Consider the following 218966-nt stretch of genomic DNA (forward strand, 5'->3'; position numbering starts at 1 on the left):
TAAACATCCATTCATTGACCCCCCCCCACCCCCCACCACCAACAACAACGTGCTGAATGTCGAGTACTAACACCGCAGCATAAACATGAAGGTGTGTGCAGCTTGCTTTAAGGTGCACTCGACCATGACCTCACAGAGAGCGTGTTAGTTTCTATTTGACATTTTCAATAACCGTGTTTATGTGTTCAGATGAAAAGAGAGGTCAGCCATGTTTTAGAATATTTCTATGTTATTGAAACCTTTGAACTCCACGGCGAGCGGTGAGTACCCGTGTTACTCAGGCCAATACCACACTCTAGAAATGAAACACAAAATCTGAACAAAATCTGTCTTATAAATTATAAATCATATTCCACTTCATGTTGTCCATTTGAACCATTTTAAGGACATTTTAGTTCCAATGGTTATATATGGATTTAGCCACTGGTTCTCAACCTGGGGTCTGGGCCCCCGTAGGAGGAACGCCTGAGATCTCGGGAGGGACTGGAGGCTCTGCTCTGAGGTTGTCAAAAATAGATTATCACACATCAAATAAAGTAATCTAATGACATTGAAATGTTTACACAGTGCTGTCGCTGTTTGAATGGGTGTGTATGTGACCTCCTGTTCTTCTGCAGCCAGCCTCTAGTGGACACTTGATGAACTGCAGGGTATTTTAGCAAAGTTTTTCTACATCAAGGCTTAATGAATCTTCTTCCTCGTTTAGTTGTGTTCAATGAAAAATGCAATCAGAGTTTGAATTGTCTCTCTGACGATTTATATGATTTATATTTTGTCTCATAGCTTCTACGGCACATTTTTACTTTGTTAGCTTTCGATTTATAAGAATGCATCACTCCATTGAAAACAGGACACACAGTTCATGTCAAACAATTGTTTATTACTAATTATGGTACAAATCAATGTGACATAGCCTACTTGAAGCTTTTTTTAAATTTTGGAAATACACAAAGTGCTGCTTAACTGACCGAACAGATATTGCTCTAAAGATTTAAGTACAGTTTTCAGTCTATAAAAAAAAGAAATGAAAACCAACCTCTGTGGGCGCTTCAGCTTTGGTTTCTGAGTTCTTCAACTATAAACAAAATGTCAAACCGGTTTGTTTGTGTAAATAACATTTCACAAAATCATGTAAAAGGGTGATAAAATAAATCATCCTAATTGTTTTTTTTTAAGAGCAACATGACTGTAATCTTCTTTTTCCCCTCTATGTGGGTCTAAAGGTCTGTGGAGAACCGAGGCGGACGTCACCATGAATGAGAAATTAAACGACGGTAATTAAGTGTACGCAGATGACCGGGGAGTCGCCTGGCTCAGGAATAAAAAGCACACATCACACGTTAAATAAAACAATCATGTGTCACAGGATAATAAATGAAACAAGCCTCTCCCTCCCCGCTGAAGGTGAACATGAATACACAGTGCGGAGGAAGCGTCTGCTGCTTGTATGGCGTCTGTATGATTCTCACCAGAACAGTACTGAGGTAAACCTTGGATGAACTTCTGTACATTTCGACTTTTTTTTTTTCTTCATTATCTCAGATTTGAAAGATTGTCAACATCATGAATCTATTTCTCTGTACAATGTGCATAACTATAGAGCTTTGGTCCAGCGTTGAGAAGTTGAGCGAAGGCATCGACTCCTGTCTGTGTCTTCTTTTGTTTTGGTTTTGGTTACAGCTTTATCGTTAAGCCTCATGGACAGATCTGTAGCGTACCTGCAGGAGCCGCCCGCTGTTTTTTCTCACATGTGTTGAGTGGATGCAGACATGGTGGTTCTTGGCCAAAGATTTGCTTGGATTACGTATTTGAAGCTAAACAAAAACACACAAAGAAACCTAAATAACAGTTTAAATCAAAAGTCTCTGTGCGCCAAAGTGAAACGAGTCTATAGATTTTCTGCAAATTCCTGTTTTCCTTTTTCATAAAGGCAAAGATGTAAAGCTTCTTCATGTGTTTTCTTACATGTACTGAGTGTGTGTGTGTGTGTGTGTGTTTTATAGACAGTGAAGAAGAACACAGCAGTGCAGGGGGGGGGGGGCTGAAAGACAGAGATAACCAAAGTGACATGGAAGGACAGATATCGAGCAGACACATGATTCTGAATAAATTGCATCAAATTTCACCTCACTTCAAATTAAGTTCACTCGTTCTGACATGTGACACTTATTCTCAACATTCACCTCTTTTTTCTATTTTCTTTTTTTTTTCATTCTTTTCCTGTGAGGGTTTTTATACGAGAGGCAAATATCTGTAGTGACAGACCGTCGGGGAGGTTCCAGGATGAAATTATCGACATAAATATCACAAAGTAATACGACGTAAAAAATAATAAAAGCAAAACAGTTCAATACACAGTGAGGGAGACACGATCCATAGACATGTAAGAAGACTGAAACTAACTTCATCCCACATATACAATAAACACAAAACATATCAAAGGGGAATCTGTTGAAATAAACCTTTTTAACCCCTTTTACTGCAGAAGTGATCAATTCTTAAGAGAAAAAGTAATTTGAATTTGAATGTTTGATTTTAAAATCTGTAAACGTTCAATAAGCAGAGTGGAGTGCAGAATATAAAGAAATAACATTTTATCTGTGAAGGAACTTTTTCTGAGCTATAAAACAGTTCAAAGAGTGGTCTGGTCAGCGGTAACAAACACGCTTTAACCACATGTTTACATCAATTATCGTGATAAATACGATGTATTCTGGTTATAATTAGGGCTGTCAGTGTTAATTAGTTAGTCACAAATAATGAAGGTCTGAAATTGATGCAGTCATTTTCTTTAAATCATGATTAATCACATATTTTGTCCCTTAAAGGCAGGTTTGGTCATTTCCTCCAGATCCACTTTTTAAGATTTTGGTTGAAATCATATTTAGGTCCTGACAGAAATGAATAACTCTTGTGCTCTGAAAAAGGAACAAAGAAAATCCGTCATCTGTATCAGTTTGTAAGTCTTTAAAAATTTCAACCAATGTCTGCCATGAGGTACCAATCTGATGAACCAATCACATGCCTCCCTGTCTCCCTGCTCGTTCTCGTACCCCTGAGATGAGGTGTGAGGGGCGTGGCTCTTGAGGGAGCACAGAGGGGAGGGGGTGGGTGCAGACGGGGCACTGAGGGAATGCTACTTCCAAAGTAATATCCACCTGATGATATCACACATTGACCTATGACATCACACATTGACCTTTGTTACAGTTCCTTTGAGCTGTTCGACCTCAGTTTGTGATCCCTAACCACTTCCTGTTTCTTTGCTTTATGGTCATGTCCTCACCTTTCATCTACAGGAAGGTCCTTAATTAATTTCAAAATAAAAGCAGGGTTGAATTCAAACTGCAAGTACTCTCAGCTTAAGACAGTACTAAATTTCAAAATAAAAGCCTAATATTTTGGATTTTTAGATGTGAAATAATGGAATTTCAAACATGTGATTAATCATGATTAACTATTTAATCATTTGACAGCTCTAGTTATATTGTTTCGTTCGGGATGCCTGGTATGAGGCATATTCTTTACGTGGTTGGAGTTGAAGAAAGCACGGACATATTAACCTTAAAGAAAATTCATCCACCACATGTTTCTACATCACGGTGTGTAAATGATCAGGAAATCACAGCAGACACTGTCGCAGCTGTTTGACATGATGTTTTTTTTTGTTTTGTTTGTTAAAGTTGACCCACAGAGGGAAACATGTAAGAAAAGGAAGGAGTGAAAAAAATCAAAAGGTAAAATCTTCACCAGTCCTTGAGCTGAAATTGATGAGTTCTTTGGCTATCAGGCTTTGGCAACAGAATGACACAGTAGCTCTGAACAAAGCTGCAGTCAACTTGACAGAAACCCTTCATCATCATCATCATCATCATGTGATCAAGTCCTTATTTACTCTCCGTCCGACGTCGTCTGAAACAACCTCATGAGATTATTAATAAATACCTGTAAAAGTTGTACAAAGTTACACTGTGACTGAAAATATCTGCAGATGAAACACAAATCAAACATCATCATCATCATTATGCAATCGTTTAACAGCAAAGGTTACATTTTTTTTCTTGTTGAAAAAGAGAACTTCATCGGCGTGATTTCAATTTTCGAAGACAGCGTTTTTTCTTTTTTTGTTCTTTGTAAAGATATTTACATACAAACGATGAAGAGAGAAAAGTAAGCGAGACAAAGATAAAATGTTTACTCAACCTCACACATATAGCTTAGATCTGCCAGTACAAATGTAGAAATTTAGAGCACATTTACATTACAAAATTATTCTTAGTACTCAGATGCAACAGACTTTGGTAAATAGTGTTTCGATTTGGTATGATCTCTTTACTAAATCCCGCCTCGGGGGAACCAAAATTTGGGTGATAGTCCGGTCCGTACGGCCAGACTCTAAAACTCTTTGAAACAGCACACCGTGTTTATTTTTATTTTTTTTACATAATTCTCACATATTAATCTCTTTTTTCTGGTTTTTGGTTTCGCCAAGGTCATTTACATAGCTGTGGTAATCACACTGACAACACATAGTTTTTGTTTGTCCATCCAGGTGACTCAGGAACATTTTTCAGTTCTCATGTCACGATGAGTTCATCCACCTTTTGTTCTTTTTAATGGCTGCCACTTTTTGCACTCCATGTTAGTTGTTGTCGTTGTTGTTGTCGTTGTTGTTTTGGAGGAGGAGCTCGTTCATTTGGGGAGCTCCTCTAGAGAATCAGTGAGAGGGTCCATGGGTGCACCGGGGCCAAGGTCGGGCTGTTTCAAACGCTTTATTGTGTTTTTCAAAGCTTGCCTCTTGTTGCAGAACCAGACCCGCACCACCTCCCTGTCGTAGTTCAGTTTCTCTGCTATTTCCGTCATTTCCTGTCCGGAGGGGTGCGTGTTCTTCTCAAAGTGGCTGTTGAGGATCTCGAGCGCCTGCGGGGTGAAAGAGGTCCGCCTCTTGCGTTTTTTGGAAGGCTCGCTGCCGATAAACTCAGTCAGGTTCTGCATGCCGGATCGGTGGCGGGCCTCAGCCTCGGCCATCCAGCGCTCCAGAACGGGCTTAATCTTCTGGGCGCTTTTAGGGGTGATGTCCAACTTCTCAAACCTGGCAGGATATAAAAGGCCAGGGTTCAGTTTTCCTGTCAGACTGCTACCTATTGTGTTCTCTTGGGCTTCCTGTGGTAGGAAAAAGTGGCTTCTCAGGATGGTGTGTCTGGGGAGAATTGAGAAAAAAGAATCTTACTTAGGCGCCCTGCCAGAACAAGGGATAAGCTGCCTGCCTTTCAGTCTCCTCGACCAGAATGCCACAGGGACTGAGACTAACATCCAGGTACACATCCAAGCCAAACTCCTGTGTACTCTGCGTCAGGAAACACCTCAGCTGCAGCAGCTGGAGGCGACCGCTGCCAGTAGTGTGTCAATTTTCTGGAGGATTCTGCGGGTCTCTGTCCCAACTTGGCAATAGTGGCGCAAGGAGATATCGCCAACGGCTAGTATCAGGTTCACTCGAACCAAAAAACACCAAACACCTGACTCAAACTTTTAAATGCTGCTCTTCAAAAAAAAAATCTCACAACAGAAAAACAAAACAGGAAGTGCTATAAAAAAAAAATCCCATTACTTCCCCTAATCCACTAATGCATGCAGGTAAAACTGGCACCATCATTTATTCACAAGAAGAGCTTGAATGATTAATCCAAATGTACATTTAATACATTTTTCAGAATTTCTTTCATCCCCTAACAACGCTTCATTTGATATTAAATAAGAATACATTTACACACTCTTATTCTGAAAGGGCCCGTAGCTCGGAGGGCCTTCCTCTGACACTAAAAACACTGCAGGTTGTCGGGTGCTCCTGCCTGAGATATTAACAGATCTGTGGAGGATTTTATAAGGATGAAGATCTTATATTCTACTGTAACAGAATTCCTCTCACGCCTGTGATGCTTTGAGAGGTCAAGAATCTGAACTCACAGCAAGAACCAAGACGACTCTGATTTTTTTAAAGCCAACAGATACTTTTTTGTCATGTGTTGAAAATGAAGGAAATTTTGGATTTGGTCAAAATGAGAGCAGTATATGTGAGGATATTTGTAAAGATATTTGCTACACAGTGAGGATCAGACTCTTTGTGATTAATAAGTTAAGATGACTTTTGAGTGATTATTTACAAAGAAAGCAAGCTGAGACACCACCCTGACTGTTCCTGTTCTTTCAAGTGTTGGTCCCGATCGGCCCAAAAAAAAAATTTTCCTGAGTGATGCGTGCTGGATTGGATTTGTCCATTTTTGGGCAGTTTATCATCTGTTTAATGTCTGTTTCACCTTTTGACAGATGTGAGGACGACACAGGTTAAAAGACGGTTTCAATTCTGGACATCTGGACATCTCAGGACGTCCTATCAATGTATTTTTTTGGGGGTCTAAAGCAAAAGGGTCAAATCAGGAAACAGGGTGGAGAAGTAGAGAGTTATGAGAGTTAAACATCTTATTCTGTGTTCCTCTTGGATTTCCTGCTGATTCTGTGCAGAATATTTGTTAATTTCTTTGAAACGTTTGTGTACTATAAGTGGTTTGTGTGACTAAGTTGTCTTGTTGTGCAGGACTTCTTCTCTCAGTCTCATTATTTAGCATTTAGTCAGAGATTCTCGTCAGCGTTTCAAGGAGGGATGAGATATCACAAAGGACGCAAAACTGCGACATCACATCCCACTGTCATTGTCTAAAACAGGCCTTATCCTTATAAAATCCCATTAAACAAAAGCTGACAAGATAACCTTAAATTTAAGAATGAATATACAAATCTGTCTCAAAAATGAACAGTCTAAATAAAGAGATATTTAAACGTGTACATGGTTAAATCTGTACAACGTTAAAGTGCAGGGAAGTTCTCTGACTTCAAGTGTTTCTGGGACAAACGAGGGTGACGTGTGTGTGTGAATGCTTTTAGTAGAAGAAGTGGTGAGCCGACAGCTCTGACGGACAGACGGCACAGATCTCAGAGGAGGCTCTGCTCTCGGTGGAACAAACAAAGCACACGAGACGTTTTTTAATGGCCGGGTGAGCGGCAGCAGACAACAACAGCGAGCAGCGGAGATGCCCATGCACGAATGAACTTCCTCTGTTTCTACACCTCGCTGGTGCTCTCCTCCTTGTCGACATGCGGTATTATTTATAACCCCCTCCCTCCTCCTACTAAACAGTGGAAAGAGGACGGGCTTGGTACTGCGGGGAATACATTAGTAAATATGAGGAGTCACCAGAGACGGGACATTTCATGGATCAACAGGAACCGCAGATACTAAAATGAGTTGAGAGCTGCTCAGCTGGGGCATGCACTCCCCCCCACTAGTGCATCAGCGCGAGGGAGAAGTGGCCCTGAATGCACCTGCAGCCTCTCTGGCTCGTCTTAAAAGTACCTTAGGAGGCTGCTCAGACATGCTGTACGTTCAGGCCTGAGTTACAGTTCCCCTCAGGGTTCACCGTCATGATGCAGGCAGAGCTGAGTGAGAGATTTCTGCAGGAAATCTGGACTGGAAGTGACCTCAAATGTTCTCTATAGAGAGACGAATGATCTGTTGTGCCTTGATAACTGAACATTTCTTTCATTATTACATTTTTCACATGTCTTATATGGGTTTATTTTGGGTCTTTTAATGCCTTTATTTAGAGATAGGACAGTGGATAGAGTCAGAAATCGGGAAGAGAGAGAGAGTGGAAAATGACATACAGGAAAAGAGCCACAGGTCGGACTTGAAGCTGGGCCGCCCACTTGGAGGACTACAGCCTCTGTACATGGGGTGCAACCTAACCACTGGGGTCATCACCGCCTGGTTGCTTTGAATTTTGATGTCAACTTTGTGATTAAATGTTCATATTTAGATATGTTAGATAGATATAGATATGAACTTAAGAAAACGGTATCAGCCTCCTGCTGTGTTGCTGTCAGGCCTGTTCATGTTGAGAAAAAAAAAACAGAACCATGAAACACTAAATGTTTCTGTAAAAACAGAAAAAGGGGTTTCTAAAAGGAAGATTTTCTCTTTTTTTACTTCTCATTTTTACTTAATGAAGGTAATCATGAATCAGTAAAAGATCCATCAAAGAACTCATTTAAAGGGAGCGCTGTTAGCCTAGTGGTTATGTACAGAGGCTGTAGTCCTCCAAGCAGCCGCTGAAAGTTTGAATCCAACCTCGGCCCTTTGCTGCATGTCATCCCCTTCTCTCTCATAAAAAATGTTTCCAGTGTCTCTTCAGCTGGCCGGTCCACTAAAGGCAAAAAGGCCCCAAAAATAACCCTAACCCTACTTTTTGAATGGGATATTTATTCATAGTATCTTTGTGAGTTAAAATCTGTTCATGTTGATCTATAAAAACGTTTCAGATTTATATGAATATTTGCATTTAAAGCAGTTTCAACAGTACTTGGAAATGGTGAGTAATGTGCTAATAAAAATAAAATAAGTTGTGAAGGATGTTCATCCAAATCATGAAATAAAAAATAAAATATGCGATAATTTTTAAATTTTTAACTTTAAATTTCACATAATTCCCCCTCCTTCTGAAATCCAGCTACACCGCCTCCCAACGAGGACACACGGGCACAGCATTGGTCTGATGATGCCCTCGTGATGCCTGCTCTTCTTCTTCTTTGGATAAACTAATAAAGTTGCCGGGAAACAAAGTGAGCAATGAAAGGAGACAAGATGGAAGCATCTGTCAGTGTCTGTTCTCCGTCTGGCTTCAGAGCCGGAGCCCCCAGAGCGAGCGTGATGTCCCGCTGCACCTCAAACTTCATGTCTATGTTGATGTTAACTAAACTAAAGCATGTGGAGTTCACCCTCCTCTACTTAAAACATCCCCGTGTCATGTCCCATGTCATGCAAACAAAAAAAGATCGTCTTAACGGCATGAAGAACAGCCCACTAAGTGTTTATTTTTGAAGCTAATGGCTTTTAATGTATGTTATAAATATTTGAATTATTCCCGGTTGTTAATATTTCATGTGTGATTTTAAGACGGTGAACATTAGTCGGAGTCGACGGGGCCCCATAAGAACACACCCCCCGCCCCCCCTCCTCCTGTACTGTTTCACATTTTATCCCCCGTTTGATGTTGATGTGATGAAATTTTTAAAAGCGCGTGGCAGTGCCGTGTTGCATAAACAGCACAGGTCATCAGCACATGCATGGCGGAGGGACATTAAAATTAATACGGGAATGAGAGAGGGAATTTTACTGGAAACGGACGCAAAACAGGCAAACAGCTTTGTTTAAGCTCTGAGGAGTTCGACAAAGAAAAGCTGCCAAAATGTATTTTTGAATTAGAGCAGAAGTCTCATTTGTCATTTTTTAAATTAATCACACACTTTGAATTGTTTTCACTCTGAAGAGTCATCTGTTTGTCTTTTTGTTTGTCTTGAAAAAAAAAGAAGGAAATATTTGGGCCCGACGCAGCCCGCTTACTCCGACTTGAAAAGGCGACGACGCTCACTCGGTGTCCTCGTGATAAAACGTTAGTGAGGCGGAACAACAGGAGGGATGAAACACTGATTGTCTGATTGTCTCATGAATATATAATGCGCCATTTACGACTAAACTGTCCTTGCGGCGGCAGTAAAACATGGCAATCTTATTAACAGATCATCGCCGTCAAGCTCTCTCATGTTCAGGCGGAGAGAGCGGCAACGAGCCTTAGTAATTATTAAATGCTTTAAGTGCTTCGTGTAATACTTGTGTATGTATTTTGCATAAGTAACGCGCGGCTGTCATGTCAGCGGGCGAGCGGGGCCGGGAGAGGAAGACGGGTGAGTACAGACATGAGGGCTTCGTTTGTCAGGGTGGTGATAGTCAATTATGTATTTTAATATCTTAATAATGTCTGTTAAAGAAAAAGGAGAATAAAAAATGGATGGCAGTTATGAGCACCAGACAACTCAGCGAGGCTGCAGCACTTGCTCCGCTTTCATTTGACAGAATTAGGACATCCTGATGTGATATAATGAACCACTTCTTGTTAGAGTTTCTCTTACCTGCAGATGGCAGACTGGCTGTACGCCGGCCCCTCGGCGGCACTGAGCGCCTGGCCCACCTGAGTCTGTGTCAGGCCCAGGGACAGCCGGCGGATCTTGAATGCTTTGGCAAATTCTCGAATCTCCTCCAGGTTGACCCCGTCCACCTCGCTGGGGGCGGTCTGCGGGTCTACAACACAACACACACACATCTCATTTTATTAGCCCTCTGCTCCCCCCCCTGTCCCTCACCTCATTTTTGCAGAGTGAATGAAGCAAACAGCCAGACAGTTGTGATCATGATCGTCTCTAAACAACTTGGAAAAATAGTCCGATCTCGGGGTCAGAACCGATTATCTCCCCGTGCCCCGGCGCTGTAAACCGCGCGTCTCTGGGAGATGTTTGAGAAAATAAATTCACCTGCGGTGTGAAAGCAGACGTGACACCCGTTTGACTTGCATGTGTGAAACTTTAATCTCACAAACAAAAAGCGTGTTGACTAAACTCCAGGAGGAAGAGAAGGTTTCAATCTATTCCTCTCTTTTAAACCATGAATATCATAAAATGCATCGTTCTTAAAAAAGGCCTTAAAGAAGGATGGATTAGATATGATATTTAAAGACATTACTTCACCGATCTGACCCTTTGTGAAAACTCAGTTTGAGACCTTTAAACCTCAAGCAAACAGAGAACTCCTAATACAAAGAAACGCCGTTTGTGAATCTTCACATTCGAGCAGAAAAAAAAGAAACTTCTCTGACGCATTTTGAAGAATTTCCCCGCTAATAAAAAGTGATTTCACATTGTACATCAATGTCAGGTGCCCTGGCATCCTGCTTACCAAAGCAAAGTTTGTGCCTCTGAATTATTCATCTTGGTCATTATCAATGAATTATTAAAGGAATCCTCCAAGCGTATTTAAGCAAAAATCTATGAGGCTGCCATCTCGTTGTGCCTCATAAGTGACGTGTAGCGTATGCGGCGTGCTCCAGACGTGTGAACACTTGGAAGACGAGCGACCAGAGACTAAAAGGGAGTTACGAGAACTCCGTTTTCTGGTCCCATCATCTCCACATTGATGAGCGTCTCGTCATCATTCCCAACAGAGTCTGTTTACTCGCCGCTTTAGAGACTAATGGGCAGCGGCGCTCAGATGCTCTCCTCTAACCTTCTAGATCCACGTTTTTATTTATTTATTTATTTTTTTACTTTAAGTCACAAACAAGGCGTGATTAAAGATTTAAACTTCTTATTTTATTTTGTAATAATGGATTTAGAATGTCAGGTTTCACACACAAAAAAAAGAGTAAAACACGATTTTAAAAGCCAAATTAAAAAACGCAGAAACAATGGAGACATCCAATTTCTGCAGCCACAAAGCTTCTTTTGTTCTCAGTAAGAACAAACTAACAAGCTTCATAATTAGAAGAGGACAATAACAAGTTAAACACTCAATTTCCACGCTGAAAAGGAGGGCGAATTAATGTTTCTCTTCATAAACCGCACACAAGAGTGCTTTTATGGAAAACGATGTCGTGGAGTTTCTGTCTCCATGTAGAGAGAAGAATAATTAACAATAAAGAACCAGCTGAGAACGAGGAGGAGGAGGAGGAGGAGGAGGAGAAGTTTCAAACTGGATGTAGCTCTCTTTCACATCTTATCCAAACAGGTCTGGTAATAATTCTCTCCTCTCCTTAGACAACGATTGTTTTAGACATTAGCCACACCTGGATAGATCTCTGTGTTTAAACCTGGTATCATTAAGACATTTTTTTTAAAGGTTTATTTTTCTACCTTTATTGTAGAGGCAGGAGAGTGGATAGAGTCAGAAATCAACGACCTGCAGGACAGGACCCTGAGGTTGGATTTTGAACCCGGGTTGGCTGCTTGGAGGACTACAGCCTCCGTACTTTTTGCCGTCAGCCTCAAAGCAGACACTGGAGGAGCTGTGGTTGTTTAGCACTTCAAACATATTGGCTTCTTTTTTAAAACAGCGGGGGGGGGGTTTCTGCTTGATGCGGTCACAGTGTGCAGATTGTTTGAGCTAACATGGCTAACATTGTTCAGTGTACTTGGAAAGCTTCAGCATGCATTCACAATCCATGCATTTGTTTTTCCAGATCTAAAGAAGAAGTCCAGATAGAGAAACATGGTATTGTAAAGTGTGAATGAGGTATGAACTCAGTCGAGCACTACGCACTAGGGATGGGAGTCTTTGGGTGTCTCACGATTCGATTCAAAATGATTCTGGATTCTTGATTCAAAGTCTATTTTTGAATGAGTACATACGTCAGGATCTACTCCAGCCATCCGTGAGACCGGCTGAATGTTTTGTTGCTCCATTTGGTGTACTACTGAGTTAAAGAGCTAGCATTAGCACCTAGCAGGGAGTGACTGATTAGCCCAAAAAAAATTATCAATCAATCGATTTTTGGAGGTTATGAATCTATGTCAAATCTCAGAAGATTAGAATCTCGATTTTTACATTAAGCTATTTTTTTTTTCCCACCAGTGAAGGACTGTGTTGCAGGGTTGCTGGTTTGATTCCAGACATCAGTTTTCCTGATAAGCTGACTTTCTCTGAAAAATCATTTAAACGTCATTCTTCTGATTTTTTTTGTCATCGCAGATAGGACAGCTTTTATGGCCGGTAAATGCAATGACTTCTCCTCTCTTTCAGAGTATTGGGATTTGACTCTGTGTACGTGCGCTGTGACTGATATTGCGAGGAAAGGGACACGGCTCATACTCAGCATGAAGCATTAATTCCATTTACCTCAGAGCCGAGCCACAATGATTGTGTGCAGACTAAAAAATGGTTCAAAGGATATTTTCCAAGCTAGCAGTAAACACAAACCAAACACAGTGTCTACAACAAGTTGATCAATGGCGACTTGTTTTTTATTACATTTGGAGGCATCGTAGCTGCCTTTGAAATGAGTTTACATGGAGTTTAAGGGAATCGACTTTGACAAATGAAATTTATCTGAATAAAACAGACTTTTTAAAGGCTATAGCTGCATGCTGACAGGCCGAGGCCCAGTGATTTATAAGGCTCTGCCCAAGGCCCCCCGCTTTAGGAGAGAGAGAAACTTATGTTCATTAAACCTACACACATGCCACTTTGGATCATCTAATAAAGCAACGAACTGACAGTCAGGACAAAAACACAGCAATCAGAGGAGGCGGGGATCAATCACACGCTGTCCACACTGAGCGTTATGCGGCTGTTTGAGTAGCCAGTGATTTTTAAAGGGACAGTTCCCCCAAATTAAAACACATTTAAAACACATAGCGACGGTATCTAGCTATGCGGATATTTGAGTTTTTGATTTGTTTAAGTTCTCAAAGAATTTTGTTTTTATCCCACTAAGACACAACGTCTCTTTTTTAATTTTTTATATGATCTCATTCCCTCGTGCCAGATTATCATAAATAATCTAATGAAATAAAAGTTATTTACGCTGTGAGTCAATCCAACAAACCCTCCTGGTGCCGTGAAAACACACTAAAGCATGAAAGGTGTGTCAGGTCGTCTGCGAGGGATTTCAATCAGCAGTGAATCGTTTCCTTTTGTTCGGATCTGAGAATAAATCTGAAATGTTCTCATCTGTTTGGAGACATCTCTGAGCACCAAGTTCTCCAAAATAATATTTAACACGTCGGTTGTTGTGATGCCTTCATGAAATCTAACAAAAGAATAAAATATCACATTAGACGATCTGCTCCTTCAAAAGGTTTGGGGCTGAAAATCTCAAAGTCTGGAACACTCAATACAGTATATCTGAGAGAATCTGTGTTGCGGTAATAAGGGACGAGCTTTACCCCATTTATTTGAAGGCATGTTGTGTTTTTTGTGAGCTGTGTCGGACACTTACTGCTGACCAGCTGCCCCACGCTGAGCGCCGAGGAGGAGGAGGAGGTGGAGGAGGAGGAGGAGGCCTGGTGGAGAGGACTCTGTCTGTGGGGCATGTGGAGCATGTTGGGCTGAGACGACGCCGGGCCTGACTGACCCTGCTGCCGGACACACGGACAAACACACAAACACAGAGCTGAAACAACATACTGAGCGCATGGAAAACACAAGAACATCTATGATTACCTCCCTGACATCATAGTAATCATCATCATTTACAGTAAAAATTCTTATAGGGATAATAAGGGCAGTAATAATATATCTAATCAAGCAGCTATTAAATTAGCCACTGAGGGGAGGGATACAATGAGATTGCCCTTGTAGCTAATAATGCACAAGTGTTCATTAGTACTGACAGAGCAGAGTCTAGTGTCAATAGCTCAATAGACTAGAGCAGGGATTTACTAATGTAGGAGACAGGAGAGTCAGCTCAGGTTCTCCTCTGTTTGTAGAAGTGTCACAATCTCCGCAGTTAAAAAACCTGCTCGCGACAATTAGAGACTTTTCCTCTCGTCATCAGACCTGCGAGGGAAGCTAATAACGGCAGCCTGAATCTGAAACAAAAAAAAAAGCGTGGACACAGCAGTCCCCGTATCAAACATAATTCATGATCCACGAGCTCAGGCGCTCTGATGGGCGAGAAAACGATGTATTTTCATGTTTTATGCACATTTGAATTGCTGTTACAAGATCAAGATGGTACGTCTACACTTTTAAAAGTGAAAAGCTGTCTTCTGCCACACAGCTGGGCCGGCTTCTCCTCTCCTTTCTTTGCAATTAATTATTTTCTCCGTGGCATGTGTTTGTTTGGGGGGGGGGGGGGGGTGTCAACAAGCGATGCACACACTGTCAGGACTGTTGACAGGCTTGGAGAATTATCTAGCTTCACTGGAAAATATTCTAGACTGCCGACTCTTGACAACCGTAAATTATGCCCGTGGAACAATGTGTACATGCAGGCTTTGAAGTGGAGACAAAAGCATAAACATTATTACAGATGCATTAATTCATTCAAGAGTGTGATCTGGTGTTTTTTTTTTTTTTTCAGGGAGCCACAATTAGGTGTCCATCTGCTGGGAGTTCATCCATCCTGCACTGTACGAGCCTTCAGCGTGAACTTTTACCCTGTAATTCTGCGCTGACATCGTCATTATCGAGTCAATAACATCGTCAGGGTTTGTGTGCATGCGTCTGACTCCTCGCTCGTGCTCTGTGTGGATCTTCAAAACTGAGAGGAGAAAAAGTGATTGAGCTCGAGTTTCTACACTTGCAGGATGAACTCAAATCCAGGAACGACTTGTGTGTTTAAAATCAAAACAAAATACTTGTTGTTGAGGTCAGAGAGGACAAATCAAAAGACTGGAGCGTGTTATTGAGGAAGGAGGGAAGGAGGGAGGGAAACGGAAAGAGGTGGAGAACAGAAGAAGTGTTTTTAGTTTTAAGTGGGGGTGATGAAAAGTGTTGCTTTGTTTTTTTGTTTTTTTTCCCCTTCATGGTTTGGGGCTCTGCGGGGGAGCAGAAACCTCCCTGAGACTCAGTCTGAAAAAGGTTGCTGACAAGTGCCTTGAACAAACACACTGAAACATGAAAACACACATGTGGACACTTCTACTAAATGCTTCAATTATCCGCGTGGAAGAATGCAAACGAGGGTTGTGAGTGCTGAAGCAGGAAAGGTACGAGCTGCTTAGCATAAAGCAGTGCTGGAACATTTGCCTTCATGAATAAACACAGCTCTGGGTTGACTCCACTAGGTGTTGCTCATTCAACAGTTTTAAAATCAGCTCTTGATCGCTGTTGGAACATCTGCATAATAAGCTGCTATACAAGATCTGTGTGTGTGTGTGTGTGTGTGTGTGTGTGTGTTTGTGCGTCTGTGTGTGTTACCTGCTGTCCCGGCTTGATTGGCGACAGCGTGATTCCCTGGGTGTTGATGACAGGCAGGATCTGATTGCCGATCACCGTGGCGATGATCTGGCCTTGAGCGTTGGTCAGAAGCTGAGGTGTAATTGGCTGTACCTGCAGTGCTGGGTTGCCACCCCCTGATTGGCTGGAGGGCCCTGCAGAGTTGGGCATCAGTGGGATTGTTCCAATTATCTACAAAGGGGGTAGAGAGGAGACGAAATCAGCTGGGTGGTTTTAAAAAAAAAGAAGATGGAGCAGCGAGGGTAAACGCTACTGGAGGTACTGTTCTTAATGATCGCTGCTGCTGTGACGTTTTTTTTTGTTTGTTTGTTTTTTTTTGGCTTTTTTGTGTGTGTGTGTGTGTGTGTGTGTGTGTGGGAACATAACACGAGACGGTCATTTTGAGTTACGAGGCTAATCAGAGCACTCAGCTTTGGAGTTGTGTGATTCAAGAGGGAAACATGCACAAGTGTCCACTGATCATCTGTCTCTGAGGTGGTTTTACAGCCTGGAACAAGTGAAGCTAAAGCAGACTGCTGGGAGCGCCCTGCAAAGGTCAGCTCCAAATACCTGTGTGTGTGATGGTGCACACCACTGACTGTATTATCCATCAAGCAGGCCAGGACCAGGGATGAGAGCGTGTGTGTATGCGTGACTGTGTGTGTGTCTAAGTGTGTTTGTGCCTAAGTGTCTTTGTCTCTGGTGAGCAGAAGTGAAGCGGCTGAGAGACAGAGACCCCCGTTTCACCCTCTCACTCTCTCTCTCTGTCTCTCACACACACACAGAGCTGCAGAAGTGGGAAGAAAGAAGCAGAGAAGAAACAATAAGAGGGAGAAAAGAGGAGCATCAGAGAGTGAGACAGGACCCTGTGCTTCTAATTCTCCTCTCAGGGTCCCAGGGGTACTTCACCCCCTCCTCTACCCGCCTGCTTTCCTCTCCTCTGTGGCTGTAATCAGGAAGGGCAGATCAAAGGGGGCGGCAGAGTGTCACTGCAGCGTTTTAGCTCTCAGAGCTGCCAGAGTGTGGCCAGGAGTGGCGCTTTAGGGGGGTCTTAGCGCCTCTTCACCATGATGAAGGTTAATGTCATCTGGGGACTGGTTCTGAGCAGCCGTTGCCTCGACCAACCCCCCCCCCCCCCCCCCGCTGACATCTCTCCACCACCAAGCCTCATTACACCAGAGAGCAGCTCGGCATGGATGAGACGCCCATCATTTGGAATTCTCTTATCTGGGCTACTTTTACAAACATTGCTTTCTTCTTCTTTTATTATATATTCAGCTTCTAAACCGAGGAACAATACTCGTAGCAGCGTCCTTTGCTGGCTCCTCGGTTCCCTATCGCCACTGCTACTGATGTGCTTCAGCGTGTGCCTCCCCCCCCCCCCCCCCCCCCCCTCACCCTCTCTCTTTGACATAATAGGGAGGGATCAGTGAGAGAAAGGTGGGCAGATGATCTGTAATTCATCCTTGCCACGGCTCATTTGCTTACGTTGCTTCGCATTAGGGGAGAGATAATTTATCTCTCTCTCAGCGCCGGCTTTACAAATTCCCTGTAATGCTCTCCTGCCACTTAGCATATTTTATTGCCCTGCCTGACGCTCTTGTCTCCCGAGTCCCACTGATCCCGCTTTGCATGCCACAGTGGCAGGGAACTTGTTCCGCTCAATTATTCATCATCATTGGACTAAGTGGTTGTTCTATAAGCATAATAAAAGAGCGGGCAAGTGACAGCTTAGCTCTCGTCCACCGTCCCACCATGCAATGCTTCTCCATCTGAGCATCTCCGGCAGATGTTTCATGGCAGTGACTCCGAGGCTCTTCGGGCGAGAAGGAGTTCTAAGAGCGGTCTAGTGTATGAGCGGGAACTTACAGATAGAAGGGAAGACTTTGTTTGACATTTTACTCACAGGGGAAAATTAAACTAATGCCGTGGTTAACGGAGCAGAGCCTTATAAATTAAAGCGTCACTGAGCTGGGGTGCTGCTTTTAGCTCAGTAGGTTGAGCGGGCGCTTCATGTACAGAGGCTACAGTCCTCATTGCACTGGTCACAGGTTCAAATCCTGATGCGGTTTGGATTAAAGCCATCCGCACTCTTTCTCCCCACATTCCCCGTCTCTCTACAGCTTTCCCTTTACATGAACGCAAAAACAAACAAGAGTTACTGAGTCCTGTATCATGCTCACATTCTTTAAAAGTGGCAACCCGGACAGGTCTCCAAAATACATTTTCTTTATTATTTTATATGATTGATAATTTGTTGTTATGTTGTGATTTCTGTTGGGACGCCACAGGGACAAATCTCAGGGGGGGTCGTATCCTAAAAAAGAAATGACCTTTAATAAGCCGGATTCTGCAGTTATCTATTATTTAAAGAGAAATTTCCAGATGTGCAACAAAGACCATTTTTATCTTCAGCTCACATTTCAATGAAGCAAAAATATTTTGTTTGTAACCGCTGATGCACTGACAAGTCGACAAGATCTTTTTACTCCTCATCAAATAATTTCAATGCTACAAAACTCAGGTATCAAAAGGATTCAACCCTGCAAATATTAGGAGCATGTTCTGCTGTTTAATTACATTTACGCTCAGAAACTGCCTGTTTAATGCTGCTGCTGTGGTTCAGTTGGCAGAGTCGGTCTTCGACCAGAAGGTTGGAGGTGCGATCCTGCAGCAACATGTCCGATGTGTCCTTGGTCAAGACACTTAAACCTGGATTGCTCCCGCTGCTCCGTCGGCGACACATGCTTGTGAATGGGATTAGTTATTTCTGATGGTCACTTTACATAGCATCCCCTTCCATCAATCTGTGAATGTGTAGGTGTGACATGCGGTGTAAAAGAGCTTTGAGTAGTCAGAAGACTAGAAAATAAATATAAAGGCTCAGGCCCATCGACCATTTACAGAAGTGCAACCTCTAATGTTTTAATCTCTAACAAACTTTTTGCCGTTACTGAAAGCGCAGTGTACCAAGAAACTGTTTCATGTATGCCTGTCATGTTATTTCACTTAACTTAAACATGACAGATAAGTGCTTAAGCTGTTAATATTTTACCCGTGAAGGAAGCTACTTCACACCAAAACCAACCAGCAGGAAATTCACTGGCAATACAACTCGCCCAAGTTGGATGGAGACGTGGAACCATTTCAGTTTTCTCAAGGTGCAATTTCATTGTTCCATTATTTTCTGAAATAAGCAGCTCTAAAGACCTTCTCTCCGTCGCTGCTCAGGCCTTCTACCTCAGACATCTTTCGGGTTCCTTCTCCTTTATTTGGCTTCCTGTGTTTTTCTTCCCGCTCTACTTCGTATGACATGTGAGTATCGTGCCTCTCTCCACCCAGCAGAACTCATTAAGATTATGCTGCTCTTGTTTCCGCAGAAATGTCATCTCATCTCTCCAGCCAGGGCCAATCTGTGTCTTTAGCCATGGTCGCCAGGCAATATCTCTGCCCATTTTCTCTCCTCTGCTGTTCATGCGGTGAATTGAGACCCCGAGAGGGAACATGTTTGGGAAGTTTGGATCAAACTCTAAAGAAAGCTAAAAATTCAGAGCAAATTGAACAGCGGTGCACTGGACAGAAGACATTTCCTGAAGTAGTGCGTCAGATATTTTCTAACATCTTATGGATCATTTTCTCAAACATATATATTTACAGCAGAGTGGGCAGCTATGCTAAGTAGCTCAACGGAAATAAGTTGATCAGTAAACTAACAAAGTGACATTTTCATGTTGAGAAATGAATTTATACAGGTACAATTATGCTTTTCTTTTTTTACACATAAATTGTGTGATGTTTTTGAGTGTTTCTTGCCCAAAAGAGTAATCTAGAAACCCAAACGGCATCAAAAGATTAACAATCAATAGCTGCAGCCTTAAAGTAGATTTACACTCACAAGGTCAGCAGCAGTTTACACGGGGTTACTCGTGGCTGTAAGCGTCCATTAATATACAGCAGCACAGTAAACGTCCTGGTTCAGCTCACTTTACAGACTGACCTCCTTTAAAGGTAAATATGAAGCCTGATTGTTATTCTGCATGTACTTGTTGAACTTGTTGTTATCTACATAAGCGGCAGCATCGTCAAGAATGAAGACAAAGGCTGGCGATGTGGAGAAGAAAACAGGAAGGAGTTCAGGGGAGAGATCGTTCCCATACGCTCAGTTTTTAGCACCAGAGTTCAAGAAACTGGGATTTCCTACAAACACGCTCTACTGCAGGGGTGTCTACATCTACGTCTACATCTCAGCGTGTGAGACAAGTTTCATGAAACAACCCTTAACATCCCCATTTCTTACCATTTTTTTTAACTCCCATTTATTAAGCTGCTAGAAAAGTGTGAGTTTGCCCTGAAAAGAAGATGTAACCTTAAATGCCACAGATTCCAAAGGGAAAATAAATATCAGGGCTGAGATTGACTTAACAATATTCTGGCTTTTATCCACAGCTCTAATCACTGTTGTAGAGGCAGCCAGGACAAAAAAAAAAAAAAAAGAAAAAGCCTCATTGATTCTCCTTGGAGGATAAAGAGGCCGGGCCCAATATAATTAAGGTTTAAAAACATATTGAACCGCAAACTCTGATCAAACCAGGAGCTTTTCAATGTCCCAGAGCTCTCGCTTATGAAAGGCCTTTTTGACAGAGCTGTTGCAGAAATAAGGAGGTCAGAAGACAGAATACTTTTTGTATTCATTTTTTTACTCATAGATTAAAGGGGTGATACAAATTGGGTTCTTAAATTCCCGTTAAACTTTTCAATCTCTAGTAAATACAAACCAGAATGTGTTAAAAAAACTCCTCCACTGTATGATGTTTTATGCTTAAACATGTTCTCAGAGCATGTTTGGTTGCCCTCCTGCCTTGTTTGGTGTATGTATTAGCCTGTATAATCTCCTCAGTGTTTGGGGGAGGAAGGGGGGACGGGACCTTCTGATAGGGTAGTGCATGTTTCAGAGCCCTCTGTCTGAATAATGCTGTGGAATAATGAGGTGGGGAGCAAAGGCTGTAGCCCAGGGCTTTGACCGTCTCTGTGACCTGATTATGTCAGAGGCTGTCAGCCGCCAAGACACTACAAAAGCACAGAGCAGCCCATCAAGTCCATATCCACAGTGATCTGTCCCCAGCGCTCCAGGCACCTTATGAGCCAGGGAAGTCCATACTGTCTCATTAGCGACGTTTAGCATCAAGAGCGCGCGCACGGTCAACATTTAACAGTAAACAATGAGGCCTGGTCACACTGGTGGAACTCAAACCTTCCTCTGGTGGGCTAAACGTTCAGTATAACATTCAAAATGAACCCGTTTCAGTGCTAAGAAATGTCTCCTAGTGCTTCAGTTTTTATCAAATAAACCGTGCAAATGCTAAAGATGAAACGGGGGTTAAGGTAAATAGCACAGCGTGGCATGAAAGGGCACATTGTCCGTACAATTTTCCTTTAATATGTGCCGTGTGCTCCTGCGATAAGATGATTCATTAGATAGGGTCCCACAATGACAAGCATCATCGTTCAAGCCTCTGGCTACTGATGGAACAATTCTGCAGCCACCCTGTAAATATGACAAGGTCAGCATTTTACTGCGACAAGCGCATGCGGATAAGAGTAAGAAGGGCTTTGTTTATTCCCAAAAAGCTTAATATATGGCTGGGTGGCTGCTGGAGTGCAGACAAACAGCTACAGGACGACACACAGACCCACCAGTGGAAATCTATGAGCCAAGATCAGGAATACTATACAAATGTTTTATTGTGTGCTGCACTCTCACACATTAAAAAAAGGTCCTTTACAGACCTGTTACAAAAGAAAGTGTTCCTCTGTGCAGCTTGTAAATCAGCCGCGTGCATAACTGATCACTCAGGAGCGTTCTTACTGTAGCGTGCTGGTGTCTGCTATTCATCGCTCACCTGTCCTTGTGCGTTGGTGACCAGCTGTCCCGTGGCTCCTTGCAGGTTCGACAGGGTGTTTCCAAACACCTGAGACCCTGCGATGGATCCCATAGCTGCTGCAGCCGCTACCGCCGCCTGGCTAGCAAGTGGATTCAGCTGAAAAGAGGAAAGAAATCATCCATCAGGAATGCATTCCTTTTTGGCACTCTTGCAGATGTTTGTAAGTTAAATGCATATAAAAAGGTTAGCTCAGGTAGGCTCGATGTGTGTGTGTGTGTATGTGTGTGTGTGTGTGTGTGTGTGTGTGTGTGTGTGTAGGGGGGGTGGGGGGGGTTCAGCAGCTGGTCTTTGTTGCAAATGCCACAATAGGCTAACTGTGGTGGGGTTTGTTCAGTCCAGCAGAGAGGGCTGTGCAGTCCATCATAAGGCTCCCGGAGGCCTGTGCTCCTGAACCCAGTGGGAGGCTCCAGGGTAGGGAGGAGCAGCGAGATCGGGATGGTGGCGGTGAATAAGTGGCCTTTTTACCACTCTAAGTGCTTCCTCTGGCCCCCAGGGCTCCCCACAGGCCGAGCAGAGTCTCTCCACCCGCGGCAACGGCGCTACACCATCCCCGCTCTCACAATAGAGCCGGGCAGTGCGGCCATGCATCACTGTATCGTTACTCCCTTCAATACGCTTCGACTAAGAATTCCTCCTGCGTCATACTGCACTAGCACACTGTTCCTCCTGAAGGAGAGGGAAGGGCTGAAATGACCATCTTTACCCCTGCTGTAATGGACTCATCTGGTCTGGCCTGTGCTTGTGAAAAGAGGCTCCTTGCGTCGGGGAGAGGCTGTAGAGCCGCGCCACATCGACGAGATTACCCATATAAATCAAGCTAACCACTTATTAGGGGGCTGAAAATGCACTGCTGATTTGGTTGTAGTGCAGCAGAGCAAAGTCTTATTAGGTTGAGTAAGTAGATCAAAGACAGAGAAGAGATAGGAGACCTCCCAATTACTCAACAGAATAGAGAAATAATAGAAACGCTGCTTATAGGAGCAAGGCTGCCTGCGCCCTACTGCTAATATCGGCTGGTTACATATTTAAACAAAAGTGCAGAAATACAAAGAGAGTTTTAAAACAGCACTGACTTTGTTTGCTATGATATAAAGTTCAGGTAAAAAGTGCAGAAAACAAGAAATTCTTTTGCTGAAAGCATCTTTCCACACCCTCTGCGCTCTGCAAGGAATTCAGCTTTGTTCATCTGAGATCATCCGGTTGCCATTCATCTTTTATCTTAGCCCAGCACCATATATTATTACACTTTCTGAAATCAAATGATGAAAAAATGCCACAGAGCGATCAATACTTTTTCATTGACAGTAAAGGTTAAGCACATTAAGAATGACACTGCATTTGTCTTATGAAATCATATTTCATGTTGGTGGCCTCAAATTGGCCGTGATTGATATTGCCTCCCCTCGTCTGAAAGTCATCCACTTTTTCCCGGATAATCGCAAGATTGTCTTTTATGTGTCCAGCGGTCGTCCTTCGGAAATCTTCACGTCGCAAATGTTAGAAGAAGACCGATTGTGACCCGACATGTGAACCTCACAGGATAGCAAAACCTCAGTCAAGCTGCAATTAAACCCAGAAACATCGGATATTAACGTCCCCAAACCACCATGAACTATGGGATGAAATACCATCTGGGTGCTCTTACGATTAAAGAACATCACATATTGGACAGAAGCTCTTTCAAGCTCAGTCATGATAAATAAATGTTAAATGTATGGAACAAATAGTTGATACATTTTCTTAAGCACTGTATATTCTGGACCATTTCCAAGTTCTACAACACATTTATTAGATCCCCTGTCATGAAAACGAGAAAAGATAAATAGTTTAGAAATCTTTAAAATCTTTCTTTTTATTTGGCAAATAACAAACTGAAACATCTAAATCGTCCTTTTTCACACAATAACCCAAAAAAATTCATATTTGGTATGTCTTCCTTTGGCCTTGATAACAGCTTGCATTCTTGCTGGCATTATTTTATGAACTTTTCCACAGTCTCTTTTTATATTGAGTTCCAAATAGTTTCTAGTTATTCCCACAGACTTGTCAGATGACACTTTTGTGCGATCAATCTTTGAATCTACTAAATCCCAAATGTGTTCAATAGGATTCAAATCAGGACTTTGACCTGACCAGTCCACCAGGTCCAGTCCTCCAGATTCCTTCTTCTCTTCTCAGGCTCATTGTCTTGTTGGTATATGAACCCAATTTCAAACTGAATTCCCCTTTTTATACACAAATTTGAGAATTAAAAATATCATTTCGGTTAAAGAGCTTCTACACACAGATGTATTAACCATTACAGAAATCCTTGTTAGGAAAAAGAAACATAATTTGGACCAGGTAGTATGGCAGTTTATGTGTTGTGAAAACAAACCCTCTATTGAAGTGTTGACAAAGGGGTTCTTTAATCCGTAGTATGTGAGTCCTGATACTGAATGTGGACACAGAGAAAAACCAACACGGCCAGTTGAACAGAGTTAAACAGAGGCCACAGATCAACTCACATATAATGTGATCCGCTCAGACGAGCACACCCGGAGTCTCCCTGAAAAAAATCCGCTGTGCTCAGCGTCATTGTTTGAGTGATGGGTTGTTGGAGAAGCTTTTAAATTCAGTTGAAATATTATCATTGTGCTTCCTTTCGATGATAGCCCTTCCAGATGCTATGTTATTCTGGTAAATCTAGGTGAAAAGAGAGCGGGCTGTATTGCTGCATCTCCTGCCACTGGGTAATATGGATAGCAGCTGAAAAGGGAGAGCCAGGAATAAAGAGAGGCGAGGCTGTGTTCAACACCTAAACAGGTGATTTTCCGCCACGGTGACTCCTCTCAACACCTCGGCGGGAGGCACAAAATGACAGACCTGGCCTAGCATTTGTACTGATTGCATGTGTTGCAGGAGATAAACAGTGATCTTCCAGTTTGCAGAGGCTGCATGTTAACCATTGTGTTTCATTCTTTACATTTACCATGAGAAGGGGGATGACCGCTCTGGTGTTGTGATAACTGTGACGCCAGAATAAACTGGAGAGCTTTTTTTTTTTTTTTTTTAAAGAAATGTTTACAGTGTTAAAGTCAAATTCGAGGCAGAAATGTAGAAATCTTGGCCAGACATTTTCTAGCTTGCATGGCAGTGAGACTTAGCGAAGCTGAGGCCTGCATTAAATCATGTGCCATCAACTTGTCTCCTCTATATCTGCTGTCACTCTCTGCAACATCAGAGTTCAATATCGTCTATTTTACAAGGCTATTCAGGGATCGGCACACACTAAACAAACGTCTCTGGGAGGGCAATAAAGCCTGCAAGTTGTTAAAAAAAAAAAAATGCATCTTTTCTCTGTATGCTATGCAGAGGAGGGAATCTAAACTCAGCCAGGCTCTCCGTCGCCCGTTTGACCATGAGGGTCACCTGGTGCAGCAACCCGTGTAATCTCAGGAATAGAGGGAAAATAGCGTCCCCTGCTAACCGTGGAAAGACCCCATGGAAACCCAAAATTGTCTGACACAAACTAACTGGAGTTTATTCTTGGGGTTTTGCTCTTTTCATGTGGCCGTTTTATATTTAATTGCTTTTTTTTTTCGGGGGCCTGCACAGGAGGGGAAAAAAAGAAAAAAAAAAAAAAAAAGGAGCAAAGATAAATGGACAAAGGGGTGCAGACAACGGCCGCAGACAGGCAGATTTTTGTCTGTGCTCGAGCTTCAGTGGTCTGTAAAAACTTATTTTCTGCTCATCTATGATTCAACAACAGAATCAAACATTTATCTGATAAATCAGAGAAAAGTGAAAGAGAATAAAAGAGCACAAGGGAATGATTTAGCAAATTAATGCGAAGTAATTTCATCAAATCGACAATGAAAGCAGATTTATGTCCATTTGTTTTTGCTTTTAAAGGTTGATTTTTCTGGAACGGTTGTGAAATTTTAACGCTTCGTTCCCTACCTTTGAACACGGAAAGTCAATAGTTATATTGTTTCTGAGAATAATGCACTTCATCTCTGGAACAACCTGGAAGTTTCCCTCGTCGATCAGTCTCTTCCTGCTCTTTTCCCACTCTGGAGTGAATGTAATCAGCTGTGACATGAGAAAACACGTTCTCTGTCTGTCAGGACTCTGCAAGTCTTCCGCTGACAGTCCTCTCCTGACTCTCCTCTTCCTCCTCCTCCTCCTCCTCCTCCTCTTCCCCCTCCTGCAAAACGGCCTCTCTCCCACCTCCCTGTCTCCCCTCCCTCACATCCGCAGTGCTTATGAACATCAAAATGCCATTAGGCCCTCCAAAACACCTCTGGTCCCTTGGTTGGCGGGGCCTGGCACTCTGGTCGTGCACTTTGAGCCCTCTGTGTGCTGACTATTGCTCACCACTGGGGCTCTGCTGCGGCCGATGTGAAAAATAAAACCTCGGAAAGAGCCATTCTTGAGGAAAAAATATTGAGAAGTGAAAGACGGATAGAACAACTGGGGCAGATAACACCCGGCAAAAACACAATAACGCTGCATCCGGTGACAGTCGGACATTGTAATTGCTTAAGGCAGTGGGGGGGGCGGGGGTGGTGGTGGCAGCGGGTGTGGACGAGGAGGTGGCATGGTGGGTGCTAATGGAGTGATGTCATATGAAACGGCAGAATGACAGCTAGTTAACGGAGGGGGTTCGGCTGATCAAATAAAATGCATTAACTCCAGGAAATGGATATGGCGGGCGGCCTCAGAAATGGCCATATCTAATGAGGCAAAATGCAAATGAGGGAGGAAAAGAGTCGTGAAAACGTTTAAACTAACTATAAAGGGATGATGGAGTGCCGGACAGTGGCCGTCAATCTCCCCGCTCATTACCTTCATGTGAAATTAACAGCAGCTTTAATCATTACATAAAATCTGCTCCAGCCCATTTGTTGATAATTGTGAGGCTCAGAGGTTCAGAGTGGGTTCTTTGTCATCAATCACGGCCGCAGTGTATTTCCTCTGCTTAGGGGACACTCTGCGAGGAGTAAAAATACAAGTTATACGACATTCCTCTCGCACTATTTCTCTTCCTGAGGAATCATCTATAACATTTAGCCGTTTCCAGATGTATTAAATTTTTTGAAACTACTTGGTGATTAAGTATCTGCAGGAAAGTGCTGACCACTTCAGCCCCGTGATGTGACATATTTGGTGCAGTTATTTCTGTGCCGTACAAGTGTTGGGTTGGAAATCATAGCAGCGTAAAACTGGTGTTGCAGTAAATCTAGCGCTGCTCCGGCTATGACTGCAAAGTGGGAACCTGGCTGCGCTTTTAGGTTGCTGTGAGAATATGAAAAATAAAATCATTAGAGTCAGGAGATCAGACTGTGAAGAAATAATGAACACTATTATTCTGCTGTTTTATCAAGGTCTCTCTCTGGCCTTTGGAGGAAAATTAACTCAAATGTTCAATATGTAATAAAACATATTTCTGAGTCCAGGAGTTCTGTCCCTCCTGCAAACCATTCGTTTTCGTTTAGGTGGAGATGGCGTCTCTCTTCACTCTGCGGTTGTTTGACATATAAATATAGCATTTGAATGACTTTAATATCCTCCTAATCAATGTCCAGTGATCTTTTGATGTCCTCAATTCAATATAGGAAGGGTCATCCATGCCACAGCTTTATAAACACAATAAAGGTAAATGATTACTCTCCGCTGTGGTGTCCAAAAATACGGCCAGTAATGAAGAGAAATGGAGGAGTATGAGGGGGAGGCCTGTCATGTGTCATTGGCCAACTCCAAGCCCTGAGATTAATCACGAGAGAGGGGCTCTGTGGCTAAGATGTGGTCACCCTTGATCGATAAATCTGCCTTCCTAACTCTCCTCCCTCCCCCCCTTACCGTCTCTCTCTCTTGTTTTCTCCAAAATATATAAACAACGCTTGATACAAGCTAAATCAGCATAAGTGGGGAGATGAATTGATGACATTTTCAGGCATATTTTTGTTGATTACCGGAGTTTTGACTTCTGAGGATCATCTCTTTGAAGAGTTCACTCATCTTGCATGAAAGGTTAGTCTATTTACAAGAATTTCTCTATTTCATATTCAGAGTCATAATGCACTAGAAAATAAATAAAACACATTTAAAATGCTTTCTAAGACATTGGGGCAGCAGGGGACAGTTTAAAGGTATCTCAATTCAGCCAACTATAGATGGCAAAATACAGACCAAATGTAGTCTAACCATGACCGACACTGTGGAGAAGAATTTCTGATAATATTCTGCAGGGACCACAAATGGGACCTTTGACTTGGTCTATGAGGAGGGCATAATGCAATAACGTTGCATTAGCAGGGTCTTTTTACAGCGTGGCAGTGCTGCGCTGCTGTATTCCTTGTGTGTGAACCTGGTGCTCTGTTTGCGGTCACTAATGGGCATCAGAAATTACAGGCAGTGGAATCGCGCCCCGCGGGGGGACTGGCCTCCTCAGCGGAGCGGAGCACTTAGACAGTGTCTGGGAGCCTGCTGGAGGAGGAAGGGGGGAACTCAATGTCATAGCCCTGCCTCATAATTAAAGAAACCCTATTCCTTATCCACTGTTAGGTGAGCCCTATAGCTTGGTGCTCAATCTGAGGGCTCCCTTGTGGGCGTCTGATGCGTGTTGCCCCCAATGTGCATGTGGGCTGATCAGGGGAGCGGTGCCTTTCTGCTGGGTGTCTGAGCTGGAAGCCCTCTGCCCACCAGCAGATTAACAGGGCAAGGTTTTAGAAGAATGGCAGACCTCAAAAAGTGAAGCAAATATAAACTTGGTGAGGCCTGAAAAACCAGAAGAGCCAAAGAGGAAGTGCAGGGCAGGCTGTAGGTGTCGTTTTAAAAGTGAAAGCACCTCCACACTTTTCCAAAAGATCCTTCTGAAATATGATAAATTTAACTTTCTCCTATTTATAAATTCAGGGCTCATCGTTGGTCCTTAAGTCTGTAGATTTCCTTCCTGCCTAATCCCTCATTTGAAGTAAATAAAAGTAGTAGAGCTGTCATGGTCAGGTTGTTTTCCTCATCTAGCTCCCATGCTTTATAATTATTCATATGAAATGTGCTTCTGTTGATGGGCAACAGTCTTATTTTCTGCTTCAGTCAACAGTGCACATTTGTATTTCTAAATTGTGGAGCGCTTGTTATGTAAGGCAATTTTCTGCCTTCTTAAGAGCTGGATCTCCTGTGCATTAATAAGAGGCTGGGCTGAGCTGCAGGAGAGCTGAGGGGGCTGTTCATGCTCTAAACCACACAGTCTGCCGCCACATGACATTCATACATATTAAAAAGTTTTATTAGGAAATTGTACATTTGAAACAGGTGTTGTCATGAAGTATTGTCAGATATGAGAAAGCTTGCAGTTTACGTCGACTCAGATTTTGTGCAACTTCATCTGACGATAAACTTTCATGCAATACTTCAAGGCTCGGTGGACAGAAAACACTGAAGGCATGAATCCAGATTTCTTACACTAATGACTTCATACTACTTATGTTTGTGAACTGTTTCTTATTCATGTATTGTTTATTATGACGTATGCTGCTGCTGCTGCTGCTGCTCTATTGGCCAGGTCAACCTTGATCTCAATGGGTTAATTACCTGGTTAAATAAAACAAACAATGTACCTTCCATAGAGGTGACTTATATAGTTTGTTTAGGCTTGTAAAATATTTTTGGTAATTTGCAAGTTTTGCCCCAAAGCAGTCTGGGTTTAAAATATAAGATATTTAAAAAATAAGATCCTAAACTTATAAGATAAAACCTCCAGGGTCTTCATTTTCAGAAGTGTCCCAGTGCTTGATTTTTATTAAATAAGTCAAGTTTTACAACTTCAATTGTTTGACATGTTTAAATAATAAACTCTTGACTTAAATCCTTTCAATCAATCTTTATTTGTAAAGTGTTATCTCGAGACGCTCGACAAAAAGCAGGTCAAAGACCTTACTTATTGTTTTATTACAAAGACCCAGCTCTAATCCATCATGAACACTTAAACAACATTTAAGTTACAGTGGAAACACAAATCTTCCATTTGCGTGCCATGTAAGTGCGCTGAGAGAGTTTAAAGATGTGAAACTGTGAGAGTAGATGTGATCTGGAAAGTGACTGAGGATGTAAATGAGCTGAAGCTAGCTTTGGTAGACTGGGAACACACACTACCAGTCAAAAGTTTGGACACACAACAGTAACAGTGTTATCTATAATACAGAATATCATATTATTATAATAAAGCTACTGTAAGCTGTATCAAGGGCACACCTACTGATAGAAGGGCTTTTCTTTATTTTTTTACTATTTTACACATTTTTGAATAATAGTAGATATCAAAACAATAAAAATAAAACATGTTTTGGAAAGAAATGCATTCATACGTAGGCATCAACTTCACTATTTCTATTTCTATAACATATATTTTATGTTTGTTTGCACAAAGGCCCAGCTGGGGACAGTTGGGAAGTTGGAAATTAGCAATAGCTATATACTCTTTATGCAGCACATCAGTTTCATGCTTTGTATTGAAACTATTTCAAATCGCATTGTCCCTATTAAATAAATACATTTAATTCAATAATAAAGACATTTAAACATTTAAGCATGAAAATGTCATTAAGATAATAAAATGCATTTCACTCAGTTGTGTCCAAACATTTGACTGGTACAGTAAATGTTCAGGTCTTTTTACAAATACAATTATGTGATGCACATCGTAGTTAACTTCAAAACCCCCTCCAAAAAAACCCCTCTGATATTTCTTTACATTAACTCTGTGATCTTTCTGCAAATCTCAGACACCACCTGAGTTATGAGACACGCTTGAGATAATGGACTCTTTCCTCGACTTACGCGTTGCCAGTTTCATCGACGAGCCCCAGTGTGAGCCATCGGCTCTACATTTGAGCATGTCATTTTAATTTTGATTTAATACTCCGCTGAATGGTGCTGGCCCGTTCTGCTAAATTGAATAGACGCGGGGCTGATCTGGAAAATCAATTAATCGATGTGCAAGGCTCATTTACTACACATGTTAATATAATGGGAGAGACGCCCACCGCCCATAAAAAGAGAGATATTTTGAGCAAATTGGACAGTGGTGATTTTAACAGCGGCTGACATAAGTAAAAGTGCACTGCAGCGGAAAACAGTGACATGAGTGTCTGAAGGGGCCTCAGCTGGAGACAAAAGCAGCAGAGATGGGCCCGAGACTTGAGGAGGATGGTGGAGCGAATGGGAGGGGGAGGAGGGGGAGGAGGAGGAGGAAGAGGGAAGAACAGCAAGGAGGTGAGGAGAGATGGAGAGTGCAGACAGCCGGGCCTCTGAAAGGCCGTTGTGGTTGGCAGCAGCTGACCTTGGTGACGATGGGTTTTCACCAGAGGCTTCTAATGAAGGCTGATTGCCGGGGAATAGTGAGGGAGCCAAGGGGTAGAGAGAGGAGCAGAGGGGGGAGAGGGGAGAGTCGGAGAGAGTGAGAAGAGAGATAGAGAAAAGGATAGAGGAGAGGCTCAGGTAATTGCAGCACTTGTGGGTCTGAGGCCCTGCGGTCCTGTGATGTCGGGGTGCAGTGGGGAAGAAGAGAGATGTCTGTGGACGCTTTGGTGGTAAATTGTGGAGCACAGGGATAGGAGGCCGGCCCCTAGGCTGTAATTACCCCTATGAGTGTGTGGATGGAGAGTGGACAGGCCCAGTGTGGGGCTCTGACAGCGATCAAGGAGACGACCGCGGAGGGGGAGTAGAGACACAGACAGACGGTAGGAGTCTGGCTGAGGAGGAAGACAGGACGCTTCTGTCTCCGCCAGGCCCCCTGAAAACCAGCCAGCCAGACACTGGACCAAGGTCAGAGGCTATTAGACTACACACAACATGCTGGTGACAAGACAGCCTTGACAAGAACAGCAGAGAGACAGGGCAGCGTCGCTGTAAATGCAGCTCTGGATGAAGAGCGACATAATGTGGAGGGATTTGGCTTAAAGAAGGCCATAAAAAGTGACTAATTAGATGAGAGAGGCAGCGAGGGAAGAGATGTGGGGGCTCCACTGGGTGGCGCAGCTAGAACAGGAGGGAGAGGGGGGGGGGGGGGGGTCTGGGGCACGACAAACTGGAATAACAACGTTGATAGGCTGGCCTAAGCTTCCCGCTGCCACGGATCAGTATGTGCTGCCTTTCCTCTCCCTGCCCCGGCTGATGTAACTCACTGGAGTGGCAAATTACACCAGACCTACAGCTGTAGCCCGACATTATGATTAATTTGATCAGTAATTTCTCCTGTTTTTCATTTTAATCGCCGCAACCATTCTGCTGTGGCAGGTCTTTCAGATCTAATTAAGATCAATTCCGGTGTAACAGACTTGGCGAGCGCCTTTACCCCGTCAAATCCCTGAGCTCTCCGGGCGTGGAGAAAACCCGCAGCTCTAATCAATCAACTTCCAGCGAAATCCAAGCGGGCTCCCGCAATCAGCCCATTAACACACTTAAGCAAATTTTATAATCTCTTCCTGTCTATTTGTCATCACTGTGGTGGCTATTTCAGGCAGCTTCGGGCCGCGTCACACTGTACTCTGCATGTGGAGGAGCGGAGAGCGTGTGGGCGGGAAGGGGAAAGAAAAGGTAAATGCTCACTCTATTTAAGCACATTAGCTGCAGCTATCAGAGTTCAGACCGTTGACTCAAGGGGACACTGTCTGCCGGGACGTGATTTGTATTTGAATCAGGATATTAATGAGCCACTTAATGAGTTTCTCCTTACAAATTAAAAAAAAACAACAAGCACTAAAAACACAAGGGATGCAATAAATGCTCAGGACGTCCTCACTACGGGTTAATAAAGAATATCACATTCTCCCACGAGAGGAGAATTACAATGGGACATTAATTGGAACATAATGAGTGTTTGTCTCTCCGCAGCTTTGCGTTGTATTTTCAGCAAATAGTTGAATGGCTGGGTGGTTCTGCGTGCCTCAATAATGACAGGAGGAAATAGGGGTGTTATCTGGTGTAATGCTGATTGTATTATGGTAATTATGACTTGGCTTTTCCTGCACAGAGCAGCTCCTGTGGGTGAAGCGTGGAAACACCGCCAATGCCCTCCTGTGTCTTCAATTAAAGCAGACAAAAGGCCGATCAGGGGGCCGCTTCATGTGTGTGTGTGTGTGTGTGTGTGTGTCAAAGTCTCCGCTTAGGGAGTCTCCCTGAATTAAAAACTTATTTATGAATTAACCCGAGTTGCTCAGTGAGTGTTGGACTGAAAATCCAATCACTGACCCAGGCTGTGGAGGGAGGGGGAGCTGTGGGTAAATCCTATTGCAGCCTTGAGTGGGTGCTGAGGCTGCGGCCTGTCCTTGGGCGAGCCCCTCCTGGGTGACACGCTCTCTGAAAACACCAGCACTGACCCAGAGAAACTAAACCTTTTACGGCCATTCTTGCCTCCTCCACGTACACACAACCACGCAGCAGCACACACACACAGACACACGCTCCATAATCCTATTTGATGAGGCAATATCTTAATGACACCTGATGTGGCCCCTTTGGCCCCCCTCAAGGGAGGTCTGTCCTCAGTCATCATAATCAGTCCGGCTGCTTCTTTTAGAAGAAGACAATCTATATAAAGCTACGGCTCTCAGAATCATGGAACCGTTCTGCTGCTGTCTTTGTGTTTCTCAGAGGAACATGTTTACAGATTCTAGGAAACCTTACAAAGAAGCAGTTTGTAGCAGTCCTTGCTAAGTTGTCTCATGAAAGCCTAATGTGTGGATCTGTATGTTGGTCAGTTAGTTCTTGTATTCACAGTCAGACTGGACAGTGGGTTTCGGTGCGATGTAGCTGCTAGCCCTTGGAGCCCATTAAATCCAGAGGTTGTTTTTCCTGCTGAGTCTCACTAGGCCGTGACAGGGCCGGAGAGGGCTGCACGGGGGGAAACAAATAGCCCAACTCATCCTGGCCATAAAGAAGGTTGCACCACAACCCAATAAGGGTCTGACGCTGATGAATGTGACCGGGGACAGGAAGGCGACCCTGGCCGGTCTCCACCAGAAATGAAACCACAGGGATATAAAAAAGGTTATTATCGTCACACAGTGACAGCCAGACGGACAGAAGGGCAGAGATGGATGGACGGACAAAGTGACTAAAAGGAGGTTGAGTATAGGAAGAGCTGAAAAGACTGAAGGACTGAGTGAAGGTGGAAAGTGAGACTAGCTAATCTGAAATGTGCTTAAGAAACATAGAAGAGGCCTGCATTAGAATACCTACACTACATGATCAAGCATTGTGTTAAGCATCTAGGTTGTCCTCTCTCTGTTTGTTACGGTCATTTTATGTTCTAAAAAGAAGTGCACATCCATGATGAGACAGTTGGTGTACATCTCAAATTGTACTTTTAAGGCGTTACGGTGTGACAGCTTCATGTTACCTTACACATTAAAAAACATATTGGAAGTTGTATATGTTAGAGATAATGCTTTTTAAGTTAAGCTGCACACTCTGTTTCAGAGAAATGAAAAGTTTGATCAGACTCACCAGCTGGGGCATGGGCGGTGTGACGGGCGAAGGAAGGCTGCGGGCCGGCGACTGGTTCTGCCGGTGTGGCGGGGACTGCTGTGGATGTCCAGAGGTGGAGGAGCAGGTGGAGCCTGGAGAAGGGACTGAGGTCTGCTGCTGGCTGGGTGGGGTCATGTGATGCTGGGGTGGCAGCTGGTTCTGGGTGTGGGGGTGGGTCTGTTGGTGATGGTGTTGCTGCTGCTGCTGCTGCTGCTGCTGATGTTGCTGTTGCTGCTGGTGGTGATGCTGTTGCATCTGTTGGAGCTGCTGCAGGTGTTGGAGCTGGGAGTTCAGTGATGAGGTAGCTGTTGATGAAAAGACATGGACTTGTTTGATTCCTTGTTGTGCCTGTGACCTAAATTGCATATACAACTAACATGTGTTTCAGCACATCAACCAGTTCTCATTATGTGAAGAATATGCTCACACCTTTGAGGGAAACACATGCACACACGGAGGTGTGGGATGCAAAGGCTGCATAGTGAGAGACATGTAAATAACACGGAGCCACAACAAGGTCCTCCAGGGTTTCAGCCTGCATGATGAAGACTGTGAATTTGATTTAGGCTAGTTGGAGGACAAAGCTATCAAGCCTGACTGATATAATTGCTCTCTCTGGAGCCAAAAGTCTTCATTGTCAATTGGAGAATGTCAGAATCTTCGGTTTAATGGCTGAAAATCTCAGAGGAAAGAGACATCCATCTTCACTGGAAGACTTCAGAAATAAACCCATTAACTAATTGGATCCAATAATGGAGCGCCATTAGATCCTCATTTCAACATTTAAATGCTTATAAATTTTTATGCCGTTGGACAAAAAAAAAAAAAAAAAAAAAAAATCGGTTAGCACTCAGGCTGAAGAAGACTGCACGACCACACGAGCACAGTAATACTCTCATGGACTCAAGATGTCCTTCTCAAATCTGATGTTCATGGTGGTTTTCTGTGGCAGACCACTGAGAAACAACAGAAAACAGAGTTTGCAGGATTTTCAATCAGGTGACACACAGATTTAAATCCAATGTCAGAAGAAATCCATACTCCAACATGCTGCTTATGGTGTAGACTTTAATACTGAGAGTGAAGAATCGGGCTGAAAGAAAACATCACAGCTGACCTTCACAGCTGATCACATAGAGAAGAGACAAACCCTCTTTCCATAAAGAGCAGGCTAAATGCAAAAGGCATCAAATAAACTTAAAATAATCACTTTTAAACAGCTTTAGATTTTATTTGTCCTTCAACGGCTGAACACAACCACAGAAAGTAAAAACCTGAGCGCGTGCAGCTTTCTAAGAACAAAAAGGATGAATACAGCAGATGAGCACGGCAGGATCCAATATGGTTTTCAGTGGATTAAACGAGGATACAAGCTGTGAGGGGACCAAGACCTGATCTGTGTTGGTGATATCTGACTGCACTCGACACACTGGACGGCATACTGAAAGGAATAGGGACTGACAACACTTCAACTAAGGAGTGGTTAAGTATTATTTGAATGACTAAAAAGAGAATGCACAGTTTACTTTTGCCAAAGGAGTGAATAACAAAGAGCGAGTGCAATAATCTATTGATAATGCAGAGGAACAATGGTGGACACAGGCGCAGACACGCTTGTATACATACAGAATCAATGCACTTCAATAATTTACGTATGGTTGCCTCATAAAAGATGAATAAAACATCAGGGCAGACAAGTCTTTGATTGTTGCGGTCACTGCGACTGCAGGACGGGCACAGATGAACATTTGATGAAGATCAGATCATCCTCCTCTTCCCTCATCTCTGCAGAGGAGCAGCAACAGAGAGCCAGGGTTCTTGGCCAGTAAACAGTGCACTTTTACATTTCTTCGACTTCCTGACACATTGACACCTCTCTCACACCCCCACCATGAATTATATATATATATATTCTGTGCAAACGGCGAGAGTCCAATTCTCAGCGCCGAGGCCCCCTGACAGGACCGGCTCTTTTCCTTTTTCGCAACTTCAACAACGACAAAAAAATGTTGAGCCCCGTTTAATGACGGAATAAAGAGGGAACAAAGATGGAGAAAACAAAAGGGGAGCGAAAATGAGATTTCTGTCAGAAAATTATCGAAAGCGGGCGAAGATCAAAGACGATCGCAGAGTTTCCTCCAGCGCCGACCATTACGCCGAGGAACAAGAGGTACAACAAAAAATATGAGGCGAAAAAGAAAACAAATACAGAGGGAATATGGAAGAAGCCCCATGTGGCCTTATTATAAGGGCTACACCGCAGGTACTATATTCTTTAACAGCAGTGCTTTATAAATTCTGTCATCTTGTTAAGACTGTCAGGACCGCTGACCCTCCCTTCCCCTCTAACGGGGCAACTGGCATTTTGAAGCTCAGTCTTTTAACCACAGCTGTCTGATTGCTTTGGTTGAGCACATAATCCAAACGGCTTGTCTCAGCTAATTGTTTGTGCTCCTTCCTCCAGCAGACACAAGGCTGAGGATGAGAGCGGGAGCTTCACTTATGATGGAGAGAGGCCAAAAGGGTGCCGGGATCCTATAGTGCTCATTATATCTCCCACTGTCTCTTTGTTGTGTTTCATATTCACTGCTTCTACGCACACCAAGCAAGCTACACTCCCACTTAGTCATCACGCCCGAGGGGTTGAAAGGCACGGGTCCCACTTTCACCGCTGTCACAACTCGCCTATGTTAATGTTTGTAATGAGTACTGATACGGATCATAAGAGCAGATATGCACCTTAAATGAGCAGATACAAGCGTCATTTTAAGAGTTAACAACAATCCTTTGGGAGTATGAAACGCCAGCACCTAGAAGTGGAAGGCCTCCAACCTCAGCGCTTTGAAGAACTGTCTGCCATCTCTCTCTCTCTGTGAGCTTTAGTGCCACAGAAGAAATCAACTGTTATCTTTGACTGTCCCGGCCCCGGCTTCTGAAGTACTGGAGGACAGAGCGAGACTGATTGTCAGAGGTCGAAAGGCTAGGTCAACGCTGGCTCATTCGTCAGACAAAATGCTATTTTTGTTTCCTGTGCGGTTCAGGAGTGAAGCGGGTTGGGAGAGTGGGGGCAGCAGCCTGCTCTCTCATTACCAGCGCTATCTCAGTAGTCACTGCCAACCCTCCTATTACGGTACTTTTCTCTCTGAGGATGATTCGAGCCTGACTCCTTGTTTTCCTCTTGATGCACAACAGCGAGGTGTACAGCTGTTACCTTATGTATCCTTAAAGTGTGCATGGATGTGCACAGGTGTAGTCTGAGCAGAAGACAAACGCTGTAAGACTTATGATACTATGCTGCTTAATGCAAAGAAGTATTGGAGGAAAATGCGGTAATGTTTGTTTGATTTAAATGCATGTAAAACAAGTTCTTCAACTCGACCGATATATCGATATTACAACAATGATACTGGACTCTGTCTGCATCTGTGTTTGAGTTTTACAATTTGCACCTCTATAAAAATTATTTGCAGAGCAAATCATGTCGGAAAAACTGCTTGAGATGATATCTGTAATTTTTAAAGGTTTAGCCTCTAAAATCAGGACAACTATGGATTGAGCCACGATACTTTTTCTTCACTTCCTTTCATTGTATTATTACCTTCAATACACTCATGTAAAAGTAATTTCCACTGTAAATTTACGCATTACTAGAATGACAAAAACATCTATTGAAGCATTTAGGCATGAGTTGGTGCTCATCATATTGATTCATGTCAGTCAAGGCCGACATGAAGTGTAACAGCAGTGTAGCTTTAATCACATCTGCACAAAGGGAACTCAGACTGACTTTCATTAAACTGTGTCTTTCACACAGCGTTAAATAGGGTCAGACGAAAGGGCGATATTTCATCCCCAGTAGAAGGGATTCAAGTTTTCTGGGTGTTAACAAAGGTAAAAGTAGAGCTCACATTAAATGAGAAGAACTCTTGAGTTCGAAGTCCAAACAAGCTTTTGTGTGAATGATTTCATCATATGTATGTGTGGCTTCCTTAAAGAGATAGTTATTGCTACTGAAGTAGTTCTCAGTTGGAATAAATGCAGCACTCCTACAATAAAAAAAATGCCCTAATCCCACATCAGCGCTCACAGCTTTAATATGTCGTTAGCATCATTTTGGGGTGATGTAAATTAAGAGCCAATCAGAGGCGTCAAGAGGAGCCCGTCAGGAGTTAATGAAACCATCCAATGTCACCCACCTTGTATATTTTTCAGGAACTGCTCTAGTCTAAATACAGCTGTCATTCTCTAACGAGAGAGGTGAGAGGGGACAAACAAGCTCCCCATTACTGCTCTGCCTCACGTTCCACTGTGGGAGTCCATAAACCACCGTCTCAATTGCCTTTTCAGTGAGTCACTCTGATAATTACTCCACTGGAGGTAAGGAGATTTAGACTCTATGAGAAGTGGTAATTACAAAGGTGGTCAAAGGAAGGTCATTTTTACTCGCTGGATTAAATCAGAGCACTCGTATACGGATCGAGTGGATTAAAAAAAATAAGCCTTTTTTTTTGTACCTCGCAGTTTTACGATGATCACTTTTGGACACATTGAAATCACAATATAAATTATGTTTTATGGCAAATGGAGAATTCACCCACTGATGGTAGAGGCTGCTATGTGAAGTGACCATCAGTATTAGCTAATCTATTCATACCCTGCTGCCAATTGGGGTTAAGTGTCTTGCCTCTCTCTCGATAATCAACCGTCTTATCTCTAAATAAAGACTTAAAAAAGCCCCAAAAAATAACCTTTAAGAAAACAAGAACCAAAAGCTGCCTCAGCCTGCTTGGTTCTTATTCTGGGCCCTCCGAGGAGGCCTGCCCCAGATGACCTAAGGGGTCCAGGTCCACTGAGGAGGCCTGCCCCAGACGACCTAAGGGGCCTGGGTGCCTCATACAAGGTGAGTTGATCTGAGAGGTATTTAGGCCCGAGATTGTTAAGTGGTTCATAAACAAGTAACGGGATTATAAAATCTACCCTTTGGGACACAGGGGGAAATTAATCTAATTTATTTTCTATATTGAGCACACAAAAAAACAAAGTGTTGATCATCAAAGAAAGCAGGAGAACAGTTTTCTTAACACAACCTGAACACCAGTTTAGTGTCACATTCCTTTAACCAGTGAATACAGAACACACAATTGGTTATCAAAAGAATGGAAAATGGATTCCTGCCTTTGTAATGTCTGGAATAAACACGGAGAAAATGAAATGTTAAAGGAACTAGAGAGCCTCTGAATAAAAACATTACTCAGAGCCACAGCAGGCAATATCACTGTTTCAGTCGTGCAGCGGGAGGAACTCAGCCACAACAGAAAAAAAAATAAAGGCAGTTAAGATTTGAGCAGAGTCGCGGAGCAACAGGATTTTCAAGAGTAAACCACATCGCTTGTAGGGATCCGGAGATAATGCTTTCACTTTGTGATGCAAGGCAATATCAAGCTGTGTTGTAGAATTCTCACTCTGGGGGGAAGCGTTTCAAAGAATCAAATCCTCTCCATGGAGATGTTACACATACAAGAATATCCCCGTGTGCTCGATAATGCTGCCCTTTTGTGTGTTGCTAACGCTAGTTTATTGATTTCCAAAGTGTGGTCCAGGGACCTCTTGGGGCCCTTAAGAGAGTTCCAGGGGGTCAGAAGCAGGGGAAGATGGAGTTTAATTTCCCTATTTCCAAACGGAGAGAAAACAATAAAGATTATAGCTTCTAACCCTGACCGCTGCTATATCATTATGTGCAAACAAGAGTGCATATTTGATCTCCAGCGAGATACTCTCAATGCTTGAAGGTCTGTTGATCAGTTTAATTAGTGGTTCAGTGTGGACATTTTAAAGAGGACATATTATCCCCCTTTTCAAACAGTCCCCTGTGGTCTAAATGAAACATCTGTGCTGTTCTTTGGTCAAAAGATAACATGAATCAAGCACCAGAGGAGGTTTGTGACCCTGTATAAACCAGCTCTCTCAGAACACTCCGTTTTAGTGTGTGTGTCTCTTTAAATGCAATGAGCCCCCCCTGAGTTTTCCCGGTAGACATCACTCATTCGATAGCGAGAATAAAAATGGCAGACCTGTGCAAAAGTTTTGCTCTAGGTTGGAGGTGGAGTACATGGGTTTAGATACCAGGGGAGGGGATTTACTGTACCAGAATCCCACTGTGACATCACAAGGAGAGCAAATTTGAAATGGAGCATTTTTCTCTGTTTTGTAGACTTATGCAGACCAAAAACAAAGGACTGGAGGGATTTATTTCACATTTTATGGGTTGGTAGATACTCAGGTTACACAAATATATGTTGAAAAACACTGTACAAGTGGATTCTTCATAATATATCCCCTTTAAGAAAAACACAGTGAATGTGATGTTGTCCCTCTGTGTCTGAAGTCTGCTCTAACTTCTGTCTTTATTTAGGTTACAAACAAAAAATGTCTCAGAGTCCAAGTTCCATGGGGAAAAAATAATAATGGCATGAGGCTTAAGCATTCATTTAAAATTTACAGTAGGATTAAAACTGAAATATAAAGGAGAATAGCTTGTTGCTAGTGCTTTGTCATAAGTTTTGATTCTTTGACTTGATGCGATATCCTTTAAAGGGAAATATGTAAAGCTACACACAACCTATGTTAACTACAGTGTTATATTTAACACCTCAAATGTGTCTATAATAAAAATAAGAACAAAACCAAATAGATCTCTTCTGTATTCTTGTTTATGGACATACAGTACACTCTTATTTATATACTACTAGCACTCTGGGTCCCAGTACGGGGTCTCTTGCTTTTGTCCTTCAGAGTCCACAAGGTGCCGGACCCCGCGCCCCTCGATGAAAGGAAAAAGAAAAGGAAAAAAAAGAGGCTGTCTGCCTGGCAGGACAGACTGGGTTATTACAGCGTGTTCATGGTCCCATCATGTGTCGTCAGACCAAAGCGGAGGCCGCGAGTAAAAGCCTCATGCAAAATTTATGTTCATGCGGCTGTTTCTGTGGGTGGAAAAATCAATATTGCGGGGCTGATGCACAGAGATGACTGAGTGCTCTCTGACTGACAGTAAAAGCAGAGAGAGATTGAGGGGATGCATTTACTGCTCCAGAAATGGAGTGGAGTAGAGTCGCTCTAATCGTCTAGTTCACCTTAAATTTGAATTTAATTGCGGATTATTTTGGTAACAACTTGGATATTGAAGGCTTGAAGAAATCACTGGAGAAAAAGGAGAACAAATCAAGAATAAGCAGCGCATTGTGGGTTTCTGAGCAGCCAAAGTATTGTATATTATGGGATTATTAAGCCTTGCCTTCCTTCCCAACTTACGCAGATATGAAATGATTGTAGAATAATCAAAAGACAATGTGGGTATGAGGAGGACATCATAGGGCTTTTGTTCTGCGCTGCTTCACTTACATATGCTTTTGATAGCGCGCCACATACCCACAGTGCATTTGGAGAGGAATGCGAGAAGAGAACGAAAGAAAGTGAGAGAAAGAAATTCAGTGGGATGAAATAACCCCAAACAATGGGATTTGCTTTCCATTCTTCTGCCTCCATCTTCTGTCTTTAATTATTCCCTTTGGTTGTCTGAGGGAGCGTGTAAGCACTTTCACACAGCACAACATGCCCAGCAGCACAACACTGTCTGCCTTAGTGATGTGGAGACTTCTGAGTGACACTGAGCCTCTTGTGATTATTAATGCTGTTTAATACAACACAGAGCAGCCACTGTGATTGAGGGAAAAAACAGATTTCGAAATGCATGCATTGAAAAATGTGCAATGTGAATGGAATTATGTACAACACGAGCACTGCACTTGAGATACATTTCCCCCTTGTGCTACATAAACAACATGTACACCATGAGATGCAGGCTAATGTTTTGTAGATGCAACGCTGGAAATGTGTTTTTGATAATAATACAGAGTGTGCTCTATTTTGTACACAGTGTTAAATGGAACCTCAGCTGATCCTGGTGGGATCCTTTGTGCCGGTTTAGTAGTTTCTTCCTGAATCGCATATGAGATATTTGAGAGCCCAGAACGATGTATGATGAATGAAGTAGCATGCTACTTATACGCTTATCGTGCTCACTGACTAGCAACAGGTTCAGCAAAGGGCAGCAGCAGTAAATGAAATTCCGTAGCGGGACAATATATCATCAAAAGAAATGTATGCACCCGAAACTTACAAGCCTTCTCCACATGCGGACAAGGTGCCTGGGGGGAGGGGGGTGAGGATGGGGATGGTAGGGAGGGAAAAAAAGTGGGTGAATAGAGGGGGGGGGAGGTTGTTTTTTTTTTTTTGCTAGATGGGTGAGGAGGAAGCAGCCGATTTTGTTGAATCAGTTCTATTTTCATACCGGCTGATCTGTGTCTTTTAACCATTTCACTGCAGCTGGAAAATGAGAAGCACCACCCGGGCTAATTTCACAGTGAGAGCTCACTGAACAAAACCCCCCACGGTCTGTGGAAAAAGGTGCTAAGTCTACTTTGTCATTGTGAATTACGGCGGTGTAATTCAGAAAACGGGCTCCTGTGCATGAGGGAGGAAAAAAAGTAGAAAATACACCCAGAAGGAAGGCAAGAAACCCCCCCCCCCCCCCCTCCTCCTCTTTAGCCAGAGATGTACTTAGTGAGGTTTACTTGTGATCTGTAAGTAACAGATATCTCTCTCCAAACACGCTGTTCTGTTCAGATGCCACAGGATCCATCTGTGATGTGTCTGCAGTTAGTCCAGAAATAGCACCCACGGGACCTACACACTCCTCTGGCCTCCTACGGGACCTCTTAAGCTGCACTGATACAGATAAAAGCCCCACAAATCTGGCCCCCAGGTACCACCGGCATTAATTAAGGTAATTAGGCCCTGGTCAGCAATTAGTAACCACAGATAGCTTTTAGCAGTGGCTAAGACGTCCCTGCTGGTGAGAGGGTTTGGTTCCATACCATCTGCTGACAAATGTGACCGCGAACTCTTTGGTTTCACACTCGGGGAACTGGAGAGGCGTGTTTAAAAACGACCTCTGAGTGATCCAGGCTGGCTCCCAGACTCCCACAGCTTCTCGTCCTCCTCCTCCTCTGCTGCTGCTGCTGCAGGATCACTCTGTTTGCTCTTTCTTCGGTTTCCTTTCTCTTTCAAACACGGAAAAAGCGAGTTGTATGAAAATCCATACATGCTGCACACGGGCCGGAGAGGGAACAGGAAACATTCAGTGCACAAACGTATCGATCAAAATTAGAACATCTGGTCGCAGTGTAAGAAGTATTGATCAGAGCGTAATGCTACATTGATTTGCTTGTATTATTAAGTTCATGATGGATCCATATCGATCACGTTTGTTTAAATTATAATGTTATGTTCTATATTAAAAGTGAGGAAGTATCGAAGTCGTGCTTTACATGTAGTGTTTTAAATCATTACTTCCCAAGCTGGCCCCCCCCCTCCCCCTAGGAGGGATGTCAATCCTAGATTTGCATTTAATCATAATCATCACTAACTGGAGAGTGTATAGAAAGATGTTTTGGTAAGAACAGATTTGTGTTGGCTCTTTGGATTTTATTAATAAAAACAATTAAAACTGAAGTGAAGTCGGCATTTCTTAGATTCAAATAAGGGGGGGGGAGGGTTGTGTGTGTGTGTGTGTGTGTGTGTGTCGCTTGATTGTTTATAAAAGACAGAAGACATCAAAATGGATATAACAACACAACACAATATGAGGAACCCTCCATTAACGTCCCATTAAATGTGATATACTGTAAATCTGAATCACAACTGGTCAATAATCTGTCCATTAACACAAAGTCCAATATTGAAACAAACTGTGCAATAATCCTGAAAATGTGTACATATTCTGCCACAGTTTCTGCGCTTTTGTACAGCACTAATTATCATTAAGATGTGCTTGGTAGGTACTTAGCTGTATTCTTATTGTGTCTCTTATTCTTGTTACTATTTCCTGTACTTATATCTTACTTACATTCTTATTGTATTCAGATTTCGAGTGTTTATAACTGTATTTCTACTCCTATATTGTGTGTAAGAGCAACTGTAACGACTCTGAGATCAATAAAGTATTTCTGATTGTGATTAATTCAGAGAGAAAAGCAAGAACAAAAAGAACAACGGGCTGAAAACATGCGAGAAACACTCACATGGAAATGTGGCATTCGTACTTATATCCAAATAAACCAGTTTGTGTTTTTCATCCAGTGGTGAAGGTGTGTGATATGAGGTGCTCTAAGCAGAACAGACTGATAAAAAAAAGAGGCTGAATACACACATTCAAGCTCTGAGAACAGATCACGCAATAACTCACATTACCGGGGACGGGGAAATAAAGGATGCAGCTGTGCTACTTTACACAATTCCACATTTCAAGCAATCGGTGATAACACCATTTTCATTCCGGTTCAGTCCCATAAAATTACCATTAACATTACAGCTCATGCAGAACACAGATAAATGTAAAATGTCACCCAGTTCTGCCAGGCGGGAATTCCAGTTCCACAAGATTACCATCTCTGCCTGCTCTCTCCCACTGCACCTTGTCTAATATTTCATTTACAACATTTCATAAGTTCATTTTCCCCTCGCTGACCATGTAAATCACAAATCAATTTTCATTTAAAATGCTTGACTAAAGATTGTTGCTGAAAGCTTCTGGATCACACCTCAGCAATATGGCAGACCTTTAGCAAGTCTTTGGGAAACAGAGTGGAAGGAGGGTGGGGAGAGAGAGAGAGAGAGAGAGAGAAAAAGTGAGATGTAATTTCTACAAAACAACTTCAGGGCCAAGTGGTCAAGGCTTCTCCTGGAAGTGTGGAAACATCATGAAAACAACACGCGATTATGTATATGTATATGATGTATGTATAATGCACATCAGCTCAGTGATTTCTCAGACTGGTGATCAGGCGATCTCCTCAGTGGGAACAAGAGGCCAATAATGTGCAAATGAGAGGATGAACCTGATTGAGTGTACATAACTGTCGGGACGTTTCATCAATATGAACAATCAATCAATCTTTGTATGTATAGCGCCAATTCACAACAAATGTTATCTCAAGACACTTTGCAAACGAGCAGCTAAAAGACCTCACTCTTTGTTATATTATGAGACAAAACAGCAGGTAATAGGGCCGCCGGTAGCCTAGTGGTTAATGCGGCGCCCTGTGTACGGAGGCTAAATTCTTCCAAGTGGGCGGCCCTGGGTTCAAATCTGACCTGTGGCTTCTTTCCTGCATGTCATACCCCACTCTCTGTCTCTGTCTGAACCTGATTTCCGACTCTATGCACTGTCCTGTGTCTTAAAAAACAGCAGGTGATAACAACAATCTTATTTATTATGAAGAATATCAATTAAGATTTTTGAAAGGAGATGAGACGTTTATGGTTTTGTTTAAAAATGCTCACATAGATGTGTCACTTTTTGTGAACTTAATTTGGTTGATTGGACCCTGCAGTGTAATGTACATGTGTCACATTTAAAGACAAACAGTAATTACAGCAAGCGGAGGATAATCTGTCAAAGCTCAGGAGCTCAAAGAATAGAAAAGAGCTTCATGACAATCATTCTGCATGTTTCTAATCATTCAAGGAAGCTCATTTCAAAGATCTTCCATGTTGACTTTCAGATTCCAGATTTAGAAAACAAAACCTCTAATGCTCCATGTCGACTCCAACATGCATTTAAATAAGAGCAGTACACGCTCTGCATGTACGCTGCAGACACAGTGTGGAATGTAGAGAGACCGTGTTGTGTTCAAATGCAGGACAAACAAAACCAAAACAAACAAAAAAAGCCTCCGTCAGTGTTCACCAGTGAGGGCAGATGTCAGGGTTTGCTGTGGAGGAGCAGACGCAGCCACATCTGATTAACACTATTATCGTCCGCCTCCACACCACCATAAAGACTCCCCCCCCCCCTCCCCCCCTCTTCTTCTGCTTCTTCTTCTCTTTTCTTTCTATTTCAGGCCGCGTCCTGTCCTGTGGCATGGCTGAGCCCGAGTGACACGGCCACCACGCACAGAAACCTAACACGAGTCAAGAGCCAGGAGGTTAAAACAAAGCGATGTATCGTACCACAGAGAGAAGACTTAAAAATATCTCCGGAGACATACGATAAGGGTTCATATGCTGTTTATTCAAATGCACCGAGCATCATTGTTTTTATTTTGTGCCATTATGAGATACGTGTATCTTGAATTCAAAACAAATCTGCAACAAGTGAAACACCGGAGGGGAAATTTACTTACATCTCTGCTTCAAAACAGACATCAGAGTATAAATCATGAGTCCCATGGGAGTGTCTGTGTGTTCATATGTGGATGTACAGTAAACCAGCACATCAGCGCGGGTTTGATTCCCACCCTCTCATCGCTCCTCTGTACATTTTGATTAGTGATTTTTTTTTCTTCTTCTTTTTTTTTTTTTTTTACCCGCCGCCAAACTGTCGCAAAGGCGGCAACCCCGCGCGTTTCCAAGCTGCTTATTGAAGACAAACAATAAACCGCTGGCAGATATCAATGGCAGAGATGAGAACCCGGGTGCCATATCTGCTGGGACTTGCCTGGCGAAAAAAAAGAACCTGCGTCTGCCTGCGCTTCATCTCCGCCAGCACCTCTCACTCTCAATTATTTGGCTGCTGTCACAACAAATCAATCAAATTACCGCTCCAGGACTGTGTGCAGCTGCTCCTATTGCACCGCTAGTTGCATTAGCTTTGAAATGTATGAGGTCTACATTTTATCACTGTTATTTATTTAATGCAGCTCTCTCCCCTGCGAGTCATCGGCAAAGTTAAATCATTAAAGGACGACGTGGAATACATAGTGCTCGAGAACACCTCGAATTAAAGAGCGATGAGGGAGACGGGATGGGCTCGGCCTCTGCTGTGCTAAGATGGCAGATGTTGATGTGGGGAAATGTGGTCTTCTTGCACCAGGTCCTTTTTTTTAATGCACTCATCTGCTGCACCAACAATAGCTTTTTGCTTTTCTTATCCTAAAATGAGTCCACCCGAGAGAAACAAGTCCTCAATGAGCAACTAGTGAGGCTGTAACGAGCCCAAAAAGGATGCCTGAAATTCTCCAGCTCGGCTAATATAATGGGTAAAGGGACACCGAGGCACTCCCACAGCAGACAGAGGTTAAGTCAGTGGCTCGGCCCGGTGATCTAACCTCTTAAAGGAGCAGCAGTCAGCTGAGGCAGAAGAGATGCAGCCTGACATGTCTAACTAGTGTGGAAACATTTGGCTCTTCCCCCAGGAGCCCACCCTTTGGTGCTGTAATGAGCAGAGTGATTTCCCTAATTTGTATGGCGCCAACACTGGCAACCTGCGAACGACACCGCAGAGCGTTTTCATCAAAACGGCAGACGCGCCTTTGATTGGCGTTGACACCGGGTCTCATTACCGCAGGTGAGTGGGATGTCGACCTTTATCAGGGAAGCTTGAGAGCTGTTTTGTGTTTCCTGCGGACGAGTACAGAGAAACAATGCTCGCACCTCCCCATTAGAACTCACTCCTCTGATGTGATGCGCTGCCTGGCTTTCTGCTGAGAGCAAATAAGATGGGATGTGCTTATTAATATGAAAGCGCTCCAGTAAACTAGCTTCTTGCATTACCTTTGAGTGAGTCACAGAGAAGAAGAAGCAGACAGACGAGACTTTGTTCTGCTTCCTCCCATTGGGCATTACATGTACAGTGCTTTGATACAACTAGTTTTACAAGTATGGTAATCATGCTTTGCTTGTTATAAAATCATGTGAAATCTAAACCTATTAAAAATGCAGCAGAAAGTTAGCATCACATCTAACAATCAAAATCTGCAGGTTCTTTGTACACACTGATATTTCAAATCACATATAATGTTTTTATTCATATGAGCCGTCGTATTTACAGACCTCTAGCATGACCCAACCTACTTTTTGCCTCTGTGAAGTCAGCTAGAATTGTGTGCACTCTGTCACAAAAGATAACTTTCTCCCTTGTTTAGTTTCATTGGGAATTTGTTTTTACTGCGTGTACGCAGGCATAAATCATTCTGACAAATAACCAGTTACACTGGTGCTTGTGTTTACTGAGTCTGCCACAAGATGCTGCTCAGTTTTATTTAAGCAACCGCTCCAACGTTACAGCACAACCCCATTACAGTGATAGTTATTCATCACCGTCTGAGAGAGCTACACTCCTAAAGCTCGCATTCATTCTAACGGAGCGAGCTTTGATTAGCATGATCAAAACATGGGATCAAAGATACTGTTCTGTCTGTTTGTTCTCATTCTGTCTTTGCATTTAATTCTCCTCATTAAAATACAACATCAATAGGGACTAAAACACCCTAACTTGATCTAATTTATCTTTTTAGATATTGTATTATTACTCAAACTCTATGACTAAGACTACAAGCCTGCAGAAATACAATTCCTCCACCCTCAGCCACCCATTCCTCAAGACAAACAGCTTTATTAGTTGGTCATTAGCCGCCTCATTACATTTAAATACAGCCATTGGCTGGGCTCCTCCAGGAGTCTCATTACTGTGCCTCACAGTTGTCTTGTGTCTGATCTGACACTAATTAGCTAGCAGCGTGAGTGCTGTAAAACATACTCGCTCCTGAGGTCGTGAAATGAGCTGACTGCTCCCCGGCGACAGCACGGCGCTGTATTATATCTGTGATTAATCAGGCCTGGAGACCCGCAGGGGCTGGGAGGGGGCGCGCGGGGGGACATGGGGGCAGAGGCTAGAGCTGCAGTTGTCTGACAGAGGTGCTGTGCCAGCAGGCCTCATTCAGCGGAGCTGTGATGAACTCAGACAGGGGAGAGTGGAGGAGCGTCGCGTGGCCAGAGGGGCCTGGACACAGTCAAGACATTTAGCTTCACTCGTGACTTGTGTCACTTTCTCTCCACGGAGGTCCCTTCAATGAATCCCCTTCAGATAAGAGGACGTGCGAAGAGGCAGTCTGTCAGTCCACACACTTAAAAAAAGATCTGCCACAGAGGCATTTCTCCACAACAGTTTTTTTTTTTCTGCTCTCTCTCATGGACGGGGAATGAGGACACCAGATTCAGAGTGTGCTGGTTTGTTTAGCAGTGGACAATAAGGCTGAGTGAACGGTGTTTGTTTTGGCGTTCTGACACCCTGACAATGTGTTTGCTGATCAGTTCATCAAAACGCTGAAGCCTCTGGGTTGATCCACACGCACCAGGAGGAAGATCTGTTGAAGTGTGAGTCATTGGGGCCTGCTGGGCCCATTATCGTCCACTACTGATGGATACATTGAAGGGCTGAATGGATAGATGCGGGTTTATTAAAAGCTCTGCCCACAGCGATGGCTGCTGTTATTTATGCATGTTTGTGTCCATTAGGCTTCTACCTCCACATTTCCTCACTCAGGGCATCTGTCCATCCATTTCCCCACACGGAGCCTTCCCTGCACTTTGTGCTGCACTGGCATTATTGTAATCTCCATCCTAAAAAACACACTGCTTTACATGTAGCCTGGCATCTTTTAACATTAGTGCTGCTCTCTCATCCAAGATTTATGAGCGACGGTTTCCCCATCCATCCTTCAATCTAATGGTATAAAAGAGACAATGTTTTAAACATTAAAATGAAAACCATTTACAACTATGATCAAAAGAGAACACTTGGGCATTAAAGTTTAAAAGGCACGGATAAGTACAGCCATGTGGACGGACAGATGAGGTGGAAAGAGATAAAAAAGAAAGTGAAGTACGGTGCACTCTTATGCACAGGAAAGAGGCATAAAGTGCTTTTGCGATGCACTGCAAAACGTTGACCTGTAATTAATATGGTCGTTCCTCTGGGCAAGTTGAGGATAGGGGCTTTTTGGGATACAACCCCCTGAAGGATTCTTACCTGTTCAGAAGCTTTTTTTTTTTTTTATCAAGGAAGAAACAAACAGCTCCATGTTGTGCAATGAAGGTATAACAAACGTCTCATGTTCTATGAATCATCACAAATGACCCAGACAATCCTGCATCAGTGTTACACAAGACACAGAGTTTTACATTTTGCCATCCTTTCAGCACCAGAAGAGGATTCTTTTGCACGTTCTCGTCCTTTAATATCATGTTGAAACTGTTTTTTATTTTAATGACAAACTGTGTTTCTACTCTTCTATCTTTCTTACCTTGCAGGTTCTGGAGGGGGAGCGTCATGATGCCCCCTGCAGCAGCAGCAGCCACCAGGCTCTGGATGTTGGCCGTGGGCAGGGAGAGCACGAGGCCCTGCTGCCCTCCCAGGTGTCCGCCTGCGTTGAAAGGGATGAGGATGGGTTGGCTCATACCGGCGGCCGCCCCGGACATCACGCCGCCTACCGCGTTGGCAAGCTGCTGGGCAACCAGGAGAGACTGCAACACGGAAAAGGAAAAAAAACAACAACACACATTTACAGCACATGTCAACATTAGTTAAATAAATACAGCATTTTTCACCAGAAAGATCATCAGTGACGAGTCACAAGGAGTGGAAGAACAGTCTTTAATGTGTCATCCTGAACCGATTTGTAACTATGTAGAATAATTTTCCTCATAATGTTATGTAAAAATTGAGATTCTTGTCTTCTGATATTTTTAAATAGATTCATAACTTCCAAGAATCATTTTTTTGGGGGGTAATCAGTCACTCTCTGCTAAGTGCTAATGCTAGCTCTTTAATGCAGTAGAATGCCAAATAGAGCAACAAGAAATCCAGCCGGTCTCAAAGATGGCTGGAGTAGATCCTGAAGTATGTACTCATTAAAAAATAGACTTTGAATCATGAATCCAGAATTGGTTAGAACCGAAAATAGATTCTGAATCGAATCGTGACCCCAAGAATCAAAACTGAATCGTGAGACACCCAAAGAGTCCCAGCCCTAGTGGTCGGTAAATTATACTAACTGCATTTATTATTTCTGCAGAACACTTGTTATGCAGAAGTAAAATACAGTGCAAATATATTACATTTAACTGAATATAATACAGTATGTTTATTCTGGGCTGCTTAATTGAGATGGGTAAAGTATTAAAGCAGCCGTCACCAGAGCGACTGTACCATTAATCAATGTGTTTTGATAACTTGATGAATTCTGTGCTTCACTGTGTCACACGCTGGCAGTCAAAATCACACTGCCGTCGGTACTGACAGACATCAAATCCAATCTTTGCCAAAGAGCTGAGCATTTTTTTATTTCCCAGAGATGCAGAGTGATTTGTGTTTCATCCCATTGAACAAATCCCCGGCACCAGAGAAATGTGCCTGAAACACACAGTGCTTTTCAAAATAAGAAAAAAAAAAAAAAAAAAAAAAAAAAAAGGAAAAAGTAACAGCACTTCACCCTTTTGATGAGGGATATAACACATCACTCTCGTCTCTTCACGTATCCATTCATTCACATTAGTTAAAGTGGAAGCAGTGAAGTCGTAGAGGAAAAGATATGTTATCAGAAGTATCGCTCGGAGATATTTTGCTCAGCAGAAGATCCCTTCAAATGTGTTTTCAGAGGAAGTGGGTTTGGAAATACACCGACACATTTTTCATCGAGAGCTTTGAGCCACAAGTGGGGAAAGGTTTGTGCTGTGGCTGAAATCTCTCCAAATACACAGTATATGACATCTTACATTTCATTCATCCTGATGAAACTGTTTTCAAATGATGTCAGAGTCCGAACACGTCAAAGTGGATTTACGCAGGAGGAGCTCCCAGACAGAAAACTCTGGAGATCCAACGAAATCACTGCTTAAAACACAGAACTGAATGGTTTGGGATAAAATGATAAAAGTACAGTGTCAGCTTGTGTTGTGTCCACTGTGAAGCAGCCTTTACATGTTGCTAGGTAAGCCTGGCTGCACTGTGTTGACTCACACTCACAAGCCTTTAACTCCAATTGTCAGCTATCTGCTTCTGTTTTGCATTTTGTGTGTGTGTGTGTGTGCAGCTTGCAGAGGATGCAGAGCGGGCCGACTGGTGCGAAGACCCCACTGTGCTCCCGAGCCCGGTGCTCCTGGGTGACAGGCGTGTCACTGTGATAACCCTGCATGGTGCAGAACGCCTGCACCCGCTCCGACATACATGCGATCACAGTTTAAGAGGGACCAGGTCACGAGGGTTTAAAGCCACACAGCACAGGAGATCTCAGGCTGAAATCACTGCACCGAGAGACAAAATGAGTACCTGTTTGTGCTCCTAAGCTGCGAAAAGAAAAAAGAACAAGCAGAGAGAGGTGATTGTTTCTGGCAGGAGTAATCACAAACAGGCGTTAGGATTGCCTCTTCGCTTTGATACACGGCAGCCGCACGTAACAAACGGCAATATCTGACGCTTCTGAGAGCATTCAAAATGACATTCACCATTAACTTTAAAAAAAATAATAATGAATAAATAATCCTGGAGCTCAAAGAATCCTCAAAGGACAAAAACAAAGGCGACCCGTTTGTAAGCTGTAAGTGACATACGTTTAATCTTGCATTTTAAACTCAATGTAATCTTGAGTCGGAGCAGCACATAATCAAAGACGCTCTTTGAACATTTCATCTCGGAGTCAAACAAAATGAGATTGCCAGGCTTGACAGCAAAGACAGCCTCACATAGAAGGGAATAACATTAAAAGACAATTCTGCAATTATCAGATGTAGCCCTGATTTATTTATCATAACAGGCAGCTTTGGAGAAAGAGGCAGCTGCTAGGCACACAGGCAGCTGCCGAGGAGAAAAAGCTGTGCAGATCTTTTTTTTCTAAGTATGCGAGAGAGATCTGAGACTTACGGCTGTTTGTTGTGCCACTTTAAGACTGATTATGATGTTTATCTGAGGTGAGAGCTCTGTATCTGCATGCAAGCATCAAAATCAGAGATTAGAATACATTTAGCGTCGACGTCATTAGCTCTTCTGTGCAGCCACACAACAAGCTTCAGCTATGGGAAGCCTCAGCATCAATTGTATAGGTTTAGCAGGTCTCGTTCTGCCACTTTTTCTCTCCATAGATGCTGCTGGAGAGCTGCTGTTCGGTGCTTGGCAGGCCTGACAGCTGCATGGTGAGGAGCGGTCTCCTAGGGGCAACGCGGGCGCACAGACCAGGTGTATGCTTGACTCTGGATGGGGAAGCAGCCCCACTCAGGACTGGATGCGGTACCCAGCCTCTCTGCCCATCAGGGGAGAATAGGCCTTTCTGTCTGCTTGGCAGCTCTGGCACTGAGAAATTGCCCATAATCACCCAGATAGCAGACTTTTGTCATCCTAACTGCGAGGAGGGAAAGAGAAGGAAGGTGGATTCATGTTGGGTAAACTACCATCGGATAATGGTTGTTCGAACAATATCCGGCTCGGGAGCGAGAATCTATCAAAACATATTGATCCTGGAACAAGAGAATTGGGTATGGCATGCGGAGCGCCTTTGTTTCTGAAAAGTGTTAGCTTCACAGAGACTGTACTGACAGCATTAATATATTAGATGGTGACTGTTGAGAGCCGCCTGCTGAGGCTCACACTCTAACTGCTGCCTGCTCAAGATGCTCTCTCTTCCCTCGTTTTTTTTTTCTTTCTTATCTATTACGGAAACGGTGGCTATGACCAGCGAGGGTATCTGTAATAAAATAAAAAAAAAGAGTGCTTTTAATTAAGCTCATTCTTTATCTCCACCTGCAGCAGATTGACTCTTTCACTGGGGATTTCTCACCCTGCAAACCTGCCTGACAAAAAAAAAGTGAATGGCTCTCCTGCTCTCATGTTTCCTCTTTTGTTTATCCTGATGAGGACTGACTGTCATTGAGTAACACTGAGTGCAGGGTGAATGGCCTTATTAAAGAGGGTGGAGGTAACCTGATGCTGCTTGTGTGTGTGTGTGTGTGTTTGTGTGTGTGTGTGTGTGTTGCGAGGTGACATTGAGCAACACTAATGAGATAGATGTTCATTAAAGCCGAGCCACCAGGCCAATAAATCCAATCAGATAGGACAATGCCTGATTGAGCTATTAACTGGGCTGCAGGCTCGGCCTCTTTGCTCCCCCGCTTGTTTTGACAAGGCCGTTACTGTCAGCTCATTAGTGCCACAACTCAATTACATGTGAAGATGATGTGTGAGGACAAAATGCTTTATGATTTCACATTAAGCTGGATTTGACTCGGTGTGTAACATTCAGTCGAGGTGTTTTTTTCCCCCCCCGACTCCTGCAGTCGTATAAATGTGGACAATTCCACTCTGCATTCAAAACGAGATGTCACTCTAACGGACGAGAGCGTTTGGATGAAATAATAAACCCCCTCTCTTCTATAGACGAACAAACAGTGGATACAACAAGTGCAGTTTGATGCCGGTAAGGAACACTTGACCTCTACTTTTTAAAGAAATGTGAAATTAAACTGAAAGCGGACTTCTACAGCGACAGGCTTCATGAGAATAATAAAATGAGATCTAGATAATTCATTATTTCATGCGGTTAATCTTTTTCCATTCTTTGTTAAAAACACAACATCCCTTTGGTAACATACTGTCGTGCTTGGCTTTGCTTTCCGCTTGTCCTCGAAATTTGTAACTTAGAAAAGTGAGCTCCCAGAGGACCGGCACGCAACAAAAGTGATACAATGCTGTCAAAAATTAATTTAATTTCTTTTACAGAATTTGATGAAATACTCTTTCCTGGAATGATAACAATTTTTATTTTACCTCTCCAACAGAATATGCCTACATAAAACAGTCCTTAATAAAATAACTTTTCCATGAACTCTCCAGTTCGTGTGTTCTCTGGATTTTAGTCAATATGTGCACATCTAATTTTGACAATATCAGAGCAGAGAAAGCCCCCCCCCCCCCTCCCCCCGTCTGCCACTGAAACCATGTGAACATCTGTGTGCTGCACATGTGGAACAGTATGAGACTCATTCGGCAAAAACAAAACAGTGTGACTTGTTGCAGATCACACTTCCTCTTTAAGCCTAGTCTGACTTGATCCAATCAGGCCACACCTGAGCAATTTAGAGGTCTGCAGCAGGCCATGCTCACTCCGTTTGTTTGCTTCACACTGCTGAGCTGCATGACAGGGTGCTGACAACTCTATTGTGACTCTGATAGATGCATTATTTGAGTGAGTACTTGTTCTGTAAATATATGATTTTGTGCATTTATGAGATTGTTCAGTTATTACGTAATTTGATTTATTGGTGTGGCCCTGATTATTGTTTTCCTTTTTCTTTGAGAGTTAAATCATCTGACTACTATGCTAAGTGGAATCAAGTTTGTAAAGAAATAAAGCATGAGCCCCTGCAGAAGCTCTAGTTTTGAACTGGTTTTCATATACACTTTCTGAAGACTTGTAGGGGCAAAAAAGTTAGTTAACTGCAACAGGCTGATTCTAAGAAGGAGAACACAGGATTCATCATGGGACAGCTAATTCCCAAACAAAAGGATTGTTTAAATGAACCAATCACAGAACAGCTTAGTGCAAAATGTTTTCTTACTGGACTTGATGTTCGTATTGCATCCTTACATCTGGGGTTACCTGAGCGCCTTTCTTCTCCAAAGCTTTACCTCAGTCAGATACATTTTAGATTCTAGTCAGTCTGTACTTTATGTGTATGATTTAAACTGCGTCACATCCTGTTTGGAGAGCTCAATGTTTGCAAACTTAAAGGTTAAGGATCTAGAGAAAAATCATAAGAAAAAAGAGGACACCCAGATGCAAAATAATCTACTGACATGAGTCTTTTCTTCATAACCTTTTGTCCCAACCTTTCTATAAAAAAGTGAATATTTAGTCAAAGGGCAAACACAGCTAACTGACCACTGCATGTCTGAGACTTACAGGGCATGAACACTTTATTCATCTTTGATTAACGGGATCTTCCACAAACATACAACTTGCCGCCAAGGTTGAATTCAATTTTGTTGATTTCACATTAAGATTTCTGTTTAACTGGTTGAAGGTGGACCGGGTGATGTCACATGCTAACTTGCAGTGTTATGGCAGTTTTCTATCGGCCTCATGACAGACGTACATTTCTGTCTTTGGGACAGTTGGGCTCCTGCAAACTTCTTAAGTGCCTCAATGAGAATATTAGCTCACTCAAATTCTTCATATTGTCACTGATTTAAAAACAGTGTTTTTATACTGAATGAAGTTTGTAACAGACTCACCTGTGGACCCATGGGGTATCCTGGGTGGGACTGGCCCAGCTGACCGTGCTCTGAAGGACTGCTGCTGACGTCGGACTGGACTGAACCGTCTCGAGCTCCTGGGAGAGCAACAGGCAGAAGCCCGAGTAGAAAGGAGGAAGAGAAAGAGACAAAAAAAAAGGAGCAAACCTTAGATCAACACAGACAAAAGGAGTAGATAAACACACAAAACACAGACCACGTTGCGATATTACAACACAGAACGTCGCTCGGCGCCGAGGAGGGCAGCGGGGAAAGGAGGGGAATTTGTATTTAAGTGCTTTATCAATAACCGCTGTAGCGCTGAATAAATTACCAACCAGCAGAAAGACTCGTTGATGGTGGATGATGCATACCAGCGGTTCCCCGATGGCCTAGATTACTGTTGAGAGATAGAGCGCCAGCACAAACGCAGGGGCCATATTATTCAGCCATTTACATCACTGAGTATCACTCATCTAAACCCACCTCGCACCCCCCCTTCTCCCTCCGCTCTGAGCCTGCAGCTATGAGACACAATTAGACCTGTTTGCTACGAGGGCAGAGTGGAGTGAAGCAGACAGGGACATGATAATAAGCTCACTGATAGCTCTAGGGAAAATAAAGGACACTGACAATTGGGTATCATAGCAATCCCCATCTCACTGAATCTCCGAGCTCTGCAGCGAGTGAAGGCCGCTACAAAAGGTCCTAAAGGACACACTTTGACCCTGTAAATATTGAGATTGCAAAATGGCCTCACGTTTGACCCGAGACCTGTTAAGTCAAAGACCTAAAATGAATGAATAAAAAAACAAGACAAAAAGAAATGTCTCCTAGACGCCTTTCGCTGAAAGTGACCATACTGGGGAAGACTTCAATGTGAAGAAACCATGACTGTATAAAACATGAACGTGAAACACGAAAACATGAACTCTGTGATGTCACCCTTCGGTTTCTAAAGAGTCACTTTGAAGCCACATGATGGTGGTCACCATATTGGAAATGCTATTTCATTTTCGATTTTGAGATTGTTCTAGTCCACACTCTACAAACAATAAATGAAAGAAAATGAACAAACACCCTGTAAATGAGGTGCAACACACAAATACAGCCTGACACTGATTTCTTGAATACGTTTGTGAAGGTGAGAGAGCAGTGCAGCAGAAACCAACGTTGTGGTCAAACTATGCTGTCCCCTCAGGCTGACAATACAGAGTGTTGTCACAAGACTTCGGAATCCAAAGCATTTTTACTCCGGATTTTAAATCAACACCACCACTGATGGGCTGCTTGTCTAAGTCATCACTGAGATTAGAAGGAAAACGCCTCTTTCTAAAAGAACAAATAACTTCAATTCACTCAAAATTTGATTACAGCTGCAACTTTCCCTGTGAGTAACGAGCCTGCTGCACACAAGAAGATGAATTTCAGTGATTTTTATGGTCTTGGTCTCACTCCGCCTTGGTCTTGGTCTTGTCTCGATCTCGATCCGTTAATGTCTTGGTCTTGTCTCGGTCTCAGTTAGTGTGGTCTTGACTACAACACTGATTCATCTCATTCTGCTGTACCAATGAAAACGTCTGGTCTTTTATTGATGCACACAGCTACTTTTTAAAACATTAAGATCGACCTGTTTGCACCTCATCCACCTTTTCAAGACCCGTGCCCATTTTTCTTTTTAAATTTCCTCATAAAGTTGTCTCTTACCTTCACCTCGTACCGCTAAGGAGACACCAAGTGTGTGATCACAGTCAGTTAACATTATGTTCCTTGGACTTTCTGTTCAAAGTTATGAAGAAAATGCACAAGTGATGAATGAAGCTATTCTGTGTTTTGCCTACAAAAAAAGAAGAGGCTTGCGAACAGAAGCCTTTATTGAGCCACTGGTAGTCATAGTTTTGGATTTACAAATCCAGTAAGGTCGACTTTCTTATTCTAAAATAAAATCTGGGGGTTAAGACGCATTGACTATTATTTAATCTTTGATCTAAGAACTCTGACAAAGCATGAATTAAACATGATTTGTATTGTATTGTGGATTTGGTACAACAGCTCGTCCCTCGAATAAGGTCGATTTAGTAAATGAAGTCAAAGCACTTACAGTGTGTGCGTTTGAAGGCCACACAACCTTCGACTACGACACATTGTTGGCGATGAATTCAAAAGAAAAATGTAATCACCGTTCCTCTGTTAGATTGATTTTCTTCAAAGGAACATAGCACCCTTTAGATGGAAGAATAAAGCCATGATGTATTGTGTCTTTAAAGGATGAATAGGCTTTGACTTGTTAAACATACATGGCATGCAGTGAGTCTCTCTCTTCCTTTCTTAAAAGCTTCATACAAAAAAAAGCACTATTGAAAAGTCTCGCCAGCAAGATCTCATTGCCTGTCAAGTATATTTACGCATTACACTTTTAACTCCCCTCCGCCAACTAAAATCATTTCATCTTTACATAAAATTCAAATAATTGGTGAATGGCATGACCCAAGCAACCTCGAGCGCTTGATGGCTGATGTGAAAGCCCAAGGGGAAGCCTGCTTTTCTTGCTGGTTTCTACCTCTGGCTGGCTGGCTCGCCCTGCTTCTCGATAGGTCCACATCCTCTAGCTTATCAGCCTCGCAACGCAGCGTTTATTTTGACAGGCCAGTCTCTTTTCAGCAATTATTTCACCCATAATGGATCGCGCTGTGCACAGCCCCACCCCGTGCACTCAGTATCTGGAATTAAGATCAATCTGAGGACACAGGAAGAGACTTGTGTTGGAGTCCCAGTGAAGCTACAGATAAAGAACAATATCTTCATCATTTGACTTATTTTAGGGATGGGATATTATGAGGCTGGGTATTTCTATTGTCATTTCCCCTGCTTCCTTCAGAAGTATCGTCTCTTAGCAGTTTATTCTCGTTTTGCATGTTATTGTATTTAAACTTTACAATTTTTATTCCATTTTTAGTCGCAGTAGAACGAACTTTTGGACTATCTCCAAGACTGTCTCTGAATGTGGGAGCCACGCTGTGATATCAATAATAAGCCCAACAGTGTTACTGGGAAAAAAAGGATAATAAGGATTTAAAAATAATACGAGGTATAATTCTGTGGCATCGGTAGCTTAGTGGTTAGTATGCGCACCCTATGTACAGAGGCTGCAGTCCTCCAAGTGGGCGGCCAGGGTTTGAATCTGGCCTGTGGCTTCTTCTTTTCCATGTCATTCCCGTCTCTCTCTCTCCTTGAGTTCTGACTCTATCTCTAAATAAAGGCATAAAAAAGCCTAAAAATAAACATTAATTCATTAGTTCTGTTGTTCCATTATTCACCATGCACCTTATTAACTTATCATTTAGTATTTACCTACTTGCACATAGCTCTGTATATATATATATATTTATTTCTCGTTTACTGCACATAGTTCTGTTTACATCTGGTCACTACTGCACATAGTTCTGTTTACACCTGGTCACTACTGCACATAGTTCTGTTTACACCTGGTCACTACTGCACATAGTTATGGTCACATCTGTTTACATCTGTCAGTCCGATCACTGTCCACTTATATCTACTCTTTTATATTTTGTTTTTTTAAGTTAAGTTTAAGCTTTAAGTTGTATTTAAATTGACACTTTATATTTAGGTTAAAATGTTTCGTCTACTGGCACAGTTGTTGATTTACTGCTCTATGTGCCTTTGAATTGCCCCCCGGGGACAAATAAAGTTTTTTGAATTGAATTGAACTGAACTGAATTGAATTAAAAACAAAAAATAAGGAACAATTCAAATCGATGAGACAATAGACTAAATAAATAAGTAATTTTCAGTAATTATACAACCTCAAATCTTTAAAGTATTACTTAAATTTATGAAGAAAAATTAGACAAATTAGAATTGAACATCTCTAAAAAATATGGGGCAATTCGGTGCAATGGTAGCCTACTGGTTAGTGCACGCTCCCCATGTACAGAGGCTACAGTCCTCCAAGTGAGCGGCAGGATTCGAATCTGTGAATCTCTTTTTTGTGCATCTCTCACAAAAAAGCCCCAAAATAAACCTTAAAAACATCATTACTATTTAGAAATGAGTTGTATCATGGACGCAGCATCGTGATCATATCCTGTCACGTTCTATTCCATCCCCTCTGAACAACCTTTACACCAGTACCATCAGAACGATGGCTAAATCTAAATGAAGATATTCATCTCTAATGAACAAAGGGGTGAGTGACGTCATTCACTCATTCATATTCTCATCAACAGGCCCTTGTGACTGTAGTTAAGGTATTGGTTGTGAATAATGTATTCCAGCTCATAAACAGAGCGCCAGAGACTCTCCCGGAGTAATGATTCTTTGATGCCTTTCATTGCATCACTTCACAATAACTTAGAAAGCTTCATCCCCTCGCAAATATCCGTAACTTTAACACATTTATCGCGGAGGTAGAGATCGATAATAAATAAATACACATGCACATCTTCCCCCTGAAGGATTTCTGTAATTTCTTTAACTAAATTAAATAGCTGACAGGAGAAATATCCAGGGAGTCAATCTTCAATTCTTTTTTTTTTTTATTACTTGAATCTTTGTACATGTTTGGCTTCTCTTTAAACCAAACGTACTTAACCAATGTGAATGATTCTCAAATGGATTTCCAGATGGAGCTTAACACTAAATTCGACCAGAGAAAAAGAGGAAAAACTTTACGTTAAAGAAAGTCCTCCGATTCGCTGATTATGCTCAGGTTATACAATGGATAAAAAAAAAAAAAAATGCGCTGAATGGATGTATTGATGTGAGAGCAGAGAAGAGGCCAAACGCATGAAAGAGCGGGAGATGCACCTTCAGCTTTACATTCATCCAGAACATTCAGGCCTCCATTGCTGCTTTGAATTTCCTGAAGACTTTAATTGCTTTTAAGATGATGTTACACCTGTATTCAGATTATCAATGACTTAAAAAAAAACACTTCAGCCAATAAAAGAAAAATGTACGTATGATTTTTTTTATGGCCTTGCATGATATAAAGCGGATGATTACAGCAGGAGGACATAAGTCTTAATAACCTGACATTCATACTGACATGGACTTAATGATATCTTTTGTGAAAATATCTTTTATGCAAGTGAAATAATCAGATGTATTACCGGGGCACAGAGTGCAATTTGATGTGACTTATGTCATGGAAATATGGCCAATATCCACCACTATATAAATTGTCTTATTGATCCCCAAAGTGGCCACTGGAGAGCGACTTTCAAAGCCACACACACACGAGGCAGCAGCTGTGTGTGTGTGTGTGTGTGCTGTTTGGTTGGGGGGCAAAGAGCTATATTTATTTGACTTTATGCGGCCTGTCTTAATGCAGGGTGCCCCAAGGACTCCACCACAAAACAATTAGCCTGGATTTCATAAAGCAATCAGCATGCCACCTTGTCTAATGCAACCGCTTCATACATTGACGGTCTGACTAAAATGGGTGTTATTGAAAGCTTTGTGTTCATGTTAGCTTTCGCCTCGGCGCATTCATGAATCAATTTCTGCCCATAAAAGAAGCTTTAACACTTAAGCTATTTTAGTGGAAATGCATTATGTAAGTTGTCAGACGTGCGAGAGAGAGAGAGAGAGAGAGAGGCCTGGTAACGATTCAGGCTATTCAGAATGAACAGCCAACCTCCATTTTTATAATGGTGCTTTTGAAAATGTCTGGCTGAGTGCATGTGTTTGCTATTAAGATGTTGTCAATCATTTTGCAAACTGAAATCTAATCTATGGAAAAATAATTTCACAGGCAAACACATTAAGAACGACTGAAGATAAGAAGTCATTACATTCTTAATTACTGGAATAAATTGAATTTTGCATTACGGAGGAATTACAGCAAAGAATAAAAAAAACATTCAGAGTGCATTTTAATCATCAAACTCTTGCTGATGATTCAGGGCGGGGTCTTTTTTTAAAAATTTGGGACGGCGATCTGTTGAAGCGTAAAGGATGGGCACGGATAAACAATAAGCCACATCATACACGAGGTTTAATTCCATCAATACGCGACCAATTGTCCCAGATTGTTTGACCATTGATTTTGTTAACAGCACTCCGAAAGCTGATGTGGAATTACAGAGAAAGCTGAGAGGGACAGAAATGCAGAGCGACAGATCATTTCAGTTTCATTCCTTTTTTTTTTTTTTTTTTTTTATCTAAAGCCGCTTGAATAAAGTCCAAAAGTAATGCCACACTCAAAGGGACGGACAGTATGGAAGGAGGCAACCTGTAATATGCAGCGAGGGTTTTTTTTTGTAGTGATTTACTTAACTCCTTGTAGAATGCAAGTGAGCCGAAATCGCCAGTGATTTAGCTCAGTGTTTCATTACTCCCACCAAAGCCCTCAACAATAACACAGGGCATAATCTGCTGCCAATAACTCCAGGTGCTCTTAGTCAGATGGCTCCCTCTGGGCTGGCAGGGAAGTAATACTCTGTTTAGAGGCTGGGCTGGAGAAGCTGCTAAGGATAGCTCGATAGCGTTCCCGCGGATAGAGAATCACCAGAGACTGACTTTTGAGTGGCTGCCTGTAACACTATTAGCCACATTACGGCTCCTGCTGCCGCTAGGAGAGCTGTCATTTCCTTAATTAAGAGCCCAGTGCGGGGCAAGAGGGAGAGAGGCCACGGCAATCTCTGCGGGCCCCTCGACATTACAGCCTGATTCCTCATCCCGCGAGGGCGTAGACCTTACAGGGGAGGGGAGGGGAGGGGTGAAAAAAATCCATCTCATTTATTATTCGGGCGCAAAGTGGAATTATGGAGTTAAGGAATTACATCGGAGGTGGTGCTGAACAGAAAGGATTTTACACCTCAGCAGTTCTGTGACTTTTTCTGAGGTGATTGTTAAGCCACGTGAAGAGGGTGGGTGGGTGGGGGGGGGGGGAGGACTCAGAGGACAGGGGAAGAAGCAAAAGATGAAGGGCAGAACGATAATGGATGCGATGGTGGTGTTAAATGTAAACAATAGAAAATGGTACACTTCAGTTTGAAGAAGTAAGGCCCCAGTTTCGGATGAATGGTTGGAGAATCTGCATGTAAACAATGCTCAAAGCAGCAAGGACCCCGTGCTCCAACACTTAAGCGCTCACTTGTGGCCACAGGTCTTCACCGAACAGCTCTCTGACATGAGAGTGCTCGGCTCCCGCTCTTACCTGTCTCTCCCTCGATGCTGGAGTGGAGCAGGAAGCAGCACAAGCACAAGAGGGACCAGAGGGAGGTAAATTGGTGAGAAGAGGCAATGCCCGTTTCAAAGGTCAAGAAGGAGGGATGGTGTGATGGGGAGCGGAGGATGGAGAAGGGAAGAGGAATGGAGGAGGAGGTGGGAGGCAGGGAGGGAGGGAGGGGAGTAGAGGGCTTTTGTGTTGCATCCTCACGGGGGGGGGGGACTTGAGACACTTTGCACGTGAGCACATCTGCTCTGCTGCGTCCTCCTAATTCCAAAAAGGCAAAGTCAACCCGATTAGCTCAGGGTTGAAAGAGGAAAAAATAACAATCCAAATGATTCTTCATCCTTTTACGGCAGGACGCTGAGATGAAGACTAGCTTACGAGCGCTGTAAGCCTTTTAGGAGATCTTTGCTTCACTGTCGCTCCTCCTCTGGAATCACTTAAATGATATTTGCTGTAAATAGGATTCTGCCGCCGGCGGCCTGCAGCCCCTCGCTGAATAAAGACCCTCCTCTCATATGTCTTTGTATAAACTTTGTGTGGATACTCACGGCTCTTAGAACAAGAGTCGAAAACATTATGAGTCTGTTGATCAAAAGAAAACATTCATGCATTTAAGAACCATCGCTAATGTCCTCTGTTCTAAGTCAGTTAATGAGGAAGTAAATATTTCTTGGTTTTGGTCTGTAGGTTTCAAATCTGAAGAAAATATTGATCCCAATCTGTTTTTGATTGATTGAGCAGGACCAACAGATTAAACATTAATGAAAATAATCTCTAATTGAAGGCCCGGTTATGCATTTTTTATGAGTTTTGATTTTTTTTTAAAGATGTACATTTGAGTTTTAATCAGACAAAAAAAGATTAAAATTGGCAATAATTGTACAATGGATAAAAGATTTGAAGTTTTATTGAGCTACATTATCAGTGGCATTTTGTTTTGAATTAAATTTCAATCAAATATCTTCAAGTTCTTGTTGAAAAAAAGATCCCTTTGAGTAACTCAAAAGCTGGACAGACAGCTTGGACTTCCATCATGTAACAGAATAAATGTGTGATTAAAAAAATGTAATTAACGCCTCTTGAACAAACCGCCATCTCTTTGGATTTTTTTTTTGTCCATCTTGCGTTGCGTCAAGTCAACTGCTGAACATTTAGAAATAGCCAGTGAGGTGTGAGGACTGTCCAGTGCAGTGTGTGTGAGGGGGGGACTGGACACCCACATGTCATGCCTGACACATCAGTCCAGGCCCCCCAGGCTATCAAGCACTAATGCTGCCTATGTCCCACTTTCTACCCCTTTGCCCCTCAAACAACCCCCCCCCCCCCCCCCCCCTCCCCCCTGCTCCTTCTGTCATAGAGGTATAATAACAATGGATCACAGCAGCGCTGCGTCTCCGGCTCAATCACTGTAGGATAACATCAGGTGATACGAGCTGTACAGAGGATATCTTACCTGCACTGAACCTGAGCTAAAAGAGAGAGAGAGAGAGAGAGAGAGAGTAGAAATGAGTTTATCTGAATAAAGTCTTGTATTAGTTGTTACTCTATTCCCCCATCACGGCAGTATTTACAGAACGGAGTGGGTAAAGGTGGAAACAAGCAAATAATCATGTAGCTAAAAGACATCCACCCACAGCTCCCCACCCCTCCCATAACATTATTCTGGGAGCAGACAAATAGTGGAAGGAGGGACATCAGGAAATAGTATTGCTTTGAAGCACATAACTCTATTCTGGAGAAAAAGAATCATCACAGTGTTATTCCACATCCTCAGATATAAAGGGAAAAAACATAATAACTTCTCGATAGCCTGGATCTCCCCTGCCCTATACCCCCCCCCCCACCCCCTCTCTTTCCTCTCCTCAGCCTGCCCACACCCCTGCCTCATCCACCATACACCCACTTCTCCTGCCTCAATCTTTGGTTTCAAAGGAAGCGAATCAGCCAGAAGGACAGAAGGTTATGCATTAGTACTGGTCATTGCTCAAAGAGCGAGCGTTATAAATAATAAAGGCTTGTGAAGGACACAAGGGCTTGCAGGATGCATCTCTGGTTCACGCCACACAAGTCAAAGACAAGTCTGTAATTTCTATTCCAAAAATGTGACCCTTGCAGCTTCAATTACATCTCAACAACACCAACCGTGTCGGTGCCAGGAGATGTGACGCCTCTTTGTTAGCTCGACATGAAAGGCTTATTGATATTGGTTATGGAGCGCATGCTACATATCATATAAGAATTTTTTTTTTTTTTTCTTAAAATGATATCCCAACTTAAAGAACTGGTGTAACCACAATGAATGCATATTGAGATGCAATTTATTTTCTCCACAGCCATCCACCTACAGAACTTTTAATGTGCTTTTTCTTGGGAATAATTTGACTTTAAATCGACAAACATCGGAGGGAGAATTACATTGTCACTTATTTTCAAGTTGCTCAAAGTCGTTTCTGCATAACCAGGCATTCATGAAACAGGATGACCTTTGCTGCTGTGTACATGGAAAACAAGCCTTGTGCTCGTCTTCCCCCGGCCTCCATGCTGCACGCTGATTGTGTAGCTGTAGCTGCGGGCACTGCGGGCACATTAGCAAATGTATTACACCTGCTTTATAGGCATGCATTAAGCTTGTTTTCAAGTGTGCGCAGACAGCTGAAATCCCCATAATGAGATCCACCTCCTGGGGAGAGGCTTGTTCTCCTTTATCCACTCTTATTTACCCAGCGCGGCCCATTCAGCGCCAGGGTTTGCGCCACTTTATTACTTAACCTCGGCACACAACATTACGAGGCTCTTTGCATCAGCAAGCAGCCTATCCCACCATGCATCCTGCTCACTAAGCTGATTACACAAAAATAATAAGAACTCATGCCTCCAGCGGCTGTGTGTATGTGTGTGTGTGTGTGTGTGTGTGTGTGTGTGTGTGTGTGTGTGTGTGTGTGTGTGTGTGTGTGTGTCTTTGTGTGTTTGACTTGCAAACGCTATGAAGACTTTTGCATGAAATCCAGCAAATTTTCCCAGAGCCACTCTCTAAAATTCTACGAAGTATGCATTAAGTTACCGTACAAAATAAAAGTCAAGTGATCAAACCAAGAGAAATTAAAAGGTTGGTCCAAACTTTTTATACTTTTTTGTTTGGTTGGGACTTGAAGTGGGGAAGAAAACCCATACAGCATAGTATCAAGATATTTTGTGTGGTAATATTATATTGTCTCATGGGCGCCAAGTTTCAATATTTTTATTAAATTAAAAGCAAATATGCGTTTTTAATTCGTAATTGCTAAAGGGGTTGCACAATTCATTTTGAAGAAGATGCATTGTTAAAAATTCAACTTAAAGTTTGATTAGCCTGAAACACCAACAGTTCAGATTGTGAGGTGCATGCACCCTCTTACAGGGTTTGACTTTGATCACAGTGTTGGTCAGTCTGTGGGCTTTGAGTCCCACTGTGTAGAAATAAAAAGACTGAAGTGAGATGAAGAGACTGAGACTGAACAGCTCTTTATTTAGTTTAATTTTGTGGACATAATGCGCAGTTAAAAAAGTTAAATCGTAATAATATCGTACCGTGACTCAAGTATCATATCGTGGGGCTTCTGGTGATTCCCGCCCCTACTTACTACTGTGTACTTTTTCTTAAATGATCTCCAGTGGGACGCTCCATCACCAAAATGTAGTATGCAAAGGGACGTCCTTGGCTTTCAGTGAAAAAAACTGGATCTCGAGAGAAAACTAGATTAGAAGCCAAATGGAATTTTAAATCTTAAAAACTGAATCGCTGAAGACAACATTTAAGATGCACACTCGCTCATTTAATAAATATAGTTTATCAAACTTCATCCCTGCATCAAAGTACTCGCCAATAAATAGCTGGTCCTCTGAGGTACTACAGCATGCCTGGATAAAAATTAATGACTAATCAAGCATACCGTCTGAGTCTAAGTGAGGCCTGATAATCCTGTAAATGCATAAAGAGCCACGTGCAGCATTACAGAAAGGGTTGCAATCGGCCTGGACTTTTTGTTCTGAGCGACCTCCAATACCGGGAATCAATGAAAGATTCATTTTTGGGGAGGGGGGGTCTCTAGGTGACCTTTGGGAAAAATGTTCCACCATTTTGCCAGAATCCGTATAAGTGCAGACCATTTCATGTAGACAGTAAGTGTGTGAAATGAGTGCTCCTGTCGTTCCAGCCTGGCTCCCTTTGACAGCATGATGATAGAAGCGTCACATCCTTGGGAGAGTAAATGCAAACTGACAAGAGATGAGCCTTTGGTTGCTGAATATAATACGGAATTGTGCTCTGAGTGTCTTATTATCTTGTCTGTTGATGTTTGAAAGGGGGAGATTTGCTTGAGAAGAGAAGACAGAAACTGTACGCATCCAACACCATCTCGTCCTTTAAGAAAAAATTGCTTGCCCTACTAACCACAGCTTTCCCACCTAATGTCCACTTCTACTTGGAATAAATACAAGGCGGCAGGATGTTTGTGGTGCCTCGTAGCCCCTGTTAGCTGAAGTGGAAGACTATTTGCACAGGCGAGCTTTTAGGAGGAGAACCTTTCACCACCGAGGTAAGCATGTGGTGGGAGTAGAAGGTGGACAATTTACTGTAGACAAACATGACCGCTACTGTCATTGTCTCCCCCTGACTTCTCCTTCACATACTAGCACACACTCACACTCGCCGTACATCAGCACTTAAAGTCATGCATCGAGTCTGTGAGGAAGAAAAGTTGGTAACATAAACAGAACTGTTGCAGCACAAGTGATGCAGCAATTAAAAGTGAAAACTGTTGAATGTAGTCTAAATATGGAACTACTGTCACCGCCGGAGCATCATGTACAGGGTTATATATGGAGGACACTTTGAAGCTCGTAAGAGATCTTTCTCATAGCTCCTTTTTCAATCACTAGCTCTGGGCCTCTTTAACAGACGACGCCTAACGAGCTCAATTCACAACTTCTCAATTATGAATTGGGAAATGCTCAAATCAGCAAGCTGTATATTCTATCAACTGGGTGTGTGTGTGTGTGTGTGTGTGTGCATTCAATGAAACTATTCCAAACTTAAGAGTCTTTAGTTTCTTCTGCACTCAAGATCAGTTTTCATCTGTTGACACTTCAGGTAGTTTTTCTGCAAATTGACTTGTAGGGGGAAAAGTAAGTTTCAACCTGATTTAAATTCTGTTGAACTCGTCATATAATTGGGACGAGATTATGATAAAATAACAAAAGTTTTTTAAACCTTTCTTCTCTCACAAAACAGAGGAATGCAAAGTTTTCTAATGTCGCTGTAATCATCACCACAACTTTGGTGACAGAGACGATTCTTAAGATCGTGCTCCTGCAGAGTTCATGATCCCTGGGAAATGAAAACAAAGTTCAATAATGTAAGGCCTTAAAAATAAGCTCAATTCAGTGGCATGCATTACGATAACAGAGTTAAAGGAATCACAAACTCGTGCAGCCATGAGAGTTCAGCACAAACTAACAAGCAAATGAGGCTCTAATAAAAACATAAAGTCCTAAAATAGCCAAATAAAAGACCAAAAATACAGGTTTTCTTCTAATCAATAGATCTAAATATCTGAAGAGGCGTTACCTTCATTGAGAGAAATGAGAGTCACACAAAATCTCAACCAGTTTAAGCTTTTATAGCCACATGTATTCAGTGAAAAAGGTTTAAGAGAGGCTTTAAAGATGAGATGTCACAATATAATCATTCAAAACTGTGATAGTAAAAAAAAAAAATAACGATTGCAAGCAATTCCTGCACATTGTCTAAATTGTACAAATGTTATGTGTTAAGTGTCATGTTGAATCAATCTATGAATTTGACTATGAATGGCTCACACACGGCTGCTTTGTTTTAAATAAGAGTGAAGATCTGCAGTTCTTTAAAAAGCTTCTGTGCTCTATGATACTAGAGGTCATTGGTTCCCAACCTGGGGTCCGGATCCCCCTAGGGTGGGCGCCTGAGATCTCAGAGGAGGGACGAGACTCTGTCTGCTCTCAGTTTGTCAAAATTAGATTTGTACACGATATATAAATCATGTTATTTATACACAGGTCTTTTGGTAAAGACAGGTGTGTATGCATCTTCTGATCAATGAAAGTATCAATGAAAACTATTTAAATGTATGTTAATTTTTTAAAGCAATATCTTCCTTTTTTTTCGTGAGGATCCTGGGGGGGGGGGTAGCTTTTCTAAGAAACAAGTAGGGGGGAATCTCCAAGGATGTTGGGAACCACTGCTTTAGATCACTAACATAATGGAAATTGTATTATTTTAAAACACATCGACCTGGTTAAACTCGACTGTATTTTTCAAATTTCTCTTTCAAACTTGAACTAAACAACGATCGCTCTCTGCATCAGGACGAGTCACATCCTTATTACTGAGTACTGACTGAGTCAGAAAATGTGAATGACCGGTAACTTTCAGAACACTTTTTCTTTAGTGTCAGGAAGCATTTAAGGAAATACACAGAAAGATGCTGAGTCTCTCTTCTTCACCCCCCCCCCCTTCCTCACTCTCTCTTTTTCTTCTCCTCCAGCAGAAAGACACGACTGTACCACAACTCCTCGTCACTCCCCGCCGCTCTCTCTGTCAGGTCATGTGGGCAGCGGTACCCAAACCGGAGCCTGCCGTTGGCACAGCCCAGGGCTCTGCCACCGGGCCGGAGAGAAACCATCCTCTCCCAAATTCACAAGTTACAGTGGAGCAGCTTCAACCGACCGCATGCAGCACACGGAAAGCAAACACCTTCACAAAATAGAGACAAAAAAATCCTATGGTTCCAGAAATTAGCAACATGTTCAAAAGCTGTGCATGGTTCATCAAAGACATGTCTCATTGAGAGAGGTGCATCAGTTTAATACAATTAAAATAGCTCGAGTGAAAATCAACAGCAAAGTGTGAGTCTATGAGACAAAAAGCAAATTAAGTGAGGAGCACGAGCGCAGTCAGATGAAGACTGGTCAGGCATGAAGAAAAACTTGATGCTTATTAAACCAAATTGCAACACATCGGACTGAAATCGTGCAGCATTTCAGCTCAGAGAGTGTGTGTGTGTGTATGTGTGTGTGTGTGTGTGTGTGTGTGTGTGTGTGTGTGTGTGTGTGTGTGTGTGTGTTTAAAAGCAGACTGTAGCCTCAGCTTATTAAGAAATAAGGCGCTCAAAAACATCTGAACTCTCTCTCTGATTCAATCTGACATAAATATATGGCCAGCCCTTTGCAAAATACTTATTTTATTTTGTTCACAATGTTTTGTGCAGAACAAGAACTGCACAATGCACACTGCAACATCCCAGCAGGCACACACACACACACACACACACACACACACACACACACACACACACACACACACACACACACACACACACACACACACACACACACACACACACACACACACACACACACACACACACACACACACCGCCTCACTCATACAGATTTTCCACACATTCAAAAATGAGGCTTTGTGCACTGAAGCATTAATTAATAACAATTACATGCACACGTGTCCTAACCAAACACACACTGAGGCATAAAAACACAAGTTAACATTTCAAACACTGAAGCAGATAAAGGAGCAGAGGGGATATCGGACGCTGTATCAAAAATGTAAAAGAGGAACACTTATTCCTGTCACTTTCATGCAGTCATAAAAAAGAGTAAATGATGGAGATGAGTTTCTCATTCAGCTCTTAAAGGGGGTCATTCAATTCTCTCTTCCTATATCCATCTACTGAAATACAGAAAAATAGATAAAGATAAGTGTGAAGTATTTATTTAGTTACAGTGAAATGTTTGGAAACACCTGAAATGTTATTATCTTAAAGACATTTACATCTAAAGGCTTTCGCTTAAATGTTTGACATGTGTTTCTTATGGAAATAGAAATAGTGAAGTTGATGCCTACATTTCTTTCCAAAACAAAAATGAAAGGTTTTATTTTGTTGTTTTAATATCTATAATTATTCTAAAATGTGGAAAATAGTCAAAGTAAATAAACGCCCTTCTATCAGTAGGTGTGCCCTACACACAGCTTACAGTAGATTTATTATAATAATATATTATTCTGTATCATTGATAATTATTTTATTGTGTGTGTCCAAACTTTTGACTGGTCGTGTGTGTTCCTGTGTTCTGTTTGTGTTTCTCTCTCCATGGGGAGAAATCCGTCAGAGCTGCTTTAAATGGGCTCTCATGAAATTCTGTTTGTAAATATTTTTGATTAAAACAACTTTAAAAACCTGATAAAAGCAAGATGAGGGGGGAAAATAACTTCACAGCCTTTCTCATCAGGAGAAATTCTTTTTAAATAATAAGCTATTAAAATGTTAATTAATAGAAGGATGCTCATTGGTTCATAATGAGGCCCAGTGATTAAATGATCCCACATGACTGAAACAGAGCCAACTAATAAAAAAACAAAAACAAACCAATTCTGGGAAAAAGCCAAAATAATAAGGTGTAAACTTAATTAATAATGACTGCTAAATTAACAAGGCACGCTGACGGAGACACAGCATTAGCAACCGGTGATGGAGACAGATTAAAAGATCATTTAATTAACCAAAAAGAAAAAATAAATCAAATAAAAATAAAAAGGCTTCTTAATTATGTGGAAAGAATAATCTTGAGCTGATGATAATTAAAATAATAATAATAATAAATTAACATGAAGCAGTAGAAGTTTTTAGACTCTAATATTTGAAGTTATCATTTATCGTCATGGTAACCCCTTCACCTTAACTCAGCTCACATCAGATCAAGAACCTTTTGTCCAATTGAATTATGGGAAAGTAGATTTCAAGCAGCAGCAGGGTTTAAAACGGGAAAGAAGAAAATATACTTCATTATTTTTAAAGTGTTAGAGAAACTTTTAAATACTTTTCAGACAAAGGAGAGTCATCGGACCTGCATCCTGCTTCATAAAATACACAACATCAAAATGATCCTCTATTGCTTTTTTTTTAAATATAAGAGACTGAGAGAAAACTAACTGAAACATTTCTTTACTGCAGTTTATGAACTTTAAAGTTATAACGACTGACTACAGGAATGAACTGCTTTTTGAAAAATAACCTGAGGGCAGAAGTTTCAAGAAATATCTGAAAACACAAATATGACATTCAAACTCTTTTCTTTGCAGACATTGAAGCTTAAAAAGGAGCCGAACGTCGACTTTCTCTTTGCACTTAAAACTTAGTTTGCACTGCTGTCACCTGTCCCAGCACTGAAAGCCCCTCTGTGTTCACCTGAAACAGCCCTCAGCCAGCAGCGTTACCGAGCGACAGGGACAAACGGGAGGATTTAGCCGACTTACCGTACAGCTTGTTGGGGGTGCCGTCTCTGTCCGTGGCCTCAGAGGACAGGAGCAAGGGCTCGTCGTTCAGATCGCTGTCTGGGCTGGCCGCTTTGTCGTCCGCCCGGAGTTCTGCCACGCTCATGTCGCTGCGCAGGGAGAGCAGCGGCTTGCTCAGCTGCCCTGTAATCATCGGATCCTGGAGGGAGCTGGGAGCCCAGGTGGGAATCAGGGAGGAGGAAAATAAAAGAGAAAAACACCCGTGGTTAGATGTGCTTCGGCGTCTCAGCCTCACCGGCTCCTTCTCTATGTCTCTACTCACTCTCTCTACCCAGCTTCTCCTTTCTATTGCTCTCTCATCACACACACTCTCTCTCTCTCTCTCTCTCTCTCTCTCTCTCTCTCTCTCTCTCTCTCTCCTGCTCCCTCCCTCTCCAGCTCTCTCTTTTATCTGAGTCTGGTGCTTCCCCGTTGATACTGCCGGCTGCTGCCTGGTGAAGAACTGTTACGGATCGCGTGGCTTTACCATTATACCCTGCAGTCCTAAAACGGTGATACATCCATCTCCAAGGGCTCATTACTACCTGACATGTGCCTCATCTTCAGCAAACACTAAGCTGACAGCAGCCTACAAAGAGCTCCATGGGCTGTGCACTGATAAAAACATGAAATAAATATCATTCTAACATCCAAAGATGGGATGGAAAAATACACACCAGTGATTACATCAATTTACACATATTTAGGGACACAAAATGAGATCAATGGTGACATTATGCAGCAGAGTGTGAGGCAACATGAAGTTAAGGCCTGATTTAAATGACAGGTGAAGTCGCTGATGTTCCCAAATTTTTCTCCCAATTATTTTCATTTTTCTTGTCAGCACTTAAGCACAATAATGGACATCATCTCCGTGACATGGTCGGAGTATTATCTGTCTGAACGTGTTGGAAGAGAATAAATGTAATAAGTTGAAGACAATATTTAAATATCCCAAAAAAATAAACACGTTTAAGAGATCTTAATAAAGGTTAAATCAAAGGTTAAAATGCTTAAATTTAGGTCTGAAGATCTGAGACTAACTAGGATACTTGTTCACTTTTAAGAACGTAATAATTCAAGTTTCTAAAAAAGCGGTGGGAAATGTTCTCTTACCTAAAAAAAAAAAAAAAAAAAAAAAAAAAAAAAAGCTCCGGAAGGAAATAATAAAAAAAAAAAAAAAAAAAAAATTGTTTCAGAAAGTCCGAATGTTGAAGTGAGTCTAAAGAGCAGCTAAAACATGCCACCACCAGCTAGCACATGCTTTCTGCTGAACCAGAAGCAGCCTGCACAACCTTTGTGTATCTGAGTGGCCACCGCAGGTTCAAGCCTGAGGTTGCTTCCTTAGACGGGCACTGGAGAGATGTCACCTCCTCCTCCTCCTCTCTCTCCCTCCCTCCCTCCCTCCCTCACACACTCCCTCCCTCCTTCAGTCCCTCTGTCTCTTCCCCCTTGTGTCTTCTGACTGGAGAGCTCCTCAGACAGTGTTCACCCCACCTCAGGCTCTGAGACGCAGACACAGAGCAGCAGGACTCGGGCCCTTTTTTCTTATTTATGAATCAAGTCCAACCTAAATATATCTGAGCAAAGGACAGGTGAGCGGTGCATATAGGGACAGAAAAGCAAAACAAAAAAAAGGTTGGATGAGCCTCGTCTCACCCCTACACCCATCAACTCCCCCCCACCCACCCACCCACCCACTTTCTATCAGGGTGGTCGATGAGTTCCTGCCTGGAGGGGCCTTTTTAATGTGCTCATCACGGGAGTCAGCCCTCTTTGATATGACACATGATAATCTATGAAAATGTTAATCAATAGGAATAGTTTAAGCTGTCGTTAAAAGTGTGAGCCGGCTGGTCAATACTCATATCCCTGGTAACAATGTCACTAGTCATCAGCGCTTCATTTGTGGAGCACTTAAATGCGGGACACTGCGCATCAATGCCCCTCTCTGCCCGCCGAGGTAAACACATTTTCCCCTCTGTCTGAGCTTGGCCGCACTCTGCATGCATTTGGGGCCCCCCCCCCCCCACACCCCAGCCCCTCTCCTTTGAGTTGCTTGATAGGTCCACTGGAGGGCAAAATTAATACCTAATTGAATCTTGCAGTCATCAAAATAATCAATAGTTTTTTATTATTTATTCTTCACAGTCTGTTGACTGTTTGAAAGCTCGGAGGGACAGGGCAGAGCACAGGCAGCACTGGAAATTTCTACCGTTTCACAATGTAATTTTCACTGGGGCATGAGAGTTTGCAAGACCTTATAAAAAATGAGAGCAGTGGTTTTTGTTTCGAGGTGGGGGGGGAAAAAAAATAAAGGAAAAATGGGAATCTTTGCCCCAGCAGCTATGATGAAAAATAGAATAAACAAGCTACTGACACTTCAGAGAAGGGCAGGGGCCTTTCTGTCCATCCCTCCATCTTTTTCCCTTTCCCCTTTTCTCCTTATTTCATCATATCAGGAGTGTGGCGGTACCTCTCTAATGCTGGCATTTCTCTTCCTGACAGACTCCAAACAAGTGCTGGGAATGAGATCAGAGCTCTAATCTTCCCCTGGCCTCTGAGGCTCCGGGATAAGGGGGCAACTCATCTCTCAGTATCTCACGCAGCTGTTAATTACTTCATTTCAAAACAGCCAGCTTCGCCTGCTTGCAATCCTGCCGCCAAATTGGGCGTGTTTATTCATTTAAGCTCAGGGAGTAATGCAATTACTCATAATGGGATAACTATAATCGTATTGTAAGAATCCCTAATAAAAAGGGATATTTGAAAAATTAACATAAGAAATTACATTACTGATTCTAAGCAGTGGGTGTGTGTAACGGATTAGCTTCATTTTTTAGAGTGACCCTCAGACCTCTGGTTAAAGACAGAATGAGAGTGTGATCGTGTGTGTGTGTGTGTGTGCGTAGACATGAGGGAGATGGTTTGTCTTATTTCTTCTCTGCTCACTCAGTCTCGCCACAGCTCAGGAACAGGTTGCCGAAACAAGAAAAAGCACTCAGCCCCCCTCGCCTCTGCCCCACACTCACCAAACACCCCCAGTGGCCAAATAATCAGCGGTTAGCAGAGAGTCATCAGATATCCATGCTAATAGCTGGTGGTCTTACCAGTGCTGTCCCAGTGTGAGGGAGATGGGGTTTCAGCGGGGGACTGGTACACTCAGCTCCAACACTCCGGGCTCCTCTGGTTATTAAACAAAATAAATATCAATTCATCAACCAGTCGTCATGTTTTATTTGTTTCTATCTTATTCACAATGACCTCTTTTATTTGAACCAATAAGGAGACAGGGGTGAACGACGGTCGAGAGCAGGAGCTGTTGAATCAATACTTAGAGACTGCAGTGAGTGAAACTAAACCAGTTTAGCCTCCTTTAGATATTACTCGTATGATATCAAAACGGACAAATAATCTTGGTCAAGTTGGGGTTGTAGGGTTCAGAAAACAGACATACCTGTAGATCTGAAACAATTACTTAAACAGTACATCATTTGACTGACAGAAACATTTGTTTTTGGGCTACTCATGCCTTAAATCTTTTTGGTGATAGGATAGTGGATCGAGTCAGAGACTGGGAGAAAGAGAGGGAGGTATGGCATTCAGGAGAGGAGCCACAGGTCAGAATTGAACCCGGGCTGCCCGCTTGGAGGACTACAGTCTCCGTACATGGGGCGTGTGAACTAACCACTAGGCTACACCATTCAGCCACTTAATTGTACAACTATTTTAACCCCTGAAGTATTAGTTCGAGCAAAAACAGCAAACACTGTCTGGTACCAGAGTGTTTATTCTAGTACCAGACTCAGCTATTCAAAAGGTCACGTGTTAGTTGTTTTAGGCCTTTTAGGTAAAAAAGTGTTTTAAGCTGATGAGTAGATATATACATCCTCTAAGGCTTTGGGATATTACTGAGTTTAGACAAGTGACTTGATTGATTGATTAACAGATTAGAATAATAACAGCTACAGCCATAGATACTAGATAAGAAACTTATGAACAGCCCGGTGAGGGAGCTCAATAAAAACATTAAAAGCATGCAAGACTGCACGCTGAATTAACTACATTATGTACTTCTGTTATAATACTACAGAAGACTCTGCTTTCAAACATATGATGTGTTTTTTTTTTAATTGTCTTTAAACCAAAGACTATTTAAATACACACATCTTTAATCGTGTTAATGAGTAAGACAAAGGCTGACAACTAGACAAACTTCAAAGCAACAGTTTGAAATAAATCGTCCTTCTGTGTTCAGCTCCTCTGTTGGGCAAATATTCAAAGACCCTCTTTGTGTAATGCAGGGTGGTAGATGATGATTTGTCTCCCCCTTAGGGTCATTAACCAAACTGTTCCTCTCTCATGGTGTACTCGGGCACTTTTGTAGTTCAGTGACATTCCAAAGCATCTTTGTGCATGCACAGATCTACTATTGCTTAAAACAATTCAGTATAATATCTTGTTTTATCTATAAAATTACCACGCTTAATTTGTCTTTATCTAAATTTAAATTCTCCTGTTTATGCATTCTATTGGGACAGCATCCCAGTGGTTTAAGTAGTCAACATTTGAGGTGATTATTATTTTTTTTTTAACGCACTCATTAATATGATCAGCCGTTATCCGTCTCCGGCAAAGCTAAAATGCTCCCCAGTGCTGGTCGGCGGGTCAGTGGAGGCTGAGGGCTATCAAAGCAGTGTATTAAAAGGAGCTCTTTGAAGCTTGTAAACCACGGTGCCCAGCAGGTCCACAACACATAGACGCCTCTGATTGGTCAGGTGTGTGTGTGTTTTTTGCTGGATCGATCCACGGAGCTGACATTCTGGAGCATCAAAGCTTTCAGCGCACTAATCTGACTCCTCCCATGAGGGCAGGGGTTGTTTTTATTATTTTTTGCTTTTCTTTTTTTTTGTTTTCTAAGAACTGCTTATACCTCGGAGGGGCTCCTGCATGCTTACCATGGGAGTGTGTGTTTTTAAGGGGTTTGAAAGGGAATGGAAACATATTGAAATCCAGCTCGGACACTGTATTTATCAACCTCTAAATAATGCAAAACTATAGAGAGAGCAGCAGAGAATCACAGGCCCATCCGTTGGGTATACGGTTGGCAGCAGCAGAGTGACACCACAGAGATTCACACACGGCTGCTCCTCAAAGTCAGTTTCCCCTCGCACTGTCTCGGGAGACCTGCGCCACATACACACTCATGAAAGGTGTGAAAATCTGATTTCCCAAAAAGGATCGGTAATTCTCTGTGAGGGTGGAAGCCGCAATCAATAAATCATTGCTAAGTAGATTGTAAAGAAAAAAAAAAATTATTCCCCCTCGGTATCGGTGCATTAGGATTCTCCGGAGGATGGATGAGGCGAGATGGGGGTGTGAGACAATCTCAATAAAGAAGAGGCAAATCATACCTTTGGCATTCATCTGGACTCTGGGAAGCAGCTGTCAGCATGCGGTGTGTCGAGATCCAGGATAGTTGACTCCTATCTGAGGAATACATCCGGCTACAGAGTCCAGGAATGTCTGCAAATATACAAAACAAATTCATTTACTGTCCATAAAAGATACAGCAAGATAGCTCAACAGATCATTTTAAGATTAGGATTTTGATCTCACTGCTCTGTATGGATATTATTTAAGGGAAAAGGTAGACTTTAAACCAATCTCAATTTGTCCCTGAGGCGACATTAAAACTGCAGAGATAATAATAATCAGCAATTATAAAACTTTCTGAAGGAGGCACTATGGAAAGTAAGTTGTCATGTTTTGTATACTACCGTATTTCACTGAACATACCAACAACAACAACACCACTACAATTATTTGCAATCTAGTATTTTGATATTGTCTAACTGAGAGTAAACATGTACTTTTGTAAAGTTGAAGTTTACAGGAAGGATTTTATCGTTGTGGTTGTTTATGGGGGCTGCTGTTTTGAACGCCTTCATTTTCTAATGGATGATTAATTTGCGTAATGTGTATTGTTTAAACCAGGGGTTCAAAAACTTTCAGATTGCAGCCCCATTAATAAAGGCGCTAGAGACATGGGGGGCCCCCCCTGGGTTCTTGGAGAGGGTTGAAGCAAAGCAAGGCATCAAGGGACCCCCCTCTGGGTGTCTCATGACCCCCCAGAGGATCCCAACTTATTCCCAGGTTGGTCTAAAATAAACCCAGCTGTTAGATATTTGGAGGAAATTTAACAATATTGAAAAAAACAAACAAAAACAAACACACAATACTTATGTGATGAAGTCTAAATTAACTTAAAGTATAAATTCAGCAGCTTTTAAGTTACTTTTAAATTAGTTTATGAAATTAACTTTCTTCCATCATAGCAGCCATCAACTTTTTTATCCACTTCTGGAAAGTGATGGAGGACTTGTATTCTGAAGTTAATTTACTATTTTTGGCATCGTTTCAAATCGTTAAAGTTGGCCTATAAAACCATCAGTGTTAATCAAGTTATGATTTGTGGGTTTCAGCCCCATTTTTAAAACACCTTTGAAGTGAAACATTTGAGCTTTAGATAGAAAAAAAGAAAAAGAAGAGGCACACGGTTAGGTTACCACCATCAATGCAAACTGTCCAGAAAACTTGTGTTGAAATATGAACACAAGAGAAAAACACGCTCAACAGTTTTGACCGAGCAGAAGCAACCGTGAAAGGAATACTAAAATATGTCTGAAGGAAAAAATAAACACGCTGTGAAAAGCGAATATGAATTCTCACTTCTCCTATCGACGGTTGGTTGGCGTCTTCCCTCCGTCGGATTGACTACATTACCCATGATGCATCGCTGCTCTGACTCTGAGTCATGTGATTTAACTTATGACAGCCAGAGCTCCGACAACAAACATCAACTTTGTTGTTTAGTGGATGTTCTTGATATGAAATAACTACAATTGCGGCATTTTGGACATTAAATATGCATCTCCTAAATACAAATTGAGATATTGCAGTTATTAATCGCGGACACAGCGTAGAATAATGGCGGAAGTAGAGGAGCAGGTAAGGAAAGCATGCTAACGTTAGCTGGATAATTTTCTGTTTTGGTAACTATACGCTACAAAATGAATGAGAAACGTGATGCTGGACTTCTGTAAGCTGCCTTTTGATTTAGTTAATCTAGTAATATAACAGTCTCTGTCACCTAGAAAGCATACATTCGCTGTGTAGTAGATTTGCTTTGATATCATAGCTGAATCTTTTGTAAATAAAACAGTCTTATCTGTGTAATCTCCAGAGCCTGTTCAAGTGTGATGTCACTGCTGTGTGTGGTTTGATGCTTTTATACAGTCTTTATTTTTCACGTCCCTTTTAAAATATCTCTTCATTCAGGGCAGAAAACCAAGTGAGGAGTTCACAGATGAGTCTGAGGTAAGAAACACACCATGTGTTGATCTTTAGTCCTCCTGCAGACACACACACACACACACACACACACACACACACAGAGGAAATGTTCATATAAAGGTAAAGAGAGTGAGTAAACTTACACCTAAAATGTCTTGTAGTTGCAGCAGTCTGTCAGTTACAGAATTGATCTACAGCAACATATTGATGATGACAGGCGTGTGCATAGTTCTGTCAGGCATGGGCGATTTCTGAACTCAAATAAAGCTCGCTGCCCACCGAATGGACTTTACTCCATTGCAAGCCTTTATCAACTCCCACCTGATCCCAGAATGATCTTTGTCAGGTTTTGAGAGGTGTCAAACACTCATGAATTACAGATGGCTCTCCAGATCCATCAGTATTAAGACTGAGCTTGGGCATGTTTGAGTACACTTGTGCTTCTGAGAATTACAAGTAGGCTAAATAAAATATAGCTTTGCACGTAAGCTTTGCAGGAGAAGGAGATTGTCTTTTATAGGAATAAGAGAATGAAATATTAGGGAAAGGCTGCAGCGGATGCTTGCACCTCTCAGAAGGAAAACAATAAAGAGTGGGCAAGAGAGGAGAATGAAGAAAACTTCATACTTGTTTAGAAAGAGCTCCTACATCATTTTTTTGGTCGATACAAGCTTCGTACTTTATGGTTGTTTGTCTCAAACAGGCTAAAAACATCTTTTATTATTGTAATTATAATTTATAATTGTATTTATTATTTACTTTGAATGCTGCGGTTTAATGAAGCCTACTTTGGGTCTGCTGCTGTTCCCTTGTTGGCAGCAGTCTCACTTGACGACTTCAGTGAGTACCTGTGTTCTACACTTACAGAATAAATGAACGTGTGTTTGAATCCGACCTCATCCCTGTGCTGCATGTCATCCCCCACTATCTTGTCACAACTTTTCCTTCCTCTCTTCAGCTGTCCTATCTAATGGGCAAAAGGTAGAAGGCCCTAGAAAATAACTTAAGATTTTGACAGTCAGAGACATGCTCTTCACAACCTTTATAATGTGGCTCAACTAGTCTGATAGGTTTGGCTTTGTCTTGTTTTGATGCCTGAACGTGCTGAATAATCCACATAGTCCATGCAAAAGGTTTCATTTGAACTCTTAAGTGCAGTGGATTCAAATTCTTTCACAACAGACATGTTGCACACAATCTAACTCACTGTGACTTTTAAACAAAAATAAATTATATTGTCTTCACAAATTCAAACAGCACATGCAGAATCATTTTGATGATTATCGAAACAGTTGATTTTCATAAAGCAGTTTAATAAATATTAAATAATCAGTTTATGGATACATCAGTGCTGTTAGGTTTCCACTTTATTTACTGCAAAAATATTCAGTACAAACACAAAAAGGGTTTTCAAGCTCTTCCATTTTTTTCCCAATTTTCGTTTGTTCTATTATTTGTCACTACGCTGTACATAGTTTTCTGAGGCAGAGAGGAAGTGGAGGGTTGTTTTTGGAAGAGGAATCCTGATTGTATGCCGGTGACTTGGTTCAACCTGTTAAATCTTTCAGAAATGGTTCAAAGAAAAAAAAAGACCAAGTGAGTAGTTGACAAAACAAAAAAGATAACTAACAAGAGATGGCAAAAGTTTGAAAGTAGGTGGTTTCTCTGTGGGGATGAAGTTTGCTTTTTGTTGTTTGATGCACCGTTAAACCTGTGACAAATGCCCTCGCATCAGAAATCTCACAAGCAGAATACACAGGAAATAGCCTCGATATGGCGTTGTTGAGTGGGAAGGGATTGTTTTTGAAAATAACATTTTTTCCACGCTATTGTCCCCCACCTCCAACCCAGCAGCACATAATGGCAGACAATGTTTTGAGTTGATGCACCCTCTGGGCAGCCACAGACTGTGCAGCATTGGTTATAAACTGAATTATGGGGGATATTCAGGCTGTGACTGGCCGCAAATGTTGGCTCGTCCTGGAAGGTGTAACACAGTAGAATACTTTAAGTTTGCTTTATGAAATGACGCTATTCATGTTTGTCAGTGGGGATGAAAGAATAGCTTTATGCTGCATTTCACGCGAGCTATAAGGGAAATTTGTCTTTGTGCATTAATCTCCTGCTACACACATGCAGGACGTACAGAATGAAGCCCCGCTAACGCGGTCCTGCTCGCTTCAGTGTCTCGCTCAGTGACACGGTGTCAGCGACAGCGGGAACTGTGGGTGTAAAGCCAGACTCCCAAAATACATTACGTACATATTACCTTTTGCTTCACGATATTGTCTGAATGCAGCTGAAAACAATCAATTCCTGTTGTCTTTTCATACAGCAATATTTACTCTAAAAACTGTGTAGACATTACAAGTAGATGAAACAGAAAATGATTTGACGACTCTTTTAATGGATGATCATTTCAATGTTTGTTCACTCATTTTAGGTTCTCAAATATGACGCTTTTGTGTTTTTAGTTTATGACAGTGAATTAAATAAACCTGTTTTTAGTGAATAGTTTTGGTTACAGGTAGTATAATGGAGAGTTAATTAATCTGTCAGCCGATAATATCGACCAGTATAAGCATATCACTTCTGTTTTACACTGGCAGTTATCTGTCACCAGCAGAGGGCGCTATATAGATTACAATATAAAGTGCCAAGTGGTGATGCACTTACATGCTCGGTTACTTTCCAGTTGAGTGACCATCTTGTCTTAATTATACTGTTTATATTTTAACCAGTGTTTGATAACTGCATCTGAGGGATCAACTCAATAAATGTGTTTCTCTATATCTATCTCTAAAAACTGAACATAGAAAAAGATGAAAAAGATATCGGCCGATATATCGGTATCAGATTTTCTCTTTATCTAATATCAATATCAGTATCCGCCTCAAAAATCCCACATCGGTGACGATTATAGTTTTAAAAGCGATGCATCGATTTCCAATTTTCTTTTCAGTTCAGAATGATTACAATACATATGTACCGATACTGATTCCAATATTTATTTCATCGTAATTAATAGTGTTATTGTTGTTGTTGTAAAAGCTGTATTAAACCTGACATTGCATTTCTTATTGAAAGAGCAAAAATAAATAAAAATGCATAAAATTATAACACAGAAATGTGTTTGAACTTTGGGCTCTCTTCACATATCAGCAGGAAGCATCAACAACTGTCAGGTTTTCAAATTAAATGTTTTAAACTGAAGTGTAACAATTGAACTCGTGATCAAGGTGCTGTTCTATCTCGTCTGAACGTCGCCATGGAGACGATTTGTGGACAATTCTTACATGGGACGAAACAAAAATATTTAAAAAACGCTTCATAGACTTTTTGACTCAAAGTTTTTTTTCCAGGCACACATTCAGGATCCACTAACTACAGCTCTGTGAACCACTTTTGGACCCTGACCCACCAGTTGAGAACCCCTGACTTGTATATTAAAGTTCACTGAAGTTATGGTCTCATCAACCCTAAGTACGTGACTCTTTCGTTATTTAAAGTGTGATTGAATGAATCCATCTTTTCTGCCTGAACTAGGAGGAGGACAGCGAAGAAGAGCCCAAGCTGAAGTACGAGAGGCTCTCCAATGGAGTGACAGAAATCCTGCAGAAGGATGCAGCCAGCTGTATGACCGTCCATGACAAGGTACAGGTTACAATCCTCCATCCACAGGGGCATTTCATCCTCAAATCTGCTGTTCGGAAATACAGATTTCAAATTATTTATCTACACATTGGAGAGCTGTCCTCTTCAAAGTTGGTCTTCATCCCCTTTCCTCAATCCGTATAGGCAGCCCATTCTTTTCTCACCTCCACCTGCAAAATGCATCAAAAGACACCAGACGCCTATTGTCTTCTCCTCTTTTTATTCCCACTCTTGCATTTCGCTCCTCTCCTCTGTTTGTCGAATGTTGATATTTTTTTAAGAAGGCCACTCTCTGTGAGATGGTTAATCGTTGTGGCACCAGCGGCATACGTGCACGCCTGAGCAGAGCAAAAAGTCAAAGCCAGTTATGTCTCCTCACCTGATGTTTTATTAACCGCTATTGATTTTCATTTATTTATTTTTACTTTGAGGATTTGCTCCCTCTTGTTTTTTTAACCTCAAAATAGCAGGCGTGCCACAGCGAGAGACATCGCTTTGCTGAAATTTTAAATTTGATCTGACTGTCCTTCTTGCTGGGATTTCTGTTCTTGTGTACCTGCTGCCATGCAGCTACCTGTGCCGTCCCGCCGTCCCACCCCCCCTCCCTCTCCAATGTGACAAACTCCCACATCCCTTAAAGCCACCGACAGCGCACATTGCCTTATGTTGCCTCATATTTTAAGTGTTTGAATCGGAATTTCATTTGAACAATTCCATTCTGATAAATCCCTTTAAAAGTCGCTCCGCCTCACAAGGTTGAACCCTTTATTTATTTATTTTGGGTTATTTTATTTGGGGAGATTGCAGGGGGCTCTGTCTGACATGCTCAGCTGTGCCTGTAAATATAAGCATTTCATTATAGACTGCACTGAAGCATGGTGGGCTCGCCGCACATCCACATGCTGGTCTTGAAGGGAGGGGGATTAGGAGGAGGGCATGGAGCATGGGCTGGGGTGGAAGAACACACACTTAATCTAATGCCAAAAGCCCCCGGTTTCTATAATTTTTTTGTCCCAGTGGACTCGCGTACACACACACACATACACACACACACATGAATTCACACTTGCACTTTAGTTGAAACACACAACACAAACCAGTTGCTGCGCGGTAGAAATAATAGCTCTGTGCTGGGCAGGGAGGTGATTGGGTTGCATTGGGAGCATGGGAAGAAGTCAGATGTACACTGCATTTATTATGCTTAAGCATTTTAATTTGAGGGTGGAAAAAATGCCATTTCACACTGTATGCTTTAATAAATAGGGCTTTTCCACCCCCTGCAATTTCACAGCTTTGCCTCCAAGCCCACCCAATCCCCACTCTGCCCATGTCGCTCGCTCCAGCTTCAGCAACTATTTTTTTTTATCCTCTTCCACAGCCTTCATCAGAACTAGATTTTTTTTCTCCTAAATCTTGAATTTATTTTAAATGTCTTCTGGTTTAATTTACATTACATTTGTCCCCTTCCAGTTTCTCGCCCTGGGTACTCATTTCGGAAAGGTCTTCCTGCTGGATATCCAAGGAAATGTGACTCAGAAGTTTGAAATTGTGAGTACAATAAATCCATTATCATGATGAAATTACTTAAGCCTACTGATCATTAACACGAGTCATAATTACAGATGCTAATGTTCATCATTTGATGATTAATTATTATTATATATCCTAAGTTATGTCATTTTCTCTTTTCATCCCCTATTATTTATCATATCATATTATCAAATATGTAAATATAATAAAAGCCAGCAAAAGTGATCATGCTAAAACATTCAGTACATTCAATACATTTAAGTCTGTCTGAGACATATTGGGACAAAACATATTTACTATCTAACTTTAGCAAAGACTTTGGTAAGAAAATGCAAAGCTTGATCCAAAGGCAACTGGACTAAGATTAGGATCTTGAAGAAGTTTCACCTCCCCTCCTCTGAAAGGCTTCTTCAGTTTCTAAACTATCTTGTGGACGGAGCTGAAAGTGTAAGCCTCTGTGGATCATAACATCTCTAGCTCAGTCCACCAGATACTTTAGAATTGGACCTGAGTCTAGTGTATGCTAAACTGACTGAGTCTAGTATATGCTAAGCTAACTGAGTCCAGTGTAAACTAAACTGACTGAGTCTAGTGTATGCTAAGCTAACTGAGTCCAGTGTAAACTAAACTGACTGAGTCTAGTATATGCTAAGCTAACTGAGTCCAGTGTAAACTAAACTGACTGAGTCTAGTATATGCTAAGCTAACTGTGTACAGTGTATGCTAAGCTAACTGAGTCGAGTATATGCTAAGCTCACTGAGTCCAGTGTAAACTAAGCTAACTGAGTCTAGTGTATGCTAAGCTAATTGAGTCTAGTATATGCTAAACTGACTGAGTCTAGTCTATGCTAAACTAACTGAGTCCAGTTTAAACTAAGCTAACTGAGTCTAGTATATGCTAAGCTAACTGAGTCTAGTATATGCTAAGCTGACTGAGTCCAGTGTATGCTAAGCTAACTGAGTCTAGTGTATGCTAAGCTAACTGAGTCTAGTATATGCTAAACTAACTGAGTCCAGTGTAAACTAAGCTAACTGAGTCTAGTGTATGCTAAGCTGACTGAGTCCAGTGTATGCTAAGCTGACTGAGTCCAGTGTATGCTAAGCTGACTGAGTCCAGTGTATGCTAAGCTAACTGAGTCCAGTGTATGCTAAGCTAACTGAGTCCAGTGTAAACTAAGCTAACCAAGTCTAGTGTATGCTAAGCTAACTGAGTCTAGTGTATGCTAAGCTAACAGAGTCCAGTGTAAGCTAAGCTAATTTTGTCCAGTGTATGCTATGCTAAGCTAAGCTAACTGGCTGAGGAATGTGTATATTCAACACACAGAGTTGGGAGTTGTTTTAATGATTTTATATAGCGCCCTCCACTAAAGCTAATAGCCATTTCTTTTACTACGTTACACTGCTCCTTTTGTAGTCATCATGTTTGGGGAGAGCTGCATGTATTGTCAAATCTCTCAACGACAAGGCAGAAGAAGTGCTAGCAAGGCAGAAGAAGTGCTAACAAGGCAGAAGAAGTGCTAATGTTAGCCTGCAGAGTGATGCTGAAGGAGAATGTATTTTGCATTAGATGGGCTTAAGTCCCACTTTGAAACTTTCCCACAAGCCTCTCCACAGATCTGAAGGGATTGATGCTGAACAATAATTGAATTTGCACGTCAAAAACACTCAGTAATTAAGTCTAATTTGTCCGGCACAAAGGGGCAGTTTGACATTACTGCACCTGTTCTCATGCTTCTGACTGTAGCGTCCCCGCTGAGCCCATTGATTCAAGTGCTCCTCATCTAAAGAACTTACTGCCAATTATCAGTCGTTGGCTGAAAGAAACAAAGACGGAGTTTCAGTGAGCAGGAAAGACATCGCTGAGTCGTGCTTAATGGACATGTGAGCCGGTCAGAGAAAAAAAAAATATGATTTTGACATGTGTCACAAATGCCCGTAGGAAACTGTTGTACTGGAGAAATTGCAGATATGGCATGAGCAAATAATGTTTCCCTTAGAGAGAGACACATTGAACCACAACCATTGAATTAACATGTGACTGAATCTATGCAATGCCATTGATTGTTTCAAAAGAAGCAGCTTTGAGAGAGAAAATAGGTACATTTTACTGAAAGTACTGAATGTATTGTGAGCCTGCCTGAAATTTTTGATAATTAAAAACAAGAAACACTCCGACACCATAGTTTAACAAGTGCCTAAAACTGTAAGGGCAATTGCAGTCCTCCTGAAAAAGATACTTTCTTGCGTGCATATCTGAAAACGGCTTTAAATATGTAAAATTAAGTAATTTTTTATGACACTATCTGGCATAAAGATGACAGGCACAATCCATCTATGATTTAAAAAAGCTTAAACATTTTGTTCTAATGGAAACTTTTAAAGCATCAGTGATGCATTGTGACCTTCTTTGTGTCATAAAGTTTATGCAAAGCTCCATTCATGGTTTCTCTTGCTTTTCAGTGAGGTTAAATGTCAGACAGCAACATTTTCCAGCCACAGAGATGCATATTTGCCAGCCTCTTTAAAAAAAAAAAAAGATGCCTTGATATTGTGTCTCCGCAGAGTTCAGTGAAGATCAACCAGATCAGTCTGGATGAAAGTGGAGAGCATGTGGGCATCTGCTCCGAGGATGGGAAGGTGAGATCTCTCTGCTCATTACAGACAGTTACTGATGCCTAGACCTGCAGAGGAAAAAAACCAAAAACAATCAGTATTCTTCATCTTTCATAATTCTTCCTCAGCTTCATATAAAAACTCATCTTATCTAACTTTATGCTAATGCTGCAGATCTGAAGTATTTGTTGGTGAATTAGAAGGCAGTGGGAGCATTAAGTGGAAGCTTTATCAACACATAAATCAGTTTTTTTTCATGATGCAGGAATTTATAAAAAGCTTGAGCAGATTGTGAAGAGAAGAGGGAGAGGGTTTGCACTCAGCTCCGATGAGCTGTCAGTCAGCCGTCATCTGTCTATCGATACCCTCTCCATGTTCTCCACCCTGTGTTATCTTGTCTTTTCTCATCATTACTACCATCCTTCATGGATTTCCGCAGTAAAGATATGCTCTCTGATATCACCCCTCCTCACTTCCAGCACCCCGGTGGCAAAAATAAGATCTTGTCGCACACAAAAAAGTGGAGCAGACAATTAAAATCAATGCTGGAAAAATTGCCCTACACCAATTCAGTTGACTGTTAATCCTTCGGAAATCTAACTTAATCCTTAATCGCTGGTGCAGAAAAAAAAAAAAGAGAGAGAGAGATTGCATCAGAGTTTTTTTATTATTCGCCTGCTTTTTTGGCCTGAGATGAAGAAAATCTGGATGTCGTGTGCTCCAAAGGTACATTAGAGTTTGTTTGTAGCCAACTGAGGTCGAGGAATCCTGTTTCTAAACCCTGCAGGGTTCAAAGAATCAACTTGTCCACTAATTGGTGACCCAGTGGAGAAGTAGGGAGCCAATCAAAGTCTTTTTCTGACCACAGTTCCCCCGCTGGCCCTGGATAGTTGCAGAGGCAGCAATTAAAGGAGACATTTTGAGTTATTCACCTGCGCTTGCTGTTTTGCCGTCTCATCTCTGTTTCAGGTTCAAGTGTTTGGGCTCTATACGAGAGAGGGATTCCATGAGAACTTTGACTGTCCCATCAAAGTAAGTTTGATTCCAATTTAGTGTCTCAGCATGCTTCTGGTGTCCTGTCAAGATATTAAATATCTAAAAGAAGTAGTTTTGCCTCTCAAAATATTAACCATAGATAGTATAAAAAAGATGGACCATACAACATCCCCCTACCAACTGGCTACAATATGGTTCATAAACCCCGCCTCCTCCGGTTGAACCATAGACTGTAAATATTCTAATTCCAATGGCACCATGAGCCGGATCCGCTCCAAGTGACTTCACCAGCGCAATATGTCAGCGCCTGTCTGCTGGCTTCACTTTTGTACAACAGAAAGATATGGAGCCACAACGTCGATATCTATATACAGTCCGCTGTTAAACTTACATACTCTTAAGGCTGCCTTTATGTGTTGTCTTGCAGGTGGTGGCGTTACACCCTCAGTTCACCAGGTCAAACTACAAACAGTTTGTCACAGGGGGCAACAAGGTATGTTTGAGTAGTTCTTTTTCACTCTTGCAGTCATTATATTCATTTTTCCCCCATTTCCTACCACGATAATTCCCTCTGATTGTGTCCGATGAAACCGGAACCTGCAAACCTTTTGCCACTTTGGCCCGGCTGAAGGCGACGCTCGGCCTTTTGTCTGGTGTGAAAGGCTCTTACTTTTTTTCTGCCTCTTTGCTGGAGTGCTCTCGGGAGAGCTGGTCATTTTCACAAAGTGCTGTTCGCTCAACAGTGTTTGAAAGGCAATGCTTCACAAGCGCAGCAAGCAGATGTCATTATCAAGAGGGAACATAGTCTTAGGGTTTCCAGGCGCATTTAGTGATCTGTCCTGAAAAGTTGTCTCTGGTGTTTTGTCACTGCGGAAGGTAAGAGTATCTCAGGCATTAGATTTGTTTTTGTTTATTGGAAGTAAAAAGCACCTTTCCATTACCACATGCCAATTACACAAGCATAAACTGCTCAGGAGTGGAGTTATGGATGAAAACCATCCATAAATAAAATAAACTGACATTTATACAACAGGGGTGAGGAAAAACAACTTTCATATGAAACCCCATTGTTAGTGTTACTTTGCCATTTTCTTTCAATTGCTGCTGATTCCTCTCAGTTCCAAGTTGTGAAGGCCTCCACAATGTGCCTGTGATGAAAATCAATAAGCCTCAACGGGAGCCACATCCTGTCAAAGGAAATTCAATTTTGTCTCCACAGTTCTTTTGTCATATCATCTCTTTGTAGAGCAAACTGTTTATTAACATAGCCCAACTGCTGAATTAAAGAGCCTATACAACCTTCTCTCTGGATCCTTGGTAATATAATGCTCTTTTTTGTGTCAGTTTATAAAAGTAAGGACAGTAAAAATGCAGGGAATGTGAATGACATGCTTTGTCCGCTTACGGCACACACAATACACGGCCTGAACATTAGACTGCAATTTATAAAATAGTTTTACGACCTCCTTGATGTCACATTGCACCGTGGTTAAAAACACGGGCCTTACACGAACCCTCCTGCTGAGCTCCCACACCTCTTAGAGAAGACAAGAAAGTAAACGTGAAGTATGAAGTCAACACAATGTGGAGTTTTGAAAAAGTGTTTCTCTGCTTTCACAGTGCCTCAATGAATGGTGAAGGGTGTATTATATCTAGCATGTAATGCATCAGATGTTTAACCTTTTCTGTGTAGGTTTTTCTACCGTCTTCTTTTTAGTTACTTCAGCCATGTCTAAGAGTAAAATGACTTCCTTTATCGCTGGATGTAAAGCGAATGTGCTGCTCTCTCTCTTAGAAGGAGTTGAAAGAACAATCTGTCTTTATTCTCTTTGTGCCTAAAAGATCTGAAGTGGAATTAAAATGTGCATATTAGATTAAATCAGGTTCGACTTTATCAATCCGGGTGTGAAAAATAAAAGTTTCCTACAGTTCAAGCTGACTGTTTTCACCATCACACACAGCACTACTCTTGTGCAATGTGATGTTCATCTACTGCCCTCTGCAGGCAGGGCTGCACAACTGCATCCAGTTCATTTCAGAAGCATGCTGTGTTGTTTTTGAAATGTGTACTTGTTTTCTTTCTCCCAGCTGCTTCTGTATGAAAGGAACTGGTTAAATCGCTGGAAGATGTCGGTGCTGCATGAAGGCGAGGGCTCGATCACAAACATCCAGTGGAGAGCGAACCTCATCGCCTGGGCCAACAATGTGGTGAGTGCTCGGTCTCAGACCCAAATAAAAAGAACATTATTCTCTCTAAGTGTTGCTAATCTTTTCCTTTGTCTTGATTTGTTTTAGGGAGTTAAAATTTACGATATCAGCACCAAACAGCGGATCACAAACGTGCTGCGGGATAACGTGAGCCTGAGGCCTGACATGTACCCCTGCAGCCTGTGCTGGAAAGACAACACCACCCTCATCGTTGGCTGGGGTACTTCCATTAAGGTTTGCTTCTTTTCTCTTCAAATGCATCACTTGTTAGTTAAAGGCTTTTTTCCAGTTGTTCACACTTTTTGTCTGTATTTCTTTCCCCCCTCAGATGTGTGTTGTGAAAGAGCGAAATCCCACTGAAATGAGAGATCTGCCCAGCCGCTACGTAGAAATAGGTATAAAATACACAGCATGTGAAAATGAACCTATTATACTTACTCAGAGCTAAATTAAAAAAGTCCTTCAAAAATCAAGCCAGAATGAGAAAATAGAGCAAGACTGAAAATAAAGATGAAATCATTAGAGACTGACTTAAAATATAAGTACCGTGTCAGAGTTACATATTGCTCCTTAGGTAGATATTAAGTTGGATTAATCCTGAGGCCAGTTACCTGACAGTCTTATGAATGCACAATCATCTTATCTGTGCAGAACATAAATGGTAGTTGAGGAAGTGCATGCTGTGTGTTAAAGTGAAGATCCAGAAGCTCATACACAGAAAACTGTCATTGGGCCACTTTGTTCCCACTTTAAACTTCCAGATTGATCATATTTACTAACATAGCATCTTATGTTTGTTCTCTCTTTGTCTCTTAAAAACAGTGTCTGCATTTGAGACCGAGTTTTTCATCAGCGGTCTGGCCCCGCTGGCGGATCAGCTCGTCACCCTGTACTTTGTGAAGGAGAATTCTGATCACATGGTAAAGATGACTTCTTTTTTATTTAGTTTTTATAGAGGCGTATATGTTTTTTAAACGGTAGTATGTGTTTGTGGGTGTGTGCAGGATGAGGAGTTTCGTGCACGGCCTCGCCTCGACATCATCCAGCCTCTCCCCGAGAGCTGCGAGGAGATCTCCTCAGACGCGCTGACCGTGCGCAACTTCCAAGACAACGAGTGCAGAGACTACCGCCTGGGTGAGACTATAAAAAAAAAAAAAACCTGCCCTCAGAGAAATGTCACACAACCTTTTACTGCGCTCTGATTCTATTACGCATCTCCCGTCAAATGTCAGCTGACAGAGCCATAAATGCATTTTCATTAACAGAGCATGCGGAGGGAGAGTCGCTCTTCTACATCATCAGTCCCAAAGACATCGTTGTGGCAAAAGAGCGAGACCAAGATGACCACATCGATTGGCTGCTTGAGAAGAAGAAATATGAGGTCTGTGCTGGTAATTTTTACGATTGTTACAAAAGGTCACAGTGTACAATTACATACAGTAGTTTAATTTCATGTCCTGTTACTGTGGTTTAAATGTGACAGGAGGCGCTGATGGCTGCAGAAATCAGCTTCAAAAACATCAAGAGACACGACGTCCAGAAGATTGGGATGGCTTACATCAACCACTTAGTGGAGAAAGGAGACTATGACAGCGCCGCCAGGTGGGCCAGCCCTCTTCTGAGCATGAGCAGGATTGTAATTGATTGGAGAGGTTTCCAGGGAGTCGGTGTTGATGAGATATTTTAAGAAGTACACTTAATTTAAACCTTTTTGTTAAACCTTGAAAATTCTTGAGGTTTCCCTTATTTACAATGATGTCGAGATACAAAAGAGAGCACAATAAAAATAAACCAAGAAAACGTGATTCTCAGTGAGTACATGTGCACACTGTGGTGAAGCGGTTTGAGATCTCTGTCTTTATTTTTTTTATCTCCACGGTCAAAGTGCAAGATTCTGACATTTCTGTAAAAGCTGAATATTCAATGTAGAGGCAAAGTCGACGCGATAAGCCACTGAGGCGCTGCACCTGGATTTACTTATTGACATTAACGTTACCTTGTAGGATGAATGACAGTCCAAGTCAAACTGCGTTGTTCATTGGCTCCACATGTCCATATTTCCTTTCAGAAAAACACCCGCTTGTAACTCTTGTAACTCTTGCAGCAGCTGCTTTGCCGTCAAAAACTTCTTCCCCTCCTGGGGGGGTAACACCTGACCAGTAGCCACATATTATTTGATAATCTGCTCCTACATTTAATGTCTATTTTCATTCAAAAAGTGCAAAAGAAGGAAAAAAAACTTGAAACATAATCCAAATTATTATCACCAAGTTACCATGGAAACTGGAAAAATACAAGAAGATTCTGTTTACCTTTTATACTGAAATCAAAGCGAACTAGAAGGCTTTGTGACATTCAAACTCTCAAGTCCCCTGACTCATTCTCCAGAGCTTAAATCAGTAGCCTTGATCTGTTTGTTATTTCACACCACTATTTCCTGGGTAAAGAATAACATTTCAAACATAAAGAGAGCATGTTGTTCACAAACTGTATCTTCTTTCTGTATCTATTGATGGGACTATGGCCTCATGCATGTCCACCGCTTCTAAAGTCAAAAAGCAGAATCTTCTTGTTCAATGTGAATGATTTAACTGCTTCTCCTTCGTGCAGGAAGTGCCAAAAGGTTCTTGGAAAAAACATGGATCTCTGGGAAAATGAAGTGTACAGATTCAAGACCATCGGACAGTTAAAGGTAAAGGATCTGGTTCTGAATTTCTTTTACTTCATTGAGCTAAAATTATGTGTGTGTTTTCCAGTATCAGCCTTTATCAATACTGCTCCACCTCTTTCCAATGTCAGGCCATCAGCCAGTATTTACCCCGAGGAGATCTGCGCCTCAGACCGGCCATCTATGAAATGATCCTGCATGAATTTCTTAAAACTGACTATGAGGTACTTTCCCGCTATTAGTCCTGACATCATGTAACACACCCGGATTTAATCTGTTCGTTTGATTGACAGCTTGTCCTGCTTTCTCTGCTGTCCTTAAAGGGTTTTGCCACACTGATCCGGGAGTGGCCTGGAGAGCTGTACAACAACATGGCCATTGTTCAGGCGGTCAATGATCACCTGAAGAGAGACCCCACTAACAGAACGCTGCTCAAGACGTTGGCTGAACTGTGAGTAAAGTTTACAGTAGAGTGTATCGTACTGTGCCATTTTAGTATCTAATCGAACTCTATTATATGGTATCATATCATATGGCATCCCTTAAAGGCCTGCAACATCTAAGGACTCTCAACGACTTGATCATTTCTGCTGATAAAATTGAATCTTACCTAGCAACCTATCTGTGTTTGATTCCAGGTACACATATGACCAGCGGTACGACAGAGCCTTAGAGATCTACCTGAAGCTGAGGCACAAAGATGTTTACCAGCTGATCCACAAACACAACCTGTTTTCCTCCATAGAAGACAAGATCGTGCTCCTAATGGACTTTGACAAAGAGGTAGAATCCCCATCATGGACGGATGTTAATTGAGTCATTTTATTGTCATGTTGAGTCTTTTAAAAATCCTCCGAATTAAGACACTGGTCAGTAATATATCCACTGTATGTGTGCTGTCAGAAAGCTGTTGACATGCTTCTGGATAATGAAGACAAGATATCAGTAAGTGTACCTGGCTCCCCTCAGTCTTAAATTAACTGATGTGACTCTGCTGCCTGCTGATGTTGTTTCTCTCCTCTCACTGACAGACAGACAGGGTGGTGGAGGAACTGGCAGACAGGCCCGAGCTTCTGCACGTGGTGAGTTGATACATCCTTAAACATAACCAGATTCACTCATGGAATTGAACTCAGAGCTAATTACAGTCATTTTCTTCACACAGTACCTCCATAAACTGTTCAAGCGGGACCACCACAAAGGCCAGAGATACCACGAGAGGCAGATTGTCCTGTATGCCGAGTACGACCGTCCAAATCTGTTGCCTTTCCTGAGGGACAGCACGCACTGCCCCCTTGAAAAGGTAAAACATTCTAATGCTTGTATCATTACATCGTACATATATCCTATATAAACTGCAAGTTTCAAGACTCTGCAGGACATTAATGATGTGTCACCTCGTTTCCTCTCAGGCCCTGGAGGTTTGTCAGCAGAGGAACTTTGTAGAGGAGACCGTCTTCTTGCTCAGTAAGTTCTAGTCAAAGGTACATCCCCACAAAACTACACCTACTGTATATGATATATGTGCTACTGAGGTTTGTGCTTACTCCATCATGCGTACAGTATTAGGGGTGGGAATCACCAGAGGCTCCACAATACCATATGATGATAATTGAGGCACAATATAATATTATTGTGATTTTAAAGGGAACATAGCATGAAAAATCCACTTTTTCACACAACATATATTTGGGTAAGTGTCTACTGACCCACAAAATGTGAAATAAACCCATCCAGTCCTTTGTTTGTGGTTTGCATAAGTCTTACAACACAGAGAAAAATGCTCCGTTTCAAAGCTTCACAAGTGCGATAAGTCAGCGTCCGTATGGAGGCAGAGACTAAATACATACTGTGTGTTAAGGTCGGCGTTTCCTACTTTAAGTGTGTTGTGAAATGATGAAAAATCAAAGTAATCCAGCACGTTGCTTTCAGGCAGGATGGGTAACTGCAGGCGGGCACTGCAGATGATCATGGAGGAGCTGGAGGACGTGGACAAGGCCATCGAGTTTGCCAAAGAGCAGGATGATGCAGAGCTGTGGGAGGACCTCATCTCTTACTCTATTGACAAACCACGTATGAGACACTCTCCTATTGACTCAGTTATTCTCGTCCTCTTCCTGTATTTTTATTTTAGATTCTGTCATTTTCTCTCTTGTATAACACTCCTCTGCTTTCTGTGTGTCCGTCGATCACTCCCCAGCGTTCATCACCGGCCTCCTTAATAACATCGGCACGCATGTGGATCCCATCCTGCTCATCCATCGCATTAAGGAGGGCATGGAGATACCAAACCTCAGAGACTCACTAGTAAAAATCCTCCAGGACTACAATCTGCAAGTAAGACTGACCGTACATGAGGTTATTTCTTCAAAATCATTTGGATGATGTGTGAACAGGGTTCCTCGCTTGACGTGTAGCTTGTATTCAGTTTAAAAAAAAAAAAAGAAGATAAAAGGGAAAAGACAATGATATCAAACGAGCAATAAATAATTAAATTCACAAGTTAGGGTTAAATGTCTGGGTTGAATAAAAAGTAAAACAACAGATTCAATTAAACTCAGAAAAAGGTTTTATAAATATTGAATAAGTCAACAAGAGACATTAAGATGTTCTGTTAAATATCCTGCTGCAGATTAACTCTAAATCAAGCAAAACACGTCTACCCTTTTTTGTGTCAAAAACACAAAGATCTATAAAATGAGCAGTCAGTGAGATGTGTAGTGAATGAAATGATGAAGTGACCTTACTATCTGATCAGACATTAAGGAAACATGCTATGTTGAAGTGCTGGCTTCTCTGACAACAATGCAGCAGCCAGTATGTCCTCCTTCTAACTTTAGATTCTGGTCCTGAATGCTCTGGATTTGTTTGGACCAGAGAAGGTAGGCGGTTTTAAAGCACCCCCACATGGCCGTTTTGGACACCCCTCGGTTTGCCAGATATGAGAGCAGTTATCAGGTCAACCCAACAGGTGTTGCAGCGATGGAAGCGGGCAAGAGAACTGGTCCAGATAGAAGTGATTGTACCCGACCTACAAAGCCTCTGCATGTTTCTAATAAGCTCCAGGAGCAGAAACGTGCTCAAACTAGGATCAATATTGGAGATGCTTTTGAAAAATGGAAAGAGGTTAGAACACAGAAAGGTTTACAGACCCATGCAGAGCTGGATAAACACTCAGGAGCTCCCAGGAAAATATTTAGTGATACAATAATGTTGCTTATTTTAAGGACATAACATAGTGTAATAACTTGTTTATTTACTCCCTGTTGTGGTGTTTTTGTTTTTTTCTCAGATTCTTCTGAGGGAAGGCTGTAAAAAGATCCTGGTGGCCGACTCCCTCTCCCTGCTCCAGAAGATGCACCGCACACAGATGAGAGGAGTCCGGATGGATGGTGGGTGAACCTTTTCCTTGGCGGTCCTGAAGCAGATTCATTCGATATTAAGTCACTTTGATCGATACTCATACAAGTGCTTGCTTTTACTTTCAGAGGAGAACATTTGTGAATCGTGTCATGCTACCATATTACCATCAGGTAGGTTTCTAGTTAGGTATCCATGTTGTTTTTTTATTGTTGTGATGCATTTGAGCATTTGAGTCATGGCTGATAATGTGACAAACATGTGTTTCAGACATGGCCAAACCCTTTAATGTGGTGGTGTTTCACTGCAGACACATGTTTCACAAGGAGTGTTTACCTTCTGCAGGAACCGTGAGTGTCTCTCTCAGAACTTTTTGATTTTTCATCGTTTGTGTCTCAAAGAACCCGAGTGACTGAGTGATTGATGTTGAGACTTCTGTACCTTCTCCTTCCTTATAGATTCCTGGTGTGCAGTTTTGTAACATCTGCAGTGCAAAGAGGCGTGGGCCGGGAAGTGGAATCTTAGAAATGAAAAAGTAACAGTGACTTATGCACTCACAATGTCATTATTCATGCTCTTATCCCTCCCGCTGTTCTCTTTACTGTCAGCTGTCAGTACATTGATCAATGAATATAACTTCCCCTCGCTCGCTGAACTGAACACTGTTAAGAATGCCTTTATATTGGATTGTTTCTGTATATTTATTTCTAACAACTGTAGAATACTGCACTTGTTTTGCCTCAAACTAATGTGATGTGGTGATGACATATCTGCATTGTCTGAAAAATAAAATCTCAGAAAAAATGGAGGCTTGTTTCTTGTCTGGTAATTCTGCATTTCTTCACTAAAGTCAATCCTGTTGAGTCTATCCATAAAAATTAAATGACAAAAGTGTTTTTTAAAATGTCCTCAGAGCTTTGCTGTAAATTAATATTGAGGATAAATATAAAAAAGCTGAATCAATTTCAGCACATCAGGAAGATTTATTTGTTGTGTTCAGCTTTCATCTTTTAAGATTTAAGAAAAAACATATTCACTGGCAGTTTTTATAATAAAAATGTTTTTTTTTGTATCTTTGTCTTGTCGGTTGTCTCTCAACCGAAAGGCTGGTGGTTCAAAAAGTGATTATAATTATAATTATTATTATTATTAAATAATATATTAATATTAAAAATAATTAAAGACATGTTTTCCTTATAGTACAACGATCACTAAATTAGTTTCGGCTGATTTTGAACAAAAAGGTAACCATAGATGTCTTTGTTCGCCTCCGGTTAAAAATAAATAAACGTAAAAAGAGTAAAACACCGTAATAAAATTCCTAAAACTTTCATCTCGAGTTTTGTGCCCGGTGGGATTCTGCGTCACTTCCGCCGTTTCCCTCCGGAAGTACAGTTAATTTTTATTCACAGGAAAAAAAAAAAAAACAGCTGTTGTTGAAAAAGAAAACATCAAACTACATTTGCTTGGCGCATGCCTTGCCTTCATATCCTCGCAGACTTAAATACCGTAAGAAATGCTCTTCCCACGATCCTCTTCGTGTGTCTGGATGTTGTTTTGCTGACTTGAATAACGAAGTCTCTTTTCGCTCATTTGTTGCGAGTTAGCTGCTAGCTGTTAGCTCCCACCGCTGTGCACTTGAAGCTAGCACAACTAGCCACTCCGAGCTAGTCAACTGACCATTTCTGTTTCTGCCGACAGCTACTGGTGACAAACAAATACGTGGGGCTTTGAAACAGTCATTGCGATAGTTACTTATGATGGTGAATAAGTGAGTAGATATAGATCGTACATTGTGTGACTCGCCTGCCACCTTTTAAACTGCGATATACCTGTGTTTATGTCCCACGTTAGCCGTGTTGCTTGGTAGAATAACCACCTAAGACATCATTTATTTTGCTTAACAATAACAAAAACAGTAGTCTTCAACACTGTTCTTCTTTTTTGGACTGGGATTAATGTCTTTTACCCTGTTGTGTGATGGTATCTTCTCCTAATCTCATTACTCTACAGAAAAGTTAAACAGGAGGTGTAGAGGTGCCTGAAGAAGTGGGCATACTCTTAATTTTCCTCAAGGATAAACATAAGACTCCTCTTGCATATTAAGTAAGTGTGTACTAGCCAATTAGAGACAGAGTAGGGAGGGTCATCTCTTCACCATCCTACTGAATACTGTCAATCAATCAGAGGAGATTTAGAAGTGGGTATACTCTGTAAACCTGCTTATACCCTGCACTACACCACTGGGAGGAAGACTTATTACTAGGGCTCCTCGATTATGTCAGAAATCAAAATCACGATTATTTTGGATCAATAAATCAATCTTTATTTGTATAGTGCCAAGACACTTTACAAAAAGCAGGTTAAAGACCTTACTCTTAATGTGGGGATGGGATAAAATGCAGGAAGAGGGATAGGGAGCAAGGTTGTTCAAGCAGGGATCGGGGGAGAGGGGGGGTGCTGGTAATCACTAATTGTAAACACGATATTACAACATATGGATCACGTGTAATTATCGAACGTAAACACTCTGAACACACTGAAAAGCAAACAGTAATTAAGTGAAAAAATAGGAATATATAATGAGTAAATTGTAAATGACTATGTTTTAGAGATAGTGGTGATGTACTCGTGTTCAAAATATGATAACAAACACTTTGAAACAAACATAACTTAAACTGGACAAACGAGAGAAACACGACGTGAGGCACAGTAATCGCTTGTTTTTGTGATCGTTGGAAGATGAAATTCAAATTGAAACTCGATTAATTTCCCAGCCCTACATGTTACTTCTTGCTTATTATACTAAACAGATATTTAGAATTAAGTTGCATCTCCTCTGTTGCCCTGGCTATATCGGGCTTAAGTGCATGGTGAACTTACTCAGTTTTTGTCAAATGTTTTTGACAGGATGCCGGCCTCAGAAGGAGGACCAGCTCCTCATGACTCTCAGCCTAAGATGAAGAGGCCAGATGAGGATGGGGAGGCTCTGCCATCAAAAACTGCACCAGCTACCATTAATAGAGCCCTTAAAACAGGAACTGCAGGAGAAACGACAGCAGCTCCCAGGACTAAGAAAAAACGGTCTGCCTCAGCGGAAAGAGGAATTAAGCCTGCCAAGTCATCCAAACAGAGTTCCCCTCCAAAGGATTCCAGCAAAAACATTTCTGATCCACCTGTTAAAAAAGCCAAGCTCCTAAAAGCCACAAGTGCCTCCTGTGAAGATGCTCCCTCCAAAGCTAACACCAAAGCTTCCCTAAAGCGAACAGCCTCCACAGAGTCAGAGGATGAATTCAGTAGTGATGGTAGTAAGACTGACCTCTTCAGAGAGAGGGATGAAGGTGACAAGGCCCGCTGCATCCGAAAATATTCTAATAGAGTAAAAGCCAAGCGCAAAGCTGAAGAGCTGCCGTCTGACCTTCAGGAAACAAGCCAAGGCTCCCCATCAGAACCGGGGGGCACCATTCAGATGGACCATAATTATGGTAGATTTTCTGATTCATCAAGTGGGCAAAGTGTGAGTGAAAATTTTCAGGATGAGAAAAAAGAATCTGTTACTGAAAGTGAGGGCAACAACATTTTAATTCATGCTGCCCAAGAAGAGTCAAAGGAAACATTGGTGTCTGTTGATGAAAGTAAGCATGAGGAATTAAAAACATCAGAAAACCAGAGGCTGGAGGATAAGGAAGCACCTGCATCATGTAGAGAAACTCTAGACTGTGTCAGTGAAGTTACAGATACACCTGGCATCACATCGGAGGTAGGAGAAAGTGAAAAGACAGACCTTGAGGATTCCTTAAAAAGTCAAAAGGGTTCAGATAATGAAACACAAGCCTCTCCACAGGATAAACTGTATTCTAGGGAGGCAAATGAGAAGACAGATTCAGCTCAGAGGGATGTGAGCAGTAAACCTGACATAAAGGAGGCCACAGAATCTGTGTCTGAGGAGGTGAGGTTAGATATCAAATGTCAAAGTAAGGAAGGAGCGCATAAAGTGCAGGGAGTCGTTGAAGCAGCCAGTATCTCTGCAGGTATAGAATCACTGTGTCACGATAAAAGCATAGGTCGAATTCCTGATAGACAGACTGAGGAAAATGTAACGACGACAACAGAGTCTGTTGGCAACCCAATGACTCAAACAGACCTCAGTTTTAAAATTCAAGTTAGTTTTAAAGCAGAATCAAAGTCTGACCATCTACAGGATGGAGTAAGCCATGAAGTGACAGGTAGAAATTCCAACTCATGCGATGTGAACGATATAATCAGAAAGTCTGAAGAAAAGCTTGAAGACAGTGAAAGAAAAGGAGTGGCGTTCCTGTCGAGTCAGGTTGTTGAGGGGCCGCAGTCTTTAACTGATGTACAACTGAGGCAAGAGGTCAGGACGACTGAAAGCTGTGTAGAAACACTGACACCAGATTGTAAGGCTGCTCAAGAGCAGACTCACAGCGAGGTGCTTTCCGCTTGTGTCACAGTCTCAGAGGGTCAGATAGACGTGAACACACAGACTAAAATAACAACAGAGGAGATGTCTGACTCCGCACAAAACCATGAGACCCACAGAGTGAATGAGAAAACTACAGAAATAATTGTTGAGGTCGAGGAAAATTCCACAAGTATGGAAGAAGAAATGAAGATTAAACATAATAGTCAAGTCAAAATGGATTTACAGGCTTCGGCTGCATCACATCATCAAATGTTTAATCAGGATGCAACAGTGGAAATACAAAGCCAAGAGAGCGAGGAATCTACCACATGTAATCAGGATAATGGGGTCAACTCCAAAACAATGGAAAATAAGGGCATAGTAACCTTTGAACTGGCTATTGGACCTGAGAGCCAAGGGGAAACAGAAACACAGATTACACCAACATCAGAGATTTGTAGTCCAATACCTACAGTTGAGGTTAAAAGCCAGGAAGTCATTGAATGCACCACAAACCTATCTATTCAGAGTCAACCAGATGTTGTTATTGGAAATTCTGAAATATTGGAAAATGAAGATGTGGTGAAAGTTGATTTTACTAGTGGACCTGAGGGTGTGACGATAATGACATCAGAGATCTCTACAATGGAAGAACAAAGCCAGGAGAGTTCACAAACCGGAGGAGGAGGAACAGAAGACGTGTCTGATAAAGCACAGACACTTCCAATTAGAAAAAGTCAGAGCACTGAAGATGAAGGCAGGGTGTATGTTGAATGTGTTAATGCTGCTGCTGAGACTCAAATAGAAGTGGACATGGAGACTACAGCAACATCATCAGAGGTTTCTGATTTGGCACCTACAATAGAAACACAAGTCGGGAACAGCCAAGAAGCCACTGAACCCGCAGAAGATGCTTTTGTGAAGGTTCAAAAAGGCCCCATGATTCAGACTCCCGGGAGTAACGGAAATGAAAACGAAGTTATCAAAGAATGTGTCACTGTAACTGAAAATCAAAGAGAAATGGATTTACAGACAGCAACAACACCAGAGGAGGTTTTTGATGCAGCAAATACAGAAGAAACTGAAGTCAAGAAGAGCAAAGCCTCTGAACCCACAGCAAACATATCAGAAAAGGTACAAGAAGGCCTAATGATTCAAATTCCTGAGACTAACAAAAACGATACCAAGTTAATCAAAGAACGCATCGGTACAACAGAGAATCAAAGAGAAATGGATTTGCAGACAGCAGCAACACCAGAAGACTTTTCTGATCAAACAACAGCACAAAAACAAAGCCAGAGAGGTCAGAGAGTTGATGACCATACTACAGATATTGAAGTGCAGACGGATGTTACCGTTGCCAATACTGAGAGTGAAGAAAACAAGGTTATCACAGAATGTGAGGATGCTCCTGAAAATCAAACAGAAATTGATTCACAAGCAACAATAGCACCAGATGAGATGTGTATTCCAACATCACCAGTGGAAATACAAAGCCAAGAGGTCAGTGAACACAGTATAAAAGATCTGGTGACTTCAGGTTGTGAAAATGAAGACAATGTGATCTCTGAATGTGATAATGTACCAGGCCTTCTCGTAAATATGGAAACAACACCAATGATAACAGAGATTCCTGATGCAGCAGAACAGCAAAACCAGGGGACGGTTGATGTTAGGGAACAAAGTAATACTTTATCAAATGGCATCCCAAAACTTTTTCCTTTGGCTGATTCTGATCGTAGAAAAAATCAAGACATGCAGCCAAATTCAAGAGCTGATACTATCCAAGCGGATATAGATCTTATAAGGGAACCATTAGAACAGGTAGATTCTGTGATAGAAGAGGAAACCGGGAGCAAAGTGATTAATGAGGTCAAAGAAGCGGGTGTTATCGTTTCTTCTGATAAGGCTGAGAAAACAGTCTGTAATATTGAAGGACACAGAGGGGGAGCTGGAAGCAATGAAGTGATAGTTTTTGTTTGCAACCAACCAGACGACATGGATGTTGTAATTCAGGCTTCAGAAGAGCAGAATAAGATGGTCAGCCAGTCGGAGGTTGAGATACATGAACACCAGGTGGTCTATGAGCCCATTAGTAGCCCAGAGAGTAATGATGATAGAGACATTTCCACAGTACCAGTAAACCATGGTGGCTTTTCTTCGCTGGATGTACATAACTCAGAGACCCATCAGATTGAAGGAGATTTCTCTACAAATGGAGAAAACAGGGACATTTGTCACCAACAACTGGAAGCTGCTGAGCAACTAATTTGCGCCTCAGACAGCCAAGAAGTAAAAATGGAAGTACAGACTTTCGGTGTGCCAGAGAGTTGTGTGTCTGCACAGTTCGAGCAGGGTGAAACAAGTGTGGATTTGAAACAAGTGGCAGTAATCAGCTCTAGTGATGACATCAGCATGCCAGATGACCAGTCTGAAGTTGTGACAGAGAAAAGTGAGAGGAACGGGTATTCAGACTGTGTAGGTGCCACAGAGGTTTCCGACCACGTGCAGGAGGACGCTGGGCTCCAGGAGGTTACAGACGTCACAGTGACAACTACCACAGCCACAACTGAAGTTGAAATTCCAGATAGTACCTCAGAGCAATTTGTAATCTTGGAACCAGTCCTAGAGAATGAAATTCACTTTGATATTGTTACTCAAGCTGCAGCTGAATCAGGGTTGTCAGCCTCGCTTTCAGAGCATTTTAGCCCAGACAGTGCTTTAGTAGGCGATGTGGAAAATCAGCAGGCTTTAAATGGTTCCCATCAAAATGTCACGATCCCTGAAGGGAAAATGCAGCAGTGTCAAACATCTGGGGATGTCAGAGATCCCACACCGTCCAATTCAAGTGATTGGGTGATCAGGCCTGCAGCAGAAATTCCTCCTGAGGAAAGCGTTGAGGTTGTTCACAATTCTGACCATAGCCAGCAACACTCGTCTGATATCATGGAATTTAATGCTCCAGAGATTGAAATAACAAACCATGAAGACTGTAATGATCTGGTGTTAGAAAATTCAGATGATTTGGTTTTACAAGAAGTGCAGATTCTGGAGGAAATAGAGATTGGTCGTGAGATCGTAGTAGCAGAGGAGGAGAACGATGAAGATACTGACATTTCAATCATAGAAAAGCCTCAAGAAACACCCAAGGAGGTCCCTGCTAACACCTTGGAGGTAAAGGTTGATGAGACAAAGAAAAGTGACAACTGCGTCACTAACTTGAAGCAAAAAATAACAACTGAGAAGACTGATGATGACAAAAAGGGAGTTGAGGCAGGAAAACCCAAGAAACAAGAAATGAACACTCAGGCCAGAACCAAAGCCCGCCTGGCAGCTCTGGCTGAGCAAAAGGCTGCAGCAGCTAAGAGACCAGCAAATAGACAGCAGATGAACCTCTTAGCCCTTTGTCAGGAGATTGCAGAGGACATTGCTACCGACAGTATGCTTTTGAAGAGGATAGAGGAAGAAAAGCAAGCGGCGGCGGCAGCAGCAGAAGTGGTGGCAGCGGCAGCAGCAGTAAAGAGTGAAGCCAGCAAAAAGGAAAGTCAACCTGAGAAAACACAGGTGGTAGACACAGTTAATGTTGCTACACCTGCAGGACCAGAAGAGTGCTCTGCTTCTGCAACACCTGCGACTGAGGAGGCATCTGTAGCCCAGGTCTCCACGGCGGCTTCAGCTGAGGCTCAGCCTGCTGAAGAGTCAAAGCCTGCTGAAGAGTCCAAGCCTGCTGCAGAGACTCCAAAGAGGCGTTTCTTCATCTCACAGGTTTCTGTGCCATTAAAAGCACACGAGAAAAAGAAGCTGACTAGGTATCAGAGACTAAGACAGGTTGAACTGCAGAGAGAGAAAATGTCCTGGGCACGTGTAAAGAAACTTAAGTCTGATCAAGCGAATCAGATGTTTTCAGACATGGATTGGCAAGGACCCCTCTCTTTGTTTTCTGTGACTCCTGTGAGCATTGCTCCACAACCAGCAGCCAGTCCTTCTAAAACTCCTCTCCCAAGTCCTTCCTCAGCCAGCAAGCCTGCATCACCCAAGGCAGAAGTTTCCAAGGTAGACAGTCCTAAGGCTGAACTTGCTAAAACAGAAACCCCTCAAACCGACCCTACCAACAAGGAACCTACAACAACTGAACCAAGTAAACCTGAACCTGCTACAACTCCAACCTCTAAAACTCCAGTAACTGAAACCCGTAAATCTACAAGGTTAAGTCAAGCTCAAACTTCAAAAGCAACCACAACTCCTGCCCCAAAAGCGACCAGATCACCAGCCAAGAGGACCCTCCCAGCAGTACCCCCTCCCATGCCCAATGGACTTAAATCTCAAAAACAGAAGCCTGTCGAGTACATTCCATACAAACCCAGGCCTAAGTATTCCTTTGATGACTTTGAACTCGATGATGACCCCTTACCTGTAGCTCCAACAAAGCCCAGGCCTCAGACAAGACCCATGCAGACGACACGACCAAACATTCAGTCAAACCCGGCAGCTCAATCTAGACCCACAGTTTCATCACAACTTGCCGCCCAAGCAAAATTAAAAGCTCAGACCACAGCTGCTGGACAGATCTCAGGTCAGTCAAAGCCCTCTGGTATCCCCCATCCACAGTCAAAGTCTGCTGTTGCGTCAACGCCCCAGTCAAAAGCACCAGCGACTCCGGCAGCTTCTTCAAAAGGTGTCCCTTCAGCTCAGGCTCAGTTAAAGTCTCCTGTTTTGACCACTCCTCAGCCAAAAACTGTTTCAGCTTCAGGTCAGGCCAAGACTGTTGCTTCTGCTTCTCCCCAATTAAAGCCTGCTGGAAGTGGCAGTACATTCCAGGTCAAGCAGTCCACTTCAACAACCCCCCAGCCTGCTGCTTCAATCACATCTGAAACAAAGCCTGCTGCTGCTCCTAAGGCTAATTCTCATAAACCCCCAAGTTCAACATCAGCAGAAGACAGCAAATGCAAGGTAACTCAAATATAAATCATGTGGTAATCTGTTAAAAAAAACAGTATGCTGACTATTGATGTTACTTGTCGCTCCTTCATTCTTCCATAGGAAACTGCTGGTCCACTTCCATCAGCTCCCACATCCTCTGTCCCCTCAGAAGTAAACTCCAAGGAGTCTGATGGCACGCAGAAGTGTGAAGAAAAGCCAGCTGGTTTGTATTTCTTTGGTATCTTTGCACAATTCTGCCATGCATGTTGCATGACTGATTCTGTCTGCAGGATATCTCTTAGTATGTTACTGTCCTCATTTGTACCCTGAAGCACTTCATTTTCTCTGAGCTTTTTTAACTGGATTAGGAAGAGACACACATTCTGTAATGTGTGAGGACAGTTTGGTAAAATTTTATATTAATTATCCAGAAGATTAGAGGGTGTGCCAAAGTTTTTACTTATTAAATGGCAGAGAAAGCTTAAAGTGTGTTTAACAATCGTGCCTTCTCTTACAGTCGCTGCTGTTGATCCTTCTCCGGTGGATAAAAGAGAAACAGACAAGACATCTGAAAAACCTTGTCAAGTGTAAGAACTTTTATCTGTGGTCATTTGACATGTTGTCCTTGTAGCAATGGAAACATGAAGTCAATGTGATGTTTTTTTATTCCCCAGAAGAGCAGCCAAGCCAAAAGACGGCGAGACTCCCCTCTCTGAAGCTTCTCTGCAAAAAGAAGTCAAGAAGCTAAAAGAGACAGATAAAGATGGAACCCAAACAATTATTGTAAGTGAACACGTTCATTTCCTCATCCCTTCCTTTTGCGAGTTGTATTTCGCTGCAACAAGAGATTGATTGTTTTCTTTTGTCTGGTAGGATGCGGGACAGAAGCACTTTGGAGCGGTGGCCTGCAGTGTGTGTGGGATGCTCTACTCTGCTGCCAACCCTGAAGATGAATCTCAACATTTACTTTTCCACAACCAGTTCATCAGCGCTGTCAAATACGTGGTGAGAGCAAGTTTCCTTGAATGATGGGTCTCATATTTGTTTCGCCTACTGTCTCACAATATTGACTCATCAGGAAACGCGCGGATGCATTTACTGAGCGAGCGTACACACACAGTGTTTTGAGCACTAAGTTCTCCTTGACACATGAGAAAATTAACTTTGAGGCGGCTTGTCAAAATTGTTGATACCTTGATCCTTTCGGATACCACGTGGTTGAATCATACATTCTCCAGTGTTTTTATTACCGGTGGTATCAAAAAGTGTTAAAGCTTTAAAGAAACTACAGATTATCATTCATAATTAAACCCAAAGCTGCCGTGAGAGAAAGACGGAGAGCTGTGGGGGTTCCACTCCAAATTTACAGGCAAATACAGATGTTTCTCAAAACCTTTAGTCTTGTCATGAAGATGCAAAACGTTGCTTTTACATCTCTTACAAACAGAGAGCAGACGAGGTGGTTGAGATCATCTTTTCACATAGGCCTAATAAACATGTGTGTTAGGAGAGGGTTCCTGCTTTTTGGTCTGATGCTGCACACATCCCTGATAAATATATGGATCGCTTTTTTGGTTTCTCTTACATAATGAAACCTTTATTTTTTGTTGATTCTTTCAGGGATGGAAAAAGGAGAGGATTCTCGCAGAGTTTCCCGATGGCAAGATCATTCTTGTCCTGCCAGATGATCCCAAATATGCTCTGAAGAAGGTACAGTGTGTTTAATTTCTTTGGCTTGAGCGATCAAAACACGAGCAATGATTTCATCATTACACTCAAACGATTTGTGTCTCAGGTGGAGGAGATCAGGGAGATGGTGGACAATGACCTCGGCTTCCAGCAGGTGGAGACAAAGTGTCCCTCTCAAACCAAGACGTTCCTCTTTATCTCCAACGACAAGAAAGTGGGCGGCTGCCTGATAGCAGAGCACATACAAGAGGTAAGGGACAACAGTCTGGTTATAGCAAAGAGATGTGTCTGTATGGATGTATATATTATTGATACAGCACATTTCAGCTACAAGGCGACTCAGAGTGCTTCACAGAAGACATCAGAAGCATGAAGACAAAGAGAAACATTAAGATCACTAAAACAATTCATCACAGATTAAATGTCAAAATATTTAATAAAATCTAAATAAAAAGATCCCAAAGAAATAGAGAAATGTGACTAAAGCAACTTAATGAAAAATAACTAGGGCGCGACCGATATGGGATTTTTGGGACCAATATCGATGTTGGAGAGGGATGCTATTTGACTGGAGAATAAATCTAGTAATATCAGCACATATCTGCGATTAAAGAAGCCAATACCGATAGTCACTGGATATGCTTATATTGGCTGATTTTATCGGCTAGCTGATAAATCAGTCGGGCTTGTTTGCACAGTTTGCTCCGTCTGTGTTCGGGCACAGCCCTAATGTGAACCTGGAAAACCTCACCTAGGGGTGCTGTGGTCGTTGTGGGTGCCACAGTCGTTACAGTTCAACATTACACCACTTTGTTTTGGAGAACTGCATCAGGTCTGTCAATAAACATTACTCCACCCTTTGGCTGCTCCTCACAGGGGTACAGAGTAATCGAGGAGCCCTCACCTGAAGGCTCAGAGGGAGAGAAGGTGATGTTTGAACGTCAGAGAGCTTGGTGCTGCTCGACCACTGCAGAGCCGGCCATCTGTGGAATCAGCCGCATCTGGGTTGTCAACATGATGAGACGCCTGGGCATCGCCTCGCGCATGCTCGAGTGCCTCAGGTTGGTGTGTCTTTAAATCTTTAAATTTGTTCCAAAATGAAGACATATTTATTTATTTAATTTTTTTGCTTTGACAGGAACAACTTTGTCTTCGGCTCATACCTGAGAAAAGATGAGATCGCTTTCTCCGACCCCACGCCCGATGGAAAACTCTTTGCCACGCATTATTTTGGCACTTCTCAGTTTTTGGTTTATAACTTTGTGAGTGGAACTCCTTCATCCCAGCCCAAAACGGATGCAGTATGACAGTCTTCAGGAGAGGTAACATCGGATTTAACCGAGACACTCACTGACCAACTGGACGCAGCGTCTAACACAGAATCTGTATTAGGATCATTAACAAAAAGAAGCTGTAAACGACTCCTTGGAGAAGACACATTGGTTTAAATCTCAGGATGAAAACAACAAGGTGTTGTTTAAAAAAAAAGTTATTAATTCACCCTTTAACCCCTTCCTGAATCGTATTTTCTCAAAAAGAGTATTTTCTTTTATACATTTTTAAGTAAACAATTGGTCTTATTATCAGTATCGAGTTTACACGCATGAACTGACAGCAATAGAAATCAGAGCATTTCATTCTACTCTCAATCCCTGAAAGGTGAACAACAGACTGCATTGATAACGATTCCTGTCCTGTTTTATACTCAAACAATGTAACATGTACAAGGAGCGTTTGTCCATGTTTAACTCTTTACAGTCGGCTGTTTGCTCTAAGCATTGTCCACGATGCTTCCACATCACGTTTACGGTTGAAGGCGGTTCGGGTTGATGTATTTTTCCCACCAGTGCCCTTGATTTCACTTTCCCGTTTATTGCAACATTTCAAACCAATCATGTACACCAGGCGACTGCATCGGTTGGACTCATTTCCAGCATCAGTTTGGAGCGACGTCGTGCGTCAGGAGAAACTGTAGCTTGGGCATTTATCGACTGCTCTAACTTTCTTAGATCACCTCGCCTGTTTTTTTTCCAAGCTGAGCCATAAACTGTACACCATTTAGCAGGGCATTGTAGCCTATACTGTATGGGTGATCTTTTTTATTTTTAATTTCTCAGAGACTGTCTATTGCTTTGTTTGTGCCTGAATGAATAATGTGCGATTTCATTTTTTTGTTCATGTTTGCCGATCATACTTATGGCTTTTTATTGCATTAGTCTAGAGTATCATCCTCCTACTTCTTAGTGGAAACAGATTCAAATGTATATCAAATTATAATGTGGATTTATGAATACTATAACAAAGTGTCTAATGGAAATGATGTGCACCATCAGGGTCTAACAGGTATTTGAATGATGCTCATCCAGGTTGGCCTTCATGAGTATTTGCTCAGTGACTAACACAAAGCTTCGAGATGAAGCCTCTCACAACACAGACGTTCAGTATCATTGTAATCCATCCCTTAGGTTCTTCTTTCCTCTCGTTGCTTTTAGAAGGGTGTGTCATGTAAGAAAAAGTACTTTGATTTATACGAAGCTGTTATGTAAATATTTATTTAAATAATAAACAATTTAAAACATTTGTGTTTGCTCATTTTTATTGGAGGACACGTCATCAGGTGAGTGTTGGATTGTTTGACCCTTCTTCTAAAGGTCGGCATGAATCACCACTGCCATCTAGTGGACATTGTTGTTGTAATCCCTGCATTTACTACGGTGGCTGGGAAGTGCAAACTAACATTACAAAGTGTGAAGAACAATTGAGACAAAATCAAATTTTTACATTTTTAGAAAGAAAATTACAAGATGCGAAACACCATAGAAATGACAACAAATAAACATTTTAGAAAAAATATTGACAAGATGCAAAACACTTCTAGGAGTGTTGAGACAATAAGTGCTGGAAAGGGGATGCACTAAATGCCAGGAGTGACCCATAAGTGATTGAGTGAGCCGTCAATTGATTCATTTTGGTGTAAGGACTGTGAAATGTGTTGCACTGAGTTTATGTTGACCGGACAACCTTTTTTAAGTTTTTCAGAACCCAACTGAGACAGTTAATGCACAGTCTTTCCATGAAAACATATTAATTGTTAATAATAACTCACTCGATCACTTCCGGGTCACTTCAGAAATTTTGTACATTCCCTTTCCAGCAAGATTGTGTCGTTTGTAAATGTGTTTGGGGACTAAAAGGGTTCTAACACTTGTAAATTTGTCTAAGTGCTTTTTAGAGTGTTTTGCATCTTGTAATTTTGTTTCCTAAAATGTCTCTCAAGTTTTGCGAAAGTGTTTCACACTTTGTAATTTTGGTTTGCACTTCCCAGCCGTGTATTTATTTTCTTGTTTAAATAAATCATTATCTCCAGAATGCTGCTGATACATATTAATCGAGGTCTTTAATGGCAGGTATATATTGACTAAGTGTCAAATGTGGGACTTTTTCTTGCTGTCATGTTTTCTCTTTCCAGTTGCAGATATAAACAATCCCCCCTCTTAGTGCATTCCTCGACACTCCTGTCACAACACGGGCCAACCCGATGGCAACTTCTGAGAAACAAAACAACCTTAGAACAACATGGATACTTCCTCAGGCAGAGAGTGAGAAAACAAGAGGCCTCCGCTCCTCCTCAGAGATGTTGATACTGATCAGCAGGAGAAAACAACTGAACTGAGCTTCCTAAGGTATCTCCAACTCAACAATCATCTTGACCTGTTGACTTGTATAGATGGGACCACCTCCACCTTCTGATTTACCCTTCAAAACTTGTTTTACAGTGTGCTTTAGAGTTGTGGTACTTGGTCTCGAAACCTCTTTTTGAAGGTCTCAGTCTTAGACTGGACGGACTCCGGATTTTAAATCAAGACCACCATTGACAGGCTACTTTTCCACATCATTACTGTGATTTGAAGGAAAACACCTCTTTCTAAAAGAACAAGAACAATTCATTCATAATTAAATTTTTATCGCCTGGTTATGGCCGCAACCTTCCCGGTGTTACGATCTAAGTGAGTGACGCCTGCTGCACATGAATTTTCTGTGATATTTATAGTCTTGGTTTTGTCTCGGTCTTGCCCTGCCTTGCTCTTTGTCTTGACTTGTTCTCGATCCCTAAATGTCTTGGTCTTGTCTCAGTCTCGGAGCAATTTGGTCTCAGGTATGTCTTGGTCTCGGTTAGTGTGGTCTTGACTACAACGCTAGTGTGTATTAACAATCCAATTTAGACCCGAAAAAAGAGTAATCACAAGGACAAAAAAAAAAAAAAGGAATACCATCTGTAAATACACACATTTATTCTTACAGGTCAGTTTAAAGAGACATAATTGTCACAGCTGCCACATTGTACACCATAAAAATATTCATTCTTATTAATAAGGTGGGGTTATTGTTAAAGTATTCTAAGCTATTCTTCTTAAAAATCAATCATTTCTTATTTACACTTTACACAACCAATTTACAAAATCTTACATCAAGCACCGAACTTAATCACAATGTCTACAGTCTCCACATCAGGTGTGTCACACTCAGATGATTTCTTGACAGTAAGGGGGGGGGGGGAAGCATGCAGGATTTCCCTCAGTACGAACATGAGCTCTGACCACCGACTGACCCGTTCACTCGTGGAACTCGCAGTGGGATTGGCCGTGTTGCGTGACATCTGCTGGGAGTTTATCGGGTTTTAAGAGTTTTAAAACAAGATTACAGTAATGCTCTGGGTACTCAATGTGTTGACAGGCAACCACCCATAAGAAGAACAGAGCTGCTCGGAAGTGTGAGTGGCAAATACACAATCATGTTTTTGAGAGAGAGAGAGAGAGAAAAACAACAATTGCTTATTTTACAAAAACATGATAAGTGAAGCACAGGCTCGTTAAATATACATGATAAAATATGAAGGTTGGATGGAGGTTAATGCATTGTTTGTGCATCTGTGACACGTCGGTACATATTTTGTAGTTGGCTGAAATGAGTTGACATACAAGAGTTTTTAATGCCAAGGCTATGGCAACAACAAAAATGTAGGCACCAAAGACAAAATATAATACTGTAGCCTAACAGTTCATGTATTTAGACACAAAAAGAAAAGCTCTCAGTCCTTTTGTGAGTTTTGATTAAAGACAAAGAAATGTCCTCAAAGAACGGGACAATTCTGGCCACAAAAGTCATACAGTAAATCCAACACGTCTGGTTCCTGAAGCCTTCTGTTCATTACACCGTGACCTTTCCCAGGCTGCACGACAACAACCTCGCCATCTGCTGGAAGCTCTACCAGCGGGTGCACTTTGTTATCCATCTTCTTAAAGTCTGTGACGCCAATATTGGGCAGCATGCCGTTCCTCTCTGCTGGCATTTTGGTGTCCTCTGAGTCATCCTTTGTATCTATTATACTGTCATCATTTGCACTGCCTTTGCTAACCACACTGATGTCCTCCTGCCACGCGTCCGAGTCACTAGCATGGGGCAAAGAGAAGTAGGTGCACTTCCTTGAAGGTGAAAGCTCCTTGTCTTCCAGTTCAGACTCTTTGCTGGGAAGTGAATATGAAGATTTCTCCTTTGAAACCATTCCTTCGTCTCGCGGGCTGTTTGTAAAGGTTTTGTTTATTCCAACCGGGTCTGAAAGAGACTTTTTGATTTGTGTGTTCTCACTGATGAAGAACAGTTCAGTATTGATGGGAACACAGTGTCCAGGCACGACTTTTGCATTAAAAGCAATGCAGCGTGTTGCCTCGGTTAAGTTGTCCAGAGCACTCGTGGAATTGAAGTAAGACAACTCAGGCATTGCTTTTGCCTGAGCTAAATGAAAGGGAGAGAAAATGCTGGATCGTTCATTCTTTGTCTCTTTTGGGGCAGATGGTGGCCTTTCGTTTGCTTCCTGGTCAGTATTACCATTTCTCATGCCATAAAGTCTTTCAATTGTTCTTCTGACAAAGCCTTTACTTATGGATTTCTGTGCTGAATCATCTTCACTACTGGACAGTTCACTGGACGTCTGAGACTGGTACCCCGCACTGGTTGAAGTCTGTGCTCTTAGCTCAACCAGCTCTGATGAGTTCGGGCTTGGGAAAGGTCTATGTCCCTGCTGAATATCTGTGGCACTCTTTGCGAGGAACATTTCCCTGATGGATCTTACTCTGTTGCCTTCGGGCTCTTTGGTTATAACACCAGTGGAGTCGTAGCTAAAAGACAACGATGACTGAGGAGCTGATCTGCTGCAAGGCGCTGACTGAGACTTGGGAGAATCCACAACCTTGGGCTCAAGAGGGACATTTCTATGTGAAAAATGTCTTTTGGGAGAACTTTCTTTTGAATTTCTCCTCGTCTGGCAATTAGCTACTTGCTTTTCCAGGAGAGTCACTCTCTCTGCTACAGTTTGGGATAGGATTTCATCAGAGTGATGCTTGGGTTTTTCCACAGCCTTTTCACATTTTGTGTCTTCGGACTGTGCTGCAAATGCAACAGTCTCCTTCATTTCTATACAGTTCTCTTCGACATATATGTCCATGATGATGTGTTCCTCCTCTGAGCTGGAGTCTTTTCCATAACACCTTAATTCTTCCTCGTGTGAGCCTCTGATTCGTTCAACCTTTATTGTGCGTTGCTGCACCTCAACATGTTCTAAACAGCTGTTGTGGTCATTCCCACTATCCTCATCTGCAAGTTTGATCAAATTACTACTGTCTTTCTTGTTATATAAACCCTGATTCTCAGTCACAATGCTTAGACCCCCAACAGTATTCTGACTTCCTGTCTTATCACACATCTGTGTTTTATCTGTGAGGTAGTCCTCTTCTTCTGAGCTTTCCTCGTCCTCCACTGTCTCTTCTGTCAAAGCCGTTAAAGGTTTACATACTTCTGTTTTTTCCTCGTGATCTAGAAGATCATCAAAGTGTTCCTCCTCCACTGTGCTCTCCTGCTCGTCCTCGTCATTAGATAAACTTTCCTCATTCATAACCCTTTGATCCTGACATTCAGCCTCATGCTGCTCTTCCTCTGAAGTTGGCTCATCCACATCTGAGTTACACGTGCTGTCGTTAACACTGATGCTCTGTCCCATTAAACCTCCTCCACCATGAAGTTCCTTCTCTGAGTTTAAGGGACTTGCAGAATAAGACAATGCGACTTGGTTGCTTGGCTCCTCTACACTGTAACTGAACCTCAGTTGCTTATCTTCCTCCACCTCAGAGCAATTCTCGGGTTTGGACGAGTCATCGCTCTCCTGCTGTATCTCCTCACATTCAACTTCTGCCCCCTCTTCTGAACTCTGTCGCTCATCTGAACTTGAACCATCTCCATCACAGCTCACCTCCAAACCTTTATTTGCACTTGACATGCTCTGAACTTCCAGTTCTGAACCTAAGTAATCATGATGGGTAAGCTCATTATCAGGAGCGCTTTCACTCTCCTCACTGTTCATCTGCAGCTGACCACCCTCCATCTCCTCTACCTCCGAGGTACAACCGTCTTGTTCAATGTTTTTATTGCTGCTAACTCTGTTCATATTTGCCCAATCTTTCCTTGATTTGTCTCTGTTGTTGTCTTGCTGCTGCCTTTCTTCTCCCTCATAACATGACTGCACACCCTTTGTATTCTCTTTCATAGATAATTCTGTACTGTAACGCTGGCTAACTCCAGATTCAGCTGGTGGACTTGTAGCTACACTATTCTGTCTGTAATGGCCGTTGTTTTCTTTGATTGGCTGGTCAGGTAGTTTGTGCTTCACTGTCTCTTCTTCTCCACCTGCTCTGGATTGTTTTGACTGCTCTGTGAATTGTTTAATGATGGAGCTGACATTAAAATGTGCTTTCTCTTCATGAGTGACATCCTTGTCGGTTACAGTACATTCTGCTGAGAGATGGGATAGCTTTGTATTAATGTCTTTGTTTAGTGGTGGTTCCATTTTTTTGATAATCCTACACTCTTTCTCGTCTTTGTCACTTTTGAAACCCAGTGAAAAAGAAGCCAATTCCTCCTTGAGCTTCTCAGGCATGTCAAGATTATCCATGACCTTGTCCATAATATCTTTATCAATGCCGCAGTCTTTTTCAGGTCTAGTCTGAGATACAGATTCTTGCTCTGAATCATAAGGTGTAGAGCTGCGACTCTTGCATTCGTCGCTGAGTTCCTGAAAGCCCTTCCAACTCTGCAGGAGCTGCTTCGAAGCTGCCTGCTGTAAAGTTGACAAGCTGTCTTTTAACTTGTGAGAATCCTCAATGCTGGCAATTTCCTTAAGTGAATCAATCATTTTTAAAGCCTCCGCACAGCTGACATTGTTTGCGTTCTGCTCGTCCATATTTAGGTTGGTTAAGCCTTCCTTTAGAGTCATGACAGCCAAGAAAGCAAGGAGAGCTTTAGATGATGAGCCAAATGTTGAAGCCACATGAGAGGAGAAGTCAGGCAGACTGTTCGACCTTTCCAGACCTGAGGGACGTTTGGTCTGTGTGATAAGTCTGATTGACTTTATTGAGTAGCAAATATCCTCAAGCACAGACTTGATGTCTGGCTGATTTTGCATGTTAAATGGCTGGGGCAGTATTTGTGTTTCTTTCTCTTGACCTGCTGTTATAGGGTCATCTGACCTTTTCACCTTATTGTCATCACTCTGATTCGCTTCCACTGGATTTACTGCGTTACAAGAAAGCTTTTTGTCCGGTTCACCTGTTGATTTGACAGACTGTGGTGTTTGGGAGTTCTTTCTTCCGGATGACGTTTTCCCATGTGCCTCAAGCGATGACACCGATGTATCGTCTGAGGAGTGATTTCTGGAGAGCAACTTTTTACTTGACCTGTGTCTGACGGGTGGTGACACAACATCCAGAGACTGAGAGTATGGAGAAAGTCTCTTTTGCAATTGAGGCTGTTGATGATGAAGCATCGGCTTCTTCCTAGTGGAGGGGCTAGCATTTGGTGTTGCATATCTTGGTCTGCCAACATTTGGTGACATATTGGGAGGGCGGTTATGAAATGAAGACAATTTTGGAGATTTCTGAGAGATTTCAGATGACAGCTTCCTGGTTTCGGATTTTCTCTCTGGAGATGGACTACTCATAAGTTGTACTTTTTTCACCTGGGGTTTGGGAGACGATATCGCTGTGGGCGATATCAGTGGTGTTTCGTTACATTTACTCTCCTTAGTATGTTCTCTTGGTGTTATGTGATCATCTGATGAAATACTTGCTGATTGCATTCTCTCTTCAGATGTTAAACTAGCAGGAGATGCAAAGGTCAAACATAACTGACTTTTCTCATCGTTTTTGCTCTTTGATTGCCATGTCTCGTCTGGTAGGGGTTCACTATGTTGAGATGTGTCTGTTGAATGGAGGCCATTTTGTAGCACATCATTACCCACCACATTGATGTGAGCAGCTGCTGTGGATGTCTCTGAAGTGGCATCACTACATAAAGCATATTTATCCATACAAGTCTTTCTGAGAGCCATTGTCCTGCCAAGAGACAAATTACTGACTAAAGGAGCCATTTTGATCAAAGGTAGTGGTGGTTCCCCCTGCTCAGAAGGAATGTTAGTCCGAGCTGATGTTGTCCTTTCCATTGTGAGATCGGTAGGAGAAGCTGCCTTTTCAGATGCAGGACTGATGGATAAAGGATGACTATCTGACATTTGACTGCTCACTGATGATAGCCTGTATAATGGGCTGCTGGCTGCGGAGGAAACGTCCGTCACACAATATTCAGTGTTTGAAAGCTCCAGATCTTCAGCCGGCGGTGAGGGGGGTGGTGGGAAATCCATTAAAATTGTGTCGTCAGGTGTTGCATTTTGTGGTGAGATTTTGACAGGACTACCAGATGAGCAGTCTGATGGGGTCTTATTTATTGTTGTATCTTCCTGGGATAAAATACTGTAGTTTTCTGAGTTTTTAGGGGTTGTATGACTGTGGACACTTTGCTGATTTAATGTGGTCCTCTCCAGTAATGGACTCGATTTGTTTTCAAAGGACTGAATTCTTTGTTTGACTGAAGATGCTTGCACATTCTCTGGCGGTGGGTTGATTTTCAGTGTTTCACATGTTTCTCGATCTGATGTATTCTCCAAACACTTATTAACTTCCTTTGCAACAATCATGACGCTGTTCTTAATTTCAGCCTCCATGCTCATGTCATCTTCTTTTTTGACAAGAATGACCTCCTCAGCTTTTTTACTTTCCTCATCTGGATAGGTTGTGGGTTCAAAATTGGCTTGTCCCAACCAGTTTTCCACATATTCATGTGTAAAAGCACTAGAAGAGTTAAAAGCAGGCAGCGACATACTTTTGCTGATATCATACGACTCGTTTTCCATCTTTTTCTCCTGATGCATTGATGTCTGACGTGTCAGTATTCCCCGTGGTTGGATCATTTCTATAGGTGCAACATTCAGTCTGCTTTTGTCTGTCTCCCTTTCAATTTCATTCAATGCTGATGGCATGTTTGGATCCTTAAGAATACTTTTCAAGGTGTCATCTGACTGTTGTGAGCTTTTTGTTTTGTATCCTTGGTCTCCATTTTTTGCTGCTCCCTTTTTGATCTTCATCGTGCTCTTTTCTGATTTGGATTTATTCCCATAAATTCTTCTCAGGAACCCGGCACTAGAGAAAGTTTTCACTTTCTTATGGTTCTCGGTTGCTTCTGAAGAATTTCCTTTTTTCCTTTTCTTCGGTGTCCGAAGCCGAATAACCCGTTTTCTGATCAGTTTTGGTTTCTTGTCATGCTTGATTTCAGTCTGTTTGGGCTTATCTCTGCCTTTGCTGGGCTTTGGCAACCTTCTTTGAGCATTTGTTTCTTGAATTGCACCAGTCTTAAGCAAAGGCATTGTTAAATCAGATGTTAATGAAGTGCTCCCAGCTCTCCAGAGGCTAATCGACTCAGAAGCTGTGGATGGTCTCCACAACTCAAGTTCAGACCCATTATTGGTGGAGAACCGTCCAGTTTCTGAGGTAGCTGGCCTGCAAAAAGGAACTCCAGACGCAGACATTCCCTGCGCACAAAGGTTTGCAAGGAAGTTATTCTGGCAGGTCTGCTGTTCAAATATGTGGAACACAGTCTCAGTGACCTCCTGTCCGCTGGATTCAACCTGCAGGATTTCGGACCTCCCTGCTGATTTGAATGTGGATACATCTCTGCTGCTTATATTGTTGGTATCTATAGAGCCAAGTCTTCTTGGTTTGGGAACTGGTCTAGTACTACTCTGCTTGACCAAGCAGTACTGCTCAGTCATGTCTCCATGTTCTGTCTGCTCTCTGTAGGAGTAAGAACCAACCACACCTTCCTGAATCCCCTCTGCTGTCACTGATTTTATGCTCTCCATTGAGGTTTGCTTCGTTCTGATTTGCTTGTGACCTGGTGTGGGAGCTCTCCAAGAGGACACCAAGCCAGTCTGTTCTTTGATATTATCGTCTTCAATACTACACTCGCTGAAAACTCCATTGCATGGTGTAGGTGGATCCTCATCATTGTTATCCTTTGATTTGTCCTTACTGATTGTGTCGATGGAGGCAACAGCACTTTGTAAATCAAGTGAGTCTGGTGAGCTGATCTGTTCTAACTCCGGCGGGGGTAAACTGGTTTCATTAAGCTCATTAGCCACACTCGATCGAGTCAAAGTGGTGGTCCAATGAATGGTTTCCTCCTCCTTAAGTGTCAGCCTCACCTTCATCTCCACCGTCATGCTTCCGTCTTGGTTCACTCGAAAGGACTTCTCAATGTCATCATCTGTGGGCAGCGAGCACCCCTGCCCTTCAACTCCATCGCCAAGGCAGGTTTCACCCTCTGTTTCTGCCACTGACTCCAGGATATGACCCGACTCCCACTCCACAGAGTTTGAGGGGTTGCTGCGTAGCTCGCTTGAACGTTCTGCCATGGAGTTGTTGATTTGATTCACAATGTATCTCTCACATGAGGGGGAAAACGGCCTCGACTTTGGAGCGTTTGATAGAAGCTTCTTTTTGCCTTTTTGGGCCAATCAGGTACAAAGAATACACGCGTTGAAAAATGAAGAGGAAAAATCCATCGATTAGAGGAAACCCGTGAAGCGTGAAAAGAAGAGAAAAGAGAATGTTAGAAAGATGAGAAAGAACTATTTACAGCACATGAAGAACAATAGCCGACAGCCACATAGACCTGCATAGTGTATGTAGGTCATCTATGGTATTATGTGCAGTATCAATGCCTCAGCACTTCCCCACTCATCCCATGAGAGCAGGTAGATTATTTCAGACACTCTGCATGTGCCGTATGAATAAGGGACCATTAATGAGAATAAATGGGCTCATCAGCAAATCAAAGAAAATCCGAGATCTATTCTTGTGAAAACTTACGGTTTAAAGCCTTTAGTCTTCGGATACTTTTTCGATTGGTAGGCAGCGTTGTTTGAGCTGAAGAGCTCTGTGCGCTGTAGTTTGCAGGCCTGAACGGCTCCCTGCCTGCTGCCACTACAGTCCCAGAGCACAATATCAAGCCTGGAAGACCATCCACCTGGAGTGGACAGAAAAAAAAAACACTTGTCTCTCTAATGGCATGAAACTTTATCACCACTAGATAGAAAGAAAATACATGTTTTCAGCCTTGAACATACTGTAGGTGTTATAGGGAGGGATATTAATTGCAAATTACAAGCATGCACAAAATCAATTCTTAAAGAATGGTAAAATTACAAAACAAATGGCTCAATTACCAAAGCCTTACAGTGCAGTATCCCAGAATGCCTTTCTTTGTATTAGCTAGAGGAGCCAAAGAAGCTTAGCACTTTCTCTCCTCAGGTGATGATTATTTATAGGCCAGGTTTAAGCCAGTTAATTCTGGGTCAATAATGATACCACAAAAAATAACACTGATAGCAAGGACTTTGAACACACTATTTGGGGGGATTTGGCATTCTTAGGCTTTACGGTCTAAAGATATAAGAGTAATATTTAAAAAAGGGTTTTCAAGTTGAGGCTTTCAAGTTGTCTTTAAAACAGGGTTTCATATATTTGTGATTTATTGGCCTTAGCAGGGATGGGTAAGTGAATGTGTTCTTGTGTTTTTTAGTAGGTTGTCAGTCCATATTGCTTGTGAATTCTGTTTTTGCTGTATCATAGGAACACTTACGCGTTTGCCGTCAGACGTGAGTAATTTCACCACGTGGAACTGGATCAGCTCTGAGATATATTCCAGTATGGACTCAAACGTGGGTGTAGTCCTCTTGTGAATGAACACTTTGTGTATTACATTGGGGTCACCATTGCGGAAAACCAGTAGCCTCTTTGGTGTGCGCAGAACCACCGGCTCCTTCTTGTGGATGCTCCAGCCGGGGAATAGCCTGGCCTGCTGCACAGTTCGACGACGGGAACTAGCAGGCCTGGCATGGTACCAGGGCGGCGGCTTCTTCCTGGCTCGTGCCAGGTTGAAAGGTTTGACCTTACGGCTATCAGAGCATATGTAGGACTTTCCATCCTCCAAATCATCCAAAGTACTGACTGCATGAACCCCATGAGACGTGGTAATGTTCCTCACCCCAAACGGCAGGGGAACCTTTTTAGAGAGACTGTCCAGGAGGGCATCAAATGTTTTAAAGGAGCGGTTGTTGATGACCATGCGCAGACCGTTGAACTGAGGATCTCCACTTTTGTAGAAGCAGACACGCTTTGATAGGATGGGGTCGATGACGCTTGTGTGGCGCGGGGTGCCAAAGGTGTGCGCACTCCCTGATGACTGTCCAGGGAGGACCCTCCGAAGAGACATCTCATTCATCTTTTCTTTTGGCTGAAAGGGAAAAGACAGGAAAATTAGATATTCACTGAAAGAAGTTGGGCATATTTCTGTGTGGAGAAAGTCCAAAAAGAACTGATGAAACACTAAAATATTTGAAACCTTAGTTTAAAACATTCTCAACATTGTCACTAGTAAGGAGCATGAAAAGTTTCCCAAGTGGCAACTTCATAATCATCATCATTCCCAGATTTGGTCCACTTGCTCTGCCTGTTTATGAAAATGCATTTATAGATGAGTATGATACACTTCAGTGCTGCCGTTGTCAAGGTAACCAATAATCATAGGAAGAATATTATTGGTTTTTATGTTTCTAATCCTCAAAGTATCAAACACATCTGTGCTTCAAAGACCTTCCTCATGTAGGTCAACACAACATAATACACCGTGTTGGACACATCTTAATTTAAGATGTGCAAACAGCTGAATGACGTCTCGCAGGCATCTGTTGTTTACTTCCTAAGCCTGTTGCCATCAGGTAACACGACCTCACTCCTGGAAAACTTGCCACGTGAACCTCTAATTATTTGATTACCCAAGTTTCAACAAGTGATGAAAGCAGGTGAAATGTGGAAAAGAGATGTTGTTTTTTTCAATCCTGATACTACGCCTGGTCTTTGTTTTTGGTTAAATCACTCGACCACACAAATAACATTGCATCACATTTCCTCAAAAGGATTCAAATTCAGAAGTGATAGTTATAACAAATGATTCAACAAGTCCAAATCTGATCGCTAAAAGGCCCCCAAGCACAATGCATCACATACAAACCATACAAGTACCAGCAGAACGGATGTTTCATAACCAACTAATCACATTTTTACACGTCTTTGATTAAATACCGCCCATTTCATGTGAACACTTAAGGAATAAATAACAGATTTTATCGGACTGATATCAATTGAATTCGTCTTTGTAAATTATACCAGTTAATAAAACACTTTGTATAATGACAAATTAATATCAGGACTCAGTTAAGATGGATGGAACTGTAATTTTATCGTCGATAGATTGGAAAAAGAATCCTCTTAGGGTGATATATCTGTGGTAATAATTATAGATTAATTAAAGATAGGTATTGAAATTGATGCTCATGGCATTTAAATGCTACATACAGATCACAACTGAAGCAGTGGAAAGTTAAACTTAGTTGAAGAAAGACGCACACACAAATGATTTCCAAATGAACTCACCTACGTCTGCATCTGCATCATGACAATCCCAACCGTTTTGACAGGATCCATGAAATGTTATTCCATGCTCTACATGTTGACTGCGGTTGCACTAACTCCACAGCAACAGTTTATTTCAGGAGACAACATCGTGGTTAATTTGCTTAATCTTTACTTAAAGTTAATCTCCCCCCTCCACCCCTTCCACCCTGCAAGTGAAGCGCTTGATAATCCTTTTCAGAAAGGTGTGTCATGTAGAGTTGTCATAGCAGCGCAGACAGGTGGACCAAGATTCTGACATCTAGTCCTCCTTTTTTGAAATATGTTTTGTGTAAAAACTAATTCAACAAAAAAAAGTCTGGCAAGTCCCACTAATCAGACATGAGAGGAAAAAAGCGTGAAACAAAAGAAGTTGATCATAAGCGTGCACAGGATTTGTAAGCGATAATAAACACAGTGTAATAAAGTTTTTGTGATTTTGTTCTTGCTCTTACTTTAGCTTTAAATAAGAGAACAGTGTTGAACCCACAGAAAGAACAGAGCAGGGTTCTCTCCACCAGCAGCAGCAGATGGTGAATTTGTGTCCAGTTGTAGTATTCGTGCGGGGATGTAATCTCATTGAAGACCTCTTGCAGATTAGAAGGATTAAGTGGGCTCTTCATTAGCTCCTGAGGACCCTTGCAGAGGAGAAGTTGATGTCAAAGAACAAGAAGAGGGGTTAAGATTCACCTTAAAGGCTTTATTTTAAGGGAACCGACGCTGAGTATCAAAGTCAAATCAGAGCAGAGGCGTGCGTTGGCCTTGTGTGATCGAGTACAAGCTATAAAATTAGATTCTTTAAGTTCTGTATTTATTTAAACACGAAACTCAGTGAGAGCATAGCCCTCATTTACAATGACGTTGAGCAGATAGAAATATTCAAATGCAAGATAAAAAATGAGAAAAATATACATCATAGAGACAAAAAAGATCAGTTAAAACGGACATTAAATTCATAAGCAAAGTTCAAATCAAAATCAATTAAAACAGGTGCAATCAGAGGTTATTTATTTAACATTTTATTTCAAAAGGAAAAGTCTCATTGAGATTAATGAGAGAATCTTTTTTACAAGAGCGTCCTGGTCAAGACAGGCAGCCACTCAATTTACTGAGTTTCAGACATAAAACACTTAACATAAATAAAGGAATCACAAAATATAAGAAACATTCATCAATTTGTCATAAATGATCAACAACAAGGTGATCAAAAAGGGGCAATATGAGTTAGTTAAAGGGGACATATTATGAAAAATCCACTTGTACAGTGTTATTGAATGTATATTTGGGTAACCTGAGTGTCTACTGACCCACAAAATGTTAAATAAACCCATCCAGTCCTTTGTTTGTGGTCTGCATAAGTCTAACAACACAGAGGAAAATGCTCTGTTTCCAATTTGCTCTCCTTGTGATGTCACAGTGGGATTCTGGTAAAAAAAAACAAAAAAAAAACCTCCTCTCCCCTGGTATCTCCACCTATGGACTCCACCCCCAGCCTAGAACAAAACTTTTGAGCAGGTCTTTTGTTCTCGCTACAGAGGAATGATGTCTGCTGGGAAAACTCAGGGGGGGCTCATTACATTTAAAGAGACACACACACCAAAACGGAGCGTTCTGAGAGAGCTGGTTTCTACAGGGTCACAAACCTCCTCTGGTGCTTGATTCATGTTATATTTTGACCAAAGCACAGCACAGATGTTTCATTTAGACCACAGGGGACTGTTTGAAAAGGTGGAAGAGGGGGATAATATGTACTCTTTAATGTACTCCTATTAAAGAAATAAATTCAGCTCAAATCAACAGAACATTGAGTACAGAAAGATAAGTACCTAAAGACAAGTCGATGTAAGCATTTTTTTTTAGTCCTTACAAAAATAGAAATACAATTAAGTTTACAGGGGTAGTGGAGTCCAGTAGATTAGCTTTAACCGTATTACTGAGGGTATTAGCTGGTCATGTATATGCTTAACCATGAACTATCATGAGTTGCATAACAGTTACCGAAACGGGACTGAAGAGAGTCTATTCCTGTAGAGAAAGGGATTAGTGAACAAGGGATAACTTCATTCCTCAGTAAACCTCGGGCTGAAGACAAGGAATCAAAGGAATATACAAAAGTTATTGAGTTTCAGCTCTGTATAAAAAGGATAAAGTGATGACACTCTGTCATACCATTTAAGACTGCTATAAAAATATCTCAGGTGTGTGTGAAAGAGTCGATATGTGCTGTAGGAAAGAATTCCTGCTGAGCCCGACTAGACAGAGATTGAGGAATGCCAGAGGAGGCTCCCATGTGGCGAGCCCATGACCTGTTCCCAAAACAACGAACACAAAAATGTGAAAAATCCCTCAAAAGGAAGCATGGGAGGGGAGGTGGGGGGGACAATGGAGGAAGCTCTCAGAGTAAACAGGTAGACCCTAAGCCTGCATGCCCCTCATTCCAGCCCTTTACTCCAGAGATAAGAGGCACGCAAATGTTGGAACCAAGCGGGTAGAAACGTCTGTTCACACTGATACAGCAGCACAGATCCTGCCAAACACACCCGAAATCTGACTGAAAATAAACCTCAGCCGAAGCTCCGCACTCAAAAGTAGCATAACAGGTAATGGCAGTGACTGTCTGCAGCTCCATTTGTCACATAACCTTTCCAGTCACAGAGTTATAACGAACCAGCTGGTGATATGAACGCTGTTATTTTTCCTTCACATGATTACACGTGAAATCACACGCCGCCATGACAGAGATATCTGTCTCCGCGTTCCGAGTGTATTGTCACCCCTACCAGGCTCTATTTTTAAGTCCTTGCGCCTATACTGCAACTAATTGGCGCCGAGTTAGATTCAAACCTATGCTGTTAATGGGAAAAAATGTGTGATATGTTTTGGCCCTTGTCCCCTTTCTATATTTGGCCCAGCGTCCTCCATGCAGCTGCTCCTCCAGATCTGTCTGCCTGTGTTCCCATCAAACACCTCTCTTCGGTCTGAACATATTGCCTCAATTCAAGAGGCAAAGAGACCCTGCTAGCTTCACTCTTCACCTGCTTAAAAAAAAGCTCAAATACACATTGAGAATAAAATCACTCCTTTGTCAATGCTATGCCAAATCGTGCATGTGTAAGGCCTTTGTGAAATAAAAGGTCCGGCTTGTTTTGCAGCCCTTGTAAGAAGTGGTTAAAATTCCAAGCATTGCAGCTGTCAGGAATTCAATTATAAGTAATACAGCTGCACACAACAACAGCTTAAAACATTCACTTCATTAAAAGAAAGGCAGCTGATCCAGAAACATTTCATTTAAACTTCTCCTCCGAGCAGAATCTCTTCAGAGTTTTACACTTGTGCAGTTTTGTTGGTAAATTAAATCTTTGTATGAGGGAATTTTGATGTGCTCCAAAAAAGTGAATAATAAAAACCTCTGCCCATGATTCATTGAGCCAAAAATACGCTTACTACTCCAAATTCCATTCAAGTGACATGATGTTACATCCCCCCCCCCCCTCTTCACTTCCAGTGGAATTCCCAGATTTTGAATGAATCCCTGCCAAACAGGACTCATAAGGTCACACACCACCGCCCGTCCCCTCCCCTCTAAAAACCCCTCGCACAGCAGTCAGAGGTCCCCACCCCATCCATTTTGAGCGCTTCGTATCAGCTGTGCCAAGCTTTTAATCTGCCCGGTGACATCCCAGTGTTTCCTGCATGGGACGCAGGGAGAGATAAGCACGCTCCTCAGCGCAGTAAATCACTTTGCACTCCCACTCGCTCGCTGATATGACCATTATTCAATTAGTCTGCACTCAAACTGACCACCGTTCTGGATCATTATAACCAGAGGCTGATCCATTGTTTTCACTTTTGCAGTTTAAAAAAGAAATGTCCTTCTATTATCAGTTTCTGCATTAAAATTGTCAAGGTACTTAATAGTTTATAAGTTCCCTAAAATTCACCTGTAAAGTAAGAATATGGGTGCAGTTCAATAAAGAACATGAACTCTTATTTAAACAGACCTTTATTCATCATCTACCTCATCATTTATTGCACACAGCTTCAGTGGTTGATCCACGTCTCTTATGTCAGCTAACATGAGATTTTACCTCCGCCTGTTTATCCAAGCAGTCTTAACAAGGTGAAGAAGATTGACTAGCTTGTAGCTTGGGGGCAACAGCAGTTTAGTCAGCAGGGACTTCTGTTGGGAACCGGAGGGTGGTGGATTAACGTCCCAGTACAGACCAAGAAAGGGACTGGTTGCCTACTGCAAAGTTGAAGTTCCCTTGAGCAAGTCACTGAACCCTCAGACAGCTCTCACACTGATACACCTCCATAAATGATTTCTGTACAGTGTTGAATGCTTGTTGGAGAATGGATTCTGTAATTTTAACTTTAGGAGGAAGACAGGTAGACAAAGAAGTTATAATGTAAAGAAACAAAGACAAAATACGATGAGAGGGTCAGTGTCTTTTAAAAGAGAAGATTGTGATTATATAACACAACCACCAGGCCTCTCAACAGCAACATAAATACTGATATGAACAGAATGTGGACTATTATTCTCCAGAGGGCCGTGGCAGGCGGGATCCTCCTCACCAAAGGCTTCAATACCACATGGCTGTTAGCTTTGCAGGGCTGGGCACAGGGCCAGTCCACTGACGGGACAACCTGGCTACTCGCAACCAAGATAGCAGCCCGGAGTGAGGAGTGATTTATCCGCGTGCGTCCGCATCAGACAACCTTCCTCTGATTAAGGGTCAGTCATTGAGCGACAGGGCTGAGTGCAGTGGAGAGGGCGAGACAGGCGGCCTCCCTGTGTGAGACACTGGCATCCTGACCGCCGCACAAATGGACTTTCCAGACGCTGCACGCAGCACATGCACCGTACTGTACTGTGCTGTGTGCCTACAGCGGACACACACATTCATACTTACACGTTTACCAGGCGGCTTTTACACCGGTATGTTCTCATAGTGATTCATACTCTCTCTCTCTATCTCTCTCTGTTTTCTTTTTAAACACACACACACACACACACCCTGACTTGCACACATTTAAACACACAGACACGCACACACAAGAGCCAAGATAAAGACTTATTGAGCTGGCCTTGACATTTGTTCAACCCGACAACAAAAGGATGTGGTGAATCTGAGTCGCCCACTGTTTGACTCGTCTCTGTGGGCTGTTAAAGACCAGGGTTCCTGCGGTTCAGGGGTCACTAACAGGTTAACACCTCCATCACTTTCAATGGAAATCATGTCCATTGTATGCATTAACTGTGAGGGGATTCTGAGGGGGTCAACATACCCATGATGGTTTTTAATGTAGCCTACTCATCGCTGTGTTAAAGTAAGTTCAAAGACCAAATGTTCTGTTTATATTTAAGAGATTCCTGAACTGGATTGTTGTACTCTTGATAACCTTTGAATGTGGCCAAAGATATTCTCTTTTAAGTTTAGTATCATCACTGAGATAGGTTGGTTGGTAAATCAGTGAACATGGCTTGGACAAAAAAAATTCCTTACAACATATTTGAGAGACTCTTTTTTTTCTGCCACAGCCTCCAATGACAGATGTTGCTTCCCCTTTTTGTTGTCTGAGGCCACAATGGCTTTTACGTTGTGACCAACTTATATGAATGTTGTGTTTCCACTGCATAGTAGAGCTCAAATCAGCTCTGAACTGATCTCCATTTTGGTACCAAGTACTTTTCTTGGCTTACTTTTCCTCTTCAGTCGCTATACGTAAAAGCATGGCTGTTGGAAACGTTTTTTATTTTTTGTGCTGTGTTATTCCCCCCCCCCGTCATTGCCTGGTGGAAGGTCCTGCTCGACCGTGTGCGTAGTACCTGTTGATTTAACACATCCTCACAGGATTATCCATGTCATGGAAGGGACACATCCTGCAACAATCCAGTCAGTCAACTGCAGCGTTTTCATTCAGCCTCTTCAGTTACAGGTCAGCTTGTGATGCGTCTAGAAGTAACAGGTGTGAGCATATATATCAACATGTTTTCCAATGGGAAACTGATAAACAGTGGGAAAAGGAGATAGTTATACGCACATCATGTAGGTGCAGGGCAGCGCAAAATCAGCAGGCTGAGGAAGAAGACACGCCCGCACACTTTGCTCAAATATCACAAAAACTTTAAACTGATTCTACCAGAGGTCTTCTTCAGGTGGTAATGTTGTAATCATCACCTCCTACAGTTGTTGCTCATGTTCTCTGTCTCTCCTGGGGTGAAGCTTTTCTTCAGGTAATAAATACGTTCCCTTCACACAGTCGGTGACCCCAAAAGAACTACTTGCTGTGTCAGCTTTGCTTTGGAGTTTCTGCCTTTGCTTTCATTGCAAACAAGCTTCAAAACTACATGAAGAAAAATGCATCTCAAATGATGAATGTGGAGGGTTAGGATCAGGGTTTAAGGCAACCTCGAAAAAAAATGAAGAGGTCAGAGGTCAAGATCAGATTTAGAATAGTCACCACAGAGCTGGTAGAGGTTCATTGTTTCTGAGAGACACTCCAACAAGCAGCCTGATCTTAGATCACAACAGAAGGACGCTCTGCTCTCTGCCTTATGCACCCGAAATAAACAGAACAGAAAGAATTGCCTTTCAGTGGTGGTCTTGACCGGTCAACTTCAAGATTAGACTGAAAGTTATGATTTGGGCCAATATATATTTTTAAACTGCAAAATCATCCACAGTATTTAGTCCAAGAGGATATCTCAGATTTTCAAAAAAAGATGATACAAATGTTTTTGTTCAGCAGTAAATGGAAATGATTGAGCAAACCTGTACAAACAAAACAATTAGCAACACGTCACAGGATATTTTACCCATGAAGTCTACAGAATATGTTTTTTTATTTTAAACACAGAAAACCAGAAAATGATGACATTTTGCTCCATATTTAAAGTGCTGAAATAAGAGCGTTAGAACTTTTAAATAGTAAGCAGACGATGAACACCGCACAGTATTACCTACCTCAGAGCCTCGGTGAAGATCAGGCTGTAAATGTGTCATGAAACAACAATCTGAAGCAGCCCGAGTATGTATACACACCCCTACGGACACAAGCGCACACACACACACACACACACACACACACACACACACACACACACGTAAATATTTCAGATATTAGATTCATAAGAAGCAACTCTGCAAAGGATTTCTGCAAGAATTAGGATGAGTAAACAACTAATTTATTAAAGAATTTAGCTTCAGATCATTTTGGATGATGTGCACTAAAGCTTGTTAACTGCATATTAATATAATATAAAAGATGTAAAATTATCTGTAAATCACTTTTTTAATGACATAATAAAATTGTGAGAGATTGTGTAGTATCTATGCTACATTTTGAAGTTGAACTTGTGAAGTGTTGGAGCTCTAACTCAAAGAGTCACCGCAGCAGGACGTGTGTTTGTGTCAGGGATTAACACGGCCACATCACCTCACCTGGTTCCTTATGTGACTCTCAGCGGGCTCACGTGCTCTCACCTTCACCTCTCTTTCTCTCTCTCTCTCTCTCTCTCTCTCTCTCTCTCTCTCTCAAATGTTTCCCCACCCAGTAGCCTCACTCTGCTACTACAAGGTTAAACAGTCAGTGATTTTTGTTTTTAAACAAAACATCTTGTGCTTTCTAATCAGAGGAGGAAGAAGAAGATTTTCATTTGCATAATAACCACTTATTGAATCATTCAATAAAACTATAGGCCTATATATATATATCTAACAAAAAGTAAATTATAGAGTAAGTATCTGGGATTTTGTTGTTTATTATTTTATTATTTTAATCACAGAGAAGTGAACTATATGAATATGAAACTGAATTGAGAAACATTTTCGTTCTTAAGTTTTACATCCTCACCACCACACTGATTACTCTCCCCAGCAGACTCGCTCCTGGATCACAGGGAGCTTCCTGTAGTCCTGTCCACAGCTGACCCCTGGTGTTAACAACTGGTACTGCAATGAACGTCTTCAAATGAGGGGAAACTTGAGGTCAGAATTTCACATGACAAAAAAATGACCATTTCATGTGACTATGTTTGTGTTACAGTTTGTTGTTATCTGTTTCTGATGTAGCAGACAGCCACACACACACACACGCGCGCACACACACACACACACACACACACACACACACACACACACACACACACACACACACACAGTGAGGAGACCGGACCTGCAGAGGGAGGAACACACTGTCAGCTTTTGGGGAACTGGAAGTAGACTGTTTGCTGTTTCAGTAGCGATGTGTTTGATATTTGTTTGAAGTTCATAATCTAATAACATGAGCATAAATACACTTCCTGTGTGAGAGACAGCCTTCAGACGGATTGTGTTATTGAAAAAAGAAAAATACCAAACAGTGTCTAGACATTGTTCTGGCTGTAGGTTCTCTCAATTTAAACATTTACCTACAAACACAATCACTATGTTTTTTTTAAACTCAATCTTAATGTCTCAAAAAACAGAAAAAGTGAGCTTTGAAGGTGTTGTGTAAATTTAAGAAGATAGACTTTTTATCTATATTTCTTTTTTAAAGGTTTATTTTTGGGCTTTTTATGAGATGGGACAGTGGATAGAGTTGGAAATCAGGGAGAGAGAGAGAGTGGGGAATGACATGCGGGAAAGGAGCCAAGGGTCAGATTTGAACCCGGGTCACCCGCTAGGAGGACTATGCCACCATTTAAGAAAATGAGGATCCACAAAAAGGGTTTTCTAAGAAAAAAAGTCACATGAGTAAATATAAAAAGATAAATCACCAAGCACCTTAATCTTTAACGTGAGGACATCAATTGAACATTAAATCAGAGAACACTTGAAATCATATATCAGAACACCAGCTGAAACAAAAGTTGTGATATTTCATTTAAACCGTAAAATTTCAAAATAAAAGCCCGTCCCAACCAGCCTGGTGTTGCTGCACATTACTCAATTAGAGGCCTCGATGAAGGCTTATCAGAGTCAGCTTTACTGGACAGGTATTCTTACACACACACAAGGAAGTCTGTGATCTGTGCTCTCTATGTACAAAAGTATAACATTAAACATCAACACTGAGCTCAAAATAAGCAAAGACTAATATGTGTAAAGCTAAATGAGACAATAGTGACATGGTGAGTCGTGCAAAAATACTGAAATAAACATGATAATAGAATCATGGGTTAATTTACATGAGGTAATTACAGTATTTAAGAGAGCTCAGTAATGTGGCGACAATCTGTGGAGCCATCTTGGGACTTATAATTAAGCGTTGATTAGTGTGCGGATCATAAATATAGAATCAAGGGTGCCTCGTTCTCTCCCCCACGGTGCTGCAGGTTGATATGGATGAGCTGTCGAACCACATAACATCAAATTATTAATCATTTTGTTATCAGTGTCTTGATTTTTAAATTTGTGTTTCTGGTGTAAATCTACAGTTTTTCCCATCTTTGCTGTGCTCGAGTTTTGTTTGAAAATGATTAAAGGCTCGACTCGTTTTGACGCCTGTCCCTAATAAAGGGAGGTTCATTTAATAGACAGATGTAAATAAAAGCCTGAGCTATTATTGGAAGTTTTACATTGTATTAAAATAATTATTTGCTGAATTTTGATGTCCAAAGAAGAGAAGAGATAAATGTTTCAGCTGCTCTCTCTCAAACAAAGACTTGTTCACACAGACGAATACAAAGGGACAACAAAGGGTAGTTGACCCGGGTCATGACACTCTGCCCTCTCCCGTCTTTTTTTAGACCATATTTTTATGTATTTTTATTCTTTAGGAAGTCCGTCCGGTGAATCCCAAAATGGTGCGAGTGGTGTGAATTTCACAGAGCATGGTTTCCTCTGGAATAGAGGATGTTCCCAGCCAATCTTTCATGGATCGAGCAAACAGGAGTCATCGGAACGAGGAAGTGGTGACAGGTGCTCCGTGGAAGATTCAACGATCCACAGAGTGAAAAAACACCAACAGACAATAGTCCACATTTATCTTGTGGACTGCTCCTCAGCTGAGCCTCAGAGGACTGATATCGTTAGGGCCGGAGAATGAATCGAGTTTAGATGTCAGTGATGATTTTGTCTTTACAAGATCATTAAAACCAAAATAATGGAGATCAAACAATTGTTGTGCCGCATGCAGTGTTACGCTTGTTCTGTCCATAGGCTATAAAGCTCACAAGGAGCTGGTGTCCTTAAATGTTTTAGATCTAAAATGAAAGACCGGGAAGTAAATTCTGCAGGATGTTGATGCTTTTCGCTTTGACTGCTTGAACTACTGACTCCCAGATTTGACTCATTTGATGTAAAGTTTAGTGTTTTGTAAATTGTACTTTGTCTCTCTTTGGGTCTCTGTCTGTAACTTTGTGATTTTGCTGATGCCTGTCTCGGCCAGGTCTCCCTTGGAAAACAGGCTCTTTTAACTCTGTGGGTAAATAATGAAAGAAGGTGACAGATTTTATTTTTTAATGAGGTGAATTATTTCACATTGTTTCCAAATATTCTCTGAAGTAAACAAATAGATGACATGGAATTGTAGTTATGGTTTTTGGATAAGTATGTGGTCAGTCAGAGAACCATGCTGTTACTTTTCTGCTTTCCTTGGAGTTGTTAGTCATTAATGGTGTTACTCACACTGCACCGTGTTCTTTACTCAACAGCATTGCTCATTTTCCTTACAGGTTTCCTCAGCAGAGAGGACCAGAGCCAACAGGGAATTCTGTCAGAGATATAGGACACATGCACGACTTAAAGAGAGCAAAGTGTGGCCGCACTCTGCCAACACCTTTTAGCCTCCCAAAGAAAAACAGAGGGGAGAGGAAACTGACTGCTGATGTAGTCATCTTATACTCACTACCCGCCTGGACACGAGCTAAAAATTGTCCTGGATGCCACGAGGGGATTCAAACAAAAGAACGGAGAGTGCTGAGCCGATCAGGAGAGGCCTGGAGTTGATTCAGCTCCCTGACTCAATTCCTGACTGTGAAACAAATGTGCCAGCCAGCTTGAAAAAGATCCTCTGGAACCAGAACACAGGTCTTTATTCTCTTTGTCTTTTTCATGTTAACTAAACACTCAAGCCCTTTAAGATCTTTTTTTGTTTAATTAAAAGCTGTATTATACATTACCTTAATCGATTCTCAATTATCACCCTGAAATCTCAAGAACAAATCACCGATCATATATCTCTAACACAGGCCATTTGTGTGGACATACTCTACATATTATCAGGGATTTTTATGGCTGCATTTTTTCACATAAAGGAAACCTTTGGGGTCAAATTCACATAATTTTCAAGTCTGCTATTTGACCTCTAGTAGTTCATAAATATTACTAAATAACTGGGTACATCTCCAAACTACACTTCTTTTTAAAAACAGCTACAACCTCACTGAAAGTCAAATATTTCTGTAATTTGTGTCACATTCTGTTTAATTTCATAATCAAGAACATATTAGGTTTAGAGGATTCTCAGAGGGGGGGAATATTTTATACATACATGTTTTGGATTAGACTGCCCCATTCCTTTAGGAAACAACCTAATTACCAGCAAGTTCTTTTGTTTGGATGATTATGAAACATTTCAGCTGTATTGGGAGGGGATTTTTCTTGTTGCACATTTTTATTAAACAGAGTTTTTTAATTTACAAATGAGTGTTTAATGTGCTTCTAGGCTGGGGAACATGCATGTGCATGACACAGTGTTTTAAAAATAAACTTTAATGCCCCCCCCCCCCTGCACAACTCGATGGAGCAACTACAACTACAACTACCGTGTTGAGGTTGTATGAGGGAAAATGTTCAATCAGAAATGTAAAAGGAGGATTAATGCAAAGCTGTGAAATCAGATTGCACCTTCTGTTTCTGTAGCGCTGCAGCTGAGCTTAAAAATACTTCAAAAACAATTTGGGAATAATTGCTGTGAATTCTTTGGCTGCAGCTGACATCTTGGCACAAAAAGTGGGAGTACTTGTTCGATTTCTCAACTTTATTTTTCTACAGGTGTGATCAAATCAGAGCTGGAATAAGAAGACATATAACGTATTTGGTCATGGAGTGAAGATTGACTGGATCCACTTTATAATCATATACATATAGATATATATAGAGAGAGAGAGAGAGAGAGAGAGAGAGAGAGAGAACACAACTGGGCGGTGGTGTGACAGGCAGAGATCATAAAAGCAAGCCTGAGAGGGACAGCATATGCCTGGGATTATGAGCAACCAGCCCTGCTTTAGGCGGGGGGCCACACCCTCTCCTGCAGCTGTCTCACATGCTGTATTTGCAATCTGCTATCAATGACTTAATCAGTTTGGGCCCTCGCTGTGACTGTCTCTGGAACAGCACACGGGAATCTTCAGCCCGTCCCGGTTTGCACGGAGCGCTTTTTATTTATGTGTGTTTGCATTACTGTGATGAAACCGAACACTCTGCAAACACAGATGCAGATCTGGACGTTGCTTCTTGTGCACGTGTGTTTTGTTGTCATGGTAATTTAAGACCAGCTGTGTTGACATAGTCGCATAACGCATCAATAACAACTAAATGTCTTGAATGACTCGCTGAAAGGTCTTGTTATTTAGGGTTACGGCGGCAAAAAAATCATTATCTACACTGTCGTTTAACTTTTTTTTTTTTTACAGTTAATTGATCAGTTATCTAACTTATACAGATTGGTAAATCCTTAAATATTTTTTTAAATATTTTAAGTTGACAAAAACACACCAAGGAAACACACCAGTTATCTAAGATATGAAAAGCTGGAATGGCATTACATCTTAATTAAAAAGAGGGCTTCTGGATCCAGCTCATAGAGGGCTCCTGGATCCAGCTCATAGAGGGGTCTATTATCAGTGTTTATTCAGGGCGTACAGTACATTCAAACTTAACTAATAAACCCTCTAACTCTTTGTGTCTGAGGCACTAACATGAAGCAGACATTGATGCTTCCACATGAGGTTGAATTAGTCAAATTGCAGCAGCTCTGTGTGTAAAGTGAAGCTGCTGTGTGTGTGTGTGTGTGTGTGTGTGTGTGTGTGTGTGTGTGTGTGTGTGTGTGTGTGTGTGTGTGTGTGTGTGTGTGTGTGTGTGTGTGTGTGTGTGTGTGTGTGTGTGTGTGTGTGTGTGTGTGAAAGGCAGCTACCTGAGATGAGATTAGGGCAGTGCCATGATTAAGTGCTGCTGTGTTAATGTAGCCGGCCGGCCTGGTGTAATCTCTGAGTGGCTTTCTGCAGACTGCTGCCAGCGAGGCCCCGGGACACACACACACACACACACACACACACACACACCCACACACACACCCACACACATACAGAATACTGCGGCAATGGGAGCACCATGAAAGCCCTGATTTCCTGAGCTTTAAACTCTGCTCTCTCTGCTCTGACTTAATGTTGTCTTTCTACCTGGAAACATGTTTAGTGCCGCTGTTTTACACTTATTAAAATATTACATATAAGACTACATTTCTTCTGTTGTTCATTTCCTCAGTAAATTAGTTCACAAACCTTAATGTCATAATTTTTAATATCTTGAGCTTGGAAACGTTGTATTTTCATGCATAATTGCCCTGAAGAAGACGCAAAATGTTACACCATTAAATGCACTATTTAACCCAAGTTGGCACAAGTACATTTAAGATATAATTTCACAAGAAAAGGTTGTCTGTAATATTCCTCTTTTTTAAAAATTGGTGAATTGCTCGACACAGATTATGTGAGTATGTCACCAAATAAAATATTTTACTTTCCCTCTTCTTATACCATAAAAAATGTGATTCAGTGGAGGTGACAACAAGCAAAGTAAGAGTCAGTAAGAGACTCGTATTCATATTACAAACATACCTTGGCTGTGTTTCTTATCCAACACTATCCTGTACCTCCCAGATAAACCCTGAACATGCAGAATGCTCTTCCTCGTCAATTAGCCCCGATCAATTAGCCTCTGTTGATAACATCACGGCTGACATGGGGGGTCTGCCTCTCCTTAAGTCTACGCAGGTGAACCCCACCCACACGGCTTCAGCCTGGGGGGGATCGAGGCCTGAGCCTGTTGTTATGCACCCATTAGCTAGAACAACAGGGAGGATAAACCTGCCACTCAGCCGCAGACTGAATTTAAACACATTCACACCAATTACAACAGATTCTCTCTGCACGGCCCGAGGGGGGAAGAAGTCGAGGTTTAGCTGCGAGGGAAGGAAGACGATGTAACAACAACTTACACATGTCAGACAGTGTGTTCATGTCAAAGTTCTGTAGCTACTTGAATAAGGAGTGCTTTTCATTTGTACAGATTTGAATCCCTCTTGAATAATTTCTTGAACAATATCGACACACTTCTTCTCCTATGTTAGTAATGTTTAGAAACATTGTGCATGAACAAAGTGCATCAACATGTAAACCTCTGGACCATGTTTCCTCTGAGGTGCTAAAAATGGAGCATGAGGTCAGGGTGATTGACCCCTCAGAGAAGAGCCTCTTCCTTTGGAAATCAGGAAAATCTCTATTTATAAAGCATGACTCTTCTCAGCTATAAATACCCAGGATTGTCCCCGAGGTTTGATTTGATCGCCGAAACACTTTTACCTGATATTTAAAATATGATGAAGCAACACAGTGGTGTGAGCGTTTAAATATATCTCAGGGTATTTCAGTATACGCACTAAAATAAAACCTGGTGTCACTGCTGTGTTATTATCACATAGCAGGAGGATGGATACTGAAACATGCCTCATATTCAGCTACACAAAATAAAGAGTCACTCTTGTTAAACAGAAGCGTAGTGGGCCACGGGGAGTGTTAACAGCCCCTGACATTAATCAGAAATGACTAAATCATTTACAGGCAGGATGTCTGGAGCATAAACCGCGCTCCCATGCTGTGAAAAACAAGGCGCCATGTGTAACGCAACACTGAGACTACCTTCGCTCCGTCCGGGCCAGGAAGCCGGGTCGCTGCCCTGCTTCCAGGTGAGCAATGGGTGCTGCTGGGAGCTCATTCAGCTCTGTGTGTGGATGTAGGAAAAACCAACAGCGATGGAGGCTTGTAGAAGCAACAGTTAATAAACGGTCATCCTACAACACATGAAAGACATCTAAAAGGTGAAATTGTTCTTTTGTCATTTTCCCTTTTTTGTCTCTTTTTAAGCTCACTGCCCAAATATTGAGGAAGAAGAGCTTTACATTTGGAAAGTAAAGAAAGATGATGTAATAATAAATACAAGACAGGATGAATATTTGCAACAATTTATTTCTCAAAAGTGCAAAAATATAAAAAAAAAAAAACATCAGTATATACATCAATTTTTAAAATATTGTCTGTACAATATTAATTATCACCATATGAATTCATATCCCTGCAAGAGAGGAAGGAAAGGTTGAACCCAGTGTTCATGTTCAAAAAGTTTTATGGCTTTTCTTGGACACACATACAGTACAACAGTCTTATTTTTTATATCTCATGCCTTCTGAGCTAATAGTCGGGGGAAAAAAAATACAAAAATAAACACATTTTGTTGAGATTTAGCTTCAAAGATTTGAGGTCAGGTCCTGTGTCCTTGCAGCGGGGTGAACAGGAGGTTAGGAGTTGTTGTAGCTGCAGTAATACACAGCTGTGCTGGCGTCTGACAGCACCGATGATATGAGGCTCTCGGGTCCCTGCATGCCGGCCTCGTGTGGCACGTACGACAGGCCCGTCATGTCCGCACGCGCTGAGGAGGAGCTCAAATACTGCTCAAACTCGCTGCGATCCACCTCGGCTAGCAGCTCGGAGTGGTGCATGTGCTCCACGCTGTCTGCAGGGTGAGGGTGGGAGTCAGGAGGTGGGGAGAGCTGTCCTGCCCCACCGGGATGCCTCTTTGGGTGGCTGGGGCTGCAGTGCTGGGTGTAGTACATGGCCAGAGGGTTGGGGTGTCCCATGTATGAAGGGGGGAGGGTGGCAGGCTCTGCAGCAGACGCTTGGTGTCGGTGCAGGATGGGGTTGTGGTTGGAGACAGGGTCCTGGGGCTGGTACTCAGCAGCCTGGGAGTGGTAGGTATACATCATGTGGCAGTCCTCCTGTGAGTGTGGAGGGAAGAACATGGAGTCTGACTCCACAGCGTCCAGAGGGGAGGTGTCCGGTGTGGGGAGGCTGTAGCTCTCATACGACGGGCCCCCGAGAGCCTGAACGTCTCTGTAGTGACCGAGCGGCTGCTGAGGAAGCTGGAAGCCGTGCTCGTGGTAGCCAAGAGTCATGCTGTCCATCGCCGGGCCCTGGTGATCAGACACGCCGTGGACAAGAAACCCAGAGTCCAGCCGCTTGATCCTCTTCACCTGCTTCCTCCGCCGGGGCCGGTACTTGTAGTTAGGGTGATCCTGCATGTGCTGGACCCGCAGCCGCTCGGCCTCTTCCACAAAAGGCTGCTTCTCCGTGACAGGAAGGGATTTCCATGATTTCCCTGCAGGTCAAGAGGAAAAGTGAATATCGGTGAAACGTCAGCAGATAGTGAACACAGTGTGAACATGCTCATAAAAATAGCTTGTTGCCATTTTAGGGGGCAGGGACAGTTTTTTTTTTTTGAGGTTACATGTGTAAGTTACACTCAGACTCAGTAGCTTTTTATAACATTGTAACATCACCAACTCTCAAAAAAATAAACGGATGAGAATTTGGCTTTTTAAATCAACTGAAAGCATGAAAACAAAATAAAAGAGTGAATAATCATTTGGAAATTCTGAAAAGAAATAATAAGGCAATGTCCAAATTTAAAAAGTCTTGTTTAGATGCAACATCACATCCGAGTATTTAACAACTTACCCAACATTTTGCTGAGCTCCGCGTTGTGCAGGTCCGGGTTTTGCTGCGCCAGCCTCTTGCGCTCATCCTTCGCCCAGACCATAAACGCGTTCATGGGCCGCCGGATCCGCGGCTCGCTCTTCCCGCGGTTCTGGCTCCCGGAGCTCCCTGCGGAGGCGCACGGCTCGTTCTTCACTTTGTTGTCCCCGAGAGGACTGAGAGGGTCGGCCCACTGGCAGTGTCCCATTCCAGGCATCATGACTGACATCGTACACCTTGCCTGGGTCTGATCGTCACTGGCGTAACCCGCATCGGGACTACTCATCTCTGTCAAGATGGGAGGTTTGGAGAGACAGCTCGCGAGGCGTCAGCACACCACTGAGAACAGCATGCAGATGGACGAAGAAGAAACTCAACAAGGTGATTGGCTTTCAATCTGAAATTGAGAGTTATAAGTCACATTTGCAGCTTCCAAGAGGCGCGTGGACAGAGCGATACCGACTACTCAGCAGCAGATGTGAAGGCTCGTGAGCTATAAACTCACAGGCAGCCAATCGCCATGTGGGGGGAGTGCCCACTAGGTCTGCTGCAAAGGTGTAAAAAAGTTTCGAGTACTCCGCCTCCGAGCCTTGTGTGAAGAGCTGAGACCCTTTGAGGACAGACGCAGTGAGAGTACACATAGTCAGTCATGTGAAATTATGCCTAGACGCAAAAAAAAATGGGATAAAAATTTATTTTCTAATCTCATAACAGAAATTGAGATATTAACTCTTATTTATGTTTTATTTTTTTAATAAGTTCTGTTTTTGTTGCTCCAAATGTGTAAATGTTTACGAACATTTGGAGCGAAAAAGGCTGAACTCCAACAATTACGTTTATTTGGACTGCAAGTTTTAATTCTCACTCTTGTATTAGACTGGCACTAATTGTCAGACATCAATAAGCTCCATGTCAGTGTGTGTATTGGGTTAGTTAACCGTGTTAAATCCTGAGTATCAGGTTTACGCGTGGAGTTAATGGCTCCCTCATTCGCAACTTTTACGCACGGCCGTCTCGATGGAGACTTTCTTTGATTGCAGCCTCGATAAAAGGCGTTAATTAATCACTTCAATGCCCCTAGAAATGAAATCAATAAGACTGCGGAGGGATTAAATAAACACCCATCACGTACCTGTAAACCGAGGAAGGTCCTCCACGCAAGAAAACTTGTGAAACGTGGTGATACTGGTGTCTCAGGTTGGGACGCTCAAATGTCAAAACTGTTTCTGTAGCTTACTAGACGTCTGTCTGGGATTAATGACCCAAAACAAACAGCTGATGGATTAAGCTGAAGGCCTCAAGCATTTTTCGGATTCACATTTATCCAGAGAACAGAACATCTCTACCTTACTTTAAGAGAAGTGACACAGGGACATAGTGGGAACAAAGCCAAGTCTCCTAAGACTAAAAATACAACAGCACATTTGAAAGACTGTATATTATTTTTATGCTTGATCTAATTCTCAGCTATTATACGTCTTTCAACAGCTCACACAAAACTTTAGAAGTGGAGTTCACCCAAAATATCTGAATTATATGCAATTATTTTTACCTCATTAGATGCTCACTGATTTCATTGTGTGCTCTATAATTTTTTTCTGGGTTTGATAAGTGGAGATAAAACTGAAACACATCCAAAAATATCATTTTTTTGAGACTTTACAACATGCAGCTATAAATATATATAAAATATAAATACTAATTTAAAAAGTCATAGAAATGTGTGAGAATGTGTGTCCTTGTTTTTCAGAGCAGCTGTGCTGGACGAGGACTGTGATAAAGGGGTGAAAAAAGGTTAAAGCAACCTGTTGTACCTCAAATACCCAGATTTGGAGTGTTTACATAGCAGAGAATGAAGCCCCTTGTGTGTGTGGCCCAGAAATCCAAACATCAACAAGCGGCTGCGGGGGTCCTTATCAGAGCCGGCAGACCTCAACTTGTCAGCTCCGTCTTTTCTCGCACTGTTCTCATCTCTGGTTTGTGGGTTACTGTGCTCCTGACACGTCAAAAGGAGCTGACAGAAATATGAGGGATGCTTATGCAACCTTTCGGTGGCCTCGCACAGTCCCCAGCGGGACTCCAGAGCAGGCTGGGTGACCCTCCGTGGGGGTCAGTTGGAGGGTGATTTGGATGGAGGGACAGGATTTGGACTATAATACTGTCATCGTCTATTTTACCGCTGATGAGCTGATAAGGTCCCCCCCCCCCCCCCCCCCTTAAGAGAGAGAGGAGAAAGAGAGAGTCTGTGTGTGTGTTTAGTGCGTTAACATGGGCGTGGGTATGAGTGTGCCCCGTCCTCATCGCTCTCTCGCCGTGTGGGAGTGAAAAATCCTGGCCTTTGATGGGAGAAGTCATAAAGTCTGGAGTCGTAGCCACATTTCCTCTACAAGGTGAGGTTCAGAGTCAACCCAGAGGAGTGGAGGGGAGGTGACATGCCTTATACCCCCCCTCCTCCTCCCCCCTCTAAACCTCCCCCCCCCCCCGTCCCTCCACCCCGTGCCTGGGGAGTCTGGAGCTGGGTGGGGGCCAGGGCTCTCGACGCCAGCCTCTGGACTCCGCGCTCAGGGAGAGGTCACTTGGCTTGCTTACACAATGGCATTATCTCAGTTCCAGCCTCGGCTACTGCAGCGGTGAGCACTTCCTGTCCCTCTGCAAGCACTTCCTGTCCTTGGCGTAGCAGCACAAACTGTCCGCCTTCAGAATCGTGGTGGAGCTGCTGGTCGCCAGTCTCGCTGTAGAAATTTCTTGGGAATTGCACAATGTGTTTGCTGGCTCCTTTGTGCCGCGCTGTGAGGCACTGGTGTTAGTTTAAATCACAGGGACGGAAGGTATATATGTGTTAGCACTCTGCAGCGATCCCCCGAGCCGCTCAAACTGCTCCGGCCTGAGATGGACAAACCCACTGAAAGGAAAAGTGCTTTTAGTTTAAACAATACTCGACAAATAAGCACCAAATGTTTGGGTATTCTGCCTCACGCTTAAATTTGCACTCCTTTCAAAATGATGGATTAACTAATGGAATTTACCGACAATTGGTTTGCTTTGATTTTCACTCATTAAAATCTACAGTGGAATCAAATTGCTGTTTCTTCACAGTTTTTTTGAGACAATGTTAAATGAAACACTTCAAATATTGGAAATTCAAATCAAGCAGTCTGAAAACTGCAAAATCTAAATTTCAGGGGAGCAGTTTGGAAAAATGTGATTATGAATTGTCAGCGCTGTACAAATAATGATTGATTTACTTTTTTTATTGATCTATGGTCGGTTGGTGCTCTATTGGGGAAGAAGTGGAGATTGTTGTGCTAGAAAGCCTGCTTTAAAAAGCCAAATATGAGGCGCTGGTGGCGCAGTGGTAAGTGCACGCGACCCATCTATGGAGGCTGTAGTCCTCCAAGCGGATGGTCCAGGTTTGAATCCAGCCTGTGGCTCCTTTCCCGCATGTCATTCCCCACTCTCTCTCTATCCACTGTCCTGTCTCTCCTTTAAAGGCTTTAAATGCGATTTTTCACACTTTAATATAATAGAAATCAAGAATATCCTCTGAAAATAACTCTGTGAGTCTTGACTGTCTACAATGGGTGTAACACCCGAGTCCCACTGTCTGTGATGTTTTTCGAGTTTTCTGAGTCATATCTTCAGTTTGTTTACATTGTTGGGACGGCCGGCTGACTCCTCCCCTTGTGTATAAAAGTTGTTTAATTGAGGGACTAGAGAAAAGAAGAATAACATACTGTACTCACTGCTTAACTGTGTTTCTAGATCACGCTCATTTCGGGTAAATTTACATGCAGTGTGAAGATACGAGCATAATAAAGATCGCTAGCATTAGCATGCTAACACAACAATGCAGCGCAAGTCGTTTTTGGTTTCATGCTGGTGCTCAAGGGCGACATCTGCTGGATGAAAAAAATCACATATTAAAGCCTTTAAAGGAAACAAAAAATAATAAATAAAAAATCTAAAAAGTGAAATGTTTGTAAAATCATTTTATATTTTTTGATTAATTGGACTCGACTCCCACAAAAATACCTCGGCTCTTGGCTCTTGGCTCTTGGCTCTCGGCTCTCGGCTCTCGGCTCTCGGCTCTCGGCTCTCGGCTCTTGGCTCTTGGCTCTTGGCTCTTCTGGACATTGATAGAAAACCTCCATTTATTGATTTTCTGGCCAATTTATCCCAAGCTGTTGACTTGTCAAATAACAGCGATAAGTTGACACAGCTAGGTATGGACCTCTGCTGGACGTCCTCCATTGTTGACCTTCTTCTTTTCAGTTAATTTAATGGCGGGCTACACTGTGTGGCGCTGCTATGATGTCACGCTATTATGAACCACCATCCGGCTTACACCCCACTTACGAAGTCATGGTACTGTTTGCTGTGGAAACGATGCAAGATCAGGGTTTACCAAACTGAACTGAACCGAACCCCTTGGTGGAAACCGGGATAAAGAAACACCTGAAGACGTATCAGTGTTTAAATTTAAAACAGTGGCTCTCATTACTCTTGTGAGTTTTTTTTTTTTCCCAATTTAGCCTCTGAATCACAAAAGAGGCTGGTGTGGTTAGAGGTAAAAACTGGAGTCAGAGAAACATTCATTACTTTATATAAAGAAATGTTTAAATGATGCTTTTGTTGTGTGTATTTGAGGTTACAGCCATTCAGTGTTGAATCCATCTGTAGACGTCTGTAATTATATGTGGAGAGATGCTGATTGTTTGGATTGTCTGATTAGACGATGACTTCCTCCAACACCTGCTCTGCGAGGCAGGAGGTGTTTCAGGATGGGGGGGAAGGGGACGGGAATGAGGAGGTTAAGCAGGGGAAACACTTAACAGGTGTGCGGCAGAGATATGAGGAAAGAAACATCTTCTCTGAGATTGATTCTCTAAATAGAAATCACACCTTTTTCATTGAAGCTGGAACATTTCAAGTTTCAACCCTAATCATGTCACTCAGGAGTTTGAATTTTTTTTTTTTTTTCTGCCACCAGCTGTCAATCAAACTCTGCAAACGCCTTTTGAGGACATATAGGATCTTCAGTAACCTGAAACTCACCCCATAAAGAGGATTGCAGATATGAGAGATCATGCAGAGGCTAAAGTGGTTAATAAAGCTCACATAAAGGATGTGAGACTCTTTGTTTGGTCGTGATTTTTCCTCGGGCCTCCCGTTGTTCACGGGAAATTGGGGACTTGAAATTCTGACAAATAACAGAAAAAAAAAGATCACGCTGCCTAAAGCATTGCCTCACGCTGAGGTTCATAGACAGATGTTTTTATGTATTGTATCGATGGTAGAGTCTTTCCCCTCCCTCAGGGGATTGCTGGGAAAGTTTCCTTGCCCGGGAGCACACACCTCAACCCTCGCTAGAAAGGGTAGCACGGAGATGTTGTCTGCCCCAGACAAGCGGGGACACAGAGGAAGCCGTCTCCACTCTCGTCTCATTGTTCTCGAGGCGTTAATCTGTCAGGGATCTGCTGGGAATCAGGTGGGAATCTAGTAGGCCCTGTTTAATTTTTGTTTGCCAGTTCATTCCAGAAAAGAGGACATTAGGATATCGTCACCCTGTACCCCTCTGCAGCACCATCCTGCCCCCGCCTCTGTGAAGATGCTCTGATGATAAAACGACTTCTTGTTTGTCTCTGCTGCTCCGTTTGGAGATGAGCACATCCGTCTTGTCTTCTGGTCTCGCCCTCTTTCTCCGTCTGTTTTACTAAAGCTGAAGGACCGCATCCAAGAAAAATCTTAAATATGCTTTTAGTCATGCTAACATGAGGATGTTTGGAAACTTTTCACCACAAGTTGTGGTGACCTCGGGCTTGCACGCTGCTATGGGGTCAGCCAACAATAAAACGGAAGCAACAAGTAAAATAATCAAAGTCTCTTTCCTGAGAACATCCATAGTGCTGTAATTTTACTCAGGCCACTTGGAGGATACAGCAATACAAATATATAATGTCAAGGGTACTGTGCAAAGCTATGAGTCCAGAATCAAACATTGAAGAGGTAAATGTATAAGCTGAGAAAAAAAAAGTGGTTAAAAAAAGGAAGCTTGAGATAAATTATATTTTTTTAAAGACTGACTACATAAAGTTTGGATCTCTGAACTAGCCTTGTGTCTGTCAACATGTTTGATATAAATCATGATTTATAAGAAAATACAAAAACTGTTAAATGTTTTTATCTTACCACAAAATCGATGAACTTTATGTGATTTCTATCTTCCATGACAGTGTGCTCAGGAGTCGTCGTTGAAGTCTGGGGAAATGTTAGCATCACATAAGCATTTCCGACAGGTTGGAAACACATTTGAAGCCAAAGCTAGCCATTAGGGGACGAGCTAGCCTGGCCGTGCCCGCCATAAACTGCTTTTAAACTGTTTTTTTTTTTTTTAAAACCTTAAACCGTGTGACATATCTTGGTAAATATCAGGCCTTGCTATAAGTTTCTAAAAATGTTGTTGCCTCTGTACTTCGCCTGCTTAGCTTTTCGTCTCGGTTCTAGTTACACAAAGTTAACTCAAATCTTTTATTTATGCAAAAGCCCCTCTAGGGACAGGTGTTGCAAATTGGCATCCTCTATAAACACAATGATGCTCGCATTGGATTGCTGTTTTAAGGTTTGTCTCGATATAGTATCTGTCACTATCAAATAAACTGTAAATCAAAAAATCATGAAGCTGTTTTCTGTAAAGATAAGAGACATAAATGGACTTGGACTTGAGCTTGTTTAGTCTTCTCAAATGGCAAGGGCTGCTATGTAAAGTGTCCTTCAGTATTAACTTATCCCATTCCTCTTTAAATTCACTTCTTTGGATTTATAATATCCCACCTCTTCTCAACAACTGATCAGGTTTATAGAATATTATGATGACTGATGGAAACAATAGACAACATTTTAAAATCCAAGCAATCATAAACCAGAACTGACCTTTGACTTGAGCGTGCACAATCACTTAACCACGACCTTTCTCTCAGGGGGACTTTCACTCATTTATTACTCTGTTCCCACTTCTAGCAACACCACAGGGAGTTAAAGACGAATCTATTAATAGCACGTCTTGATCGACTGATGAATCACCATTAGTGAGCAGGGAAAGGGTAAATAGGTTTCCTCATTGAAATGAACAGGGAGGTCAGCCACACGGGAGCACAGACTCTTTCATGTCTTCACTTTAACTGACCCGACCCGAATCCTCCCCGCCGGCCACCAGCGCATTGTCCCTGACAGGAGCTAATTGAGACCTGTGTTTATCATTTTTATGACTTTATCCATGAAGACAGAGGTACACTGGGCTTCCTGTTCTCCAGGTTCCTTGACAGAGCGGTTGCATTATTAGGGTCAGCGTCGGCTCCCATCTCGCCGCGGCATTGTTCCTACTGGTGCTAAGACCATTCCCAAACTGATAAGACTCTGTCTATTTTGGGTTTGTCTTTTCTTTTCGGCCTTGACACATGAGCTTGTGCCAGAAATAACTTTTTTATTTCCTTCAAAATGGAGACTAAAATGCTGATGGATGCTGAAAGCCCTGAGAAATCAGCAGAACAATTATGCACTTTTTAAATACACGTTTCCATCAAAATTAAGGAATTATTCTCCAAGACAATAACCATCACACAAAACTTTGAGCTAAGTCATTTTTCTCGTCTTCCACGTCTTCACTTATAGGCTTTGAATAACAATATAACAAAATTGCTTCCTATGTTTAGGTGAGAAAACAAGTTGCAGATTATCTCCGAGCTGCATTATTGTTTTCCTGACAGCCACCAGCCACATAAATACTGCTCTCAAAACTTGACCTGCATTTGACCTCTCCGCCCAAAGGAGTCCCTCAATTCATCTAATCTGTATCGGAGAGACGGGTTGAGGGGATTTCATTCCAAGTAACCGGACAATATCTCGACTTCAGAAGTCACTGTTTGACACCTTCTTGGTGAAAGCTGATGAGTTAATTACTGATCCAACTTTCCAGACGTGTTGGGTTTTTTTTTTTTGGAGATGGGGGGAGTTACAGAGAGGCCTTTGTATATGACAATCAGAGTATGAATTGATCCCTCACACAGTCAAACACCCTGAATCCTTTCATGTGTGGCCTTTGCCTTGTTGAGGCGCTAAAGCGACACAGCAGAACAAAACGCAGATACCCCCGAGGGTGCTAACAGGGCGCCACGTCCACCCAGGCTGACCCAAAGTCAATCAATACACGCGTGTGTGATCAGTGGCATCTGAATCAATAGATGCAAACAAGGGAGCTGCATAGACATATGATAAGAGACTGGCTTCTGGATTCTGAAGTTCATCCTGAGAGTTGATCATCAGACGCCGGTAAAAGTTGGGACTTTTATAGTTTTTTTTTTTTTTCCGGCTTTAGATTTTATGCAAAGTCATTTCTGGAGATTACAGAACAAATACTCGAAAACTCATGGCTGGAACTTCCTCACACGCATGACAACTTCTCTTTTTACAGACTGCGGTTAAAACTCCTTAAAACTGTCTCCCCGTATCAGCTCTGATCTTTACACTACCTGTTGATGATGTAAAGGTAGCTGCATGCGTTTTACAATCACAAATGGTAGTCTTAATTCAGCTCTGGTGCAATTAGAATAGCGGCTAAAATGCTCTGTTGGCTGACCCCTTTGTCCTTCATTGTGCTTAAGTGAGAGAAATGGCCGAGGAATGCACTGCATGTTGTTTTCACACAGCTGTGGTTTTATGGAGGAAATGCACTGTGTGTGTGAGTGCTTCCTCTCCTACGTTGTTCCCTTTACACCAACGCTGTGTAGAAACGAGCAGCGCTGATAGGAAGAGCCGACCCACCTTTAATAGGATTCAAACGTATTTTTCTGTCAAATTGTTTCTTAAAGCTTCCCCCCACTTTCTCAAGGCTCCCGTTCAGGTAATGTCTAAAGTCATTAGCGAGAGGAGCTGGTGTCAACTAAACAGCAAAGGTACCAGATCTCGGGTGTGAAAATTAAGCTTACACCTTTTTTTCCCCCCTCTTCCTTTCTGAGAGCAAAGTGAGCAAAGTGATGTTAACATGTTCCAAAAATACTGTGTTAAGACGAAACCTTCTGACTGAATTTGCAACAGTTAAGTTATATCACAGTGAAGAGTTCATTAATTAATTTAAACCTTTATTTAACCCTTCAAAATGTACGCCACGAGAGCAGTTCATCAATACATTATCTCACATATCTGGCCTATCTTACACTTCAAGGAGTTCCTGTGTTTGACTAAACCTCCCGGAGTCTGAGTTCACCTGATGCAGATTATCTCCTCGGTTCATTTACACACAATGGATCATCAATATCTCGCTGCCTACCTGCTACACCAAAGCCCGCCCTGCAGCCTCGGCTGAAAGGTAGGCCATGCAGTTCACACACACCGTTGAGTAAATTGTGATTTTCAAGCTGTGATTCCTCTGTCATGTCTGCATGATTAATATGAATTGCTACAGACAGCACCTCATTAGCTTAGCTTAGCATGAAGGGGAAATAGTTCACCTGGCTCTGTAACTTGTCAACAACTCCTCCAACCAATATGACCATATTTATCCTCTTATATGACCCACTGAAGGATTTCCAGAAACAGCCCCTCGACCAGTAGCAACAAAATGTCCTCATATGTAAAATCTATAAAAAGGCATAAAAAGCCCCAAAATACATCTTTTAAATTGACCTGGTAAAGAACAATCATTTTGTCAGACAAGATTAATACACCATACAAGTAAGGCATTCAAAAGGTGACATTATATACATCAGTTCTGTTACAAAGCTAAGGGAAATCCCCCTATGCAAGTGACAATGCTTCATAAATTGTGAATGCATATGTGCTTCGTCAGTGTCATTTTCAGAAAAGGTCATTGTTGACTTTTGTTTTTTATGCAGGACTCAGTTTGGCAACCTTCACTATGACTGTCCTGTCCACTTTAAGTCTTAAACGTTAATGCAGGTCGTATTAACCTGCTGAACAAGTGGTCAAATATCTGCCAAACCAGTGCAGAAGAAACTGAACTTGAGATAAGGACGGTCAGCATTGGTCCATTATGTGACAGATTAATGCTAAATTGCTCATCTTACTCGCAATATCAACTTGATCAGGAATCTTCAGCTGACATCCAAGAGTCTTCTTTTTCACTCTGCATGTGTCAAAAAAAAAAAAAAATCAATAAAGGTTGAAAAGAATCTGAATCAAAAGAGAGATTACCTTTTCATATCTACTTTGGAAACTTAGCTTTTCAGCTAACAGCCGATTGGCTTTAAAACACAAATTGCTGTTTTTGTTCTACAATGTTTGTACTGATTAAACAAACAGGAAACAATAAGGTTTAAGGTCATCTTACAGATAGTAATAAATAGATATAATATAAGTAGATAGTAGTAAAAGTAATGACTCTCTATAATCCCTTATGGGCCTTCATACATGTCTGGTGGTGACTGTGTCTGCAGAGAACCTGACCTTCTGACTGGATTTGATGTTTTAGTTAATGTGGGATGTTCCAGGGCGAGGAGCTGGTTTGTTTCCCTCAGCCAATGACAGCGCTCAGGCGAGTTTAGGGCAAATCTTGTGGCTGCAGACATGGCCGCAAAGAGTATAAAATATAATCATAGTGAGGCGAAACAACAAGCCGATAAAGCTTGTTTCAAAACGAGGGTGAACCTTGAGTTTGCCTGCTTTCTGTTGGACAGGCAGGTGCCAAACGGCGGCGCTTAGCTTGTGCTAGCATGCTAAGTTATTTGCTTTTCCATTCCATGTAATATTGTCAGGTAGCTCACACAGTGTAGGTACAAGCAGTGAAGTGTACTTTTACCTGCAGTAGAGTCAAGCTAGGTGTTTCCCTCCGCTATCAGTATTTAGGCTAAGCTAGGGTTTAAAAACTAGTGCCTCAAGACTCACACACACATGACAATGGTATCAAAGTTACCCTCATGAAGAAACTACAATCATGTCCCCCAAAATGTTTGTCTGTTCCATGTTAGCGTGTAGTTTTCTCATGCTTAATTGGCATAAAAGATACAACATATATACAGTTAATTAAAGATGACCCATGGCCCCCCTTCCATTCATGTTTAAGCGATCAATGTCAACTGATCAACATATCTGCTGTGAATATTCCTCTGTGATAACATGGGAAAAAGCTTATATCAGGAAACTAGGGGGGAAAGTCCCTCCTGATATCGTCACTAACTGCATCCAGACAAAAGCCTGCAACTACCTACGCTGACATGCTGCAGTGTGTGAAACAATGGAGACCCAAGAGGACGCAATCCGCAGCTGAAAAATGGCATCCACATATTCTGATCAATGCCCGTGGTGTAGACTTTGAACTCTGCAGTAATTGTTGCATTCTGTGCAGCGGCAGGTTCCAAATTTTGTTGGCTTTATACCATCCATAACATGTGTTATCGCTGCAGCCTGTGAGGCGTGGGGCTTTATCAGATGGCCTTGCAGCCTTGTAATAACACGGGCTCTATCATGCCTCAGCAGATCTGTGTATGGCAACAAGAATAAAATACAGCTTAAAAGGCATGCTCGTAATGTTTCTTAAGGGGCTGCGGAGAACATTTTTAAAATCTTAGGTGACAGATCGAGAAAGTGCATCAATCTAGAGAAGACATTCATCGGTAGAAGAGTTTTTTGTTGTGCTGTTTTTTGTTTTGTTGTCTTGAGGTAGACGAGTTGGATAACTTAGTTTATAGGCTGGGTGAACCTGAGGAAGCTACAGGCTAAAGGCGATAAATAAAGTCACAGTAAAGTAGTTTTCAGTTTATTAATTTATTTTTGCAACCGAGCAGCACTTGAAAACAGAGATAGGCTGTGCATGGGGTAACCCGTTGATCATTTAAGGAAATGTATAGGCTTTAGCTTAGCAAAACATTTAGCTATAAGCAATCATAAAGACTCTAGCAAAGGTGACCTGCTGGCCTGATCTTCCTCCAAAGCAAACAACGCATATCGAAAAAGCATTAAGATAAGTAACAGCACTGCATGAAGAGTCTTGTATGTTTTATCAGCACAAAAAGAGAAGCGTCAAAGCTAAATTTTGCACTTTAAGGTTGTAAAATCATCATTTGTATCTTTTATACTGAGAGCAGAAAACAAATACAAATTCTTGTTCCTCCTTTAAAATGCTTATAGGAAAATAACCTGCTCGAACAATCTGCCTCCTCCATCGCCCGCCGCTGTAATGTAAGACACAGATTTACTGAGTAAATCAAAGCAGGGGCGATTTCCTCCACCCGGAGGAAAACCCCTCAGAGGAGAATGAGTTGATAATGTCCCAATGTGCCCCTTGTTTCCTCTCAGATAAATAAATACATAAATAAAAACACGCCTGGCCACTTCAGCTTTATTGTTCCTCTGTAGGCTGTGAAGTAGTGGCTATATTGTTTATAATAAATAAGTCCATTAACAGATTTGGCCCAGGTGGGTGACAGGGCATCCGTGATATCCCCCCTGCAGGCTCATACACCCCAGTATGGTGGCGTAATACTTCCATTTAAGGAAGCGATGGCCAAGGAAAAAGGGGGACTACAGAGGTTAGTGTTGGTTTGACTGGGCTGAGAGTGTGTCACGTTTTCTGGAGTGATAAGAGCCGGAGCAGGAAGCTGTGAGAGGGCAGGAAGGAAGAGAGCTAAGGTCTGGAAGGAGAGAGGGGAGCTGTGGAGAAGGAGGGATGCAGGAAAAGAAAAGAGCAGCTGAATAAGAAAAGTCCAAATGAGCCGTGGAAGTGCAACACATCTCGTACAAATGCAGCTTAATGTGGCGTTTTCAGTATATTCTCTCTGCAGTGTGCGGGAGGGAGGGAGGGCCGAGCTCTGCTGGGAAACGCAAAGGGAACCTGGGGTCCGGGGGGGAAGTGAGTGGATGACTACATTTTGACTGAAAGGCAACACCAACATACACCTGCTTCCCACAATCAAATAGGCTTCTCAAAAGATGACTATACCATGCATCATGCTTTGTCTGTTAGCAGCAGGACACATGTGTAAACAGAAGAAAACACAAACCTGTTGCTCTCTTAAAAATCTTCACCAAACTATCACTTCTTTAAAGTAGAACATAGTTCAAAGGAATGAAGCTTGTAGGTTGTCTGAAACTGAATCGTACTAAAGCAGAAGTACAGCTTTTTTGCATGCTTATGGATACAACTTCAAATGACCTTCATTGAGAATTTGGTTTCTCTTTATGATTCCTGGTGTCTCTTGTCAATCAAGGGAACGGTTTGTGAATAAGTGTCTTCTGTTATCACTTGCACATTTATCTCTACCCCCCCCCGCTCTCTGTATGTAAATAAAAAAGCTAACCAAACTTCAAGTAGATGCAAAAAAACTGGTCTTGCACCTTTTTTTGAACTACATAATTTGAGCAGCAATATTTCATCCAGTGTTACATGATATTATAGCCAAAGATGAAAATTCCCAGGTAACAGTAATGTTGGCAAGGAAGTAGAAAAATGATAATGTTAGCTGTTGACAAAAAGCCCATAGAGCAAGCTCACTTGGAGCGGCAGTCCCGTGGCTCTGATCTGCGTTCATAATGTCGACGTAATATCTCTGAATTTGGCTTTAATTGCATGTTTTTAATTTGAGGACCTAATGATTTTAAAAAGTGTTCGTATTGGGAAGTTGATGTACCTGATTTAAATGCATCTCTTTCCCAATGTGAGCTTCTGGAAAAAAAAGTATCATGTGATGCTGCAATACCAGTTTCAGCCACCATGTAAAATTTGCATCAACGGTCTGCGAACTTCCTGACTTTGTGATTAGTCAAACAATTTTCCATCATCTATAGTGTCTTCATTATTAATACATGAACGTGTCTTTAAACACAAGTTATTGAAAGTTAAATGTAAAGGAGCTGGTAGTTGGCTTTCATAAACCTACTTCATAGCGCTACTTTAAACCTTCATGCTAAGCTAAGCTAAGTAGCTTCATATTTACCGGGTAGATGTAACACTGATAACTTCTCATGCAATTTATTGCGCAAGTTTGACAAATAGCACATTTCAACATTTGTTCAGATGACTCTTGAACAATGTGTTAGTTTTTATTCAGCTCCCGGTGGACTTGTGAACTCCCAGGTGAGAATACTAGCAGCTCAGTTCCACCACACTCATCTTTTCCTCTTTTTAATCAATCTGCTCATCTAAAAAGGATTTCTCTATTTTGAGGTTTTAATCCAGTGTCTGACTTAATCTCTGAAACTCACGGATTGGTGGAGGGGCATCAAAGCCACTCAACTTCAGCCCTGCTCTCACAATTACACCAACCAGGCATCAAGGCGACCAATAAATCACGCTCTCATAATGCCTCTCTGGAAATTAATTCTCTGAGGCTCGAGGCATGTAGGTCATTTAGTCGGTGCTGATTTGGTCGATTTCAAAGGCATTTTTCAGTCCGATTAAGACATGAAGGGAATGAACATGTGAATGATGGTCAGGTCTCTGTCGGGCTGTGTGTAAAAAACAACAACAACTGATCAGCATGATTTAAACTCTGGCTCTGACCTTTCTCACGGCTGTACTGTTGCTAATAAGGAGATTGAGGAGTATTGTAGCCTGTCTGTCATTACACAATATATGAAATGATCAAATTCATTCACAAGTTCTGCTTTACAGTGTTAAGCAGATGGCTTCTGCACTCTGTCCTACGTGAGCAGCCAGTATAACAGAGGGAGCCCTCCACTGGATGTTTAAAGCATTGCACACAACGCCCAACAGCTTCATCCCATCTCCTTATAATGCAGCATGCATTAATCAGTTAAACACAAATCTCTGCCTCTGAATCATCAATTCTAAAAAAAATTAAATGGTGAACTCTAAAGAGGCAGGAAATGTATTTTCTCTTGGTTTTAGATTTTATGCACAAAAAGTGAAAGTTTCTTAAAGGGGGCAAAAAAACAAATCGTACAACTGACAATCTCCCACTCTTAGTACTTCTGTTGTCTAGATTGGACACAGATACACATTTGTCCATTAAATGAACATTTTGTTGGAGTTTAGATGCCATTTTTTCCGGACTAAATTAATGTAAATAAAACCGAACAACCACTTTAATGAGGCTCAAAGATGAAGGATTTGATGATGATTTTCCTGCATCCAGACTTATAAGATCTGTTTGTTTTTTGTTCAAACTAAATAACTGAATTGCTCATTTATTAATCGAGTAGTAGACCAGTTATGTAATCATTTAATGCACTGCAGTGAGAATTGTTTTCAGTGTGGAAAAGACACCAAATGACCATTTTAATGCAGTCTGTGTTTGTGCATGAACTACTCTCCTCTCCTCTCCTCTCTTCTTTATGTTTTCAACTTGTTGTCATTGAATCAAACGCAACACCGAGCCCAAGCGATTGTATGCAGAGAAAACATGTTCAGTTTTAAATGTGTTGTTGGTCATTTCTAATAATTGGCAGAGAAAAATCACGTCATCTATTAAAAGTTGTCCTAATGTCGGAATGACGTCTACAGTTACCCAGTCAGCGAGTCTAGCCTCCACTTGCCCTCTGAGGTCTTTATTGGAGGTCTATTACTGTAAAAGTGCTATCAGCTATTGGAGAGGGAGGGGGTGGGGGTGGGGGTCTCCCTGGCTGCCACTAAGCAGTAAATAAATATGAGCCTATTGTATTCTTGTAGCCTCACTGTCCTTGCTCTTCCATGCTGAGTAAACGCTCACATACAATGGGAGGCTGGACTGCCTTGTCATTCCTGATCCCCGTAGATTGCTCTTCGAGGTCCTCTGCCTGGGAAAGAGGAAGCAATGAAAGGATCTGTGAGAATATTTCACCGTGTCTTATCAATTAGGTTTCGAGGATTTGTCTCTCACTTAATTCAAAGTTTCTGATACCAAACGCTCTTCATACACTCCATTTCAGAGGAACATTTTGTCCTTTTTTACTCCACCACAGCAACAGAAGTTACTTAAAAATCAAGATTTTAAATGCAGCACAATGTGAAAATACTTTTGTGTCTAATACTGAGTCTAGAAATTCTCCTATTTTTTGATAAAAGTGAAGAAATCTGCTTCTATTGCGACACGTTGTCAACAGGTCAGAAGTCAAATTCAGCATTTTTGCAGTCCTTATTTTGTCTGATTAAAGATGTCTCCTTAATAGTACGAGTAAGCTGACAGATTTCATCTTTCATCCTCACATTACCAAGACTATTTCCAAGGGCTTTGTTCGTCTGACATCTTGGATTTCAGCAGAGTCTTTTTTTACTCTATGTCATCTGCCATCTGAGACCCCCACCCCATCCAACAGGGAAAAGTTGTGAGACTGTGAGGGACATGTGTGAATAACAAAACAGGACAATTTGAAAGTCTGGCTGTCCTGAAATTTTCTAAACATTTTCAGGAGTGCATGTGTGAAAACAACTTGCTTTCAGTAAGATTTCAAATGCAGGTTTAGTCACTTTTTCTTGAGTTAATGACTCCTCTACACTTGATGTTTGCAGCAAAGGCCATAACTTGTGTGAGTGATTGTTGTGAGTGAAAAGATAAAAGAAAGAAATTGAAAGTTGTGGAGGTTTCAGGCCTCCTCAGGCTGCCTGGTGGAGCTTCCTCTCCAGTTCCTCCACAGGAAGGGAGCTGATAGAGCTGCATGGACTCTCAGAGCTTCTCGCATGGAAGCAGGAGCGAGGCCTTGAATGAGTAAGGGTGCAGCATCACCCCCGAGGGACGGCATTATTCACAGCCTGTCTCCGTCGCAATGTGCCCCGTGCATGAGGCCGCCAATATATGGCACAGGCGGGCGCTGCCGTCCTGTAATCACCGATGACATGCATGAAGTAGTTTTCCAGATCGGCTTTCCTGTCCTTCCAGCTGCGAGTGGGGCAAACAGCACAGGAAGAATAACACAACTCGCAGGCCAGGCTCAGGGAATGTGGCCTTAACAAACACAGCACAAATAAAAAAGTTAAAAGGCACACTGCTCTCCTCCTGAGAGCCTCTAAGCGAGGGAAGTGAGGCTACGTCCTGAGAGAAGGTCCAACCTTCCTCAACACCCACACAGTAACAATAACCTGCCAATCAAACCAAATACTGTTTACTCGGAGCTACCTGCAAGAGCTGGAGCCGGGAATCAAGACTGCGATTATGACACGTTGGGCTTAACTTTATATGTTATTTTTTCTCTGAGTGGTTTTTATCTCATGTTTGTTGAATCAGCTTTTTCATGATTATCCCAAAAAGCATAGATTGTCCTAAATTTAGAAGCATAGGTTAAAAATAGTACACTGATTGAGTTATTGTATGATCTGGTCTGTAGCTTTTACCTTTAGCTAACATAAGTGACTTGAAATCAGTTGACATTTTGACCCTGATTCACCTTCTAGATCCCTGCTTCCTGCAAACACCTTCTGCACAAGCAGAATCAGAAATACTTGCTTAATCCCGGGAGGAGAATTTGTCATTTCAGTTGCTCTCAAACAAAATATTGAAGTAGGAAATATAGAATATAGAATGAAATATAACTATAAATAGAATAAACAGAAATAAGTACCAAAGCGCAGAGTATCCGAAGAAGTAATAAGCTAAGTGCAAGCATAGGGAAATGGCATAAGGCTCAGTGAAGACAGTGTTTTCCAGCTTGTGTTAGTAATGCACATATGGGTGACTGAGAGAAATTATTGACCTGTTTACAGACAGATTTTACAGATGAAGTTACGTTACTCAACAAAGAAGTTTCCAGATTGAGTCTAAAAACTCCAGAGCCAGACTAACGGCCTGATTTACTACAGGTTTGCGAGTGTTAAAACGTGTATAAACTTGATATCACCTGCAGCTGCAACCAATGTGCAAGCTGATCTACTAACGGCGCCCAGTGAGAATTGCTTCTTTCAAATGTGCAAGACAACACGCATTTTCTATTTAGTGCGTTTGCCTTAATGTAGGCTGTATGCAATGTGGGGCGTTTGTGCCCAAGTGTGCAAAATACAAACTTTGCGATATATCAAGCCTGGAAAATGAAGGTCTGTTTGTAAATTCCTTGTAACGACTTTATCACAGCATTATAACCAAAGTGATTTAACGGCAGCAGCTTAGCACACAGTGCGTTCTCCTCAGGTGCTGCAGTGTACCAGCCTGCTGCATGCATATAGTCCGCTGCCTGCTGAGGGGCCTGCTGGGCTGTAAGGCTTTAACCCTGCTAAGTCAAACAGCAGAGGTGTTAAAGACGCCACGTCAACACAAACTAACAGGTGTCCACTGACACGGCAGAGGGGAGGAAGAGGAATACAGTAAGCTGATGGATCGACAGTGACTTCAACCCTGTGCCACTTTTTCTGCCTTTGTATGGAAATAGTGACTAACATACACATGCTAACACCACATGACAAAGTTGAAGTAGCTGCCTACACGTCTGATGTTAAATATCTCCAAACACAACACAGCCAATACGGAAACACACGTGCTAACATTTAACCAAACTGTTATTAAAGAACGGGCTATATTACAGGCTATAGCAGAATTCAGTGGTGTAGCATTGGGACGCTAAAACAGTCATGTTTGGAGTTTCAGCAGTGGAGGAACATTGTGTAAAGAATGGATTAAACTGTGTGCTAATCTGCTTTAAGACGCGACCATTAGCATTGTTGAGCTAACTACCTGAAGCACAGAATAGTGACCAAGCTGAACCTTTTAAGGCCAAGGAGCGGGAGCGGTTTTGTTGGATTACAGGTTACAACCACAGACCTGTTAATATTTAAGGACGAAGTCTTCTGTTCCTGCAGGGGGGCTTTGGAGTCCCATGGACGGTGGTGACCATGCTGTCTCTATGGACACACACACTGTACGTGGGGTGACTTTTTTGATGACTCATCCGTTTTGATTCGATGAAGGATAAGCGTTCTTCACAACCTGACTGACAGACGGGCGCGTTTGTTTGTCAAGAGGCTTAAAACCCGCCTCAGCTCCAGCTCTCAGCCTGTCGTTAGGTCGACTGAAAGTTAGGCTGAGACAACATGAACAGATGTGTGACGTCTCTCAGGCTTCATCCAGTAATATTTACAGTCTAATGATTTTTATTCAACTCTTTGGGTCAATATTAGCTTTAGTTGCTGGCTGGATGTTTTTTTGTGTTTGAAGGACTCGTTTTTTTGTTTTCATTTCTGTTAGGCTACGAAATATCTTTCTATTGATGAACAAGTATGTGAAGGAAACAGAACGCATGGCGGTCATAACAGAGAGGTCTGAAGTAAACACGTCTGTTTAATTTTCTGGTTAATGGTCGTGTTGTTTAGAGCAGTGGAAACAGGGAGGTGCTCCAATTACAGTAACAGTAGTGTATCTGGAAGAATCATTTAATCAGCATCCAAAACATGATGCTCACCCTCTCATCACACACACACACACACACACACACACACACACACACACACACACACACACACACACACACACACACACACACACACACACACACGACTGATAAACTCATTGACATATTCGCAGGCTGAGTCACAAAGAACCAGGAGACACAGAGGAAGAAGTCGTGACGTTATTTCCTCACTAAATATTCTGGTAGGAATGACTTTGAACAACACACGCTACACTAAAAAAGGATTAACTATTTAATGAAAGAGGATGTTTGTTAGGAGAAATATAAAAACAGTGCACATGTAAACACAGGATTGTATTTGTGTTAATCATCCTCTGGATGTTTGTTGACAGGCGTTAGTCTCTTTGCTTAGAGACTGTTAAAGAGTATTGTACACACCCAGCATGTCGCAGTGACACACCCAGCGGCACTCAGTGTGTCCGTCAGACATGTTACAGTAATCACCCGTCTGCAGTCACTGACTGTCCTTCTCTAGGCTGGAATAACATCTGAGATCATATGAACCACCAACAACACTTGAGCTGTTAATGTTTAAGTGTTAGAAAGACAAGTAGGCATGTATGTTTGATTAAGCAGATACAAAATGTAAAGTGAAACTGATCCAGCAATCTAGATTTTGTTTTTGTTTGAAGAAATATCACACCATCCCTGTGAGGCGGAAATGCAGAGATTGATGATGTTTTTTACTGAGTCCTGACTAATGTTGAAATATGCTGAACTGTTCCTCCTACTGTGTCACAACCTGATAAAGAACTCAAGAAATAAAATCCTAAATTATGTTTAAAAAAACACCAAAAACACTAAAATGAACGGATGATGGGGAAATAATTAAACAAATAGATAAGAAATAGTGGCTGCAATTCAGTGGAGTTGGGGTAAAAAAAATATTCAAAAATGGAGTTAACTAAACTTTGAAATGGTGTTTTAAAGATAGAATCTGCACATCTGTACCCTGGCTGATGAAACAAACCTGCTAATGCTGCAAACCTGCGAGACGTTCAGGTGAAAGCAGCTTATACTCCTCTGCAGGGCTGGCCTGATGTGGTTACAGTAATCTGATCGGCCCAATTAGTGCTTGATTAGAGGCTGAGCAGACTGACGTGATGAAGTGATCAGACATGTTAGATTCAGACGGAAAGTCCGGAGTCTGCGCTGATAGGAACGCCTGAATATTCTTCAATGGAAACTGCAGTTTTCAACATTTTCTTCATGACATTCAACTTTTCTTTATTATTATTTAGGATAAGAAGCTGCCGAGTGTCTCACTCCTGTTCCAGTTTCCCTAAAAGCGAGCAGATGTTCCTGCAGGAGAACATTGGGATGAGGACTATCTGAGCACCACAGACTTAAATATACTAAACTGCACTGGACAGAAAACTATTTATAACCTTCACGTGGGAGGTAAGATCAGAAAACCTAAGTATGGCTGAGAAAATCTAAAAAATGCGACAGGTAGTGCCTGTAAATGTATTTTTAGGTTTAATATAAACTCCAGATAGGTGGCCTGTTAATATTGGACACAGTGAGTTGGCATATTTTAACATTTAATCTCTGAGGAGGAAAGTATTTTATGGTGCAGGAATGTTATTTCAACATGTTTGACGTGTTGGGATTCCTCACATTCTTTGTGGGTGATAAGCACAAAAATGCATCATCGAGCTGTCCAGTAGGTTTCCTGATTCAGGCGTCCAATCTTTGAATAACACAGAAATAACTCTGGATGAAGATGACATTAACCCACGCAAAACATGCAGGAAAGGAGCCAAATCAGCTGTTGCCCCATCAGAGAGTAAGGTTTAAGGCATCTTGAGTAAAAGATGCCACTTTACAACCATCCACTTTTAAAAAAAAGGGGAATCTTGCAGTGAAGGTTGGGAGTTAGATCCCCAGCTCCTGCAGCCACTTGTGCAATGTGTCCTTGGGCAAGACACTTAACCCCAAGTTGCTCCCTCTGCTTCATTGGCGGCGTATGAATGGGATTTGTTACTCTAATGGTCACTTTGCACAGCAGTGAGAAAGCACTTTGAGTAGTCAGAAGACTAGAAAAGCGCTATATAAACTCAAGTCCATTTACCAAACTCCAACAAGTTGCCTTTTGTTTGACATTTTCTTCCAACCAATGTCTGCTTTTCAGACAGCGCTTGATAATGACTTTAAAGGCAAATAAAAAGCTTCACATGTTGACTTCACTTGAAGCTTTGTTACACTGTTAAATGCTGAAAAGTCCATTCTTTATTCGATGCACTTTTGGTTGTTTTTATACAACTACATAAACCAGGAGCCAGGAAATCCAGCCTTGTAAATATTTGACAAGCCCCGAGTTTCATAATGCCACCAAGATATCACATTTTTCCAGCTGTCTTTTCCATCACTGTTTATTGTTGATGATATTTTCACCTGAAACACTGATATCATCCCCTTGTTTTTCCTTCAGGAAGTTCCTGCGACTGCTCATTAATTGTTGCCGAGGGGGCCACGCTTTGAGAAAAACACGAGTTGGAATAACAGCTTTGAGATTTTTAAAGGAGCAAAACAAGGACTGGTGCATAAAGCAGATGTAATTCCATTACTTTTCGAGTGTATTTCCCGATTTTTTGCAGCAAACACAAGTTCTGCATTCCACATTGCCGCGTCGTTTTGTGCGTATGTCCGGGGAATTGAACTGACGTCAGATTTCTTCCGCTGATTCAGGTGCAGTCGGATTGCAGCGGCTCTTTAGTTTCCTAATCAGCTCATCTGCTCTCAGGTCATCCATCCCTCCTCTCATGTGCTCATCCATTTCCTTCCAGCAGCTTGAGATCTGACCGGCCATCGCTGACTCTGAGTATTTCCCTCTGCAGACTCAGCCAGCTGTGTGGTGAAGCGCCTTCAAAGTTGAAAATAAAAACGTTGTTGTGCTGTATACAGTATGTTTGCCATCTCTCTTGAAATAGGCCTTAGATGTGATGTGAATCCCACAAAGGCAGTGTAGTGATTTCAAGTAGGTTACTGCCAAGAGGTCAACATTACAAGGTCACTCATTGCACAGAGTTCTCGGGTCATTGTAATCTAAACATTTTAATTCTCAGAAGTTTTTACCGAACAGAATTTGGCTTTTTTCAGGAAGAATGTGCAACATTGTAAACATAAATATATCAGAGATCAAGTCTATCCTCTGTAAATGTCTCTCTGAGTCATGACTGTCTACAATGAGTGAGAAGCCTGAGTCCTGCTGGCTGTGTTGTTGGCGGGGAAAATCTTTGAAGCACTTTAAATATTTTATAAATGGACACCTCCTTAGATCCTTAGAGTCTCGTTATTATTTAATAAAAAACCTCTTTGCTGGAGGGTCTCAATCTTATATCTGTGCAGGACAGAGTTTGACCTCGAGGCTGCGACACAGAAACTACAGGGCAGGGAAATAAACATTGAGCAAAATGGGTAAACATTTGGCAGCCAAAGTGGGATAAGTTTGGAGATATGTCGATTTTTGGGGCATATTTTTAGAGCCTTTGTGAAATGTTTTAAAATGAAACAGGAAGTTGGGAAGTTTATGCCCCTGGCGCCCACCCTGCTTCCCTCTCTGAGCCGACAGAGACGATGGAGATAAAACAGGAGTTTCAACAGTTTGGCTTCGGTCAGAGAAGGGCTAGAATAGCTCCCTTAGCACTTAACAGGGGTGGGACAAAACACCAATTCAGCAGGGAATTGTCTTCCTGACTCGTGTGATACAATAATCGAATCCCTGGTGCCAAATATTGATATTTGAATTCAAAATAATACAACGCTCTGAACAGATTTCTTGTGTGTGATATGAGAGTGTCACTACTTCATGACTCCTCGTGTTGCTGCTTATGACATGACTGAGGATAATGTGAGCAACGTTAACTGGACAAAGAAGAAGACAGCGGGATAAAGAAGAAGACAGTAGGTCAATATTAAGATCAACTTGAATCATGATAACACACTGATGATTCTAAAGGTCTTTAAGTTTGTATGCCCATTCTGATGGGATGTTAAAAGACAAACACTTCAATCTTATACCAGAAAAGAGACATTTTTCAATGGTAAAGGTTCTTATCAAACAATTAATTTTAATACATTTTTCATACTTTTTGACCTTGTGGGTTCCGGGTTGGGTTTGTCCATATTCTTCTTCCTGCATCTTCCTCTTTCCCATTTTTTTAAGCCCAGCACAGTTTTGGCAGATGGCTGTTCATCATGAGTCTGGTTCTGCTCGAGGTTTCTGTCTCTTAAAAGGAAGTTTTTTTTTGCCACTGCAACTTTTCTAAATGTTGCTTTGTGCTCATGATGGATTAATGTTTGGTCTTTGTAATCTAGCAAATAGTAAGGTTTTTACCTGCTGTTTTTGTAAAGTGTCTTGAGATGACATTTGTTAGTTTTTGACTCATTAAGTTTGCTTAAAACTATATTTTGGTCTATTATAAATCGAATATGGTTTGTAACACCATGCTCGATGGCAAGTACATATTTTTTTATGACATCAGTCTGAACTTTATAAACATGCGTCTCTAAATTAAATTAATTAAATAAAAGGTTTGTTTAAGTCTGTAAATCTTTCACTTTGTATGTGTGTAATGATGACATGAACATTCAGTTTTTTGTATTCATTATTTATTGACACATTATAATAACATTAGAACACATCATAATAATCTTTTAGAAACAGAACTGGTCAGAAAACACATCTCACATCAACATGCAGCAGTCGTCGTGATATAAAACACTGAGATAATTTAAATATTTACAGCCGCTTCGGTGCATTTATGACAGTAAACGTTCCTCTCTGTAGCCGCTCTGCTGTGCGTAGCCGCTGGGATCTACTGACTCCGACCTGTGAGCGCTCGGGCCCAGGTACTGTTCAAACTCACTGCGGTCCAGATCGTACAGCATGTCCATTTTAACCTGCTCCAGGTAAAACTCCAGAGATGGTCCAGATGGACACAGCAGACCCCCGTACATCCTGGAGTCCCCTTGATCCATATGTGAGACTGCTGAACTGGAGAAACCGTATTGCATGTACCCGTGCTGGCCGCCAAAGTATCCTTGGGGTTCTGCAGGGTACACAGGCGGGTACACTTCAGTTTTATTTTGGAAAGCGTCTGCTGTTGTTTGGTCTGGAAAAACTGGAGAGTTTGTGTAGCTGTTGAAGTTAGCGGGGACGTTAGGGAAAGCAGGAGAGCTGTGGTACTGCTGCTGGTTCTGCAGCAGATAGGAGAGGTTGTAAGGCACTGAGAAGCCCGAGCTGCAGAGCGAAGGCAAAGCGGGAGAGGATTCTGCAACAGGGGGCTTATTGGAACTCTTCTTCAGCTGCTTCCTCCTGCGGGGCCGGTACTTGTAGTTCGGGTAGTCGATGGTGTGCTGAACCCTGAGACGTTCCGCCTCCTGCATGTAAGGACGCTTCTCAGCCAGAGACATGGCCTTCCAGGTTTTTCCTGCAAGAACACAGAGGGTTAAAGATCTGCAGAGTAGTTGGTTTAACAAAACTGACCACTGACTGCTAATAAAAAGTCAAATCTCAATCAACATTAGGGTGGCTATTACTGAAACTGAAACATTAAGTGGTACTATTGTTAATGTTTTTAAACCCTTTGAAACTGAGGTTATAGAGGCGACATTTTCTGCAGCAAAGAATTAAATATTTCCAACATTTTGGTGGGCGGAAAACTAAAGATCTCCGAGAAAATGTTAAACTTAAACTGTATCTGGTTACATTGATAGGATTTTCAGACTGTCAATCAAAGTCTTACCCAGTATTTTGCTCAGATCGGTGTTCTCCAAGTCTGGGTTCAGATGAGCCAATCTCCTGCGCTCCTCTTTCGTCCAGATGATGAAGGCGTTTAGAGGCCTCCTGACTCTCTGCTGGCCTGAGGCGGACTTGGCCTCTGGACTCGGGCAGCTGGAGTCCGAGTTGACGGACTGCGGGCTGGAAGGCGCTGAACTCGGGTAGCGCACATCCGTCAGTTGCTCCCCGTCTGCGGAGCCGGAGTCCTCGCTGTCGAACATGGCGCTTCTTGCGGAAAACTGGAAAGCTTCGAGTTCTTGACTGTAACGCATGACTGATGGTGATGATGATGCTTTTGATCGGCTGCAAGCCGGTGTCATACTACCGGTGATGCCGGGTCACGGATATATGTAGGAGCTCCGCCAATAGGAGGCCGGGAGGAGTGGATTTAAGGTGTGAATTCCAGGTGTTGCCTCGGGTCAGTGATAGGCTCATCTGACACCCCAATCAACGACTTACGAAACTTCAGATGACAAGATGATTCATGAGTCTGTTATACTCTACAATTAATATATTAACCTATTTAACTTGAAAGACGAATCCAGGTTGAGCTTAATGTAACCACAAAGTAACCCGGTTTATCCTTTAGGAATAAAATAATCTGCAATTTATCCTCTTCCTCTAAAAGTTGAAATATTATGGCCTGTTTTTACTTTATAAACCTCAAGTTTCAGTCTCGATTCCCCCCATAAAAGACAAACTAGGAAAATCAAATTACAGCCTTGCCTTTAGAGATGGAATCTAATCAATAGGTCCTGAAAGGCAGGCTGGTATTGATAGGACAACATCAAAGTTTTCAGCAGGCAGGCCTGGTTGATAATTACATTGTGGCTCTCGACTCTTATCGGCCATTCTCTGTCTCTTTCAAAGTACATTTTACACGAGTGGAACAAACATGATCAAGGCGCGTTTATTACACGATTACTGCGCGCAAATATTTGCTCGACACAAAACAAAAACCTGACAAAGTGCACAAAGGCACGTGATGAGTTCACCTCTAAGACATAAAAAAAAAAGGTACAGTGTCTGACTTTTACCAACTTGCATTACAAGATGAACATGCAATAAAACTGAAGGACTGACTTCTTCAAAAGTAAACACATGGATGAAGCTTCTGCGCGCAACTAAAGTGTATTGAAATCAATCAAAACTGCTGCAGAGATTCAGACTCACAGAAACCTGCACTGGCTGATGGGCTGCAGTTGTTGACTGCCAGCCTGTCATTTACCTGTTTTACACTTTAAGATTTCCAAATGTTCGTGTTAAAAATAATTAAAAATAGTTGTTCGAATAATTGTTCGAGTTAATATACAGGATTGCTGAGTAATTATAGGCATATCATTTTAAATTTAAGTTTTAGGAGAAACGATGGAATGAAGTTAAACATTTCAGAAAAAAAAAATCTAGCTTAAAAAACATTTATCACATTTATTATTATCTATTTATTAAATTGGTTTATTGAGCTGATACTATAGGCTGGAAGTCTTGTGCCTACACATAAAATAGCCTAAATTAAATAATTTCCACGCATGGTATAAATTAGTATTTATGTTATTTAGAAAAAAGGGTCAAAACCATAAAAATATAAAATTTAGCCAAAAATAGAGGAACTAAATAGTGAAGTGTTGTGTGGGTGTTGTGTATTCCCCATTAATGAAACTCTTTATAGGCGTGTGATCCCGCTTTAATATAATAGGTTGCCATTACAGGTGCCTGCTTCCTCTGTATAGTTTCAATGAATATCTGTCTTTGACACCGGCTGCCAACATTACTCAGACAATGGATGCCATTACTGTGACAGCGGCGAACTTACATCTGCAATACACGGACTCACTGAGGTGTATATTACCTGCACCTGCACCGCTTTGTCCCGCAGACGAGTTACTTAACGTGGCCGCTTTACATTGCAAATACTGTGTATTATGGTTTGGAGCAGAGAGGGTTAATACACAAGGTGAAGCAGTAGTTGCACCTTTTCTGCTTTTGTTTTGACAGCTAGGCTTTAACTATAGTCTTGTTGTCTGTTTGTAAATGTATGCATGGTCTGGGTGGACCACCGTGGAACCCAAAAGTAGGCTACCCTCTCTGGGGTGCAGAAAGATTTCTAAGTCTAAGTAAGTCGAGCCATATTTTGTCATATTGAGATCAATATTGGATTTAGGTGTTGCTTTTGGGTTGTGTAAGGATGAACGTGCACGTGTGATCTTTTTATGGAACATTTTTATGTCTTCTGTTTGATTATGTTGCAGACCCAAATGATGAGTAGCTGCGACCATGTGCCTAATTGGGATCCTAATAAACAATGCATCAAAGAAAGACGAAGGAGAAGAAATTAAATCAGGCGCAGTTTATCACATTATCTAAAGGGACGTTTTGGACTTTGACCCTGGGGGGGGAAAAAAAAGAAGTAGGCCTAATGAAAGCCAAACGGAGCTTGATATCTTGATCAAAAAGACGGATCAATACGGTGTCATGTGCAAATTCAATAACATGTTTGATTAAGGTTCGTCCCAAAAAAAACAAAAAAAAACTGAACTCCTCATCTCCTTTAATCAAACACAACTTAAACATCTCAGCTGATACCCCTACCCCTTACTGGAATGAGGCTTTGAGAGGGCGATAACAAGACAAGGTCAATATGCTTTTTTTTATTTTATTTTTTTTTATAGATTTGAGTATTAGGTGAATTATTCAACACCAAAAAAAAAAAAAAACCCGTGGTTTTGTTAAATGTGTATGTAGTTATTTGGTGTATAGTTGTGTACGTGAAAGTGTGTGTTTGGGCAGAGAAGGTGTGTGTGTGCGTGTGATTTTTCACAGCTTGTCAGATTTAGAGCTTGAATCCACATCCGCGTTGTTAAGCGGGACGCACGCGCCAAAAAGCACTAATGGATTTAATCAATTAGCTTGAACGACGCAGCGTGAATACAATAACGTTAGTTTCGGCTGAGCTCCTCTGGGTTAAATATTAGACAATGTTTAAATAGCAAGGGTGGAGGCTAATATCTGGATTAGAGTGTTTTAAACCCTTTTTTTCTGTGCGTAAAATTACCATTAAGCCTATTTTGTGTTTATTTCATGTTTAAAAAAAAAAAACGTGCAAGGCCACATGTCCTTTACTCAATCCCTTTTATTAATGATTCCCAATCTGGTGAGGTGACAGTGAGGGTATCACAGCATTGTCTCATAGCCAAACAAGCAGAATGCTGCAGCAGAATGGGCACTGTACTGTCTGAATAGGGATTGTTCTTGGGTTGCTTTGTGATCACAATGTGCCATTGTATTGGACAGAACTCATATATGGGACACTCCTCTGCTTCTTCTTCACTGTGGATCAGTGATGGGCAGACTTGCACAGGTAGAGGACCTGAGGGACTACCGTGAAGGATTTACAAACGGTCTCTCTGACTCTATGAAAATGCAATTTGATTGGAATTTGTGGCAACAGGATGTTTTTTTGTTTCATCCGAGTGCATGTTTTTAAGGTGTGGACTTGTGGATTTCTCTCTCTCCATGAAGATGCATCAACATCAGCTGAACACGTCTTTTCTTCTGGATATTTTGAGAGCTGGATCCGCAGGCGTTTATCCCCCCTCCCCACAAAAAGAACTTGAAGAAAAACCCCACAGGAGTGTAAAGCAAAAAGGCCTCCAATAATGAAGCTCTGTATTCCAGGCCTATAAAGCGCCATCCCATAGACTTTCCTTACAGAGCTCCATTCATATAGGCCTGTATTGTTCCGTCGCTGGAAGGTGTGAAGGTTGGATATAAAGCTGTTGTGTCAGGTGATCTTGGCGGCGAGGGTCTGTGTTGCATTGTGTTGGATTGTATGGGCACAGCAGGTCAGCATCAAGATACACTGTCAACACTCAGACACCATTCTATGCAGTGGTCTGTGCCCCCCTCCCCCCTCCCCCCTACACCTCCACCTTTTTGTTTGAGCAGATTCCACAGTAGACCGAGACCCCCGGTGTGCTGGATGGGTGCTAGCCTCCACACTCCCAGTGTAAACAGCGCCCTGCCCGGCCGGCCCTACAGTACGTCAGGCCAGCTGAGAGGATTACATGCCCCCTGGTGTAGACAGGCTTAATGCGGCCTCATTAGCAGAACACAATGATGCCTCCACCTCTGAGCACAGATAAAAGGCCGGGCTCAGCCAGACTTCAAACATGGCTTAAATCTTAGAACCCGGGTGGTGCAATAAGGGATTTTTAAATGCTGCAAAATCCACGTCACATCATTTCAGAGCTGAAAGTAAAACTGATCGAACAGTTCTGACACCTGATTAAGTATTTATGACATTTATCAGGTAAAAAAAAGCCAAACATTCACCGTGTCCAGCGTCTAATAATTAACAGTCTGCTACTGAAGTCTCTTTTATAACACCAAACATTTAATTATCAGTTTGTTTCGCTCCCATAGTTGAAGACATTGTTTGGCTTTGACCTCACCTTTGACCTCTTAATCATTCCTTACTGCAAAAACAGATCAAACCAAATCAATAAACTAAGAATTAGGACAAACAAAAAGCAAGAAAATCGTACAAATTCAAACTAAACTTCTTCATAAATTGAATTTTTTTAAGACTCAAGTTTCTTAGTTTAAATGAGTTAGAGTTCGAGTTAGACGTTTGACAATTAAAATGTCCTCAGCAGGTTACAAACTTGCACAAATTAATCAACTGATATTCAAAGTTGACCGATTATTGTAAGTAATGACTGTCACCGACACCTTAAACTCACACTCTGACTAATAAAGTGCACTTCCGTCTGATATATAGAGCAAAAATCTAACAAACTCTGACTTAACTCAATCATGTAATAATTGAATTTTCTTCCCCTTTAAGTGAAGTAACTCTGCGTCTATCATGCAGACTTGCAGTGAGTGAGACCGGCTAATGAGGCACAGATCCACTCATGCTGAAACACGGCACTATTCTTTGTAAATTAGGAATTGTATTCCACTGATAAGAGTGGTATGCAACGACCCGAGGAGGTCTTCCCACTCTTCTAATAAGTTGTTATGTTTTTAACCACAGTAGGCTTTTTATTACATCCATTTTCCCTCTTCCGTGTGCATGATGTGTGTTGGATCCACACGTCTGTTGTCAGCAGACAGAGGGAGAGAGGCCTGCTGTAATTAGCCCTCATTATTAACTGGAACTAGACTGAAACCTGTGAGACACCGTGATATCTGTGTCTGTCTGAAACGGCTCATTCAAGGGGCGGCAGATAACCAAAACAATCCCGAGCCTGCAGCTCCAGCAGCACTGCTTGGATGTTTAATTAAATAGTGTGAACTGGTTAGACTCAGACATTAGATTATTTGGAGCAGAAACCTGCTTTTCCCCCCTCAAAAAACAGACAAGCAAATCTTTTTAAGTCTAAATAAATGATTCCTTTTTCTCGACTGTGGGGGGAGAAAATACTTGATTTGATTCATTTATTCCTTTGAGTAAACTTTTCTTCTCTGCGGCCACACGATCAACAAAGCTGAGCGACACTGTGAGCTCACTCTTTTCTAATCGTCTGAGACCTGATACAAATTCAAAAGGATCTGCTGCTTTGAAGATAAGCTCTGTAGTTCTGCCATAAACAATGATTGTGCTGTTTCTTTCCTGTGGCCTGATTTATTTAAAGTATTATGCTGTAAGGATTTGGGCTGGTTTTCCTGACAGGGGACGGCTGTGTATGTATCCACTGCTTGTGTAGTTTATTGGATACTTGAGATTCAGGAAAACGCTCAGGGAACCACCGGAGAGTCATCAAAGTGTGACCTTTGTCTCTGGGGAGTGTGACATTTACAAAAAACAACAAAAAAAAATCACCTAAAACTGCTTTTTAAAAGAATTTAAACTCAGATTTTTTTGCACGTTTTCTTTACAAGCTTTTCTCTTTTTTTGCATAAATGCGACCCTGTGTGTGTTCAACACAATGCTTGCAGTCTTTGCACACACACACACAAACATATGCTTCCTTTGATAAAGTGTTTTTATACCAGCAGAATTTCTATGGCAGGCTCCCCCTAAGACAATATCTGCGTAAAATACCAAAGATATTTATAGCAAGGGTGCAAGTTAGACTTAAAAAAAATAAAATAAACACAAGCGTAATGGAGGGTTCAAATACGAGGGGAGCCATTCTCCAAAGCAGCGTATTCTGGTACGGGCTGAGTGCAAAGTGCCATGAAGTGTTGATTGGAATATCTGGAAATCTTAATGAGGTTCTGAATTACAGGCAATCTGGACTTTCATTGCGGCGCTATTACCTCAAAATAAAGACAAGGAAAAGACGAGATATACGTAAAGTGAGTGAAACTAGAAACTTAGAGGTGACAGGTGAAGTCTCTAAGTGAAAAATAGTAATTTTTGTCTTAACCGGGCAAAGCTGTGTGTGTGTAGGTGTGTGTGTTTGCCTGTGATTGTACTCAGAGAGGAGGGGGGGTAAGGGGGAGGAGGAGGGGTCGGGGTGGGGGGGTCTTTTGAACGTCCACACCAGGATACAGCTGCCTATGACTAATTTCAAACTCCCCTTCTAGAATAAGGCAAGCCATTTCACAAGTAACACACATCACCATGCATCTGTTTCCTGTTTTCATTCTTTGAGTTATCTTATTTTCCTTATTTCCCCCTCACCTGTTACAGTTCACGTTCCTTCCATCGCGCCGCACGGCCCGGTCGTGCTCGGACATGAGGCCGTCGGACGTCACACACTCCCAAAAAAACAAAGCAGAAATGCTCGAGTGAATGTTGTTAAGAAAAAGAAATCCTGTCACAAATGTGCGTTCTTCTGATGACTCAACTTTAACAAATGCATATTAGAGAATGGAGTTTTTCCAGATGAAGTTTAATGACTGTTCTTCATTCTTACACACAGAACGCCGTTTTTACACGTTTTTAATATAAAATGCAAACACGAGTTAACATCAAACACAGTCTTTGTCTGATTTATGCCACAGTATTGTACATACAGATTTATTAGAGACGTCTCCTCACACATAAGAACTGTAATATTTCAGAAGTTTCTCGTCGGTGGGTTTCAGGATCTTCTTCTCCGACATGTTAACGACCCAGCCTGGAGCGAGGCCAAAGAAGATCTGTCGAACATCCTTCCTCATGGCGAGCATTTGATACAGTTCGTCCTTTGAAATGTCTGGCAAAATGTATCCATACTTGAGTGCCAGGGCGAGCCGGGCCTGCTGGATTTTCTCCGGGTCTGCCAAGTAACCCCTGTTTTCAGCAGTTGTGTAATACGGGACCATGTCCTCCCCTGGTAACATCCGCTTAGGAATGGGCTGCCCTCGCACGAAGAAAGGCACAGGCTTGATTAGGATCCCTGCAGAACAACAGAAATAATAAGAGAAGTTATTAAAACACAATAGATGAATGGTTTGATGTGGGGGAGATGAGGCACTTCTTTAGTTACCGAGACTTATAGGATCGTAGAAACTCGTAGTGACGACCCCGCCGTTCCTCTCTATAGCAGCGATGGCTCCTTCAGAAGCTCTCTGAACCTCTATGTTGATTTTTGCAGCAAAGATGTCAGCACCCTGAAACACAGAAAACACAGGAGAAGGATAAACAGCAGGCATCAGGTGGATAAACATCTGAGTCTGTGACAGGAGGACAATACTGTCATGTGCTGCCACCTACTGGCAGGAGACGGTACAGAAGCCCCAAAATGACCTGATGCTCTGGACGCTGAACACCTGGTTTCATTATTGTGCAGTTAGAACCTCAAACACTTATGGGATGCTTTGACACTTCTGTGGGCTGTTTAGATGTTTGTAGTCCCCTAAATCCATAACTTCAATTTAGAATCAGATATTTTTAAAGGAAATGATTTAAATGTTTTGGAGGACTGATGATGTATGAAGGAGTATTAGTGCCACACGAGGGGGGAAAAAAGACTGAGATTAAAGTCATACATTTACAAGAATTAACTCAGAAATGTACTAGAATAAAGTCCAGGGTGTAACCCCGCCTCTCGCCCAATGACAGCTATGATCAGCCCCCCGCGACCCTGAGCATCAGTTTGACTCAGGTTGTTTCCCTAATTAGCCAAATTTGAAATGAAATCAACCCCAAAGTGTTTTTTGACCTTTGAAGATGAGAGAATGACCTTCAAACCCTCTGACAACCAAACTAGGGGGTGAAAAGGTCCATCATGATGAACAAGACGCTTTAAGCATGCAGAAGTTACCTCATCAACCAGCTGCACTCCAAAGTCCCTCTTCACTGGCTGGATCGTCACCCCTCTGGCGTTCACCAGCTGAGTCAGGTCTACGGGCTGCGTGGGATCAACTCGCCCCAGGTCGATCAGGTACTGCAGACGCTTCAGAGACAGAGGCTGATACTGAGGACGCCGACTGAGGAAGAACACACAAACGGCGTCGATTTAAATAAATAAAAATGTATCGTTTGAGTAACTTTTAACAGCACACACCTTCTTCTACTAACAGATAGATGTGCATAGTGAAGTGTCAAACTGTTACCTGTGTCCTTCATTGTAGCCATATTTTGGGATGCGGAGATAGAAAGGAGTCTGACCCCCCTCAAATCCAAGCCGAGGTCGGGTGCCTCTCTGCCGCTGTCCTTTATGCCCCCTGCCGCTTCTATTACCACCGTGCTGTCCTCTGCCCCGCTTTTTTTCCTTTCATCAAAGAAACAGCACAGTTTTATTTTAGCCAGATTGTTCTAATCAAAACAACCGACACAATAGGATGTGTTTTTGTGTGTGTGTGTGCAAAATCCTGCAGATCGTCATGCTTTATTTAGTAATACAAATCTACAAAAACTTCTGACAGAAATACAGTTTTAGACTGAGCAAAAGTGGAGTGACATTTAAAAGAATCCCAGAGAAATCCGAGAAAGCTGCTGACTGCGGTCTGACTAAATAGTGGACCAGAAAGCTATAAGGCATTTTTAGATTTAATACATTTCATAGAATCTTGAAAATAAATTGATAATTATTTTAAATCTCTATAAATTGTGGGGTCACTTCCAAGACTTTACATTTACCGTAAAACTTCTATTAAAACTTCTATTAGCTTTGATTTACTTCAGTCTGCCTTTATTTGGGAAAGCCTGTGTCAGTAAGAGACAGGCTTTTTATTATTTTCAAAGAACACTCGTGTACAGCAAAGGGAGGGAAGACAATAAATTGTACACCAAGAAAGAAAGAAACAAGACATATATTTAACTTTGTACAACATTAGGTTATCACCATTAATTAGATACTGCTTAGTTAGACAGTGTACAAACCGGCTTCACGGCCTGTACCAAGCTATAATTACTCTGCCTTTCTTGGACTGGTGTTTTAGTTCATCCTTATCGGCCCTGCTGCTTTTTCTCCATAATTTTAAACCAACAAGCCGGACACTTTACACTAATGTCACTTTATAATACTGTCCCCTTATTAACAACACAGAAGCACCTGTTACTTTAAAAGACAAAGGACTTCAAATAATTCACAGGAGCACCAGCTTTTCACTAAGAGAGTGCCTTACAGTATATATATTTTTTAGATCTAGTTTAAGACTAAACAAATGAATAAATATGTGGAAATATGTCAGTGAGATACTGTTTTTTTTTATTTTCTTGATGCTGTAACAAAAATGTATTGTGATATACTTAGTACGGTGCATAATGAATTGGTAAGGTGGACTTACAACGGGGCTGCCAGTGGCTGTGTTGACCTGCAGCCAATTTAATTTAATTTTGATTGTTTTTGAATTAAGTATTCTGTTTTGTTTTAATTAATGTTTTGTGAAAGAGGGGCAGATATTATAAGATTAATCTTCTTTCTGCTCCTTTTCATTTTCAACATTTGAGATTTTATGTTTGTTTGTTTTTCTTAACTTTAATACTTAAAAAAATGAAAATAAAAACTATACACATTTGTTGTTGTGGCTTCTGTTTTGAATGACACATTTTTTGCAAATTATTTTAATATATCTGTATTTTTTTTTATTGGCAATTTCTTACATAGTAACTGTAGTCAAGGGGACTGGTCCTTTTGTGTATTATGGGATGTGCTCTTATTTGGAGTATTACGGGTATGCAGAGATTAATCATAAAAAATAATTTTAAATAATAATAAATAAAATAAAATAAAAATCTAATTTTTTGTCCTCCATTATCAAACCAAATCTAATATTTTTACAAATATTGTCCGGCATAATTATCTCAATTTATTACCCAAGATCCAATTTCAAATTTCTCCCAAAATAAATAAGAAAATGTGTCCATTGATTCATTTTCAGATGTACAGGAAGTGCATTATTTTGTAAGTATTTAGCTTTAATGGCAACATTGCACCTTCCTGGTTTGCTTTGGGTGTTATGAGGAGTTTTGCATAAGTACATATGAGCATCTGCTAGCGTAGCAAGCTAACTATACTAACTAAAAGGCTTCTGTCACAGCTATAAATGAGATAAAACATCCAAACTTACCGGCTGAGTGGACCCAGGTTCAGGTCGCAAGTTTGCTAAAGTTATCCGGGGCAGGTTTTGCAAAACATCAAAAGCTTTACCACCAGGCTTTTTGGGGAAAGACATGTTTCTGTAGCTCACATGTCAATGTTAGCCAAACCGAGCCAAGGACATGCAGGTCACGTGACCGAGGGCAGCGGAAGTACTAATTGATAACTCGGCGACTCTTCAAAATAAGAGCACGGCAGTCAAAACATGTATCAAATCCGCCTGAAATCCGTGTCAAAGATCACAAGATGCGACGTGTTTCACTTTTAAATAGGATATGGATGTTTCAAATTGTATTTATAAGGCACATTTAAAAACAGAAACAGCTGACCAAAGTGCTTTACGTGAAACAATAGAGCATTACAATATAAAAAAAATTAAATAAAAAAATTAAAACAAGACAAACACAAATACACACACAGAATACTAACAATATAATAAGACAATAATATGTGTTTGGATGGTTGTAGTTTAATGCTAATGTTGTTTTATTATCTCATTGGTGTTATTTCTGAGTCGCCCGGTTGTGCTTTACTGCTACTGTTGAGGATTTGATTGTTACTAAAGCAGAGCACATTGACAGTTCAACTAACCAATCGTCGCTCTGCATTTGTAAAGGACCTCTAGCGAGCGCCAATCACTTACCGGAGGAGGCGGGACTTCGAAGGGTGCCAATGCTACGGACCAGTAGCGCGCTGGTGAGGTTTGTTTTTCTCCTTGGATCCGGAGGTGTACTGTGTGTGTGTGTGTGTTTTTCTGAAGATTTCAACTTCCCAAAGACAAATTGAAGGCTGCCAGTTGTGATTGGAGACGGTGGCACCTTGACCTCCACCGTTGAACGAAGTTTGAAAACTCAGCTCAGGTGGTGTCGTAGCTGACTTGTTACTCATATCAGCTGCCTCAGCGCTGTATGTGCGGCAATAACATGTCAGCGCCTTTACCTGCCATCGTGCCTGCTGCCCGGAAAGCCACTGCAGCGGTGAGTTCACCTGGAAACACGAGAACTATGCAGATTTTACACCAAATTTACTGCAGAAATTCTGACATTCACAGCCTCCACTTCTCAACTCTTCAATGTCTTTCTTTACAGGTGATATTTCTCCATGGCCTTGGAGACACTGGGTATGCAACGACACCTCTTTTCTGTCACTTTATAAATGCATAAGGATGCATCAGCAGAGCTCTGATTTTGTCCTCTCCAACAGGCATGGCTGGGCAGAAGCTTTTGCAGGCATCAGGATACCACATGTGAAATACATCTGCCCTCATGCGTAAGTATCGTTACTCAGAACATCTGCAAGTGTTGGAAAAGTTTGGCAACACAATCTGAACATCTTACACTGTCTGTAATCTACAGTAATTTGTATTTAAAGGTGTCATTCTCTTTGTTGAACCCTGTTTTTATTTTAATTCCTGCACGGGTTATGTAGATTTTGTTTTGGTTATAGGTCTAATTTTTAATTGTGTGAGTTTAATTCTGATCAAAAGAGGGGGCAGAGGGTGCTTTTAGATGTTACAAATGCATCATGTCATGTGTGTCTTGTAAGCTGCGTTCCTCTGGATCAATAAAGTATCTAACTATTTATCACTATCTATCACTTACAATTACAACGTCATGTTTTGTTTCTCTAATCATTTCAGGCCCACGCAGCCTGTCTCGTTGAACATGAGAATGTCAATGCCTTCCTGGTAAGTGTTGCACTGATTGAACATGTTTGTAAAGACTGTGTGATAGAAAAGGAGCCTCACATGCTGTTGTTTTTCTCGTCCTCATTTTCAGGTTTGATATCTATGGGTTAAACCCGGATGCAGAAGAAGACTCGAGCGGTATTAAAAGGGCGTCGGAGAACAGTAAGTCGTTGTTATATTTCATTCAAACTTAACGTTCGTTGTTTAGAAAAGTTATTATTTTCTAAGTCAGGTATTTTCTTTGATATCTCCGCAGTTAAAGCCTTGATAGATCAAGAAGTGAAGAATGGAATACCTTCACACAGAATTATGCTGGGTGGATTTTCACAAGTAAGTGTGGCATGTACACAGAGGATGTGTTACATAATGCTGTTTTTGCTGTGAATCACTGCTTATGTGCCTTACACTTTTAAATAGCCCAATGTAAAAGACACACACACACATACATTGTGTATGTCTCCAGAGAAGGAGTCATAACATGTCAAAGTCGTACACTTAAAAAACCAGGATTGCACAACAACTTAATGCAAACATGTTCATTAATTTGTTATGCTACTTTGTTGTGACAAAGATCACAATTTGAAGAGATTAATCTAGTTTGAACTAGTTAAAATAGTGCAGCTTGTCATAATAATAATACAGTATTAGCTCTGATTACAAAAGCGTGTGCAGACACTTAATGGTAAACACAAAAACATTATAAAGACTTCTTAAGAGAAACCAAAGTGTAAGAAAACCCCCATCCTATGATGGTGGGCTGTGTGCAGGACTATTTCTTGGCTCTAAGCAGTTGCCAGGCAACCAGCAAAGACTACAAGAAGTTCTTGTGCCTGTGCCAACAACTGGCAGTGGAGCACAAAACACCCTGAGCTATTCTTTATATCGCAAGGTCAAAACTAATATTGATAGATTCTTGATTCAACCAATCAGGTCCGCCTACTCACACACAAACACATACACGCAGCAGTTTTCTGTATGCACTTAATAATGAATCCTTAATACACATATCTTACATCGTTTTCTGTCATTTCTTCTCTATTTTTTCAGGGTGGAGCTCTGTCTCTCTACACGGCTCTGACGACTCAACAGAAGCTCGCCGGCGTGGTCGCTCTGAGCTGCTGGCTTCCTCTCCGTAACTCCTTCCCTCAGGTAGAAAAAAAACAGACAGGCTGGTTTTTTTTTTAGAGTTTGTGGTAAATCCGTAAATCCTGAAACTTAAAGGAAAAATTCAGATTCATCATCTGTTTTGGTTTTAGCTTTAATTTAGTACAAGTCATCTTTAGTTGCTCCAAATAATACATAAAATCCCCCCTTTGTTAATTTGATTGAGAATTTCTAATTTAATTGAATTACAGGAAATCCCAATGAAGTCTGTGCAGTGCATGTGTGAAAGCTGCTATAATCTGTCATAATCAGATAATTAGTATAATCCTAATCGCCTCTATTCTCAGGCCTCTGCCAACAGTGCAAACAAGGACATGCATGTCCTCCAGTGCCACGGCGATGCCGACCCCCTGGTTCCGTTTATATTTGGCAGCCAGACGGCAGAGAAGATGAAGAGCCTCATCAATCCAGCCAACATCACCTTTAAGTCGTACCGGGGTCTACCTCACAGCGCCTGTCCAGAGGTCAGTGAGTTTAAGTTTCTCTTCCACTATTCTGGCCTTAGGCCCTGCGTCCACCTAAGGTTTTCTTTTTCTGAGCGCCGGCATCTTTTTTAAATTGTTTTCAATTTGGAGAGAGCGTTTGAAGCAGTAGACAGCCGTCGGGACATAAAGGGCATTGCCCAGCCTCTTTTCTCCGAGCGCTCCGCCTTTTTTGTCCGGCTGCTCAGAGTGCTCAGGTTGAAAAGTTGAGATGTTGTTGACGTCACCGGCGCTATTTTTCAGATGTATGGTCTTCCCTGTATTTTTGCCTCCCATAGATCATGTCTTGTACCCAAATCCTCTTTGCTCCATGTCTGCTGGACTAAAAGTGATCTCAAATGTAAAACATGCAGTAAAAAGTAACGGAGCAGTGTCAGTTATACAGCTGTCGTTGTCAACACAACGACTGTTGTCATAGAGACAGGACGGACGTGCAGTGCTTTTATTCTCAGCGCACAACCGCTTCATGAAAGCAATCCCGAGCGCACGGCCATCGCTTTTCTGCCCGGATAAAGGCTAGGTGGACACGAGGCCTTAGTGTTGTTCTTTATTATATGAGCTTTTATTTTGTATCTTTGCAGGAAATGGTGGATGTCAAGCGATTCATAGAGAAGCAGCTCCCTCCCATCACTGATCTGTGAAATCAGGATTTACCACACATGATGCACAGCTCTGTCTGAGTGTTTTGGGGCTCAGAGGGCTCGAGGAATCACTGACTGACTTGACAATGAAAAACCAACGCTGCTACTCACAGAGCCAGGCGGGACTGTGGCTACACGTTAGCCCAGGGAGAGGCCTGACTGGAATGATGCTGCATCCTGACCTGGATCCACACAATCAGTGTTACAGTAGAGTGACTCTAGTTGCTTGATTGTAAAGCCATTTACTTGTACGTGTACTGGAATAACTAGGGCTAAACTTGTTGGTTTAATACATGCTATCATTGGTTTAATACATGCTATCTCACAAACACATGGGCTGTTAATTCTTTTATTGTTGTCTGTAGTTTATTTGTTGATGAATTAACTTGTGTTTTCATGCAAACATTTCTTGTTTCAGATACTTTTGGGTCTGTTTTAAATATGGCATCAAACACTTTTGGGTTGTGGAAAAGTTGTCACACAACAACCAAATTAAAGATATGAACCCAGACTTTTTAGCATGTGATGGACATTATTTTTACATCTTAAAATAATCAACAGTTTACAATAAATGAAACATCTTTAAATGTGTTTTGAACAATTAATAAATATCACGAGAGGGAGTGATGTACTGAATATATCAGCACTGCTGTGATTGGTTCGTAGAAAGATAATCACAGCAGGGCTGATATCCAGAACAACATCTCGACCTCGGGTGTGATATCACTTTATAGAAGCAGAAAATAGTGATGGAAAACGTAAAAATCATCAGAAGTATTATTTCTTAACTCCATCAAATCAACCAGTTCCACTGTTTAACTGAAACTAGACTGTTGCCAAGCAACCCACAACATTCTATTTTACTCTGTTGGTGTCCATGGTTACCACAGAGCAACTTCTTTGTAGTATGAACCTTTACTTGAATGTTAAAATAAATAAATTTGATCCTGAAATCAGTGAAATCAGAGTCTGTTTGTGGGGTTCTGAGTTTTGAGATTGATGAATAAAAAAAAAACTGTTAGCTGTAAATGTCTATGAAAAGTGTTCAGAACTCCAGGTTGAGGAGGAGTGATACAAATTGGGAAAAGTCCCAGTGACGCCTCTAGGCTGGCTCCAGGAGCCCCGCAAGTCTCAAACACACGACAGCCAACAAAGCCAGTTTTTAACAGCATAAATTAACATGTTTACAGCCTGGTACAAAACATTTAATAGGTCTGATTAGTTATTGTCATCATGGACACACACTGTAGGGGGGTGATTTCTTTTTTAAACACCTCTATTTTGATTTTGAAAACGATACGTGTTACCATAGTTAGGAGCGTAGCTGACCTGATCGACAGGTGGGCGAGATGTCGTTTGTCACAAGGCTTAAAACCCACCTCAGCTCCAGCTCTCAGCCTGTCATTAGGTTGACTGAAAGTTAGGCTGAGACAGGATTTCCAGCATGGCGGCTGCTGCCGATGAGTCTCCACAGCAGCAGGCCTTCACACCAACGATCCAGAGGAACCTACGAGAGCTCAGGAGCCCCCAGGACTGTTGTATAATATGAACAAATAATTCTGAGGAAACACAACAGCAGGACACAACATATGATTGTGCTTTATTTGATTGGTGAGAATTCAAATATCTATTTCACACAAGATCCTTTTGTAAATACACAAATATATCAGTGGTCATCATGGTCGTGTATCCAGTACTCTCTTCGTCCCTGTTTTATTTAAAGTAAATATTTCATGACTAATATCACAGTATTGAAACACAGACAAGCTCTATCCAAGGGTATCAGCTCATTGAGTTGTAAAAACGGTTCTTTGAGAAGAGCTGAAAGCACCAACATGTGAAGTCTTTGTCGCACCGTGTTTTTGTTCGACCAAAGGTGCGAGTTTAGAAGATCTTATTCCAAGGCACTTTCCTTCTTCTTCAGTTACTGTTAAATAAAACCTACTAGCTTCTACAAGAACTGGATATGCATTAAGGCTCAGTAATCCTAAATACAAATGCAGTGCTCACAGATACATGCTGTCCCTCATTAAACAAGGTAGAAAAGTGCAATGTCAAGCGCTTGGGAGTATATAAAAATATAGATATGTTTTTTGAACAAGTAACCGGTGCTGGACGTAGCATTTGTTCTCGTATGCTCCAAGCTAATCATGGGTAAATAAACAGCAGTAACAGCTGGATAAAGACAAGTCTAAAGAAGTGTCTGTCTTTCTGTACTCCGGCAGGAAAAACACACCACGGAAAACTCCTTCGGGTGGGACGCATGCGCCGTTTTGAAAAGTTCAGTGTGTGGCGGTTCTGGAGTCTACGGCTCAGGGGGGGGCTCCTCCACGTTCTTCAGCAGATCCGCGTACTCAGAGGAGTTGATGAAGCGGGGGTACGAGTCTCTCTGCATCAGCGTGTAGATCTGCTGCTGAGCGTCGTCAAACGTGCACGAGGTCGGCTCCAGCATGTTGCGGTTTATCACCTCTCGAACGCGGGAATCCAAACTGACCTAAAGGAGACGTGAAGATAAGAGGTTGAAGCTCAGTGAGATGTGAACAGGCTGGACATTAAATGTAGAGTCGGCCATTTTTAAATGAGATTGAATGGTGTCAGAGGCTGCTGAGCTAAAAAAAAGCAACAACTACACCTCTCCCTTAAAGGACCAATCAGTAAGATATCTACTGAATTCATTGATAAAGTGACCTTACTATCTGATCAGACTTTAAGGAAACATGCTATGTTGAAGTGCTTCTCTGACAACAATGCAGCAGCCAGTATGTCCTCCTTCTAACTTTAGATTCTGGTCCTGAATGCTCTGGATTTGTTTGGACCAGAGAAGGTAGGCGGTTTTAAGGCACCCCCACACGGCCGTTTTGGACACCCCTCGGTTTGCCAGATATGAGAGCAGTTATCAGGTCAACAGGTGTTGCAGCGATGGAAGCGGGTCAAGAGAAGTGGTTCAGATAGAAGTGATTGTACCCGACCTAAAAAGCCTCTGCATGTTTCTAATAAGCTCCACGAGCAGAAACGTGCTCAAACTAGGATCAATATCAGAGATGCTTTTGAAAAATGGAGAGAGGTTAGAACGCAGAAAGGTTTACAGACCGATGCAGAGCTGGATAAACACTGAAGCTACAGTGTCCACCACATGGCAACCGATATCTTACATATTGCTCCTTTAAAGGTTGAAATCAGCCGTAGCGACAAAAAATGCTCTCTAGCTTATATCTCGCCTCGGTGTCTCACCTCTTTAGGGGACAGGATTGAGATGAAGTCCTCGTATATTTGACGCACTTTCTCCTCCACCACAGTCTTGTTGGTCTCCTTTTTGAGATCCTCGCAGGCGAGCCAGAACATCATGTTCTCCTCGCTGAACTCCGTCCTGAGGAACTGCCTGAAGCAGCTGCGGCCGGCTGCACTCTTCATCACCTTCTCAAACGAAATCGACCAGGAGCGGGCGTCTTCCAGAGTAGGCTTCAGGCTGGACGAGAACAGATGAGTTGATTTATTGTTTATTTAATATGAAAGGAACGGCACACCAAATGACACACGGTGCTCTTGTGGAATTGTTTCATGTGTTCAGTTGTTACCTTTCTTCACAGTTTGTGGTTCCCTCTGTTCTGTGCTCAAACGATCTCTGTACGGTCTCATCCTCACCCCGAACAGTCAAACTAAAAGAAAAAAACATTTACAATGAAAGTTGGTTTTCCTTTGAGCAGCAAACTCCAAAAATATTCAGATGGATCTCCCTTTGGATATGTGGTCATTGTCAGGTTGAAACAATAAGAGTTTGTAATTTTCTTAAAGGTCACATATTATCCTCCTTTTCCGTTTAAATAAGTCTCAGAGCTCCTCAAAACATGTCTGTGAAGTTTCTTGTTCTAAATCCACTCTGATGTTGTATTTGATCATGTCTATAAACCCCTCTATTTCAGCCCTGCTCAGAACAGGCTGTTTCTGTGTCTGTAGCTTTAAATGTAAATGAGCTGTGTCTGACCACGCCCCCTCTCTGGAAGGGCTTGGGTGTCTCTGTCTTTCTCGCCCTATTGTTTACAGTGAGAAGGCAGACTCAGAGGGCAGAACAAACACCTAGCTGTGGGAGTGTCACCCACCTGGGGGAGGGGTTACTGCCCTTTGTGATGTCATGAAGGGAAAATCTCCAAACGGCCTGTTTGAGCACACATTTTCTGAAAAGTGGAGCAGGGAAAAGATGGACCGGATGGACTTTTCTCATCATTGGAGGGTTTGTAGACAGACTAGAGACACACATTAGAGTTAACAGAAGAACCAGACTCAGTGGTAGACAGCCATCTTGTCCATGACCAGATTGGCACCTATAAGCTCTTCAAAAGTCATGAATTAACACACCATATCTAAGTTATTTTAATACAAATGCAAAATTGCCCTTTCTGGTTAACAAGTCGAAATTCACTTTTTTGGTGGGGCAGGGAATTAACTTGGATATCAGTCAACATGCTTTGCTTTTTTATGGGCCTATTTCTCATATTTGATGCATTGCATGTTGTTTGTATTATTGAAATAACAAAACACCTTAAGTAGCTTCAGGAGGATCTACTGGGAACGTTGGGAAGGGTTGCGATAATAGATAATTGTGTCAACCGGCCGCAGCGTCCTGTGGGTATTTCCTGTGTGTGTAATTAAAACAGCCCATGTAGCAGCTGGCTGTAGATTAATTGGTTCAGGTGAGAGTCCAACGTGAGCCATCCCACCTGGGAACGAGGCTGACGCAGCCTTGCAACAAATACTATGGAATGATAATAGATGTAGAGACAAAGTGTATCACTCATCCCCAGTGAATTAACATGGCCGTGTCCCACACACAACAGGTCGACTGTTCTCAGAGGAAACCGAGGTAAACGGCGGTTGATTCCAAAACAGATAACCCCCCGAGGCCTCCGACCAATGAGATCCAGCGTGGGTCACAGGACCTGTGTGTTTCTGTTTTTCTCGGCGACCGTAGCGTGGGCCGTTGTGTTGTTCAGTGAGTGGGAGGATGGAGCCAGAATGTAAGATGTGTTCACAACTGAGCGCTTAGGACTACATGATGAAATGAGTGATATCTTCATTTTCTATAAACTTATGCAGATCGCTGCGGCGTCCTTTAGCATTGGATATATCACCAGATTTTGCAGCGGCCTTTCAAATAAAAATAAATAAGTTGTACAGACTTGTTCCAAATTGGTGCAGTGGAAACGATTGTTAATATAATTCCTCCAATTTTAAATGTTTTTATGTTTTGTTCTGCATAATAACTCAAGGATATAAATACTGCATCTACCAGTGTTGTCTTTTTGAAACATCTCATTCAGTGACAACATTTTCTGCCGCACTGCATTCACAAACTTGTCGTATTGACGAGCAATGTAAAGCTACAGTTGGCTCAAACCGGCATACAAATAAATGACATGTAAAGTATGTTTCAGATCTCCTCTTCAGAGAGCTTTCCATTCTTATTTGGGGATACTTTTACTTTTACACACTGGCTATACTCCAGGGGTATTTTCATATACAACCAAGATGGCTGCTGCTGGTGTGGAAAGTTCTGAATCCGTCATGGACTCAGTGTTTAAAGGAAAATATTTGAAGCTCATTCAAATGCTAACTGCTGACAAATCAAATCACAGCTGAGCCTCAGGAGGGAAGACATGACGTAATGTTTACAAGATATCCAAGATGGCAGGCAAAGCAGAGTCTGATGCTCTGACTGTTTTTGCTTTTATATCAGTGCTACTTGTTATTGGACGTATTCACAGTTTCAACAAAAGAGAGGAAAATAAAATACTGGCGAGCAAAGGAAGAGTATGAAGTTGCCATATTAAGTGCACGACAATCTCACCGTACACTGACTGGTTGTGTAAACACATCCTGCTGTGTTTTCCAAGGGGGCTTGTAAAAAAGCCTGGCTAAAATTTGGTAATTTGCGTTCACATATGCAGCGTCTGTGACAATTTGGGGACATTTCAGCAGTTTAGTGCATGTGCGAATGCAGCTTTAACAGCTGATGAAGAATATCTAGCTATAGATAAAGGATGGACAGAAGGATGAAAATCCTCATTTCATGCGACATGTATCCAGTTGTCTCTCAGTGAATCGTCCCTTATCACCCCCCTAAGACCATACGTCTCCTGTCTGCAGCCTGCTGTGTGGGAAGCTGAGGAGTGTCATTACCAGGAGCAGCTACAGCAGCAGCACCAGCAGAAGCAGCAGGCGTTTGAGGCGTTGGTGGGGGTGTTTCCCATTCTGTGGCGTGCTTGGAGGACACTGGCAGCTGTTTCCTGGTGAACCTGCATCTGTCTCTTACGCATCTCCAGCCGCTCTGAGCCCATGGACTGAGGGGAAGAGAGACGGGTGACAAGCAGAGTGAGAGGGGAGCGGTTTACTGGAAGATTACCGCATTAAGATGGAGCATAACACACATGCACACGCGCACACACACAGATTTACAAACTCAATCCAAGAAATCACAGGAGATTAAAGATCTGACATGATCCAAGAAGGCCTGAAAGAAGAGGATGAATCAAACCCTGATCTATGAATCAAAAAGACACAATCAATGTGACTGTTATTGATAACATCAGCCAATTTTAAACATCAATATCTAAGGTGTCTTGAGGAATGCACGAGCACTTCATAAGCATGAACTGTGGGGGTCAACTTCTGTGCAATGCATCCACAAAAAAAAAAAAAAAAAAAACATTTTTCACTATTTCACGAGGGTATGATGCGTTTACGTGCAGGTCTCGCATCATTGTAAGCATCATTAGCCGAAAATGACAAATATCCTACCAGTGTTTTAGCATCAATGTGACAAGAAAATGTGATGAGCAACAACCGCCTTCCTCTCTTCCCTGCTTCCTCCTCGTCTATCAGGGATGAGCGATAATGATAGCGACAAGGCGTTTTACTCATGGACCGCAGCGATCGCATCCATCAGTCGCATCCTCGGGAGGATACACTCACACTCACATGATGGTTGATTCAAGACAAGCAGTCACGTCGAAGCAAGCATCATGCAGCCGTTTATAGAAACATCATCTAATTATTTGATCAGAAAAGCTGATCATTTTAGGATGTTTTTCCTCATAAGGTAAAAGCAGCGGACGTGCAAATGATCAGATTGTGTTTGTTCAGCGAGATGTCAGTGCAGTGTGTTTGCACGGTATGAAGATGAATCCTGTTTCTGCCTGCTGGAATATCCACATGAAGATGCTTCATGCAACAGCCTCACTGCATCCTGATGAATTATATGTTTTATCCCCCCCCCCCCCCCACCCTCCCCAAAACAAAAATGCAAAAAAACACGAGAAGACATGCTGATTTTACCACCGTTAAAAGTCGAATATAAAGGCGTACTCACTGTGTCACCATGAATGCCAGAATAAAGGTGATTTTTAGGCTCGATCACATCCGTCTGCCTCTATTTGACACAAACCAGTAGGTTTTCTCTCTGCGCATGCGTATCCTGTAAGTGTGAGAAATATTTTTTTTTTCTGCGCTCATGCGTTACCAGCCAGAACACAATGTGCGCAGAGATGTTTTTTTTTTTTTTTTCAAGACAGATTTAGGCTGACTGTCGATGTGCACTGATTCAAATGTAATAATATTAAAGACTGTTTTATTAATTGCAGTTGCAGCTGATGTGTTGTAAATAATGATCTGATACTGAATAAAGGAAATTATGAAATAAATGTGTTACAATCCTATTTTTTATTTCCTTAAAGCCAATGGGATTACATCGTTCGTTTGGAAAAATGTGGGAATGTATTATTGAAAGCTAAATACGTTCAGGACGATAAAGCTTTAAATAATTAACTCAAACATGAAGAAGAAGAAAAATCCTGCATCTGCACCTTCACCTGTCCTGAAGTGGTCAGAAGGCCCAGTACCGCCTGAGTCCACCAGAGAGCAGTAGAGATCCATTTAAAGACGTCTGAACTGTGCCGGGGCTCCACAGGGAGACAAAAACCACGGGTGGGAAAATTACTAAACTTGATCAAGTGAAATTTTGAGATTTTCTAAACGTAAAGATAAACCAGGCGTATTCTCAGTTTGAATCGAAGTCGACTTGAAGACTTCCTGTGGGTGTGTCTTTGTGCAGAGATGAGACGATGTGGTGCAAAGCAGGACTGCTGATTAAGACTTAAGCAGGAGTTTTATTCTTAGCTGGTCGCCACATGTGTCATACTATATTTATTTCATAGAGAATAAATACAACAGTTAGATCGCGTTACCAGCTGAAGAGAGACAGGAAATGTTGGAGGAGGAGAGAGTACGGGGATGATGTGCAACAAAGGGCAGAGGTCAGACTCAAACCCATGGCCGCTGTACATGGGCCCACAACATAACCACTAGACTACAGCCACATTACATGACATATTAAACTGTCTTCACAGTGGTGTATGTCAAAATTCCGCTAAAGTGAATCCTTTTTTTTAAATGTATTGATGCAGAACATGCAGTACAGGACAAGTGAGTGTTGGGGGCATGGTTTGAAGATTATTGGGAGGTGAATGTGTAAATGAAGAGATTGGGCTATATACATAAAAAAGAAAGACAAAATAAATTAAAGCCTTAAACATCTTCCTTCCTCCCCCTCCCCTCCTTTTAAATTCAACTCATCTTTGCCTGATTTTGTAACTCTTGTGCATCCATTCTATTGTGTGTGATGCTGAATGAATGAATGAATCCTGATGATAGTCCTTGTTTCTCCAGGAGCATTTCCATGTTGCTCTCTTTACCTCGACTCTCCTCTTCCGACTCGACATCAATCATCTATAAACGATTGTTACTTCTGGGGTGATATTCAGCACCAGAATGTCATTAAACCCACATTGCGCTTCATGTGGAAAAATATAAATGATTTCAAGATACCGTGAGTACTTCCATCAAACTCGGTCCCCTCTACATGAAAGTGTAAACAGAGCTTGTGAACCGATGAAGATACATTTGATTGAGCGGCTGTTTTGTTTAGTCAGTGACAGCAGATTTGTCTTTCATGAATAAGCCCTTGAATTTTCGAGTGCTGGATACTTGAAGAACTTAATAAACTTCACTGACATGTAAATAGACTATCTCCCAAACACACATGGAGGAGGAATGCTAATAACATTTAATGCATTTTCTTAATCGGGCCTCCACATTTTATTGCACAGCACAAATTGTGGAATGAGATTTTCCACTGTAGCTGAAGTTGCAGACATGTTATATTGACGATGCAACAGGGGAGGAATATCCATCCCAGTCCACTTTGTATGTGTGACAGAGCTATAAAACAAATTCAGTATATACAGGTCCCTCTCTTGGAGCCTTATAATAAATTGCAGATTCTGTTTAGCCGTGGTAATCTTTGAGAGGAATTGCCCCTTTAATCGAACCTGCTCTCTAGTGAGATAACACTTACTATGATCTACGGCTGGAACGTATGAGCATATACGTGTGAATCTTTTTCATCCCTCCACATGGGTGTAAGCACCTTTAAACCGTCAGCAAATCAAGCTCTACTGTATGTGCATCATTTTTCATTCAATGTCACTTCAGAAAAAAAAAAAAAGCCCCAGCCTCCTGAAACACACGGAGTCTGTAGAGAGGATGTTTACAGCGCAGCAGAAATGTGCAGTTCCATTCACTCTGGTTATTATGTTTTCCATTTTACAAGTCTGCAGCGCGATTCATTGCAGGCCATTATTCCCACAGTGACAGTGAGTAAAATTCTTCTACCAGGTTTGGGTCCACAAGTCATCATCTGTCACTCATTTATTTTCTCTGTAACGTACTCTCCGTTTTATCTCAGCGCCACAGATGTTTCTGCTGCAATGATTCCTCCTGCTTTCTTTCTTTTTAATGGATGATTAAATGCTGTTCTTTGCCTTCTCCATAACTTGGTCGGACATGTTGCTGCTGCATATCTTCTGGAAGGGAAGCACTGCCTGCAGGTCGCCGCAGGGCTCAGCTGCACAACAGCAGATTTGGAAGGTGAGGAGAATTGTCCTCGGTTGAATCACCTCCACTTCCTCTTGACAGGTTTTTCTTGATTCTGAGTTTCATTCCCTCGCAGTGGTGTCAATCTGATGCAGCAGAAAAAGAGAATTAACCAAGTGAAGGGAGGGAAGGACTGAAAGTTGCAGCCATAAAGATATTCACATTTTTGATTTAAACTCCTTAAGTGTCAAGATTAGTTTTTTGTCTGACCACTTTATTAGTTGCAGCGTCCATGGTCAACAACATGTCTTCATGAATTCTCAACCTGCCTCTGGCCACTTTGGGATCTTTCTAATACAACGCTAGAGGCAGCTAACTGTAAGCTTAACTTAGCTTAGCATTAGGGCCTGTGTCCCCTAATGCCATATTAATTTTTTGGCCATGTTTGCTCTTGTTTGTTCTCATCAGTCTCATCTTTTTGGGGGCACAATTTCCAGGTTCAGAACTGCTGCTGGTGCAAAGTTTTCCAGGTGAAAATTCCTAAAATAAAAAATATATATATATTAATCATATGGCGCTATTTAAAACTGTTCTTACGACCGCTACCCAGGAAAGTAGAAGTGCCTTGAGCGCACTTTGGTAACCTAGCAACAGTTGAGAAGCACTCAGAAATTGAAGACGTTGGACACAGGCCTTTAAGATCTGACGCAGCCAGGCTGATGTTTTGCCCGTCTCTAGGTAACAAAATCCACTTTGCATGTTGATCAACAAAATGTCCTTTTATCGGCTTATAGGTAAACTCTGGCTTTATCATATTCATTAAACCATCCAATACCAATCATTTTGGCAGCTTGCAGCAACACGTTGTCGGTACATAGTGACATATTGTTTGCTAATAGTGAGGTTATCTACAAATCTAGCACTTAAGCGAATGGAACATTTTAAATCTTAAACTACTAAATGATTAATTCAGTTCATGGCAAACCTTCTGGTCACTGTTCAGAGTCTGCAATGTGCATCTGGTTTCTTTCTTTTTCCTGTTTTTGTCTTAATGTTTCCTAGTAGTCCTTAGTGTTTCCACCTTAGTGTAAGGTTTCTGTTTTTTCTAGTGTCGCCTATATTGTTAAATTCTTGAGTTCTGTGTGTCTTTAGTGTTTCTGGATTTGTTTTGTAGTTCCTGTCCTCAGTGGTTCTTGTCTTGCATTTCTCTGCCTCTGTGTGTGTGTTTTCCCTTCGGTCCTGATCGTCCTGATTGTCCTCACCTGTGTCGTTAGTCTCACCAGTGTTTGATTACTCAGTCTAATTAGTCTCAGTGTTCCTTCCTTCTTGTGTTCAGTTCATAGTCGGTCGTTGGTCTATGCTAGTTTTTTACCTGTGTCAGATCTTACCCGTGGTTTATTTCTTCTTTGGATCTTTTTGTTAAGAAAGTACGTTTTTGGTTTTGGACTTTTTTTTTTTTTTTTTTGTTTAATAAATATTGTTTTGGTTTTCTGCAATTGGTTTCCTTATTTTTCCTCAATGTGACAAATATAAAAAAAAATGGGATAGGAACACCATGATGCTATTGCACAACCCACACAGCCCTATGCATTATTCTGATTTTTGATTGAAATGTGTACTAAAGTAAAGCGTTTTTAAAGCAGTTCAGCGCCACATCGGGGGACTCTGTATCATCTGCCAGATGGTAGACTCTCAGACTCAGAGTGGAAGATGTGAGACGGGTCAGGCGACACTCATTCTACTTTTGATGGAGTCAAGTCTTCCATGAAATTATTCACCCAATGAGTTAATCATTATCAGTCAGTGATCAGGGGTCGGTCATTTTTCTCATTAATCTTTGAGATGCGTGTAGAAACAATTTTGCCTCTGTCAAAAGAAAAGAAAGAAAAGCTTTCCAATTTCACTCGGAGCACAGCTTTTTGCACTGATGAAAATTGGCATGCCAGGATTTCAAGCCTCAAGCGCCTGTATGGGCTGTCATTCTCCTGCAGGAGGGAAAAGAGAAAGAAATGAGCAGAAAGCTCCCGCTGTGTGCTTCTCAAAAGAGGGGCGACATTATTCCACTGAGTCACTTTCAATCTGGTAAGGGCTGGAGAAAGATCTTAATTGGTTTTCCTTCTGGATCTCCATATATGCCTAAAATGTGGTTTACAGGCGTCCTTTACTACAAGCTCACATACCTGAATGTCATCTATACGAGTCTTTGCAGCAGGGAGGCGGAGTTACAATAACATATTCTCTCTAGGATTTGTAGTATCGCATTAAACTTTTATTTTAATTCACAACTTCAATTAAAAATGTATGGTTTTTCTTACTATACAATGTGCTCTTTAATCATGCATGATGAAGAATGCCTTCTGGTCCTACCAGAGCCTTATATGTAGACTTCTGCTGCATTTCTTAGTGCACAGTGTCTCTTTTTTTTCTCTGAAATATCAAGACATGTGCACACCCGAGAGTTACCCATCATATTCAAACCAATGGAGAGTCACCATTGCCATCATAGCCTTCACTCTCCTGAGAAAATAAAACCACCAGATTTCAGAAACTGACTGCAGGATGGTTTTCCCCCCATGCAGCATCAAGGTCAATCACTGGTGTTATTGTGGATGAAGCCTGAGCGACTTCACCCATCTGTTACTGCAGGGGGCTTCATCAATGGAGAGTCAAGAGTCAAGAGTCCCATCAATGGCGGTCTCCATGCTGGAAATCCAGTCTCAGCCTAACTTTCAGTCAACCTAACGACAGGCTGAGAGCTCTAAGCCTCTTGACGAGCCGCTACATGGCGCCCGCCTGTCAATCAGGTCAGCTACACGCCTGATTGTGAATCACACTTATCCTTTATAACATAAAGCCAACAATCGGACTAACCTGCTTCATCCGGTAAAGTGATATAGTTCAAAAGGGTGGTTGCATGAAATAAAACAATTTAAAAAATAAAAACAGAATGTATTAAGTCCTATCTAACAAAATGTGGTTATTGCAAACTTGTGAATGTGCGTCTTGCAGGTTAAAAAAAATTTGACTCGTTGGATTATTTTCAGGGGTGTGTACAGAGGGGTGGTCAGGGGCAACATGGGCCCCCTTGAAATTTGATAGGCCACCTCAAAATCCAAATCTATGAATGGCTATTTGGCTAATTAAAAGCGGGGCTTTAGATGAACTCAACTATTCTGGCTTTACAATAGGCATGCTTTTGTCTTTCCATAAAAATGTCCAAGCAAAAACTCTGGGATATTGTCAAACTTGTAATGGACTTACTTTCCAATAAATGTTTTTTGCAAGTAAGAGTTTGCATACAATTTTCAAAGTACTTTAAATTGTGAATTTGAACATTTATCTTTTTTTTGAAAAAAAAGTAAAGATTCATATATTGCCAAATTGTTATACTTACTAGTACTACATATCATTAGTGGGGACAGCAGGGTAAAACAAGTTAAATTCATTTGCGCGTGCCCTCAAATGTCATGCCACCCCTGCATAAGTCAGTCCCCCAGGTGGGCGACCCCCAGGCAAAAAAAGGTTGGACACGCCCCTGCTGAGTTTTGTGTGTTGCTGATCTTGGGGAAAAAAATAACTAAGCATGATGTTGTGACACAGCATCAGATTTGATTGAACACATTTTAAGTCAGGTACAGCCCTGGTGTTAATCATTAGTGTTTGTCTTGGAACACCAGTCTTCCTCTTCACAGCAACACAGGCCAAAAAAAACCCTGCAAAACAATAAATCAAACATTGCTATTCACTTTTATATGCACTCAGATTGTCAGTAAACAGTAACAGAGACCCCTGACATTAGCATAATATAATCCACTACAATGGCCCTGCAGTCAGAGAGTTGTTCCCCGCTCTCCCAGAGGACGAGGCTGTGATGAGAAAGCAACTAATGGAGGGACGAAGCACCTTCATATTCACGCCTCATTCACCTCTGATCGCCAACAGTGTCCAAGACAGTAAACAGACAACACGAGAATAAGAAAACTGGCCTCAACATGTTTTTTTTCTTCAGCTGGCAAACTGAAACCATTTAGAGGATGGGCCTCCAGTTTCCCCTTGTCATCATTATAAACTGATGGTCTACATCCAGCCGTACGCACCAAACATTATAGTGTTTGTGCTGGCTGTCTTGAGTGGAAGGTTGAACGCTTTTAGTGTCTATTACTCTGTTTCAAGGCTCAACTTGTCTCCTGCGGACAGACACTTGGAAAGTGCACTGACTAATTAGAGCTCTCTAAGGAATAAAGTGAAGGTTGATAGAAATGAAACATGCTCCTCTTAAATAATTGGACGAAGACTGTGATAGCTTGCTGATAAACTGCTGCTGCTCTGAGGCAATAAAGAAGAAATGTCTATCCTTTCACCTCCTTCATGCCAGTTAGTCTGGTACCTCAGTGGTAGGGAAGGATCCATCTTGTTTGTTCGTTAGTGATAAAAGATATAGGCCTTATATAACTGCTCTAAACTCTACCTTTATTTGGGCATGCCTATAAACCTCTCTATTTCAGCCCTGCTCAGAACAGGCTGTTTCTGTGTCTGTAGCTTTAAATGTAAATGAGCTGTGTCTGACCACGCCCCCTCTCTGGCTTGGGGGCCTCTGGCTTTCTTGCACCATGTCCTATTGTTTACGGTGAGAAGGCAGACTCAGAGAGCAGAACAAACACCTAGCTGTCGGAGTGTCACCCACCTGGGGGAGGGGTTACTGCCCTTTGTGATGTCATGAAGGGAAAATCTCCAAATGGCCTGTTTGAGCACACATTTTCTGAAAAGTGGAGCAGGCAAAAGTCGGAGACTTTTCTCATAAATTGGGGGTTTGTAGACCAACAAGGGAAACATATTAGTGTTTAAAAAACATGGTAAAGCACATTTTGCATAATATGTCACCTTTAAGGTCAAGAAAAGCTAAATTCCAGTATAAACTTTTTCATCCAAAATGTAGTTTTTTGGCTTTACAGGGCACTGCAGTGTATACTTTTCCTTAACGCTTCAGGCTAAGACAGTCCTTTCTGCGCTCTACTTCTCTGTTATTCTTTATTCTTCTGCCTGGAGAGCTGCCTGGTTGAATCATCGTGAGCGCCCACAGCACAGTAGGTAATTCACAGCTAACACCATCGGCATTTTCCTTTTATTTTCAGCCGCTTGTTTATGGCAGAAGGAGCAGGAGGCTTCTGGATGGCAGATACATGCCCACACACATGCAACGGGTCATTTACTCCTCGATAGCTCATCACCTCTACATCACTGGTGCAACAAATGGCTTCAATGTCAGAAAAGCAGTCTTGAAATAGATAGTTTAGGTGAAATAATTATCTTTTCTTTCCATTTCCCTGCCTCATCACTTTCTAAAGCAGCTAATGGTTTTCTTTTCAAATTAGCTCAGATGGATGAATTATCCGTCAGCTTTAAAGGTCCCCCAAGAGGAGTCCGTTGTCCACCGTGTATTGGAATCAAGTTTCCTCCATTAATCATCTTCAAGAGGTCGAAGAAGTAAATTAACTGTTCTGAAGAGAGGTGGCTGGATGGAGGTGATGGAGTGGAAAGTGTTGACATGAGCTGGCAGTGTGGATTACTGGATAACTTCACAGCTGCTCAGAAGGAGAGTCATTCTATTTATGGATGAAATATCTGCGTTGGTGTTTGGTTTTTGGCTCAAGTCTCATGTCATGAATCGTTAGTTGTTTTTGTGTCTGTTTTTTATCCTCCACAGTGAGTCATAGTGACTCGCATCCTGACGCAGTACTCTAATTGTGGTGATTGGGTGTTTATTTGTCGAGGCGCAAACTCAATCCCTCTAAGACTTCATGTTAAAAAGACTTTAAAGAGCTGTGCTAAATGTTGTTTACAGTTTATTATCATTTTATTTGTCATTATTATCATTATCATTAATCATAATTTAATTTAACGAATAATTCTGGTCTAGAGAGAGAGTTTATTTTACTTATTACTTGACGTTGCATTTGAAACATTGAAACAGAACTCAAAAAATTAAATAAAATACACAATTGCATCAACTTATTTCAGTATCAGTCTTTGATATTGATATCTGTTAATGTTATTCACCAACCACATATTTGAGGTTCCTCTGGATTGGACAAAGCTCATGATGTAGCTCCTCTTTTGCTATAACCCCATCTTCCCATCAAGTGTTCAATGTTTCAGCTGAGGTAAGAAGATTTAGGACAACACTATTTCATTTAATTAAATGTTGCAGCGACCCCATTTCACTGGCAGCTAGTGAGGTGAGACTTCCCCTCTTTTTTAATTTCATTGTGCCTGGTCTATAACCTCCCGACTAAACTGGAAGTACGAGCTTGGCCATACTTGTTTTCGGTGAGGCCACATCATGGTTGTCACTGACTTGGTTGTCACAGCTGCTGGAGAACGGCTCAAAGAACAAAAGTAGAGAAGAGACAAATACACTGGTTCAAGTAGATTCTTCAGGTTTTCTTTTTGTTCTTGAATTCAGGTCAAGAGATCAGCAACTCTTTATGGTCTTGGTCTGCCACTTAGCGATATTCAAAGCAGTTAAATAAACAGGAAATGTGCATGATTGTTATGAAATGTATCCATGGACCAGCGCTGAGCCTGCTTGTCTATTATTAAAGGTGTTAAAAAGGGACAGTTACACAGTATTGCCATTAGACAAGATGTGTTTTTCATGTTCACACACAAAGCCTCGCTGTGAACTCTGATGGTAGATGTCAAAGGACGCGTTGCTGCGGAACAAGATGACAAAACACTTGATGTTTAATTAGCAGAAGCTTGAATAAGAAGAATCTTGTTGTGAAAAGTAGGTGAAGGGTGTTTTGATCCTGCCCCTTTAACCGTGCATTTTCATCAGGACATTTTTTTGTTTACAAAATGAAAAGTGTGACTAAAGCTGAGACTATTGCCCAAGGAAATGTCACAATCGTAAGTAAATATACTGTATGTGCAGCCCAACCATAAAAATAAAGCAGGCAGTGCAGTGGTACCATTACAGCTTTTTCCCACAATGCAAAGTGAAAGCCAAGGACAATATACTCTCTCATCAGAGATAATGCAAATTGAAAGGATGCACATTTGCAGAGATTTGCTGAAATTTGCCACGGGTGTTTATGATGTTATTTCTGCACCATTTTGACTTGTAAATTTCATTTAAAACACATGGAAATATGTTCATTTTTCAGGCTCATTCTGCTGCTGTAAGCCACAGTGCTGCCTCTGTGTGACTTCACAGTAGTAAAAACTGAGACTCACAGGAAACAGATGAACAAACGCCCCTCGGCTCAAACAAGATCTTCAGTCATGGAAATGTATCAGAGAAATCTCTCCCGGGGATGTAATGCACCAAGACAGGCTCTTGGTCTGAACACACCGAAAGCATTCTGCATTCAAAATCATGTGAGTAAACGAAAGGTACAATCCAAGCAAATTGCATTCAGGTGCAGGACAAAAAAAGGATAAACTGCAGAAAAAAGAGAAATTTCCGCACACTGCTCAGCTCCCAATGAGAGACTTTGTGCGGACATTTCTCTTTTTTATATAGCATACAAGAGGTGAACATTTTCCTACTTGTGTTCTGAACCAATAACACTGAAGACGACTCCTATGAGCCAACGCTACCTGACAGGCTCATCAAGTTAAGTCATATGATATTGTTTTGATGATATATGGTATGATATTGTTTTGATCCAGAGGCCTTTGGTGGGTGAATTCACATAAAGTTATTTTAATATTTGCTGTTATGTTAAATAGATAAGACAAGCTGCCACTGTGTTTCTAATGTTCGTCATCTCTATTTCTAATAAAAATTAATCACAACCAGTGATCCTCTTATCTTAGTCATAAATGTGATCCATGGAGAAATCCCCCTCGAATAATTTCAGCACACCTAGTGAAGTCTGGGAAGCTGACAGAGCATATCTGATCCGATGACTGTCAAAACCGTTTCACTGCACACCTGTTTTGGCCGAGCGCACCGCGGCATCTAAAAATACCGCAACAGCCGGGGGGGGGGACGTTTGTGTTGGACAGTTCAAATCATGTTATCCACTCGCTGATTTTACTGCTCCAGGTTTAGTGGGAGCAATAAAATAGGAGAAAATAATCCACCTTAATGAGATTCTAATGGTTCTAAGGCACCGTGCTGGTTTTTCTAAATCATTCCTGGAGACATCTTTTAACCTTTCTCAAACCTGCCCATGTGTGTGTGTGTGTGTGTGTATTGTGTGTATTGTGTGAAATGTGATTGACTGTGTCTGACGTGATGAAAACCTCCAAGGATGTACCAGATGCAAATTCACAGTCCGTTTTCCCCCATCGTTCAGATAATAAACTCAACTGGAAACATTTTAAAAAAGTGACACAGAGATGCTGAAGCAGCATATCATTGTGGAATTTATCATTCAAATTGATCGTGTGCAAATAAAAAACGTTCCTTCTCATATGAGTTTCAGTCGAGATACCCCTCAAGAGCAAAGCACAAATAGATCAGAGCAGATGTAATTTGTATATTTGATAATTTATTAGGCAAAATCCCATTTAAACCATCTAAATGTTCCCTCTGGAAATTATATCAGGCATTGAAAACATTATGAAAACATCAATAATTACAAGAGGCAGAGCAAGAAAACTAAATGGGAAATACACATCATAATAATGGAGAGGACGAGGCTGCTTGAGGTTTAATCTAATCAGGGTTTGAGGACTACGACGAGCGGTAAACTTCCATTAAAGTCCAAACACACAGAGCGAGAGCGAGAGAAGAGACGGTGGATTATGAGTTTTAAAGGATTGTATCATTACAGGTTAGAGTTCATTACTTTGTTATATACCTGTACATTTAATCACTTTCCCCATTAGCCTCACTTTTACTTTAGAGCTAATTCAAAATGTCAGCGTGCTGGAGCGCTACATAAGATGGTGAAACAAACCTGTATAACATCAGCACGTTAGAAATGTACAAATTCCATAAGTAAAAGTTGAGCTTTTACATGACTGAAACAAAATATCCTGGTACCCATCTTGTGCTAACGAGTCATTCCTACTGGGTACTGTTCCAGCAGAAGTGACAAGCTTTTGAATATCTTGGAACAGAGATTGGTAAATGGTAAATGGGCTTGAGCTTGTATAGCGCTTTTCTAGTCTTCTGAGTGCTCAAAATGCTTTTATACCACATGTCACACCTACACATTCACACTCTGATGGTAGATGCTGAGTAAAGAGACCATCAGGGGTAACTAATCCCATTCAGGTACATTCATACACCGCCAACAAAGCTGCAGGAGCAATTTGGGGTTAAGTGTCCTGCCCAAGGACTCATGGACATGTGGCTGTAGAAGATAGGGATTGAACCCCCGACCTCCTGTTTGAGAGACGACCGACTCTACCAACTGAACCACAGACAGATTGGCACCTGTCTCTCCTTTTTACAGTGTGCTGATTCTATTTATAAAAAAGCACAACAGAGACTCCACTTGATGAGGAAACTATGGACCTTTCATATCAGCAAACACATTTTAACTCTGGTTTACCGCTCACTTATTGAATCCATCCTCACTTTTAATATCTCATCCTGATACAGCTCCCTCACCACCAAACACAAAAATAAAACTGTCCCGCAGGCCCGCGTGATAATCAGTTCATCCCAGCCTACCCCTCTCTGAACTGTATAATCCCTCTGTCATCAGGAGAGCCACCCTGATCACAGAGGACCCCTCGCACCCTCTCCACCACTGCTTCAAGTTCCACCCATCAGGCAGAAATTAGCCTTCAGCCTGAAGTTTTCCCTTTCCATTCCACACTGGTTTTATCAGCACAAAAATCATTCCTATGGCTCTGTAAATCCAGTCTTTGAAATCTTAAGACCTGTAATCAGGGCGTCTTTGATCTCCTGTCTTTGTGATTCTGAGTCCTCTCTCTCTCTGTATAATCTGTTTGATGAGCTGTGCTTTGATGAGCTACATCAGGCATCTCTCATGACTGTGATGGGTTCAGGTTTTTGGTCCCAAATGTTTTGCGTGCATTGAGTCACATTCAAATGATATAATACTGATATAATGATATAATCCGTCAAGTTGCTCTTACTGCCTTGTGTTCCAATCAAGCTGAACGTGAAGACCGACCGTCCTGGACAATTATCATAAAAATTTAAAAAATATTCGCTTAAATCTCAAGTATAAGGAACAACCTCAGAAGGATGAGAAGTAAGAAATGTGCAGCTCAGTACAGAAACAGAAAACAAAAGCAAAGGGTCCACTTCAGTTGTGTAAAATATAACTCCTGGCCAATAGGGATGTTTTTTCTTTCTTTCTAGAAGCTCTACAAGAATACACCGAGGTGATGAGTGTGAAAAGATGGAGGCAAAAAGAGGCGGTTTGGAGAAGATTTAAACTGGACAGACTTCACACATATTTTCGGCTCGGTGAGGCGATGGAGGGGGAGACAGAGCGGAGGAAGAGGGTGATCTGTGAGGGGGAGGACCTTCTAAAATATTTACCACCTTGTTTTTTTAATGGACTCCTGAGTCTGGCAATAAAGATGATGATGATGATGATGATGATGAGGATGCTGATGATGATGATGATGAAACAGTCACCATCTTTATTTAGCCTGAAGTCTAATCTAATTAGGTCTGAGATCACACGGAAAGGCTGCAGGAGAGAAAACAAAGTTGTTTCATGAAGCAGGTCTGGAACCGGTTCTGCTCTCTGGTTTTTAATTGATTATAGTATCTGTTTCTTTCTTCGGTGTCTGAGCTTCTTTCTTTTTGTTTTTAAGAGACGTGAAATCAAAACTTGCTGGGCCATCGATTCCAGTGATAGCTTCTTACCCAGTGCACACACACTGCTCTGTCCCCTCCTGTTCGCTTTATGACGCGTGGACCTGTTTCACCTCAACATTTAGACACTTGTTCCAACTGCACGACAGACATGATGAATTTCTTTATACATTTCTTTACTGGCAGATTTAATTAAAACCTAATGCTTTTTTACTGCAGCTCTTCTTCGTGGGAATATTTAAATGGCAAAAGAATCCATAGAAATCATCACTTTGCAGTTCTAATCAGCTCTACAGAGGAGCTGACTCAGGTGATATCAGCTTATTAAAACGCAGCGATCATTTGTCACCTGTGGCTTTGACTTGAGGAACAATAACCCTACTGTATTTGCTATTGAGCCGAGTAGGTCGTTATCGACCATCCAGGAGAAGGGTCGACAGCTCTTAATTACATGAAGGAAGGCGTTGCCTGGTGACAATACATCGTGACAGGAGAAGAGAGAGAAGTGTAGAGGTGTAGGCATATATGAACAGCCAGACAGACCATGTTATGAGGTGGTGGGTTTAGATGGATGTAGAAACAAACACATGACTTCCCCACAGGAGACAAGAGTTTGAGTCGTTATTTAGAGTGACGCAGGTTACATCATCTGCACAACGAACATAACATGACGTCTGTTACACCTTTTAAAATGTCCGCTTTATTTCAAACACAAACTTTCTTAATCCCAATGAGGGATTTTTGGTTCCTAGAGCTGATTAAACTGTCTTGGGTTGGGAACCGGAGGGTTGGCGGCTTGAGTCCAGGAGCGGACCATCACTGGAAATTGGTAGCTGTAGAGGTGCCAGTTCACTAAATGAGAAATGCTGAGACCCCAATTGCTCGGTGCTCTTTCATGTGTAGCCCCCTCACTCCGACATCTCTCCATTAGTGTACGTTCATCGGATCCTGTTGGTGCATGTGTGTGTATTTCAGCATATGTGTGTGTAGCATGATCAATAACAGAGTGTAACAGTAATTTCCCCTCGTTTAATTAATGAAGGATATCTTCTTCTTCTTCTTCTTCTTCTTCTTCTTCTTCTTCTTCTTCTTCTTCTTCTTCTTCTTCTTCTTCTTCTTCTTCTTCTTCTTCTTCTTCTTCTTCTTCTTCTTCTTCTTCTTCTTCTTCTTCTTCTTCTTCTTCTTCTTCTTCTTCTTCTTCTTCTTCTTCTTCTTCTTCTTCTTCTTCTTCTTCTTCTTCTTCTTCTTCTTCTTCTTCTTCTTCTTCTTCTTCTTCTTCTTCTTCTTCTTCTTCTTCTTCTTCTTCTTCTTCTTCTTCTTCTTCTTCTTCTTCTTCTTCTTCTTCTTCTTCTTCTTCTTCTTCTTCTTCTTTCTTTACCTTGAAAGAATTCCTTTTAAGCATCTCAACTTCTATTGAGCTTCAGAGATTTTATATTTGCATAATGACAATTTGGACTTTAGTCTTGAAGCACAACAATATTTCACACAGCTTTACTACAGTAGTTTATTCATGTGGATCCACATTAATTGTCCGCATAGCATCGGGAATGTCTCTGAAGGGTCCACAGAAAATCTATTATCGCTGTTTTATTGAGTGTATAAATCACATGAATAATATTTAAAACCCATAAAATAACTCTTCCATTGAGTTAAATAACCAGTTCTGGATCCATACCATAGTATTTCCCTTTGACTATAAACAGTTTCTGTGCCTCAAACTATTAAAGCTCAGGACTGTTTCACTACATCAGCAGCTTCATTACCATGAAGAAAAAGGTTCCTCAGACTATCGTAGTGACTTTGTCTTTCCTGCATGTTTTTAAACTCATATAAGGAAACGGTGTCCACAAAGTGGATCATGAAAAGTGTCGATCGAAGCTTAATCTAAAGGCAACTGGACAGGGGAAATCATCAATCTCCATCAAAGTCAAGCTGCCTTTGGATCAAGCTTCGATCTACCATGACCTGGATGACCGAGAACGGCCACATCATGAAAAGTGGCACCTTACTCCAACTTATATGCCATCCCATGGGGTTGCATCGCTTGTGATTGATCCTGAAGTCAACCAATCAATTTTTCAAAGAGAGAAGCTCCCATGAAAGGTTGCATGATCAGTAATTGAGTTATAATCGTAAGAGCAGCCTCTTTGAGCATCAATTAACACAAACAGCGTCTAATTGACCTCTGTCAGACCGCTCCTGGTGCACCCTGGGGGATAAGGACCTCAGCCTGTTTGCAGGCTTTTATTTTGTTTTATTTTTTAAACAAAAAACTTTCCTATATCCTCCGGCACTGTAGAAGCCATTTGATTTTGTCGTCCTCTCTGCAGGGGGGGTAAAAGGGCAATTGGTCCAGCACACAAAGGTGTCTGCTTCAATCCTTTACAAATGAGTAAACACGACATGACTGACTGACGCAAAGTGCGATCCCTCCGAGCCTGAGGCAGGAGGGTTTAATTTAAACAGGAGGGGGGAAGAGAAAGCCACAACACAGTTTATTGAGCTGATATAAACCATCTTCAGTGTTGGTGCATTGGGGATCAAAGATTTGTACTTGAGTAGCAGACTCTGGCCTTATGGGATGACAAAGTTCAGTCGAAAAAAGCTGAACAGTAAATGGGATTTTTCTGTTCGCTGCTGATAACCTTTGGGGCAGCAGAGATAAAAGCACAATATCCGTCAGTCTGGAAAAAAGTGAAATTTTCTGTGTTGCTTTAAATCAACCGATGGAGAGATTGTGCTTCTCTCTGCATCTCCTGAATTGCTCATCAGAAAGTGCTAAATAATACACATCTGATTGAGATATTTGTCTGGTGGATACACTCTACAATCAGACCAGCGGAGAGAAAATCAGACAGGCTTTGAATTATTCATTCTGTCTTCTATTTGAATAATTAAGCTTTCTTTTTTTTTTCAATGGCCATACTTCAAAGAGAGAAAACCAATCTGACATTAACAACTTGATTTAAAGGACTGACAGGGGTGCAGGTCTTTGGATAATGTGTGTCCACTTCAGATGGAGGAACATGGAATTATTATGAGAGTTGGCAGACAAGATGCAGAGAAACAACTGTTTTTGAGCTGACTGTTACAGTAGATCTTTCTGAATGATTTTGGAGAAATAAAGCATTGTCTACTGAATACATTTTGACCAACCAAATCTACATCCTACTACTATTTATGAGACAGACTGTTGTAGTCAAGACCCCCCTAACCGAGACCAAGACATGCCCGAGTACAGAGTTCTCCAAGATTAAGACAAGACCAAGACATTAAGGGGTCAAGACCGAGTCAAGACCAAGACATTTAGGGGTCAAGACCGAGTCAAGACCAAGACATTTAGGGATCTAGGCTGAGAAAAATCCACAACATTTAAGGGATCAATATCAGGTCAAGACCAAGACCATAAATATCACACAAAATCACAGAATTGAACAAAATAAAAGATATAGCCTACCTTTTTTTAAAGTTTGTTTTTAAATGAATGAAAGCGACAAACAAGGTCTCTGTACTTTAGCTTTCAAAGCATTACAATGCAAAAACTTCTTTCAGTTCTTTCAATATGTGACAGACAATGAAGTTTATGAAAATCTAATTAGACTTAAGTTTGTCTTTATTTAGTGATGAGAGAGTGGATAGAGTCAGAAATCAGGGAGAAATAGAGAGAGTGGGGAACGCAGGCAGGAAAGGATCCACAGGTTGGATTTGAACCTGGGACACCGGGCTAGAGGACTACAGCCTCTGTATATGGGGCCCACGCACTGACCACTAGGCTACCGACGCCCGTTGATCTTTAAGGTCAACAAAGACCCCATGAGACTGACGTTCCCTAACACAGAGCTTAAAGGCTGAGAAAAAGAAAATCGAATGTGCCCCACGTTTTCTCAGCTCTACGTTTTCACACTCTTTGACACACATTGGCTAAAAATAGTTTCTTAACAGGAATCATCTTTCCATCTTTACCATCTAAGTGATTATATTTATAAAGATTTTTTTTAATGATAGCTTTTAACACTTATCTCAACTCAAATGTCACTGTATTTGTCCTCCTGAGGGTGGTAAATGCTTCTCAGATATACTGGGGGAAGTAGCAGTCCTCTAATTGCCCTGGACGTGTAGTTCAGGGTAGATAAGGTCACTCAGGTATCTGTTCGAGGCATACAGCCCCCATTATCCAGCTGCCTGTCAGGCTGATGACTATTAGTAAGATGCTACATGCTGGATGTCACCGCCATTAGCCTGACAACCGGTCTGAGCCGCCTCTGGCCCCAAAAGGTCCTCAGCAATATGAAAATAGTGGACGGCTCACACTGCTGTGAGTCTCCTACATCATTCAAACATTGTGTCACTGCATTGTGTCCAAGAATGTCCATGTGTTGGACCCTGAACTAAACTACATACTTGATCTTACAATAAGGAATCAAATCAAATACCAGTGGATGCAACACTCTCCACTGGTGGTTGGAATACAGATGAATACATTCATAGATTCAGTCACTGAAGCTTGCACAGGCGAAAGGATATTAGCATCATTATTCATGTGTGTTTTTTTAACGGTCAGAACACCACATTTGCCGTCTGTCTGTTCCTGACTTAGATGAATTATTTGCACAATTATAGATTTTTTCTGACAGCAGGTGATCCGTATGGGTTCACATCCAAACACAGATTGAAATTGATGTTGACTATTCAACATGTTTCAAACCATCAGCTGTCCACACATCATGCATGCAGCAGCATGACCGACTTGTTGAGGCTCTTTATCCATGCTCATTGTATAAACATGATTCAGAGGACATGTATCACACAAAAATCAAAGATCAAAGTAATCCTCGTCAAAAGTTTTGAACACAAACCAGAGGTTTCTACCGGGATTGAAACAAGGATTGGATTACCTGAACATTTCAGATTATGTAAAGCAGAGAGATCCACTCGACGTCATCTTTTGTTTTTTTAAAGATTTATTTTTGGGCTTTATGTGCCTTTATGGACAGTGGATAGAGCTGGAAATCAGGGAGAGAGAGAGAGTAGGGCACGACATGTAGGAAAGGAGCCACAGGATGGATTTGAACCTGGGCCGTCCCCTTTGAGGACTATAGCCTCCATACATGGGGCGCGCGCTCTAACCACTGCGCCACCAGCGCCCCTTGATGTCATCTTTTGATATTGTTTTGATTGAGAGCCCCCTGGTGGCAGAATATACATACTGTGACTTTAACATTTGTTCACGCCGTTTCAAAAGGTAATGAATTCATTGTCTGAAATGACTCTGCATGTCACATTCATGACACTAGGGTTATTTTCCTGAAGGGATCATGTCACCTTATTTGAGTCGTCCATGTTGTTTGTCAGTTTTAAACATTTCGAGCTGAGTCGTGAGAAGATGGATCACCTGAATGCTCCTACACTCAACATGGTGAGTTATCTTACGATACCAGAGGAGACTCATAACCATATTTCTTTCAACCAGCAGCACTTTGGACAAACGTTGTTCCCTTAATAGCCGTTTATTTTTCCTCTATTTGGTGATTAGCCGCCATCCTCCTGCGTGTTTAGACATTCAAGGTGGACACATTTGTTATCAGCAGATGGATGCGTGCTGTGTTTCTCATTGACGGGGCTAATTAATAAGAGTAATGCCTGCTGGCTCGAGGCCACCTGTAGTGGTTTCTTCGGTCTTCTTCTTTCTTTCACTGTTCTTATGTTCTTAAACTTAGTTCTTTCTTAACCACTCTATAGTGACGACATTACACTGTTTTACGCCTTGAGTTGGCTTCACACATGTTCCCATGTGTCCACGGTAATACTACCGTGTTGCTCCGCCGTCACTCGTTTATTTTACTTAGACAGCGTAACACATAACAATACACTTTACTTCCTGTCTCCTGATCACATGACTACGGAAGTCTTACAGAATCACAACAAACCTTCAAAATAAAATAGGAATAATCTCAGTAAATATTCCCAAAATAAACACAAACATATCATCTGATATGCTCTAGCAAATCATAATCCAAACAATAATAATCAAACTTATTAATGCAAAAATGGCGCTTACACCACCTCTGGCCTACCATGTGGTTATGTGGGATGAGCTGATCAGGCTTATCTGTCATCGTTAAGAATAGAGGCGAGTGTGTCATGTGTGTTGACGACGTGTGAACACGGCAACATTATCAGAGGACCATCTGTTGCCTTCAATCAACTCAAAATCCTCCAAAGTGAGAAAAAAACAACTTCTGAGATATGATCTTTAGAAAAGGAAATTTCTTTGACTTGTTCTTGTTCTTGAAGCTGGGAATGCTTCTGTGATTTTAGCCAATCATGAGAAGAAAAAAAAAGCGAATTGTAATATAACTGACCACTTATCCACAGCATGGCACAACCTGTCTTTGAGGTCACGGCCATGCGACCAAGAAATGGCTTTCCAGGTTGACACTGGCCAGCCAAGAGATGATTTACTGCATGCCATTTAGGAGTCACAAAAACCTACGACACAGCCCAGTCAGGACTCAACCCGACAATTTTCATGATTCGATCTCCGCTAAAGATCAAATGCCCGATAGCCCGTTAACACCAAAATCCAGTCATCTGTGAAACGTGGAGCCTCTTGTGGGGGAAGTGTAAGAAACCGTATCTATCTGCACCTGAGGCTTTTAACGTAACACAACCGGAATACCACAAATCAGAATGTTTGATGTCAGTGAATCAGCCAGCAGCACAGCCACATTAGATGCTTTCAGGTGTGTGATGATCCGTGTTCCTATCAGTACTTGTGCTCCTCCATCTAAGTGGCAGCAGGTGTTGCTCGTTATATTCATGGACTGCACCTGGGACTTTGTAGCGTCTCTAAAACAGCACTAAGGAATAATTTTCTGCAGAAATGATTGCTGAATATACTTGAAATGTTAAATGTGTCTTCACTAATGCAGTTTGAGAATATACAGAAAACTTGTAATAATTGCAGTGGTTGTATACAATCTTTAAGATAGTGTTTTACTGCCTTGGGGAACTGGCTTCTGAATATTTCTGTATTATCTTGGCATTGGAGTGGGATGGGCAATAGTCCATTTTTACAACGGTCGCTTCCAGGTGTGTTTCAGGATGTCCGTGATCCAGTTGGATAAACTCCCGATTTTCACAAACCAGTTGATCCTGAACAGCAGCTGACACTATGGTAAGAAAACTACAGACACACTCAACACGTGCTGACACGTGTTGTTTATTATAAGCCACATCTCCATCCAAAGGTAGCAAAACCTTGGGAAAAAAGCAAAACATTCAAAAGACAATGTTTGTCATTAGTCTAAATGTCAGCTCAACTTTGCCATCGTCTTTAAGTCTCATGTTTCCCTCCCTTTGCATGTGATGATACAGTTTGACAAACTGGGATTTGCATCTTGTTTACATCGATGGATTCTCCACAACAACAGTGTTGGAGGCTCTATTTATTTGTTATTAAGGAACCAAATTGTGGTGCTCAATTCTGAAACATTTCCCAATTAAGAATAAAGACTGTAATCTAACAAGAACCATAATTTACATCGTTCTAACATGAAACTTTATTAAGAAGCCTTGAACACCTCCTTTGTTGTTACAGCTTGAAATCATTTTAAATTAAACAAACAAACGTTGGAAAAGCCAATTGTTCTGGTTTGAGTATTTCTAATCAATAAAAAGCTTGTTTTTTAAAACTGCTTGTTAGTCTAAGAAACAAAATCCATTATTCCCAATCCCCAATTGTTCAGAAACTGTCCTAAATGTTTGGTTAGGTATGTAGTTGTTTGTGTTGGTTAGCATCATAGGCAGGAATGTTTTTATGTCAGTGCAGATCCTGGATGGAAATATGGAAGGACAAGTGTAGTGTGTGAGTGCCAAAGAGAGTGAGATAATGTCTAAAGCCTGTTTTCCAATTTGATCCGGCTGTGGTTCAATCAGCACCATGGACAGAGCCAGTGTTCTCTGCAGACTCACTATTGAGGTTTCTAAATAATGGGTTTTTGTTGCTCAGATAACAGGCTATTGAACACATTGGTCTTTGGTTCAAAGATTAAAATTTCTGTCCAAATGGCCCACCAATATACCAGTTACAACCAGAAAAAAAACAATGATGTAAGACCTTAAAGGCGGTGTTGGTCATTTTCTACTCTTAAATTTGTGGCCAAGTCTGAGACACATGCAAGATATATGACTCACTTTTTTTGTTCTCTAAAAAGAACTTCCCAAACTGCAACATGACGGATTGGAGGAGGAATGCAACCTCGGGCCAGCATTTCTAGTCTTTTCCATTTTGAGGTGTGAGGATGCAGCCAAACAGACAACCAAGAAAAAGGAAACATTCTGAAATGTAGTTTATTTTTTATTTTTTTTAGCATCACGAGAGGAAAAAGACCTATTTAGTTTTTTGAACCAGGCTGTAAACATGTTAATTTCTGCTTACTTTTTTTTAATGGGGTGTGTATGTGACTAATGGTGCTTCTGCAGATAGCCTCAAGAAGACACTCAAGGAACTGCAGGATTTTGCACTTTCGCATCAGCTTTGATTTTTAAACACCGGAGGTTGCCACTTGATCAGTACATACATGGCTCCATACCGCCTAGACAAGAACAGAAGACACCAAGGCAGTCTGTGTGGGACAAACCAGCCATGTTCTTGGTTACTTCTTATGTGAGATAATATTTGTTCTTACCAAAACCTTTTGTTTTCACACGATTTGACCTCACACCATGATGTAACATGTTGGTTTAACACATTTATGAATACACACGCAGACATATGAAATGAATACATTTGAGTGAGTCTGCAAAGCCAGAGGGAGACTTCATATTGATTCAAAACCAGTGATTCAAAAGACTTCATAGTACACAGTCCGTGACCTGCATGAAGAACGTTTTTCACTGTAAAATTCACTCAGCTGCTGCTGGGAAATCAGAATGCTTAGATGTTGGTCACACTAGAAGAACAAACCCAAAACTTAAGCCTTGGAATATGTCATTTTAATCTTCTTTTATTTAAATCATGGTGTAATTGAGAGTTGCATCATTATCAGAAAATCAATGCAGAAAAAACCCAAAGCAGACAAAAACAAAAATAGAAAAGGAAGCTCAGTTTGCTGAAAAAATTGCAAATTTAAATGAAATACTCTCTAATATACATGAGGAAGAAAATCTGTGAAATTCATATAACATATTTTTGTCCTTCTCTACTGGATCACATTTTCATTCAACTGGTATGCTCACACCAAGTCGCAGCCTCTGGGTGTTAGAAATTTAAGCCAATGCACAAGTTCAAAACAAACTGCAGTTCCTCAAGTGTCCACATGAGGCTTGCTGCAAAAGCCTTAGACTCCCTATTGGGTCCCATGTTAAAATGCTTATTTTCACAGCACAATTAAAAAGGTTGACCTCCTGATTCAAAATTGAGGGTGTGGCTGAGTTGACTTACAGGTGGCACGTTGTACCCGTTTGCATGTCTCAGCTTAACCTATTATCCTGTTTCTAGATTAATCCAAAGTTACAGATTGAGATAGCATTTTCAAAACGTGACTGATGTCACTTGGCTTCAAAATGCTTCTTCAGAAACCCGTGAGTGGCATCACTGAGACTATGCCCATGATTTTACAGTCATGTTTCACCCTGGCAAACTCACCATCCCTCCGGCAGAAGCACGTTTTGTAATTTGCAGCATCCAGCACCATCACAGATGAGAGGCAGGACTACTATCTCCTCTCTGCAGCAGATGGAGATGTGTCCAATCAGAGTTGTGATTCTATTGTTGTCCAAGCAGCGGGGAACATTTTGAAAAAGTAACTCGAGATATTCCAAACACGATCTGACTGAACGTTCCTGAAACCTCTTGGAAAAGGTTGTTTATCTGTGTCACTTAGAGAAATGAGCATCCTTCTGTTAGTCACCATACTGTGATGGATCACATCATTTCCTTTCAGGAGCAAAAATAAAACAACAATCTAACTTAACCTTAAGGGGATGTGAAGTGAATAAAAAAATAAGCAGGGGATCACTGAGTGATATAAAGTAACGCCTCAGCCCCCCTGTGTTCTCAGAGGGAGGGGGGAAATAAATGGATGTGTAGGAGAGTGTGGTGTGGATTCCCGGGAGGCTTCTGCGCCATCCTTTTGTTCAACTTCAAAGAACGTTTCTCTGGGGAATGAACTTTTCTTCCACCTCCCCTCCTGAGATCCAACAGACGTGGGGCTGTCGTCGGTTTCTCTTAAGCTCTGGAGGAGGCACGTTGTTCTGCCGCTGCTTTATTTATAGATTTGAGATAATTAGATGGATGGAGTGATTAGGTGTAGTTAATGGTTAGATTATTTTCTCTTATTATTTTCAATTTAGCTGAGCCTGAGAAATAAGCCACTAACACGGCTTGCTTTTAGTTTCACAGAACAAGTGACTGTACAATTCTGTGACTTGTACTTGGGGTTAAGTGTCTTGCCCAAAGCAAACTCCGGATTTTAAATCAAGACCGGTCAAGACCACCACTGACAAGCTATTTTTCAAGATGATGATTTTGCAGTAATATTTATTGTCTTGGTCTTGGTCTTGACTCTGGTCTCGGGTATGTCTTGGTCTCAGTTGATGTGGTCTTGACTACAACACTTCTTAATGGGAGAGAAATCCTCACACTTCATCTTTATTTAAAGATTGATGCGAGCGTCCTGCCGCATCATTCCCTGACAGAAACACAGACTCCTGGTCGATGCTTCCACAGGTTTTGATCTGATCTTCATGGACAGTTGATCCATTTTTTATTCGGTCGCTCATGTCAGGCAATGTAGAGTGCATCACGTGTTGCACATCTCTCGACTCAATCACGTTTTTTCTGTGTGAAATTCACATTTCTTTACTGTCATTGTTTTGAATGTTTTTTAGACGCAAATTAGAATCTATTGAAATGTCTTCAATCGATGGATAAATCAATTATTCACAGCAGGTTAATATTGGATCTCTCTGTTCTGACACAGCCATCAGTCTCTCCTCCTGGGTACCTCTTCAGATTGAGCAAACATGCACATTACACAGCACAATGAATAATGTAAAAAGAAAATGTTACATGCGCTGCCGTAGATATCCTGCTGATCACAATTACCTCAAACAGTCCTGAATTCCAAAACAGACAGGGTTTCCAGTTTCTAATGTTTTGTTTCCTGAAGACTACTGCTAATTTGAATCATCATCAAAAGGGAGGAAAATATTCAAATGAGTTCACAGGCAACACTGAGCAAATCTAATCAATCGAAATCATCATATTTATATAATATGAGGTTCTCGATGTAGAGTGTGAAGGAATAAGAAAAAAAGTAAGGGTTTCATTCTATTCTTTTAGTAATTTGACATGTCTCGAATAAAGATAAAGATAATCCTTTATTGATGCCCAGAGGGGAAATTCAAGTGTTGCAGTAAAGAGACAAGAAGAAGAAGAGCGAGCATATGAGTGCAAATAAAATAAAAATACAATGTAAGAATAAAGAAAGCTATACACCCATTAACTGCCAAACAAAAACTATAGGACATGATATGTCTTGCACAAGGACACATCAGACATGTAGCTGCAGGAGCTGGGGATTAAACCCCCTACCTTCAGGTTAGGACGCCACCGACTCTAAAACTAAGCCACAGCCGCCCACCTAAAGTGTATATAATGTGTATGAAATGATTCAGGGAGTCGGTGACTGGTTTGTTGGTCTCCCCCATCGCTACCTTCACCAAACCTCATCACCAACAATGCAGCATAATTTCCAGCATCACAAAGAATCCTCATCTACTTTCTATTTGAAATGAAACACATCTTCCATGCGCTCATTACTATCAAGGAAGTCATGGCAGTTGCACACGCTTTCATTTTGCTCACTTCTTTGCCTGACTTTGGGGTTAAACGGCAGATCTGGTTCAGCTGGACAAACAAGCCTGAGGTCAGGAGAAAGTCACATTGATACCTTTCTAGATATCATCATTTTCATTAGTGTCAGCGTGTCTGGGGAAGCAGTCTGATCTGTCCATGTCATATAGCGAGCCCAGATAGAGGATTATGAGGGTGTAGGAGGGTTACAAATGACAAGATGCGGTGTCTAAAATTGGGTTTTGGTTTGAAAGCCCTGCGGGGAGAGTTTCAGGAGCAGCAGGTTGAATCATTTGTTGAGCTCTGGCTCCAGCCTCGCTGATACAGAACGCCTGGAAGCTCTGATTCTGAAGTGAATTATGATGGACGTTCATCCAGGGATCATTTAAGGAGCAGGAAAGTCTGTATTCAAGCAGTACACAAACACACAGGTTGAATAAAGAACACTGTTGCTTCCTATGACAACGTGATACTACACTCTTTTTGTACTGTAGGTCCTTCATTACGTTGTAGCTTCAGGGCCCATTTTTAATTGGTACGACTGAAGTAAGGAGCCGTCTCCCACCTCTCGCTGTGCAGCAACCAGTTAAAATTATTCATTCCCAATGCATCATTTAAACTCTCTCTTTCCATATGGCCATCAATAAGCTGCTTTCACTTTGCTCGGATTTTAGAGGCTGTAAAGCTGAGCAGGAATCTATAGATACACACTAAAGCAGCCCTCTGCCGCCCGCCTTTATGCTCTGATAATTTAGGTGCTGCGGACAGGATTTAACATCCCTATCTGCCTCGTACACAGTCTGCAGTTTCCCAGAAGCAGCTGTCTGATTCATGAGGGGAGATGACGATTAAGAGTCACATCTGAACTGTCAGTGTACAGCAATGTGTGTTCCGTGATTCAGTTTTTAATTACCCAAAGAGGCAGAGGAAAGAATAAAGTCAAAGTTTCTGAATTCATTCAAAACTGATCTTAAATCATGGCAGCTGTGGCTCAGTTGGTAGAGTCGGTAGTCTCTCAACAGGAAGGTCGAGGGTTCGATCGCCAGCTCCTGCAGCAACATGTCCGATGTGTCCTTGGGCAAGACTCTTAACCCCGAATCTCTCCGGCAGCTTCGTCTGCGGTGTTTGAATGTATACATTGGATTAGTTACCTCTGATGGTCACTTTACACAGCAGCCTCTACCATCAGTGTGTTTTATATTTCTGATGACATAGCTCTTTCCCTTTGTTGGGACGTATATTAAAGTCACTGATCTATCAGTAACCGGATCTGCTAAGAGGCCACCGTCATTAGAAGCAGCATAATGTCACAGTCTCTTATTAATAGGTGTCAGCCTCTGAAGCTTCAGCGCATCAGTCTTGGTGCTGATGAATCCGTGTCATTAAAATGAGAACACGATGGCTTTTCAGGCTGATCACTTATTCTCTCACAGCAGTACAAGCCTCAGCGCTTCTATAATAAAACATAAAGTCAAATCAGTGCTGCTGCAGCCATATGTTATCAAGAGCAGAGAGTGAAGGAAGAAACAGCCTGCAGCCTCTCCGCTCAGAGCATCAGGGTGATTAATCATGTTAATTCCTGAGACAGGGCGATTCATTTTGTGATGGACTGCCAACCACCGGCAACAAGCACACATTTAATCTCACAGCAAACGTGTCAATTATTAAGCAGCCGTCATTATTATGCAGGAATGATAAACTGTGCTAATCTCATTTTGATTCTAGTGTAATTTCTGGTTCTAATATATTTGGCCTGAGGACACATGCAAATGCAGAATTATTTCTCTCTGTTGTTCTTTGAGCCTCCTGAAAGAAACCATTTTTATCTCAATGAAGTGATCCATACATTCCTCCTAAAGGTCACCTCTCACTCTGGTTTCTATCGCTCCCTGTGAATGTCAACTTGTTTGAAACTTGTTGGCCTCTGAGCAGCAAGTGCTTCACTACTCACCCAGCAGACCGCATCACTACCTCCATCTGTCTGGTGTGTCGGTGACTGTGTGCACCCATCTGCAGACGAGGGAGGGTGCTACTCTGAGGCGTGCATGCACGCTGAAAAGTATTTAAGATTGTGAACACACTGAACAGGAAGGGAGCGTGGTGTGTGAAGTCATCAGGTCGGTGGTTTCGGAGCAGGCGAGTGGATCAGACTGCAGTGATGATGGGCAGATGATGGGCAATGAGAAAACACTGGGAAACTTGTGGATATATCCCCGAGCAGTTGGTCCGCCTCTCTGTGAAGAGACTGTTAGTAACATTTGGCGCTGGAAGTCAATAAGCTCAGTCTTGATCAAGTCTGTTTAACCTCCGGTTCCCAACCCAAGTCCCTACAGACTGAGCTACTGCCACCCCCAGTAGAACAAGAATCTGAATATGGCCCATCTGTTTTAAGAAGCTTGCCCAACATTCATCCAATACTGTTCATTTTAAATAATATCTCAGAAGATGATTGTCGACTTCGATCTGCTGAGGTGCAACCCTTCAGCCTCTCTTCAACTCAGAGCAATCAAACAGAGAAGAGCAGCTGCAGGGTTACGTCACTATCAGACACGACTACAGACAGAGTTGGATAATGGAGCGGAGGTCCTTTTATGTGTCCAAGTCGATAGAGTCACAACTTCACTGCCTGTATGCAGCGATACAAGCTGTACAATATTAATAATTCCTTTTATCACTAACTACTATCTCTTGCACGAGATATCGTCATAAAACCTAAGAGACTTGTTTTTTTTTGTCAGGCTTTGAAGCGACATCATTATTGTCGGCGATCATGGGAGCATTTTAATGTGTGGAACTACTTTGATATAGAGAACGATGAAGAGAGTAACAAAACACATTGTATTAAAATGTTCAGATTACATCCCACTACACACAGAAATTAAGTAGCTTAATAAAAAGATGTGCTTGTTATTTTTTAATTTAAAGCTCAGAAAGCCATCCAAACCCCGTATTAAGTTGTGAATAAGAGAAGGACGTGCTAAAGAGCGTTGTTATACAATTAAGATGGAGAGGCCTCTAATAGTGACCTTGTTCTGATGGTTGTCTATGCGTGTACTATACCGCTCAGAAGATGACAGGAACTCTAAATCATCAGAGTCAAACAGCGAGTCAGTTAAACCTCAGGGATATCAATCTGTCAGTTCAGGAAGCATAAGTCCTTGTTGCAGTGGCCAAAGACAATTCCGTTCTCTTTATCCCTCCGGTCTGATTCTTCTCCAGTTTTGTGTTTTGCTACTGTCCTTAATTGTCACTACTGGTAGCATGAGGCTGTTCCTGCAGACCAATCAGGTTGCACAGGTAGTCCAGCTCCCCCAGGACGGCATAGCCAAACGTGCAGTCACATAAAGGTTTGCTGTGTCTCGCAGTACAGTCTCAAGAGCGTGGAGAAGATACCAGGAGACCGGCAGTAATAAGAGGAGAGCTGGACAGGGCGGTAGAAGCGGCATCGACCCAGCAGCAGGACCGCTATATGTGCTCCACTGTGCGAGCAGGAACAGTGTGGACAAAATGACCCCCAATAGGCTACTGGTGTTTCTGTTTCACTCCTGATTGGTCAGCAGGTCCCGCCTCATGCTATACCAGTGGTGACAAGGACACTAGCAGAACACAAAACTAGAGAACTAACATAAACTCTGTGTTGATGCAAACTTTCAACCTCATCTTCAAGGAAGTGTGGACAACAGGAACGTGATGAATACAAAGTAGAAATCCTTCCTGCAAATGATCCCATTTGCTCTTTTGTAAAGTGTCTCGAGATAACATGAATTGCCGCTATATGCCAAATAATGATTGATTGATTGATTTCTTTCTTTCCATTTTTTTAATCACAGACCTGCATGCAATTGCATAATGAGGAGTGTGTGGCTGAGTTGACTGCTGGTGGGCACCTGAGCTTCACCTCTTTGCCTGTTACTGTTGATCAAACGTTAGATGGAGAAAAGATTTTCCATCCCCGACATTCAACTCTAAAACACTTCCAATATGTGATGTCACTGAGACTGCATCGATGTTTTATTCAGTCTGTGGTTTCGACTAAACAAACAACATTACAGCGCCTCATCAAACATCTGATTCAGACCAGAAGAACTGTGAATGTGAACTTTCAATCAGGTGGTGTATTATATATGACATACATCCACTGATGTATTCAGTCACACACACATCAAGTCTTCTGAGAGTTCTGTATGTGCATGAATGTATGCATGTGCATTTATTTGAGCGAGGAAAAGCTGCTAAGATATGAGCTGTAACAGGCATATTGACCGTGTCTATTGACAGCTTTACACTTCTCATTAAGATGCAGGCATCCATCAAAATAAGATGACAGCAAGAAGCTTCAATGTGGTGGGCCGTGCTGCAGAGCTGGGTCAGGTACTGAGTAATATCCACAGAGAAAAGATCAGGATTCTTATTTGTCTTTGTTTATGTATTTATGAAACACACAGTCAGCATAGCAGGTTCTGCAGGAAGCTTCCATACTGTAGATGTACCGGAAAATAAACTTGAACACTGAGGGACAAATCGTTCAGTGCAGAGAGAACACGTCTTCTTAAGCAGCCGTGGGACAGAAGAAGATTGAATGTCGACATTTTATTTCATGTCATGATTAAGATTCTTTATTAGGCTCAAAATAAAGTTAAATAATCACAAATTATGTTTTCTTACAGGAAAAGTTCAAGTGTAGCAGGACTATTATATATGTTTTTGTAAAATGTTATATTTATTCTTACTTTTATAATGAAAGGTAGAGTCAGTAGAAATGTTTGTTGCAGCTTGTAAACACATAAGTGCTTATCTTGTTCCACGATTAGGCCGATGAGCACGACTTTAGCTACAACAATGATTCCACATTTCATAATGTTGCTTTAACTTTGTGTTTTTTAATTGATGAGCCACTAAAGGTGTAAGGATCCATCATATGATCCAATGAAATCCATGGAAAAGTCATGACATGGATCTACATCGTCATCTTTATGATACGCCTTTATTTTGAAAGTTCCATAATGACTAGATATGAACTATGCTGCTTTGATACAGCGAGTGTAAATGCATTTCTCAATAAGCAAAAGCGCACACAGAACTTGATTATTATATATGGTGCATTGGTGCATTATTATGATATGGTGCAGAAAAGCCACAAATCAGTGCATTCAGATGGATCAGGATGCAGGAAAGAAAAGTTTGGTGCTTCAAATGTTTGGTTTTTAAAATCCAATGTGGTGAAACACAAACATGCACAGCTATGTTCATCATTTAGAAGGAAATGATGTAACTGGTGATTTACACCCCTATGAGCCACCCTTCTTGGCTCGTTCTGAGTCCAAGTGGAGTAAAATATGACAGTCCATGAAATTGGAAAGTTTGACTTTAAACAGTCTGCTGAATGCGCTGATACAGTACACAACGCTTTTTAAACGTTAAATACAAATTTCCCTTGGGGATTGGCTCATCTTAGAAAGTCTGTGATCAAGTATTGAGTTGAAGTTGATTCTTTTTTCTGCTTTATGTAGTTGAATCAAGCCTCATAGCTTATGACTCATTATTTTTCTCTGTCAGTAAAAGTGTCTTGTCCTCAGCTGACCTATCAGTTCTGGCCTCTTTTCATACCTCCCTTCACTCCTGCATTCATCTTAAACTTTTTCACCCTTCCACCCCTAAATTTTCCGACTTTCTCCCCCCTCTTTGTCTCTCTGTTTGATGTAGAGGACCGTCTGTGTGCGGTCCAATCCCTGAGCCATCGATTGTAAACTTCCTGCTCTCTCACAGTGCACATTCAGCATTTTTAGAGATGATCGTCTGCTCCTTTGGGTCATTGATCAAACACAGTGTTCCCGTCTGGCTGCAAACCTCAAGGAGGATCACATTAACACCTGCAGAACAGTTTGGATGTGCTTAAAGGTGGGCTTCTGCGTCTGAATCTGCATGGAGGTAATGTGGAAATGTAAAAAAAATCTGTTAAATCAAAATGCATTCATACCACTTATGTAAGGAAAATAAATCTACCAGTTGTCTTTCTGATGCCAAACTTTCAAATTGAAGTTGTCTCACATTGAATTTCAGATGCTGATTCAGGCTTTTGGTTTTGTCCAAGCCAGACTATTGTAATTGCCTTTTCAGCTGCCTCAATAAATCCTCCCTCGACCGCTCACAAATTATTCAAAATGCAGCTGCGAGATTGTTAACAAGGTCCAGCAGCTCCTCTAATAATACTGTTTTATTCTCCTTGCACTGACTTCCGACGAAAGCCAGAATTTACTTTAAAATCCTTGTTTCTGTTTGTAAAGCCCCAGCAGACCCCCCCAGGGTTATTGGACCAGAGTCTACTTGTTGTCCCTCGTGTCTGACTGAAAACAAAACGTGATCGTGCTTTTGAATTTGTGGCTCCATCACTTTGGAATTCACTTCCTCTGCACTTCTGCTCTGCAGCTTCGATTTATATTTTCTTCTTAAGCCAAATCTTTTCCATTTGGCTTTTGACCACATTTAAACTGGTTGTTATCATGTAGTTTTTATAAGTGTTGTTTTTCTGTGTTCTTTTATGATTGGTATTGTTGTTATCACTATTAGCTGAATATTCTGTGAAGCACTTTGTGAAAGAAAAGAGTTTCAGGGTTATGTTCAGTCATTCAAGGAGACATTGTGGTCTCACAGCATAAAACAAAAAATTCATCCTCCCCTCAGTTCTACGTGCAATTGTTGCCTAATCTAACCAAACA

At 41.8% G+C, this 218966-nt stretch overlaps 10 protein-coding genes across 14 annotated transcripts; 3 read left to right on the forward strand and 7 right to left on the reverse strand.

The window, feature by feature from the left end:
• Window positions 1-859: 859 nt before the first annotated feature.
• On the reverse strand, window positions 860-73313 carry pou6f2 (POU class 6 homeobox 2). Of its 2 annotated transcripts, none has more exons than XM_065949084.1 (9): window positions 72946-73313; window positions 56396-56493; window positions 50418-50637; window positions 34255-34580; window positions 21721-21858; window positions 15803-16012; window positions 13878-14013; window positions 10021-10189; window positions 860-5200 (listed from the first exon to the last, which is right to left on the reverse strand). In XM_065949084.1, exons 1-9 carry the CDS (start codon window positions 73115-73117, stop codon window positions 4693-4695), a joined length of 1977 nt encoding a protein of 658 aa, XP_065805156.1. In that variant the 5' UTR covers window positions 73118-73313; the 3' UTR covers window positions 860-4692. The 2 variants fall into 2 exon arrangements, with proteins under 2 accessions (XP_065805156.1, XP_065805155.1); XM_065949083.1 differs by having other exon boundaries at window positions 13878-14016; window positions 72946-73312.
• A 6448-nt stretch (window positions 73314-79761) lies between these two features.
• Window positions 79762-98154, forward strand: vps41 (VPS41 subunit of HOPS complex). 2 transcript variants are annotated; one of them, XM_065949009.1, is made up of 29 exons: window positions 79762-79974; window positions 80305-80343; window positions 81103-81159; window positions 83866-83973; window positions 85444-85521; window positions 88066-88140; window positions 89086-89148; window positions 89540-89605; window positions 91201-91320; window positions 91408-91554; window positions 91649-91715; window positions 92143-92240; window positions 92325-92454; window positions 92586-92701; window positions 92804-92922; window positions 93931-94012; window positions 94120-94212; window positions 94312-94439; window positions 94627-94771; window positions 94892-94933; window positions 95020-95070; window positions 95154-95291; window positions 95401-95455; window positions 95921-96061; window positions 96189-96325; window positions 97281-97380; window positions 97477-97521; window positions 97619-97698; window positions 97807-98154. In XM_065949009.1, exons 1-29 carry the CDS (start codon window positions 79954-79956, stop codon window positions 97885-97887), a joined length of 2622 nt encoding a protein of 873 aa, XP_065805081.1. In that variant the 5' UTR covers window positions 79762-79953; the 3' UTR covers window positions 97888-98154. The 2 variants fall into 2 exon arrangements, with proteins under 2 accessions (XP_065805081.1, XP_065805082.1); XM_065949010.1 differs by lacking the exon at window positions 81103-81159.
• Window positions 98155-98763: 609 nt separating this feature from the next.
• Window positions 98764-110958, forward strand: LOC109999663 (fap1 adhesin). 2 transcript variants are annotated; one of them, XM_020654758.3, is made up of 10 exons: window positions 98764-98857; window positions 100259-106721; window positions 106812-106914; window positions 107209-107278; window positions 107366-107474; window positions 107565-107696; window positions 108312-108401; window positions 108487-108630; window positions 109257-109441; window positions 109519-110958. In XM_020654758.3, exons 2-10 carry the CDS (start codon window positions 100260-100262, stop codon window positions 109685-109687), a joined length of 7464 nt encoding a protein of 2487 aa, XP_020510414.3. In that variant the 5' UTR covers window positions 98764-98857; window position 100259; the 3' UTR covers window positions 109688-110958. The 2 variants fall into 2 exon arrangements, with proteins under 2 accessions (XP_020510414.3, XP_020510415.3); XM_020654759.3 differs by having other exon boundaries at window positions 107369-107474.
• A 1680-nt stretch (window positions 110959-112638) lies between these two features.
• Window positions 112639-120283, reverse strand: LOC136177232 (uro-adherence factor A-like). The gene has a single exon (XM_065949123.1). It carries the CDS (start codon window positions 120229-120231, stop codon window positions 113512-113514), a length of 6720 nt encoding a protein of 2239 aa, XP_065805195.1. The 5' UTR covers window positions 120232-120283; the 3' UTR covers window positions 112639-113511.
• Window positions 120284-120668: 385 nt separating this feature from the next.
• On the reverse strand, window positions 120669-122101 carry LOC114921399 (oxygen-regulated protein 1). The gene is made up of 2 exons (XM_029281364.2): window positions 121461-122101; window positions 120669-120845 (listed from the first exon to the last, which is right to left on the reverse strand). Exons 1-2 carry the CDS (start codon window positions 122091-122093, stop codon window positions 120669-120671), a joined length of 810 nt encoding a protein of 269 aa, XP_029137197.2. The 5' UTR covers window positions 122094-122101.
• A 16445-nt stretch (window positions 122102-138546) lies between these two features.
• Window positions 138547-140609, reverse strand: sox17 (SRY-box transcription factor 17). The gene is made up of 2 exons (XM_020654761.3): window positions 140112-140609; window positions 138547-139752 (listed from the first exon to the last, which is right to left on the reverse strand). The coding sequence occupies exons 1-2, from the start codon at window positions 140413-140415 to the stop codon at window positions 138896-138898; spliced, it is 1161 nt and encodes a 386-aa protein (XP_020510417.2). The 5' UTR covers window positions 140416-140609; the 3' UTR covers window positions 138547-138895.
• Window positions 140610-164089: 23480 nt separating this feature from the next.
• sox32 (SRY-box transcription factor 32) lies at window positions 164090-166749 on the reverse strand. The gene is made up of 2 exons (XM_020654744.3): window positions 165218-166749; window positions 164090-164902 (listed from the first exon to the last, which is right to left on the reverse strand). Exons 1-2 carry the CDS (start codon window positions 165570-165572, stop codon window positions 164232-164234), a joined length of 1026 nt encoding a protein of 341 aa, XP_020510400.3. The 5' UTR covers window positions 165573-166749; the 3' UTR covers window positions 164090-164231.
• Window positions 166750-172078: 5329 nt separating this feature from the next.
• mrpl15 (mitochondrial ribosomal protein L15) lies at window positions 172079-175870 on the reverse strand. The gene is made up of 5 exons (XM_020654762.3): window positions 175705-175870; window positions 173746-173903; window positions 173454-173619; window positions 172677-172800; window positions 172079-172586 (listed from the first exon to the last, which is right to left on the reverse strand). Exons 1-5 carry the CDS (start codon window positions 175807-175809, stop codon window positions 172243-172245), a joined length of 897 nt encoding a protein of 298 aa, XP_020510418.1. The 5' UTR covers window positions 175810-175870; the 3' UTR covers window positions 172079-172242.
• A 536-nt stretch (window positions 175871-176406) lies between these two features.
• On the forward strand, window positions 176407-180660 carry lypla1 (lysophospholipase 1). The gene is made up of 9 exons (XM_020654745.3): window positions 176407-176710; window positions 176822-176853; window positions 176937-177002; window positions 177373-177420; window positions 177512-177582; window positions 177677-177750; window positions 178468-178569; window positions 178872-179048; window positions 179648-180660. The coding sequence occupies exons 1-9, from the start codon at window positions 176642-176644 to the stop codon at window positions 179705-179707; spliced, it is 699 nt and encodes a 232-aa protein (XP_020510401.1). The 5' UTR covers window positions 176407-176641; the 3' UTR covers window positions 179708-180660.
• A 635-nt stretch (window positions 180661-181295) lies between these two features.
• LOC109999657 (regulator of G-protein signaling 20) lies at window positions 181296-187226 on the reverse strand. Of its 2 annotated transcripts, none has more exons than XM_020654749.3 (5): window positions 187071-187226; window positions 185882-186042; window positions 183283-183363; window positions 182939-183173; window positions 181296-182201 (listed from the first exon to the last, which is right to left on the reverse strand). In XM_020654749.3, exons 2-5 carry the CDS (start codon window positions 186037-186039, stop codon window positions 182013-182015), a joined length of 663 nt encoding a protein of 220 aa, XP_020510405.1. In that variant the 5' UTR covers window positions 186040-186042; window positions 187071-187226; the 3' UTR covers window positions 181296-182012. The 2 variants fall into 2 exon arrangements, with proteins under 2 accessions (XP_020510405.1, XP_020510406.2); XM_020654750.3 differs by lacking the exon at window positions 187071-187226 and adding an exon at window positions 186500-186915.
• Window positions 187227-218966: the final 31740 nt, after the last annotated feature.

Source organism: Labrus bergylta, chromosome 20, assembly GCF_963930695.1.
Source record: "Labrus bergylta chromosome 20, fLabBer1.1, whole genome shotgun sequence".
NCBI classification, from domain to species: Eukaryota; Metazoa; Chordata; class Actinopteri; order Labriformes; family Labridae; genus Labrus; species Labrus bergylta.

Excerpts from the sequence above, each read along its gene's own strand:
- LOC109999663 (XM_020654758.3), top strand. The coding sequence starts at position 100,260 with ATGCCGGCCTCAGAAGGAGGACCAGCTCCTCATGACTCTCAGCCTAAG. Across the intron at positions 106,722-106,811 it reads CAGAAGACAGCAAATGCAAG|GAAACTGCTGGTCCACTTCC; the intron begins GTAACTCAAATA and ends ATTCTTCCATAG. Across the intron at positions 106,915-107,208 it reads GTGTGAAGAAAAGCCAGCTG|TCGCTGCTGTTGATCCTTCT; the intron begins GTTTGTATTTCT and ends CTTCTCTTACAG.
- pou6f2 (XM_065949083.1), bottom strand. The coding sequence starts at position 73,117 with ATGATTACAGGGCAGCTGAGCAAGCCGCTGCTCTCCCTGCGCAGCGAC. Across the intron at positions 50,638-56,395 it reads GATACCCCATGGGTCCACAG|TCTCTCCTGGTTGCCCAGCA; the intron begins GTGAGTCTGTTA and ends TCCGTGTTGCAG. Across the intron at positions 34,581-50,417 it reads CCCCCTCCAGAACCTGCAAG|CTACCTCATCACTGAACTCC; the intron begins GTAAGAAAGATA and ends TTTCATCAACAG.
- LOC109999657 (XM_020654750.3), bottom strand. The coding sequence starts at position 186,640 with ATGCGATCGCTGCGGTCCATGAGTAAAACGCCTTGTCGCTATCATTAT. Across the intron at positions 183,174-183,282 it reads ACCACAAACTGTGAAGAAAG|CCTGAAGCCTACTCTGGAAG; the intron begins GTAACAACTGAA and ends GTTCTCGTCCAG. Across the intron at positions 182,202-182,938 it reads CAATCCTGTCCCCTAAAGAG|GTCAGTTTGGATTCCCGCGT; the intron begins GTGAGACACCGA and ends CGTCTCCTTTAG.
- mrpl15 (XM_020654762.3), bottom strand. The coding sequence starts at position 175,809 with ATGTCTTTCCCCAAAAAGCCTGGTGGTAAAGCTTTTGATGTTTTGCAA. Across the intron at positions 173,620-173,745 it reads GGCTACAATGAAGGACACAG|TCGGCGTCCTCAGTATCAGC; the intron begins GTAACAGTTTGA and ends GTTCTTCCTCAG. Across the intron at positions 172,801-173,453 it reads GAGTGCAGCTGGTTGATGAG|GGTGCTGACATCTTTGCTGC; the intron begins GTAACTTCTGCA and ends TCTGTGTTTCAG.
- sox17 (XM_020654761.3), bottom strand. The coding sequence starts at position 140,415 with ATGAGTAGTCCCGATGCGGGTTACGCCAGTGACGATCAGACCCAGGCA. Across the intron at positions 139,753-140,111 it reads GGAGCTCAGCAAAATGTTGG|GGAAATCATGGAAATCCCTT; the intron begins GTAAGTTGTTAA and ends CTTGACCTGCAG.
- lypla1 (XM_020654745.3), top strand. The coding sequence starts at position 176,642 with ATGTGCGGCAATAACATGTCAGCGCCTTTACCTGCCATCGTGCCTGCT. Across the intron at positions 178,570-178,871 it reads TCCGTAACTCCTTCCCTCAG|GCCTCTGCCAACAGTGCAAA; the intron begins GTAGAAAAAAAA and ends CTCTATTCTCAG. Across the intron at positions 179,049-179,647 it reads CTCACAGCGCCTGTCCAGAG|GAAATGGTGGATGTCAAGCG; the intron begins GTCAGTGAGTTT and ends GTATCTTTGCAG.
- LOC136177232 (XM_065949123.1), bottom strand. The coding sequence starts at position 120,231 with ATGGCAGAACGTTCAAGCGAGCTACGCAGCAACCCCTCAAACTCTGTG.
- LOC114921399 (XM_029281364.2), bottom strand. The coding sequence starts at position 122,093 with ATGTCTCTTCGGAGGGTCCTCCCTGGACAGTCATCAGGGAGTGCGCAC. Across the intron at positions 120,846-121,460 it reads TCACGTCTGACGGCAAACGC|GTGGATGGTCTTCCAGGCTT; the intron begins GTAAGTGTTCCT and ends TGTCCACTCCAG.
- sox32 (XM_020654744.3), bottom strand. The coding sequence starts at position 165,572 with ATGACACCGGCTTGCAGCCGATCAAAAGCATCATCATCACCATCAGTC. Across the intron at positions 164,903-165,217 it reads CGATCTGAGCAAAATACTGG|GAAAAACCTGGAAGGCCATG; the intron begins GTAAGACTTTGA and ends GTGTTCTTGCAG.
- vps41 (XM_065949009.1), top strand. The coding sequence starts at position 79,954 with ATGGCGGAAGTAGAGGAGCAG. Across the intron at positions 80,344-81,102 it reads AGTTCACAGATGAGTCTGAG|CCTACTTTGGGTCTGCTGCT; the intron begins GTAAGAAACACA and ends GGTTTAATGAAG. Across the intron at positions 92,241-92,324 it reads AGGAGAATTCTGATCACATG|GATGAGGAGTTTCGTGCACG; the intron begins GTAAAGATGACT and ends GGGTGTGTGCAG.